General features: G+C 40.6%; 2 protein-coding genes across 2 annotated transcripts; one reads left to right on the top strand and one right to left on the bottom strand.

The window, feature by feature from the left end:
- Positions 1 to 55,357: 55,357 nt before the first annotated feature.
- Positions 55,358 to 252,425, top strand: Myo1e (myosin IE). The gene is made up of 28 exons (XM_076850871.2): positions 55,358 to 55,744; positions 136,499 to 136,642; positions 142,924 to 143,013; positions 146,503 to 146,597; positions 162,118 to 162,205; positions 166,199 to 166,288; positions 168,010 to 168,141; positions 172,135 to 172,269; positions 173,158 to 173,290; positions 178,362 to 178,558; positions 181,442 to 181,522; positions 181,798 to 181,884; positions 184,483 to 184,569; positions 185,509 to 185,676; positions 186,626 to 186,711; positions 188,988 to 189,069; positions 194,946 to 195,052; positions 201,410 to 201,508; positions 207,843 to 207,987; positions 211,532 to 211,646; positions 211,861 to 212,030; positions 212,415 to 212,560; positions 220,616 to 220,762; positions 228,021 to 228,178; positions 230,149 to 230,241; positions 233,693 to 233,894; positions 245,598 to 245,767; positions 251,336 to 252,425. The coding sequence occupies exons 1-28, from the start codon at positions 55,742 to 55,744 to the stop codon at positions 251,410 to 251,412; spliced, it is 3,327 nt and encodes a 1,108-aa protein (XP_076706986.1). The 5' UTR covers positions 55,358 to 55,741; the 3' UTR covers positions 251,413 to 252,425.
- Positions 252,426 to 258,470: 6,045 nt separating this feature from the next.
- On the bottom strand, positions 258,471 to 276,920 carry Ccnb2 (cyclin B2). Its single transcript, XM_076848606.2, has 9 exons — positions 276,800 to 276,920; positions 274,340 to 274,468; positions 274,128 to 274,241; positions 267,513 to 267,683; positions 267,266 to 267,424; positions 264,743 to 264,979; positions 264,310 to 264,450; positions 259,692 to 259,802; positions 258,471 to 258,639 (listed from the first exon to the last, which is right to left on the bottom strand). The coding sequence occupies exons 1-9, from the start codon at positions 276,821 to 276,823 to the stop codon at positions 258,529 to 258,531; spliced, it is 1,197 nt and encodes a 398-aa protein (XP_076704721.1). The 5' UTR covers positions 276,824 to 276,920; the 3' UTR covers positions 258,471 to 258,528.
- Between the last annotated feature and the right edge of the window lie 3,205 nt (positions 276,921 to 280,125).

Here is a 280,125-nt window from a genome sequence, read left to right as displayed (position 1 = left end):
TCCTCATCGCTGCTGTTTCCCACAGAGCTAGCATCCAAGCGCCTCGGAGTTGGCGGGCGGGGATTTCGCTTATTGGAAAATAAATCCTGTTGTAGGACTGGTTGACTTGAATGTAGAGTTAGGTGTTGAAATGGTGTCTGATTAAACCATGGCGTTTGCATTGTAATTCTCCCCAAAGCCCTAACATCCCTTATTTATTAAATCTCTTCCCCACAAAAAATAATTATCTGCCCGATCCTCCTCAAATCGGGGAGAAGTTAGTTGACGAGGTCACGGTCTGGTTAGCGGCTCGCGCGCTGATGCCTCACCTGTACAGGTGAACGAACACCCTGGGCCACCAAGTGCCTTTTAACGAGTCATCCTGACACCCCCAGCTGGGACCCAGGGTCACGTTTCTTGCCAGCCCTTCCTTCTCTCCTCTGCCTCATCCTCTTCCCAGGGCATCCTAACTCTTTCCACCTTCCTCGCAATGACGGATTCTCGGCAGGATGCACAAACCCATCCACTCATAATTTTGCTTCCTCTCCATGGGCGGGATTTAAGCGGAGCGGTAGACCCCCACCTTTGCCCGCCTCTGCTGCGTCTGGTTCATACCTCTTTCGTGGAGACTCTCTCCTACTTACCCAGTGCGGGTCCTCCTGTCTGTCTCCCCACCCGCCTGAGCCTCTCTAATCGTGGATAAGGAGTGTGACACAGTAGGAAGAGCATGGGCTGTGGAGTCAGGCAGAGCCGTCTTGGAATCTTTGCTTCAGCAGATATTTGTGTGTTGTCTTGGGTATTCTGAGACTATTTCCTTGTCTTTATAGTAGAATAATATCCCCAACAAGGGGTTAAAGCATCTGTAACACTCATTCCGTCAACAGTGTTTATTGGATGCCTGCTAAGTGCCAGAAACTAAGCTAAGATCTAAGACAAACAGAAAAGTAGGAAAAAAGAAATGTGGACCTCTACTCTCATGGAGCTTGCAGCCTGACATATGTTAATCAAATGTCATAGACACAGGTAAAACTGCCACTGTAACAAGCAGGGTCCTGGCCTTGAGTTCTGTGATATGGAGATCGGACATCATAGCTTCCCTTTAGCACTGGAAAAACCTAATTATCCTTTTTTCCTATTCTCTGGTAGATTCCCACAGCCTGGCACCTGATATGTAGTTAGTTAATATATATGGAACTGAATCCTATGTCACATGATGACAATATCAACCATTTTCCCAGTGACTTTCTGCCACTTAAAATTTGTTTGAAACATAACTTGCCACGATGTCTAGAAGGACATAGATGTTACCAGAAAGCAACCATTCAAGCTCAGAGCCCATTGTGAAGAGTCCAGACACAGGTTAAAAATGATATTTTTCCTGTCTCCATCAGGTTGCCTTCCAGTATAAGATGCGCATCTCAGGTGAACACATGACTGTCCCCTATTGTTTCCACATCTCTCCTTCCTAATCTACTATCTCTCTGGTCTAGCTCCATCCCGCCAGGACCCACTTTAGTCAAAGCCTCAGGGTACCCCTCTTGGCTTTCTAGGAGGATGACAGTGGCTCTTTGTATTCCTTAGAATGGAGCATCCCAAAAAGAGAGGAAACTCCCTCCTGCTATTTCTGATGGCCTTCAAAACATAACTTTGATATTTTATCCACCACAAGACTCCCTCACACTGTAGGTAAGAAAGGTGAGAACCTGGATGGTGAGAAGGTAAAGGGTCCTTGCCACATGGATACACTCTTCTATTTAGGCTGACATTAATTTCCTTTTTAACAACTATAACAACTAATATAAGTTTAAAAATAATATTTTAAAAGATTCATTAACAGTAAAAAAAAGTAATTATAGTTCTTTCAAAACCTTGAGTCCTCAATACAAGCCCTGAGAATTCTAAGTAGTCTTGGATTAATCCCATGACTTCCCACTCTGATGTACCTTTTATTTTTTCTTTCCAGGCAATTTTCTTTTGGAATCCTAAGGAGATGAAGTTTAGCACCCAATAATTTAAACCTGCCCTAATTTCTTTTTTTTTTTCTTTTTGCTATTTCTGTAAGATAAATTGCAATCAAGTATCCATTTTTCCAGAATTGTTTTTATTATAACTCATTAGAGGAAATGGATTTTTCTTGCATTATCTTAATTAACAATGCATGATTTATCCCAAATTATTTATGCTGGCAGAGATTACTAAAAATAGTCTTAATATAGAGATCAGTTGTATAAATTTGATGGCCATAATACTAGTTACCAACCAGTCATTAAGTACAAATAATTTGTGCAGTATATGTGCTAGACACTACAGGGATTTTTTTTCTTTTTTTCTTTTTGTGGTGTTGGGGATCAAAACCAGAGCCTCCTGCATGCTAGGTAAGCATTCTACCACTGAGCTACATCTCCAGCCCTGCAGGAATATTTTTTAAATGAACTTTTTGCACAGCTGGGTTCTGTTCCTAACTGTCCCTGCACTGCCACTGATCTAGACGATTAAATGTACAGGACATCTGTGAGGACAGTGAACAGGCTCATCTAGATAAAGGTCAATAGCTTGTGTAGTCAAAAAAAAGATTTTTTTTTTTTTTTTTTTTTTTGGTTTTTGTTTGTTTGTTTTTGGTACCAGGGACTATACCAGGGGGGCTTAACCACTGAGCCACATCTCCAGCCTCTTCTTTATTTTATTTAGAGTCAGAATCTCATGAGGTTGCTTAGGGCCTTACTAAGTTGCTGAGGCCAGCTTTGAAATTGTGATCCTCCTGCCTCAGCCTCCTGAGTTGCTGGGATTACAGGTTTGTGCCCCAAAAATGGTATTTGTAAAAAGACTGGTAAGTAGTTGGGTCAAGAATGTGGTAAGTTTGGGGGCCAGAGTTTGGCTCAGTGGTAGAGTGCTTGCCTGGCATGTGTGAAGCACTGAGTTTGATCCTTGGCACCAAGTAAAAATAAACAAATAAAATAAAAGAATTGTGTCCATCTACAACTAAAAACTTTTTGAAAAAAAAAAAGAATGTGGTGAGTTTGGGATGGATTCAATTATCACTTTATCTTGACCTCAATATTTTCAACAATGGCTTATAACTTTGTGGAAGGTCCAGATCTATTGGAGAGCTGTGCTACACATTGTTCATTCTTAATAAGGTGCCAAAGGATTGAACCACAAGGACAGGTCATGTGCAGGGACCAGAAGAGAAAGATAGTTCCCACAGGGGAGCAATGAGGAAGAACCAGAGTTGTTAGGGTGGGGACAATGTCAGAGAGGGAATAGGTAAAAAAAAGTTCAAGGACAGAAGGCTCCAGATGACTAAGTGAATAGATCACTTGTGACCTTCATGGATGTTTTTTAGTTACCACATTGCTGTGGGTAGTAGGAAAAGACTAGAAACTGAAGAAGTATAAAAATGGTGTTAGTCACTCTTTAAAGAAGTTCTGCAGTGCAGGGAAGGTGAGAAATAACATCAGTACAATGTCTCTCATACCTAGTGGCCACTTTCAAGATAGAAAAAAAAATAGCCTGTGTTCACATATACTGTTGTAGAGTAAAGAAATGGGAGAGCACAAGACATCACATTGCACCGATCAACAATCTAATCTATCATTAATTCATTCTACTGTTAATTTCATAATTGCTGTATCTGTTTCCTTATAATTTTTTTTTATTTATATGTGCTGCTGAGAACCGAACCCAGTGCCTCACACATGCTAGGCAGTGCTCTACCACTGAACCACAACCCCAGCCCTCTGTTTCCTTTTTTAAAAAATACTTCTTCCATTAGGAGAAATCTTATTGAATAAAGGTGAGGTTCAGACTTTGGGACATTATTCTCTTAACAACAAACTAAAAAGTTGAGTTAACAAGTAGTTAACACAACATATGTTATTCTTTATGGCTTTTCTTTGTTTTCCTTGCTAATAATAGAAATGTCTTAGAGAATTAAGGAAATCCCTTTTTCCCTCTTTTATTTTATGTGTAAACATAATAGATTTTTCATATGTTTTGAATATACTCTAATTGGCTTAGTTGTTTCACTAGTTATTTCCTTTCATGTGTAGGGTAATTCTCTCAAATAGTATACTTTATTTATGAATTTGTATCTATTCATCTCACAAGAATATTTTAAAGTAAGTACACCTAAGGCACACCATCAGAGAAAGCATAAAATTTTGTAAAGATCCTTCCTGGTATTATTGGTGTCTTAACAGATAATTGCTGGTGTACAAAAGAAGGTAAATTCAGCCTTAGGTGTGTAGCATACAACTGAGACATAACAGAAGATAATACCACTTACAAGAAAGATAAAGAAGGCTTTGTCTGCCCAGGGCAGTGGCACACGACTGTAATCCCAGCAGCTTGAGAGGTTGAGACAGGAGGATCGTGAGTTCAAAGCCAGCCTCAGCAGCAGCGAGGCACTAAACAACTCAGGGAGATCCTGTGTGTAAATAAAATACAAAATAAATAGGGCTGGGAAGGTAGGTCAGTGGTCTAGTGCCCCTGAGTTCAATTCCTGGTACCAAAAAAAAAAGGAGAAGAAGGCTTTGTCTGAAGAGATTATGGTCAGAAATTCTAGGATAACTTCATAATAAAATTAATTCCTCCCAAACTCAGTTCAGTAGCAAGAAGAGTACTACAAAAAAATCCCACTACTCATTGATTTTGGAAAATTTTTCTTTCCTATTTCCAACAATTTTCAGAAAATATATGTGTGTGTTGTATACACACATATACACGTATATACACAACACACACACACACACACACACACACATACACACACACACACACACACACACATACACACACACACACACACACACAGGCTTTGAGTTATTTTGAAGGTTGATGCTACATTGGCTCAGTCCAGTCCAGCAAGTGTTTGTGGACTGTCTTGCCTTAGCCAGTCATGACACCACAGTCAAGAGAATGGAGTCTCACATAAGCTGACACCTTGTTTTGGCTTCTTGCCAAGTAGTACATTATTGAACAGTGATCTTCATAGGTAGGAGAATTAAAAGACAACTTTTCCTTCTGTTCAACAACAAAAAACAATGACAGCACCCACCACATGAGGTTGTGGTATGCAGTCCCAATGCCAAATCATATCAAAGCCAGGAGAAAAAACTAGGAGTATTGATTCCATATTTTTTGAAAATTTTTTTAATATTTTGTCGATCATGGAATATTTCTATTAATTTTGATTTTTTTTTCTTTTGCAGTGTTAAGGATCAAACAAAGGGCCTCAACTTATGCTAGGCAAGCAATCTACCACTGAGCTACACCCCTATCCTTAATTTTGATTTTTTAAATATTGCATTAAAATATTTATTTTGCTCTCTGAGTTTTTGGCACCTTCTTAAATTTTGCATTGGAGGTGAGTGAGGCACTCCAGTGTACTCATGGTCAATGATGACATTTATGTGTCAAGCCCTGAGCTAAGTGCTTACCTACAATATTTCATTTCTTTCTTCCAATAATCCACAAATTAACTAAGGCTTAGAATCCTTACATGGCTGGTCCAAAGTTCCAAAGCTGTCAAGTGGTAGAATTTGAGTACAGACACCTCACAGCCTGTGCCTTTAACCAGGTGCTAAATTACCTCCCAAGAATAACCTGTGTCTAAGGACAAAAAGTATATTGTAAACATCAGTAGCTAAAGTGTTGGCATAATGAAAACTAACTAAATACTTCCTTTCCCTCTTCCTTCCCCCAAAGACATATCAAAGGATATAAATAGTATCATATAAAAATTATTTTTAGAGAGCAAATTCACTTTAAAATTCTATTTGTATTTTATAACTTAGTCTACACTAGCAAAGAGTTAAAGATTTGGCATGCTTATCCCTATAAATCTGATCAAAGACTCTTTCGTTTGCTATCTAGAGAGTAAGAAACATTTGGGGGTTTAAGCATTCCTAAATAATGAAATGAAAGCAAGGTTTTATGAGTATGTGCTTGCCAGCAAAAGGCATATAGCATGATGCCTTTTTAAAACTGTTAATAGGGCTGGAGTATGGCCTAGTGATAGAGTACTTGTCTTGCATGCATAATGCCCTGGGTTCAATTCCCAGTACTGCCTAAATAAATTAATATCATAATATACAATATGCATCTGCACTTAGAATAAAATAGATATTATACAGTTACTCTTAAAAATAAAAATTTCAAGTGTAATTGTCTTAGTTTCCTCAACAACATTCTGAAACACTGTTTTTTGTGCACATAAACAGGTTTTCCAAGCCCATATGAACAGGTTGTACCATTTTCTATGAGGTGATGGAGCCCCACATAATTATGTATGGGTAATTAGCACTGTGGACACAAGAAATAGCTTTTTCTTCCCCTTGGAAACATAAAAACAAGATGTCATATTTTTTCCCCAAAGGATGTTCCTGCTGCAAAGATACTAGAAATTATCTGAATGTGCTCGGGCAAGTTACTTAACTTCCCTTTGACTCAGTCCTCATCTGTGAACTGAAGATAATGAAGTGTGAATCCCGTGGGGTTCTAATGGAGATCAAAGGCACTGATTCATTATACAGCTTAGAATAACATCTTAGTTATTATTTACACTATTACTCATTATGTATTATATATAAATATTATTACTATTATTTTCTTCTAAGACCTAATCAGAAAAGTGCAGATCTAGTTAATCCTAGCTTAACTATTATAGCTTACACATGAAGACAGAATTTGGTAATTAGTCTGCTTGACTCACCCCTCACCTTATTACTGACATGCTTGTCTTACACAATTCTCAGTATCCTTCTGTTATCAGCCACACCCAGAACATGTCTTTCCCTTGCATGTTGTTATCAATGTCCTATTCAAATGTATGTGCGGCTCTTAATATCCTAGACCACTTTTTACCACACCTAATATAAATTCCAAGTTTTCCAGAACAATGAGTGGCATTGTCACAGTATGGTTTCTACCTTGTTTATCTGAATCCTTCCTTCACCACCTACATGACTCAGTCAAATTAAGTACCTATCTAGGTCCTTAAAATGGGACAGAGGCCTGTGTATTTGGTGCTATGGGAAAAGTGGAAGTGGCATCACCACCACATTCTCTCTACTTCCACTTCAGGTTGAAGTCATTCTTCCTTCCAGTGGACATCTCTGAGGATGAATGTTACCAACAATGGCTGGAGTCAATGGCCACCACCATTAGATAATTCTCTTGTCCCTGCTTTCAGTTGTTTGGCTTGTTTTTGTGAACAATAAAGTAAAATTTCAAAGAACGCTGGAACAATAAAGACTGCCAAGTTCCTAGTCCTACAATCTAACCCATGCTCAATTTTCTGAAGACTGTCCTCCACCTGCCCACTCTGTTCTGAGCATCGGGAGAGGGCCTATTCCTGACTGGGACCTCTGCCCAGAACTCTTATGCCAGACTTGACGCTTGGGCTGGGAATATAGCACAGTGGTAGAGCACTTACCTCACATGCAAGAAGCCCTGAGTTCACTTCCCAGCACTGCAAAAATGAAAAACAGAAGAGGAAGCTTAGTTTTCCCTAGCTTATTTTCTCCCAAATTCATTTAGAAAATTAAGTCTGATTAATACTGGTTTAACTATTCAATACACGGAGGCAGAATTTGGTAATTCTAGTACATAAAAACCAGAGCATTCTTTTTTGAACAGATCTCACTGATACTTATTGCTAAATTTACTTAATTGCAAGATATACCCAATACCTAACCTTAGCAAAATCATTTTGACTCTTCTTCCAAGGCAGACTCTTACCTTTTTTCCACACAAGATATCAGCTTTCTTTTTATTAAGTTTAAAAGAGGGAAAATTATAATAATGCTTCAAAAAAACCTTCAAATAGGCATTTTTCTGAGCATCACTAAAGGAAGGATGACCAATAAGAATGCTTGGAGTAGCTCCCTAAATCTTCAGAAATTACACAAGAATTTTTCTTATAACTGAAACACATAAGTATCAAGATTTTAAAAACCACCAGGTAATTTTAAAATTACCTGGCAAAGTGAATGAAAAAAAGAATCATATCAAGACACTAACAAATTTTGAACTTTTAGAACGGTAAAGAAAAGGTAAGGTCCAAAACCCTCTGGACAATAAATACATCACATACAAAGAATCAGAAGTTAGAATGACATTAGTCTTCCCAGTAGTAACACTGGACAAAAGAACAATACTTTTCAAAATTCTGAGAGAGACTTATTTCTATTCTAGTATTCTATATCCAGCTAAATTATTCAATCAAGTCTGAGGACAGAATACACTTTCACATATGCCAGCTCTCAAAAACGTCCCTCATCTGCACCCTTTCTCAGGAATCTACTGATAAATGTTTCCTAGGTATGAGAATGTAAATCAAAAAGTAGATATGGGGATTGGGGATATAACTCTGTGGTAGAGCACTAGCCTGGCATGTGTGAAGCCCTGGTTTCAATCCCCAGCACTGACAAAAGAAAATAAAATGAAAATGTAGATATAATGTCCCAGAACTGATGTCCAACAGGTCTGATGGAAAGGAACCAATGCAAAAGAATACAGCACTAAAGGCAGGATATTCCCAAGAAAATGAGAGAAAAAAAGAGAGGAACAGATTACCTGATATGTGTGATCCTAGTGAGAGGAGGTATAGTTCTATCAGAAGGTTTATAGATAAATTAGTAATAGGTGCATTAATCCTACGCCAATAATGCCCCCCAAAAAACACAATTATTCATGTCAAGAGGTTTTTAAAAAGGTCTACAGTCCTACTCAGCTCAATAATAGTCATAATGTAAGCACATTACTTGCCGCAGTCTGGCTGGGCACAAAATCACGAGCCACTCACAGCCTTGTAGATTCAAACAGCAATTCTTTATTCCCGAACTCACACCGGCATTCTACACGCACGTTCTGGGGAAATCCACACTCTCCACCGGGCTCTGAATCCCAAAATACTCTCTGAATCCTGAGAGAACTCAAGGGGAACTCAAGGCGCCTGAGGCAGCAGGATACGCCCTATTCCCAGCAGGAATCACCTTAAACCTGGAATCCCCCTAAACCCGGATCCGCCCTGGTCCTTGAGCAAGGTCACCTTTCATGCAAAGTCACTGCAAATGACCTGGGTCCACTATGGAGAGTCCTTCCTCTAAGCAACATGGGGTAGGCTGACAAAGAAATTGCCATGCCTCCTTCCTACTTGGCAATGGCTCTCAGCAATTACTAATTATTAATTTAATAAAAAATTATTTGTCACTATTTTGAGATTAAAAGAGGAGAAGCTGATACTTATAGGAGAACTAAATCCTCATCTTCCATAGTAGGAAGTTAATAGATAGTGTCCAATGGTGGGAAATCAAGAAACATTGGTATAAACATTTTTAATTTATAAACTAGGTACAGGGATTGGGGCTATAGATCAGTGGTAGAGTGCTTGCCTAACATTCACAAGGTTCTGGGTTCAATCCCCAAAACTTCAAAAAAAAAAAGAAAAAAAACACCCAAGTACATGTATTTTTTTAATGCACACACAAAAAAATAAATTCCAGAGGAAATGAATCAGAGAACATTTTTAAAAGCACATGCACTATTGTTTTGAAATTTCTCTGGTTATTTAAGAGTCTTATTACTGCCTTTTTTTCTAGGACATAGTTTCTATATTTTTTGTTTCAGGCACATTCAAAATATGTGGTTAACAAACCACAATTCTCCCATATTAGAATAGCATTATGAAACACTTTTAGAGAACTTAAGACACTAATTTAAAAACTAATTTTGTTAACATAAACCCATTGACTGTATAGAAAATCTCTCCAAATATATTTTAATAATTTTCTGACAAAAGTCAGTATTTGGTTTTTCATGTCAGTTTTAGCCCATTAAAAACAGAATAGTGATGATAAAGCCTATTGTATTAATACAAAAATAATTTCCAGATACAAAGAGTATTCATCTGAAGTATGAATTTTCTTTCTATCTGTGGAACAATAATAACATTTTAGAGCAAGCAAGCAAGTTGATTTTTATAAGCATTGTGAATAACAAAAAGCCAAACGATCTTTTTTCATAATCCAGATAATTAAAATAATTACCTACTAAAGATATATTGCATGAATTTTATGTGGTGGACTCCAAAACTCAGTCAAAGACTAAAGTTGAAGTCTTGGCTCCATCTCTTAACTAACTAGATGATTTTGAGTAAATCATCTAATCTGTTTGAGACTCAATTCCCTCATCTGTTGAGCATCTGGACTGTGTCAGGCACTACTGTCTTAGGCATTAGGGACACAGTAGCCCTTACTGAGCTTACATCCAAAAAGGGAAAATTATAAACAAGCAAGCAAAGCAATTTTAGACAGTCATAAGGAACATGGGTAAAACAAAAAGAGCTATGTGATAGTCGTTGGTAACAGAGCATGGCAGCTAGTTTAGAAAGAATGTTTAGAGTGGACTGGTCTAAGAAGGTGGTATTCAACTAATACCTGGATGATTTAAAATCAACTATAGAGAAGAGAATCCCATGCAGAAGGGACAGCCAGTGCAGAGTGGATTGGCATATTTGAAGAGTAGGAGGAAGATTAGTGGGACTAGAGTCTGGAAGAAGAAGGGAGAGAGGGGTGTTAGATTAATTTAGAGGGTAGTGCTGGAGTCTGAAAGCTGCAGTTATTAATTTTGGTTTTTATGAGGTGTTTGTTTGTTGGAGAAAAGACATATGAAGTTCTCAGCAGGGGAACAACCAATCTGATGTACTCTGGCGATGATTTTGAGAATGAATTACAACATAAAGTGTAAAAAAAATTTTTTTTAAAGAAATTGTCGTGGTAAGCTATGATGGTGGCTTGGATTATGGTTGCAGATGAGATGGAAATTCCTTTTGGTTGTTTCAGTGAAGGGAAAGAAATCTGTGATGCAGGAGAGAATAATAGTTGTAAATCATGATTTTACAATCCTGCCAGGTGAATAGTTAAAGTCCCTTAAGTTATTTTTAAAAAGTTTCAGCAAAACTCTTCTTAATTTTGAAGGCTCTGTAAAGATTTCTGATATTTTGTTAGTTTCTTCTCATTTTTGTTTCACATATTTAATCTTGGGTTCACGTGTATACAAATTTTTGCTTTCTGAGAGCTTAACTTTCTCCATAATTCATACTTGTCACATATAATAAGTCTGTGTCCACATGAAGCATTATTGTGCTGTGATTAAGAGATCAAGTCCTGAAATCACACTGGCTTGAATTAAACCCCAGTTCAGCCAGGTGGTAGCTGTGTGTCTTTGAAAAAGTTAATTAAAGTCTCTGGGGTTCTGTGTACTTTTCTGTCAAAGTCAACAATAAAAATACCTATTTCATTAGACTGTTGTGAATTTCGAATGAGAAAAAATATATAATGTGGCTGGCATATAGCATAAATAATACCAGTTATTATCATTACTACATAGGCAAATACAAAAACAAAATGAAAAAATATTTATATAGTTAAGTAATTTATAGAATTAAGAGTCAATGATTTGCCTAGTGAATTTAATAAGTGCCAGACATTTGTTATGAATCACTCAAATAACCTTCAACTTTGCTTTCAGCCCAGCTTTTTATCATTGCTGGGCTGGGAATATAGCTCAGTTGATAGAGTGCTTGTCTCACATGCGCAAGGCCCTGGGTTCAATCCCCAGTACCACCCCCCCCCCCACACACACACACACGCACACAAAATGTATCATTGCTGATATAGTGGTACACACCTGCAATACCACCTACTTGAGAGGCTGAGGCAGGAAGACTACAAGTTCAAGACCAGCCAGCATAACTTAGCAATACTCTGTCTCAAAATAAAAAATAAGAAGGGCTGGGGATGTAGCTCAGTGGAAGAGCACCCCTGAATTCAATCCTCAGTACAGCAAAAACAAATGAAAGGTATGTATTAAGTGCTTTGGAACTGGATAGAGTCCCGAATATATTAAATGCTACTGCATCAAACACTTTAACATCATTAATTAGAGTAGATTATGCTAAGTGAAGCTAGCCAATCCCTCAATTAAAAAAAAAGGAAAAGAATGCATCAAACACCTGTTACATGCAAGGCACACATTATGTGCCTCTACTTTATTTTCTTTTTTTTTTATTTTTTATTGTTGGTTGTTCAAAACATTACATAGTTCTTGACATATCATATTTCACACTTTGATTCAAGTGGGTTATAAACTCCCATTTTTACCCCGTATACAGATTGCAGCATCACATCGGTTACACATCCACTGTTTTACATATTGCCACACTAGTGTCTGTTGTATTCTGCTGCCTTTCCTATCCTCTACTATCCCCCATCCCCTCCCCTCCCCTCCCATCTTCTCTCTCTACCCCATCTACTGTGATTCATTTCTCCCCCTTGTTTTTTTCCCCCTTTCCCCTCACTTCCTCTTGAATGTAATTTTGTATAACCATGAGGGTCTCCTTCCATTTCCATGCAATTTCCTTTCTCTCTCCTTTTCCCTCCCACCTCTCGTCCCTGTTTAATGTTAATCTTCTTCTCATGCTCTTCCTCCCAATTCTGTTCTTAGTTACTCTCCTTATATCAAAGAAAACATTTGGCATTTATTTTTTAGGGATTGGCTAGCTTCACTTAGCTTCTACTCTAATGCCATCCATTTCCCTGCAAATTCTATGATTTTATCATTTTTTAATGCAGAGTAATACTCCATTGTGTATAAATGCCACATTTTTTTATCCATTCGTCTATTGAAGGGCATCTAGGTTGGTTCCACAGTCTTGCTATTGTGAATTGTGCTGCTATGAACATCGATGTAGCAGTGTCCCTGTAGCATGCTCTTTTTAGTTCTTTAGGGAATAGTCCGAGAAGGGCGATAGCTGGGTCAAATGGTGGATCTATTCCCAGGAATCTCCATACTGCTTTCCAAATTGGCCCCACCAATTTGCAGTCCCATCAGCAATGTACAAGAGTACCCTTTTCCCCACATCCTCGCCAGCACTTGTTGTTGTTTGACTTTATAATGGCTGCCAATCTTACTGGAGTGAGATGGTATCTTAGGGTGGTTTTGATTTGCATTTCTCTGACTGCTAGAGATGGTGAGCATTTTTTCATGTACTTGTTGATTGATTGTATGTCCTCCTCTGAGAAGTGTCTGTTCAGGTCCTTGGCCCATTTGTTGATTGGGTCATTTGTTTTCTTATTGTTTAATTTTTTGAGTTCTTTGTATACTCTGGATATTTCTTTATAAAAGTATGGCCACAATGAAATTTCTGATCAAGAACATCAAATTAAAGTGGGTGGGATGGGGCAGGGGGTTGGTGGTTCAGAAAATCTGTTACCCAGGATAAGAATTTAAAGACCTTACTTTATCTCAGGCAGGACCAAGAACTGCATATCTAGGCCAGCAATAATTGGGGTATAGGTAGGCAGCAGAGTCAAGGTAGGGCACAGTTACAAGCAAGGGCTTAGAATGACGCTGTAGACAGAAGAGCAGAAACTCAAAGAGTTTCCTATTATGAGTAAAGCTGACTTGGAAGAAGTCTGAAGCAGCACCAGGGAGAGCTCCCAGGCAGCAGGCGTTTCCTACACAACTCTAAGAAGAAGCTGCCCTTTCCTCCAAAAATAGCTTTCCCAGCTTGTCCTGCTTTTAAAGCAGGACCATCTAGGACTTAATGTCCTTTCTGGCTTCCAGGGATGGGACCACATCTGCTTCTACTCAAGCATCTTTGTCCAAGCTCTTAGAGACCTGCCTTTCCATTGAACTTCAATTCTATCTAGAACACTGCTACCCAAAGTGCAGTCTGCAGATCAACTGCATTGGCCCCACTACTGCCTTTGGAATGCACAACAACTGGCCCCATCCCAGATCTACAGAATCAGAATCTGCGTTTTAACAAGATTTCCTGCTGATCATTATACACAATTAAGTCTGAGAAGTATCAGCTTAGAGAATTGACCCCACTGAAACTTGGCAGAGCTCCAGTCTTCAAGAGCCATGGCTTTGCCAAGCGTAGTGGCATATGCCTATAGTTCCAGCTACTTGGAAGATTGAGGCAGGAGGATCACTTGAACCTACAAGTTCAACATAGCAAGACTCCATCTTTAAAAAAAAAAAAAAAAAAAAAAGTCTTCTTCATTGATGAGAAACACTGGTCCTGATGGTAGGAATCCCAGTCATTGGAATCACTGGGAAAAAATCTGGAATTTTATGTTATAAAAGGAAACCCAAATACGTCATGCTATTTGAGATTTATAAATTTTGATTATACATAAGTTATATAAAGTACTAGGAAGAAATGTCATAAAAAATGAAGAAACAAAAGAAAAAATTCTCTCTAAGCTGTGAAACAATATGTAACAGATATTCAGTATGAAATGTGTTTGTTTTTCTTTTAAACTCAGCTGTCCTAATTTAAGAGAACCTCCAAAAATATCAGTTGCTATTTAGCTTCCCTCAGTTAAGGGTTGTTTAACTTTATTAGACAATGAAGTTAGTTTTCATTACTGCAGGAGGGAGAATAGAGTTCTATAAACCCACAAAAGATGACCCCCACCTACACTGTGAACTAAGGTGTGTCATATAACTTACAAGAGTATAATGGGGATCACCAGAATCAGCACAAAAAGTATACCTGTGATATGTTTCCTGCTTGTGTTTGCCTTTTGCATTAAATTTCCTCGCAGGAACATTTTTGCCCTGTTTCTTTTTTTTAAAATATTACACACACACACACACACACATACACACACACACACACACATATATATATATATAGTTGTTGATAGACCTTTATTTTATTTATTTATATGCAGTGCTGAGGATCGAATCCAGTGCCTCACACATGCCAGGCAAGTGCGCTACCACTGAGCCACAACCCCAGCCCCTGCCCTGATTCTTAGATTGCAGTCCCTAAGGAATGATTATCCATTTTTATCCAGCAAAGGATTTTCTAGGCCATCATTTCAGATAAACTCTCTGGGAATTAATCAGGTATACACAAGGCAGTTGTTGTGTGCCCAGCTCTGTACTAGCCAGTGGGAAGGGGAAGGGGACTGGGTAGTGAGATCCAAAATATATTTTCGTTGCATGGTCCCTACCCTTGATAGATTTCTTGTCTTAATGGGCAGAGTTATAAAATAATAGACACGCAAAACCAAGAAACCATTAGGTAAAAATGAAAGACAGAATATAATAAAATACTAAATTACACGGTTCACATTTTGAATGCTATAGAAGGGTTTTTAAAAACTGAGTTTTTGAACTACGAAAAGAGAGGAAAGCTAAAATGGGCTTCGATGAATGTGTGGCAACTTAATACACAGAGGGGAGGTTCCTAGGGAGGAAATGAAGAACAAAGACACAAAGGTGAGTTATTCAATATCTCTTTTCTGTCTTTCAAAATGAAAAGAAAAATGAAAATGAAAACTGATATTTGTTTTGGTTAAATCATAGGTTTTTATGAGAATTAGATGATATTTATAAAGGCTTTATAAATTAAAGGATTATTCAAACTGTTATTATCGTTCATCTTACTATGGCAAGCCTACTGTGTTTAGGACATTACCCTAGGCCTACAACCAGTATCTAACTGATTATATGATTTTAGTAACCAAATCTACCAGTAGTGATTTAAAACCTGATTATCAATTTCTGATTTTATAACCAAAGACAAAACAAGCCAAAACATTTCTATCAGTCTTCCACATAGGATTTTTTTCTTTTCCTAGAGTCAAGTCTTTTCAGAAACCACATCATAGACCAGAGGGGAAATGATGGCAATGACAGTACTGGCCATCATTCATCGTACAGCCGTGTAGTAGACTTTTTGCACATGTGGCCTTGTTGAGCCCTCAGAGGAGTCCTGTAAGAAAGAAACATCACCCTCATTGTGCAGAAAAGGAAACTGAGGCCAACTGGGGTGGTGCATGCCTGTAATCAGGAGGCTGAGGCAGGAGGATTGCAAGTTCAAGGACAGACTCAGCATTTTATCAAGACCTTGTCTCAAAATTAAAAAAAAAATAATAATAATTAAAAGGATCAGAGATGTAGCTCAGCAGTAAAGAACCCATGGGTTCAATCCCCAGGACCAAAACAAACAGCAGGTGGGGAGGGGAGCAAACCCACCAGGAACTGAGTTTTAGAAAACTGAAATAATTCATCGAAGCTTCCCAGCTAATAAGTAACTGAGCCCAACTTTAAATTCATGGTTGTCTGGCTCCAAAGCCCAAGCTCTTACCCTTATGTTACCAGGTATGAAAAAGGAATCAGAGCAGGAAAAGTTGTTCTTTAGGTTCTTTCCTATTGCATTTGCTGTTGACATGAACAACACTACTTAGAGGTAAAAATAGCTGAATTGAACTGAGTTGAATACTGTACCAACCTTGAGAGACACTTTTACAAATTGGGTTAAGTTACTGATTAGACCAAATTCTATCAACCTTTCTAAGCTCTCTCTCCCACTCTTGGAGAGAACAGAGTCAAGATAGACTCATAGAACCAAACTGCTTCCCCTATAAGTTAGAATTGTTCTCTAAAAGGGGAAAGCTAGGGTTACTGTTGATGAATTCAGTTTAGTTAAATTATAAATTTGAGGCTTCTTCTTTTCTTTTTTCTTTTTCTTTTTTTTTCTTTTGTTTCCCCGAGGGCTAAGGATCAGACCCAGGGTCTTACATTTGCTGGGCAAGTGCTCCACCACTGAGCTACTTCTCTCCCACAGTCTCTCTTTTCTATAATAAAGTAGGTTTTCCATTGTCACTGTTACCTCCCCTCTGCTACCCATCCATCAGCAGAACTGCCTCATGGCTCATGTTGTACCCTTAACATGCTTGCACATAAACTTTATGCAGTGGTATTCATTGTGTTCTCTAGAAGAGGAAAAGTTCTCTGTCAGCCTGCTGAGCATCTTCATGGTCATCTGGCTCCAAAGCCCAAGCTCTTACTCTTATGTTACCAGGTATAAAAGTAGAATGAGTCCTCAAAATAATTTTTTTAAGCTATACTGATCATAGACAAAGTTTGACACTTAGAGTCTAAGGAGGCAACGTGAAGAAAATCAAGTAAATATAAGGAGGAGGGGTGGGTGACAGGATGGGATGCCTCTGAGCTACTGACTCAGCATCCACAGACTGGGATGACTGAATCTGAATGCTGGAGAGCACAGACTGGTTATTCAGTGCTCATCCATCTGGAACTTCAGCTCGCTGAACTCACTTTCTATCTATAGCATCCCTCATTTTGATTTTTCCTTTTAAAAATATATTTCCCAGGATCCTCCCAGAGTAACCACAGAAGAGCCTTAGCTGTTTCACCATGCCCTTCTCAGCCCCCACAAATCACTGTTGTGGATCTGGTGTACCACCAGAGGAAGATAAGCTGAAATCCAGGATGGTGATCTACAAACTCTTTGCTTACTCAAAGAAAGAATTTTGAAAAACTATGTACCCCATGAATATTTTTAAGTTGGCATCTAAAAATTCTCACCATAAGTTCAGATAGTTGCAAAAGATTTAATTTCTGACATAGTGATATTTTAAAATAGCACTGTTCCGCACTCTTTGGAATGATTCTAGTATCCTCTAAGCACCATAGCTATTGGATATCTGCTTCTTGGAGTCATTATACAGACTCAGTGACTTAATAGGTGCACATAGTAGTGCCAGGAACATGATAAATACTATTTCTTTACTGTGGGTGTGGGAGTCTAAAGAGAGAGATGGGAAAGGGTAGAAAGATTTTGCAGCAGCTCTTGTAAGCAGGTGATCTTGCTCTCCCAGCCCTCATCCCCTCAGACTGTGGTTTCATTTCTGCCATGTGGAGATTTTCTACCTCAAGTAATGCATCTGGCTATTTCTCTGCCAGAGAGATTTCTCCAGCACAATGAAGTATGCTGACTTAGCCACAATATGGAAACTGTGACAGTTGACTCCCTCAGGTCAACCCTCAACCAGTAGGGAACAGCCGGCAGTAAATAAAAGCCCCAGTCTCCTCTTCCTTTGGTGAGACAACTGTGCAGCTGCTAGTATGTGTTTCTAGAAGGTCCCCAGCAGCACTGAGTTTCGATTGCCCACAATGGTGACCATCTTTAATGCACCCACTGTTATTCTCTTTTCCTTTTCTGTCCGATGCCCTGAATGTCCTCACTTGTGGTTTCTAAAATCACCTCCCAAATAAACTACATGCACCCAAGTTCTCCCAGGATCTCCTTTTGGGAAAATTCAAACCAGGCCTAGTGTATATGGACATATGGGTGTTTATTATAGTGTTCTTTCCATTCTTTGTGGTTTGAAACATTCCAAAATAAATAAATAAATAAATTTTAAATATTTTGGAAGAGCAGTGTCATTGTGTAGTTGGACATTGTTCTAGACTGGGTGCTCCAGAGCCTGCTCTATGGCCCTCCCAGAGATTCTAGAAGATATTGAATGCCCTTTAACAAAAGATTTCCACTTTAAAACAAATCTTTGATAATGAATGATTTTTGTAGCATAGAAGAGTGATTCTGGATGGAGAAATCCTTTTGTCACTCAAGGGTAACTACGCTACCACAGACTTGAAAATCATTTCCTGAGGAAGTGGAAACTGCCAACTACCAATGGCTTAAATAAGAACTCTTCCGCACTAGAATAAGGGCTGGCCAGGGGAGCTCAGTCTTCCTTCTTGAGAGCCAATGAAGTCCACATTCCAACTGTCTTCTTTATTAGGCTCTCACACTCTGGTTAGTGTAAACCCACCCTAATTGTCCTGGGGTCAAGTAGAAGACAACCAGGGGTAGTCCCTGTGTCCCAGAGCCCAGTGAGATTATTTAGCCAGTCCTAAGCCTTCTTACTCCGCCTTGCCCATTCCTCCCCATAGAGACCAGAACACAGGTGCCTGCCCACAGTTCCCCTCTCTCTTTGCCTCACAACCCACCCGGAGGCTTCTGCTTCGCTTGAGTGGCCTTGCATGGCACACTGTGACTCCAGAAGAAACTGCAAGTGTAACAAAACTGTGAAACTCTCTCCGGTTTCTCTCCTTTAACCTGCATCTGGCCTCATAGTACTACACTCAAGGCAATATGTTTAAAATAAAGCGAAAAGTATGTCTAGCTGGTTTTTTCTTACTTTTAAATAATTAATTGATTTTTCTCCCTACAAAGGACTCAGGGAAGACCTGTTTTAATGCCAACACAGGAAAGTCCAGAGAGGCCTGAGGTCACTCTCTGACCTCCCATCCTTGATGCCCCAGAACCTCCCTGGGTCCCTTCACAGCTGATGGCAGGGAGAATGCAGAGAATGGAACTCATTGTAGTGTTACTTCTTTGGAACTGTCTTTGGATTGATTTAAGAAGCAACATCTGGGAGCGGAACGTAAATTCTGAATGAAAAAAAAAAAAGTTTCCCCTTCACAAATATCCCACAGCTGCCTCTCAGACCCAAGGTGCTCCCGCAAGTCTTTCTCATTCCCAGCTCCACTCCTGAACCTCCTTTGTCAACATAAACACTAAGCTGCACCAAAATTGCCACCAAACTCCTTTTCCCCTTTCTACTCACAAGCTCTGACTCCCTCTCCAGCATAATCTCCACGCAGGGAGGAACAGAGATATTGGATGCTAACCATCTAGGTTAGCCTCCCCCACCCAAATCAGAGACCGCCTCCTGGCCTCTCCTCTGCTCTCCCATCTCACTCTACCCTCTTCCCTTACTCTTCACTGGAATATTCTATCCTCCTGGCGTTTTTCTCCTACCCACTCAAATAAGGTGTGCAGTACATTCCACCCAGGAGCCCCAACCTAGGAGAGTGCAGGTTGAGGTATTTTTGTTCTTGGTGAAGGAAGTGATGTAAGGGTCCCGCGAAGCGTCGGAGAAAGAGACCACAAGAGACCGGCTCCATGCAATTGGCAGAAGGGGTTTTATTGATTCAGCATGCTGAGGCTCCAGGCTCACTCAGGAAGATAGAGCAGCCCAGAGGCCAGAGCAGAGGTCAGGCAGAGCTTAAGTACACTTTTTGGAGAGGGCGGGGGGCTTTGTATACATCAGAACAAATCATCATGAGGCGCGGGAAAATTGAACAACAACTCTGAGACCTGATTAGTACATTCATTAGCGGGAACAGATTGGACAGGGGCAATTGGTCACTTCTAAGCGGGGTGCACATTTAAACTGATTGGTTTTAGGTCCTGCGATGTCTACGTGCCATTCTACCCAGAGTCCCAAGTTATTAGACAACCAGAGGAGCCAGTGAGAATATTTACTGGGCAGTTCGGGTATTGTCCTAACAGCTACAGAGATTACAGGTTCCGGGGTAGCAGAGGAATTGTAACAATACTTGGTCTTTTACTCTTTAACCCAAGCCTTGCGGCTTAGAATCAGCTTAAAAATTTTACCTTTACAGTGAGTGATCTCATTCCTATGAAATTTTTCCTACATTTTTGTCTTTCCCCTGCTCTGAAGGAGAAGTGGATGCAGTTGCTGTGTAGAGTTTGAAAATCACTATACAAATCTCAATTTTCTTCCCCTATTCAGGTTTCCAGATGAGTTGCTTGTCATCCTTTCTTGGTGGGAACTCAGTGGTAGCTGTTGGAAGATGTGTACATACCACTGTGTTTCTGCTGTGGATGGATATTTATCCTGCTGCTTCTTTCAGATCAAGTCCACTTCTGGGCACCCCTCAACATTAGATAGAAAGAACCCATCCCTCTGTCTGGTAGATCCCCTGCCTTGGCAACTGTTCCCACAGTTAATCCCAGCCTATGCTTCATCTATGTCCCTCCCTGACCCTGTGGGACTGCAATTGGGCTCATTTCTGGAGCAAAACCCTAGAATACAGTAACCATAAGGAAATATAATTCAGCATAACTGTCAAAAGTCAAATGAACAGCTCTAGTGTAGAATCTACACCAAAGAAATACCCACTGCTTAAGTTTAGTTTAAATGCAACATTATTCCTACTCATTTCTAACTTTTTAAATGGTTTCTTTCTTTCCAACACAGGATGTGGGAATGTTTCCCAGGTTAATTAGTTACCCATTTCCCTGTTGGCTCTGGGTCACCAGAAAGGATCCGGAGTTCTTTCTCCTTCTGTCATTGTACTTGTTTCTCATAGTGCTAGGGCTCAGACCCTCCTTCCCCTCCCAACCCACCCCTGCCCTGGAATGAAGCCAAGGTGGTGTGGGGGTGGGGGGTGGGGTGTACCAGCCGTATCCGTTAATGATTAAGAATTAGCTCATTTCATGTCATGGGAATGCAGTCCCACTCCCTAGCTCTGTGACCTTAGATAAATTAGCTTAATCTCTCAAAGCCTTGTTTTTTGTAAAATAGAGTTAATAATAGTACTGATATTATTTTCATACTATAATAGTACTGATAACATCTTCATACTAATAAAATCTGTACTGTGAGACTGTAATAATGGTATTGATCCTATTTTCCATACTAATGCTGTCTGTATTTCTTTTTCTTTCTTTTTCTTTTTCTTTTTTTTTTGGGGGGGGGGTGCAGGGAAGGGGGTTTGCTTTTTTGTTTTTAGTCCTGGAGATGAAACCCAGGGCCTCAAGTATGCTAGTTCATCACTCTACCGCTAAGCTATACCCCCAGTCCTGATACTAATTTCTGCATCTTAATGATATTTTCTGTACTAATAATGCAGATATAAATAAAAGTCTATACCACTAATAATGCAACAATGATAATAATTGTGCATTGTTTTGTGCTAAAATTTCTGTATTGATAATAGTAATAATTCTTTGAAAAATGAAACTAGTAATACTACTGGCCTTATAGAATTTTTTTGAGCAGTAGATGAGGGGAAAAACAAGTAAAACGTACAGAACACGGTGTCTAGTCAGTTTTAATAAGTGTTAACCATTATTATTTTTGATAATAATGTCATTAATCTTCTATTCAGTCTTCCCCCCACGACACTATCTCCACCTAGAGGTACTCGGAATAAAACTTAAAACCAGCTATTTTCAGATTTGTTTAGGTACAGAAGACAGTGCCTGTGAGTATGTGGCGGGTCCGGGGTTGGGGTGGAATTTGCTCCTGGCAGGAAGAGGAATGGGTGTGAAGGGTTGGAACAGGCTGCATGGTCCTGAAGCAGGGGTTTGGGTTCTCTGGGAGAAATGGGAATTTCATTCAGAGGAGAGATGGTTGGGGAGGGAAGAAAGGAGGTTAATTCCTTCATTTGTCTCTGAAGCTTCTGGAGGTCTCTTCTGACTTTGCTCCCCAGAAAGGGGGCTTCAGGAGTAAAGGGGGTCCAGAGTCAAGAGAATGGGGTACTCAACACTGCATTGGACCCAATAGTGTCTCCCTCACACATCTTTTAGGAATTTCATTACTGGGTAGGGGGTGGGACAACTCATTTCACTTTGGTCTTTGATTTACATTTTTCTTTCCTCCTCTTCCTTCTCCCCCCCTCCTCCTCCCCCTCCTCCTCCTCCCCCCCTCCCCCTCTTCCTCCTCCTCCTCCTCCTTTTCCTCCTCCTCCTCCCCATTTCTTCTTTTTTTGTACTGGAAGAATTGAACCCAGAGGCCCTTTACCACTAAGCTACATCCCCAACCCTTTTTATTTTGAGATAGGGTCTCACTAAGTTGCTGAGACTGACCTCAAGCTTACAATCTTGCTGCCTCAGCCTCCCAAATTACTGGAATTACAGAATGTACCACCACTGAATTACTTATTCTTCTTCTTCTTTTTTTTTTTTTTTTTAGTATTTTCTTTTACTTCTCCTTAAATGGATTACATTTTTCATTTAGACTTTTAGGACTTCATTTTGTTATTTATTTATTTGTTTGTCTATTTGTTTATTTATTTATTTATTTATTTTAGTACTGGGGATTGAACCCAGGGGCACTCTACCACTGAGTTGCATACCCAGACCTTTTACATTTTTATCTTGAGACAGGATCTCCCCAAACTGCCCAGGCTGGCCTCAAACTTGCAATCCTCATTTCTCAGCCTTCCTAGTCGCTGAGATTATAGGTATGTACCACTGCACCTGGCTACATTTTATTTTTAAGTGGAGTCATTCCTGAAACTATTAGGGGTAGAAGTCTTTGAATTAAGATAGACTATTCTCTTTTTTAATATTTATTTTTTAGTTATAATTGGACACAATACCTTTATTTTTTTTAATTTATTTTTATGTGGTGCTGAGGATTGAACTCAGAGCCTTGCACGTGCTAGGCGAATGCTCTACTTCTGAGCCACAACCCCAGCCCCAGATAGACTATTCCTTATGGCTTCAAAATTGAAAGAACAGAGAAAATCAACATTTCCCCACCTGATTCTCCACTTCCATCCAGGCAGAACCTGGGTCTATGTCCTCAGAATCTCTGAGTATTAACAAACAAGCAAACCCCACCACCCAGGCCTCCTGCAGAGTGAAGGTATAATGCCTTCCTTGTGCTACCCCAGTGTACATCTCTGCACTGAATGCTGAGAACTGAGCTAAGCAGTCATCACAAAACAAACGCAGTTTGTAGTAAAAGATAATGCAAGATGATTTCATTTATATAAAGTGTCTAGAACAGCAAATTTATAGACACAGAAAATAGATCAGTGGTTGCCTAGGGCTAGGGGTAGGAGTAGGACTAACCAAAAATGTGTACGAGGAAACATTCTGAGGTAGTGGAAATGTTCTAAAACTGGATTGTGGTAATGGTTGCCCAACTCTGTAAGTTTACAAAATCATTAAATTGTACACTTACAATGGGTGAATTTTATAATATAAAGGCTGCTTTTTTTTAAGTTGGTGAAGGTAACTGAATTAAATTGGTATGCCAAATAGCATAGAGATTACATCTAAATTGTAGTCCTGACTCCATAGCTTGCAAAGTAAATGGGAATAAATTGCTTCACATCTCCCAGCCTCAATCTCCTTATCTGTAACATGGGTGATGCAAAGTGCCCACTAAATTTACTTTCTGTAAATGAGATGACTTACAGAAAGTACTTACTAGCACAGCAACTGCCACAAAGTTGCTGCTTCTAAAAGTGATTTTTTTTTTTTTTTTTTTGTATTATGAGCTCACTGAGCTACATCCCCAACCCTTCTTATTTTTTATTTTCAGACAAAGTCTCACTAATTTTCCCAGGCTGGCCTTAAACTTGGGATCTTCCTGCCTCAGCCTCCCAAGTCACTGGAATTACAGGTATTTGTCACCACACCTGGCTTAAAGAATATGCTTCATCCTAGAAATAGGAACACGCAGGCCCCTTAAGGAGGTGTGATGTTGATCATTCATTTCTTGAGTTGGAGAAGGATGTTCATTCTGGATTTTTCAATGAGAATTACCTGGAAAGAACATGGTGTAGCTTCACTTCCAACCTCTCAGGCCCACCCATGTCCTGGTACCCAGTGTTTCCACAGTTCCACTCTCCCTTTCTAGGAGTCCCTGAATGTGACATTCACTAGCTCCGGGGTCATGTTGTGAGGATACAAGGAGTGGTGTTAGGCAGATGGAGTAAGTGGGAGGCTGCGGGAGCTCCAGACCTGTAGGTGACTGTCCCAGACCAGCTGCCCTAAGGGATCTGAGCAATTAAATGTGCCTACGGATCCCTCATACCCAGATGAGCCCAGAAAAGTCAAGGCTGACTGATGGGAGCAAAGTAGGAAAACTAGAAAGAAGGAGTGTAGAGGAAGGGGGCTGTCCCTGGGCCATTTGTAAAGGCTGTTTCTCCTTGAGAGTGGAGGACACTATTCTGAGGTTTCAGGGGAAGCGGGGATGAACAGGATGAAGTAGTGGTTCTCGGAGGAAAGAAGCATACCATTGCATCTTTTGTGCTCACACATACTTTATTCCCCCAAATTCCAAAATGTCCTTGGCAGGCCAGCCTGCTTATTCATTTATTCACCATATACCCACTGACCTCCTGCTATGTTCCTGGGGCTGTTCTCCACAAGGTCCTTGTCCTCACAGATCTTACATTCTAGTAGAAGATGCTGACAATAAGCAAATAATCAAGTGGATCTGTAACTTCACTGCTAATGGGCAGGCAATGCTGGAAGGCAGAGTTCCAGGGGTCAGAGAAGACCTCTCTGAGAAACTGACATTTTAGCAGAAACTTTAGAAAACGAAAGGAGCAAAGATCTGGAGGAAGGGCACTCTTGTCAGAGGGGAAAGAATGTTCCCGGGCCTCTGCCAGCTGTCAGCTCTGTGTGTTCAAAGAGCAAAAAGAAGCCAGTATAGCAGAACAGAGTGAAAAGGAGGCAGATGGTAGATTATTTCAGGGTGATGGCCAGAGCCTGACCAGTTGGCAGTACTGACCATGGAGAACACATGAATTCCATTCTGGGTATGATGAAAATCCATTGGCAGAGTTTTTGATCTGATTTTTAGTACAGAGAAGAGACTTCTAGTGCAGGCAATTTCTCACTAAACTATTACTGGATTCCACACAAACATGAACAGCACTTTCTACCTGTGAAACCCTTTTGGCCTTGCCTAAATTGAAAGAAAGAAGGCTGTGGACCTCAGGTTGCTCTAGTGAGGAGGTATGTCTCTCCTCTCGATGGATCTTCTTTTGTGTTTAGGCCCTATACATAGATGTGCCTCCCTTTCCCCCACCCTGAGAAGTAATGAGCTTGTTTGTCTGTCTATTTGTTGGTAGAGATATACCTCTAGAAACAATTCATTCCCCTCTGGGCACAGTGTCATCCCAAGGACTTGGAAAGCTGAGGCAGGAAGACTGCAAGTTCAAGGCCAGCCTGGAAAATTTAGTGAGACTAGATAAAATAAAATAAAATAAAAAGTAAAAAAATAAAGGGTTGGTGGTGTAGCTCAGCTGTAGAGGGCCTCTGGGTTCAATCCCCAGTATTGGGGGAAGGGAAACCCAGAGAAGCCAAGGCAGAGAGGGACTGAACTAATCTCTAGCTGCCATACCAAAACACCATGGCCTGCTTGATTTAAGCAATAGAAATGCATTTCTTGCAGTTCTAGAGACTGAAAATCCAAGATAAAGGTGTCAGCAGGGTTGAGTTTGATGAAGCCTCTCTCTTCAGCTTACAAATAGCCACTTTGACTCTGTATTATTGCAAGGCCTTTTCTGTGTGTGTGCATAGGGTTGGGGGAGCTCTGGTGTCTCTCACTCTTCTTATAAGGACTCCAGTCCTGTCAGATTAGAACTCCCCTCTTATGATCTCATTTAACTTTTCAAACATTTTTCCTCCTGCTTGAGATGAAACCCAGGTCCTTGTGCATGCAGGGCAAGCTCTTTGCCACTGAGCTACATACCCAGCCCCTCTTAGTTTTAATTGCCTCCTGAAAGGCCCCATTTCCACATATAGTTACACTGGAGGTTAGGGCTTCAATGTATGAAATGAGGAAAAAAACACAATTCATAGCAGAAAGATAAGGATAGATGAATAGATGTGCCTGGAAACCCTGGAACTATTGGAGTCTTCTTCTGGAATATGAGGTGAAGACCTAGTGGCTCAGACAGAGAAATTACAGACTCATAAACTTAATGAGCTAGGACCTTAAAAAGGGGTGATCCTCTATATTAACAATAACAAACTAGCAAGTGGGATATAAATTAAAGACTTGGTTCATGCTAGTAACAACACCATAATATGTAAAATTTTACCTAACAAAGAACATATAAGACCCTATGAAGAAATTTAGAAATACTATTAAGACACATTTTTAGGAGTTTAATTAATAGAAACTTTAGCATATAGGGGTAGTGGGGTTGGATAATTAATTTTGTAAAGATATCATTTCTCATGAAGTTAATATATAAAGAAGATTTCAAAGTTCCAGTAGTGTTTTTTGTACAAATTGATTCTAAATTTAGCTGGAGGACTAAAATCTTTGAATAGCTAAGATAATTTTTAAAAAGAAAAGCCAAGGAAAGGTCCTATGAGATACTAACACAACTTTTTTTTTTTTCTTAAAGAGAGAGTGAGAGAGAATTTTTTAATATTTATTTTTTAGTTCTCGGTGGACACTACATCTTTGTTGGTGTGTGGTGCTGAGGATCGAACCCGGGCCGCATGCATGCCAGGTGAGCACGCTACCGCTTGAGCCACATCCCCAGCCCCACTAACACAAGTTAAAAGTCAAGGTAATTAATATAAGGTGGTATATTCATTCAGAAACAAACAAATAGAACAAAATAAAGAACCTAGAAACAGACTCATGATATATGCAAAAATATAGGTGGCACCACAAATTCCATTAAGAGTACATTTTTTAGCTGGGTGCTATGGTGCATGCCTGTAATCCCAATGACTCCCGAGACTGAGGCAGGAGGGTCAGAAGTTCAAGGCCAACAAGAGCAACTTAGGGAGACCTGCCTCAAAAAAAAAAAAAAAAAAAGGGCAGGGATATAATTGAGTGGTAGAGTGTCCCTGAGTTGATTCCCCAGTAACAATAACAAAAAAATATTATTTTAACAGATGACATAGGGGAAAATTTGGTTTACTTTGTAGAAAAAAATGAAATTAATTAATTCACAGCTTAAATAAATAAATAAACAATTCTGAATGGATCAAAGATCTAAAAACTTAAATGTAAAAGATAAAATATGAACTAGTAGCAGAAAATATCAGAATATTTTTGTGATCTCAATTATGGAAGACTTTCCTAAGCAAGATTGCCAACGTATAAACCATAAGGAAAAAAATATTGAATTTGACTCCAAAAAATAATAAGGGCTGTTAGAATCTGTAAACAAGTCAGGATGGCGCCTGGCATTTTGCCAGAGAAATGTTAGAGTCTGTAAACAAGTCTGGATGGCGCCTGGCAAAATGCCAGAGGGAGTGGTTTGTGAAGTAATGCCAGCAAGCCATTAAGTGTGGAGATTCCTTATTGGTTGACTGCTGTATCTAGTTTATGCTAATTAAGATGAGCTGTGTGGAATGTATAAATACCACTCCTGTCCTACAATAAACGGCTCCTTCTCCTGCTGTATCAAGGTACACAAGTTTTTCGTCACCCCCCGGTTAGTTTGCCCAGCCAGCCGGGCTGCAGCAAAGGGTTTTTATTATGTGGATGACACCACAGATAAAGTTAATAGATAAAAAGATGTTCACAATATCTACAACCAATTATGTATCAATACCCAGAATATACAAGGAGCATCTACAAATCATCATCATCAACAACAAACAAAAATACAGGAAACCCAATCAAATATTGGTCAGAGACCATCAAGAGACATTTTCAGAATGACCCCTATTAGGTTTTTCCTAATGGCTAATAAGTATGCAAAGTCATTCTGAACCTCATTAGTAATTAAAAATACAAAATAAAATAATAGGATGCCTAAAAATACCAAATAAAAGATAAGATAGAACTTTATAATCAAAATTTTGGCAAAAATGATGATGCTGAATAATACCAAGTGCCATCCAAACTTGATCTTACATACCTATGTGATAGCCAAACCACTTTACTCCTGAGAATATTCTCCAAGGAAACTCTGTACTAGTCCATAAGGAGAATTCATATGCAGATGTTTATTGCAAGATCTGTGGTAGAGAAATCCAAGGAAATATAAGCAAAAATGAAGAGGCTGGGTGCATAACTCAGTGTTAGATCTGGGTTCAATTCCTAGTACCTCCCCACAAATTCACAGGCAAATGAAACACATCTAAAGGACTAATTTGACCTGTAAGTCACAAGTTTGTGACCCCTGGTGAGTGTCATTTGTATTGTATCCCTAAATGTAGGAATGTGGCTGATAGAAGAAGGCAAATAGAGACTCTTCCCCACCCCACCGCCCCCAACCCCCAGCACCTCCAGCTCTGTCTCTGTGGACAGGCTTCCTAAAACTCTTGGACCCTCAGATCCCTGCTGGGGCTAGAAGCAGAAGTGTTCTGGGTCTGGAAAAACAGTTACAGTATTCTAATAACCCTTTCACCCCACTACCCCTCCTACCAAAGAGCATCTTCACATTTTCCACAGCTAATCACTAATGCTTGGAAACTTTGTGTTATTACTTTATATCAGCATAAAAATCAAGAACAAAGATAATATAAGACTATTATAAAAATAATAATCCTTTAGGACCTTGGCTTAAAATAGTCCTCTTATCTGCAAATATTAGAAAAGGTCACTTTCCTTCTAAATATGCAAAGAGAAAATGTTTGCATGATTAACCAACACCTCTGTATTTCTTTTGGCCGGAAGCAATGAAGACATTAATCAAAGAAGCCATGAATGTAAAATTATAAACCAACATGTGTATTAAAGGAAAGAAACCTGGGGGGAGTTGGAGGAGAATTCTTGGCTGACAAAGACTTTCCAGAAAGGCAGCTGGAGCTGAGAACAGAAAGATGCCTGGGTTTCCCCAGGAGAAGGGTGAGCACGGCAGCTTGCAGGAAAGCCCTCAGAGAAGGGAGGGCAGAGTGTGGCGAGACACCCAGACGAGGTGACTGGGGTGAAGTGTACTGGGAAGACTGATGGGTGGTGGAGCAGGAGAGGCATGAACCTAATCACTCAGGACTGTGGAGATCTCAGGGAGAAAGCAGCCACTAACTGCAAGTGAGACAGGAGCACCACATTCAGTCTCACTGTGAAATGATGACACTGGCTGAGGCCTGGTACCATGGTACAAGGACCTGAGCTGGTAAGACAGGTAACCTGTCTTACATCACTGCTGTGTGTCAGGAGAGGGCAATAGTAGCCTGGACTAGAGCGGGGGCAGTGGCGATGGAGAGTAGTAGGCAGATGCTACGGGGAGAGGCTGAATCGCTAGACCTGAGCCTGATGAGTTGGATGTGAAGAGTGAGGGAGAGTCAATGCTGAGACTTCCTTCCTCTGGCACAGGGATGAGTAGGGGGGCATTCAGGAAGACCAAGGACACGAAGGCAAAACCATCGGAGCACAAGAGCATGAGTCAGTCTTGGACAAGCTGACTTGGAGGTGCCTTTACCATCTCTGAGCAACCAGGCCACAGATCAGGGCTGTGATAGTAATAACAGGTGATTAGCTCCCTTCCCAGGTATGCAGGGGTAGAGAGGAGGCTCTTGGGTGGAGGGTGCCCTCCCTCCATTGCCACATTCCCTGAATGGGGACCTCTCTAAGGAGCCCACTGGAAAATTTTCATGATAGTTGAAGGAGAAATTCAATTTTCCTATTCTGAGAAAAAAGCAGAGGGCCTTCTTAAGAAGGACAGGACAACCAACAAGGTCCAATATGCTCTTCCCTTTACCTGCCTGGTGGGAATGACCATGCACCATAAACCTGGAGAATCAGATACAGCAGGGGCCAAGGGAGAGAGCCAGACACCTGAGGACTGCTCGAGCCCAGGGTCAGGAGTGGATCATCCTGCCTCCACTCCAGCCAGAGGAGCATCTTTCAGTTCCCCATCTGGTCATGCTTCCTCTCCCTGCTGGCCTCACACATGCTGTCCCTTCCTCTGAAACACGCTTCCCTTCCTCCTTTACATCCCTTGCATCTGCATGAGTTTTTTAAATTGAATTTTATTTGTTATTATTTTAATTGTATATGTTTATGCGATATAGTGGAATAATTCAGTACATGTATACAATGTGTGATGATCAAATCAAGGTGGTTCACATTTCCATCTCTTCAAAATTAAAAATATTTTAGGGGCTAGGGTTGTGGCTCAGTGGTAGAGCATTTGCCTAGCATGCACAAGGCCCTGCGTTCCATCCTCAGCACCACATATAAATAAATAAAAGAAAGATATTGTGTCCAACTACAACTAAAAAGTAAATATTTTTTTAAAAATTAAAAATATTTTAGATCAACACAAACTAAATTGAATATACATATGGACTATAGTGTAATAATTCAACACAAGTATATAGAATGTGCTTACCAAATCAGGATAATTCACATTCCTATCCTCCTCAGCATTCTTTTGTGTTTGCAGACACTTGAGTTCCTCTCTTCTATATCTTCATAAACTATGTGATAGGTTAAATTGTCAACTATAGGCCCCACGATTCTGTAGAACACTAGAATTTGTTGCTTATTTCTAACTGTGTTTGGGTTGCATGAGTTCCTTTTTATTATAAGTAACACATTCATTGAACAAATCAGGGGATTTCATTATTTCCATAGATATATATGTTGTGGATTAGTCATGTTCGTCCTTACTTCTGGCCTCTCTTGCACTCCTCTCTCTCCATTCGGCCCTGTCCCAGTCCCTAATACCCCCTCTTTTACTGTCAGTTCCTTTTTCTTGCACAAATTTTTTTGGGGGGTTGTCCCCCCATACTGGGGATGAAACTACTTGGGGCACTTTGGAGAGCTACATCTCAGCCCTTTATATCTACTTACTTGTTTACTTATATTTTTGAGATAGAGTCTTGCTACATTGCCAACCTCAAGCTTGTGATCTTCCTGCCTCAGTCTCCCCAGTAGTTGGGATTACAGGCATGGGCCAAGAATGAGGGGCGGTTTGTTTGTTTTTATAGTACTGGAGATTGAACTTTGAAACCACGAGTGCTTTACCACAGAAGTACATCCCCAGTCCTTTCTATCTTTTTTTGTTTGGTTTGGTTTGGTTTTGGGGGGTACCGGGAATTAAACTCAGGGGCACTCGACCACTGAGCCATCCCTATTTTGTATTTTAGAGACAGGGTTTCACTGAGTTGCTTAGCGCCTTGCTTTTGCTGAGGCTGGTTTTGAACTCGAGATCCTCATGCCTTAGCCTCCCGAGCCACTGCGATTACAGGTGTGTGCCACCACACCTGGCCTTTTTATGTTTTTATTTTGAGACAGGGTCTCACAAAGTTACCAAGCTTGGCCTCAAATTTGGAATCCTCCTGCCTCTGCGAATTGAATAGCTGGGATTACAAGTGTGTGCCACTGCACACAGCTCTGGCATGAGCTAATCACTTCTTTCTGGAGGACTCTTGTGATTTTCTGTGCCTGGATTCAGTGTTTGTGGCAGAGACTGTTAATAGTCTACCTCATTCCTATTCTCTCAACTCTTTCTTCTAATTTTTAACTGACCATATGGTGCATGGGATAAAGTCTACATTTTCCAGCATCTTTTGCAGCTAGATGTAGCCATTTGGTCAAGTTCTGGCCAATAATATAAAAGTAGAAATGCTTGCAACTTCCTGGATATGATTTACATATGAAGGTTGTTTTTTAGTTACCAACTTCAATACAAGCCGTAACCTAGGGATGGTAGTACTTGGAGCTAGAAAGAAAATAGCTTTATTTCTTAATTATTTCATTAAACTGCTAGATGTTCTGTACTGCTTACCTCTGCCTTTTTTTATGTAAAAGAGAAATAAACTTCTGTGATGTGTACTGCACTGTTATTTTGAAGTTGGTCACAGGCAGACATACCTCATTCTAGTCTATCCAGTGTCTCTCCCATGTGTTTATTCCCATGAAAATAATATGCCTTATCAGTTACTTATCCAAGTGAAACAAAGTATGCCCCACCAGAGCTTGTACTCTTCTTCTTATTTTTATTATTTCATTTTAGTTTTTGTACTACGCAGGATTTAACCCAGGAGTGCTTTGCCACTGAACTTCATCCCTGGCTCTTTTAAAAAAAAAAAAAAAAAAAAAGAATTTTTTTTTCTCTCACTACAGGATCTCACTTAATTGCCCAGGCTGGCCCTGTACTTGTGATCCTCCTGCCTCAACTAACTGAGTAGCTGGGATTATAGAGTGTGCAACAGCTGTGCTTGTATGCACTCTTCTTCTTATGCAAATGGCTCCAAAGTAGCCCCACTATCACCAAACAACTCACACTTGCAGGTGTCCAGGAAGAAACTGGAAAACCAGCCAGTTATCCAAAGGCAATGTTGTGGAACCACTTCAAATACTGCTCTGCAGGCTTGGGGCTTAGGGTCTCTAGTGATGCCATAGTTAGGACTGTGCCCATATCCATCCCCTCTAGTGCAATTTCTCTCTCTTGGCTGGATAGTCAATTAATATAACCAATGAACTCACAGGAAACAGCAAGGCACAAATACACACACAATAAATGTCCTAGTCTGCAGGTCCTAAAGTTGTGGTATTTGGAAATTAAAAAGCGATTTTACAAACTCCGATAGTTTGGCATTTGGAATATTGAAAGCAATCTGGAAAAGCCCAATCGTCCATTTGTATCTCCATCATTAGCTGCAGAAACAGATTGTCAGGATGAATCTAAGCAGGATCAGAGGAGTGAGTGTATCCGGTGGATCAGCTCATTTGAAGCAACATTAATGAGTTTTGGTGATACACCCTTTAACAGACTCAGGCAGTGAGTGCTGATTAATTCACTCTTTTCTCTGGAGTCTTTCAAATGTCAAATCCTGTGTGATGGTGTTTCATAGGCTTACACCAAGGGTTTCTGCTTTAAATGACTCATCTGTAATTGATGAATTCTTCAAATACAATATCAACAAAAGGGGGCTGGGGATGTGGCTCAAGCGGTAGTGCACTCACCTGGCATGTGTGCCGCCCGGGTTCGATTCTCAGCACCACATACAAACAAAGATGCTGTGTCCACCGAGAACTAAAAAATAAATATTAAAAAATTCTCTGTTCTCTCTCTCTCTTTAAAAAAAAATATCAACAAAAGTGATAAAGGCCAAGAGATAGAGGTACATAACCTAAACAATATCTTAGAAATTAAAAAATTAAATATTATCATTAAATAATACCCAAATATCTGGACAAATCTGATAGTCTTATAGGGTTGAAATCCTAATTATGCTATATTTTTGGATTTCAATCATCAGATGTTGAAAGAAAAATGTTTAGTAATTGAAATGACCAGTGAATTTACCATGTAATATTCCACCTGATTCTCCTCTTTCAGCTCCAAGAGCACAGACACACGTCAAAACTTATAACTAGAAAGAATCCTTTGGCTAGGACTTCTGCCAAGTGACTCCACAAAGTAGCCTCACTCCACAGTTTGCTCATGAGGGTATGGAGGGGCCAGCTTCTTGAGCAGAGCAGGTGGAGATCAACTTAGCATGTCCAGTCATCATGGAAGTCATGCAAATTAATGAGTCAAAATAAGAGACCTAATACCACAGGAGCCCAAATGAGCTAGCTTTCTCCCTGAAGCTACTTGAACTCTTCTTTCCCCACTGCCAACGTCTGTGCACCCATCACCCTGGCTAACTTCCACCCACAAGGCTCCAGGAAATACATTATGACTGGTATGGCAGGGGAGCTGCTTTTCATAGTCTGTGGGCCAAAAGTCCTTCCCATGTATCTTCTAAGGGAAGGGTTAAAGGTAAAGGAGAGAAGGGTTGTCCTGAAAGGATGAGCTCAGCCTGAACTCTTTGTACTCAAAGTCCTTCTCACACTTTCAGCTAACACGGATCAAATATTTTAGGGGTGTTTATCATATGCCAGGCACTATGGTAGGTACTAAGGATATACGTGATTTTGTGTGTTTGTGTGTGTGTGTGTGTATGTGTGTACCAGGGATTGAAACTAGAGGTCTTAACCACTGAGCCACATCCACAGACCTTTTTCTAATATTTTATTTAGAGACAGGGTCTCACTAAGTTGCTGAGAACCTCGCTAAGTTGCTAAGGCTGGCTTTGAACTTGTGATCCTCCTGCCTCAACTTTCCTAGCTGCTGGGATTGCAGATGTGCACCACCGCACCTGGCTGTAATGTGATTTTTTTTTTTTAAATGGAGCACCTTCTCTCAGAGAGTTACAGTCAAGATGTAATAGCATGTACATCCAGACCATGGATTGAGACTCCGAAACCATGAGCCAACAAGCTGCTATGTGCTGTGTATGTGTTATTTAGCTCTGTAATGCAGAGACTATGATCATCCCAGTTTTACTGATGAGGAAGCTGAGCAGAGAGAGGGTAAAGTGCTGAAGCTTACACATAAGCACATGCTAGAGTGGGGTTCGATCCCAGGTGGCCCAGACCCCAAGCTGCACTCTCAGTCATCATGCTCTGCCTCTTTGACACTACCTTCTGATGCACCCTTTCTAGAAGCACAGCCAGAGGCCCTGGGCAGCAAATCCACCACACACTCCCAGGCAAAGCAGAATTGCCTTTTGAAGGCAGAGAGAAGTGGGAGGTGTGCTATAGTTTGAGTCTTGGATGTGCCCCAAAGGCCCAGTATTGAAGGCTTGGTCCCCAGCTTGACACTACTGGGAGGTGGTGAGGATTCAGGAGGTGAGGCCTCGTGGGAGGAAGTTAGGTCCCTGGGGACATGCCCTTGAAGGGGAATTGGGACTCCAGCCCCTTTTCTTCCTTTCTTTCACTGCCTGGCTGCCATAATGGGAGCAACTTACTCTGCCACACATTCTTGCCATTACGTACTGTGCCACCAGAGGCCCAAAGCAACAGGAACAAGGGACCCTGATTGAGACTCTGAAACCATGAGCCAAAATAAATCTTTCCTCCCCTGTTTATTAATTAGTTTATTTATTTATTTATCTATTTATTTGGTGGTGCTAGGGATTGAATCCAGTGTCCCTCCCCTCAAACTATGTTAATGCTCTACCATTGAGCTATATATTCTCCCACCATTTCCCTCCTTTTAAGTTGCTTATCTCCAATATTTTGTCACAGCAACAGAAAGCTGACTAACACAAAGTGAGAGAAATGTTTTTCTAGGGCAGGTCAAGAGAAGATGGTGGGCTTTTGAAATGTTTGGAGTTTTAGTCCCTTTCTTTGAGTTTGGGGGAATTATATTGCAGAGGTTGATAAGGAGAAAGTGCAAGAGTGAAAGTTTTGTATTCACTTTCCCATTTGTCTTCCCAATCTTGAACTTGCATCAAAGCAATGGGGGGCTCTTCCCACAAAAGGATCTGTGGCATTGTATCATTGGACAGAAACCAGCTTTGCCAAATTGGTAGGAGGTCAAACTTGTCTTTGAGTGTCTGGGAGTTTCTCTAAAATTATGGTCAGCAAAAGCCAAGTGCTTTCTGAAGATAAAATTGAGATGATTTTTGTTCAGAGTGTTTTTCTGGCTATGTGTCAACTCTTCAGAGCAATTTGCCCTAAACGTGTGTTTTGGTCAGCTTTTTCACTGCTGTGACTAAAAGACCCGACCAGAACAACTAGAGAAGAAAAAGTTTATTTAGCTCATGGTCTTAGTCCATAGAAGGCCATCTCCATCCCTGAGAGGAGAGTGTGGCTGAGGGGAAGCAGTCCATGTGGTGATCAGGAAGCAAAGAGAGACTCCACTCTCCAGATACAAAATATATACCTCATAGCCACATCCCTGATGAACCACCTCCTCCAGCCACACCCTACCACTTCAGCTACCACTCAGTTAAATCCCTATCAGGAGATTAATTCACTGATTGGTTAAGACACTCACAACCCAATCTTTTCTCCTCCAAACCTTCTTTCATTGTCTCATATTTGAGCTTTTGGGGCACACCGCATCTAAACCATAACAGTATATAATTTCAAGACATGAAACACTAAATTCACAGGATTTAAGTTAAAAACTCTAGTTAACTGGACATTTGCCTGCCAAGGCTTTACCATACACTTCCAAGAACCAATAAACCGGCCATAGAGTTAATGTTTTAGGAATCTCTTTGAGTCTACAAATGGGTTCTGTGATCTGCAACAGAGGAAATGGGAATGGGATGGTGAGGACCCAGTAGGAGATTAGGGAGACCAAATAAAGTATGACTAACAGTAGAGTCAGTATTAGAACCAGAGACCAAGAGTGAACGTTTCTTTCTTACTTATTTGCTTGTTTGTTTAATTTTTGGTTTCTGGGGATTGAACCCAGGGTCTCATGCATGCTAAAAACATGTTCTACCACTTAGCCACACCCCTAGCACCTCTCATCTTTAAAATGGAGTTGGGTGGCTGAAGATTTAGCTTGATGGTAGAGCACTTGCCTAGTATATATGAGGTTCTATGTTTGATCCCCAAAACAGGGGAAAAAATTTTAAATAAGAAAATGATATTAGCAGGAGTACCAATCAGAAAAGACAGTTGTGGCTCAGTGTGTTGTGGCTCAGTGGTACAGCGCTTGTCTAGCACCTGAGAGGCACTGGGTTCAATCCTCAGTACCACATAAAAATAAATGAATAAAATAAAGAATATTGTGTTTATCTACAACTAAAAAGTTTTTTAAAAAGAAAAGACAGTTGTGATAATTGAATAAGTTGATGCATATAGCATACTCAGCACATTCACTGGCACATATATCCCAAGGAATGTCAGCCATCACACCATTATTACCATCATCATCACCATCACCACCATCACCACCATTATCACCATCATCATCACCATCACCACCATCACCACCATTATCACTGTTTTCATTACCATGATCCTGGCTCCTCATCACCATGTCCCACTCCCATTCTCCCTATTACAGGTCACTGGACCAACCTCTAGACTCAGCTGCTTCCTAGAACATTAACCTTACAGCTGCCTTATTATCAGGTCAACCAGAGTTTCTACCAAGCAAGTGACCTGGGACAAATTATTTAGCCCCCCCGCCCCGCCTCTCATTACTGGGGATTGAATAGAGGGGTGCTCTCCCATTGGTACATCCCCAGCCCTTTTTATTTTGATTTGCAGTACTGGGATGGAACCCAGGGCCTTGCACATAATAGGTAAGCACTCTACCACTGAGTTATTTCCCCAGGCCTTATTCTTTTATTTATTTATTTTTGTGGTGCTGGGAATTGAACCCAGGGCCTTGTGCATGGGAGGAAAGCACTCTACCAACTGAGCTATATACCCAGCCCCTTATTATTTTATTTTGAGACAGGGTCTCACTAAATTGCCCAGGTTGGCCCTGACTTTGTGATCCTACCTCAGCCTCTCCAGTAGCTGGGATTACAATTGTGCACCACCACCACCACACCCAATAGCACTTTCAAGCCTCAGATTTCTCATCTTTACATTAAAGAATAGGAAATAGTTATCTTCAAGCACATAATGAGGATGAAATGAAATGAGGTACTTAAAGCTTCTAACACAATGTTCTGCAAATAGTAGGGGCTCATTGAGTGGGCATTATTATCTATTGGTTCAGGAGCTTTCCTTTTTGATTGGTAGTCAAAACAGATTTTTTGATATAGGCACATGTATGACCAGGAAGGAAGTTTACTATGCTAGAAGAGCTGTGTTAGTTTTCTTCTTTTTTAAATGCTTAATTGACACATAATAATTGTACATGTTTGTAGGATTCAGTGTGATATTTCAAAATACATATGAAATACATGCATTATGATTAGGTCAGGTAATTGGTATATCCATGGTAATTGAAAACAGTGATAATTGGTATATCCATGACCTTAATTGGAAGTCATTTCATTGTGTTGGGAACATCCAAAATTCTCTCTTAGCTATTTTGAAATATACAATGAATTGTTGTCTACAGTAGTTACCCTACTATGCTACATAGAACGTTAGGAGTTTTCCCTCTTATCCAACTGTACCCTGGTACCCACTAACCACTCCCTCTCCATCCCTCCCTCCCCTCTGCTCTCCTCAGTTTCTGATAACCACTATTCTACTGCCTACTTCTTAAAGACTCACTCTTTGAGCTTCCAATATGAGTGAGAACATGTGGAATTTGTCTTTCTGTACCCGACTTATTTCATTTAACATAATGTCCTCCAGTTTCATGCATTTTGCCACAAATGGCAGGATTTCATTCTTGAGGCTTTCTAGATTTTTTTTTTTTTTTTAATTTTGTAAGTTGCAGATGAACACAATGCCTTTATTTATTTTTATGTGGTGCTGAGGACCAAACCTAGTGCCTCACATGTGCTAGGCAGGTGTTCCACCATTGAGCCACAACTCCAGTCCCAAGGCTTTCTAGATTTTTTTAAAATTAATTAATTTATTTTTTTATTATTTCTTACATACATCACAATAGAGGAGTGTATTATGTTCATAATTTTTTGCATTGCAGTTCTTAATACACCTTTATACCACAATTTATCAAATCTCTGTTTGTATATAAAGTATGTTGACACCAAATTCATATCTTCATACATGAATTTTATATAATGATGACCGTCTCCTTCCACTATCAAGGCTTTCTAGATTTTGACTGGAAAATTTCTTGTCTTTTTTTGTAGGATCCCATCTAACATCTGCCTAAGACTCAGATGTCCATGAGTTATCATTTCCACACATTTAGGAGCTTTCATTACTGAAGAAATTTGGAGGAGATTGAAGATTTGGAACATGGATATAGGGTTGCTAGATTTAGAGAATACAAATACAGATGTCCTATATTCTATCTGGAAAGCCTACATGGATGCCAGCTTATATTCTTGTAAAAGTCAAGCTAGAGTTTGACTTGGTTTTGTGATGTATGATGTTACAGAATCTAAGTTGAAGGTCTTCTCAGAGAGAGAGAGAGAGAGAGAGAGAGAGAGAGAGAGAGAGAGGTGTTACAGAATTGGGTTAGATTCTCAGACTGGTTATCAGGGAGAGTGTTCTCTCATGAGTCGTGTTGAGCATAAGTAGGCAAAAGGATTCTGTTTAACTGCAGTAAGAAGGTCCTGGTTAACTACCTCAAGGTTTATTTTCATTAGTATATCTTGCTTCTATCAATAGAATACTACACTTTATCCTCTGCCACCTGACACCCCCGATCCCTTCCTTATCCCTGCAAGTCCCTCTCATAATGGAAACACTGCAGACTCTTGATAGTCTAAGGAATGGAGTGAACTATGGCTTCCTAAGAACAATCTTATGGAAACACAATGAAACCTGGCCTCTTGGGTGTCATTTTGTTCCACCCATAATATTTAGGGCTGTATCATTTATTTTCAAAATCCAGAGGCATTTTCCAAAACTTTACTTTTTTATTTTTCATTTTGGTACTGGCAATTGAACTCAGGTATGCTTTACCATTGAGCTACATCCTCATCCCTTTTTAGTTTTTATTTTGAAACAGGGTCTTGCCAAGTTGCCCAGGCTGGCTTCAAACTTGCGGAGGTTGGCAATGTTCCTGCCTCAGCCTCCCTACTTGCTGAGATCACATGTGTGCACCGCTGTGTCCAGCCCATTGACTTTACTTCTAAAATGAAAATGCAAGTATCAGAGCAATATCAAGTTAATGACCCATAGCTCAAAACTAGTCTAGCATACTTATGTGTAATTTTATGTTTGGGTAGGGATGAGAGGAGCATGACTCAGAGGAAGGTCAGTTTATATATTTATGGACTCTCTGTGACATGTCTCCAACTGCCCTACTCAAAAACATTTTCTTTTGAAGGCTAGGCCGTGTGGTAAGGGGCTCTCTCTCTCTCTCTCTTTCTCTCTCTCTCTCTCTCTCTTTCTGTGTGTGTGTGTGTATGTTAACCCTCTGGAGTTTTCACATTCCATTTTTTAAAAAATATTTTTATTAGTTATAAATTTGGACACAATGCCTTTATTTTTTATTTTTATTTTTTAATGAGAATTGAACCCAGTGCTGAGAATCGAACCCAGGGCCTCATACATGCTAGGCAAGTGCTTAAGCCATCATTACTGGCCAACATCACAAGGAGCCGGGCGCAGTGGCACATACCAGTAATCCCAGCAGTTTATGAGGCTGAGGCAGGAGGATCACAAGTTCAAAGCCAGCTCCAGCAAATTAGCGAGGACCCTAAGCAACTCAGTGAGACCTTGCATCTAAATAAAACACAAAACAGGGCTGGGGATGTGGATCCATGGTTGAGTGCCCTAAGTTCAATCCTGATACTACCCCCCACCAAAAAAAAAAAAAAAAAAAAAAAAACTCAAAGAGCTAGACTTCATGACAGACTTTAGAACTGGAAGCCCAGATGGGACAAAGGAGGCGGCTTGATGTCCTTCTGCCCCCACCCAAAGTTCAGAGCATACCTGTTTCCCTCCCAGCCTGAGTCACTGCAGCACTACCTCTAGTCGGGGCATCAAGTTCAGCACTTAAGCCCTTCCCACATCCCTTCCAGGGCTGATCATGGCCTGCAAAGCCCCCCTGAGAAGGGTCAGAGGGTGATCTAGCTGGCCTCTCTGCCTCCCAACACACTGCAGAGATAAAATGAAAGGTGGCCCTTTTCCAAGTCCTTGGCCATCCTTTCATCCTCCTCCTCCATTGTCTCATCTAGATAAAGATCATTTTTTACCTAATCAGGGAAACAAGATTCCTGGTGATAGGCTCTGCCTTTAATTCCCTGCCCCTTGAATCATTCCTGACAGTGCAGAAAACTGCAAGAAACAGAGAGGACTTTGCTGCATGTTCAAAGCTGTCCAAGGGGTACCAAGATGGGGTGGACCATGGGCTTTTCCCAAAGACCCTGTTCAGTAGGAGAAGGGAAGGAATAAGTCCATCCCTCTGCTTTCCAGCAACACTGGTAATTGACAGTGCTAACTTGAGTTTCTTCAAATCATCTTAGAAGAAGGTTTCAAAGATTACAAATTAGGAACGGACAGTTTAGCTTTTTTATGAACCATGCATGGACTTCTCTGTCCATACATCCAAAGACTCACTTCCAGGCTCAGAACAGGCCTTTTCCAGGTCAGTCTCCAGGATGCTGGTGTGTTTACTCCAAACTAAAGGATCAGCAAAGAGTGGGTGTAGGGAGCGAACATGCATATGCAGGCTGGGGAATCCATGCAAGAATGCAAGAGTTCCCTGCAGATGTCAGAGGGGCAGGAGTCTTAAGTGGGAAGAAGAAGGGAAGCAGAATTAGGGCAAAGCTGTAACTGGCTCTTTGAAGCCACCATGCTCTTCAAGCAATGCTAAGGAATCCAAGAATTCTAATTTCCAACCTATATTTCCAGGTTGTCCTGAAGATATTTTTGTCAAGGTAGGAGGAAAGAACATATTTTATATAATTATCTGTTAGCTTTTTTTTTTAACAGTAAATTCCATTTTTTTTTAAAGAGAGAGAGAGAATTTTTTTAATATTTATTTTTTAGTTCTTGGCGGACACAACATCTTTTGTTTGTATGTGGTGCTGAGGATCGAACCCGGGCCGCATGCATGCCAGGCGAGCGTGCTACCGCTTGAGCCACATCCCCAGCCCTTATCTGTTAGCTTAACATAACTTTGAAATATTTAGCTAGGCACAGTGGCGCATGCCTGTAATCCCAGTGGCTTGGGAGGCTGAAGCAGGAGCATCGCAAGTTCAAAGCCAGCCTCAGCAAATTAGTTAAGATCCTAAGCAATTGATACCTTGTCTCTAAATAAAATACAGAAAAGGGTTGGGGACATGACTCAGTGGTTCAATGCCCCTGTGTTCAATCCTGTTACCTTCCAAGAGAGAGCCCAAGTGGCTGAGACAGCTTCCAGCTGAAACCTCATGCTGAATAGACTCATATTTGTCCCACTGTCCCTGTTTGGACTGCTAAAAGTAATCAGAGTTTACAGGATCCTGAGACCAGAACTCATCCTCAGGGCTACATGTTTTACACAAACTCTAGTCGTTACATCTGTGCCGCCAAGGGCATTAAATTGAATTCAAGGTCTTCACCCAGCTTCCAGGAAGGATTAATTCAATTGAACTATTGGCTTTGGGCACTTGTTTGGAGAACTGAGACGGTTGGAATCTGGCTGGCGACAAGACGCTCTTTTTACTAGATGGCAAGTACAAGTGGAGAGAAGGAGGGAGCAATGTCAGGCTCAGGAGGCCCAGGAAAGGGCCAGGAACTTGAAAAGTTTCCCAGAGAAAAGTCAGGCCTCTTCAGTAGTAGGGTTTACTTGTTCTGGAGGAGGGTGGGCCAAGGGATGGGACCAAGTGCTGAGTCCAGCCTAAAGGTAATCTTGCAGCCACAATAAGAGTGACACAGGACCCAGGTGCACTCCAGCAAACTAATTAAATGGAGGCTGGGACAGGGCCCAGCTCTTTTTTTTCCCCCAGAGCTGACATTGTGAAGTCCTCAAAGTGGACAGCCCCATCTCTCCAGGTGAAAGACAGCAGCTGCCTCGGGTTCACCTGGACCTCGGAGAAGGTGAGCGGAGAAAGGAGCTGCCTACTGGCCTCAGCCCACCAAACCCTGCTTTTAAGTATGCTCTGGTTGTTTTTGTGTTCTGTTTCTGTGATGAAAATGGTTTGTGGTGCCTCTGTGGTGGCACACCACCTGTAATCTCAGCAACACTGGAGGCTGAGGTGGAAAGATCACAAGTTGTCAACCTGAGCAACTTAGTGAAACCCTGTGTCAAAATAAAAAGAGCAAGGATATAGTTCAGTGGTAGAGCTTCCCTGGGCTTAATCCCCAGTACTGGAAAAAAAAAAAAAAGTCCATAGTCATTAAATACTATTTGGATAATATTTTTTTTAAAAAAATAAAAGAATAAAGATCTTCATGGTCTTACCCCAGACCCTATCAATGTTAAACATTTGTCATATTTCCTTTGAAGCCCTTTTATTCTTTATATAAATGGTGTGTGTGTGTGTGTGTGTGTGTCAGAGAGAAGAAAGAGGTTTTAACGTAATTGGATCCACTTCCCTAAAGCACTATTTTCAAGGCAGCAGGGTTAATGTGATTTTAAAGTACTAAGATGAGTCATCTTAGAATTATTGAGCAATTTCATGAGTTTGGTAAAAACAAAGTTGACTTTCCTTTATCCTGTCATTAGGCATCACCTACTCTATATTCAGCTGCTCTTCTCACAGTCCATCCTCTTAAGAAAGATAACAAGAAATAAAGCACGAGATGTAAGAATAAGAAATAAAACTAAGGCCCATGATATTGTGACTTTGATACATAAACAGATAATTAACCCTGAGTCTCATTCACAATACACTTACTTCAAACTAAGGTGAAAGAGGTAAGAAAAAATTAGGTTGAATCGTTTGAAATTTCAGATAAACTCTGCCCTAATACAGGGATAGGGTGGAGGCCAGTGGTAGAGAGCAGAGTTAGCAGACAGAAAGCCCTGGGTTCAGCCCCTAGCACCAAAACCGGAAAACAAACAAACAAGAAAATCTAAAATAGATTTGCATTTGATTTTCAGGGCCTAAGGAACTTTGCATTTGCTCGGTGACTTTTCTCAAGGATGAGACCTGACGTATCTGAGGATGCAGTACCAGCAGCTCACAAGGAGCAACAGAAATCACACGCTGCACTTGAGCGAAGGCTGGAACCTGATTCATTTTGCTACTGTCCCAAAGAAACAAGGCAGACTCTCAGCTCATTAATTTCTCAGTTTCAGAAAATATTCTGGGGAGAAATTTTTCCAGTCAACACAATAAACTTTCAAACTTTTGGGCTTTTGCTCATGCAGATTTCAAAACCTAAAAGTTCCCATGAGCCCCTCACAAACAAATCCAACTCCCTAATTCTCCACCTGTCTAAATTTTCACAGTTGGCCAGCTCACACATACCACTCCAAAAAGACCTCCATGTGCTTTCAAAATCCACACTTACAAGATTCCTACTAGCCTTTGTATTATTCTGCTATGTGTAGCAATAGATTCTGCTTGATAAATATTTTTAAATGTTTATGAGCAGTATGTTTACAATGGTTCCAAAATCAAGCAATATAAAACATATCCAGTCCTGCTTCCACATTCCCCAGATTCTTCTGTGAGTTTCATGTTTTTTTCCAAAGTTTCTTCATGTAAATGTAAATACCAATCTATTATTTCTCCTTCTTTATTTTTCTCCTTCCTTCCTCCCCTCTGTTTTCTGTGCTGGGGATTGAACTCAGTGCTTCATACAGGCCAAGCAAGTGCTCTACCCCTGAGCTGCACCCCAGTCCTTATATCTGTTTTTTTTTTGCACAAATAGTAGCTTAATGTGCATACTATTGCATGCCTTGTTCTTCTCATTTTAACTTATCACTATATCTTGGGAATTATTCCATTTTGGTTCGGAGAGCAACTCATTCTGGTTTTCAAAGCTTTTTAAATTTTAAAGAATTCTATTATATGTTGTCTGCTAATGTATTTAACCAATTCTGCTAATGATGGACATTTGGGTGTTTTGCCATCTTTTGCTATGCCAATGATGCTGGGTGACATATGTCAATTTGCATTGTGTGTGTGCATCCTTGGATAAATTCCCCAAAACCAGATGGATGGGTCAGAGATTGCATAATTCTGTAATGTGAGAGAGTGAATGCCAAAATGCTTTCCATAGGGGTTTAGCTATTTATACTCCCACCAAAAATATAGAAGAAGCCTGTTCCTTCACCGCTTTGCCAAGAAAGAGGTAAGGAGGGAGGGAGAGGGTAGGAAGGAGTGTAGCTTAGCATCAAAAGCAGAAAAGGGACAACCAGGTAAAGACTTAAAAAAGCACACACAATGTTAGACCTGACATCTCCTGGAGGTTTAGTGAGACTGTCCTAGAAATGCCTGGAACCTCTGATAGCTTCAGCCCAACTCATCTAAAATGGAACTCATGAAATATAAGCCTCTTCTTGTTTTCTACCAGTGCAATCAACCTTTTCTTGTATTTAAAATCTTATAGGAAAACTGGGTGTCGTGGTGCATGCCTATAATACTAGTTACTTGAAAAGCTGAGGCAGGAGGATCACAAGTTTGAGGCCAGCCTCAGCAACTTAGTGAGACTCTATCTCAAAATAAAAAGGGCTGTGGATGTAGCTTAGTGGTAAAGTGCCCCTGGGTCCAATCCCCAGCACCAAAAAAAAAAAAAAAAAAAAAGTTAATTTCACACCTTTATAGGTTATTCCTAAGCATCATCCCCCTGCCCCTACTTTCACACCCACTCTCAAATTTTCAACTGAAAAGGAATTGCCTAGCTTGATGGCATATTCCTGGAGTCCCAGCTACTCTCAAGGTTGAGGCAGCAGGATCACTTGGGCCCAGAAGTTTGAGGCCAGCCTGAGCAACATAGCAAGAGCTTCTCTCAAAAAATAAAAGATTAAAAAAAGAAGAAGAAAAGCCAAAAAATTAGTGAAATGTTTACATAGTAATTATCAAACCTAGGACACTATCAAGACAAATTTATGGAGTTAGGATAGTTGTGTGATATTTTTATGTACTATAATACACTTTTCAATGAGATCCACTGGTATAGTAAAAGTTATACATTTATATCCATTTTATACTATTTGGAACAAAATAATTCATTTGTTACTATGTCTATACTGAAGAATTCCTTCTGCTGTCAACTCTCACCAACTATAATGTTTGGCTTTATTTTTGGATTTCTAAGACTTTAATATGGTGAAAGGGAAATGCTATCTCCTGTGACCCTTTACTTACATAGAGATAAAGATGTTGCCCACGAATGTGTGTGTGTGTGTGTGTGTGTGTGTGTGTGTGAGAGAGAGAGAGAGAGAGAGAGAGAGAGAGAGAGAGAGAGAGACTGGGGATTGAACCCAGGGACACTCTACCACTAAGCTACAGCTCACTTTATTTTGAGACAGGATCTCGCTAAGTTACCCAGACTGGTCTTGAACTTGTAATCTTCCTACTTCAGCCTCCTGAGTTGCTGAGATTATAAGCGTGTGCCACCATGCCTGACACAAGCCATCTTTCTTAAGTGGCAGTAGGATAATAAGCAGGCAATGCAGGAACATTGGCAACTATCTGTTGATGGTGCTGTCTGCCAGTTCACAGTCCAGGTCCCCTCTGCCATCATCTTTATGGGCCTACAGTATTTATTCAATTCTGTTCATAATATTGTATTTAATCTTATTACTTTATCAAAATTAGTGGAGGGGCTGGGTTGTGGCTCAGTGGTAGAGCACTCCACTAATATGTGTGAGGCACTGGGTTCGACCCTCAGCACCACATAAAAAATAAATAAACAAAATAAAGGTATTGTGTCCATCTGCAACTAAAAAAAAAATTTAAAAATTAGTGGCATATGGATAAATTCAAATGCAAATAGCAGGAAAAAGGGAAGCGTAGCTCTCATAAACATAAAGCAATTGAGACAAAGAAGATATTCCTTAGTTGTGCAGAAAATGGTGAATCTTCGGCCTCAAACTGAAAACTTGCCATGTGTCAGTCACTGTTTTGATCACTTTATATGGTTTTATTTTCACTCATAACAATGCTATGTGGGGAACAAACAATAGAATATGATCATTATCTTTGTTTTTATAGATAAGGAAAACAATTTTTGCTTCATAAATAGGTAAATAGCCTGAACCACATCATCAAGTTTCCTATCCAGAATGGTGGTCAACTCTGTTTCACTGGAAAGGAAAAGCCCAACTTTTAAAGACAACTAAATGCTGGAATTATACTTTAAGACTATAGCTAAGAGACAAGGCACAATTAGAAATTTTATACTATGTTGTTGATCTCTGAAAATAGAAGCTGTCCTTAAAATGCACTAATCTGTTTTTAGATTTTATACATCTGACATTGTTGTGTGTTTGGGGGAACATGTAATGTCTGAAGGCAGGAATCTCTTGTGTTGATGTAGATTTTTTTTTTTTTTTTTTTGATGTACCTGTAAAAAAATGGATCCCATTAGGAATTGTCTTCTACTTCTCTAGTGCTGGCAAGAGTGCTCAGCAATGTTTGTGTGGTGGTGAATGAAACGTTAGTGGTTTGGATACCACACTGTCAACAAGGTGTGCACCAACACCAAGAAACACTCTATTCAAAGTAAACCCCCCCCCAAAAAAAATAACAAAAACCAAAGTAGATCCCTTTGAGTATTTGTAACATCTTGAAAAATATGTCATCTTAAATATGCACACACACACACACACACACACATCTATGTGTATATACAAATATTTACAGGCATTTATAGAGAAAAATACATTTATTAGTGCATGTCAATAAAGGCCAAATGATGTCACATCTTAAATATATAAACACATTATAAGTGAATGACAATAAAGGTGAAATGACAATGACCATTGTAAAGGCCATGCTTTTTTTTCTACTGAAGAGGTGAATGGCACTACTTTCATGGCCTCACCAAGATAGCTGCGTATAAATCAAGGCAACAGACAGATACAGTCAGCAAATGCTGCATGCCCTCAATTTAAAGTACCTACTCTTGTTCCCTCCCTGGAGACTCTGTCCCTAGTCCCCATTTCTTTTTAATGAGATAGTTGGCCTTAGGACATCACCTCTGACAGCATTTCCTTGGAATGTGAATGGACAGACACCTGGTCTGAGCAGGGCCCTCCTGGGCTTTGCTAGTGACCTGTGACCTTGGTTGCATGATTTAAAAGGTTGAGAAGAGTGAGTTGGATTCTGTCTTTCTCTCCCTGGAGATTGAATTAAGACGCCAAGAGGGAATTTTCCAGTGAGCCCTGGGCAACATCACCAACAGGTTATCCTAGGGTCAGAGAAGCCACAAAACCAGAGAAGGCAAAAGGCACCTTCAGGCCTACCTTCCTTTGTTTTCTGTGTTTCCTGGACTCCTGGGCATGCATCTCTCTTTATTTTTATTAATTAATCTATTTATTAGTTCTAATCAGAACAGTGATAGTAGAAAGCTCTTCGATTCATTGTACACAAATGGAGCAAAATTTTTCACTTGTCTTGTTGTGCATGAAATAGAGTCACACCATTCGTTCAATCATACATGTACCTAGGGTAACAATGTCTGCCTCATTCCACCATCTTTCCCACTTCTTTGCCCCCTCCCCCCTCCCCTTTGCCCAATCCAAATTTCCTCCACTTATCCCATGCACCCCCTTCATATGGATTAGCATCCACTTATCAGGGAAAATATTTGGCCCCTGGTTTTTGAGATTGGCTTATTTCGATTAGCATGATATTCTCCAACTCTATCTATTTACCTGCAAATGCTATAATTTTATCCTCTTTTAATACTGAGTAATATTCCATTGTGTATATGTACCACAGTTTCTTTATCCTTTCATTTATTTAATGGCACTGGGTTGGTTCCACAGTTTAGCAATTGTGAATTGTGCTGCTATAAATATTGAAGTGGCTGCATTACTGTAGTATGCTGTTTTTAAGTTGTTAGGGTATAGTCGGAGGAAAGGGATAGCTGGATCAAATGGTGGCTTCGTTCCAAATTTTCTAAGGAATTTGCTTTCTAGATTGGTTTCACCACTTTGCAATCCCACCAGCAATGTATGAGTGTGCCTTTTCCCCCACATTCTTGCATGTATATCTTTTTTTAAAAAAATTTGCCCCCAAACAATTCATGTGCTTTTCTGCCCTTGTTCCTGAAAAAGACTAAATTAGAACAACAGATAACAAGATAAAACAGTCTCTAACAACTAAGGATACGACTTTAAAAATAAATAAATAAATAAGAACTATACAAGCAAAACAGCCCAGAACTACAAAGTAAGGGGCAAATACTCATTCATTCAACAGTTCCCAGGGACCTGGTTGTATACAAGTCTGTACAATAATCAGGATGTACAGTGATGACCTTGAGTCTTCAAGTAAAGGCTGCTTGACATTCAGCATATTTTCAGAAGGCAATGAAGCATGCAGTTTGCTTCAGAAAAAAATTTTCCTTCAAGTTAAAAAAAAGCCTTGGTGTTTAAAGAAGGCAAGGTTCATTGAGTGATTTGTTATTTTTCAGTATTTAAAATGTATTTATTGATTCATGCCTTGCCAGCAAAGATTTACTATGACTTATAAGAATATACAAAATCCAACAAGAAAGCAAAAATGGCAGTGAAGGGAAAGAAGAAAGAAAACCAAGGTGTGCAAGAGATTTAATTATCTGCAAAGCTTGCTTCTGTGGATTGCCTTATTCCATGATAGATCACAGAGCACCGTGACTAGTAATAGTCATAAGTTAAATTCATACCACTACAAAGGAACAAAGGAGGAAGGCAGGGGGAAAAAGAAAGATTTTATAAAGGTGGCAAATGGTTAGGGTTTTTGTTTTGTTGTGTTGTGTTTCTCTCTCTCTCTCTCTCTCTCTCTCTTTTGCAGTACTGGGATTAAATCCAAGGCCTTACAAATGCTAAGCAAATGCTTAACCAACTAAGCTACTTCCCCAGTCCAATCAGTATTTATCTTATGAATGTTAAAATCAAAATGAAACTGGAGCTGAGCATGGTGGCACATGCCTGTGATCCCAGCAGCTGGGGAGGCCCAGGCAGGAAGATTGCAAGTTCAGAGCCAGCTTCAGCAATTTAGCAAGGCCCTAAGCAACTCATCGAGATCCTGTCTCAAAATAAAAAATTGAAAGGGTTGAAATGTGGCTCAGCGGTTCAGTGCCCCTGAGTTCAATCCCTGGTACAAAAAAAAAAAAAAAAAAAAGAAGAAGAAGAAAGGAAAAAAGAAAGACAATATTGATTTAAATCAGAAAAAAAATAATACTCCATGTAGACATGCTATTAATTCAAGCATGGTTAAATAATTTCTATTTGTTTATTTCAATAAAATAATCATGACAGCATGGGACTGGGGTTGGGGCTCAGCGATAGTGCACTTGCCTGGCATGTGTGAGTTACTGGGTTTGATTCTCAGCATAACATATAAATACATAAATAGGGGTCTATCAACAACTGAAAAATAAAACTAAAAAAAAAATTAAAAAATATGACAGCAAAACATGTTAGTTAGAAAGAACATATTACTTATCTACTGAAATTCTCTTTAATATCGTTTTGAAATCAACATATTAGAAAAAACAAAGAATGTTTAAAGTTGATTTAAACTCTTTATATAAATGTCATTCTTATTTTGACTTTTTTGTTGTTTCTCTTATTTATTTGTTTTTGTGGTGCTGGGAATCAAACCCAGGACTTCATACTTACTAAACACATACTCTACCCCTGAGCTATGTATAGTCCCGGACCCAAATGTCATTCTTACATCCCATAAAAAATGAGTACCCAGAGAACTTAATAAATGGTGCCTGTTTATGACAGAAAGAGAGTATACAGGGAGTGTACAGGATATTTCACAGTGATGTGACCCAACTATCTGCTTCATTAATGTCTTCTTAAAGGTGTCTGGCCCATGGGCTGATGTTGTAGCTCAGTGGTAGAGTGCTTGCCTCACACGCGTGAGGCCCTGGGTTTAAACCTCAGCACGACATATAAATCAATAAATAAAAATAAAGATATTGTGTCCACCTACAACTAAAAAAAATATTAAAAAAAAAAAAAGATTTCTGGCCCAATTTTCCCACTAACTTTTCTTTTTTTTTCTTTTGGCTGCAGGGTGGAGGAGAGGAACAAAGGATTGAACTGGGGATACTCTACCACTGAGCTACATCTTCAGCTCTTTCTTTTTTTAAATTTTTTTATTTTGAGACAGGGTCTCACTAAGTAGCCCAGGCAGTCCTTGAACTGCGTTAGCCTCCCCAGTAGCTAGGATTACAGGTATGTACCACCACAGGTAGCTAACAAAATTTTCCTTAAATTGTTATTGGGAATTCATTAGGAATGTTCTTTTATAATATTGACATGGAAACTAGTTTTACTGTCTGATGTTATATTTTTGCTGATTGTTTTCCAAAATGTATAAGTGGTGTTTTTTTTTTTCATTGATAGATTTATTTTTATTTATATTCAGCTTGCTATCTTCCTTTGTTCCTTTTCATTCAGTCCTAGATAAAATGCAGTTAATCATGTACAAAGGTATGTACAAAGTCTCATCTGAATAGCTCCATCATGTGTCTAGAATAAGTTTTACAATTATGAAAGTTGCTTCCTGTTCATAGCTACTATGGCCTTGAATAAGAATAAATATCTGGAGCTAGGGGTGTAACTCAGTGGTAGATAATGTGCTTAGCATGTGCAAGATCCTTGGGTTTGATCCCAAATACCAAAAAAGGAAAAAAAAAAAAAGTTCATACTATATTACTGAGTCCTCTGAAAATTAGATTCAAAAATCAGGAATTTTTTAAAAATATTCATTTTAAAAGATGAGTATTTTAAAAAACAGATTTTGGGCAAAAAGTCTAGAGTGATCATATAATTTATTATTCAAATTTTGTCTTTTGGACAAGGAATGCAAGGTGAATTTGTAAGTTCACTGAAAGCCTAGCATGTGCCTCTAGTCCCAGCACTTGGGAGGCTGAGGCAAGTGGATCACTTAAGCCCAGGACTTTGAGCTCTACCTGGGCTATATAGTGAGATATCATCTGAGGGGTCAGGGATGGTCATTGAGAAAAAGACATAAGCCAGGACTCTTCCAGGTATACCAAGATTTATGGTCACCTTAGCCAAAATTGATAATGTACCTCTCTAAGCTGGGGAGGGCTTGAAAATTATAGGCTATATCACATTCTATACTCAAACTGTGAATTAGTGGGTTCTGTTTTGAGAATCTAAGCTGAGACTCTGCTTTTAAAGTATTAGGCTCAGTTCTAATTTATATTCCTCAAGATAAACATAATGTTAGAGACAAAGACCCAGAGAAACATAATGAATATGAGCAAGAGCTACAGCTCATAACATTTGGGCAGTTATGGCATCTTGGAGAATTTCATGAGCACTTTTAACTCTCCCTGGAGGAAAGATACACACAGCTCCCACCCCTCAGCATGCAGTTCAGAGGAGTGCAGTCCATCTGATCTAACCCAGGACCCCAGGTTGGAATTCCTGACCTACAATATGTGGTTTGCATGAAGGAACTAGGGAATTATATTAGCTGACCATCTTTATACTAATTTCACTTTATACTCACATAAATCTATTTCAGAGTAAGGGAACTAAGGCTCAGAGAAATTAAGATCTCACAGCTTACCATAAAATGGAAAAGCCAGACTTCAAACTCAGGTTTATGTGTCACTAATCTCATAATCTAACCACTGCTTAGATATACTTTATATAAACACACATATACAGATATTTCAATCTAGAAAGGGATTATATTATAAAATCATATGAAAAGTGAACATAAACTTTCATCCTCATTAAAGTCCTGCTTACCAAATTGGTAAGTAGCTTTTGAAACTAAAAAGAGATTATTAGACGACTGGGGATAAAGCTCAATTGGAGAGTACTTTCCCTGCATGCATAAGGTCCTGGGTTAAATATCCCTAAATAAATATAAATAAATAAATAAATTAGAACAATTAAAAGTAAACCTTTTTTTTTTTTTTTTTTTTTAATGATACTGAAGATTGAACCCAGGGCTTTACACATGCTAGGCAAGTATTCTACCACTGAGCAGCGTCCCTTTTGAGACTGGGTCTCACTGGATTTTCCAGGATGGCTTTGAATTTGTAAGCTTTCTGTCTCAGCCTTCTGAGTAGCTGGGATTATAATTGTCCACCACCATGCATGACAAAGTTCTTTTTTTTTTAATACCTCAAATGATAACGCAACATATAAATAATCCCAAGGTAGGTTTTTTTTTTTTTTTTTTTTTTTGTTGTTTGTTTTTTGTGGTGCTGGGGATTGAATCCAGGGATCCTGAAGTCCTTCTTTAGACATCCCTGGAGTACTGCATGTGAGGCAAGCACTCTACCAACTGAGCTGTATCCCCAGTCCATCAAGGTAGTTTTTAATAAATCCAAGATTGATATACTATCAATGAAATTTTAAGTGTTTCATTTGACTCCAGGATTAAACTTGAACAGAATGATTATGCCTTTGCCTGTATATCTTGAAGCCCATGTCAATCCAACTTGACCATGGATAGGATGGTGGCTTAGATAATGTCCCATTTCCAATCTAAGTTGTGTTTTAGTCAACTCAAATTCCCCTTTTGGTAAACTATGTTCATGAGTTCCTAAAAGACCTGATAGGATTTTGAAGCTGACATGACCTTAGTGAGATATGGATTTAGATTTACCTGATAATATAAGAAATCACATATGTAGTACCTGGGCAACCTGGTATATAGCAAAACTCAAGAGATATCACATCCTCCTCTTTATTTTTTTAAGAATTTAGTTTTAGGTGGACACAATATCTTTATTTTATTTCTATTTGGTGCTGAGAATTGAACCCAGTGCCTCATGCATGCTAGATGAGCGCACTACCACTTGAGCCACATCCCCACATCCTCCTCTTTCCACTTCATCTTAGGCACTGTTGTCAAATAAATTTTCTCTTTCTTTTTTGAGTCAGTTTTCTCCATGTTGCCCAGGCTGACCTTGATCTCCAGGGTTGACATCCTCCCAGTTCTGTCTCCCACATTGTTGGAACTACAAGCATATGCCATCACACTCAGCTATTGTTTTTAACTTATCCCATCTCTCCACCTCTAAAACTGTGAGCCAGCAAGGGTAGGGGCCAGATGCATCTCTGGTGACTAGCCTACATCCTGGGGTAGATATTCAATTATATTTGTTGTCCTAACTGCATAAATAATATCTACAAGAATTCAGACAATGATATTCTTTCATTAAAAATACTGAGATACAATTCACATACCATAAGATTCACCCTTTTAAAACGGATAATTCAGTGATTTTTAGTATAGTCACAAAGTTTTATAATCATCACAGCTGTCTAATTCCTGAATATTTTCGTTACCTCAATCAGAAAACAGATACTCCTTCACAATTACTCCCATCATCCCTCCCTAAGGCTAGAGCAAACTACTTATCCACTCTCTGTCTCTACAGATTTCCCTACTCTCCACTTTCATATAAATGGGATTATACAATATGTGAACTATTGTGCCTTGACCTTTTTCAATTATGATTACCTTTCAAGGTTCATCCTTGGAGTAGCATGGATCAGCACCTCATTCCTTTTTATGACTGAATGCTGTAGTCCATTTTATGGATGTACCATGGTTTTTTTTTAACCCTTTCTAGGAAAGATGATTTTTAACATCCTTCACTACTCTATGATCCTACGTTCAAATGAAGGTCTACCATTGAATTTTATAAAGTAAATCATAGTATAAGTCACTATGCTTCTTGCTTCTATATAAGTATAATGATTTTCTGTGTCCTGGCCTTTCTGAATCGTACCTCTCACAGATTCCAGGAGGACAGCCCTGTTGTGATCCACCAAGCTTATTTTTCTCAGCCCCTTAGACAATAACATTAGACTCCCTGCCTTTATTTTTGGGATTCTGCTTTCCCCACCTCACTTCCTCTTTATTGTCCTCCTGAATACCTGAAACTGGATACTCTGGAATAATGAACGTCCACAGCGCTGATTGCCCTTGCGTTTCCATCAGATCTGTGTCAACTAAGGACGGATGCGACCCTTCCCGCCTGTCTTTGCCCGGTTCCCATCTCAATGCAAGTGTACCTTCACCATCAAAACTTTCGGGGATGGTGGGGTGGGGACTTCCTTGGTTTTCCAAGGAAACTTAGGTAAAAGGAGGGCCAGGGGGATGGTATTTTTTTACTTTCCTCACAATCCAGAAAAGAAAAAGGATTTCCTTTGGGCTGCCACAACTCTGATCTTTAATGCTGATAAAATATTTCCTTTAAAAAATAAAAAACAAACTTGTAGGAAAATCATGCAACTTTAGCTTGGAAGTCAAATCTATTCTAATCTTCACATTAAAAAAACAAAGTGAGAGTTTTATTTCTCTTTCACTGGGAATTTTCTTCCTAACAATTCTAACAGTTCAGGTCTTGCTACCAGAGGCGAGCTGGTCCGCAGGTTTCTTTGCAGGCTGGCGAGGAAGAAGGACTACAGGATCCAGAGGTCTTTGGAAACTCCAGCAGCTCCAAGCTTGTTGGCTACTAGGGTTTCCCTGAGGAGTGACGCTTCGAAAACAAATTCTGATTGGTCGGGCCTGAGCTGAATTCTCCATTTATGGACAGATTGCCCGGCCCGAGCCGAGGCTGAGCCAGAGGAGTACGGATTAAGTGGTTGAAGAAAGAGAAGAGAACCAGGGGAACTAGGCAGGCACACAAGCTGAGCTCATCGGACTCATCTAGGCGGTCGGCGATCACCAGATCCAAGGGGACCCCAGCCCTTTGCAGCACGCACTCCGACTGCTGAATCGTCCCGGTCTCGCTCTCACCTAGACCCGCGGATCCCGCCTGGATGGAGTCCCCCCTGGGTTCCCATTGGCTCCTGTGAGTGCTTGGGTGTCGGGAGCCTGTTTTTGGCGAGGGGAAACAACTTTTGAAGTTCGCCCAGGAGATTGTGTTCCAGTCCCAGCTCCCAGGCAGCCGGACCCGGCAGAGGAGAGACCGCGGCGCGAGTCACCATGGTGAGTTGACTGAGCTGCGTCTCAGGACGCCGATCTTGAAAAGGGGCTAGAAGTCCAACGAGGCACCCACCTTGGGCGCGCTGCCCAGGCCAGGGGTGGAGAAGGTGGACGCAGGAGTCGGCACGTTGCGAGCTCTGGATTTCCTGCTACTTTCGGTAAACCCGGGCTCGGGGAGAAGGCTCTAGGGGCCAAAGAAAACTTTCTTTCAAGTCGTTTTCTGCGTCGCGAAACTTTTGTGGCCGGGTTGCTATGGCTGCCAGCTGTCGGAAGCCGGAGTGCGGGCACATCTGGTTTCAGGGGCACGGCAACGGGAGGGTTCCCTTTCTCCCTGCTGGAAAGATTGGGCAGCTGCCTGTGCCCCTCGGGTCCTAACCATCCCGGGCGAGGTTCGCTGGGACTTTTGCGCCGCAGTCGGCCCGCTGCGCCCCCTCCCAGCCCCACCGTCCCCCTCCCGCCCGCTGGCACCAGCGCAGGCAGCTCGCTGTCCTCCCCTGCGCTAGTCTGTGGCCGGCAGTGCCCGCAGCTGTCCCTCCTGGCATCGTGCGCCGGTGGAGGCGGCCCGGCCTGCCCTGGCTAGGGACCGCGCGCCGCACAAAGGCAGGCGGGGGCGCCAGGTAGGGCGAGCACCTGGCGGCGGGCGCAGAGCGAAAGTGATCGGGGCGCAGGCTGGAGCCACGTTGGCTGGACCCGCGAGACGCGCTGGCCTTTGGGGTCTTTGCGCCCAAGAGGCCGAGTAAACACCGCCCGTGGAGGGCCCCACCCCTTCCCAAATGCGAGGTGACCGAAACTCTTGAGTTTGCACGTCAAAAGTCCTCAGTTGTTGTTGTTGTTGTTGTTTTCAAGGTTTTTTTCCCCCTTTTTCCTTTGGCACTTTGGAAACACACGGATTTGGCTGCCTCTTTCTCTTACCCGCTTGTAACTTTTTCGCTGCCCGAAGTCCCCAGCCTGGCCACACTCCTCCTCCCTCCCAATAACCTTAGCCACATCCCTTGAGCTTTGGTGTGGTGTAGTTTTCCTTCCGAGGCACAAAAGCAAGGACTCGATTTTCAAGAGATTGGCAGTCCTTCAGAAAAAGAAAAAAGAGTTCTACAAGGCTTCATAGTTTCCACACTTGCCTCTTTTCAAAGAACCCTGCTTAGGTGGATGAACCGTCTTCGGATTCGTGGTTGTTTAATGACTGTGAAAGTGAAGCTAAGTCAAAATGATACTCAGCACAGCTCTCATTTAAAAATCTATATCCCACATGACCCGTCTGAAGGACTTTAGCTAAGGCCCATCCGAGCCTCCATACCAGCCCAACAAAAACAAACAAAACCTTTAAAAGGTGCCCTGGACCAAAGCTTTACTTTTTACATAGTTCAAATCCATGTCACCTTTGCTCCTAAGAGAATACTTTATCTATAAATAAACTCTCCCCTCCGGTTTAAAGATTTAAGCAGTCAGCCTACCCCAAATTGTTTTTGGAACCCCCACAGAAAATCACTTATGTTGAATGTGTATTTGGGTGGAACTACTTAATTGGGCATCAGGCCATGTGAATTTAGGCAACGTGATAGTGCGAGTACTTTAGAATTGCTGTAATTATTTTCCATGGTTCAATATTTCTAAAAAAAAAAAAATCAATGTTTTTATGTCAAAAGCTTCAACAATCTTGCTGAATTTAACTACTTGGTACCTTGACAAATTAACTTTTTTTCGTTTAACTCATTTTTCTTGTTGGGCAGACCAAAACATAGTTGGGGGTGCATTTTTGGAGACCTCAAAAATGTCATGGTCAATTTGGTCAGTTTGCTGTTGAAGTAGATGGTTGGTCTGTGGATGTATGGAGGCATGTCTTAAAGTAGAGTCCTCTCCAGAGTTGACTTATCAGAGGACAGAGTGTGACTTACCTATTGATGGCTCCCTGCCATCAGCACAGATGGGCATGTCATGGGCCTCTGGGAGACTATCTGTGCATCAGATAAGGTTGCTGAGGACACAGCTCACTGACAGAAAAGTTAAAACTGCTGGCTGTTCTGAAATGGGAGATGTGCCATTGATAGATCTCCCCAATCCAGAGTCATGTGGCCAAAATTTAAATGAGTCTTTCTTCCCTGACTTGAAAAATTGTTCATTACATATGTGACGTCTCCTTAGAACAAAGCATCAACATCTTAAAAGATGAGAAACTCCAGTTATAATAGGTCTAATATTTAAAGTTTTACATAAGAGTCCATCAAGCCAAAAGAAGCTTCATTTTTGTGTTCCACCTTTCCTGGGCCTGCCCTGTGTGTCTCTCAGTTGCTTAGAACAGGAAAGGAAGGGACTTCACCATCAGTGGGTGTGGCTGCAAATGAGCCTGGAGCAGAGTGGCCAGGCATGGGAAGGGCACCTGTACTGGGGTGTGTGTGTGTGTGTGTGTGTGTGTGTGTGTGTGTGTGTGTGCATAGTTTCTTTGGAAGACTGCTAGTGCATTAGAAAAGTTCTCCACCTGTATCCAAGGCCCTTCCAAGAAGTGTTCACTTGTGACTCATAAGGAAGACTGTCATTTCTGAATCATGAACACAATGTACAATTTGTAATTCACTTCATATCTTTCTCCTGAACACTCACTTTGGGACACTTGTTCATCTTGGAAAAACCAAGAACACTACCAGCAATAGTTCTTCGTATCTTCTTCTTCAGGAGGCTTGAAGAAATTAAAAACAAACAAAACAAAGAAAAACCCTCTGTATATCTTCATAATTTAGTGAATGTCATTTAGGAGAGTTTAAAAATCTTCTTTGGGGGCTGGGGTTGTAGCTCAGTGATGGAGCACTTGGCTAGCCCATGTGTGACACTGGGTTCAATCCTCAGCACCACATTAAAAAATAAATAAATAAAATAAAGGTATTGTATCCATCTACAACTTAAAAAGAAAAAAAAAAAAGTCTGCTTTGGCTTTAATTACCAGTAATATACATCTAAGTTTTTCTTCATAGAGTATGCCTTTCTCATAATCTGCTAAGAAAGTTAACTTTTGTGGCCGTGACCAGAATGATTGTCTGATGGACCCACATAGCCCTGCTATATGTTTTGGCCCCAGAATCTGGGATTGATGGGATTTCTGTGAATTAAGAATGCAGAAATATTTGCATAAATCTGAATTGACTATTATCTCAAAAAAAGTCTAAGATATTTTCTCTTTTCCTTACTTGTTACTTTTGAATAAATTGTAGATATTATGCATACAAATACATAAAAACAGACTTAGAAACATGATAGATAGCTGACCACAGGTATGTTCCTTTGGGTGAGGCCTGATATGTGTTTATAAAGTCTGGAAACCATTTTGAATATGTTTTCTGGGAAGGTAACCTAGTTCATTTCCACTGATTGGTTTATCAGATTGCTTGAAGTCTCCTAGCCAAAATAACTCAATCCAACAAAACAAAAAGGAATGTGATAAAGCACGGAAGTTTTGATGGAGTCAGGGGGTTAGGGAAATAACTGAAGCCCAGGATATTACCCTGGGGCAAGTGTGTATGGGCCATCTTAGTAGAAAAATCTATGGCCAGCTCAGAGCCTCCTCTCTTTGGAGAGAAGCCCCATGGGGCAGCAGATGGAGAGAGATGGAGAAGTGTGGGAAGCAGATATTTGCAGAAGGTAAAGGCCATCTCTTCCACTGTTTTGCTGGGCTCTATAGCTTTCTCAGTGGTTGCAAACTCCAATGTCAGGATATAGTCTGGTGGGGGGCAGGGGAGGCCGATCTCTAGAAAGTCAATATGGAATGCCCCCTCCCAAGAACCACCGCTACTTGACCCTGGGCCATATAGTTCAATTGACCATATTACCAAGTTATCTTGCTTTTCAAGAGAAACTGGAAATCCAGGTTTTTATGCTAGATCTGCCAATTTTTAAAAGTGTTCTGCTATCACTGAAGGACCACACAAACTCACCTGTAGGTCAGCTTTTTGCAGCAACTATTGTAAATCCCAGTGTGGTATCTGGGAACCACAGCACTTCCTCCCATTCACTCACTAGCAGGAATATCTAAATTTTAGCCACATATGCAGCAGATGACTTTAATATTTACTGATAAGTCCACAGCCTCTCACAGTCTCCCCAAAGAACTGAACTTGCCTGGTATTTTCTACCCATGGAATTCTAAGCTACTAAAATGGAAAATCTGCATGCAGCTGCTACTATTCGTAGCTATCCAAACACCAGTTAAGATGGTTTTGTGAGTGGTGAGGCTGCAAATTGAACTTTTCTTTCTTACCCTTCAACTCTTTCCTGCAGTGAAAATGTCATAGCCCTCTATGTTGCATGATTGTTCTTTTTATCACTCCTTTCACAGCTGAATCTCTGAATTTGAGATCTGTTTCAGGTCCTTAAGATTAGTGAGTGAGCAGCAGGGAGCATTTTTATGACTTGGAATATGTACCTAGTTAGCATGTGCTCATGTGAGACTAAATGAAAGAAAGAACATGTAGTACTTTGCATTTCCTGATGAGATGAGGACTGGGACTCATTACTTAGTAAGAACATGTGAGAGTTCCTTTCATCAGCTTCAACATGCAGAAATATTTTGAAACCTCTATACAAGTGCATGGTATTATGAGCTTCACAGTGGGTACTGGGAATTGGACCCAGGACCTTGTGCATGCCAAGCAAATGCTTTACCTCTGAGCTGTGTCCCCAGCCCCTAATATAGGTTTTTATTATTTACCTTGCTTGAACTTGATGTTTACAAAGTAGATGAGGGGTTAAAGATTAAATGCCCAAGGTATTAAAAATAAACATCTCAGCGTTGTGAGCACATTCTATAATAATGGTAAACAAATTGTGTTTTGAATTTCAACTTCAGAATTTATTTTGGCAGAGGCAAAAGGTTTTTGGGTATTCTAGTAGAGCTTTTTATTTTTTTTAAACATATTTTTATGACAGTCACACTTGAGAGAAGAACTAGAAGAGCTTTTCCTAAAACAATGGCAAGCCATAGAACTTACACTGTATATGCAAGTGAACTTGGCCCTCCCTTCTGAGTTGCTATCATGGGAATAACGTCATTGCATTGTTCAAAGCACTTTTGAATGGTCATTTATGAGCTACATAAGAAAATCTATTTTTTTACTTCCTTTCTAATCTAAAATGTTAGTGCCCCTCCTGATTCTCCATCTTACTCACCAGATTTTGTACCAAGTTCCTTTCAACTGTTTCCAGAAGTTATATTCTGCCTCAGAGTGGGGAAAACTAGCCCTACTGAAGATGTGCATTATCATGTAGAGTAAGCCATGGAGGACAAACAGGAGGTCCTTTTTTCAGGGAACTAAGTATAAAAACTAACCTGAAGGAGTTCACACTCTCTAGCGTAGAGTTCTGATGTGTGATACAAAGTCATATTACTTTATAATCATTATCTACATTGTAGAAAGTAAAACATATGTTGCATTGTACAAAAAGCCCAAAGAGAGCTTAGGAATTCTGTCCTAAACCCTTTAGTCTGATTTCATAAAGAGGTCTAGAGCTGGGTTAATGACTTCTGAAGCCTCATAGCTGGTTTTTGACGAACAGATGACAGAGTACAAGTTTTCTAATCTCAGCCTAAAAAGACTTTTCTCACCAAATGGGGTGGGATTAGAGTCTATTTCCTTAAGAGTCTAGATATGACCAGGGAATTTTCTTTCTGGAACTCTTCAAGAAGGCCTGCTCCAAGATGGAAGGTTGTTACTTATTTTCGGATTCATCACTGTATCAGCTTTAAAAGATGATAAGAAATAAATTTAGAAGAATTCACTCATCATTATGCTCCAACGCAATAATTATTTTTATATCTTTGGATTTCCTTCCAACCTATCCAAACACACTGTTTTTACATAGTTATAATTATGGGGCAACTATATTATCTGTGCTCAGTGTTTTTCCACTTGTTCTATAAATCCTTTTCTATAGTAACCATATTTATCATATTTTGGGGGCAGGATTGTAATCCCATGTAGCCTGATTGCTTGAACTGAAGATGTCCTCTAGAAGTACGCGCAGGTGAAAGTTCCCCCTTGCTCATACTAGAATTGCTGTGGTCAGTAGTGAACTGCTCAGCTTTTTGGTGTGGAGTTGGAGCAGGATGGGTATATGCTCCACATTCCTAGGTCCCTGCCCTAAGGTGTGTAATGAGGGTGGGCAGGCTTACCCATATGCCAGAAATACTAAAGGATGGCCCAAGAGATGCTCTTTTGTTTTCTTTGCATGTCACTGCTGAGAGACACTCCAGGGATGTCACAGTTTTCAACCCAGTGTAAAGTGGGGGCAGGAGGAGTTGGTGTCCCTGAGGTGCTCTAGATAGTAGAAGAAGCCATGTACCTGAGTTGAAACTCTCGCTGGCCCTGTAGGCCTTTCTTGGAGGATGCTGGTGCTTGTCCATGTCTCTGGTGCTGAGACTTCCTGCCCTGACCACCAGATCCCAGGGCCTTAGATGTGACTGATGCTAGACTTGTGACCTTTGACCTGGGGAAGGTCCTAGGCAGGGCCTATTTGGGGCCTGAGTTGCTGCCACTATCCTCACTATCTGAATACACACCTACATGACTCAGGCATCTGAAGTGCAGGGTCAGCCATCTTCCTTTTCTTTGGATCATCTGATGTGGGTACCACCTCACCCTGCTTGCTGCTGCAACCCAAGTCTGTCTTCTTTACCAGGACCAGGCCTGACATGCCTTACCCAGCTTTTTGCCTTCTTCTTGGTCTTTGGGGCCTCATCTAAGATGGTGGCAGGGTTTTGCAGGAGGACCAGCCAGGGTGGGTGGGAGCAGCCTTGTCCTCTGAGTCAGAGTGCTCAGCAGTCTTCTTTTCCTGGCTTCTTCCAACAAGGCTGCCCACTCTTCCTCCTTTTGCTTTGCGACTCCTTCTTGTGCAGGCGGTGTCGCCACAGCGTGGCCTTGGAAATCCAGGTCAGCCTGCTTCTGGTTTAAGTTCTTAAGCCCCTTCAGGTTCTTCAGGACCTCCGTCTCAAGCTTGGAGTCCTTGGTCTGGTCCTCTTCTTCCCCAGAAGCTTCTCACCTTGGAAGTTTAGCATGGTTCAGTGCTCCATGGTATAGTATTGAAAGTGATCTCTGCCAGGCAGCAGGTGCACTAGATGTAGAAGCAGAAGATGGGCAGGTATAGGCAGACCTGTTTGTACAATGCCTTTTTTTTTTTTTTTTAAGGGATAGGTTCAGAGCAGGGTGACCATTTGTCTTTTTATTTTATTTTATTTTATTTATTTATTTTTTTTAGAGAAAGAATTCTAATATTTATTTTTTAGTTATCGGCGGACACAACATCTTTGTTTGTATGTGGTGCTGAGGATGAACCCGGGCCACACGCATGCCAGGGGAGTGTGCTACTGCTTGAGCCACATCCCCAGCCCGTACAATGCCTTTTTGTGAATGTAGCGTGTCTTCCCTTTGTAGATGTACTACTCTGTGTCTTACACCTTGTGTTGAAGAGGGCCACCAACTGGCCCAGGTCTTGCTGGTTTCTGCATAGATTGAGTCTGGGAACCTTGAAGGATCCCCTCAGACAAACAGCATTTGTATGAAATCTTTCACTCCAACATCTTTGCTGCCAATTCACCTCACAAGCACCAGAGAACTGGCGAGGCTCCATGTGTATCCAGCTTCTCCAACAGTACCAGCACTTCCGCAATGTCACTTCCTTCTGCTTTTGTTATTGGCTATGGCATACAGAACTTGCCTTTTTCATTGATTGTGATTCTATCCCATCCATCAAGCTCCAAGGCCTTTTGTCTTCCCTCCTGTGTTGCAACCTTTGTAGTGTGTAATAAAAAGTTCTAGGTGCCATCTCGATTTGGAGAAGTTCCATGCAGGTACTTCTTCCCCAAATAGTCAGTTGTTGCTGGTTAATCATTGTGACTTGCCATGGCTACATGGCTGCTAGTTGCTATGTTCCTTGTCATTCATTCTATTTTTCTTTTCTTCCCTTTCCTTCCTTTCCTCCTTCCCTTCCTTCCTTCCTTCTTTCTTTACTGGGAATTGAATTCAGGGATGTTCTACCACTGAGCTACATCCCAGCTCTTCTTATTTTGAGACAAGAGCTTGCTAAATTACTGAGGCTGGCCCTGAGCTTGTGATCCTCTTGCTTTAGTCTCCCAAATTTGTGGGATTACAGGTGTGGCCACCAGATGAACTCATTCATTTTTTTACTCACCAAATATGTTTTAAGCTTTATACACACACACACACACACACACACACACACACATACACTCACACTGGACTCTGGGAAACCATACATTTTTCCCATGCCTTCAAGGCTCACATGGGGGTCGCTGATGTTTTATTTGTTTTATATATAAAAAAATAAATCCAAAGTAAATATGATAAAATAGTATCATAAATTCTAAGCAGTGTGTACATAGAAATTTCTTTATTATTCTTTATAGTTTTAACATCTTTTTCCAATTTATAAGAAAAGAATGCATATAATTATATGCAATTCTTTATATAATTTCAGAGGTTCATAAACCCCTGAAGCCCATACAATATCATTCCATAAGTTGTACCAAATATTATTTTTTAAGATGAATATTAGGGTGAATGTTCAATTTTGGATCTATGTCAACTTATTTTAACGATAGTTGACATGAGATTGAATCCATAGTAAGTTCCATTAAGTGTTGTATAAAAGTTCATTAGGGGATATATCCCAGGATTTTTAATATATCTTAGCATCTCTTAGTTGCCCTTTCTTAATCTGTTATATGTGTTAGCTTTTTGTGTAATAGAACATCCTGAACCTGGGGGCTTAAATAAATCATAAAGATTTATCATTTCTCATGATTTTGTGTATTGGCTGGCCAGTTCTCATCCAGGCTGGCTCATCTGAGCTCTGTGGTCAGCCAGTGGCTTGGCTGGAAATGCCTGATCCAGGATGGCTTCACTCACATGTTTGGTAGTTGGCCCACTTCCAGCTGGAGCAATGGAGATGACTTGGCCATGTCTCTCTTGTCACAACAGGCTGGTCTTGGCTTGTTTACATAGTAGTGGTCACACCACAGGATCACCAAGAACGACAAGAGTGCAGACTCCAATACGAAAGCATTTTTTAAGACTTTGTTTGCATCACGCTTGCAGTTGCCCCCATTGGCCAAAGCAAGTCACATGGCTAAGTCCAGAGTCAGTGTAGGAAGGGACTACATAGTTCTCCCATTTCAGCCTTTTCTCTTTTCATCTTTCCTTAATTGAATGAATACATTGAGGCAGGAATAAATTCAGTGGTAGCTCCAGTTACCCCGGCTAATCTTTGGAACTCCTGTACATAGCAGAGAAGCCACTCTGGCTCTTGATGTGTCCACTGCTGTCTTACCAAGACATGAGGAATTTGAGCTCCAGTCTAATTCTACTCAGTCTGATTCTAAAGTTGCTATGTTTTGTTGATGAAAAGGTAAAAGCAGAAGCTATAACAACAAAAAGAAAAATAGTTTTCTGTTAAAGAGAGTTTTGTGAAAATAACATTTAACTAAGCCACTGAGAGAACAATGAGTCATGCCAAACCAGACTGGGCTAGATGTCCTTTTGGATCAAAGGGTGGAAGTCATGCCTTCCAAGGTAGGGACAAGACTTCTTCCTTCCCAATTTGGCCTTTTTAGCAAGCACTGATTGTCCATGTGGAGAAAGACATTCCTTACACAGACCAAAAAATACATTTTTTCCCTTGGTTGAAAGTCATGTCTTTTAGACTCTAAGATGATTCTTAAAATAACCCTGTGTCAGTTCCATATTCAGTGAGCCACAGATTGTGCTATCTGTGGGCTCAACAAGATGTGAATTGAATAGGATTAATTTAGCTTTGTGCACAGGACTCCAAAAATCCATTAACCTACAGATCTTTCACTTTGATATATCCTCTCTTCCTCTGCTCTGCCCTGTCTCATTTAAAATTTCAGAAGTGGAGAGAAAACTAATCTCCCAACTTCAGCAATCAACAGCTCATGACCAATCTTCTCTGTGCTCAACTTCCACTGGTTTAGTTTGAGGAGAATCCTAGATATCACAGCATTTCATCCATAAGTAAACATATTACATTGGCGTCTAAATGAATCAAAACTTGTTACTAACTACTCTTTGGCCTAGAAGAGAAGTCTGTTTCAGAGGACAGAAGCTAGTAGTTTTCCTTTGACTTTTAATAGTAGAACCTTGTATTAGAGACTAATGTAAACATCTCTGGTCATTGAGGGGACTTCTCATCTACAGGAGGATCCAGTAATGGTATCTTGGCATGTGGGGTAGGACTGGCTTCCCCTCTTACAGTCCTCACACTATTCAGGCACTACCTTTAGGTGCCATCGGTAGGGTGAGTTCATGGTTATCAGCCTCTTTATTCCTCCTCATCTGAATTGTATCATGGTAATGGCTGTAAAGACAATATTTGTTTCTTTCAATAATCAGATGACTTTAAATATAGAATGTCAAATCTGAAATATCCTAGAACTACTTGCGGGGGTCTATGCAAAGTCTCCTGATCTGTACTCTAGGAATCTTGGTCCTAAACCTGTTTTTATTGGGACTGCTTAAAAATCAAACATAATACAGCATTAGAGAGAAGGGAGGTTGAAAGTGGTAAGTTGAAATAATTTTTTGTTAAGATTCTCAGAGACACTAAACTAGTAAGTTGATGCGCAGCAATGGTAGGTATTATGTGCTGGCTGACAACTAACTTGATTTTTTCAGAATAGTAATGAAGCATAAAAAGAGTCACAACATTGATCTTCTGTTTAGGTCCTTATATTCTCCTGTAATCACAAAGACTTCAGGTATAAATCAGGTGCATAAAGTTTTGACTTTATGTAAATAATTGAAAGTCCATTATTTCCCTGGTGAGGATTCATCGACATTCATTATAAAATTAATATTTACTAATTGGGGGCACTTATACCTGTTTCTGTGCTTTGTTTCTACTACTGAGAACTAGAGGTAAGAGGGTAGGAAAGCTGGGACCACCTCTTCCTTCCACTTCCTTCTCGACACACCCCAACCACATCCCCCCAATAGGGTCCCTTCTTTCCCCTCAAGGCCTCTTCCCCATCCTCCACTTGAAGCCTCCCTCTGGAACTAGGAGGACTGAGAAGGAGGACCGCTGGAAAGCCAGGAAATAACCTGCACCTGCTCAGAAGTGAGGAAGCAGTGAAGGAAGGGGGCTCTCTCCTCCCTTCTCCAGCGCTTTCTATCCTCCTCCACCTCACCAACACGTCAAGCATTGTTTGGCAGAGACAATGAGGCACTGTCCTCTTTGTTTGGGACTATGAATCAGAGTCTCCAGTGTTTTGCAGCATTTGTATTTTCATATCATTGGCAAAGGTGCATTTTATATGCTTCAAACATAAGGCGTGCAAAGTATGATGGCTCTGCCTCTGCAGCGTGGTTTCAGCCTCCCCTTTATCTCGACTCTTACCTGGATCTTCTGTCCAAGTGGAATCACTTGCTCTTCCCTCCTAGACTTGGATGTTCTTGTGTCTGGCTGGAATCTATTTCCTCCCCTTCCCCCATCCAAGTCTAGTTTTCCTTTTAGGCCGGACTCAGTTCTACCTTCCTAGTCTCATAAAGTTATATCCTTTAAATCTTGAGACACTTTATGATGGTTTGTGCACTTTTTTTTTTTTTTTTTTTCTGATAAATCTTTTTCAGGTGGAGTCCTTTGTTGTTGGGTTCTTCCCTGTTGTTTTGTGACTTGCCATACCAAGGGTACGAGACTTGTTTAAAACTTAATGAAATTATGGCATTTGCAGGTAAATGGATGGAGTCAGAGAAGATAATGCTAAGTGAAGTTAGCCAATCCCAAAAACCAAATGCCAAACGTTTTCTCTAATATAAGGAGGCTGATTCATTCATAGTGGGGTAGGGAGGGGGAGCATGGGAGGAATAGACGAACTCTAGATAGGGCAGAGGGATGGGAGAGGGAGGGAGGGGGCAGGGGGTTAGCAAGGATGGGGGAATGTGATGGACATTATTATCCAAAGTACATGTATGAAGACATGAATTGATGTGAATATACTTTGTATACAACCAAAGATATGAAAAATTGTGCTGAATGCATGTACTAAGAATTGTAATGCACTCTGCTGTCATATATAAATAAAATAAATGAATAAAATTTAATGGGAAAATGCTTATATTTCCTTCTGCTCTGTGTAAGCAGACATTCTTTAAAACTGCACCCCACATCGTTGTCCTGAAGGACAAAAGTAGAGTACAGAACTGCCGACATGGTGAAGCACTCTCAAGACCCACTCCAAGAAACTGCGGCTTCTGGTTACTCCACTAATGGAACAAAAGAGGAGGAGTGAATTGGTGTGAATGCCCCGTGATTCAGATGGCACCAGAGCCTTTGATTTTAGTTGGAATGATGAAGGTGTCTGATGCATAGGTGTCTCTCCTGACTTGGTTCAGCTCACCCTTTGGGAATATGGCATGGTGAGGACAGGGAGAATACAGAGGAGGACACAGAAAAGGGCACCTGGAAGCCAAGCCACTCGTCCACGGAAGGCAATAGAAAGCAGCCTGACATTGGGATGCTTCTGTTGCCAAGCAGCCATAATGTTGAAACCTGGACAAACTCCTTCTCCTTACCACTGCTGAGGAATCTGCAGGGAAGGATAGTTCTCTCAGAAGGTGAAATCTATTGTATTGGGTCATTGATTTTCACAGATGTGAGTATTTAAGAAATAGGCAAACAGTACATGGAAAGATGGAAGGAAGAATTGGAATGAGATTTTGCCTAGACAGTACCACCCCTCCCACACTTGAACTTAGGTCTCCTGCATTCTGGGCAAGCCCTCTACCACTGAGTTACAGCCCAGCCTAACAACATGCTCTCTTATTGCTTATGGTTTTGGAGGGCAGGGTGAATTCAGCTGTTTAAAATTCACAGGGAATCCAGAGACTGGTGATGTCCAACTAACTCTCATGAAATCTTTGAATGCGAACTCAAATTGGGAGATTTGCACCTTTTGAGCTTTTTGCACTGTTTTGCATGAGCTGATGGGTGAGGTCTTCTGACTCTTACAGAAGTGTAAAGGAAAGAGACCCCTATGTGAGTGTTCGGAGAGAAGTAGGGTAGTTTATAGATAGCCTACAGAACCTGGAAAGACATCTGATCTCCAGTTTGAACATGTGGGGTGAGGGAATCTGAGTGGCTTGTTGACCAGAGTGAAGGAGGAGAGACAGGCAAGGTAAGCTGAGGCCCACCGGCTAATGGGAGGCTTGGGGGTGATATTAATTCGTTAAGATATTTGTTTACTGTTTTGTCCTTGGCTGCAAACTTCTGAAGAGGACAACATGGCTCAGTTTGACATTACCAGTACCTGGCACAATGTTTGCCATGTGTTAAGATGGGCGACTTCACCAAGTAAACCAAACACTAGACCAAAAGGACCTGGAGGGCTCCAAACCTTCCAAGTCCACTTGGTTTGCAGCAACTCAGCCTCCAATGAATGAATGATTGGTGACAGTGAATTAAAGTAGACAACTTTTGTAAACTGGAAATGTTTTTCAAAGATAAAAATAGCCCCTTCAGATAAAACCACACTAAGGCTTCCTTTCGAGTTTTCTTTTAATAGAACAGGATATTAACCCGGTGTGGCTGCAGAAGGAAGCTGGGTGGGCTAGAAAGCTTCTGCATCTGACTCTTCCTCCCCCTTCCTTCCACCCCTTGCATTGAGAGGCTAAGTGATTGCCCCAGCCTGCATAACCAGTCTGGACTTGCACCCCGCCCCCCTCAGGGGTGGTGCCTGCTCTCAGCAGGCAGAAATGGAAATAAACTTCACCAGGGCCCCTCCACTCCAAAGTTCCCATGTCTGAACAGAGCTGTTCCAAATTGGGGGCTGGCCTGGTGGGGAGGCAGCAGCCTGTGATCACTAGTTATGCCATCCAAGGCCACTGTGACTTTGACCCTGAACTGAAGGAGTGGTCAGGCTATTTTTGTTGATATAATGGGTCACTGCCAGATCAACGGATAAAAAGATTTTCCTTGTTCAGCTATATAGAATGTAAAAATTTCTGGCAAAGTTTCTGTTCTGGCAAAGACAGAACCCTAACCCTAACCCTTTGTTTTTCCTTCAGTGAACTAACCACTCACCTGCGCAAATGGGATCTGGTGGTGGCCTCCCTCGGGCAGGAGGCCGAGTCTCAGGAGGCATGCTAATGGCTTAATTGTTTTGTTTATTCGGTTCCTCCAAATTCCAGTAGCTTCATTTGCATCAAGAGAACTTTTCCTTGTGTCTTGGCATTTCCTTTCGTTTTGAATGGCTCTTAAAGTTTTTGGAAAGGTTGGGGGAGCTCTCTGTAGTAGGTGTAGCTTTCTCTCAATAGGGGTTTTTCTGGCTGTGTGGTAGAGAAAGGAAGAAAAAAAATATATACAGTCTATCCACACAAACTACAGATTATTTTGGAACCTGATATTTATGATGACATTTATGTTTACATACTTAGTTTGGGGGTTAAAAGATTAATGTACACTAAGGAATGATGATATTTAACCAGAACCCCCCCACCCCCACAAATGGCACATTTATGGAGCTGTGGCTTGCTTTTCAAAATGTAGAAATGATGCGAAGGTTTGTTTCTTCGCCCATGACAAAGAATTCCAGGTGTAAGACTATTTTGGTTCATGTGGGATAGGCGTTTTAAAAATTTAAGTATTAAAGAGATGTTTTGGATCAGAGGATTTTATAATGCCCTAGGACAGCAGTTCTTAATGCAGGGTGAAATCTGACTTTTTGGAAGAGATGAAGTCCTCTGAGGTTGGTCAATCTACAGGTGTGCTGGCCTCTTTAGGAAAGAAATGCTTCCATTCCCTGAAAACTAGGGTTTGGGAATTTCAGAGTTGCGAAATCATGCGGTAGATCTTAATGTTATAAATCACTCAAACAAATACAGGATAAAGCTATTTTGGGAAATGTTTGTGATTATGCAGGATTACATGGGGATAAAGAGCTTCCAGTGGCTCCTCCCATTTCTGAGGGTGTTCCGTGCTTTGCATTCTTGATAATTTTCTTTGGAAACTTCAGAGCTTTTCAGAGGCTGGATAGGCTTCTGAGCATTTAAACAGCTTTCCATAGCATTGAAAAGAAGAGCCTCTGTCTTTGGAAGTAAAAAATTACTGAACACTGGCTTTAAATTGTCCAGCACTTGTTCACCTTTGAGATTGCTATTATTGTTTCTCCTGGTTTACAGAAGAGGAAAGAAATGAATTAGGCAACTTGTACCAGGTCACCCATTTGAAAAATGGTAGAGAAGGAATATAAATTCTGGGTCACCTGAACTTAAGGTCAATTTTGGAGAGACACTGTCTATTCCAAGACTTGTCCAAAGTGGGGGTCCAGGGACTAGCAGTGTGGGCTCCACCTGGAATTGTATCAGATATGCAGAACTCTAGCTCCCATCCCAGATCTACTGATTCTGAGTTTGCATTTTCCCCAGGTCCCTAGGTGGTTGCAAATGAGCACGTAATCCAGGCAAGATAGTATGACTCTGAACATGCCTCGGGAGGAAAACCGATGTCCCTCCAGAACATCATTTTTCAGGGACAAGGATGCAGCCAGATGTCCCCAGCCTTTAGAAATCCAACTAACCAATCATATCTAATTATACTGCTGAAGTAAAAATTTAAGAGCAGTTCTTCAACATGGAATTGTGGGAATTTTTCTCTCTGGCAGTTCTGGAGTTAAGCTCTCCTTGACTGAATGCACAGAATAGGCGATTGTGTGCAGCATGCTAGGAAAACTTTCAACCTAGAATGTCTCTTCCATGGCTGCTGTTAATGCCAAGGTTTCTACCATTAGTGATCTTTCCAAATTAGTCTATCCAGTCTTCTCCTACAGAGGCCAGGAACAGAATTTGTCAGTCCAGAGAAGCAAGGCAGAGCAATCCAACCTGGGGAATATCAGTAGGATGAAAATAGAGAAGGGCCTTGGAAAGAGCCCCACTTCCAGAACACTCCAGTCCTGGGTGGTTTTCCTTTTACTTACTTACTGTACTGGAGAGTGAACGGAGGGGTATTGACCACTGAGCTACATCCCCAGACCTTTTCATTTTTTAAATTTTGAGACAGGGAACTCACTAAGTTGCAGAGGCTGGCTTTGAACTTGTGATCCTACTGCGTCAACCTCCCATATAGCTGAGATTACACATGGGTGCATCACTGTGCCTGGGTGGTATTTTTTTTTTAGAATTCCCACAGGCATCTGGGCTGGAGACAGTAGTGTCTCCCTCTCTCTTTTCTTTTCCCTGCTGACCTATTGCCTCCCAAGCCCTGTGTGTCTTCCCAGGGCTCTCCTTTCCTGTTCACAGTTATCACACGGGTTTAAATCTGTATTGTGCCCTGGGATCATCCCAAGGCTCTTTTAATAGATCTTTACCTTCTCCCTCTAATTCACAGAAACAGCGTGGCTAGAATTAGCATCATGGTACTATCCCTTTCACTCAAAAAATAGACTACGAAGGCTGGGGCTGTAGTTCAGTGGAAAAGCATGGATGGTGTGCACAAGACCCTGGGTTCAATCACTAGCACCAAAATCCAAAAAACAAAACAAACAAAACCCCCAGCATTTCTGTCCCCATTAAACCTGCTCCATCCACCTCTATTTTTCAGTAATCCTTCTGGTGTATGTAAACTACGTGATTTAGATGCCTTGTCCCTATTATTAACTTGCACATAATAAGTTCTCAATAAATGTTGATTGATTGATTGATTGATTGATTGAATGAATGAATGAATGAATGAACTGATTCTCAGGCTGATGTTTTATCGCTTGCCTAAAACATAGCTGCTAGTCATTTTCCATGACTAGACTTCCCTTCTCTTTCTTGCCATTTATCTGAATCCTTAGCGGCCCAACTAAAGGTTCATTTCCTGGAAACCTTTGATTTTGATCATAGAAGGGAGCATTCCTTTCAAACTTCAATCCTTATCATGGAGGTATTGAGAACTAAATCACGTGGAATCTAGCATTGTCATCTGTGTACGGAATCTTATGGCCAAAATAGACAGTAAGCCCCTTGAGGTCCATAAGGATTTACATTTCTTTGCACTTTTTCAGAATGTACCATCTTTCTCTCCTCATGTTCCTGTGTACTCTGGTCATTTCCCCCATTTCTCCTGGCACTTGAGTGAGATGTTAGGGTTCCTTGTGGACTCCCACCCGCCACCTCCTCTAACCGGCTTCTTCAGGAATGCATATGGTCCCTGAGGGCAGAACTACACCATCTGGGCTCTCTGAGGTTTTTTTTCTTCCTTTTTTTTTTTTTCCTTCTTCCTTTTGGTAATGCTTGGGGGTCAAATCCAGGGCTAGGCAAAAACTGCCACTGAGAGACCCCTGGCCCCACTATTATGACTTGTTGAATGACAGATATTACTAACTATCCTTTTTAATTTCATCTGCATTCTTTTCCTTGTGCTCAGTTCTTGGAACTCCCACTTCTAAATTTCTTAGGACGACAGTGAATAAATGTTAATGAAACTGTGACTCAGCATATCCCCCAGCCAGGGTGTGAAGGTGAGTCAGTAGACTGTGGCAGGCAGCGGGTCTCTTCCACCCTGAGGGGAGGTAGGAGCCTGCCTGGTGACCTGGGTAGGTTTTTCCCCCTCATTGTTTCCTGGAACTGAGTAGATCAATTATTTAACTCTGTACTTCAAATTGATTTTTTAAGAAGGAAGTTAGTATAGCTTGCATTCTCTTTTCCAGGGGTGATATATTGAGCTTTGGATTCTACCACTGAGACTATATGAAGTACCACAGTGGGATTTTGACTGGAGTTCTCTCCTACGTGTCCACCTTTCTGACTTTCTGTCTGCCTCCAAAATGAAAGGCAACTGTCCCGGTACAGATCCTACATGAGCATTTTTCTAACTAATTTATTAAGTTCTGGCCTACTAAACTTTAGAAAACCATACCATTTCTTTCCAATCTTTTAACAGATTGTTTTTGAAAGAGCCTCATATTGCCTGTTAAGGAAATTACTTCAACTGAGTGAGGTTAGAAATGGTTCAGGAAAACTAGACACATCTCTGCTGAATCTGTCCAGCCTCAGACTTTCCCTTTGACTTGTCTGGGGAGAGATGAATGGCGGGTGGAGAGCGCTTCTGCTTTTATTCTCTGGAAGGTTGTATCACCGGCCCAGAGAATACAAACCAGATTGAGACGAATTAGTAACGCCTCCATTGAGTTTGGGCAGGGTGGTTTGCCTATTTGGAAAATTCTTGGCAAAATTTCTTATCACCCTCCTCCCTAATTGGCTGAGTAATTTAAAGAAGGCTTTTGAATTCAAATTTTCTGAAGAGAGGGTGTTCAGTTCACCCTTTTGTATATGGTAGATTGTTTGCAGTGCATTTCTAGGAGTGGAGGAAAAGACACCCTTTCTGCCTTGACCCTGGACTGGAGGAGACTCAGCCTTCACTGGGAGCATGCTAAAGGCAGGATTGTATCCAATTCTGTTAGCTAGAAAATTATAATTGCGAGCAGAAAGAATATGGGAAACACATGTATATATACTTACACGTCCATGTGAAAGGTTATGAGAAAATGAAATAATTACAACTAAGAAGGTTTTAAATGGTCATTTTCTCCCCTTTCTCTCTCTCTGAGTATCCTGCTACTATGCCTGAGTCTTCTAGACCTAAACTCAACAAAAATCCCATCCCTTGGGCCCCCCAGCCTTCCCAGCTGGGCACTTTCCTCTTCCATTTGCTCATGGCCTCTCATTTGAAAGTTTCCAGCATCATGCATCGAAGACTACCATAAAGATAGAACTATAAACCAAAGATAGAACCGTCTCATTAGGATGTTGAACACCAGAGAGCAAGGCTGTTTCTTACCTAGCAGTGGTCTCCACCTAACTTAAGATCCACCTGTGGTGCTATCTACGCCATGTCAGTCTTGGACTGACAAGTTGAAATCAGAGCTTCTAGGGGTGGAGTTCAGACACAACTGTGTTACTTTTAAAAGCTTCCTGGGTGGTTCCTAAAAGCAGCTAAGGCTGAGAGCCACTGTTGGTAGGTATTTAAGATATTTAAGACTTGTTGACTGTGCTGCCATTCAGTGTAATACCAAATGCACACTGATCAGAAACCATGCAACTTAGGAAGTTTTGTGGGTTTTTTGGTTTGGTTGGTGAAGAGAGGATATTTGTTTGGTATTTGACTTCTTTAAGAAGATTGGTGACTCCAAGGGGACTGGAGAAAGGTGAATCTTTGTGTGGACACAGGGTGGTTTGCCTGTTTGGAAAATTCTTGGTGAAATTTCTTTTCAACCTCCTCCCTAATTGTCCGAGGGGCCTTCAGTGATGGCCGAGCTGAGGCCGTCTGTCAAATGCCTTGCAGCCTGAGATCCCCCTGCCTCCTCCCTACCTTAGCACTGTACCCTAGATCAGAGACCTCCAAAACTGGCAGGGCATCAGAATCACCTAAGGAGGTGATTTGGTAGTTTGGGGATGCGACTCAGCAACTGTTTTACACAGAGGTTTCAAATGATTCCAGCAGGAAACTGACAGTTGGGCCCACTGCTCTACACAAGCTCTGCAGAACTGGCAAGACTGGAGTCTTGCATCCTGAGCTGTGGGGTGTGTTTTGGCTTTTCCTAGGTTGTTTTTCTTGCTCCCCTAATTATATAACTATATAAGTATTTTCCCTAGAACTTTTGTGTATTTTTCAAATTTGACTTTTCACATCATCTGAAATTTACTTTTTAGTTAATGGTCCTATAAGTAATTTATTAAATAATGCATTCCTTCTGTTCTAAAGTGCCACCTTTAAATTCACATCTATAATTTGTTTCTGGTTTCTTCTGTCCTATTAATCCTTTCCTCTACTCCCAAACCAGTAACCAGCACCACACTGTATAATTATTCTAGTTTTAGAATCTGTCATTGTGTTTGTATGGGAAAGACTGCCCTAGTTATATTCCTTTCTAAATGAGTTCTTGGCAATTCATTTTCATTTATTCTTCCAGATAAAATTTACATTAACACGTCAAAGTCTCAAAACAAAATCTCTTGAAAACTGTTGGGACTGGGCGTATAGCTCAGTGGTAGAGCATGTGCTTAGTGTGTTTGAGGTTCTAGGTTCAAGCCCCAACACCATGTTACAAAAGGAAAGGAAAAAGAAAAGAAAAGAAAAGAAAAGAAAGAAATCCTCCTGTTGAAGTTGCATGGAATCTATATAGCCATTTGAGAAGGTGAACATCTTTAGGTCTGAGTCTTTGCATCTACAACATGGTGTCCTCTATTAGAACTCTTTGTTTAGGGCCTTCTATAAGGTATGCTTCTCGTTACACAATTCTTTTACGTTTCTTTTTAAGTTTATTTTATACACTTTTATTCTTGGTTCAAATGGGATTGTTCCTGTCACAGTCTTTTGAAAATATTAATAATTTTATTCATATTTTGTTTGTATGATTTAATGGATATCATATCACCACCCACATGAGTATAATAAAAATCTCATTTATTTAAATATGAAAGGATGCAGCATTCTGACTCATTCCATTTTTTACTCTTGAATCAAAAAAGTGAAACAAAATAAAAAATTTCTCCCCGTGTCCTAGTGTACTCCTCATGAAGAGTGGCCTGGGCCATTGGGCCATGGTTGTGAAGGCTCAAGGAGGCTGTAAGGCCAGTGGGTGCAGAGGAGCTGAATCTGGGCTGACTGTGCAGCACAGGACCACTCCCTGCAGCCTGTACTGAATAGATCCCTGGCAGAGGGCAGGAGGTTCCCTGATGCACCTCCTCATGCTACAGAAAGATCAGGGAAGCACAGTTGAAAGTGGAAGAGGGAGAGAGATGCTTTAATTCTGCCTAACAGAGATTCAGAAGCAGAGCCAGGTCTTTGCTCATATCTCAGAAGGAGAAAACACTGACTCCAGGAATCATATCATTGTAATAACTAATTACAAAAGAGTCCCCTGCAAACTATAGAGTGACAGATGTATTAGGAAATATTAACCCCATGTGTTCTAGCTTTTTTTTGAAGTACTTCCAGAAAGTAAGCAATGCCATTACTGGATAAAACCTGGTCCACTTACCCCAGGATTTTTTCCCCCCCACAGCTTTAAAGGAAGTCTTATGTGAAAGCAGAGGAAACTGTAAGGTGACTTTTTAATTCAGAAACATGTCTAACTCATTAATAACATACATAAAACCTTGGGAATTCTAAGAATTGGTGAATATGCTATCAGTTCCTAGCGTTCAAGGCTAAACACCCCTCCACTCCCCAAAAAGGGTATGGGAGAGTTAATAATGTCTCTTCCTGAGTTTCCCTTTGAATTTCCTTATCTTGTTTTAATCATCCTGTATCCAAGGAAATATAAAAGTAATTAGTCAATGTTATTTTCTGACAGCAGGATAAGATCCAAAGTTAAAGGTGAATGCTTAGCCAGTGGGTTCTAACAAGCTGGAGAATGGAGAGTTTTATGTATAATGAAACAAAGCATTCTGTGTACCCAAGAAAACAAATTACTTTTCTCATCGTCATATTTTCACATTATATTCTACAGTCATGAAATAAGTAGATGTCTACTTTTTAAAAATGTTGACTTTCTTCTTATAGAAAAACCTGGGAAACTGTTAACAAAACTGTATTAAAAATAATGCAGTCCATGAAATGAAGGATCTGACTATGTGGAGAATAGACTTCCTAGCATAGAAGTGACTAGAAATCCCTGCAACTAGTATTTTATTTAGAACCTTTGTTTCTGTTCTCACATGAATTTAGATGATTTTTCCTGATGAGTTCCATAACACCTTCAAGAGACTGACAGTTCTAATAAATGTTTTCAGAGCCAAAAAAAAAAAAAAAAAGATTCTGGATATTTTTTTTTCCTTATAAGGTTAATAAACCTCAATTCGAAACAAGAAAACATGAGACTAATTTCACTCATTAACTCACTTCAGAATTTTGAAGTGGTTTGGTGACATCAGACCAAGCCTGCCATCTGAGGGAGAAAGAATCAGAGTGGCTGAATGCTTTATCCAAGGGCACAGTTTGGTATATAGCTCTAAGCCTGTTGCCTAAGTCCAAGTTTAGGGAAGTTGTTTGTGGTTTTTGTTTTTCCTTCCTTCTGTGGAGTCAGAGTAGCAGCTCTCTCGGGAAAGGGCAGGATTAGTATGAAAGCCAGCCTCCATCTCTGCAGGACTTATCTCCTGCCACCTCACAGTCACCCACTGGAAGAGATTCTGTTCTCTCCATTTTGCAGAAGAGAAGATTGAGGTTCAGAGAGGCTAACTTGTGCTGTGAATCCAACCCTGAGTCAGTTGCCTTTTTGTGTGTGCTTGATGCTGGGGATTGAACCCAGGCCCTCTCTTGCTAGGCAAGTGCTCTACAACTCAGCTACACTCTTAGCCCCAACTTTTGCATTTTTATGCTATTTTTCTTTTGCAACTTTTTGTATTTTGTTTAGTTTTTTTTTTTCCCCAAATTTAAATTCTTCAGCATACCTGATAATTTTAGGGGAAGAGTTTCCAGTGGGCTATATGTGTTTAATACCCCGTTGTTTCTAAAGACTCACTCTCTTTACGGAGTAGTGGCTCCTCTGTCAACCTGATTGGTCAGGCCTCTCTTTTTCTTTGATGTCCTTTTCTTTCTTCATAAAAAGCTAGTATCTTATAAATTTTGTCTTCTTCTTTTTAAATAAATTCAAATTATTTTCAAGCTATAATCATATCAACAATATAAAAATAGATGAGCTGACTTTTTTAAAAATTTTATTTTTTTGTGGTACTGGGGATCCAAACCCCAGAGAGGACAGTAGAGAGGGACACTCTACCACTGAGCTACATCCTCAATCAACTCTTTTTATTTTATTTTGAGACAGGGTCTGCTAAGTTACCCAGGTTGGCCTTGAACTTCACATCCTCCTACCTCAGCCTTCCCAGTAGATGGGAAGACAGACATGCACTAGTGCAGCCTGCAGATGAGGTGATTTTTTTTTTTTTTTAAATGACATGCTAGTTTGAGTTCCTAGACTTTTCTTTAATACTTGTTGATTCTTTAAGAGTTTTCTTCAATACTTTTTTCCTGATTTTATCCCAAAGTAAAAAATTACAAAGTTAGTTTTAATTTTAACTTAAAATACTTAAGTAAATTAGAAGACAAGAAACTTTAAAAAAAAAAAAAAAGATGATCCTTTGCAAAAGATTTCATAAACATGTCATCTCATGTTACTGTGTACATTGTGATACTATACGTGGAAAAAACTTGGTGAGAGAGGCATCGATAACTACCCCAGGTCTTACTTTTTCCTGTTTTGACAATTTTTCTTCTCCCTCCAGTATTCCTTAGAAATTAAACTATCCAGAGAAAATGTGACAATAGCCCAGCACATGATGAAAACAGAACTCAAGGAAATCAAGTTTTATGTGAAAAGTTTGCTTCGCTGATTTAAATGTCAGGCTGGACTTTTTGAATTCTTGGTAGAGAAGTCCTTTGATGAGTTATATATGAAGGCGGAGAAAATCTCTCTTCCTTTTTTAGCCTCTAAACTTCTGTATTCCATGCCGCAGAGTTTGGAGAACCCTCATTCTGAAGAATACAGCAATGACCTCTTTTTCCTTTGAAGAAAGCTACTTTGCAAATCCAAGTGCATTTATTCCCACTCCATTATGCGTTCTGTACATTGATTTGTGTTGTGCACACTTTAATTTTGTTGTGGTTGTCATATATTCAGTTTGTACCTTTCTGCCATCTGAGGGAGAAAGAATCAGAGTGGCTGACTTTCTTTAGGAAAAAAGAAACTGAAAGTTGGCCATAAAAAAGGAAAATGGTGATAGAACAATCTCATTAGGAGAGAGAAAAATCAGTGCCTCAAAATAAGAACTCCCAGGAAGGAAGCCTAAAGTCCCTAGAATGGCACTTCTGTGTCTTTTGGAGGGGCTTTGGGCTGTAGGTCAACCGAGAGCTGGACAACTCTGGTGTCTGGGAAGTAGCTTTGAGAAATACCAGCTCTGAGGTAAGGAATAGGTTAGGTAAAGAATTGGATTTTCTACCTCAACTAACCAAGTTATCTTATATTTCTGTCTGCATTTGGGACCAGAGTTCAGCTAATAAACATTTGGTTAGAAAACAAAGCCCAGGGAAACATCTTTTATTACACACAAAATCTAAGCACTATGAATTCTAAACCATTCGTTAGGCCCACTTCTGAGGAAGACCTTGAGAGGTTTCTGCCTGTCTCGGGTTGATAAATAGAAGTAAGGAATGTAGTGTCCATTGTTGCTAATCCAAGATAAAATGTCATGGATATTTGCATTGTCGAGTGCTGACCTTACAGTGGCCATTTCTCCCATGCCTTTGGTTCTCTCACACAGTGTTTCTCACAGTGTCCTAAATTTTTATCGGAGGGTTGCAGGACCCTGCTTCTTCTGCTTGTGTAAGGGGGTTACAGGTTACAGAGGCTGGAAGCTCCCCATGCTCAGAAAGCTCCCGCACTCCAGAGACCCAGGAATCCTGGGCAGAGGCTGAGGACATCTCAGGGAGCAGAATTGGCTCAGTGTTTCATGTATTGGACAAGTTCTAAGATCTTCTCTGTTCCCCTCTTCCTATTTCAGCAGCTGGCGGCCCTTTATCTAGGTAGAATAACCATAGTCCTCTCTCTGGCCCACAGGTTGGAAAACTCTGAAAGTTTGCCAGGCACAGATCTGGGCATCAGGAACTTGCTGGGTGCTGCATAAGCCATTCATCTCTGTAGCAAAAGGAAAATTTCAATGCTGACCTAGTTTTATGTGGCCATTATAAAAAAAGATTCCTACTAATGAAAATAGAAAGTCAGTTGTAAATAGAAGAGGATACTAAATTCCTAAGCAATCTATTCATTTTTTTCCCCCCAAACTTAAATAATTCTACCGGCTTTGCTTCACAAAGCAATTATTGCTAGGGGGCCGCATTAGTTACACCTAGTAGCTGAATCTGCAAATACCACTGAGCTTCCTTCCTTCAGAGGGATTTAGTTTGATTAATTGACACTCTTGGGTGACGCTTCTCAATGGAGTCAGAGGAGGAAAGAAGCTTAGTTCAACCACATGGATGGGGAAGCGTAGGGATTGTGTTTGAGTGATTTGCCTTATTGCTTAAAACCAAGATGTTTCTAAGCTTGGTTTTACTTTGTCCTGTAGGAATTTTGTGAGCAAGATATTTTAGACTATAGTAGTTTGAATGTTCTTTTAAGTCTGGTACTGTAGGCTAAACTCTATTTTCTGCCAAATGTGAAATAGTAGAACAGGATAAAACCATGTGCTTCACATTATAAAAATTTTATCTGATGGATATTTATGTTTAGAAAAATCACGATCAAGTTCACTATTCACAGATACGAATAATGCAACTCCTCTGCTGAACAAAGTTGGTTTCATCAAAATTACCTGCCTTCAGGAGGATCGTGAGTTCAAAGCCAGCCTCAGCAATGGCGAGGCGCTAAGCAGCTCCAAGACACCCTGTCTGTAAATAAAATACAAAATAGGGCTGGGGATGTGACTCGGTGTTCGAGTGCCCCTTAGTTCAATCCTAGGTATTCCCCCCACCAAAAAAAAAAAAAAAACAAAAAAAAACAAAACTGCCTTTATATCTTTTTTATTCATACCTGAAGGAAACTCAATTTGGTTATACCTAAAGTCTGTTCTGTGGAAATTTGTAGTCTGGAACCCTCGTTTGAATCCTGGCTCTTATAATCTTAGATCAATTCCCTCAGTTTTCATATCTGTAAAGTGGAAATATTCATAATTGCAAAATCACCTTCTAGAATTGTTATAAGGATCAGATGCAACAAAGCATTTGGAAGTATTTTCTAAACTATAAACAATTAAATAACTATAAGGAGAAATTATATAAGCACAGATTTATTTTAAAACTAGAGATTCTTGGAATGTGTTGTGTGAATCACTGGAGATACCAAAGTATTTTCAGATGGTCCAACACATGTCCAAAATTGAAGTCCTATTAAAAGCACATAGATTTTAAAATAAAAGACACCATGGCATTTTGAGATCTAGATTTAAAGAGATGTAAATAAACATTAAATAGGTTATTACTGGGTGAGCTGGGGAGAGTGGTGGCAGCTAGGAGACCCTGCAGAACTCTTTTGCTTACCAGAGAGCCCCACCCCACACAGTCAGGTTACCATGAAGGAAGGCATCAGAGCCGTATGTACAGACGCAATGTGGCTATCCAATGACAGTCCAGTGTTCCTCCACATAAACCAGAGCCATGGACCATTTCAAAGGCTGTAGTTCCTTTTCTACCATTCTCAAGGGGAGTGGCTTGAATGTATTTGTCCCCCCATCTTCCATCCTGTTTATTGGTAAATAAATGCTCAGACTGCTTAGCCATGACCAATTCCTGGGGTGTGAGATGTAATATAGTTAAATGCCAGTCCATCCTAATCACTAAGTTACTGGAGAAAACAGGTGTGGGACTTCAAAGAGGTGTGAGAGCAAGCCTAGCCAGGGCTCTTGAGTTTTTCCAGCTCTTTCCATGTGGCTTATGCATGGGACAACAGTGCAAAGCAATCCTTGATACAGAACCAAGTGATTTTGTTTTTTTATTGTTTTTCATACTCAGCACAGATTTTTTTGATGCAAAAAACATGCTGTCCTGATGTGGCTACTGAATCATCATTCACTGCTTTCAAAATTCCTAAAATCTTGCATTTTAATGGTCTCTGGCAGATCGCATCTCATAGTGTAGCACTGCGCTTGCCAGTGAAATGTTTGAAAGTAGTTTCAAGTAATTTTAACATACTCTTTGATGATGGTCCACCTTTTACTACATACCAAGAAAAATATGCATATCCACCAAGTTCTGCCAAATCTTGTTCTTTTCCTTCTTTAATTTTAACATAAAATATGCATTTTGTTTAATATTAAGGAGATATGAAGCTGGTTGGTGCTCTGTGGTAGAGCATGTGTTTAGCATGAACAAGGCCCTAGGTTCAATTTCCAGCACCAAAAAGTAAAATAATAATAAATTTAAAAAAAATTAAAAAAAATAATAAATAAAAAAAGCTATGAGTTATGCAGGGAATGAATAAAAATTATTCTGGCCAGGCATGGAACACACTACTATAATCCTGGCTACTCAGGAGACTGGGGAAGGAGGATCACAAGTTCAAGGACAGAGGTAGCTCAGTGGTATAATGCTTGCTCAGCATGTGCAAGGTCCTGAATTCAGTACCACACACACACACAAAAGGAGATTACAAGGGGATCGACCATGTGCCAACAGAGTGCCCTTGTTTTCTCTTTTGAAGTTTGATTCATGATAGTATGAATATTCTCTTTGATACAGTCTTTATTAATTTTTTCTTATAAAAGATAGTATAGACTTAAATACTTATACTAGTAAATTTGTTAGAAATTTCTAAGCAGTATTTTCAACCAGGAGCAGTTGGTGGTTATAGTTTTGTGTTTTGCAAATAAGCTTCTTTTGTCTGCTTTGTAATAATATCCTTCCAGGTTTCTGATTGTGACCTAGAGATAATACATATACATATGAACAGAGCAAAATGGTGGGCATGTTTATGCCAATCAGATAAGTAAATAATTCTAACAGTTGATGAAAGGAGTTGGTAAGTTTTTTCTCAGATTTCCTACTAGTTTTTGGCCCTGGCAGGTTGAAGCAAAAGATCTGGCAGAGTGACTGGGGGTGCTGCTGAAGTCCTTGCAAAGTGATTTCTGTATCATCATCTTGTGAAGAATTAGGCATTGGAGAATATTTAGATGAAGTTGGTGGCAGTTTTACTGCTACCATCTCATTCTACTTTGGGCATCTAGTTGTTTCTGCCACATTGTCATTAGTGGGGAAAAATGCTGTTTATCATAGTGAAAGGAGACGACGTTCAGCAGCATTCTCTACTCTGCTCAGAAATCATCTGAATTGGTCATGTTTTAAAGAGCAAGGATGTTGGCCAACGCTGAGACTGACTTTGGTTACTTATTCTAACTTGAAATGATGTTGTTCATCATAAGAATGAGCAAGATGAACTAACAGAAAGCTAGCAGTGGGGATAGGTTGAGGTCCCCTTGGCCTCAGCCTCTGTTTTGCACCTGTGGTCCTGCTAGGCTGTGATGTCTAGGGAGGCAGAAGCTCTGTCTTGTTCACCACTTTTTCTCCAAATGTAAATGTCCACCATTATTAGTCATCTCTTTTGTATTCTTTGCTACCATACTGGGTTTTTCCTGGATTTAGTACACCACCTGGCATAGAGCAGGCATTTAATTTGTTGAGTTAATTAATTAATTGTTTAATGTGTGATTAAAAACCAAGCATAAAGTGGGGCACGATGGCACATACCTATAATAACAGCAGCTTAGGAGGCTGAGGGAGGAGGATCACGAATTTAAGGCCAGCATCAGTAACTTAGCAAGATTAAGCAATCTAGCAAAAACCTGTCTTACAAAAATAAAAAGGGCTGGGGATGTGGCTCACTGGTTAAGTACTCCTGGTTCAATCCCTGGTTTAAAAACAAAACAAAAAATCCAAGCATAAGAACAGCTACAAAGTAGGTGACTCTCATAATCAGTTGCATTATGTGTAGGGTTTGTTTTTTGAAGGGCAAAGACATAGGAGAAATACCACCAGATGCCAGTCTTCCCATGGTTAGTGTTGATTTATGAGGTGGCGGATAGAGGGATATGAAGGTATCCTGTCTTCTTCCTCTCCCCACACCTTTCTTGTATCTTGGGTGTCACCATCAACCACCAGTTTGTCCCCTGGATTCTGCTGTTCTCTGCTACTCAGAGATATCCAGTATTGGTGGGTGTTTAGATTGCACCCACTTCTGTTCCAGTCGAGTGGATTTGTTGCTGCATCAGGGTTACTGGTTCATGGGATAAGGTGCATGAGACCCTTTGAGAGGAACTCCATAATTGGATTCCAGAATAGTTTTGCCCATTTACATGCTCACCAAGGGCATGAAAGAGTGAGAGTTGTAAATATAAGGTGGCATTTAGGAATTATTGGAGGATAATAACTGCAGTTTCCTGTAAGCTTACAATAAAATTGAGGATAATATATTCTCTTATTCTTTTCTATCTGATGAGTGTAATTGATCTCTTCAGCCAGGAAGTCACTTACTGTCTTACCTTCCCTGGGATGAGGGCGTACTTCAAGGGGATTTTGGAGCAAGAAAAAGTAGCTCTCTTCTATGGGTATATGTTGGTTCTAAAGTGTTTACCTACATACTTGGTGGATGCTCAAAAGTCTTTACTGAACTTACTCTTGTGGTTCAGCTCTCAATTATAAGCATTATAGAAATAAAGGGGAAGAAATGAAAACGTAGAGGCTGAAATCAAGGCAGAAAGAAATCAAGTGGATCTAGAAGGAAGTAGGGAATAGTTTGTGCTAAGAAAGGGCACCCCGCAATGGGAAATAGATCCAGTGTCGTGCCACAGGGCTGAGGCTGTGAGTAGGAAATTTCATAATGTGTGCAGAACGCTGGCAAGAGGATGCACTAAAATAGAAGGTAGCCATGGCTGGACATGGTGGCATGTGCTTATGATCCCACTCAGGAGGCTGAGGTAAGGGGATCCCAAGTTTGAGGCCAGCCTGGGCAACTTAGGAAGGCCCTTTCTCAAAATTTAAAAATTAGCCAGGCGCAATGGCGCACACCTGTAAGCTGCTCAGGAGGCTGAGACAGGAGGATCTCAAATTTAAACCCAGCCTTAGCAATTTAGCAAGGCCCTAAGCAACTTAGTTAGACCCTGTCTCTAAATAAAATACAAAATAGGGCTAGGGATGTGGTTCGGTGGTCGAGTGCCCCTGAGTTCAATCCCTGGTAACCCCTTAAAATTTTTTTTTTAAAGGCTGGGGACATAGTTCAGTGATAGAACAACCTTGGGTTCAATCCCCAATTTCAAAATGAAAGCCAGAAACCAATATGGGGCCAATCTTGACAGTGAAATTGTCACTGGGTGGCCAGAAAAGTCAATTCCTGGAATCTCTTTTCTTTAGCAATAGAATGAAGTTTTGACCTAATTTTGTGGACTTAACTATTTAGACCAGGCAGTGACAGTCCCACTCTGGATTTGAAGAATAGCACACATAGTCTCTTGATCACTGCTGTTTGGTTAATCTGCATTCTAATGAGATGCAAGCTATCCTCTCCAATGACCTGGATCAGCTTGCTTGTTATTTCCCATCAAATTGCAAGTTATAATTTGAAAATATTGGGTTTGCTTTTAATTTTGAGAATATAAATGTACTTGTAAGAGCTATAGAAAAGCCCAGGATTTATTTCTATTTGATTGTCTGCATTCTTGGTTATGGTTTTCCTATCACACACTTTCGCCTCACAAGGGAAGTAGCAGCAGTTCGAAGGCTGAATTCTGCACACAACCCTGAGCAGGTGATTTAAGTTCTCTGAGGACACAAGCTTCTCATCTGACAACTGTAAATAATGTCTACTTTCCTTCTACTCATGGGGTTGTTTAAGGGCATAAAATGGCAAAGGAGGTAAACTGGTAGGGTACATTTTGGTTTTAAATTGTCAATTTTTACCAAGAGCCTGATTCTAGCCTACAAAAGAGAGCTTTGGGGCTTTATTGTACTCGAATTAGCTGCACCTTATCCTCACTTTAAAATTAGCCTTTCTGTTTCTTTTCATGTCTTTTGAACATCACCCTTACCCTGCAATAATAGAAGAGCTGCAGGTAGCAAGACCAAATCTGAAATGATGGATTTTGTAGAGCCAGAACTAGCTACATGTGAAGAGAAAAACAATCTGATTGAAACAGTTCTCATCAGGTGAAAATGACCTACAGGAATGACTATCGGGGTTATTTACATGTTTTTAAGAGATATGCCATAAACTGCTAACCTGAGTGAAATGTAGGTTATTGTAGGCTTATGAAGTATTGATAATTTGGACTCATTTCTTCCCAGCTCAATGTTTTTGGGATGGGGAAGGGATGTATTTCTACGATTTTGCATTAAGTGGCAATTTGTTTGGGCTGATGTCGACAGTTAAATTGATTGCAGTCTGCAGACGAGAGAGTCTGTCTGTCTCTTACCATCTGCGTACATTGTTCACCTTTTCCATCTCATCCCAAAATGTGGGGTGGTTACGTGGTTCCCAAGTGTTCCTCTCCTGACTCGGACGTGTTGTGGACCCCTAATTTATTCCACACATCAGATGCTCTTCCTTATGTTCAGAGATGTGTTTCCTCTAATTGTAGACGGGTTTTGAAGAGAAAGCTGGTTGTGATTTAAAAGGCCAGTCTTTTCTTACAAATTCCACAATATAGTAACAATGTGGACCGGGAAAGATTGCTTTCATACCTTTTTGGAGTTTTCTTCAGTTTGCCCATCACTAGGTCAGCAAACTTATTCTTTAAAGGGCCACCTAATTAATATTTCAGGTTTTGTGGGCTACACAGTCTTTGCCACCACTACTGAACCTTTGTGCATGAAATCAACAGTAGGCAATATGTAAATGAATGAGTGTGGCTGTCCTAATATAACTTTACAAAAACAAGCACAGTTTGGCCCACAGGCTATAGTTTTCTGACCTCTGTTCTAACATTATATAATTCCAGTGACTCAGGAGGCTGAGGCAGGAGGAGTGCAAGTTTGAGGCCAGATTCAGCAACTTAATGAGACCCTGTCTCAAAATAAAAAATAAAAAGGGATTGGAGCTATAGCTTAGAGGTAAAGCACCTGTGGGTTCAATCCCCAGGAAAGAAAGAAGGAAAGAGAGAAGAGAGAGAGAAAGAGAAAGAAAGAACTTAATATTTTAAATGGAATGGAGAATACTAAATTGTAAGTACCTTCAAGTCAAATCAAGGATAGATTTTTAAAAATAATTTGTTTAGGAATTTACTGACAAAAGACTGTATTATTCTAGTTTTTAGTACTTCCTTACACTATATGCCTTTAGAATAAACTAGGCAAAATCTTGGCATTAGACCTCGGGAATATTTGTGAGTATGCACTTTTCACAAGTAATTATTCTACCTAGTCTCCCTTTTTTTTTTTTTTTTTTTTAAACATTCCACTGTCAATATAAATTAATACCACTGACCTAATGCCAACTATATGCCACTCTTAGAACTGGAAACTGGATTAGAGAGAGAGCAGGGAAGGACTAGGAGAGGAAAGTTTACCTTAGATGATCCTAGAAGTCAACAGAGGTACCCTGAGAAGCCCGTGCTGCTTCATTTTTAAGATCTTCAATTACAGTACTTTGATTCTTAACCTTAAAAAATGCTCCTTCAACGGTCTCAAGCCATGTGGAATATCTATTACTCCTTAGGAATTTGCTGTGGTTTTTCATTGATCGTGGCCCGAGACTTTGGAATACATATTAATTTATTTGGGCAGAGAGTGCGGAAATCCACATGCAGAATAAAGTGAACTTTATGCTGAAATAGAATCTTGAAGCTTGGAATGATTAATTCTTAAAAAATGAACCATCAGCATTAATAAAAATTGAGTTCTAAGACGGTATTTTGCAGTTTGCTCCCTAAAGTACTGAAGTAATTTGACTGACTTCCCATTTAAAAGTAAGGGCTGTTTCCCCCCTCCCACATGAACAATGTTTGTTTAGAGTCATTGGTAAATTATTAATGTGCATTCCGATGCTTCATGTTTGAAATACCAGTCCACCCTGTCCATGGGGATTTGATCTCACGCTGTAATCAGCAGAGGGTTCTGGGAAGTGAGAATAGCTGCGGTTTGCTCTTTTAAAGACCTTAAGAGAGAATCAAAAAAAGCGGTGGTTATGCAGGAAGTAGGCCTGCTTAGTGTTTGACAGCTGGCAGTTTCCATCTCGAGTCATATGATGCCAGGAACTTGGAAGGAACACTAAATTGTGGGAAAGTTTGGGTGGGCCTCCCCTCCTCCTAGAATGTGCTTTCAAGTGTTCTTGAAGCCCTTTTGAACAGATGTCAAAATCTCTTTGGGTTTGTTCTTACCCAGATGTTTATATTACTGAGTCTTGGGTCTGTTTTCCTCCAACAATGCACGTGTGGGGTGGCATTTGGACATCTAATGAGCTGGACTGGTCATATTGTTTTGAAGATCTCTGGCCTTGGCTGCAGGCTGCTTTCTAGTTGAGGCTCATTAGGTAAGTCACTCACCTCTGTGATTCCTACACTGAATGGATAGGCTAGCACAGTGACCACATCATCATGTTGCTTGGTGATGATGAGGAGTGACATACCAGATTGGCATGAAGCCTTGGTGGTGTCTCTCCATTTCACAGGACATGAAGTAGCTTGAATGCAAACTGCATGGGGGAACCAAGCGGACAGCCATGTGCAGCAGGTTATGTTTTGATCAGGTTCATATCTGAATAGCTGGAATCATGTATGTCCTTTAAGTTTCCTGGCTTGTCATCGTAAAATACTACTGATTGTACTATTTCATGTCTGACATGAATGGCACATCTGGGGTCTCCCAGAGATTGTAAGATGAAGTTTCTGACAGAACCCCCCTCAGGACCCATTTGTTCAATTGTCTGGTCAGTTGCCAATTCAATAAAAATGGGTGGGGTTTTTGTTTGTTTGTTTGTTTTTGTTTTTGTTTTTTTCAGAGCTTACAAAGTCTTGAAGGCTTGAGCCTGGGAATGGGTCATGTTCTCTTGTCTCCTGCAGAATCTCTTTTTCAGTCCACATTCCCCGGGAGGTAGCACAGGACCAAGTGGAAGGCCACTTCCCCAGGGTAAGAAAGCACTGTTCTGTTCCCATCTCCTCCTACCTTTGGTATGAGCAAAGGCCACATTCTGCAAGCCTTTTACTGCTCAGGAAACATGCAGGGGTGAAGGTTCTCTTACTCTCTGTCTCTGCTGACATCTCTGTCACTTGGCCTGTGCCTGCTGGGGAGAGTGCAATAGAATTAGGAATTCAGTTACCTACAGAGCCACTGCTGTTGGTGATAGGCATGCACCAGCCCCAGAATTACCTCACTCTTGCCACTTACCATCTTCTTCAGAGAGGTAGGAGACTTGCCCCTCCACTGTTGGGGAATCTCAGATTTGCCCAAGATGCATCAGGAAATAGTAGCCCAAACTAGCCTATCTTTGACTTTACTTCTTCCTTCACTCATACTCCCAAGACATCAGCATGTCTTATCATTTCTACTTGTAAAGACACATCAAGTCTGAGATCTTTACCTTGCACCATAGCTGCCCCCATTTCAGTGACTCAGCATGATGCTTCTCACCCAGATGGTGCAGAGTATTCCTAACTGATCTCTCATCCTCCACCCTTGCCCTCTTGCAGTCTCTACATAGCATTACTGTTTGTAAAGTAAATAAATGCAGATATATAATATAATGCTTACTGTGTATCAGCACAGAAGGGGATATTTAGGACTAGACTTCCTAAAAAAATTTATGAAGTGCCTTTTAAAAAGTAGTTATATGAGCTGGGAGTGTAGATCAGTGGCAGAGTATCCTGGGTGCAAATACTCAGCACCAAAAGAAAAAAAAAAAATAGAGCAGGTACATGGAGAAGCAAGTAGGCACTGACTCTTGCAGAGACCCAGGGCTGCATTGGTTGGTAGTGGGTACATAAGAACTGGAGGCAAAATCTTAGATCGGTGCTGATGAGAATCAGATTGTAGACTCCTGCATGGAGATCTGCACTCGTGAAAAAGTCAGCTAGGAAAATATCTTCCCCTAAAGGGGGGAGATATTAGTTCTTTTTTCCTACTGAGGCCCCACCCAGTTTCCAGTTCCTAGTGGTGCAGGTAGCTGACTGCCTGAAGCCCAGAGCTCAGGATTGTCCTTTCCCCCTTTGTCCCCTGACTGGCTGTTGTACTAAACTTTTCACATACAATCAGGGAGGTGGCCTTGCACTCAGCCAATGCCAGGTAGACTCTGACTTGGATGCTTGTCAGGTTTCCAGAGTCCTTTCTACTGTGTTCACAAAGGGAGGGATTAATGTAGCAATTACATCATCTTTAATTAAAGCATAGCCATGAAATACACAAGTAACAGTGCCTATTTTAACACAAAAAAAGGTCTATAGACAAAAAATAGAATGATATAATCATGAAAATGTAAATCCGCTGTGTAGGAGTCAATTAGGCTCAGAGTATGATTTAAATATCAACAGTTATCATCTGTTTGTGACATTGAAAAGTATCTTGTGATTTCGAATTGAAAGGTAGGTTCAGCCTGACCACCCAACTAATTCTGCTGTGCAAATTCTCAGAGGAAGTGAGAATTATTTGTGTATTAAGAGGAATATATAGCTCTCTGGGTTTTTTCTTTTTTCTTTCTCTTTTTCTTTTCGTTCTTGCTTTTACTTTTTTCCATTTAAGCACCTGATAATAAAAATGTACCTACATAAAAGAGGAACCAAACCTTTGAGTTTGATTAGCATTTGGTGTCTAAAGAATCTAAGACCCTGAAAAATATGTGGTTGATTTCCCTTTTTCCATTACTTGGAAAGTTCCAGTGGTTGCCTACTGTGCTTTCAGAGGATGTCTTTCTTTCTTTTTCTGTATTGGGGGTGGAACAACACAGGACCTCCTCTTATGTCCCAGGCAAGTACTCTATCACTGAGCTACCTTCTCAGCCCTTTTCAAAATTTATTTTGAGACAGTCTCACTAAGCTCCTGGAACTGGCCTTGAATTTGCAACGTTTCTGCTTCAGCTTCTGGAGTTGCTGGGATTACAGGTGTGCTTACCACCATGCCTGGCTTCAGAGGATTCTAGATGCTCCCACGTTCTAATTCAATGGGCAGCCCCAGTCATAGGTCATAGAGGTTAGAGCCCTGCGGGGCTTGGAGATAAATTCATGTCTGCATTTGATAGGTGAGAAAACAGAAGCCAGATATTGATAGTTCAAAGACTTGTCTGAACTATAACATTGGGTCACCATGGATGCCACACACTCAGGAGGCAGAACACTTTACCTCTGCTCAGGTCAATTTAATGGAAATAATGATTAAATTTTAATAATTCTACTTCTAAAAAAGATAAAGAGGAAATGCTAGATTCATTTTTTTTTTTTTTTTTAAATAACTGTATGGCTTCATGAAAAAAGGCTATCAAAGTGTTTGGATATGTACATTTTCTTTCTTTCTTTTTTCTTTTTTTAGTTGTAGTTGGACACAATATCTTTATTTTATTTATTTATTTTTATATGGTGTTGAGGATCGAACCCAGTGCCTCTCACATGGTAGGTGAGAGCTCTACCCCTGAGCCCCAGCCCCAGCCCCCTGGATATGTACATTTTCTGCTCCTAGTGCTGGGAATGGAACCTATGGTCTCCCCCATGCTAAGCATGTGCTTAGTACTTATTTCTCAAAGGGTATGTTATTGGATTATACTATCGAATTCCAGAAAATCCTGAGTTAAAATATCTGAGTCATCCCAACCAGTGGTTTATAGTGGAGAGATGTACTAAGCAGCAGATCTCACAGCCTGCTGACTGGGACTCCACAGGAACTTAAGGCCTTTAGTCGAGCTGTGACCATTTCCACAAAATCTCTGGTTATGTCATTTGGAGATCTTTTTTTTTTCCTGATATAAAAGGAAAATTGGGTTAAAGTTGTTAAACTCTGTTGAAAGGAAGATGGGTCCTCAGTTGAAAGGCATTTTTTTTTTTTTTTCTAAAAAGCTTTAGAATGCTAAAAACCAAAATTCAACTGTTCAAAGTTTTACAAATGGGAAGTTACTCAGATGGAGATTATCTGGATTTGTCTTCATGCCAGAGTTCCTCCCTGATAGGACTAAGGTTGTTAGGAGTATTTTCACATCTTTAGGACAGAAGGCCTCATTTGACTCCTGAAGTCCACCCATCAGCCTAAAAGAAGCAGCTGCAGCCTTGAGCATTCACTCACCCAACCAGTAATTCTGGGGCCCTGCTATGTGCTGCCTTCTGTGAGGTGCTTGGAGTTTGGAGGCAGCTGTCACTCGTATCTTGGCTTTGGGGAGAATGCCCCCTTAAACTGGGAGAACTCTATCTGGCAGCACCTCTGATATACTTCTTCCCCACCTTTTCCTCACTGTGAACCAACCCACATATACGAGTATCCCCTAGGGCTCCACCATACCTGCCCAGCTTGGAAGATGGCCTGATTTCATTTTTTAACCCTAACCCAGAAGCAGGTGACCTGTTCAGTACCAGGTTCCCCACAGATGTGATGAGGAAGTAGGTATCACCTTTCTGGCCATGACCCTGATAGTTTAGGGTTCTTTAAAATTTATTATTACTTTAAAAACAAGTATTCAAAGTTGCATGAGGTAGGGGGAAATCTTCAATTCCTACTACTGCGGAGTCTGAGGCTGGAGGATCTCAGGTTCAAGGTCAACCTAGAAAATTAATGAGACCTTGTGTCAAATAAATCAATAAATAGCATTCTCTTGTATTTATCTCATGATTTCAGGATTAAACTGTTTTGGCTGACATCTGCACTGTCATGTATTTACAAAGGTATCACAGCATCAAAGGGTTAGGTCTGAGTTTTGTTGTTGTTGTTGTTGTGTGTTTCCTTGTCATGCTGGGGATCTCACTCAGGGCCTTGCACATGCTAGACCAGAGCTCTATCAATGAGATACATCCCCAGTATTCTTTTTTTTCTTTTTTTTTTTTTGTGTGAGACAGGGTCTCATTGACTTGCCCAGGCTGGCCTCAAATTCACAATCCTTTGGCCTCAGCCAAATCCTGAGTTGCTGGGATTTATGCCACTTCCATGCTCAGTGTATGTCTGGGTTTTCTAACAGTGTAGATGTAATCCCCCCAGCCTCCTGTTCATACCGATGCATGTGCTTGTCTGACTTCAAGCCAATGCTCTTTGACCTCAGAAAGCCGACCTATCTTACCCTCTATTGGCCAAGGCTTCTCTTTCTATTTATGAGTTGTGGCCAAAGTGGGTCCTGTCTTTAAGGACTTGGGAGAGGACCCCCATCCCCCAAATTGGACCCTGAACCTCAGATATCGCCAGAATTCTGTTTTTATGCTGCTTTTGGAGGCTTCCTCTGTATGTAGGCAGCCAGTGGGCCTTCTGGGGCTGGAGAACACACTGTGGGTACATGGAAGTGGCTTTGTTGCTCTCAAATCAGAACACCGGAACGGAACCTGCGAGCTTTGGTAGTAATGAACTAGCCAGATCCCTCTCTGGCTGCACTTTGTCCCAAGCCTGCTGCTTTCTCTTAACTTCAAGGCCCTGTTCCCTCCAACACAGTGGGGGCCCCGCAGCACACCCTAACACTCACCCAGTCATCAGAGGAATGCGCTCAGTCAGTCTCCATCTTGTCCTCAGTTTTAACTCTGAATGTTAATTTCCTGTTGAAATTGTTTCTTTATATATCACGTTCAGAAATTACCGTATTTCATTAAACTTAAGACTCCGTTGGTTTTGTTTTGCCTTGTTTTTTGTTTTAGAAACCCATGTTTATTTGCTGTCAACCTTATTTCCATTTTTGGTTGTCCCTGATTTGAGAAAGCACCATTTCTTAATATACCCTTAAGAAAGAAAAATACTGTTAACTAAGTGAAGCTATGTCATCAGTGATGAGATGCATTCTGATTTCAGATAAGTTAAACGCTAGAAACAAAACAAACCAACATCCTTTTTACCATCCATCAAATCTGGGTCAGGGCTTGATTAGCTTCCATGTTCCCTCTGAGAGAATTGCTTAGGTTTTTAAAACAGCCAGGTAAGCAGGACAATTTCCTTTTGGCCCATCACTGACTCTCTCGGCTTCCTTCTTCCCTGTGCTAGGTAAGCACTTTGAACTTCAGCACTTAACTAAATGTCTGTATGGTCTGGATTGTTAATCAAAAGAGGTTTGGGCTTTTGTATTTAAAATGCTGTTGGTTTCTTGTTCTTTCTTTCTCTCTGTTTCTCTCTCATCCTCCTATTTTTCTTCCTCCTTCTTCCTTTACATTTTTCAAAATTAAGAAATAGCTTTTGAGACCAAAATTATCAAGGCAATTTGTAGGAATGGATGCAGCTTCCTGGTGACAATTTCCTACATTATAAGAGTGACACAAGACACACCTTTAAAAAAAAAAAAATGTTTTTTTTTTTTAAAGAGAGAGAGAGAGAGAGAGAGAATTTTTAATATTTATTTATTTTTAGTTTTCGAAGGACACAACATCTTTGTTTGTATGTGGTGCTGAGGATCGAACCTGGGCCGCATGCATGCCAGGCCAGCACAGTACCGCTTGAGCCACATCCCCAGCCCAAGACACACCTTTTTTGAATAGATTCCAGTTTACCTTAGCTGAGAAGGGTAACAGGGAGCAGTAATCAGTGAAGGAAAAGGGCAGGAATGATCCTCAAGTTCAAAGATACCTATCATGGTTTGGTATTGCAGCTTCTCCTTGTCCAGAAATTCTGACAATCTCAGACATTATTCTTGAATATTTCTGGTGATTAAGAACGCATTGTTTAAGAAAGGAGCCTGCTTATTTTTGAGCAGCTGAAGTTATTAGACACATTGCAGCAGTTACATTTGTTATTTTTATTTTTAAAAACAATTTTATATAATCCATTGATTTTGGAATCAGAGTAAACATAGGTTACCACAGAAACTTTGTTTCTGAGCGAAAATTTATTTTTATAATGTCTAACCATCCATGCTAATTTTTTTTCCCTGCAGAATTACTCAGCCATGCAAATCTTTCAAATCCATTTCACAGCACTTACCTCTTTCCAGACTTAAAGACAGGACATCAGATAGACCTGGATTCAAGTTCAACCCTGTGTTTTATTCATTGTGTTGTCTTGGTAATGTTCTTACTTTTCTCATCTTTCAAATGGGGATGATAGTAACCTTTTCCTCCTAGAGTATTGTGAGAATCAAATTAGTTGATGCATGTGAAGCACTAACTGGTACAATGTCTGGCAAACAGTAAGCACTCAATAAGTACCAGCATCCTTAGTCACCATGCAGTTGGGCTTTGCTCCTCCCCATCCCACCACTCTGAAAACAAAAACATCTTCCTCTTTTTTAACTTTCTAGTTTCTGTAAATGGCAACTCAGATCTTCTAGTCTCCTAAGTTTGAATTCTTGATGTGATCTTTTGGGGGAGATTTTAATCCTTCACTTGATGTCTGTGTCCAGTTAGTTATCAAGTTTTCCATTTTTCCTGATTCTCATGACCTCTCATTTTGACAATTATCAAATACCTGGTTTTCTTGCCTCTCCTTTTCCAGGACAGTGTAGTAGGTGAAGCAGGGTTCAAATTCTGATTGCATTGTATTGTCAAGACATCAAAACACTTTGAGACTTTGCAGAGTATTGGCAAGACATCAAAACACTTTGAGACTTAGTTCCCATACATGTTGAGCATTCTTCATCAGCAAACCTGAAATCCAAAATGTTCCCAAATCCGAAAATTTTAGAGTACCTACTTGATACTACAAATGGAAATTTTCACACCTGACCTCCTTATATAGACAAAACACAGATACACTAAAAATATTTGTGTAAAAGTATCTTCAGGCTATGTGTATACTGTGTAGGTGAAATATAAATGAATTTCACATTTAGAGTTAGTCCCATCCCCAAGATATCTTATTGTAAATATTATAGAGTCTGAAAAAAATCTGAATTTGGAAATTTAGAACTCTGAAACAGACCTTGACTCAGGCACTTCAGGTAAGGGCTGCTAAACCTGTGTCAGAATGATGCGCATCTCATGGCCACCTCTTCCTGTTGATGGGTAATGACATAGGATTGTAAAATGAATCTCCAGAGAGGCCTGGGCACATGTGAGATATTCATTAAATGCCGGTTATCTCTGGTGTCCCCTCCAGTTCGTTTTACATACAGAGACCACTTGAATTTATGAAACCACAGTGCTAGTTACATAGTACTTTAGTTAAAAATTCACAGTGACTCCCCATGTCCTACTAAGGCAGGTCTAAATTCTTCTGCCATCTGAAATATAGAGCCAAGTTGGATTGCTGGAATGCTGGCTCTATGGCTTAGACAAATCCTAGAACATCTCTGCCTTGGTTTCCTTGTCTGTGGAATGGGAGGGATGATAGTAGTACCTGCATCATAAGGTTATGGGGTTCACTCACTGGACTGAATTATTTAGCCCACCTGAAGGACTTGCCTCCCACTGTCACACCAGCGACCCTTCCTGGCCTCATCTCTCATTGCTCATCTTTGGTTACTCTTAAGCAGATCATCTGCTCTCTCAAATCTGTGCCCGAATACTGCCTCCCTGTTGCATTAATGTTTACTGCTCAGCGAAAAAGAACTACCCTGTCCCCAGAGTTCCAAACCAGTGCGGGAAGGACACCACCAATACCAGACTGTGTCCTAGTCCTTCAGCTGGGCCTGCTGGTCTCAGGGCAGGAAACTGCCACAAATGGTTACCTTGTGTATGCCACTAGCTATCTTCCCTCCTCTTTCTCCTTCCTTTCTCCCTTCTTACCTTCCGTCTGTCTCTTGCAGTGCTAGAGATCAAACCCAGGCCTTCCCATGTGCTAGGCAAATGTTCTACTATTGAGCTTTACCCTCATCCCTGCATGAGCTTTCTTTTTGGAGGTCTCATTTTTTTTTTCTTTTTCTTCTTGAAATGAGTTTTGACATGTTGCACTGGCTGACCTTGAACTCTTGATCCTCCTGCCTCAGCCTCCAGAGTATCGGGGATTGTAGGCACATGCCATCCTACTCGGCTATGGAGGTCTCTTATTGTGACTCTCCTCCCAGATTATTTCCTCTGTTGGGTTTACCTTAGTGATTGTGCATTTAGAATTTGCTTCAAAAACCTTGCATATTGTCATGATTCATGTCAGACTAAATTCTTAGTTACAAACTCTCAGGTTTCTTTGGAGAGAAGAGAGAAAAAAATATGTCTTACAATACACAGCTTTTACCAAATTGTTGAAATTGTTGGTTGACTTGGTTTTTTTTTTGAGAATTTTTTAATATTTATTTTTTTAGCTTTCGGGGGACACATCTTTGTTTGTATGTGGTGCTGGGAATTAAACCCGGGCCGCACGCATGCCAGGCGAGCGCGCTACCGCTTGAGCCACATCCCCAGCCCCTGGTTGACTTGTTGATTTGCCTCATTGGATAGTAAGTCCTGTGAGGGCAGGTAAAGTGCTCATCTTGCTCATGTCTGCCTCCCAACTCATACCACAGTGTCAGGCACATGATAGGCATTCAATGCTTATTGATGAGTTGCTGGGTGGGTGATGGGTGGATAGATGGGCATTTAGATGAATGGATAAATGCATACATTTAGATGAATGTGTGATGCTGTTCTTGGCATGTCCAAATTATACTTTCTTTTCTCCCTAGGGAGGAAGCCAGGTCTAGCATGAATATGACTCAATATTCCAGAATACTCCGGGGCTACTGAGGCTATTTAACTTTGCTGCCGATAAAGCCAAAGGAAGTTAGTTGTTAGCATTTAGAAGCTATATCTTAGCAACAACATCTTCACATTTACTTGGATTGATTCCAGCTTTATTTCCTCATTATATTTTCAGTTTTTAGTATGTATTATTTGCTCTTTGTGATATCTTCCTTTCACAGGGAATATTGAAAGGGACTTGCCAACGGACCTTGAAGACTTCACATATATTCTCCGAGAGGTCTATTATGGGAAACAAGACCTGGTGTCCAATCCATACATAAGGAAATAAATTTTGCAATTAAAAGAACAGCTCATATTGGCAAGAAATGATCAGAAATAAAGTAGGAAGCACAAATGTGGAAAAAATATGCAATCATGTGGTCATAATATCAGAATTCTTTCTGGCTTTTATTCATTTTTATCCCTTTTCTTTTTTTCTCTTCCGTCTATTAATACTGCTAGGAAGACAGCATACTGCCCACAAATTTTTGGCAGACTTGAGGATAAGTTAATTAGCATTTTGGCTTCCACTATAGAGAGCAGACCCTATTCTCTTATAATGGGTGCTGTCAAGGAAGCTTTTGAAAGCGAGGGAAAAATGGCACCCACTCTGCTGTCAAGGATTTTTATGAGGGTCAAGTAGCTTTGGCAAGAATTCAGTCCAGAATGTCTTGGCTTTAACAAAGAATGCCACAGCTGCCCTTGTGACAGGTTAGATTAGCCATGAACCTGGATGCACTAAATTCTTAAGATGGTGAGAGATTGTTACATTCTGGCACAAGAGTTTCTTATATACTCCCTGCCACAATTTTTTTTTTTTTTTGCAAGTGAAGATTTGATGGTTTGACAGCTGTTCTTTTCTCTCTGCTGCTACTCATGACCATTCGTAAAGTCACCATGAGCCAGACCACCCTGACATTTATTGGTCCACTGATATCTCAACACATAGAGAATTCCTTGGTGTTTATAAAATGTTCCAAAAGTCTATCTTAAGTAGTCCATGGGTTACAGCTTATTTGTCTCTGAGAAAGTCTGAATTAATTTTCAAATTCCACCTGAGGAAATTTTAGACTAAATCACAGATAAATATTAGCATTACTCTTAATCTAAGAGTAGGTTTTTTTTAGGGTTTTTAAAAATTACTTTTAATTTTTTATTAGCATCAGCCATGGCATTGGGGCATTATTTTATTTCTAAAGGTGGAAGATTTAAGGAGGATGTTAAGGTGATAATTCTTAATTAATTGCAAATACATGAATACCAATTCAGTCTTCCTAAAAGCCCAGTGAAGTAATGTTATTATAATACCAATTTTACAAATGAGGACATTGAGACAGAGAGGTTAAATAACTTGCCTATGTTTTTCTGCCATATCAGTACTAGGTCTTTACTGAGGTGTCTTCCAACCCCAAGAGATTCAAATTCCTTTCTCGGATGGAGATGATAACCAGGTCAAAAGATATGACTGAAGAAGTGAAAGACAAAGAGATAGGAGTTGTGTTGAATGAGACTCTTGGGGGCTCATGTAACAGAAGCCATTGCTTATTTTTTGGCGGGGGTACTGGGCTCAATAACTGAGCCACATCCCCAGTCCTATTTTGTATTTCATTTAGAATCAGAGTCTCACTGAGTTGCTTAGAGCCTCACTGTTGCTCAGGCTGGTTTTGAACCTGCAATCTTCCTGCTTCAGCCTCCTGAGCCACTGGGATTACAGGCATGCACTACCCTGCCCAGCTTCAGATAACTTATTTTTTAAAAAAATCACAGAGCTAGGTGTGGTGGTTCACGCTTGTAATCCCAATGACTTGGGAGGTTAAGATAAGACAGTTGCAAGTTCAAGGCCAGCTTCAGCAACTTAGCAAGATCTTGTCTCAAAATAAAAAATTAATCTGGGGAAGTAGCTCAGTGGTAAAGTGCCTCTGGATTCAACCACCAGTACCAAAAAAAAAAAAAAAAAAGAGGTGATGGGGGTGCGGGGAGAATCATGGGCTGTCTTATACCTTCCAAGGAAATGAAGGAGCAGCCTTAACTGCAAGAAGCTCAAGCAAAGGAGACTTTGGCTCTTCTGTTCAGCTCAGAAGCTATATACCAGGCTCGAGAGAGAGAGAGAGAGAGAGAGAGGAGAGAATTTAAAAATTGATTTTCATATGAAAATTCAAATTTTCAGCTCCTAGAAAAATCAGATCTGGCAACCTTAAGCTGCATTCACCAGTGGTAATTGACTGGAGCTGCATGGTGGCTGCCCCTTCCTGCAGCTCAGCTTCCCCACCCCCTGCCCTATCCCATCAGAGTCAGTTTATTATCTGGGTCCATTGACATTGCTGTTCCTTCTCTAGACCAGGGTGTCTCAACCTTGACACTGCTGACATTGTGGCCCAGATGGTTCTTTGTTGAGGGGTTCTGTGTTGTGGATTGGAGAATGTTTAGCTGTGTCCTTGATCTCCCACTCACTAGATCCAATAGGACATCCTCAGTGTGACAACCAAAAATGAATCCAGAAGTTCCCCTGGGTGCAAAATTGCCCCCAAATGAAAACCATTAGGTAGTATGAGGAGCCTAAGCCATTGGCAGCTCAGTCTCCAAATCTCTCCATTATGAATTCTTGGGAATGAGAATCCATTTGGGGTCTTCTCTGGCCAGGTGCAAGTGTGGCATTGGCCATCCAGAATGCCACCTCCTGCAGAAAGAGAAGCAGGATGGGCAACCCAAGCAATCAGTATGTATCACAGGATGTGGAAAAGAGGGCAAAACAAAAGAGAGGCCAGGAAGAACTCTATAACATTCTTCCCTTTCCAAAGGTACATCTATTTGTATCTATTTTCTCATTGTTCTTTCTGTAGTTACACACATAGTTGCCATTCTCATTCCATGGTTGAGGAAGCTGGAATTCAGAGAGAAGTTTAAATTGCTGCTTGAGTGCTGGTTGTGACTAGGTAAAGAAAGGATTAGAATGTAAGCTTTCAGGAACCCACCTCTGGGTACCCCTAAAATGGCAGCCATCTGTAACAGATACCCTGTCCACTCTGGGGAGACTGAAGAAGAAAAGCTCAACTGTCTATCACCAGACACAGCCCAGGCCTGAAAACATGAATGGCACAGTCGCTCACATTTGCAGAGCAGGTTCAGCTGGCAGGAGGCCACCCTGTCTAACTCTCACTCAGATGGTCTGGGTGTGACCCCACCATTATGGTCTCTCTGGAGTTCCAATGCACAGGAGCAATTAAGTCATTCTTATAATTTCATGTGGTACAGAGAGTCTCGAGCCAAAAATACCATGCTTGGTTCCTACTTTTAGACTTTCAGGGAACTATCCCCTCCTTTTCTCCCTATGGTTAATTTTGATTCCTTTTCTTTTTCTCTTCCTGAATGCAATGGCTAGACTTACAGTCTTGTTTTACTTAGCGAGAGGGTCGAGGGGGTCACAGAACCAAAGCAAATCAGAACCCAGCCAACCTTCATTTGTCAGGAATAGTGAAAATGGGGAATTGTTTGGAGGTCCTCAAATACCCAAGTTCAAAACACAGAAGGTTGTGCAGATTTATCTCTGGTGACTCTCCACAAAATGGCCACTGAAATATGGGGTGACAAAGGAAGTAGCTGTATCTATATACCTATTATTATCTCTGGGTCCTAGATAACCACAATAAAACCACTTTATCTTTAATGTATAGAATTTCTTGTCTCAAAGGACTATGACAATTAGACCTGTGTTGTTTCCTTAAATAACAACTTTTATCTAGATCTCTCCCAGATGTTAACAGTCACTTCCTGGCAGTCAGATGGCATATACTCATGTGCACCCAATGTCTCAGTCTACATGTGTACCATCATTTAGGTTATAAATCAAGAACTAGGCCTGGGGTTGTGGCTGAGTGGGGGACTGCTTGCCTCACACATGTAAGGCACTGGGTTCGATCCTCAACACCACATAAAAATAAATAAACAAAATAAAGACATTGTGTCCATCTCTAAAAAAAATTTTAAAAAGAACTAAATGATATGAGTTCTAGTTAGAATGTTTATTATTACTACTACTATTATTATTATTGCTGCAAAGGATTGAACCCTCGTCCTTGTGCAGGCTAGGCAAATGCTCTACCATAGAGCTACATTTTCAGCCCTTTTTTCTTTACTTTTATTTTGAAATGGAGTCTCACTGAGTTGCTTAGGCTGGCCTTGAACTTGGAATTCTTTTGCCTCAGTTTCCTGATTAGATGGGATTAAAGGCATCATGCCCAGCTAATTAGAATTTTTTTTCAGTATGAATAGCTATCATAAGCTTATTTAATATATGTCTTCTCACTAGAGGAATGGGTTTTCAAAAACTTTCGCCTGCATCCGAGCCACCTGGATGACTTGCTAACACACAGATTGCTGGGCCTCACCCCCATACCCAGATCATCTCTTTTAGCAGGTCTGGGGTGAGGCCAGCGTCTCTGCATTTCTAACAAGATGTCAGATATTTTCTACTGCTAATGCTCCATTTTATCATCTAGAATAGTCAAAAATGGTGCTTTAAGGGCTAAGGATGTAGTGTACTGGTAAAGTGCTTACCTAGCCTGTGTGAGACCCCTGGGTTCCATCCCCAGCCCACAAAAATAAATGGACAAAAAAGAGTGGTGTTCTAAGTATCAGGTTTTCCCCAGCAGTAGTGATGATTAGCCCTTTCTGCTTCTGTGCCCTTCTTCCTATTGTCCCTGGGAAAGTCCCCTCTCTTCCCATTGGCTGACAAAGTCAGCTGTATCCTCCCAGCCCAGCCTAAGTCTCCATTTCCCCACAGAGACTTTCCTGATCAGTCAACAGAGATCATTTCCTTCTCTGAACTCTTCCAACTTTTAAACTCTCACATTTAATCCTCTATGTGTTTCATGTACAGAGTGATGCATGTTAGTCCTTTCCCCAACTAGAACAGATAAATTTGATAAGTGAAAATGAGCCTGCTTTATTAAGCCACCCACATCAGTGGATTCAACCAACTACAGGTTGAAAATATTCAGGGAAAAAAAAATTGCATCTGTACTGAACATGTACAGATTCCTTCTTGTCATTACAACAGTGGAACAATTATTTAGCATTGTGTTTACATTGTATTAGGTATTATGGGAAATCTAGAGATGAATTAAATTATTCAGGAGGATATGCACAAGTTATATGTAAACATATCATTTTATATAAAGGATTTGAACACCTGTGCATTTTTGTGTCCTCAAGGGGTCTGGGAACCAATCCCCTGTGGAAACAAGGGATGCCTATATACTCTTCCAAATGTTCTTGAACCTGGCACAGAGCTAAGCACATTGTAGATAACTCAATAATTTATTGAATGATGAAGATTCAAATTGAATTCAGAGTGGAAGTAGAGTACTCACGTGCCACCAACTGATGTAGCCATTGTGTAGTACCTGATAGATCTGCCACACTATGCTTCTGATATGATAACTTCTGTGGTTTCTGTACTCAAAGCCACCAATCCTTCAGCCCATCTCAGTATCACCTGGATCTCTCAGTATGAGAGACTCCCAGTCCTACTCTCAGGGTCACCTTGACAGTGGTCTCTGTCACCATGCCTGCTATCTATTATGTGTGAGAATCAGTTACTGGACTGCAGGGCAGAGTGATGGCTGGAGGTCAGTGTTCAAGGAGAGAGTTGGAGGGCGAGAGTGAGGAGGATTATGCTGAGAGTGTCTGTTGGGGCCCATGAAGACTTGACATGACATACAAGGAGCTTGAACTTGGTCTTATAGAAAGGGGAGCATTGGTTTGTTTGTTTGTTTGTTTGTTGTTTGATACTGGAGATTGAACCAGGAATACTGCACCACTGTGATGACTTCCCAGCCCTTTTTATTTTTTTATTTTTGAATTGTCTTTTTAATTTTTTATTTGCAAAGTTGTCCAGGCTGGCCTCAAACTTGAAATCCTCCTGTCTCAGCCTCCTAAATCGCTGGGATTACAGGCTTATGCTACTGCACCCAGAGAAAGGGGAGGGCTTTTTAAAAGGAGATGACAAAATCAGGTTTGTTCTGGAGGCCGCTGGCTTCTTGTGGAGTAATCTAAATTACCAAAGGCAAATTTTTGAAGCAGAGGAATTGTGATTCAAAGATCTTTTTCTTCGTGGTCAGCTCTTCCTACCTTTTTTAGATTATTGTATTAGATTTCCAAGGCTGTTGTAGTAAATTACCACTTGGTGACTTCAAACAGCAGAACTTGATGCTCTCTCAGTTCTGGAGACCAAACTCTAAGATCCAGGTTTTGCAGGGCCATGAATCTCTGAAGGCTCTGCCCCTCGCTTAGCTGCAGGTCATGCCAGCCGCCCTTGGCACACAGACAGATCACACCAGCCTCTGCCCATGTCATCATGGGGTCCTCTCCTTGCTATGGCCTTCTTGTATGCTTGTCTCTGTGTCACTTTCTTAATGACAACAGTACATTGAGTTAGGGGCCACCCTGATGATCTCAACATGATTTCATCTGTAAAGACCCTATTTCCAAATAGGGTGACACCCACAGGTGCTGGGGGTTAGAACACAGCTGCACTCCTGCCAGACATACTTGACTACACCTTGTTACATTAGGCTTGGGCTTGCTGCCACCCTCAAGCGGCTCGGGTGGCCTGTGTGATGTGTTCTTGGGGAGGTTCAGGAGCACTTCTTCCTGGAGTGTTCTAGTGGCTCATTTAAGTAACTATGAGGAGAGGGTGCACAGAACCAAAGCAGCAGGCAGTGGGGAACCCGCCAAAGAGATCAGTAAGGATGCTATTGTCAGTGAGAGATAAAGAGGCCATAACCTATTATGTCCCACCATCCTCTATATAGGTCACTTATAAAAACCTATAAAATGTTACAGAAATCTATAAAGTTGCTCAATTTAAGTTTTTGTTGGTGTCCTATATAAAGGACAATGGGACATAATAGGTTAAGTAAGATGGTGGTGGTGAGAATAGGGAGCCTGGGTCTACAGTTGAAGAACAGATCTACAGCAGAACAGATAGGATCAGATGGGAGGAGAAGGACTCCAGAGTGATTCTTAGCCTATTTATAAATGTGTGTAGGAATGTAATATCTATCTGTATGTGTGTTGTACATATTTTTGGAAAGATAAACAAGGCCTGATAGACAACCTTCTTCCTAATTAACTTGAATTATGCTGCATCGTGCTGGAAAGCAGAGTAACAAAGTGGAAATGATACGGAAGAAATTGAAGAACAGCCTTGAAAATCTATGTAAGAAAAGACATTTTAAAAGGAAATTGAAAAAGTCACAGATTTTGGCTGGCAGCCCCCCAGTGAAGGGTTCTTTAAAGGGAGCATAAGTGTCAAAGGAAACAACAACCATCAGACAGCAGAGTTGGGACACAGCCTACAGGTAGCCCTGCCGCCGTGTGGCCTGGGAATGGTGCTGCCTGACCCCCGGAGCCTCAGGAGTCCTCAGTGAGCCTGAGGTGCCTGGTCTTGGCATTGCCATCATCATCTTAGCTCACCTTTCAGTTACACTTAGTCAGTAGCTTTTGCATCCATTATCTATATGGTTTGCAAATCTAAATCAGTGGAAAATCCAGGTCAATGGGTCAGAAAACCCTTAATTCAAGTCCTGTTTTGTTTTTAAGGAGTGCGGTGTTGGACAAGACTTTTCATTTCTCAAAGCTTCATTTTCTAACCAGTACATGGAACACCAACACCATGTGTGAGGCTAAACAGCAATTGATGAATGGAAAATGCTCGGCTCACAGCTCCTGCATAGTACAAAGACGTTCTCTTTCCATCTCCCTTTCCGTCTTCATTCTCTTTGTTCTAAGTTTTCTGACTGAGGCCCAGAGTTCTTTCTGCCATTCCTGCCTCTTGGGAATAAAACATCAATAAATAAAAATAGATAAATTATAAACAAATTTCTCTAAAGGATCAAAAAAAAAAAAAAAAAAAAACCTCATTGGATAATGACAAATTGCATACTCACCCAAAGGGTTAAATTAACAGTTTTGTAGAAGGTATAAGAACAAAGGTAAAAAGGAAATTCAGAATTATAATCAGGATTGACATAGCTCAAATTTGAGAGGCAGAACTAGTATTCCAATTGTCCCTTTCCCATGCTGGCTCATCCCGCAGCCCTACTTGCTCTCCTTCTGATGGAAAACGGCTCTGCAGAACCTCATCCTCCCAGGAGCCTAGGTATTGATGCAGCCTCCGTGGATGTGGCCAGTGAGCCACACTCAAGCGCTACTGGAGTGTTTGGAGAATGGCTGTCGCCCAGGCCTCATTGGCAGCTCCCTTGGGTGACATCCACTTGGACTTATTTTGACTCCGAAGTTAGAAAGCAGTGGCCTACATTTTTAGCTAAATAAAAGCTAGAAGGGATGATCTCGTTAGGCCTGCCCCCACCACCCTGCTTTCCCAGTGCCCCTCTTATCTGCTTACAGCCCATCCTGAAATCCCTGACCAGCAGTTCCATTTTGGAGACGGTCCCACAGAAAGGTTAGCTCAGGGGTGCAAAGATCCAGGTACAGGAAGGCCTGCTGCAACAGGAGAGGGAAACCACGAAAATAACCCAAAGGGCCTTTCACAGGGGATGTTCGATGAATGACACCTTGAGCAAGTGACTCACACCCTCAGCTCCTTGTTTGTGACATGTAAATTACTAAAAACCAGCCTGACTACAGGACCTTGACATGATGAGTATGATTGCACTTGTAAATTGCAAATGTAAGGGATACAGCAGTCAACAGTGGAAAAAGTCCTTGGAGGCCTTTTACAGATAAAGGAATTTGATGTATTTAAACCCTTGGCACTCGCAAATTTAACTGTTAAGGCTTTGCCAACCTGTGGAGCAACTCCTTTGCAATTTGCAGTTAAGCCAAGGCATATATTTTCTTCCATCCACAAATGAATATATCACGTGAGAATGAGGAGTGAACAGATGAGGTCGTAACGTCAAAATATGATTGCGTTGTAGTCTTTTAAGAGCTCATTAAAAAAGACATTTGTTCTGTATCTTTTATGCCCCTATCAGTAGGCTGGGGAACACATAAGACAAGAAGGTAAAAAACTAGAAATGGAACTGGAAAGACATAAACATAATAATAAAGCAATTAGCATAGCAATAATTAATAATGGGCATTACTGGGAAGCGAAGACTAACAAAAAGCAAAGGTATTCAAGTAAGCAAAGATGTTGTGTGCATATGTTCATATATGAATACATGACCAAGGTAACTCCACATCATGTACAATCACAGACATGGGAAGTTTTATTCCATGTATATATATGATATGTCAAAATACATTCTATTGTCATGTATAAATAAAAGTACAAATAAAAAAATTAAAAAAAAAGATGTTTAAGTCTAATGCTGGGACAATTGGGGTTAAATTTAATTTTACCATATTTAAATGGAAAAATTCCCTCCTAAGACTATACAGGGAGTTATGAGGGAGTTTTATTGATTGCAATCTATAGTGGTCTGTGCCTATTTCTCTTCCACCAAACACCCTGGATATACACAGTCCAGGGCTGGAATGGAGCTTTGCAGTTTTCTGGGTGCAGGTTGTTTCCCATTTTTTCTGCTCTGCTCCCCTAGTTGCAGCCCCTGTCCTATGGGCTCGTGATGGAGCTCTGGCCCTACCTTCTAATTTTGAGTAGAGGAGGGGGAAAGAGAGCCACATCTCTTCTTCCCTTTATGATGTGTCCTCCAACTATGAACACACCCCTTCCAGTTACATCAGCTGGCCACGCCTAGCTGCAGGAGTGCCTGGGAATGGCTTCTTTATTCTGATCAGCCAGGTGCCCAAGAAAAAGCCAGAGATTGAATAACACAAGGACAGGAAGCACAGTTCACAGGTCAATCTCTCCTGCCCATGAGCCAGCTGTTAGACAGGAGGGAATCTGAATAGAGGAAGAGACAAGAGGAGACAAGAAGATTGTGACTCAGAGCTTATCTCATCTGTTAGAGAGTTTGGAGGGCAGTTTAATGCTGGTTGTGTTTGGGGTTGTACTAAGTAAAGGTTTTATTTAAATTATTGTGGAATGATCTTCCTTGACTCTCTGTTAGGTAGGAAGGCTGTTATCTGTGTAAGGAAAAATTAAGTCCTGACATCCAGGAGCTGGTTGGTCTGACCCCGCTGTCTGGCAGTGTTGTCCGGAGCTGGCCCAGTGCTCACAGCTGGGCTGTGTTATCCTCCCGTGTTCCATTAACAACCTCTTAGAACACCAACCTCAGGCAAAGTCACTCCAAAACCATGGCAAAGAGACAAAACAAGGCCACTGAAAAATTCCGTGTGAGCACAGACAACATGAGTTTCTTTTACAAGCCACCAAATACTAAGCATCTTCTCACTTTGCAGTATGAGTGGTCACTGCTTCTCTACCATATGGCTCTATTGACCACAGTCATCTCTCCCTATTGATAAGATTTATTAAGATAACAGTCAAAGAATTGCCTCACTTTCTGATAACACTCAATCTAGAGCAAACCCCTTTTCTCCAAATTTCACTCAAATCCTAAAGTAGGCTTTAATGTCTCCCTACTGAGGAGGCTTCGTGGATCCCACCGTGGTGCCCATTCTCCCTTACTGCTGTAGGAATACTGTACACAGCTGGCTCAGCTCTGAGTGTTCTTGGTGGTCTTTGCTGGAAGACATGAGTTTGTTGTGTAGTGGAAGGACAATGCTATTCCATACCTTCAGAAAATCTGACTTTATTTGGTGACTTCAAGGCTACCTTAGGCCAGCTTCTTAACTTCTAAGAGCTTCATTTTCCTCCTGTAAAATTGTGATGCCAATATCAGCTTCACAGGTTTGTGAAGATGAAATGAAACTATACATATGAAAGTGCTTTTGCAAATTATAAGAAATTGTAGGCATTTAATTTTGTTTATGAAGGAAGAATAACGACAAGTTCTATTTTTCTATGATTTCATTCAGGGCAAAGTCAATGAATAGCTCAATTTATAGATTAATGTACACCAACACATAGTTTGGCATTCTTAATCCCCACTTACCTGTACCTGGAAGAATAATGTGGACTGAGAATTTGATCCCTGGGTATTTCTACCCCAACCAGGTTCCTGGCTAAGGATGCCACAGAGGGTAGTCTAAACAGAGTCCCCTGAAAACGTGGTGCAACGTTCATTTGAAAAGAGAAAACAAAAAAAGGGCAAAAGTGCCATGGTGATTCATTTTTGTGTCATCTGAATAATTAGAAGAGAGCCCTTTTTCCTAATAGCACTCATAAAAACTTCCCTGAGCTTCAGGAATCTAAAGGGAAACTATAGAACCAAGACACAGTTCAGCTCCAGGTATTTCCAGGCTCACCTAAGCTTTGTGAAGAGGTGGAAAGGGGAGACCTGAAGTGGTAAAGAAGCCAGCTCTGCCCTTCGCTTGTATGTTACCTTGTCCAGTTTCGTGACCTTTACCTTCCTGGTGCGGAAATGAAAATTAGATGCTTGCCCTGCAACAACTCCTTCAGGCATCACTCCAGTAGGATAATGTGGGTGAAAACTTAACTGTGAAGGGTTATATATCCAGTAGAGGGTCCATTCTCTGCCTTTTGTTGGGTTGATTTTATCAGGAGAGGGTCCCTGCACGTTGGTTCAGGATAACAAGCATCTTTTAATTTTCTTTACTTTTTTATTTGTTCTTTTTAGTTATACATGACCGTAGAGTGTATTTTGACATATCATACATACATGAAGTATAACTTCCCAGTCTTGTGGTTGTACATCATGTGGAGTTACACTGGTCATGTATTCATATATGAACATTGGAGAGCATGTCCGATTCAGGCGACTGTCTTTTCTATTCCCATCTCCCTCCCTTCCAACAAGCAGCTTTTGAGCACTGACTTTCACTCCCACTCCTGTGAGCCGTATAGAGGGTCAAATCAGAGCACAGTCACGCCTCTGAGCCACTACTCAGAGAAACAATCTGGCTGTGGGCTTACACTGTTTATTCCAACGGGAAACCTGGAAGGCACTGCCGCCTCTTGCTTTGGGATTTCAGGTGATTTTATAAAGTTTGGCAGCTGATTCTGCTAATCAAATTTAGACTTGATTGGTGACTGGAATTGAAGGCTTGTTCACTGGAACACACCCACCAAGCTGGATGTTTTCTAAAAGTCCAGCCAGGGCATTACACTTTCTTGTTTGGGAATCAGTTGACATGGTAGGTAGCTTGGAGTAAATCTAAGGGAAATTTCATCAGACTGCAACTGTGAGTTTCCTTTCTGCACTTTAGAGAAGCCCTAGTCCAACAGATCAAATTCACAGGTGCCCTGGATACCATGTCTTCCTCTCTTGAACAGAACTGGAGATATCCTGCACAGTCCTTAAATTCTAATACTATTCTTAGATTTTAAACTGGCAAGAATCTGTTATTTACTTTTAATAACTTGCCTTTTATATATCTTTTTAGAGTTTAATGTAGTGTTCCAGGGCTTATAGTGCATTTTGATGAACCTCCGAGGAGTACAAAGCACTATGCTAGATGGTTCCAAAAAAAAAGAATTTCCTCTGTCCAGGTGCATGCAGGGCCCATCCAGGGAACAGTCATGTCATTTCTAATTAATGTCAAGACAGAATGTTAAATCCAGCATAGAGACGGGTTCCAGGCATAGCATCTCTCTCTTAAAGGAGGTAATGACACCCTTGGCATGGATGGGAAACGTGAGACTAACTGGTCTTAAGTGACTTGTGGCCACCCAGCTAAGGGGTTCTGACTTCCCAATATCAGTCTTTTGCCCCCTTGCACAAGCCTCTCACTCTTCTCTCATCAATGTTCTTTTTGCTTTTTTTGGTACAAGAGAGTGAACCCAGGGGTGCTTAACCACTGAGCCACATCCCTGCTCTTTTTAATATTTTCTCTAGAGACAGGGTCTTGATAAGTGCTTAGGGCCTCACTAAGTTGCTGAGGCTGGCTTTGAATTCCTGATCCTCCTACCTCAGCCTCCTGAGCCTCTGGGATTTCAGGTGTGCACCACCGTGTCCGCCTCTTGTCAGTGTTCTTTTGTAGCACGTTTCCACATCGAGACAGCTGATTAATTTTCATGATTATGTAGACGTGTATTTTGGGTAGCTTGTTCTCTCAAGACATTTTGGAAAATGCCTTAGTTACCTGGACATGTCCCTCTATCTTCCTTCACTAACTGGCTGCTCTCCTCATTGTGCACTGGTCTCCGAGAACTTGATCAAGGTGTACCAGCTCAGACTGTTCCCCTTTACCTCTTCCCACACCTGATGCTCATGGTGGCTGGGACCTTGCTAGGACTTTGGCCAAATCCTGTGCTGACTTATTATCTCCAATGGGGCATTCCTTTTGCCAGGTGGTGAACACGCCTACCTTTATTGAGTTTTGCTTCATTATTTTAGAAATGTTTCTGAAGATGGGAGAAGACAAGTTATTTAAAGCACATAGCATTTGGCATGAAGGGTATACATTAGGAGAAACTAATAAAATCAAATAGTAACCCAGATTGTCTCTTGATGTTATCAAAATATCTCATTTATATGCACCACAGGGTTGACTTTCTGGTCCCTACCAATGCTGTGAGCATGGAAACAAAGGACAAAGAGTAAATCCTCTGGGCCACCCAACCACTAAGGGGCAGGAATTTGAGCCCACTCCTCAGGCTCCAGTCCTAAGCCTTTCCTCTCTTCCAGGTCATAGAGGAATGGGAATTTAGCAATAATAAAGCTGTCTGCAGTAGTGAGGAAAGTGGTTGTTACTGCCTTGATTCCTCCCAGCATCCAAGAGAATCTTCTCAGTTATATATAATAGCCTCCAGGCTGCAGACCAGAGACACTCTGAGGGTCTTAAGTGCTTCCACTCAGGCTTGCTACTGCTGATAAAATAAGCCTGGTGGGGAGGGGAATGAGCCATCTCAAAAGAAGGCTGCCCGTCAGGGCTGTGGGAGGATGAGGATGCTACCTGCTCCCGCAATGGGGTAACATTTCCTGGGAATGAGGAAAGAGGAAGGGAACTGATGACCACAAGTTTCCATGTTATAAATGGGGGAATTGATCTCTTTTAAAAGTGCTTGCATGTAAATATATGTTACAGTTGCTGAATCCACGTTTTCCCTCAAAGAGGAAAAGAGGATGCTTCCTGGGCTGTGGATATGCTAACTAATGTAGGGGTTTTTTGTTTGTTTTTAACTTTCTTTCTTTCTTTTTTTTTTTTTTTTTTTTTTTTTTGGTAATTGTAGATGGGCAACATGATTTTATTTTATGTTTATTTATTTATTTCTTTATTTTTATGTGGTGCTGTGGATCGAACCCAGTATCTCACATGTGTTAGGCAAGCACTCTGCCACTGAGCTACAGCCCCAGTCCTGTAGGTTGTTAACTAAAGAAGCATTTTAAATAAATCTTGAAGACTCATAGGCTGGCAAAGCTAAAAAATAAATAAATAAATTTAAAGTATGAAATAAGCCCCTCCCCCAATGAGTTTGTGTCCAGTACTCTTGTTATGATTAAGATTTTATCATGGGCTGGGGATGTGGCTCAAGCGGTAGCGCGCTCGCCTGGCATGCGTGCGGCCCGGGTTCGATCCTCAGCACCACATACAAACAAAGATGTTGTGTCCGCCGAAAATTTTAAAAAAATAAATATTGAAAAATTCTCTCCCTCCCTCTCCCCTCTCTCTTAAAAAAAAAAAAAAAAAAAAAAAAATCACTCGGATATTCTCTCAGAGCCAGTCTGTAGGCCCTTACAAAGCCCTGCCAGAATTCTTCATCATTATGCCTCCACCCAGAGAAGGGAATGATGGGAATTTCTTTTAAAAAATTAGAACTCTCTGGAAGATTCTTAACTAGGTGGGCACAGGCATCTAGATCAATGTAGCAGCTCATTGTCTTCAGTCAGCCTTCAGCTTCCTTTTGTATCATGTGGCCCACTTCCAGATTTCAGAGTGTGACGGCATCGGGGCAGAGTCACTTCCTCTGTGATGAAGTCCAAGGGTGTGGGTGCAGTGCAGGAGGCTGGGTGCCTGAAGACGTTAGTGGGGACTGTGAGGTGGTTCTAAGCCTGCGGGAGCCGGCATCTTTGTTAGGAGAGGGGATGGCCTTCAGTGCGTGCCAGGCAGTCAGAGCCACTGGGACAGGAATGTCCTGAGCATCCCCTGCCTTCATCTGGAGACTGGCCTTGCCAGACGTACTGATTGGGAAGAACTGCTCTATATTTCCCCCTAGAATTCCAGAGGACCCAAAGCCCTGGCATTTAACACTTAGCACTTACTGGTACAGGAAAACTGTGGCTCAAGTGCCTTTTAACTTCTCAGTGGCAACAAAGTATACCTTTCGAAGATCTTGTGTTGCATTAAAGATTTAAAGATTCCAGTTAAGATATTTAAAACCTTTTGCAGGGTGAGAGGGAGACGGTATCACATACCTTGCACCAAATTTCTGCACCTTGCAGCTGGCAGTTGAGATTTTTTTAAAAGGCAACTCTGAGTAAGAAGAAGGAGAAAAGATTGTGAGAAAATTTAATAAACCTAAGTAACATAAAAGGTGATTGGATTTGATTATTGTCAGCTTGGGCTGGTGTTTCTGAAATGAAATTAACTAGGGGTTCCTTAAATCAAGTCATCAGGTTAGCATTCAGTTGTCCTGAAAGGTCATTGATTTGTGTGAACTCAGCTTCTCAGCTTACCTGGTGACCAGGAATAATATTTCATAATTAGGTGACAGTTGCATTTGTCTTTTCTTCTATGGTAGACACTGGCTAATTCCATATTTTTGTGCGATGGAAAAATTGAGTCTCATGGTTAAAAAAAAACAACACATTTTCCACAATGGAACTGTAAATGCAGATTAGAATAATTTGTGAACCTTTGTATCTTAAAAACAAAACAGCAGCGGCAGCAATGCTAGGCCTAGCACAGGTTTTGTTGACCGGGTTAAATGATTGAATCAGTGAATGACTAAGTAAAGAACATAGGATGTGGTTCAGAGAAAAGACCACAAGAGCACAGTTGTTGTTACAAGAATACAATCCCTGAAATTACTATTATTGCCAATTCCTGTTTATGAATCAGGAATTTTGGAGTACAGGAGCAATAATTTGTATCTCATTACTTTAATTCAGGAAGGAAAAAAAAATGACTTCTAAATGTTGAACTTTTCACCTAAAAAGTCTAAAACCTTCATTTCTCCAGTGCTGCTTCAGTAGCATCTGGATTTGTTTTTGTCACTGGGGATCAAACCCAGGGCCTCACACATGCCAGTCAGGCTCTCCACCACTGAGCTACACCCTAGCCCAGCAGTAGCTATTGAAATCACTAACCTACGTGCAAACTTTTCAGAAATGGGCTCCAGGCTTGTAAAATATAACATCAGTGGTGTGAAAAGTCTCTTTGGTCTCTGAATAAACTTACCAGTCCTCATGTCTGAGAATTTACTGTAGAGACGGCTTCTTCCTAAAGTTCTGTCTCGCTGTCCTAGCGGTGGACATGGTGGTTGTTATCTAACAAAGTCCTCTGAGGTAATATTTCCACACAATAATTTTGAGCAAAAAGACAATACTTGATGACTATGCCAGGAGGTAGCAAATTCCCTTGAGGGAACAGGAATGGCTGGAATGTGAGGTTGAGCGGAGAGACTTCCTGCTGTGGCTCAAGAACAGGTGTGGGTAACCTCTCTGAACTGACTGAGGAGACTTCTCCTTTTTCACTCAAGTTGCTCTTTTCTCCTGTCCCCTTGTCCTCTCCTGGCTTTAAGCAATCTGGTCCCAAAAACTTCCTCTACCTCCACCTTTTAAAATAGATAATCACTCAACAGCACTGTAGCTAAGGGAGAGAGGAGGAACAGGATGGAAGAAGAGGTGAGCCCAAGGCAGGCTGATGGAGGATACTAGAGATAAACGTCTCACACATTATAGCTTTGCATATGGGGAGAGCTGATTTCCTTGCAGACTTCTTTCCAAGATGCTATCTGGGCCATTAAGAAACACCCTTGACTCATAATTCCGATTTTCAGTTCAGCTTCTGTAGGGCCTTATTTCACACCCTGTGGAGGTGGAAAATGGCCTTACAGATCAGGAGCATAGCTGTCCAGCAACCTCAGCCTCTCAGGGACCCAGCAGGCTGTGAGGGAATCAGTTACCAGGTCTCTGTGGAGCCCACGCATGTGTTCCATAGCCCTGTCTGTCTGAAAAATTCAACTCCTGCATATAATGCATTCCCCTAGAATGCCAAATGACCGATTTTAAATGTAAAATTTATCAAAGTCAGTTGCCAGAGTTTGGGGAACAGGATATTTACATAGTCTTAAAGTATCTCCCCACAAATCATTTGGCAGAAAAAATAGAAATTATACAGTGGAGACATTGGCCAAGACTTAACCAAGTGATAAAAATGAATATCACCAACAAGCATCATGTACCTCTAGATGTGATACCCTGAGAAGGACACTAAATTACTTGCCTAGAATTCCAGCCCAAATGCAAAAGCTGAATCTAATTATGACAAAAGAGCAGAGAAACCCAAATGGAGGGGAATTCTATAAAATAAATGGCCTGAATTCTTTAAAGTGTCAACATCAACATCATAAAATACAAAGGAAAGTTGAGGAGCTGTTATAAATTAAAGGAGACTAAAGAAATCTGACAAGTAAATGCCATACATACATGATCCTGCACAGGGTAGGGGGGAAGATTTTCACAAAGGATGTTATTAGGAAAATTGAAATTGGAATATTGACTTGCATAAAAGGTATCACATCAACATTCAATTTCCTGGCATTGTTAACTCTATAATGGTTAGCAGAAAATTCCCTTCTCAGGAAATGTAAGCTGAAGTATTAAGGAGTAAAAGGACACACGTATATGACCTATTTTCAAATATTTTAGGGGGAAAAAACCCCAATTATGTGTATGCACATGTATATGCATGTGTATGGGGAGATATATATGTAAATGGTGGGGAGGAAGCAAATGAGACAAAATATCACAAACTGAGTAACAGTATAAGAATTCTTTGCATACTTTGCTAACTTCTGAAATTTTGAAATTATTTCAAAATGCTAAAATCTTCCAATACCTTCATTATCCTGCACTCAAAAACAAACACCATCCCCTCCCATTACCACTTTGCCACCAGTTCCCTAGGCTGGGCCCTCTATCAAACTGAAAGGCTGGGCAAGGGGTCTCCTTCCATCTCCTCTCTGTTCCCTGCCCCTACTCCTAAGACAAGCCAGCACCTGCTGGTGCCTGCAGAGAGTGCCAACCAGAAAGTCCTGACTCTATTTTGGAGGGTGATGGGCACTGGGAACCGCTAGGCAATCCAGCTGTTTTGTCCTGGTGTTTAGTGTTGCCAGTTCAGAGGAGCCCGTCTCTGCCTTGCAGAGCCAAGAGTTCGTTCATTCGGCCAATGGTGGCCGCAAATTGAGGTCAGTAGGAAAACAGATCTGTTTTGGGTTGTGATGCTGCACACAATATGATGAGTGAACAGAAAAGAATGCACCCAGTGAGGGGACAGCCGCACACCCTGGGTTTGGTTCTGAATATCCTTGCAATGCCCAGCATAGAAAACAGGAAACATCAGTTAAAATGGGAAACGCTGCGGGCTGAATTACTGTAATTCCCGCTCTTACTTAGAAGTTGGCATGGGCCCTTCATCCACAGTGGGACGCCTCTTGCTTTCCTATGCCTTGATAATTTTGCCCTTTCTTTAGGGTGGTGCCTTACCAAGCTGAGAGGCTTTTAGGCTGGAATTGCTACCTTTAAGTATGCCTAGAAATTGTGTTCTTAAAGGGCTGTTTGTTTTTTCCCTGTCTCTAGGTTAAAAGCAGTCTAGCTCCACTGCTAGTTCTGATTCCCTCCTCCTGCCCCCTCTTTATTTCTAAGTAGGCGAGATTGAGCACACAGAGAGACTCACAGCCCAGCCTAATAATAACCCAGCAATAAGTGACATAGCCATTATCATGCTAGATGGGTAAACAGAGGTACGTCCTCCAAAACAGACCAGCGCAACTAGGAACTTGCTCTTCAATCCTCCCCTATCTCCACCCCTCTCTTAGGGAATTTTTCTAGCCCTTCGTAGCTATAAAATTGAGATAATTATGCCTGTTCTCTGCCTTCCTCGCAAAGTTGTTTTAGGACTCTCCAGGAATGATTAATGGCTAAGTAGCAAGACACTGGGAGCAATACACAAAGGCGAGATGGTGTTATTCTCTTACTGGATGGGGATCTGACTACAGTAGTCTGGGCCCTTCCCTTTGGAAAGAAGACAGTTTTTTTTCTGTGTGACCTGGGCTGCACCCTCTGATGGAGATTCCATCTTGGCTGCCTGTTTCCTGTCCCTGGTGCCAAGTCCTCAGCCAGGCCTTGCTGGCCCTCCTTCCCAGGCTCTATTTTTCCTATTTAACCTGGGCTATGATTTTTTCCACACATAATGTTCTTTCCTAGTTCAGGTGGTCTTTTGGGGGCTCTCACTTGGAGTAGAGGTCCCTGCAAACACAAGCAATGTTATTATTAGTTTCTCATTTGTGCCTTTGCTTTCCTTGTTCCTCTCAAGAATGCCTGTTTTCCTCCTTTTTCCCAATTCATTTTAACATCAGTTATTATTTCAATCCTAAATGCAAATCTGATCTCGTTGAAGCCTCCTAGAATGACTCAAGCCTTTGTGATTTTTTTTTTTCATTCATTGCTTCACTGAACAGACACCAAACAGACAAAGCTGTTTATGTGCATGGTTCTTTATTAGAACCAGGAGAGTACAGAGTCAAGGCAAATCCGGCTCTCAAGTGACTTACAGTTGAGAAAGGGAGAATGGAGGTATAAACAATTGGTACAGTACAGAAAGAGAGCAGGCAAGACCTCCCATAATTTCTTGGAACTCATAGGAATCAAAGTGGTAGTATTTGTATTGGATCTTCCAGGATAGAGTAGATTTGAACACACAGAACGTTCAGTCCACCCAGCAGGAACATCATGGGCCAAGATGCAGTGGTAGAAGGCTGCATTTGGATTCCCAGGTGGGTTGGTAGCAGGAGCATTAGCAAAGAGCTGGGCTTTGAACACCAGGCTGAGGAATTCCAACTGCACTCACCTGCACTCACCTGCCCTGCGAAGTTCTCCTGAGGGTAAGAAAAGCCCTGTGTCTCTGGATGAGCCAAAGCCTTTGCTGTTTGGGGCCTGGGAAGCCTGTTCGCTTCTTCAAATTCCTGACTGATGTTGAAAACTGGGATTGAGAGGGCAAATCCCAGAACATCTTGTGTTGTATGGCATGACTAGATCAAGTCCAGGTACCCCTTGCTATCCAAAGCTATTAATTTCCACATTCAGCTAGTCAGTGTTTAGGTAGGATATTTGGATATTTGTCCATATCTGTATCGTTCCCATGTTTGGGATAGGGGGTAGTGAGATTCCAGATAAAGGACTTATTGAAAAGTTTATACTGGGGCTGGGATTGTGGCTCAGCAGTAGAGCGCTCGCCTAGCATGTGCAAGGCCCTGGGTTCAATCCTCAGCGTCATATAAAATAAATAAATAAAATAAAGATATTGTGTCCAACTAAAAAAATAAATTAAAAAAAAAAAAAAGAAAAGTTTATACAAATTTATTCAGTTCCTGAATTTGGACCTCAGATGGTGAGGGATACCTGTAACTGAAGCAGCTATCTCAGGAAAATCTAAGAGACTTTTGAGGGGCCTGGTCATTGTATTGAACCCACACTAAATCATCTTAAATTGTTAAAATTTGTTTTTGTTTTGTTTTGTTTTTTTGGGGGGGTGGTGCTGGGGATTGAACCCAGGGCCTTGTGTATGCAAGGCAAGCATTCTACTGAGCTATCTGTATCTCCAGCTATTCAATGATAAAATTTGTCTAGTTGTTTAACATAAGCAGGGGTGATATAAAATTTTACATATTTAACAACATGCATAATTGACCAATCAAAGTAAATCCAGTCAGAGGTTCTTTCTTGTGGGACCTGTGCATCAGTCCTGTATATATAGGACAATCTTTTCTGCTAAATCAAATGAGAAGTTTCTCGAGGGTTTCATTTACTTGGAATTCACTGTGTTACAGCTTTGAGTATATGTTGGGGGCTTCATATTTTAGATTTATATGAATTTCATTAGCTTTATACTTATTTTTTAATTTCACAAACTATTAATATGTCAATGAACATTTTATAAAAAAAAATTTTTTTTTCTTTTTTTCTCTTTGTGGTGCTGGGGATGAACTGTTTGCTTTTTTTTTTTTTTTTTTTTTTTTTTTTTAACTTGCGTCTACCTCCCATCTCCCTTTATCACCTGCTAATTCTCAGGCTTATTTATTATTGATTATTCATTCAACAGGTATTTTCTTGAATACTCACTGCATGGCAGGCACAGAACTTGGAGAGAGCTCATCTAGTAGGTCTCAAACATTTGTCACTCTGCAGATTTTAGCATGACATTGGCCTGATTTTGGGGTTCAGTAGGTTTTACTTTTGGTCAGTGTAGTTGACTAAGTGATCATGGTAGTGTTGACTCTGCCCTGCACTGGATTTTGAAAAATATTTGACTTTATAGTCTCTGGCTTTGGTGTTTACAAAGCCCCAAGACAAGTGGGCGAAGTAAATGAATGCACCAGCTCTGTCTCTGTCTGCTAAAACTGGCAGTTTGGGGCACTTATTAAAAGCTGTCTCTCTGTCCCTCTTGATTTTTCCAGCCTCCCTCATGGCCTTCTTTGTCCCTTTGAGGCCTTTCAAGTTGGTCTTTACTATTCATTTCCCTGCTCAGAAGTGACCTCTTTGGAGAAACTTCCTGCAAATTCCCAATTAACCCCTACCTCCAATCCTTTGGGATGGACCCCCTGACACTCTATACAGGTTCTCATCTCAAAGTTCAGAAATTCTGTCTCTTTTTTGGCTGTGTGAATGATTTAGGTAGCAGTGGGCTATGTTCAGATAAGAAAAGACCTTTGCAGTGGGCAGGCCCATGGTCATTGGCATTCTTGTTTATAGCTAATGTCACAATTCAGTTGATTGTCATCAGATTGGTCAGGAAACTCATAGTGAAGGTTACTACAGCAACCTGAACTCTGCTCAGGGAAAGCAGGGCCCTCACAATGGGGCCTTTCAGAGGCAGCCCTGGGCGGCAGTGATGCAGTCTATACAAAACACAATGGGGCGAAACAGAATAGCAAGGGGCTGCACATTGTTTTCAGCCTCCCTCTGCCATCTGTAGCATTCCTGGTCCATTCTCGCACCCAGAGTTCATTTTGCTTCTCTGGTGGTGCACTTTGAATTTCACAGCTCGCCCCGCTTGCCAGGTCCAGTGCGTTTCATGGACGTTTAAACAGTGATAATAAAACCTCCTGCAGTGTACAAACTCACAACCCTCACAACCAGAAGGTGCTCCAGGAACACATGTGAGGAAAGGTGGCAAAGGAGTTGGACTCCGAAGAAAGCACCAATATCCAAACCACTCTTCAAAACCAACGAATTTGCCTGGATGCCTGTAAATCAACCAGGAATTGTTTCAAAGAGTGAAAAATTTAAGTAATCCAAAAATAAAATGATTTTATGCCTTTATTCACAACTATTTGAAACAAACCCACCCACCACACAAAACTTGTGCACCAATAGGGAATGATTGCTGTATTTACATTTCTCTGTCTAGAAAATGGTAGGCAGGTTTTTTAAAAACTGAATTGAGTCACTTAGTACATGGACTGTAGTTACACCATGCAGAAAGAGCTGTGGTTTCCTCAGAATGGAAATTGGAATTTTTTTCCTTTCTTTTCTTTAGAGCATTTATGGTGTTTTATTTTATTTATTCATACTGCTTGCCCTATGATCAAACAACTTTTCTTTGTTGTATATTTAGATCTCTTGGGTTGTTTTATTTCCTTCACTTCTTTAATGTTTTCCTCATGTTTAAATCATTTGCCTTTTATCTTTCTCAGCATCTCAAGCTATTTCTCTCTTTTCTAACCTCTGTTCTCCTTTTTGCTACAAGGAATTTAAAAAAAAAAAAAACAAATTGAAATGAACTTTTTTTCCTACGAGCAAAGCTAGTAGCTATTGCAGTATCTTACACAGAAAATCTCCATCAAACAAATGAAATATTTTCCTTTGACTCCAATAAACTTTAATTGAAATGCAGTCACTCCCAGGCATCTCTGGGTGTGGATTATTTAGTTAGTAAGTGATACTGTGCTTTTGGCCCACCTCCCAGGGAGGGACAGGTCACAGGCCAGGGAAAAGGTTAGGCTGGCTGGTGCTACTTCTCCTCACCTTGTGGGCCTCCCAGGTAAAAAGGAACATTTGTGCCCTTTAGAGCAGAGTACATGGTACAAATCCTTTCAGCAGTTTTTGGCAACCAGAAACCGTGCAAATGTTTTTGCAGATAAACTAGTGATTTTACTGGCAGTTTTAAGCTCAACCCTCTGTGTGAGGTGATGTTGACATCTATTTTCTATTCATTGTCCTGCCCCACACTGTGCACACCACTTCTACATCACTGGGTGTGCATATTTGTTTCTATCTGACGTGGAGAGCAGATCTCAGTTTGTTTTAGTTCCTTGCATAAAGTGATTTCTGTTGTCATTTGCACTGGGCTAATGTGTGTGTTGGTCCCAGCCTTTTTAACTTTTTTTTTTTTTTTTTTTCTTACAACAAGGGAGATCAGAATTTACTACGAGCTCTTGACTTTGCAGGGCTGAGAGCAGCATGCTGTTTGACTTTGGAAGCTATGTAAACTATTCCTTCAACAGATTCCCAGCAATTGATGTCTGTCTTGCTGATTTTGTCTGAGTAAGAATTTCTGTGAGGTTATTTTTAACATATTTGAATCCCCTGACGGTGCTAAGTGGCACTTTTGCCACAAAGGAAAGTCAAAACCAATTCCCCGCAAAATTTTGAATGAGAAGCTTGCTCTTACTGAAGGCTAGTGTGTGGGCCTTGAAACTGGCTTCAAGAAGCACTTTGAAGGAGGCAAGTCTGAAGCCCAATGTCATAGGGTGGCTTCAAAGCTCTGGCCTCTTTGCCTCACTGAGCGTTTCTTGCTGTGCCCATTATCTTTCTTCTGTGGGTCATTCAGTGTGCTGGAGATGTCCCTCTATGTACAGAGTAGTAGCTTCCCTTACACAGTCAAGGTAACCCTTCATTTAACCTGCCACCTAAAAGCACTTCAAGTGCTACATTTGAAACTTTGCTATCAGAGAACAGCTCTCTTGAGAGATCTTCAGGGTCAGGAATCCATTTCCCTGTCTTCCACCCAGGGCCTCAGTGGAAGCTGTTTTGAGTTTCTAAAGCCACCAAACTGAAATTGGCTTCAAGAAGCATTTTGGGATGGTAGTTCTAGAATTCTTAAATTAAATATTCTTAAATGCAATAATGTATGCAAAGCACCTGATATGGTGTTAGGCACATAGTTCTAGATGTGGGTTGCCTTTTTGGTGAGCTGTATTGTATTTCACAGAATACAACAAAAAGTAAGTAGCAGTCACCAAAAACTTCTTTGCATGGAAAATTTGTGGAGCTGAGTTTTAACTGGTATGACCCACCCATGCCCTGTGATCATATTAGATGTGGTCAGCTTGTGTTTCTTATTCAATTTTACTGATTCTGGAAGAAGAAAAGTTACTATTGGAAGGAACACCACAAAGTTCTATAGCCAGAGGTCTGTAGTTCTAATTTCTGTCTTTCCCACGTTTCTCCCTTCTTCATTTTTTTTTTTTTTTTGCAGTACTGGGGATTGAACCCGTGTTTTTCTGTCACTGAGCCACACACTCAGCCCTTTTTACTTTTTTAGGCAGGGTCTCACTAAGTTGCCTATTGGCCTCAAACTCATGATCCTCCTTTCCTCAGCTTTCCAGGTAGCTGGAATTGCAGGTGTGCACCACATCCACATCCAGTCCCCACCCCCCTTTTTGGTACCTGAGATTTAACTCAGGGGCACTTAACCACTAAGCCCCATCCCCAGACCTATTTTGTATCTTATTTAGAGACGGGATCTCACTGAGTTGCTTAGGACCTCGCCGTTACTGAGGCTGAATTGGAACTCACGATCCTCCTGCCTCAGCCTCCTGAGCCACTAGAATTACAACAATGTGCCACCATACCCAGCTCCCTTTTCTTTTTAAGGCAATGTCCAGACTCTTACTTTCCCCCATAAACCGAGGCCTATATCTTAGTGGGAAGCAAGAGGTTCTAGTAAAGTAGTTTCTGAAGTGTGGTACATGCACTTCTATATACAAGATTACTTACCAGAAATAACATATTCAAACTTAATCATATTTCTCTTTTTATTAAAAACTAGGAAGAGGGGCTGGGGTTATGGCTCAGTGGTAGAGCATTCGCCTTGCATGTGCGAGGCCCTGGGTTCGATCCTCAGCACCACATAAAAATAAATAAATAAAATAAGTGTATTGTGTCCAACTACAATTAAAAAATAAAACTAGGAAGAAATCAAAAGCTTCCTATGTGAATGGACACCAGAATCATCATGCAGTCTAACTGCTAGAGGATCAAGATTCGATGATGGTACAATTTATTATTTGAGAAATTAGAAATATTTAAATGCCAGAACCTCCATGGGGGATTAAAAATAGCACCAGGGATATAGCTGTCACCTTTCTGGCTTCAGATTCCTCATCTGCAAAATAAGAGCTTTGGAAGGACTGATTGATGGGCAAAGCTCCTTCTAAGTGCATTCAGAATTTGAGGATTTGAAATGTGAATTCAGAAGTATTCTTCCCCCCGCTTCCTTACCCCTCTTTTGTTGTTTCAGTATTTTCATTTTTTGCCCATAAGGCATCAGCCTGTTACTCAAGAAGGCCCTTGGTGTACTTCTTCTCTGCTGTTAGGTTCCCTGTGCCTGGGTGTTCTCTGTATCTTCTCTGTCATTGCTTCTTACCCTCTGCTGTGGCAGATCCTTATTCTCAGAATCCTGTGTTCAAAGCCCAGCATGGTGATCCCCGTGATCCCAGCTACTCAGGAGGCTGAGGCAGGAGCATGGCAAGGTAAGGGCTAGCCTGGGCAACTTAGAAAAGGGACTGGGGGTGAAGCTCAGTGGTAGTGCCCTGGGGTTCAATTCCCAGTACTGGGGGCAGGGGAGGGGGACTGTATTCAAATATCTCACATTTATATTGTGCAATTATGTAGCACTTGAGCATTGTGAGATTTTTTAAATTCCATGTTTTAATTGAATCCTATCTTTGCTGTCTTCTTGTTAGCCAGATGAAATGACAATAGTTTCTTGAAACTAAGCATATTCAGAGTACCACAGCCACCAATATCCCCGGTTCCCTTATTATTAACAGCAACTAGTACAAAACTTACCCTGTGGGTCAGTGGAATATGACCTTCCGTGCACTCTCTTTCGCTGCCCTGAAAGTCCCGAATGGTACCTACTATTGTTCTATCCCATTTTACAGAAATAGAAGCCAAGGCTGAGAAGTTAATATAACCTTGTCCAAGGCTGTGACTAGAATCCTTTTGTGTGTCTTTTACTTAATGTCCTTATGGAGCTTCCTGATAATTGTAGGGGCTTCTAAGACTTCCATTCAGTTAGCATTCCTTCTCAGAGGGAGCATATTCTTTGACTGCTCTTTACCTTTCCAATTTCTGAATTTAAACAATCTGCTTGCAGTTGAACCTTTAGTGAGGATTTAAGCTGCTCACAGGAAGGCAGATGTACCTATTTGTGCTTCCCCAGAAGCACATAATAAGGCTTAGATAAGCTGATGGTGAAGCTGTGCTAATCATTCCAAATTGACAATTTATTGCAAATTCATCCTCAGAACTTGTTTATCTCTGGAGGCTGGTGCACAGGAAGAGTCCTTTGGGGATTCCTTTGGCAAGGGACACAGCTGTCGGTGTCTGCTCCTTGCTGTGCTCACCCGACATCCCATCCCACCCGTGAACTGCCGCATTACTTGCCTTTTGCAAATCAGACTCACAGTTCACTTGTGATTTCTTAAAAATAACTGATAATAGGGGCATCAAAAGACAGACTGCCTTCCTTCCTGCCTTAGGGCTCTTAGTTGAATCATCAAGCTTATTCTTGACCCCCACCCCATCCCTGCCATACCACACCCCTTCTAAATTCCTTGTGTCATGTCTTGGTTTTTATTCCATTCCTCAAGTCCAAGGGCTGGGTCCTGAGTCCTCCCATCATGTGATGCCATAGGGAGAGGCTGGCACTGGGCTTTACCTTTGCATATTGAGTTGCTTTGAACCTATAGGTTTCTGGTGGCACTGATGTGCAGTGTTGATCAGTGGCTGCTCTGGTGCTTCTTCTCCTGAGTTGTGCCCACAGGACCCTTGTCTGTGCCTCACCCATCGGCTAGCTCTCTGATCTGATAAACATGTCTTCTTAGCACCCTAATATCTTTTAGGCCCTAGAGGAATATGGCACTCTGGGTCCAGGGTCCCCATTTTTCCGACCAATAGTGCTGCAGATAAGTATTTACACAGCAAAGATGTTGAGATGAGCTAATACAGCCTCAAATTAATTCACCCAACTAGTACTGATTGAACACTAACTACCACCACCCTGCACTGCCCTGCATGCTGGGGATGCTGAAGGAAACAGATGTCCTCTGAAAACTGACATGGCCCAGAGCTTTGTCTTTTGACCTGTCTCAAAATATTAAATAAACAGCATTGGGGATATAACTCAATGGGTTCAATCCCTAGGACTCAAAACAATAAAACAAAACAAAAAAAAAAAAAAAAAAAAAAAGGAAAACTTCATGGTGTCATTGTGTAGATGAAAGAATTTCATATATAGTACAAATGTCACGTGACAGTTACAGTGAACTTTAGAATTATTGCTCTTTCCAATAACCACTTACTTTGTGATGAGAAGCAGGATATTATCTTTAAGAGCAGAAATTCTGTGCCAGAAGGCCTGGGTTTGAAGCCCACCTGTTGAACTGAGCAAGTTACTTAGCTTCTCTGTGCTTCAGTTTCCTGCCTTGTAAGATTGCAAGGATTAAGTAAGTCATCATATGTAAAGTATGAGAACAGTATCTGGTATATAGTAAGAATTAACTGTTGCGTAGGAAAAAATATTTTATTCTGTTCATTCTACAAATATCTGTGGGGTGTCCTGGAGGTGTCCTAATCCCTGTAGGAGGTCTTAGAATGGTGACTGAGACCCAGTTCTGGGGGCCAGGCACTCAGATGGTGTTGCTTACTAAGGCAGTGAAGGAGCGGCTTCCCAGAGAAGACGATGCCCCAGCTGAGCTGGGCAGCAATTTACTAGGCACAGGGTTGGAGTGGGGTTGAGGAGTGTGGGAGAATATCCCAAGCAGGAGGTTAGCCTGGCAGAGTTACTGAAGATCCCACCTCACCCACAGACTCCAGAGTTCAAAAACAAGCCCCAGCCAGGCACAATGGCACACTCCTATAATCCCTATGGCTCGGGGAACTGAGGCAGGAAGATCGTGAGTTCAAGGCCATGATAGTGAGACCCTATCTCAAAATACAATATGAAACAGGGCTGGAGATATGGTTCAGCAGTTAAGCGATGCTGGGTTCAATCACCAGTACCTCAAACCAAAAATCAACCCATGGGGCTGGGGATGTGGCTCAAACGGTAGCGCGCTCGCCTGACATACGCAGGGCGCTGGGTTCGATCCTCAGCACCACATAAAAATAAAATAAAGATGTTGTGTCCACCGAAAACTAAAAAATAAATATTAAAAAAATAATCAACCCATTATGGCATGCCTGCAAAATGGTATTGTGGGAGCTCAAGTTCAGGGAAAGCAGGGTCTGAGGGGGACAAAGGCATATCAGGGAAACCTTGCTACAATTTGCACGATTTGCACGGTCCCAGTTGTCTTCTGGGAGCAGCCCTGAGGGCTTCCAGTCCAGGTTTGCAGGGCAGCCAGTGTCCCATGACTGCCCATCCCTCTAGATTGCCAGTGGCTATACTCAAAGGAGCCACCACCAGGCTTTGCTTGGAGGACAGAGAGCCTGCAGGGCTGCAGAGAGCCTGAAGTGAATTACAGAGCTGGGACACAGGGCATCCAGGCTTGTGTGTGTGTTTACAAGGGATGAGAATGGGGGTGGGGGGTCGAGACCTGTTCCAAATAAGGAGCTTGTAAGGGGACTTTTGGTGAGGATCGAAGGGGAAGGAGCCACCCTTCCAAGTTTTCTGGAGATTGAAAAGGAAAGAGGACAGAACAGTGCAGGAAGCACTTCCAGGCAGAAAGAGGACAGAACACTGGCAGGAAGCACTTCTAGGCAGAAAGAATAAATAGCAGGTGTCCAGGGGAGCATGCCCTCCTCAGCCGCAAGGCAAGGGCTTGCCTTGGAGAACTGACCTGTGTGTGGTGGGAGGATTTTCTGAGGCAAGAAGACCAGAGCAGGGGCCTTAGGACCACTGATGGCAAGTGGGGGAAATTCAGAACATGAATACAGGAGAGTTTTTACCTGTGAAAATGGAAGTCTAGGCTTTCATTTCCCAACTAAAGGGAAGCATGGTCTTGCCATGGGAGACTTTCCACAGCAAGGAGAAACACATCTAGGAAGTAGAACAGACATCATTTAAATTCGCCATGGCTATTTGAAATCTGTGGAAATGGGCCCCAAAGGGAGCTACAGCATGTCCTCCCGTGTGGATCATAGCACTGGGGAGGACCATAGATGGGTATATACAACCCCACGTTGTGTATTTTAAAATGTTCATCACCATAGTTACTTTTACATATTAAAGAAATAAAAAGAGCACACCCAGCAAGTGATCTTATGGATATTATTGTATAGATTTAAGCCAAATTAACAAAGTATTTCATAGAAAAATCTGAAGCATAGGATTGGTGGAACTTGGCTATAGGAAAGTTGTTGAAGCAGTTGAAAGTAATCAACGAGTAGGAAATGCTGGAGTGTGGTGTGTGGCAGAAATGTTAGTAAGCCCACATGGACACACCGTGTGGGGGCAGGCACCTTCCTGCTTCAAGCCACATTAGCGTTGATGGAACAGGTTGAAAGAGATGCAGACATGCAAGTGCTTTTACAAATTGAAGAGGAAATTACCTAAAGACTTTGCTTTGCAAACTTGTGGTCTGGTGGTAGGTTGCTCATCCCCGGCAACTGGTCATCAGGGCAACCCTTGTCTTCATCCTGTAGTTGGGTTGTGGATGGAGGGGCAATGCCCACAAACATTTTTACACAAAGTTTCTTCAACGGAGTGACCGTCAACCCTGCTGATAAAAAACACTTTGCAGTTCCTGCAGTGGGATTATTCTGGAAGCATTGTATAAAAAACTAATAACAATCTTCATATTTTTTTCTGTGATGGTATTAATCAGTAATTTACTATTTGGAAAGTGCTTAAAACAGTTCCTGGCCACCAGTAAGTGTTATGTGCTGAATTCATCATGTCTAAGATGCCACTGGTTCTAAGAGGCACATGATTATTTTATCTACTGCTTCAAAAATAAACACTCCCAGTGGAGCTGGGACACACCCATACTTGTTATCTTTTACAATCTCCCCCCCCACACACACACACCTGCTCCAACCAGTGTTGCCAGCCTGGAATACATAGTCCATTCTTAGCTTCCTGATCATGTCATCAGATTAAAACACTCCTACCAGCCAGGTGTGGTGACACACATCTATCATCCCAGTTACCTGGGAGGCCGGGACAGGAGGATCTCAACTTAAAGATCAGCCTGGGCAATTCTCTAGGCAACTCAGCAAGACCCTACCTCAAAATAAAAAGGGCCAGGGGGATGCAGTTTAGTGGTAGGGTGCTTGCCTAACACATGGGAGGCCCTGGGTTTGATCCCCAGTGCTGGGGGCGCAGGGAGAGGTGGCTTCACCCCTTAAAGGGATTGGGGTTTGGTTTGATTGTCAATCTTATTTGGTCTTCACAGTAGCTCCCTGGCAGCCTAGTGTTATGAGCCTCCTGCTGAGGAGGGGACCAGCTCTGAGAGGTTGAGTGATTTGTGTGACACCCTGTGGTTCTGTGGCTCAGGGTCTTGGCTGGGAGGGCTAGTCCTTGAGAGTGGCCTTGACTTTCTGAGATGGAGTTGACCGTGCTTACAGCCATGCAGCCTGAATCAGTCCTGGTTTATGCCTGTTAATAACAGCACTGTTATTAACAACACCCTCTTCCGCTTTCAAAAGTGACCCAGGTTGGATGATAAATTACGTCTGCTGTGACCGTGGACCGCTTGTCCAGTGGGGTCAACTCTTCCAGAAGGTTGACTTCAGCTAACTTGATTTTCAGCCCCTGGACTTGGTGTCAGCACTTGGCTTAGAGGATAAGCCTTGGAAGGGAGCTATCATAGAGCAGAAAGAGCAAGGGAAAGCAAGTCAGAAATCCCAGGGTCGAATCTCAGGGACTAAGTGCTATCGGGGATGTGAAAATGGGACACAAATGCTGAACTTTTGGTAGGGACTGCATTGTCTTGAATGAATGTAATAAGCACATTCTCCAGTTCCTTGAGGTTCCCTCCCCAGCCCCGTATGCCAGTCCCCAGGAGACCTTCTCAGTGCATCTTCTCCAAGCAGAGGAACTTGGTGTAGGACAGCCCTGGACCTCAGTTTCCTCATTTACAAAATAGTGATGGGGGGGGTGGGAGAGGGGGATTACAACACTTGTGTCTTGCTGGTGTCATGAGAATTAAATGAAGTGAAGCATTGGCCTATTCTTGTAAGTTCAGTAAATTTTAGTTTCAACTACCCAAAAGTTGAGGGGATGGAAGTGGTTTGTAGGCTGCTGACAGTGGCCACACCTTCCCTTCAAGAAAGTCCCCTTCCATGTGTTAAGTCCAGCTCAGCACACACACACTTGGTTCAAAAATGCATCTTTGCCTCATCAAAATATTGGAGGTGTTTAAATTCCATAAAGTTGAAATAATGTATTGCGAGCTTAAGGCTGGTTCGCATTGCCTTAGACATAGAAGACACACACGTACTTAGGGTTGATCATTTTCTCCCTCATCACTTCTAATGGAAGTGCTTCATTCCAGTCAAATAGGAGAAAGGCAAAAGGTAGAATTCCAGAATGTTAATTTTAAAGTCCAAGTCTAATGGACAGGTCTGTTCCTTTCCTGTTGTGACTCACTGAGGCAGAAAAGTCGCATTAGAAAGCAAGCTCAGTTCGAGGGGAGGGGAGGGGGGATAGGGAGGGCAACAGAATACAACAGACACTAGTATTGCTGTGTATATACGTGGCTGTATAACCAATGTGATCCTGCAATCTGTACACGTGGAAAAATGAGAATTCATAGCCCATTTGAATCAAATGTATGATATGTCAAGATTATTGTATTGTCTCGAGCAACTAATAAAAAATAAAAATTTAAAAAAAAAAAAAAAAAGAAAGAAAGAAAGCAAGCTCAGTTCAACTGCAGGCCAGAGCTTTGCTGTCGTCCATTGTTCACAGTGAGAATATGGTTCATCTGCTACCAGGGAGATGCACTTACAGCATTGGAACATTCCAGGCCCAGGTTTTCTGGAAATTGGATCTGCTGTTCTGTTCTGCTCATGGACCAACTAAACTGCCCACACATGATACTGTCCTTGTCGTCCAGACGACATCTTCTGATTGTCTTTTGAAGCTAGAAGCTACACAGAATTCAGTCTTAAAACCACGGTCTGCGCATTTGGCTTAGAGAACTCTGTCAATGCCAAACTAGCAAATGCTCGATTTGATTGACATTGTTCTAAGTGTTTCTATTTATTTTTAAATTTTGCTATAAGTTGAACATCCATAATTTGAAAACCCAAACTCTAAAACCCAAAACTTTTTTAGTGTCGTCATGACACCACACCTGGGAAATTCCCCAGCTAACATGTGACAGATTGCGATCAAAATGCAGTCACACAAAAAGTATTGCATCACTTTGCCTTTAGGGTATGTATATAAGTTATATGTGAAATATAAGTAAATTCCATGTTTAGACGAGTCCTATCCTCAAGGTGTCTTATTATGTATATGCGAATATTTCAAAAACTAAAACTAAAAATAATTCCAAATCCAAAAAACTTGGTTCTAAGCATTTTGGATAAGGGATACTCAACCTGTAACACTTTCATGTGATTAAAAAGTGTGAACAGTACAGGAAAATACAAAATGGAAAATAAGTCACCCTTCTCCTAAAACCCCAGGCCTTTTCCCTAAAGGTGCCTTGTGTAACTTTGATCAAAATGATTGTACACACATGCCTTTAAAAAAAAATGCATACAAATGCAGTCATTCAAGGGCTGGAGATATGGCTCAAGCGGTAGCGCTCTCGCCTGGCATGTGTGTGGCCCGGGTTTGATCCTCAGCACCACATACAAACAAAGATGTTGTATCTGCCGAGAACTAAAAAATAAATATTAAAAATAAATTCTCTCTCTTTCTCTCTCTCTCTCCTCTCTCTAAAAAACAAAACAAAACAAAAAAAACAAATGCAGTCATTCAATATTTATTCCACGTATTGTTTTTTTCCTCAAACAGTGTATCTTGATCTCCTCATGTTGGTATGCAAGTCCTATTTAGGACTATATAGTACTCCTTCACAGAGTGTCATTGCAGCCAGTTACAAACATTGTGACAGTGAGCAAATCTGTACATGTGTCTGGCCATCCATTTGCAGGCATTTCTTGGGGTAAACTAAAAATATAATTGTCAGAACAAAGATATGTGAATTTTATTTAATTAATTATCTGCTTATATACTAATCTGTGTCTAAATTTTTGGCATCTATTTCCACATTGCTTTCTAAAAATACTTTTCAGAAGCATTTGGAAGGGTGGTCACCCCAAGACTAGGCCCTGCCACACAGGCCTGTTGTGTTTGTGTGGCCTGTGTAACGGCCTCCCTTTTCTGGGCATGCGAAGGGATCTGAAGACTGCAGCTACCCAGCGTCTGAGTAACTCGTCTCTTGTACGAATTAAAAAGTGAGAGTGTTTGCAGAGGTGCCTGGTGCCGGGCGGGGCCTGCCAGTGCCCTCCTGCAGTGGAGGTGGACTTCCCGGGCAGCATAATGCCTGCCTTGTGCTCTGACTCACCTTCGCTCTCATCCGCCTTGGTAAACACGCCAGTTAGTGAGGCTCCACCTTTTAAAGCCAGTCACAATCAGGCAGCCCAGGTTTCTGCCCCACAGTCCTCAGGGGGAACTGGTGTCTCAGCGCCACCTCCTACAGGTGAGCGACACATCAGGCCATTATGAGGGTATGGGTGTACACCACTCTCTAGAACTTGCCTGTGAATCAGATGCATTTTAATCAACTGAGTCATCATTAAGAAACTAAATGTAGGTCCAAGAAAGTCCAAACTCAATCCCTATCTACTGGGACATTTCGCCCTTGGAATGTGTGACCATTGCCAGAGCTACCGGTAACTTTCGTTATTGGTGTTACCTTTTTCATCTCTTGGCAGGCGCCACCTGCTACCTTTCCAGCTGGTACCTCTTCCTCCAGGGCCACTGGAAAATGAAACAACCTTGCTGAGCACCCTATTTATTTAAAAGATTTCCATTTTTAGTGGGGTAAACAAAGAGCAGAAGCCCACAGAAGAGAGAAGCAGCTCTTACTGAGGTGATGTGACAGATGACACTAAGGAAGTGTCATCTACCCCTACTGGCCCTCTGAGGGTGCTCAGCAGCCACACCTGCCCCACCTCTCAGTCGGGAGTAGGAGCAAGAGATAAAGGGGGAAATGCAATCAAGGTGATTTGTCCCAGCCCTAATATATGTCCCCCCACCCCCACTCCGCGCTTCTAAGTAGTCATCTGTGTCCCTGAACAACTTTCAGCCTCTCTTCCCAGGGTGTGGGGCTGTGAATGGTAGACATTTCCCACCCTGTGGCCAGCCTCTCCCCATGGCAGCTGTGGTCAAGCAAGCCTCTGGATAAGTCACACATTGTCAACTCACTTGTCCCTGCAGAAAAACAGAAAACAGGTTTTTCCTTTTTTTACACCCTGGGGGAATCTTGAAGCTCCCCTGAGCTGGGATGAGAGCCTGAACTTCCACCTTTGGTTTCTAGCAGTTTCCCTGATAACCTTGTGGCTCAACAGTCCATGTGGGTCACCCATCCCCCAAGGGCTCTGCATTGCTCCCACCCTCCCTAGCTCTGGCACAGCAAGTTCTAATTGAAAACCTTTGGCTCTTTACAGTTTTCTCAACAGAAAAATTGAGATAATAATACACGGTATCAGGGACGGTTGTGAAGGTTGAGCAAGTTCATGTATTGTAACTATAATTGGGGGAGAGGGGAGGGGAGTCAGTGAGGGAGGGCCCGCTCCCAATACACACACACACATTTGTGAGCCATTGAATACAGAATATATATCAAATTGAAAACAACTCCAGTGTTTTAGTCTTTGATGCTAAGAGGAGGTGGTCATTAACAAAGATTATATGTCTTTTTAATGAGGAATTCCATTTTAGAGATAGCCTGTCATTCTGTTGCCATTTTAAAACAGAACAGGCAGAAACATCTAGTAAGTCACTGGGGAGACAGTGAAAGAGCCATTTGGATGAGTCCATAATCACTGGGTCTTTGATCCACATCTTGCCTTTGCTACGTACTAGTTGGGAGATCTCAGCTTCCTCCTATGAGATTGGGAGTGTTAACCCCTCTCTGATAAGGTGGTTGGCATAATAAGTGGACTGGCTTCCACCAGACAGCTTCCTGCTTTTCATATGCAGGCACTCTTTGGCTTACAAATGAGGTTATGTCCCAATGAGCCCATTGCAATTCTTTAAAAATTGTAAATTGAAGGTGCATTTAATTTCTCCTAACCCCCCCACCACCACAGCTTAGCGACACAGTGCACTGTCATAGAGCATGGATCAGTGACGCTCAAGATCATGTGGCTGCTGAGGAGCTATAGCTGCCCAGCATTGTGACAGCATGTGGTATTGCGTGTGGCTATCCCAGGAAAAGATCAAAATTCCAGTTACAATTTCTACTGACTGCATATTGTTTTCACACCATCGTAAAGTTAGAAAAAAAAAAAAAATCATCCATCCAACCATCAAGTCAGGACAGTCTGTAGTAACTGCTCGGACCACACTGTTGGTTTCTACTCTACTGTAGATAGAAGGCTCGAGAACCAGGGGAGGGAATCTTCATTGACCAGTGATATTTGGGGCCATGAAAATCAATGAACTCCAAAGGGAGCTAGGGAATACCTGCTTTTAGGAGAAGGAAACTGCCTCCGAGTGGGAGTGGGGGACAGGTAGGACTCTTATCACGAGGCAGTGAGGTGGGGAGAAAGACAGTGGAACTGGACACCCAGGCGGACACCGGTCACCATGAGAAGGTGGCCACTGTGAATCAGTACACACACACTGACACAGAGCTCCTTTGTCTCTTGTCCTTTGTAGAAGTTAAATAACCACTTATCAATAGCCTTCTGTTTAGCTTAACTGTGCTTATGTATTTCAAAGAAGAAAAAACATTTGTGGCCCTTTTTGAGTCGGTGGACATTTCTTGGGGTTAAAACACCCCCGACACACCTACAGGTTGGTTACTCCAGGACCTTCGTTTTCTATGTAGAGTAACTTCTGTGGGTTCTGGGAAAGCTGGAAAAGGAAGTGAAGGAGGTGGGGCCTGGGGAGGAGCCGCCACACTCTAGTTGGAAGTAGACCCTGGGCATTGGATGGAAGGCGGTGAGTCACGCTGCGGCCTGTGCTTTTCCTCTCTTCTGCTTTGCCACAGAGGAAGAAGGAGCGGTGAGGGCTGAGGTAATTTTGTAGAACTGATGCTGCGTGTGGTTCTGAGAAAGCCAAATATATCATATAGATCATTTCCCTCTGCTAGACAGCATGGGTGGGCAAAGCTTCCAGAACCTCTTTCCACAGCTTGAGCCCATGGCACTGAATTGATTTTCCTACGGCGGACCCTTCTTGGCTGATTTTTTTTTGAAGATTGCTTTCCTCAGAGCCTCTTAGAATGTGCACTTAGCAAGGAATCTGCCTCCCTTAGAGAAACAATTGAACACATTTTAAAAATGAAATTTAGTGTGGCTTCCAAATCGTTTCTTTTCACCTCCTGCTTCTCTCAAGGAGCCTCCTATTCTCTTTTCTCGTCCAACTTTTGACGCCTGAGCAGCAGCCTTTCTATACACACTTATTCAGAATTTTTCTCTGCTTTGTCCAACCCCCCCCACCCCGCCCCTCGCAAGTAGTGAACCCTTGGGAGGGGGTGGGGCTGGGCCTCACCCAGTTCAGTGGTCCCCACACTCACCCAACACATGGCATTTTCAAGAGGATGTATGAAGTGTTTGAAGGCAAGGGACCATATTCCAATATCTTGTCACATGCCTGCCATTCATTATTACATATGTATTGGCTTTTTTTTTTTTTTTTTTTTGGCTGCTATTGAGTGTAGATTATAATGAATGTCCTTATTTTGGTCTCCCCTTGCAAATTCAAATTCAAAATATTTTATATCGGGCTGGGGATGTGGCTCAAGCGGTAGTGCGCTTGCCTGGCATGCGTGCGGCCCGGGTTCGATCCTCAGCACCACATACAAACAAAGATGTTGTGTCCGCCGAGAACTAAAAAATAAGAATTAAAGTTCTCTCTCTCTCTCTCTCTTTAAAAAAAAAGAATTTAAGTTCTTTAATAAATATAAATGTGTTCTGACTTTCTATTTCCTTAAAAAAAATATTTTATATCTATTGTAAATGGCTCCTTCTTCAGGAAGTCACGTCTTCTGCCTCTGCCAGGACAAAGGCGTCTTTCCCCACCCTGGAGGTATATTTTGTGTGTGTTCATGTATTGACTGTCGATGATGCATGGATTGCTTTGCCTATCATCATCTACCGTGTCCTTCAATGGACTGTGAGCTCCTGAGTGCCACCACTTAGAGTGAGCCTGTGCTCCAGCCTGAGGACTTGGGAAATAGGCAAACACATGGAGGATCGCACCACAGAAATGCCAAGTGAAAGGAAGCCCTGCAGTCCCCAGTGTTCAGAGGCCACCACTAGTCAGCGTGGCTCTGGTCTGCCCATTCTGATTAGTACAGAAATGGTCACTTATCACAATGTACTGAATGCGGAAGGCCAGCATTACATGGACAGTGATAAGTTGATGAAGGGAAAAATAGTTCAGATGACTTGAGAAATTATGACAACGTGACCTCGTGATTGCATGGTACATGTTCTCTCCACCTCTGGGTTCTATCATAGAGTTTGAAAAACAAGTCTGGAAAGTTTTTATTTCCTTGCCCATTTTCACCCACAAGTTCAATAAACACAGTTAGATTTTAGGAGGTATCAGAGATTGTCCTTCTTGTTTTGAGCTGTTCCCACACTGTTTCCTTTACACACGATACGTGACCCTCACAGCAACTCTGTGAAGTGCGTCTTATTTCTCTCAGAGTAGCTTCAGCCACACAGTGTGCTTGAGTAACTTTTCCCCTATTTATCTGTAGGTGACAAACCTGGAATTTGAATCCAAGTCTATGAATGCAAAATCTTTGCTGCAATTTATCTGAGGAATATTTGAAAAATTAGGTTTTGTTGTTGTTATTTTTTTAAACTCCAGAAGGATGTGAGCTGTCCTAACAGTTATGGGATTTTTTTGTTGTTGTTGTTTTTGTTGTTCCCAGGGGAGCAAAGGCGCCTACCGGTACCACTGGCAGAGTCACAATGTCAAGCACAGTGGGGTGGACGACATGGTGCTGCTTTCCAAGATCACAGAGAGCGCCATCGTGGAGAACCTGAAGAAGAGATACATGGACGACTACATCTTCGTATCCTTACTGGTTGCTGTGTTATGATACTTTGCACAGTCAAAACGTGGCTTTATACCTAGAGCCATCTGAAGGTCTGAATTTATGCACTCACAGCATTTTCACCGTTTGGGAATGAGGAGCTGTGTCACTTGGTTCATGCTATGAAAGGGCAAAGATGATGAATGTTAAATCATCTTCCTGCATTTCACAAGGTCAAGTTTCGGCTGGTATTTCACTTTATGGTATTGTTCCTTTGATGTGCTGTGGCCCACACATGGTATCTAAGATCTCTAGATCTTAGAAACTTAGAGAAAGTCCTGGTTTGCAGAGAGTCATATCAGTAATGTAGCGAGTTTCATTCCAGACTTAAAAGGTTTGTAAAAGATTGACAATTTGGCTTTTGTTTTGTTTTGTTTTTGCATGAGGCAGTCTTTTTGCATCTTTGTTTACTAAAGGAAACATGAGAATGCAGATCAACTATTGAAAATGCCTGACATTCTTGAGTTGTTCTTTATGTTTCAATTTTAGCTTGCCGGATGCCATTTCTTTATAGGGCTTTTAAAAATGCAGAATGGAAATTTGATTCAAATGTGTGTTGACTTCATTATAAACAGAGAACTGTGATATTTGCTTCAATTCCTATAAGATTCGAGAGTTCTGATCAGTGCAGCTATGGGAAGAAATGTGCATGTGGTATCATGGGAGTTAGCCATTGATGTGCAAAGATCTGTGTGGAACCTGCATGATGGTACTGAAAGGTTTAACTCATGCTGGTGGTGACTTCTGAAGGTATGGTGTCAAGGATGACCTAAGGCTGGGGATAGTGGCGCATGCCTGTAATCCCAGAGGCTCAGTAGGCTGAGGTAGGAGGATTTCGAGTTCAAAACCAGCCTCAACAACTTAACAAGGCTCTAAGCCTACCTGACCCACGAAGTCTAAAATAATTACTTTCAGGAATGGGGTATAACTCACTGGCATAGGGCTTGCCTAGTATGTATGAGACCCTAGGTTTGATCCCCAGCATGCAAAAATAAAAATCAAATAATTATAGGCTGGCCCTTTGTAGAATAAATTTATTGAATCTTGAACTAGATACCTGTCTAGAGTTTCCGGTAATTTAATTGAATGGAAGCAATTGTGTTTACTTCAGAACTTTTATTTAGCCAAAAAAAAGCAAATACGCTAAGCTGGGGGTTTAACTCAGTGGTAGGACACTTGCTTAGCATGCCCAAGGCCCTGGGTTTGATCCTCAGAATTGAAAAAAGAAAGAAAAAATTGAAATATACTTCTTTGTATTTATCATCATCCAAAAAATTTTAATCACTTTTATGTCAAGACCTGGGATTCTTAGAAACTGACAGATGAACTTAGGAAGAACTGGGTGGCAGAATCTGGTTCTGAGCTGCCTGAATTCAGGCTTTACTCTGTGTGGATTTGGTGACCTTAATAGGTTTTGTGATCTGTGGGCCTTGGTTTCCTCATCTGTATAATGAGAGTGATGATTAAATCTCCCCCAGGTGAGACTGCTATTGGTGAAATGAAATCATGCAGTCAGCATCGAGGGAGAACAAGCTGTTAATGAACACACATGAAGACAGATGTTTAAGTTCTGATGTTTCTGAATTATTTTAAGATTGGTTATTGTAAATTCATGTGCATTTTACTATAGAAATTGGTTTAAATGGACAGTTAATAAGCCCATAAAAACCTTGGGATGTAGGCTAAAGTTACTGTTAACACTGAAACATGTTTATTGCTTGGGGTTTTTTTGGCACTGGGGATTAAAGCTAGAGGCACTTTAACAGAACCACATCCCCAGCTTATTTATTCATTTTATTTTGAAACAGGGTCTTGCTAAATTGCTGAGGCTGGCTTTGAACTTGTGATCCTCCTACCTCAGCCTTGCAAGTTACTGGGGTTATAGGCCTACACCACCACTCCCTCCAAGGAAACATTGTTTTTGATAAGCTGGATAAAAACAGACAAAAATAATGTCGGTAGTTGTCAGGAGTCAGTCCATCCTCCTCCCAGACAGCCTCACTCCTCCCCATAAAGACTGTTTACTCCTAAAGCACCAGAAGCTCCTTCAGGATAGGAACTGTGTCTTGTGTATGAAGAACAAAACATAAAAAGCAATTAAAGCAACTCATGTTCATCTATTATGACTTATAAAACACAGCCAAGCAAAGAGGAGAACACTAAAACACTCTTAGTGTGCACCATTCACTTTGATCACATGTAGACATGTTCACCTGTGCTTTCTTGCTGTTGTTAATTTTAACAAAATGGCGTCATTCTGCATTGTGTATTTCTTGCTTTCCTGCACAATTTTTGTCATGATGCATTGTATTTATGTTCATTGAAAACTTGTTGACTCTCTTAGACTTGCTTTTTGAATTCAAACAACCAAAATTTAAATGACTCACATAGAGGGGGCTGATTAATGCCTTTGAATTAATGCCTTTGAATCAATAACTGACTAATGTTGTGTTCTACCAAGGAAATGAGTTACTTGACCACTAATGACTTTATGTTTTAGAAACCTCTACCCACTCAATATATGGGAAGCCCAGTATAAGTGTGCTTTCTATCACTTTGAGCTTTGGGAGGCTTGATGGTTCTGAAGGATGTTTATGAAATAATACTGGGTGCCTCACTGCAAACTATTCCTCTGATAAGTGATAAAAATCTCCGTTACTACTTCATGTTAAGGGGGAGATACAATAGCATAGCATTATTGTATAAATAAGAGTTGACTTTTTTCTTTCCTGTGTTTAATTGTTAAGGCAAAAAGAGCCATTGTTATAAAATTGCTCATTTTACCTCTTCTTGCATTTAATACCAGCACTGCTGTGTATTGAAGGTCAGCGGTTTGGCACAATCTATTGTTCATGCATTCAGACTGAATGCACATTTCTTTGTTCTACTTTAGGAAAAGAAAATCTGCCTAAGAAATGCTGACATTTGACAGCAATAAAACCATGTATTTTTGAGCTGTTTATCCTAAGATAAGGAAGGTTGAATTTACCATCCATTTGTCATGAGGAATGCCACAATTACATTCTAAAACATTGTAGGAAACTTAAAAAAAAAAAAAAAAAAAAAAAGGAGAATACGTCAATGTCCTTTTGTGCTTCACATCATTTGTAGCCACTTGGGTGATGAAAGCAGTTCCGGTTTTCATCAAAGTACTTCATGCGTAATTGGGTCCAACTTTCTACCAAACTTTTTTTTTTTTTTTTGCTCAAAGATCATACTCAAATGTGTCTGGCATTTTAATTCCTTGAATTAGGAGTTCATACTTTTCTGCCAGACTGATGGGAGGTCTAGGTAGCGAAAGTAGTTGTTCAGAGCGAGGCATGGCCCACAGCAGCCCCTTGCTGGGCAGCAGGCTGAAGCGAGACCTTGTGCTCAGGGCTGGAGCCAATCTCACGGGTGTGATGTTGGGCAGGTCTCCTCACCTTCTGCCCTACGTCAGTGGTAAATCCAAGGAAGTTGACTCCTCACTGTGGGCAGTTTTGGGGAAGTCACACACCATTAAAATGTTCTTAGCTTAGCTCTTAGTGAGACCATTAAGAGCAAACAAGCAGAAGTTGTACTACCAGTACATTCCATAAAGGAAAGAATATTTTAATGCTAAAAATGTATGAAGGAAATGATCTAAAAATAAAGAATAAACCTTTATGTGGAATGAATTGAGCCTTATGAAAAATTCAGTGCATTATTTCTGTTTTTGTCGTTCTTGCCGCAGGTCGAAGAAAACTCATAGATCTATGGACCAGCATTTGAGAACCAATCAATTAAAGATCTGCTGGGCCCAGTCTGTCTCTCATACTCTACTAAATAAGATGGCATTTACTTTTTTTCTGGTTTATCATATCTTTATATCTCCATGCATTTTGAAAATTAACCTTGGACCACACCTTCATTGCCCAAGGTTATGTGGGTGGAGCCTGTCCCACAGCTTTTCTAAAGGCATGCTGAATTATGTAGTAGGGAGTCAGGGTGACTGTGGAAGGAGTGACCTGGAGCTCCCAGCCCAGCCGAGACTTGCATTCTCAGGGAAATCAAGAGGTCTCTGTAGACCCAGTGTGTTGGAAAGTTGAAAAGTGTTCAGATAAACAATGAAGCCAAATGTTTATCTGGAAAGGATAAAATATGTTTGTTTCTATTAAGTTTAAAATTCTCTTGTCTTAATTCTCCTGATTTAGGGAAGTGTGTGGCTGCTTAGCATGGAATTAGGCCACATTGCCCATATAGAATTGCCCTGGAGAACCCTCCTGGGAAACTTAAAGGAGCAACTAAAATTTGCCCCCTTCCTAACCTGGGTCATTAATTCAGGATTGGCCTACAACAGTCCCAAAGAGGTTTTCTTCTCTGAATGTTTCCTTAACTAGGCTATTAGCAGAATTTGTATCATCTAGTTAGTGAAAAATTAAGAATTCTTAAGGCATCCCTTTGTATAGCAGATTATTAACAATCCAGAAAAAATGTTGGTTACCTTTGGAGCTCAGATGCAGCTCAGTTCTATTTATTGGGTAACCAAGGCTGAAGAGGGAATGCTTGGGCTCATGTCCTCAGGGCAGCCTTCATTCTTTGTATGCAGAGATCAGTTTGTCTAGGACAGGTAGCATGAACAGCATTCCCTTTTGGACCCAGGGAAGGGTCAGGTTTGCCCACCTTTGCTTTGACCTGGCCATGGATGTGCCCATAGAATACCCCTCCCCCTCCTCACCCGCAATGAGGTTGGTTCTAGCAGTGCTGTACTTGTTCATCGTTGGATTGACCATAGAGTCATCACATTTGTTTAGCATGAAAATCCAAATGGGAGGCAACTCTCCATTCCGTTTTGATTAGGTCTCCACCATGTGGAAAAGATACTAAAAATAACTTAAGGAGGGTGCATTTTAGAGCACAGAAAGGATCCCAGAATCTAAGAAGAGACACAATCCTTCCTCCTTCCTGCTTCAGCTCCTTGCACTGTTGCTAATTTAGGGTTGATAGGTAAAATATGGGGTGTCCCTCTGGTTAAATTTCAATTAAAAAAAAAAAGAAAGAAAACCAAATTACTTTTTAATATAAGTATATACCAAATAATACTTGAGGCATGCTTAAAAATTACTTTTCTGACATTCAAATTTAATTAACTTTCATATATTTTTATTTGCTAAATCTTACAATGCCACTAATGCTAAAAAGGAAAAGTTTTGTAGCTGGGAATGTAGGTCAGTGGTTAGAGCACTTGCCTAGCACATACTAAGGCCTGGGTTCAATCCCCAGCATGGCAAAAAAACAAACAGACAGACAAAAAACCTAAAGCCATAATCCCAGCAACTCTGGAGGCTGAATCAGGAGGATAGCAAGTTCAAGGTCAGCTGCAGCAACTTATCGAGGCCCTAAGCAACTTGGCAAGACCCCGTCTCAAAATGAAAAATAAAAAGGGCTGGAGATGTAGCTCAGTGGTTAAGCACCCTGGGCTCAATCCCTGAGCACTCAATAAATAAATAAATCCAAATTAAAAAACAAATTTGAGAGAGAGATGTTCATAATTCTTTTCTCCTTCATGAGGACAAGGGTTTTTAATCAATTCTGTCTGTATTGTTCACTGCTGAATTCCCAACGTCTACAACAGTGCCTGGCATATGGCAAACACCCAATTCAAATCAGTTGATCGTTGAATGAATAAAAGGAATTTTTTATGTTCTAATAACATTTTGGGTGCATCTTCTCCAGGCTTTCCTGGATTGCCTGAGCAGAAATAATACTCTCTTCCCCTAAACTCGATATATGGTTTATAATTTTGTTCTCTAAATATTATCTTATTGATGGCACTGAGTTCCCCTGAGCTTCTGAAAAGCATGACTGTTCAGCTCGTCTAATTCCCCTATTTGTAAGGGGGATATGTCTTTAGTCTACCTATAAAGTTCCAATTGAAAAACGTGTTGTTCGAGGAGAGAAATAATAACTGCCTATTTCACTCCTTGGCCATTTCTGTTCTGTCCACACCCGCCCTCACCCCAAGCGTTTCATGTGCCCAATCTGGAAAGAATATGCTTTAACTTATTTAAAATAATGATTTCTTTTTGTAGCACCTTGGTAATTAAATTCATTATTATTCTTGAGGGGGAACAAAGCTTTTGGATAATTGCTTTTGTCCTTGTTTATAACCATTTAGAAAACATGTACATGAGCTTTCTATTTGAACAGTCGTTATGAGTTCTTGATAACATCTGGTTGCTTAATTTGAAAAATGTGTAGCTGTGAAGATTGATGATGGACCTTAACCGGGTTAAATCCAGACATATATAGGATCGGTATTAATCTCAGTCAACCCTTTCAAGCAGATGCCATATTTTGGGGAAAAGGAAATTGAAATGTACCAAGGAGCGGTAAGTTATGTGCCATATAAATTACTGTAGTGTTCAGGGCTTTTATGATGCATAAATAGTTTTTTCTTGAAGTTAACAATGCATTTGCATTTTCTTATGAATTATTTATTGGGGAAGCTCAAGTAAGTGATATTATTTGATTCTTTAATGATGTACTGCTGTTTAGAGTACAATTTGAAGAAACACAGGCCAAACCCTTGAGCCTTATTTGTCTACAAAATTAGATAAATGAATGTAGAATCCACTTTGTAAGGGAGATTTTCCTGCTTCTGCATATGCCACAGAATTCTAAGAAATAAAAAACAATAATAAGTTAAGAAAAATAAGGCAATGGGAACATCCTTTCAGAATTAAACCCTTTGCTGTGGCTATGACTTGAAAATGAAAAATGAATCTTTTAATACTTCATTTATTAATGTGGAACCATCTCCTATCAACTTTAGCTCCATAGTCATTTCAGTTGTTAATAAAAATAGAAGCTGTGATCCTTGTTAATATATTTTATTTTGCGGTTCAGCACTTACTTCCCTTGGTCTCCCCATCTCTGCCTCTTCCTTTCTTCTGCCGCTCCTCTCCTCTGTAGCAGAAGCACAAGAGCATTCACTAATTCTGATCCCTGGAAGACAAACAAAAGAGAGCCCACACAGATTCATCAGTTGAAGTGGAAGGCAACTTAGCCAGAGCAGGAGCCCACCCCAGTGTTGCCAGATGAATGGTGCTGGTAGCTGGAGCCGAAGGAGGCTGCCACGCGAGAGGCCTTTGATAAAGCTGCCTTTATGGAGGCCCAGCACAAGGGAAACACTGTCTGCAGAGGCCAGGCCCTGCCCTGGCCCCCAGTCGGAGGACCCTGAGGCAGAGCTGATTCTGCATCCTTGATGACAGCCAGGGCGCCATGCATGGAAATACTATGCTTGCGTTTCCTTCCAGTTCTCTGAAAAGGGCTGTTGCCTGTGAGTCCCTTTTAGATCATTCATCTGTCAAAGAATTGTCTTTATAGGAATGTAGAATTTTTTTGTCACCAGGGATTGAACTCAGGGAGTCTTAACTACTAAGCCACATCCCCAGCTCTTTTTATTTCGAGACAGGGTCTTGCTAAGTTACTTATGGCCTCACTAAGTTGCTGAGGCTGGCTTTGAACTTGTGATCCTCCTTCCTCAGCCTCCCAAGTCCTGCTGGGATTACAGGGGTGTGCCACCACACCTGGCTGAAATGTAATATTTTTGTCAGAGGGATGGAGAGGCATCAGGGATTGAACTCAGGACACTTGACCACTGAGACACATCCCCAGCCCTATTTTGTATGTTATTTAGAGACAGGGTCTCATTGGGTTGCTTAGTGCCTCATTTTTGCCAAGGCTGGCTTTGAACTTGGGATCCTCCTGCCTCAGCCTCCCAAGCCACTGGGATTATAGGATATGCCACTGTGTATAATTTTTTAAATTGCTAATTGTAACAGTGTTGTAAAGTACCATGTAACAGTGTTGCTGAGTACCATGCGCTGTGTGTGCTTTCAACAACAATAAAACATCCCTGGATGCTGGCTATATCCTACTATATCTACCTCCATTTCACAGGTGAGGAAACTGAGGCTCAAAAGTGACATTAGAATTTACCAAGCTAGGATTTGAAGTCGGGTCTCCTTGACTTTAGGGTCTCAGGAGATGGGAGAGTCAGGCAGAGTAAATGCCTGCTCTGTAATTCTCACAGGTAGCTAGCTCAGAGGCTCAGTAAGATCCTAGATGGGAAACCAATTTAGAAGTACAGAGGAGACACTAGCTTTCATTAAGCAGTTTAGAAGCGTCACTGGGCAGTGACTTGCCCACACATTTCCCTCTGTTACCCCCCAGTGTTCTCTCCACTCCATTTCTTTCCATTTTCCCTCCTCTTTTCTTTCTTAAAATCCTCTACTTCCCTGTTTTCAAAGTGGCATTAAAACAATATTGAACTAGCAAGATTTGGGTTAGGAGAAGCTGGTCTAAGACTCTATTATGAGGTTCCAGTCAGGCATCCTCTTCTGATAATGAAGTCAGGTTTAACATACTATTCTGGTCCCTGAGTAAAGTTTTCCAGTCACCCAGTCCCAGGATAGCCTCCAGCTCTGACTGGGCAGTTCCTCTGGGGAGCCCTGAGCATGGGATATACCAATGTTTGCCCTGTGTGCAGGCGCCAGCTCCCATCCTCTCCCCACTGAATTTGGTCTTCTAGAGCTTGGCTATGGGCAGCAATTTCTCAGCCAGGCCCCTTTTCCTGTAGTAAGTGATAAGGCTCAAAGATGGAATAGGTTATGCTTTACCTTTACCAAAGTGAGTTTCCTGTTCATCTTCTCTGTTACTCTCTGTTATTAGTGCTCTGTGTGGTTTACAGCATGAGCATTCTTAACCCCACTTCAGAGCTGGGAACCAGTGAAGCATTCTAAATGTCTGCTCATCCTGGATCTGGTATTCTTTTAACTTTGGGATTCAGTAATCTTAAATTTAAGAATACTTTATCCAGCTATCCACCACTGTGAAGTGCTTTTCTCTTTAGTAATTTTCTTGTACCAGGGATTGAACCCAGTAATGTTTAACCACTGAGCCACATCCCCAGCCCTTTATTTATTTTTAAATTTAATTTTATTTATTTTGAGACAGTGTCTCACTAAGTTGCTCAGGGCCTTGCTAAGTGGCTGAGGCTGGTTTTGAACTTGATATCTTTCTCCCTCAGCTTCGAGAATCACTGGGATTATAGGCAAGTGCCACCACACCTGGCTCTTTTTGGTAATTTTTGAGGGCGTGGTAAAGGTGGGCACCAAGAAATTGAATAGAGCAGGGCTGAAGTCAGACTGAGAAGTGAATGTATTAGGTACAGAAAAATGTTTTAGTTTGTATTTGTGCATAGCTAAGCAGTCTCATGAGACTAAATCATAAACCCAGGAATTTTTGGTGTAGCAGAATATTTTTCCCCTACTGGCCAAACAAACTGGCCAAACTAGTTTATCCCTTTAAAGAACCACACCTCCTTGCTTTTTCTTATGGAAAATCCACAGTCTCACTTAATTTCCTCTGAGATCCCAGAATCTATAAAAAAAAGAAAAAAGTACATAGGAATTTAGAATTCTATTCAAAATCAAACCCAGGTTTTTGGTTGGGCTCTTCTGACCTGTTGCCCAGGTGCCTTCAGAAACATTTAGCAGTAAATCCTCTTTACAGAGGCGTGCTTGAGTGGAAGGGTGTGGTGTTGAAGGACCCAAGACGTTGGGTCATGTCTGAAGGCTGAGTCACACACATGCCCAGGAAGTGTCCTTCCAGATTCCATCTAAATTTTCTTAGGGTGTAACTCTTTGTAAACTAGGGATATTTTATAAATTCTTGTACCATGCAAACTTTACCATGTAATTATAGGCATTGGAACTATATAGTGGTGGGTTCCCTTCCAAGGCCAATAAAAGCATTCAGTGTGTTGCTCTTTCTAACATGTATTTTTGGTTTTGTTTCTGTTTTTGCCTTTCTAGGCACAGTATGAAAACCCACCACATATTTATGCCCTTGCAGATAGTATGTACAGAAACATGATCATCGACAGAGAGAACCAGTGCGTCATCATCAGGTATGAGAAAGACCGTATTAGTAGGCGAGAGGACGCTGTGCCACTGTCCTTATAGAGTTCTGCCGGAAGCGGTGGTTTTGCAACAGCCTCTGACGTCACAGGCTGGTTAATGTGTCTGCATGACAAGCAGCCTGGCTGCTTTGTCCTGGTTTATTTCATAATTCGACATCATTGAGTGCCAGATCATAAAAGCTTTCAGTTTCCACAGGGTTGCTGTTTCTGCCCTGTTGCTTAAGACATTTAGGCTTTAGGGCACATAGTACCAGCCAGACCTTTCTGATCATGGGGGCAAAGATGCTGTCATGACCCTGGATGGAAAACATAAGCATCTCCCCTTCATCTGACTGTACTGTGACTTGGCTCTGAAATGATAACCTTAGTATTACAAGCATAGTAACTGTGTTTCACTATGTTGTCTCTGGGTTCCACTTTCTAGGACCTTAATAATTTACAGTTCAAATATGAACTTTTTTTATATTATTCTGTCATTTGGTTTGAATTTTTTGAGGACATTACTAATAAATGCCAGCAGTGGGTATCTGTAGCTATATTTCATAATCCTTTTAACCTGACCCAGGTTCTGAGTGTTGGTTGGGTTTAGGTGCTTTTAAATTTATTTACTGATATGAACATTTTCAAACATAGATATAGAAAATATAAATATCCATACTCCCATCACTTAGAATTGGACAGTTAACATTTTGTCCAAAAAAGCAAACAATAAAAAGGACCCCAAATATAATCATTTTGTTCTTCACTACCTGTTTTAGTTTCTTTACCTGGTCATTTTTTTTAAACTTTATCATGGATCTTCACAAACATACAAAATTAGAAAGAGCAGTATAAAATGTCCCTCTGTATCTGCCATCTACTTTGCATAGTTATCCATATGTGGCCAAACCTGTTTCATTTAGTTCTCTCCTCCTGTCCCACTTGATTATTTAAAGTAAATTCTAGACAGTAAATTCCTTCATTTGTCAATAATTGGAATACACCTCTAAAAGAGAGGTACATACCTTACAAAGAATAATTCTTGGGGCAGGGGTATAGCTCAGAGTACTTGCTTATTTAGTGCATGCAGGACCCTAGGTTTGATCCAACAAATGATAATTATTTTGTCATCTAATATTATTAGTATTCCAATTCTGTGACTGTCTTATAAATTCTTCTTCTTCTCCTCCTCCTCCTCCTCCTTCTTCTTATTTTTTTAATAGCTGGCTTGTTTTCATTTAGGATCCAAACAAGGCCCACCCATAGTACCTGGTTGCTACATCTCTGAAATCTCTTAATTGTTAACTATTCTCCTCTGTTGTCTTTGTTTTTTTGGCACTTACTTGTTAAAGAAAGGGACTGTTTGCCCAGCACTGCCTTCTGCAGTCTGGCACTGACTGTATCCTGTGATGACACTTAAGTATTCCACCATTCCCCGGATTTCCTGTAAAATGGAAGTTAGATCTAAAAGCTTGATCAGATTCAGATTCAGTTTTTTGGCCAAAACACTTCATTGGATGCTCAGGACTTAATTCCTGTTGATCTCTCTTCATGTGATGTTCAGATTCTCAATGGATACATCCATTGCTAATTCTCATTTCACCACTATTCCTTATTAGTGGTTAAAAAAATAGTTATTTTTCAATTCTATTATTCTTCTGCATGTGTTCATTGGGGTTATTTTGTCACCTTCAAATGCAGTCTTTATGGGGAAACTAGATAAAATGCTCGATTCGTTTTCTTCACTTACCACTTTTCAAAGTAATGAGTTGTTGCCCTAGCAACCTCCCAAGGTAATGTGTTTTTATTTTCAGTATCATTTCAAACTAGTGAATTTTAAATGTTTCACCTACTTAATTATATTGCAGTTACTCTTTTGGAGGCTCAAATGATTCTATTCTTGACCGGTGAGAGCCCTTTCATTGGCTCTTATGTCCTTTTGCCATGTCCCTAGTGATCTCTGATGATTTCAGGGTCTGAAATGTTCCCAGCTCGTCCTGCCCAAGAGAAGAATCAACCGCTTCTCCAAGAGTTCATGATTCATTTTAGTGGGACATGGTATTTAGAAACCACTAATCTGGGCACTGAGAATTCTCAATACCCTGTGTTGTTGGTACTTCTAGTTTCCAGAAGACAAGCTAGGGTATAGACATTTATAAAGAGAAAAATGAAATATGAGTTCATAGTGCTCTTACCAGTTCATTTTGAAGATGGTAGAGTTTGAACATTTCTTCAATTTCTATGTTTGTAACTCATTTCTCTTGGGTCAAAAATCTTGATCCTGATGATATTAACACAATTACTTTATAGTGATGATATTAACACAATTACTTTATATACATATAGTAGGATAAAGCAAATAAGTAATTTTGCTAATGCTTTAAAATAACAATCCTAATACTATTATAGCAATACTGAATTCATTTTTAAGTTTCTTTGTTCTTTTTGTCCAAGTTCCCCATATTTAAAGTTAAAATATTGGGTTTTTAAACTCACGTAGAACATTCCTTCTCTTTGTCATTTGCACATCAGCCTAACCTTGATTCCATTTTTCACTTTAGTGGTTTAACCTTTTTAAGTTGAATTTTGTTTTGTAATTGTGTAAAAGCCATATACATGACTCCAAAATCGAAGCTACAAAACACGAGCCCTGAAGCAGTTCAAGGTAAATACGGGTCTCAAGTATTTCAAGGTAAATACAGACTTCATAACATTTTGCCCCTAAATATTTCCACTTGCATCTCTGAAAAAGAAAAATATTCAGTATCATCTAAAACACAGCAGTCTATATTCACATTGCTGCAAACATGTTCTTCCCTGCTGGCTTATGCAAACCAAGGAAGGTTGGGTGCATTTGGTTATGAATGCTAAAGTTTATTTTTATCCTGCCACAGTTCCCCTACTGCTACTATTTTTTTTTTTTTTATGACATTTTTTTTTTCATGGCAGAGTTTTTCACTGCTGTTGCTGGGGTTGAATGCAAGTTCTTGTGCATGCTATATAGGCCCCCTACCATAGCAGAAAGCCCAGGGGCCCCTTTGACATTGATTTTTTTGGAGAGACCAGCCAGTTTTCCTACAGACACCTCCCGGAGGTGTCTAATTGTTTTCACATGGTCTCATTGTATTTACTCCTGTAACTGATTCTTCTATAAATTAGAAGTTGGATCCAAATGCTTGATTAGATGCAGGTTATTCCTGTTGGGGAGGCATACTGGAGTACCGGGAGACTTGGGTTGCTAAGTAGAAAGTGCTTTGGGGGGACACTGAGTTGAGGTCTCTGGCCACTAGAGAGGTGGGAGGTGTTTTCCTAACTGAACTTATTGAGAGTCTGGATGAGTTTGTTATAGACCCTTGTGGCCCTTTCTCCTTCCTCAGTCTTTTCCTCTGCTGTGGGTGTGCTGGGATGGGAAGGGAGGGATGTGCTGCAGTCTGGAAGCTGCCTCAGTCTCACCTGGCCCACGATTTTTCCGTGCTCAGATCCGCCGCTGCCTCTCACTGTGGGATACACAGGCACTGAAGTGGGCAAATGTCCTGCTTCGAGGATCCTTTTTTTCCAGCTGTTCAGGTGGCAGGGACTTCAAGGAACTGCTCCCAAGGGTTTCTGTTAAGGTGGCTGCAGTAAATTTAGGAGATGGTAGAAGAGGGAGCTTCAGAAACTCCTTAGAGTTAAGCAAAACTCAGGTGAAGGGCTAGGTCCTCCTCACCCTCCCTTCTGATCAGCTGGCTACAAATTCCCACTGCACCCTCAGGTTTAGTAATTCATAGAGCCACTCACAGAACTCAGGACAACCCTATATTTAGGATTGCAGTTTTATTATTGCAACAGAATGCAAATCAGAACTGGACAAAAGAAATGACACATAGGGTGAGGTCTGAGAGGGTCCAAATGTGAGGTTTCCTGTCATGCCTTCTCATGGAGTCACGGATGTGTTTCTCTTTCAACTACCATATGTGACAGTACCCATTGCCAACCAGGGGAGCTCATGCAAGTCTCTGGTGTCCAGAGTTTTTATTTAAGCTTGGTCACATTTTTCCTGCATGGTTGATCTTTCTATAGGTCCAGGCAGTACCTTTAATCTCCAACTTCCTCTGGAGGTATATTCCAAAATATTACATTGTTGAGTTGGTCCAGGCCCCCAGGCCATCAAAGACACATCTACAGGGGCCTGGAAGTCACTTCTCAGGTACAGAGGCCAAAAGCCCAACCCCTCTTGAGTTACAAGAGTTACAAGAGTATACAAGAGGGGCTGTAGTTGTGTAGAGCATTTGCCTAGCATGTGTGAGGCACTGGGTTCGACTTTCAGCACTGCTTATAAGTAAAAGAATAAAATAAAGGTCCATCAACAACTAATATATATACAGAAACTGTGGTTCCTTTGCTTTGAGAAAGTAGATTTTCAATTTCTGGCATGTGGCTGGTGGTCATTCTCACCAGTTTTCTGACCCCAGGGAGCACACCCAACACTGCTCTGGGCCTCATTTTCTTTGTTAATAAACTGATTGAACAGATGAATTCTGAGGTTTCCTGGCTTTGGAATTCTTTCTTCCAAATAATGCTAACAGGGAGGGAAGACAGAGAAATGTCCTATAGAGAGACCCCGGTTTGTAGCCATAGTGCCGAATGAGCTGGGTGCTTGGTCTGCCAGAGGCAGGGTCTAATGTTGCCTGCCTAAATAAATGTGTGATCAGAAAACAAACTGAACCCTTTTTTCTTTTCTTTTTTTGACACAGGGAATTGAACCAGGGGCACTTAACCACTGAGCATCTCCAGCCTTTATAATTTTTATTTTTTTATTTTGAGACAGGGTCTCATTAAGTTGCATAGGGCCTTGCTAAGTTGCTGAGGCTGACCTCAAACTTGTGATCCTCCTGCCTCAGCCTCCTGAGCCTCTGGGATTACAGGCTGCACCACGGTGCCGACAAAACTGAACCCATTCTCATGAGAGCTGGAAGAGGAGTCTTCTCCTGTGTTAGGGGACTCTGCCATGGCTAGACAGAGTCAGAATTTGAGCAGCATTATTTAGAATATTAAAAAAAAAAAAAAAGTGAATAGTGATGTAATTTCCACGGCATTCTTATAGACCTTCACTTCCTTAACTTCCCTGGCGTGATTGTGTAAGTGAGTGTGGATGGGATACCACAGCCCATATAGTTAGTATTGCCAGTTTCCTCACAACCCTACTCTGGTTTTAAAGCAGTGAGCACAGTGACAGGATGGACAGGCAGCTGACTGTTTCTGGATTAGAAATCAGTGTAACAAATTGAATTTTAAAAAAGAAAGTAATCAAGGAAGAAGATGGCACTAGTTTCCACTGAAGCTTTGGTCTTGAGTCATGAATGCCGGCCAGCTCGATTTGTGAAAATGGCCGGAGTAGGGCAGCCCAAGGTAGTCTGACCAAGCCAGTCATCCAGACTCACAAACCAGTGTGAATCTGACCGCAGTTTGTCATGATGTAGGGAGAATCCTGCCTGTGGATGCTGGTTATTCGTTCTGGAACGGAGTCCATGAGAAGAGACAAATCACCATTAGAAGGCTGAACGGAGGGTTGAATTGAGAGTGAAGAGACAATTGGCCTGATGGCACTTAACTCCACCTGGAAATGTTGGGTGCTGGGCTACTCCTCAGAGTAGCCATTTTACTTGGAGAAAACCTTGCATTTCTGCTTTTATTTTCCTGCCTGACTCCATGTAGATGAAGCCCCTACTGTTGTCCTGTACTGTCCTACCAACCGCTGCCAGCCATTAGGTTCAACTCTCTTCAGGAGAAAGTACCTAGGGTTGGCCACAGATGTTCCGAGATCTTCCTTCATGATATGCTGGCAGACAGGTCAGAGAGATGGCATCTCTAGGTGCTGGTTTCATCCACTACACCTTGTGTTCACTAATTTGACTTTCCAGAGATAACTTAAATTTCTTTAACCAATTTCTAAATTCCTTATTAGCTCAGTGGCTATACAGATATCTAGGCACCACCTCTAGAGGTTGTTTGAACTGATTTGTGGGGGGCCTAGGGCATCTGTATCTTTTCTCAAGCTCCCAAGTTACTTTAGTTGATTCTGGGCTCAGTTCTCTTGAAATCCTGATTCCAGGTCTCCTCTGTTTAGCACCTTTAAGCCAAGCAATGTGTGTACTCCCCGAGTGTCTGCCCTCTGCTGGTGCTCTCCGTAGAGGTTATTTTTCATAATCCTCACTATAATAGCATTACTCTTTCTCAAAGTTAACCCAGAAAATCAGTCTTAAGAGAATTCCAAGATTGCCAAACCAGTAAATGGCACAGCCTATTTGAGCTGAGCCCTGTGTGACTTCAAACTTTATACATTTTCTCTATGTCCTACTGGTAAGTGCTGCTTCTATGTCTCAAATGTCCCATGTTTTAATGGAGATGTTAATAACTGCCATATACCCTGAGACAGAAGTTAGGACATTAAATGAGGGTAGTTATTCCGTGCTTTTCTGAACTCAGCCCTTTGTATGTGGTTGGCCTTGATGTTCTTTCTGCATAACCAGGAGACTGGCAGTTGCGTGTGTCAGGAATTGGAGGATAATCAACATTTAGACTGACTTAAATAAACAAACATACCTTATTGATGTGTTGATCGTGGTATCTTATGGGAAGTGAAGATGCATTTACATCCCAGATAGCCATACCTGGACCACTCTGTCTTTCCTGAGTATGTGTGGGAGCCAGAGTTCTGTCTCCCATTTCTTTTCATGTTTCCCTATGGTCAGTTTCTCGACTGTGGCCACATAGCATTTGTATGGTCGTGCAGGATTGGTTGACTTGGGAATATAAGGTTGATTTGTGGCAGGTCCCCCTGAAGGACAAGCTGGTGACCTGCACATAAGCTTGTGGGTCTTGGTGATGTCTTGAAGGTCTCTGAACAGGGATGTGATACCAAAGGTCAGTCTATTGGGCGAGAGTAGACAAGATCCTGAGGGAATACAGAAATCTCGTGCTGAGGTATGGACTGATCTGAGTTGGAAAAGGAAGGTGTATGACATTCAGTAAGCCTGTGAAGGAATACATGGATGAGCAAGTGAATGTGGACTCCGGGCCGTGCCAACATGGAAACAGCAGCTATATAAATACATTAGCATCATTAAAAAACATGAGCACCTTAAGACTTGGTAGATATCTGTGCACCCAGTGGACAAACAACCCATATCTGCTTAGCTCATTAATCTTCTGTTCTCTAAAATCCAGAATTTGGATTTGTGTAAGAGAACCACATGTATGATGTTTGGGGATATTAAAGACAACTATGTAAATCTATTTAGTGAAATAGTCACGGAGTGGTAAAAGGAAAGAAGAAGTAGTAAGTGTTTTTCATATTCTTTATCATCTCTTTATTACCGGACAGGATCTTGGCAGTTTGTCCAGAGTCCTTTCTGAAACTCTTGCCAGCTGACCTCTCTGGAGGCACGCTGGGCCTCAGAGAACATTTATGTGGCAGCTTTATTGCAACCATCAAAAGTGAATTCCTATCACTTTGGTCCTGATTCAGCTCCTGCCACCTTAGAATGTTTACAAACTGTGATGTCAATTTGAAAGCATCATATTTAGCAGTCATTAATTTGTTTGAAATATCCTGAAGCCCCCCCACCCCAGCCCGTGAATAGGGCATTTTGTTTTAAATATATCCAACAATAGTTCACAAAGTCTTTGTATATTGTATCTTGCATAGATGCTGAATGCTTTTAAAAGCATAAAGACATGAGAGATATTTTGAAGGTTCATCAATAGGATTTGCTGACTGGTTGAATATGAGAATTTTGATAGAGAAAAAGGAGATTGTTGTCATTATTAGATCTAAGATTTCTGACCTACCTGCTTCAAAAGATATTTTGGAACTGGAATCCTAATATTTGCAGTAGTAAAGATGAAAGGCAAAACTTCTGGTGTCTGGCTTGTGTCTCCGCCCTGACCTCCCCTTTCACCATCAGGTGTCACATAGATTCTCAAGCTGTCTTCCTGACTTTGATGTACTTCAGGGACTTTTTATTATTAGCATTGGGACTCTGCTCAAGGCGCTCTTGAGTTTCTGTTGGTCCACCCAGTCTCGTTGACCTAAGCAGCACTGACCTTTGAAGACTCGCTGTCCCTCTAGTCTGGCTTTGGGAGGCCCTGTCAACTCCCACCTCTGACTAACTGGGGGCTTCATGAGGAGGTCTCATTGCCTCTGAGACTCAGTTTCTTGATCTGCAAAGAGGGTAATAGTAATACCTAGTTTGCCAGGTTGTCATAAAGATTAAAAATGCTTTAATTAAAGGATACAAAGCAAATACAGCCATCCCTTGATCTCCCCAGGGGATTGGTTCTAGGACCCCTGCAGATATCAAAAGATATGGCAAAGCTATGTTCCCAGCCAGGGCAGCCTAACTCTATTGGTTCACTCTTTCCAGTTTTCTCTGTTCTTTTGAGCCAACAGGCTTTAGGTTAGCTGGTAATAATCTGTTGCCACCTACAGTCATGAGGTACAATGGAAAGATCTCTGAGGTGAGTCACAGAGTGGACTCTATTCTGTACTGTTTAAAGGGGTGAATTCTCTAAGCCTCAGTCACTTGGTCTGAAAAATGGGAACTAATACCTTAAAAGAATGTAAAGAAAGATAATGAAGAAAATGTGCATGAAAAGTATTATTAAACTGTTAAAGAGTGATGTAAAATGTCTGCTAGTAACACTGAGAAGAATTATAGAGGCAGTAAGTGGCTGAGCTGGAACTTAAACTTGGTCTTCAGACTAAACATTGGGTTCTTTCTATTGCATCAGGCTGGGCTCAGATGAGCATTGCCATGGGGCCATTTTCTTGGCAGACTAGATGAGAATTTTGTCTGCCTGACAGCACTAATTAGCTGGGTGTTTGTCTGGGAGTGGGAAAAAATGACAGCTCTTTGTCTTAGTCACACTTTTTTCAATGCGTTAAGGAATAAATCTGCATCATTTGCCCAGCAGTTTCAACATGTCTGTGTGATTCTGAATTTTATACAAAATAGCATGTATTGAGGATTTATATTTGAATGTGATTTCAAGGTCTGATAGAGGACCCCTCTCTCATCAACCCTGTAGTCCCCCAGAGGTGTTTCACCTCCGATTGACTTCAGTCTCAGGTCCGTAGGGCTGCCAGGAACAGAGTCTGTGAGTAGTCATTGGAGAGGGCTGCCCAGAACATTCTTTGATGTGGCTTCTCATTCTAACAGCATTATCTTGTCTTGTGATCACAGTGAGGCAGGCTGTTATTTGTTTGTTCCAACTGTGTGTGAGATAATAAATGTTTCTGGCAGAAGGCTTGCCTAAATGGGCGTGTATCAGTGAAGACTCAGGAGCAGTTAAAAGTTTGATCATACTATGAACTGTGCGATTCACACAGTTACTTAGGAAACATTGGTGGTTTTAATTGACTGTCCAAGCTGTGGGAGAATTTTAAATATTCATGCTCATCTGACGCAGTGTAGCTCAGGCTTCGGGGCAAGATTGCCTAGGTCCTTTCCTAGCTTTGTGTTTTTGCTGTTTTCTGTTGTGTTGACAGAAATACCTGAGACTGAGTACCTGAGTAGATTTTGGCTCCTGGTTCTGGAGGCCTGGAAGTTTAAGAGCATGATGATAGTTTTGGCAGTGGCTTCTGTTGAGGCCCTTGTGCTGCTTCAACTCATGAAAATACATGGAAAGAGTGGGAGGGCAAATAAGAGAGGGAGCACGGGGACCAATCTTGCTTTATAGCAGCTGGCTCTCAGATAACTAATCTATTCCCACTAAGTGAGAACTTAAGGGAGAAAAACATCAATCTATTAATGAGGGCTCCAGCCCCAACCCCACTAGGGCCCACCTCCCAATACTGCCCCATTGAGAATTAGGATTCTACAATGGACCTTGGGGTACATTCAAACCATAGCACACTGCCACTCGCTAGCTAAGTGTCCTTGAGCAAGTTGCTTATGAATGGAAATAATAATAGTACCCACTTTGGAGGGGGCGGAATTTGGACAAGATGATTGATATACGTAAAGCACTGACAACAGCCCTTGGTGCTCATTAAACATTCAATGGATACATGCTACAAATTATTGCATATATTTTAGTGTTCCTTTTAAATATTTCCTGGAATTGATGTTATTTCTCATCTTCCAGATTATTTTTCAATCACAACTATTTTTCTTTTATAACTCTAAAATTTAAAAAAAAAAGACTATCTTAAAAAATCTATTCCTTTTGGGGGGCTGGGGTTGTGGCTCAGCTGCAGAGTGCTTGCCTAGCACGTGTGAGGGGCTGGGTTCGAGCCTCCGTACCACATAAAAATAAATAAATAAAACAAAGGTATTGTGTCCAGCTACAACTAAAAATATATATATTAAAAAAAAAAACTATTCCTTTTTATCTATCCTTGCAGTTATACCTTTTTTCAAAAAGAGTCAAGTTCAGAACTCTCATGTTCTTATATCAAAAAAAAGAGGGTCTGAGAAGGATAGGTCCAGTGGGGCTTTTCTTTGCCTTGTCTGTCTCCTCACCTGTGGCTCCCATGATGCATGTCCATCCTCCTACTTTTTCTGGCACCTTGCTGACCTTTCTATCTTATTCTCTGGGTTTTCTGTTTTCTGCCCTTTGTAGTTGCAGAGTGCTTAGGTGTGAAGGTCCATAAGTTGGCCTCAGCCTGGGTCTGTCCAGCGTTTCTGCACCTGCATTCCACATTTATTTGTTAGTGTTCTATCATGAGAAAGAGCTTTCCTGTGTCCCCTATTTGTTGTTTGATTCATTTTTTTATAGCAATATGGATTTATGGTCTTCTATTTTATTCCAAAGATCATAATCCGGTATTATTATTTCTCTTGATTTGACCAAACTGGTTCTTAGGTGCTTGATATGTTCACATCAGTTGCTGGACATTTCCCTAGTTTGGGGCATAATTTTATATATATATCAGACCCACCTTGTATTTCCCCCACTTTGGCTCTGGCATTGGCCATTTTTCCAAAGAAGCCCTGGTTCCTTTTAATGAAGAGTAATTGAGGCCAAGACCTGGGGCTTCAAGTGCTCGCTGATGCTGATGTGTCCCTGCTTGTAGGACTTTTCTGTCTTTTCCTCTCGTGCCTCCTGTTGGTACTCCTTAAAACCATGCCCACGTCTCCATTATGTGGTGGATAGCCTCAGGCTCCATCAGGCAGTGAGCTCCTCTTGGGCAAGAGCTATGTCTCACTGTGACCACAGCTTACCGTGTGGAGGGGCCTAGAACATGCATAGAAGGTGAACAAGTACACGCAGAATTTTTGCTTTAAGTTCTTGTCCTTTCTAACGTGCAAAAAAAGCAACATTCCAGTTACACTAAGTCAGCTACAAGGAAATAGTAGCTACCAGGATGGAGAACCAGTAGAAGTATTCTGAAACCAGGAATGAAGTGATGGGAGTAGACTGGTGAGTTTCCAGTAGGGGAAGAAGGGTGGGCCGTTTCAACAAGAAAACAAAAATTTTTACTTTTTAAAAAAATATGTATTATTTTAGATGTAAGTGAACATAATACCTTTATTTTATTTTTATGTGGTGGTGAGGATTGAACCCAGTGCCTCATGCGTCTCAGGCAAGCACTGTACCACTGAGGCACAGCCTCAGCCCTATTTTTACTTTTGCCAGAATAAATCAAAACGAATTGGAAACACTATTGGTGTCTACGTGAGGAATAACCTTCTAACTCAGATAAACCATTATAGTCCTTCCATCCAATTATTAATATACTATTATATAGCGTTTTCTCCAAGAACACTTTTTCTTTGAAATTTTAGTGCATGTTTCCATTTCTATAGCTAACATGCACAAACATTACATTATTCTCTACTTGAATTAATATTTCTTGCATTTGGTTTTAAAGTGCTGGGCTGGTTCCCAACAAGGTATATTCCAAACTAGGGTGTTAGTTAAAAATTCCTATTTCTAGAAACTACTCTTAGAGATTAACTTTCAGTAGGTTGGAGAAGGGTCCTGACCATGGGCATTTTTAAAATACTCCAGGATTCTGAAAGGCTGATCAGGTTTAGCCTGACTCAAAGAAATAATCATACTCCCTGAATCCAGCTATTAATCTAGCATGGTACATTTTCCTAATTTCTGGACTTGGTTTTGTTTTGTTTTGTTTTGTCTTCTTTAGAAGTCCACTAAAGCTAATTAAATCAGGAAAGGCTGCAAATTCTTCTAATTGCTGTGAGATGCAAAGTAAATAATTCAGGGTTATTCTGTATAATCTGCCTGATAACTTCACCTTCTTTTCACTTGGGTTTTAGTCCAGGGGAAGAAACAGCATTTGCCCTCTCTTATAGGCCAGCCCTTAAAGGCCAGCATGATTCTTGTTGCATATCCTATAAAATTCAGGTAATTATCTAACATCTCATCATTGTATGATAGTTTGAGCAAATTACCGGCTGTGATTAATGAAACTTAAGTATCTGTAAATTGAAACTAAGAAATAAAAATTCTGCATATCGATGTTCAGCCAGAACTAATTATTTTAAATCTACTGAAAAAGATCACAGTTACTGGGAACGTAGATGTCCTATTTTTTGGACCTGACATACTTATGTTAATTTAAGAGAATAGTTATTTAACTTTCCATTACTCTTTTCTTTTGCCTCTAACAAAAGAGATACATACTTCATGTTTGATCATAGTATTAAAGGCAGTGTCGGGGTGAATAGCTATACTTTTATTTTATAATTTTACTAGGATTTTTCTGGGTTTCTTTCTTTCTCTCTTAAAACTTGTTCTATGAGGGGCTGGGGATATAGCTCAGTGGGTAGAGTGCTGGCCTCACATGCATAAGACCCTGGGTTCATTCCCCAGCCCCATAAAACAAGAAAACAAACAAACACTTGTTGGAGGCAAGAGGATCACAAGTTCAAAGCCAGCCTCAGCAAACTAGTTAGGCCCTTAGCAACTTAGTGTGAGCTTGTCTCAAAATTAAAAAAAAAAAAAAAAAAAAAAAACTGAGGATGTGGCTCAGTGGTTTAGCACCCTGAGTTCACTCCCTAGTACCAAAATAAAGCAAAAAAACAAAGGAAAATGTAAACTAGAAAATGTTTCCTCATAGTGATATGAGGGAAGTTTAATAATAATGTAATAGAATTGATGCATATTGATTATCTTGTGATGTGATCCCTCTTTTTTTTTCTGGAAAAGCTGTTTTAAAAAATCTGAAATACATGGGTGATTGCTTGTCTAAAAAGAGAAAACAATATGAACAGTAGGAGAAATCACATCAAGGGAAAAAAAAAGAATTGTCAACCAGCTTCCTTAACAAGTCAAAAATATCATTTGTTTTCTTTTTCCATTTCAGTTTTTTCCCACATTACTTTTACATAGTTAGAAAGATGTTGTAGATACATAATCTTCTGCTCAGATTGCCACTTAACCTTAGCTACACTGTCTTTTTTGTTGCCTCAAAGTCTTTATAATTATTTTAAATGTCTGTGTAATGTTACACTGGTGGTTGTGCCTTTGTACTCCTGGATTTTCCAATTTTGAATGTTTACCTTGTTATAGCTTAGAAAATGAAGTTTTATTGTTGACAAAATTGAGCTTCAAATAGAGAGAGTGCATGTATTGACTCTGTATCTAGTATATAAATCTTTTGATTATGTTGACCATTTAAAGGAATAATTTCCTCATGGGGAAGGCATGTCCTCTGCAAACAGCATGACACCTCATCCCAGATTCTGGGTTTCTACTTGACATTGTATCTTATGAAATTTCAGTTTGGCTTCCCTGTTCACATGACCAGGAAGCCTGGGAGCTCAGGCCTGACATGAATTGCATAGATGGATTCAATATTTCAGAGGTCACAAGTCCTAAGTGGAACATGGCTCCCTTGCTTCTCACCTAAGCTTTCTTCTTAAACATACCATGTATTAGTTCAAAGAAATCCAACAAAGTTCTGACTTTTGGGAAATGGCTATTTTAATTTTGTTTTGTTTGGCTTTGAGATATCAAATTATTTCAATATTGATTCCAGTTTCCACTTGGGCCTGGGGGATTACCTTGCTTGATTGTGTACCCTAGTCAAAGTTTCCTCTTCTCACAGGTAACTCAGAAGTTGATGACAGTTCATCAGGCTGGGTGTTCATAGGAGAACATTTGTGATGTACCACCAAATTCTTGTCACCAAGCACAAACAGCTATATTGTCTTATGAACTTATAGCAGCCTGTTTTGTTTTTCATATGAAGTCCTCCAACATTTTATATGGTATAATTCTATCATGGCAACACAAAGCCTACCAATAAGAAAATGAGAAATCTGACTTAATCATGTTTTTGAATTATTAATTCAGGGGATTTTGAAGGAAAAAAACGGGGATTTTGAAGAGCAGACTATTAACAAAGGCAGTTAGGCTACCAAACGGAAGGTAGTCTGTTACTCAGGATGTGATTAATATTGCCTCATCATTTAATTTTAGAACTTCTAAAATAAGGAAGCTTGTCCAAGGCACAGTTTGAAATCTCAGAGTGCCTACTTTGTCTTTTTTCTTTTTAATTACAAAAGTAACATATTGTTACAAAAAGTTTGGAGAATAATAAACTGAAAAAGTCTCCCATGGTCTCCTGGCTAGGACCCAAATTTCTGCTAATATTTTGTAATACTTCTAGTCTTGTTTTCATAAATATATTTTTATTTTTATTTTTATTCATTTATTTTGTGGTGTTGGGGATTAAATTCAGGGCTTCACCCATACTAGGCAAGCATTTTACACTCCCAGCCCTTTAATTTTTTTAAAAAATTATCTATCTATTTTACTGGGAATTGAACCCAGGGACACTTTACCACTGAGCTATATTCCCAGCCCTTTTTAATTTTATTTGTTTGTTTTTGTGGTGCTGGGGATTAAACCCAGGGCCTTGTGCATGGCAGGGAAGCACTCTACCAACTGAGCTATATCCCCAGTCAGGGTCTCACTGAATTGCTTAGGGCTTTGCTAAGATGATGAGATTGACCTTAAACTTGAGATTTCCTGCCTCAGCCTCCTGAGTTGCTGGAATTCAAGGCTTGAACTACTGTATTATCTAAACATATTTTTGTAATGATGTTTTGTATATAGTTTGAATCTAACAGTACTTCCTATCCCTTCCCCCCATGTTTACATGTTTTTTTATTAATTAGTTTGCTAATTATTAATTTACTACTTAAAGGTGCTACATTATGACCTAGTGGATCAGAAAGCTTAATGGATGGCCATTATAATTTCTACAGAATTCTATCCTTCTCACGTTCCCTAATTTTCTTAATCATGCTCCCTATTATTGAGTAGTTAGAATGCTTAAGTGTCTATCCTGTGCAGAATGGTAATTGGCAAGACTCTCATTAGCGTCATGTTCATGTTGCTCACATAGCCATGAGGGTGACCTCATCCTGCCATGGTTTGCCTTTCAGGACCCATAATGTGCATATTTTTGCTGAATTTCTTGTCACTTGTTTTCTTTTTATTTGTTGGGGTGGGTGAAGGAGCTGGTCATGATCTACTTCACCGGTGGACATTTTTGTCTTTCTTTCCTCAGTGGTGAGAGTGGTGCTGGAAAAACAGTGGCTGCCAAATACATCATGAGTTATATCTCCAGAGTGTCTGGAGGAGGCCCCAAAGTCCAGGTGAGTTGGTAATGACCCATTTTGAGACCTTGTGTTATTTGGAAATGTGAAAGATCCCATGTGCTATTTTTAAAAGAATTTTTCTTACATGGAAAAGGTTCTATAACCAAGAAACAGGAAGTCTGTAAAGAAATATCATTTTGAGATAGACATGCCAGCTTCTGCAAATCAATAAAAACAGTCCAAAAGGAAAATAAACAAACCATATCTCATAGAAAATGAAGTATAAATTACTAATCAAACATGAAGATATGCTCATATTGCATGATAATAAGAAACAAAACTACAAAAAAAAAAACAACCTGTATTTTTACCTACTAGATTGACAGAATTCTTGTAGTGTTTTAAACTCTCTTGGCAAGAACATGAGAACATAGTCATTCTCATGTGTTGCTCTGGCAGGAGCATGAACTAGTACAGTATACTTTATTTCATGAGGGGGATTTCAGAAAAATCTATCAAATTTATACACATGCTGCCTATGACTCAGTAGTTCTGTTAAGATGATTTCTTCTTTTTTTGAGACATGGCTTAGCTAAGTTGCCAAGGCTGACCTCAAACCTACAATCCTTCCACCTCAGCCTCCAAAGTAACAGGGATTACAGGCATTAGCCACTGTGCATGTCTTGATTTATCCTTCAGCTATGCTGAAAGGTATGCAAAATGATACATATATAAAATTATATGTGGCATTTTCTGGTAATGCAGAAAACTGGAAACAAATGCTCATCTATAAGCAACTAGTGAAATAATTTGTGGTTTGTCATATATTAGGTTTTTATACAGCCATAAAAATGAGACTTCATGTTCTTCTATGAAATGATCTCCAAGATATATTCATTAATTGCAAAAAGCAAGGTTCCAGACCCTCTATATAATATGAGGAAAAACGAGTATGCATCAATATTTATTTGGATATGCATTACATCTCCCTGGAAGGATACTCCAAAAATAGGTTTAGGGAAGGGACTGGGAGACTGGGAGAGGCTGTACTCTTCCTGTATACCCTTCACATACTTATATTGGACTCTAAATAAATTGCCAGTTCAAGAAATCTATAAATTTTAAAAGAAAGGGAAAAGAGAAAAGAAGAAGGAATGATTAGCAAAGATAACATCAGAAAATTCACAACAGATGAGAAGATAAGGAGAATTCCCTGGCAGAGAAGCAACAGAGTCAGGAAGACAGAGTGATGACGGGATAGATCAGCTTCATCTATTCTCTGTCACTCATTGTGGTAGCAGAATCAACAATGACAGAAGCTAGTAGAGCTGGCTCCTCAAGGAGCAGGAGGTGATGGTGATCAGGGGCTAAGGTCTAGAGGGGACTGTCCCAAAGTATATTGCTCTTCACTGCACACAGTACTGGTGAGCTTTTCAAAATTATAATTCTTGTTCCAAAGTAGAATTAATTCTAAAGATTAATTTTTAAAAATCAGAATCATTTAATAAGGAATGTTATTGTCATGGTGAACTGTAGACTTAAAAAAAAAGATAAATTAAATTTTTTTTATTAATTAGTTTGCTGATTATTAATTTACTACTTAAATGACCTAGTAGACCAGAAAGCTTAAGGACTTTAAGGTCCATATTTTCTTATGTAAACTGAAAGGGTCTCAGTAGGGCCTCTTTCTCTGAAGAAAAAGGAAACTCTAGAGCAGTTAGCTCTGTCCAGTAGGAGGTGAATGCAAGTAATGCCTATAATTCTAAGTTTACTAAGTAGCCATATTTACAAAAAGTAAAATGAAACCGATGAAATTAATTTTTAAATGTTTTATTTAAACCAACTGTGTTCAGCTTTTCATCACTGTAACAAAATACTGGAGAAAAAACAACTTTAGGAGAAAGATTTATTTTGATTCACAGTTTCAGAGGCTCAGTCCTCAGTCAGCTGGCTCCATTGCTCTGGGCCTGAGGTTAAGGCAGGGCATCATGGTAGAAGGGCATAACAGAGGAAAGCTGCTCACCTCATGGAAGCCAGAAAGCAGAGAGAGTGGGGGGGGGGGGTGAAGGGGAGGGAGAGAGAGAGAGAGAGAGAGAGAGAGAGAAAGGCCTAGGGACAAGATAATAGTTCCCAAGTGTATGCTACCAAGGAGGACCCAATCTCTTCAACTAGGTCCCACCTCCTGCAATTTCTTCACCTCCCAGTAATCCATTCAGATCATTAATTCATCAATGATCCTCATGATTTAAACATTTTCAAAAAGCCCACCTCTAACACCACTGTATTTGGAATCAAGCCTTCAACCCGTAAGTCTGGTGTGGTTCAGTCCACTTGCTTTTCTCTATTCACATGACTCTGTCCTTAGAGGGCCAACGTGGAGACCGAAATCAGAATGCTATTTTGTAAGTGGGCTTCTCTTTAATTTATTCTTTCTCTTTTCCTTGATAACTTCATCACATGCTTCCAATTCTGTTGGACATCACTGATAGTTCATAAGTTCATACATGCAAAACCATACTTACTTTAAAAGTCTCCGATTAGACCTGGAGGCTTGAGCTCTTGCCTTAATCCCCAACACCACAAAAACAAACAAAAACAAACAATTGTAACAGCAGCAGCAGAAGCAGCAGCAACAAAAACAACAGTTTCTAATCAAAGAAGGGAAGAGATAGAACCTTCCACTCATTCCTTTCCTAAGAGGAGCTGAGAGCTTTGAGTGGTGTAGGCACATCTAGCCAGCAAACAGAAGACAGAAGATCCATAAACTCAAAATTTATTTTACAAAGAAAAGCAAATGTTATAATAATTCACGAGTTTTTAAGGACTAGACAGATTGGAAATATTTTTCTGAGTTTGACCCCATGGAGGGACCACCCAGAATTTGCCCTTGGTGCCATTGCTATCAATGATTCTAAAGTTGGACAGAACCAGTCCTCATTTCTTGAGATACCTAATCTTCTGAATATTCATATGGGTGCCGAGGGAGCACTTTGGCTGTTATATGGTCGATTAGTCCTGAGTGCCTTATTTAGTCCTGTTTGCCACAGCCCATGACCTAGTGGTCGGATTGCAGACGGTTAATGTTGATTTTTCTCTTCCTGTTTTCCTATGAGGACAGTGATACAGAGCTCTTGGCTTAGAATTAGTCAGTAGCTAAAGAGCATAAGCCAGAAGACTTGTTATTTCTGGAACATGTTTAACCATAGCATGTGAATAATTAGAAGTACAAGGAATGACTCATTGTTGAAAGACCTCTCCAGCATCAAATCCTATCTATTGAACTGTCTTATGTCCGTGGTGTGTTTTGCACACTTTTAAGTCTGGCATAGAACTTGGGTGTTTTGAAAACCAAATTCTCCCCCTCTAGGAGACTAGGACTTATTTCACAAAATCCAGCATTGGCCCAAGTGTGGATCCATGCTGGCAAAACCAGCAGCACCAGGGAGCTGGTTAGAAATGCAGGTTCTTGGATCATGCCCCAGACCTGCTAAATCCACATCTGCATTTTAACAAAATCCATAGATGATTCATGCACATTAAAGTTTGAGGAGCACCAGATTATATTTCTAAAACTTTGAGGAGGAGATACTAATTAATTTTCCCTTAAGGTAACTCTTTCTTGTAGTTGAGCAAGGGAGGAGCTGGGAAGAGCCATGGTCAGAAAAACTAATCACAACAGCAAAGAGATGCCCCTTGTTGCTTCACTTTCCTACTTGCTGTGACTCCTGGCACACTCAGAAGTACAGAGTGAAGCTGTAGCCACACTGGGTAGAGGTCCAGATCAGGAACATTTGTGGATTCTGCTTTATTAGTGGCAACCTGGCTCCTAGGGATCCTGCATCAAGCCAAGGGAGTTGGGAGACCCAGTCGCACATACAGGGTCAGATCTGTTGCCATGAAAGAATAGATTCTCGAGAAATTCCCAGGGACACATGACTTGGGGCTTCTCTCCTTACAACATTCAGAAACTAGGACATTAGGGAAAGTGCAGCCTCACCTGTGTGGCAGATGTCTGCACCTCCTTAACCTGTGGTCTGTTTGCTGTGACAGCATGTGAAGGACATCATCCTGCAGTCCAATCCGCTACTGGAGGCCTTTGGGAATGCCAAGACCGTCCGCAACAACAACTCCAGCAGATTTGTAAGTCTCATTCCTGTTTCAGAGAAATTTGCCTAATTGATGATGTTGATGCTCTTACCTTAAGTCCTAGGTCCCAAAGGAAATAAGAGCATTTCACATATCATCAGAAAGCCACCTTGTCAATTTCTCCTTTATTTTCTAAAGCAGCATGTTATCAAGCTCTAATTTAATCTTTGACTAAAGTTATTTTTGAGCTTCAAGGATGCAAACTAGATAATTTCAAAAGCAGTTGCCTTACTAAAGAAATAAAAATTGATGAAAGTGGTGGATTTGGTTCCTGAGGAGTTTTGCTTGTTCCCTAGAGAAATGAATGGAATCAATAGGTATCTCAGAAATCACTGCCCACCAGCAATGATTTTGCTCCTCAGAGCTTGGTCTGTGAAAGGAGCAGATCCTTGGACTGTCTGGGTGCATGGAGAGAAGCTTCCTCCCCTGTCAGAGTGAGCTGACTGCATACCCAGCCTCTCTGGCTTTATGCATTCACTTTATGGGTTCAGAAGTGACTGGACCTAGCTTCACAGAGTGCCTCCCCACTGGTTTATGTACCCAAGGTTACAAAAATGTCAACCCATGCATTGTTCTGAATGCCCATTTCCACATTTTTCTGTCTGAGTGTCTCCTGAGGTGGTAGATTAGAGAACAGGAATAAAATCCCCTTGACAGAAAGCCACATTTACAAAGAAACAAATGCTTACCCGATAGCCCTGATTTATATAGATTTTGCATCTTATTTCACCATAGATTATGTCTGGCACTAAAGCACGTGAGGAACCATCTGTGAGGCTGATACTGGGCCATTTTTAAATAAATAGTGGGAAATTCAGAGAAAAACAATTTCTTTTTTACTCTTTATTTTGGAAGGAAGTTTCTGTTTCCAAGAGAAGCTTCACCATGTTCTCATGCAATCATTGTCAAGTTCCCTGGTGGGTTATGTCAATCAGGCTCACCTTCACTTTCCTTGTTCCCCAGGATTATTCAGAATATTTGCTCCTTTGTTTATCTCTCATATCTTTTGGCTCAGTGCCTGGGTTGTTTTATCCTGAAGTTTCTAGGTGATAAAATAAGAAAGAAAATGTGAACAGTTTTCTACTTGACCTTTTTTCCCCTAGTTGTCATTCTTAACCTGCCTCATAAAAGTGGTTGAATCAATGAGATTCAACCCTCTAGCTACCCTTCATCCATTCTTTTGCCTTCCTTAGAGAGCAGGACAAAATAAAACAAAAACTCATCATTTACTATTTATCTGATTACAAAATTTCATATAATCCCGCTGGAAGGATGGGAAAAGTATAGATGGGCTGTACACAGTCTTTCCCCCTCACCTCCTGCCAGAGGGGAAATTCACTTCCTTTGAAACACGTTGGCAGAGTTCACTGTTGTTAGATTAAGTGTACCAAGGGATTTTCTGGCCCATTCTTTATATCTATTGGTTGAGCAGGCAAGTAACTACTGGAGGAAAATGGGCAGGGAATATAGCATATCCTTATTTAGTCTTGTTGGAAGGATTGATTCTCTCTGAATGCAGAATTGTGTGATTGGACAGAAGCTCAGGTTATTGTTTGATATGAAAACTTGAGGAAGTCTAAGCCAGAATTAGGAATAATTCAGAACATGTCTCTCATTTATGAATTTCCTTGAATTATATACTGTATTCAAAACCTATTTGCAGCATTATGTTTTTGTTTACCAACCATTAAAGGAAATCCCTAACTTTCTTGCAGGGAAAATACTTTGAAATCCAGTTCAGTCCAGGTGGGGAACCAGATGGTGGAAAGATCTCCAACTTCCTTCTGGAAAAATCTAGGGTGGTGATGAGGAACCCTGGAGAGCGGAGTTTTCACATATTTTACCAGGTATCCCTTTATATCTTTTCTTTCCCATTTCTTATTCTTCCATATATATATACACACACACACACACACACACACACACACACACACACACATATATATATATATATATATATATATATTTTTTTTTTTTTTTAATTTTTCCTCTCAGTTCTCAAGTGTAGACAGTTTAACAAGCTGAAGAGACTTCATTACTACCATATGCAGGATTGTAAAAATGTCCCTGCCATCAAGGGAAATAAGTTCTAATTGGAGTGACAAGGCAAATTCCCTGAAAGTTAAATAATCAAAAAATGTTGACATAACTTCAAAACAGAAGTAGGAGTGTTTGATTCTTTGCCAAATGGGAGTTCATGTGGGGAGATTTGGCCAGGATGGTAAAGGGAGATGTTAATGTGGGGAAAGCCCTGGGTAGAGAGTGGAGAGGGCAGCTCTCAGGGAAGTTGGGTGACTGAACCAAAAGCCAGGGAGGTAAAAGCCAGTTCATGAGCCATGCCTCAGCCAGCTCGCAAGGCAGACTTTTCAGCAGATGGACTGTTGGAGGGGAAAACTGATCTTTAATGCCAACTCAGAAGTTTCCTTTCAGACCGTTAGAAGCCAGGGACAGTTTGGGGTCAGAGCAGTGTACAGGATGCTTTTAAAATCATATTCCAGTCTTCAGCAACCATCTGATTCAGCTATATTAAAATGTTTTTAAGTATTTAAAAATATAATGATGTCCTATCGATTATTAATGTTTGGGTTTACTTATTAATATTTTTATTTTAGGGATCCATATTAGTTTTCTTGAAGAAAGGCCTGGTAACTGTTTTGTTTTGGGTTTGAAGATCCCTGGATTAGAAGGAAATTAATCCTTGAGAGTAACTAACAATCTCTTCAATGCACAGATGGTTTTTTTGAGGGGTTTTTTTTTTTTTTTTTTTTTTTTGGTACCAGGGATTGAACTCAGGGGCACTCAACCACTGAGCCATATTCCCAGCCTTTTTTGTATTTTATTTAGAGACAGGGTTTCACTGAGCTGGTTAGTGCCTCGTGGTTGCTGAGGCTGGCTTTGAATTTGCAATCCTCCTGCCTCAGCCCTCTGAGCTGCTGGGATTACTAGCGTGTGCTACCATGCCTGGCCACAAGATGTTTTTAATGATGGTAGATCATTCTTTTAGTTGGTGTTTGTTGGTTGAAAAAGTACATAAATGACCAAGAGCCTCTCTGAGTTTATGCGTGTAACTATATTAATCAAAGCAATGTTTATGAATTGAATGAAAATGGTTGTGCATATCACTCACAGCAATATGTTATTTATCAAGCACTAGAAAGAAGTGTTTAATGGATGTCAGGATCCCTTTCAATGCATGCAGGCCCCAACCACTTCTAGGAGTGGCAGCTATCAGGGAAGTTGGGTACCAAAATAGAGGCTGGGAACAGAGAGCTTGGGGGTTCCAGAGTTTGACAAACAGTAACCCTCAAAAATGTGAAATAGATGAAACTCTATGGGAGTAAGTGTGGAGAGAAAAATAATGCCCATGCAGGACTCAAGGATGCCTAGGTCCTCCACAGATGAGAGGCATGAAGGTAGTGAGAGGAAAACAAGGAAGCCCAGGATCCAGATGTGTCCCCAAAGCCAAGGGAAGTCTCAGGGGGATGGGCCACCCCAGTTCTAATGCTCTGTTCTCTGGAGGGGAATGAGGCTGGCCAGGGATCTGAGGACTAAGAATTGGCTTAGCTACTGGAAAGTGGGCAGGAGAGGAATTTTGCCATAGTGGTAAGGAAAGATGGTGAAATGTAGCTACAAGGTTTTCAGTATGCACCCTGTAGTGAGAAGAGTGGAGAAGCCAGCTCCACTTTAAAAATTCAGAAATAATTAAATCAGAGAGGAAGTAGATTATGCAGCCTGAGGAAGTTCAGAGTCAAAGAAAAGCTTTTAACAAAGGTAAAGAGCCCCATGTTTGTAGATAGGAGAGTTGGAGAAAGGGAAGTTGGAAGATACTAGTGAGAAAGACTATGTGATATGAAGGGAGAAGTTTGAAAGAGTTGAGGAACGTTCTTTGTTGCAGGTGGGGGTGGAACATGGAGCTCCATGTTTTTCAGTATGCACCCTGTAGGGAGAAGGATGGAGGAACCAGTTCCACTTTAAAAATTCAGATGAGGCAGGATACCAAATAGGAAACAGGAAGCAGGTTTATTTGGCTGCAGACAGGTTCAGAGGTTATAGCTTTTGCTGTAATCAAGTAACCCCCAAACCCCGAGTTCAGGCAGTTTCAGAACTTTATACCCATCATGTAAAGGGAGGGGCTCAGAAGTTCACAGTCTGCAGAAGTTCACCCCAAAACAGCTTTTTCTTCCACTGCTCTGGGCAGGTTAACCCTTCAAGGACAGGGCCTGAGGAGGGGGGAGCTTCTTCTCCCCTTTCTTCCCTCCCCCTGCCAGCTGTTACCTTGGAGCCCCATTAGTAACATCTTCTCTTATCTTTGAAATGTAAACTTGTCTGTGAAGCTCAGCTCAAGGCCAGAGGCCTTGTTAAAGGACCTGACTTTCTTATCACACTCTGCATTTGCAAACACACTTCTACCAAGTATTATATATGTTGTTATTTATATTAGATAGTCCATAAATATTTGTGAAAAACTAGCACCTGAAGTGCTGATCTCTTTCTGGCTGGTGAAGTAAGATAGAGCAACAGGAAATAGGAAGTTTAACTACATTGAACTCTCTTGCAGAAATTCTTTTGCTGATAGTCTACAATCAATTATAGTGAAGATTTCTGGAGAAGCTTGATTAAGATTTTCTGTAGAGGGGGGTGTCACTATAGGGGGAGTAGGGAAAGAAAGGAGTGTCACCAAACATTTTCAGTAGACAGGGAGAAAAAAACACAACAAAGGGAACCTGATGTCACAGGTTGTCCTGGAATTTTTCAATAATGCCCCTGAGGCCACCTGTTTGCCACAAGGGAGCTAAGACCACATGAGGAATTTGATAGAGATGGAGAAGCTACCTAGGAGCTCTCTGTTTTTCTGAATATTGCTTACATTGCATTGAGGCCCTGGGTTGGACCCCCAGCATGGGTCAGGGGGCAAACTTTCCATCATCTCAATATTGTTTGTTGGGTTCATGCCATAGTGTGCTGGAGATGGCTTGCACGGGATGTATGCATTTCTTCCCACCTCTTTTGTGACATTTCTTTGATAGGTGTGCTCCCACTGGGACTAATTTCAACCACGAATATCGGGCAAACACTGCATGTAAATGTTTTTTTCCTCCCAGGAGTTGATTGTTAAACCTTTTCCAACACCATTGGTTGGAGCTCAGAGTTAAGGCAGACGTCAGTGCTGGAATAAGAAGTCAAAGGACAGTCAGTGATCAGAACACCATAGAACGGGAGCTCCATGTTTTTCAGTATGCACCCTGTAGGGAGAAGGATGGAGGAACCAGTTCCACTTTAAAAATTCAGAAGCAACTCAGGCAGGAATTTAGTGGTTGCAATCTGTTTTGCTTTCTACTCTTTCAAAGGATCACAACTGTAGCAGTACAATTTTTTTTTCACTGGACAAGATCCTCAGCTGTTACAGGTTTTATTAGAATTAAGAATTAAAATTTGCCACAAGCCTGCAGTGGTGCATGCCTGTATAATCCCAGCGACTTGGAGGCTGAGGCAGGAGGATCAAAAGTTTAAGATCAGCCTCAGCAACTTATACCCTAAGGAACTTAGCAAGATCCTATCTCAAAAAATAAAAAAGTTCTGGGGATGTGACTCAGTGGTAAAGCACCTTGGGTTAAATCCCAGTACCAAAAAGAATTTGCAGAGATGGTTTGGAACTACAAGTAAATAACTTATTCACAAGTCCCTTCATATTTTGGACAGTGGAACAACCCATATATTGAGAAAGCAGGGCAGAAAGTCCTTTCTGCCTGGGCTCAGTGATGGTGGCAGCAGGAACTGTGGGGTCACTGTGGGTGCCTTGTGGGCCACATCATAGTACATGTCATGTTCTGTCACTGCAGCTCATTGAGGGGGCCTCTGCGGAGCAGAAGCATAGCCTTGGTATCACTAGCATGGATTATTATTACTACCTGAGCCTTTCTGGGTCATACAAGGTTGATGACATCGATGACAAGCGGGAGTTCCAAGAAACTCTGGTAAGTACCAGCACAGGGCCAGGCAAAATCTCCTCTCCAGCTGGGCATCACCTGTGGCATAAAGGGCAGTAAAGGTCACCAAAGCAGAGAGCAGGTGACCTGCTACTTTGTGCCACTGTAAGCATGCCTTCAACATCTTTAAATGGTCATGTACCCAATGGCCTGAGGACAACTTAATCATTTGAAATGGGTGAAAAAGTGAGTTCATCCTTGTCCCTCTGTAGGAGCTCTGATAATCAGGCAAAACTTATTGTGGGCAATTCACTTACATGCACACTTTTTTTTGCTAATGGCCTTCACAGTTGGTGTGAAGACCTGCACACTGGTCTTAGAGTAGAGCTCTCTCAGAGTATGGATAGCCAACATGTACAGTACATCTATCTTTCATAGAATTTGATGGAAATCAGAAACTAGGCTTTTTTAATGGTGCTTTGATTTCCTGGAGATTTTCAATTAAAATTCCTTTCCAAGTATAATCTGTTCTCATTCCTCCCCGAAGGGAATGATCTCTTGACTCTAGTGAGAGTGGCTGGCAAGGGGGGCAGCAGTGCCCTTGGAGGGGTGAGTTGGCAACCCCAGGAAGAGGCTGGCCCTGGGGACTTGTGCCCAGCTGCCATTACCCTGAGTGTCTTTCCTCTGGAGCCCTCCTTCCCTTATTCCTGGAGTATGGAATGCTGTGTTTAAAGATAGAACTGCCCTTCCAACAGGACTTCTGAGAAGAATGTGTGCAAGAACACCTGTCAGTGATCATGTTGTTTGGGGACTTTCCACTGCCATCACAAGCTAACCATGTCTACTGTAACTCTTCAAGTCAGTTCGTGCTTCTTGATTATATGCTTATGAAGTTGGTGACCAGCTTGTCTGGATAATCTCTCTTTTCTCTTTCAGCACGCCATGAATGTGATTGGGATCTTCGCAGAAGAGCAAACGCTGGTGTTGCAGATAGTGGCAGGGGTTCTCCACCTGGGAAACATCAGCTTCAAAGAAGTGGGCAATTATGCTGCGGTAGAGAGTGAGGAGTGTACGTAGCTCTGGCTGGGGTTGTTGAATGAGGGGAATGGTGGTTAGCTCTGATCAGAAGTAACCCACCACTCTGCTTGGCTTAGATCCTTAGATCTAAGGATGGTAAATCTCAAGCGTATATCAGATAGAGATGAGAAGTCTTACACGTCCTGCTGTGGCAGACCAAAATGACCTTAGGAAAGACTAGACATCTCCTATGCTCTTGCCTCTCTTGTCACTATTAGCTTCTCCATGTCCCACATTGTAGGTCATTAATGAAATCGTTCCAATTTATCACTAACTTTGAAGAAATTTGGAAGAATTTCACATCTAGTTGCAAAGATTAATCGATGCATTTAATGAAGATTAATGGTTTAATAATGCCAAAGACTAGTCTCTTAATGAAAACCTTTTTGGTAACTGGGCTTTACAATCTTCATTCACCTAAAATTCATGAAGAACCAGTGATTGAATTTATGTAAATATGAAAAAGCTCAGTTTGTCCCATGGGTTGGATTAGATTCGATTTCTGTTGCACAGAAAGAATATGGACTTTGACTATTGTGTTCACATTCTGATGATCATGTTTAATGATCACATGTGTCATAGTCACATCCTCAAGCCCTGAATGGCCATTTTTACTCTCTGAGAAGAATTCAGGCCCCTTCTTGCAGAGAGACATTATTGATTTCATGTGCCCACAGTCCACCACAAATACCATGCACGTAACTTCTGCCTCTTAGGCATCGACAGCTTTCCAGGCTGTTCTCAGAACCCACACATCTTTTAACCACCCAGGAAGGCATTTCTTCCTTTCTCAGCATTCTTCAAGGATGATAAATTTAGCTGCTTGGTAATAAATAGTATCCCACTCATTGCTGACAATGCAGCGGGGATATTTCCATTCCAAATAAGGTTCTTTTTTATATTTTTGTTTTCTTTTCTCATAAAAGAGGGAAGTTTTACTAACTTCTGATGTCTATCTGATAAGGATAAATTATGTCTACCAGGGAAGGGGATGGAAAACGATAAATATACAGGGTGGCCATAAAACCTAGGAACATGACCTAGCAATCATGATAATAATAATTGTGTTCCTGTACTTCATGGACTTTATCCTTGACATTTAACAAATGCACTTATGTGTCCAGGAGGATCATTAACACTTAGTCTTGTAACAGTGGCAGCTTTATTTTGGTGGAAGTGTCTGTGGAGATAGACTAGTTTTCTCTTGCTCCTTGGATGGTAAAATCCTTTATGCTACTTTATGCTTGAGAATAAAGTCATGATGCTGAACCAGCAAGCATGCCATTGAATAGCTGAGCCAAGAAGGGTTTCATTGCTCACTGAGGTCTGGAGTGAGTAGCCTCCTCTGCCAAATAGGTAAGGCCTGGGGTTGGCAACTGTTTTGAATTTAAGGTGGACAAGCAATGGACATCAGAATGAGCTTGAAGCCAAGTAGGTCTAACAAAGAAATATGCACCTCTCCCAGTAATGTTCTTCTATCATTGCTGGTTTTTGTTCATTTGGTCATACATTAACACCGTTTAGTGGATATGGAAAAAGTCCTCCCATGCACCCCTCTGCAGTTAACTTGTCTCCCTCCCCAGCAGTAACTGGAGTTAGGTGTTTAGAGCAGCCACTCACATCCATTCTTTTCCCTGCTTTTGTGTGATAATGGGCACTTATTACACAATATTCTGCAGTTGCTTTTCATATAGCATTTTATTATATCTTAGTGATTATTATGTATCCATTCATAAGGGGTTTTATCCTTGTACAGCTGCAGATCGTTCCTTTGCTTGGTTACATTTTGACTTCGTTACCTCATCATCTGTTGCTATGCATTAGATAGTTTCTGATATTCTGAATGAACACTACTGAAACGAATAACCTTGATCCATGTTATCTTTCTCCTGTTATCCATGCAACACATCTATAGAGGGAAAGTCTATCCATGCTTTTGTAATTAAAGAAAGCATTTTTCTCTAGCTTTTGTATTATAGGAAAAAAATTGGTTATGAATCCCATCACAATGGGCCTACTAAAGCAAAATAGGCATGTATTTGACCTTAGACCAAAAGAGATATAGAATTTTCTTAGTCAAATCTTTTGTGTTGCTGAGAAACCAATCAAACCTCAACTTAGGTACTTATATGCCTGCCAACATCAATGCAGTGAGTGATATACTTTGGGGAAAATAGTTTTTCTTAAGAGGTATTAAATACTAAATTAACCTAAGAAGTTTGTAGACAGAAAAAAAATACTACTTTAATAAAATGAGGAGTAAATGTACAAGTGACAAGGCCCCTTATTTTTACCCTATGATTAATGGATGAGAAAACACAGAGCCTCAACACCAAAGACAAAGGAACCATATTTACCTTACTATTTTAAAAAAATTATAAAAGAAAGGAATTTTGTTTTGCTATGTTTTTTACTTTTCTCTCTTCCCTATACTTCAAATTTAAATGGAAAAAATGAAATCCAACTTTGCTTTACACCGTAATGCAATAACAGAAGTCTATTTCTGTTAGTTAAATGTGCTGAAACATTACCTTTTAGCGGGTTCTTCTTATTTTACATGACTCTGAATAACTACACTAAAGTTGCAACATTTTAGTTAATTGTTGCTTCACCCCTCTTCATCTTCCCTAAGCCTCCAAGCTTCCTTGCTGACACTCTCAGAAGCAGCCACTCTCACCCACCCTCATGGAATTCATAACTTGGTGGAAGTCAATATAAGTGGCCCTATAATTTTAGCACCAGGGCAGCCACTGAAAAAAATATGAGGCTATAAAAGCTTGTTCTTGAAGAACATGGCATGGATTTTTTCCAAACCAAGTATATATTTCCTCCCTAGTCTTCATAGCTGTTTCCCTAAGCTTGTGGCTCTGGTTCTTGGCCAAATTCCATGCCTTGTTTTTCAAGTGCCTGCGGTCTTTTGGCCATGCCTGCTCTATGGAAGAATTACAAGAAGTGGAAGGGTAGCACCTGTCTGTCAGTCACTCTGTCTGGTCTCAAGTACTCTTGTGTTAGCCCTATTTTTGTTTTTTAGCTGAGGTCATGACAATAATAACCAGATATTTTAACTGTGCCTTGGTTTTGGTATGGCTGCGAGTTTTGGAGAAGCCCATGCTTATAAAATAGACAAACAATGTAGTTTGCATCAACAGTGAAAGGGGTCCTGGTGGATAGACTATCAACTATTGAGGATGATGTCCATTACATTTGGTAAAATGGGCCCTCCCCAGTGCTGGTGGTATTACCAGTGTGACAATGAAGACCTCTTGTACATTGGGTACTAAGGTAAATATCTCTTTAATTTTCACAAGAACCCTATCTGTGTCAATCTGATGTGTGGACATCATCTCTCCTTACTCTGTGCAAAGGATGTTTTAGTTCAATGGAAGATACACCCAGACCTCCAGAAGGGTTAGCATTAAAACTAAACTAAAGGAAAGGGCCATCAGCAAATCAGCGCATTTGGTTTTCTTCATGTGTCCTTTAGAAAAGGAAGCCCTTCTACCAGTCAAAGCATATACATGATACTCATGTACATGATAAATACTCATATACATAATAAATACCTTGTTCTGGGATTACACATTTTCAGTTGCATTCACTGACTTAATCTCTTTGGAAGGTGTGTGCTGAGAAATGTCAACCCATTACATTTTAACACCATCTGTGCACTTCAAACTGATTATCCTTTACCAGGAGGCTTGTGATTTTTGAGCATTATTATAAGGTCTTTAACACAGTCCTTTATCAGAGAATTTTGGTAAAGCTTTATGCAGAAAAAGAAGACATATCCAAGTTCAAAATTTGTACTTTCATCTATGAATACCTTTCATTTATAATGGAAAAATCTAGCACTTTTTATGTCCAAGAAAGGTGCCATTTATTCATATTAGAGCATTTGACAAAAATCAAGAAAATCCCTTCTATATAACTAGTCTTCTTCTTGGTAATTTTCATGGCCCCAAATAAGTTGCTAAGCCATGAGAGTCTGTTTTTCTATCCAAGACCATAACAATTACCCTGCTGCATGTTGTTAGAATAGAATATGTGTGCTGAGATATAAGTGACACCAGTCCCCTCTGTTTCACTCCATCTGCCACCCCCAGGGAAATCTTCTTCCAAGGTCCCTCTTTCAAATGTGACCCTCAATATGGAGCAGGCCTGTTACTCTAGGGATGCCTGCTTTTGCCTCCTGCCGAGATATCTCTTACCATTCAAGAACCCAGCACTGAGTCCATTCTAAGATTTTCATCTTAGCCTTCTGCTACAGCCAATGCTGTCAACAGCGTAGACCACCTCCCAACCACAGCTCCTGCATTCCTGCTTCTTTATCTTTGCATATCCCTTTCCCCTCTCCACATCTATACAAATCCTGTTCATCCTTTCCGGCCTGGCCCAAATGCCACACCTTCCTATCTACCCCAGCAAGTAGCAATATCCTCTTGTTCTAAATTCCTACAGAACTCTGTTGTCTGTCTGTGAAGGAGGGTTGTTTAATAAACTGTCTTTACCCATAGATTTTCTTCAAGATTTCTTAAATATTTTGTATTCTTTCCTTATTTCATAACACATGGTAAGCACTTAGCCAGTAGGTGATTGGTTGTAGTTATTAGTTCAACGATAACAGGTGCTTCCAGGTCTTTGGAAATGATGCTGTGAAAACATTGCACCAAAAAGGAAGAAAACAATATTTGAGCCAAAGAAATGTTTTTTAATTGAGTTCCTTCCAGGCTGCCTTGCTGAAGACTTGGATAGATGTCCATTTTCAGCACTTCACTGTGATCTCAGTAGGAGGGATTGGCCTGCCATCCTTCTGGGATCACTGATCTGTATGGAAGTCTCCGTCGTCATAGGGATTTATTTATGTAATAAAATGGCCATGAAAAATGAAGTAGGTGGATGTGTGTGGGATTGCTGATAAGCAGCCTTCAGAAGAGTGGAAGTTTCAGGGGGTGGAAGGTGCCTTGTGTCCATAAATTATGTACACACAAATGCCTCCATGTGTTTGGGAGATGAGTTGTTAACACTTCTGTAAGACAATCATGTTTTTGTTTTATGTTCTATAGTCTTGGCTTTTCCTGCATATCTGCTGGGCATAAACCAGGACCGGTTAAAAGAGAAACTAACGAGCCGACAGATGGATAGCAAGTGGGGAGGCAAGTCGGAGTCCATCCATGTGACCCTCAATGTGGAGCAGGCCTGTTACACTAGGGATGCACTTGCCAAGGCCCTGCACGCGCGTGTTTTTGATTTCTTGGTGGAAGTAAGTAGACATAAGTTGATATCAGCGATGTTCAGATTTTATCTAACAGGAGTAAAACTAAGGGTTTTGATTCGTTTTATATATACATATATATTTTAATTGTTGATGGACTTTTATTTTATTTATTTATATGTGGTGCTGAGAATCGAACCCAGTGCCTCACATCTGCTAGGCAAGCACTCTACACTGAACTACAAACCCAGCTCTCATTCTTTGTAATCAGGATCTTACTTTTTCACTTTCTATCCTCTCACTCTGGTGCTATGGAATCCTGCTTTTCCTTCTAGAATTACTCAGCAAGACACATTAGCTAAACCTAAACAGTTTTTTTCTGGTCAAAACATTTAGTTAAAGCCAGGTCTAGTGACCCAGAAAAAGAGGAAACCCATGGTCCTGAACCTTTCTCAACTTGGGAGTCTACAGGATTAGTAATGTGGCATTTATCATGTTGATTTGTGACCAATCAATCCACAACACAGCAGCTTGAAACAATAAGCATTTATATTTCTCACAATTTCTCACAATTTATGTATTTGCAATTGGCCCAGCCTGGGGTCCTGACTCAAAGATCAGGTTGAAGGGTTAAGGATACTATGAAAGATGGATGCCTTCCATGGTTGTTGGCGGGAGGCTTCAATTCCTTGCTACATGGGCCTCCACATGGAGTTGCTTGAATATCCTTACAACTTGACTGTTGGTCTTCCCGAGTATGTGAGCTAAGAGAGAGAGCATGAGTAATGAGCCACAAGTTTTTTATGTCCTCGTCTTGGATTTAAGTATTATCACTTTGCCACAATTTAGTCCATTAGAAGCAAGTCACAAGTATAGTCCACACTAAAGGGGAGGGGAATTAGGCTCCACTTTTCAAAGGAAGGAATACCAGAGACTTTTTGGATATATTTTTAAATGATCACCGTTGTTTTTTATTGTGGCATAATCATACACACTTGCCTGCATATGCATGTAGTGTGTGTGTACATATATGACATATATATTCCAAAATTTAGTCTTTCAGCTTCGTAGAGCTGCCAATGCTATTCGATGTCAATCACTGAAACCTCTAATGCTAGAATAATAGCAAACATTTAGGTAGCAGTACGTACCACACACTGTTCAATTGTTTTAGAAAAAATACCTCATTTATTTCTTACAACAACTCTGTAGCCTAGATATTATTTCTAATTTCCAGATAAATCAAGTGAAGCTAAGGAATTTGCCCAATGCTATACTGCTATTATATGGTTTTATAGGAGCTTGTAGATTTCTAGCTCTTCTACTTCTTTGACTTAATGTATTCAGGCTAGAAGGAAACCCTAGGGAAACCCTGGTCAAGGGACACAGCAAGGCCACTGGATCCAAGGAGTCTATTTTTGAACTCAAGTGGAAACACCTATAAAGCTTAGGAAGGGTTAAGGTCGGGTAGGGTGACTTTGTGTCCTCCTTGTAGCTATTTGAAGGAAAAGATTGCTTGGGAAGGTCAGGGTCTTGCGTTTAACTTCATTTCACCAAGCAGGGAGTCTGAAGACTGGTGGATTTGCTCAAGGCCTGGAGTGAGAAAGGTGCAGAACTGGGACTAGAACCCACAGCTCTTGGCTCTATTCAGGGCACCTTTCAGCATTAGACTTCCCACCTTCCTTTCTGTCATTCCTCATTCTTTTTCTTTTTTTTAGTAAATGTGGATGAATGCCTATGTAATTAGCATAATTTAATCTGACACGTACTGCTGAATATGGTATATCACTATTAGCTCACCAAAAAAAAAAAAAAAGCACCATTTTTCTTTGCCTGGAGAACATATTTGGTACTCCAAACTTCAGGTGGTTGCCACCTCTAGGAATCTTGTATTCCTTTGTTCTCTGCCTCCCTTACAACCCCCCTCTATCCCATACCTATTAAGAATTAAGAGCAGAATTCACATACTGCTTTTCCTTTTTTTTTTTTTTTTTTTTGTTTGTTTGTTGTTTTTGGTGCTGGGGATTAAACCCAGGCCTTGTGCATACAAGGCAAGCACTCTACCAACTGAGCTATATCCCCAGCCCCCCACATACTGCTTTTCCTCTGTATACCCTATTAATTTTTTTAGAATTAAAATAGACATTATCCCTCTAAAGAAAAAAAGAAAAGAATTAAGTCTATTTCATCAGATTTACAGGTTGTTATTAAGTCTATTTCATTGAATTGCATGGTCTTTTGTCACAGTGATCAAGAACCCAGATTTAGAAATCACAGTGCTTAAATTAAATCCTGAACCTTGCTTCCTGGCCAGTGCAATCGTAGGCACTCATCTGGAAAATGGGGATAATAGTGGCATCAAAGCCATTATGAGAATCATAATGAGTATTAAGTATTGCCCGGCACAGGTGATGCTCAAATACACGTAAACTGCACTTACTACCAATTTAAAATAATTGCTGTTATTATCTATACACAGTTTACTATCTATCCCTGTAATCTCCTGGGAGCAGGGACTCTCGCCCTTGGTATCCTTGGCATATTGTGTTATACGATCATTAATTGACTGTAGAATTGGGGACAATGGAAATGACATTTACAGATTTTGTAATATTGTGAATCATGTGAAATAGGTTTTCCTTCGAACATCCAAGATGACATTTTCTTCTAATTTCCAAGACTTCCTGAGAAAAACTAACTGCTAGAAAGTAATGGTTTTCATCATTAAGTGAACATTTTTAGCTACTGCAGTATTTAGGATCCTAGTGGTTTTCCAAAGCACTTGACATTGCACCGAGACCTTTTTAAAGCAAGTCACCTGTCTTCACATTGTCCTCTGTTTCCAGGGGGCAGTAGTCCCATCCTCCCCCAATGCCTGTTTTTAATATGATTGAAAAGGAGTTAATTGCCCTGTTGTGTGCTTTCTCCTAGTCCATCAACAAAGCCATGGAGAAGGACCATGAAGAATATAACATTGGCGTCCTGGACATCTATGGTTTTGAAATATTCCAGGTAAGGCCAGCTTGAATAATAGGAGTTTGGAGGTCTGCAATAAATAATTTAACAATGAAGAAAGAAAAAAAAAGCTCATTTTTGCTTTTGTGAGTTCTTCATGTACCTTTACTAAATTAATTTCTCCTAAATATAAATTATGCTTCTTTCTATTGATGCCTTCAACATTGCTATTAAAGCTTTTCACTTTGAGGCATTTTTCTAAATCACTAAGAAATGACTTTTAAATAATTTTGAAAAATTATTACAGGCAACTACTTTTTTTTCCTCCCCAGAAAAATGGCTTTGAACAGTTTTGCATCAATTTTGTTAATGAGAAATTACAGCAGATTTTTATTGAACTGACATTAAAGGCGGAACAGGTAAGCAGTCTCTCCCCTTCATCCTGTTCTATTCTAATTTGGTTTGAGGGGTATAGATTTGTTCTTTGATAATAGATTCAGGTTTCAGTCTTGTATTAGGAAATATACCTAATAAAGTCATGCAGAAAAACCATATGCCATTGCAGCATTTTAGTTTATGAAATATAAATACCATCTGCTACACTTTCTTTTTCCTTCAGCAAAGGATGCTGTGAAGTTGGACTTATGATTGGCTGTTTTTACTATACTCTGACTCATTGACCAAGTGGAAAATGGGAGCCTAGTTCCAACCCCAATTGTCTATGCATATACTGTGTACCAAAGGAGAAACTTGGTAAATTTTCTCAGATTCACAGCACTCCCAATCTCCCCTAAAAGTAAATGTATTTTTAACAAAATTGGCATTTTAATTCTCATTTGAGGTAACATGTCTTGCTGATAGCATCTTCTAAAAGTTCATTGCAGTTTCCATCTCATTCCTGATGCCAGCTTGTCTTAGATTCCTAGGGCCACCATAAGGAGGTACAAACTAGGTGGCTTTAAAAACAGCAGACATTTCTTCTCTTGCAGTTCTGGAGCTCAGAGTCTGAAATTAGGGGTTACATTCTCTTCAAAGAATTGGGAGAGAATCCTTCCTAGAGTCCTAAGATTCTTCCTCTTCCGGTTTCTGGTGGCTTCTGATACTCCTTGGCTGTGGCAGTATAACCGCAGGCTCTGTCTCATCTCCTGTATCTTTCTGTCCAAGCCTCCCTTTTCCTTTCCTTCCATCTCTCTCTCTCTCTCTCTCTCTCTCTCTCTCTCTCTCTCTCTCTCTCTTTCTTCTTCTCTTTCTCTCTCCCCACCCCACCCTCGTGTGTGTGTGTGTGTGTGTGTGTGTGTGTGTGTGTGTGTTTGCTTTGTGGTACTAGGGAAACCCAGTAGTGGCCACCTAAGCCTGAGCTACACTCCAACCCCTTTTATTTTATTTTGAGACAGGGTCTCACTAAGTTGCTGAGGCTGGCTTTGAACTTGCAATCCTCCTGCCTCAGCCTCCTGAGTCACTGGGATTAAGTATGCACCACTGTGTTCAGTTTTCTTCTTTCTTTTTTAAAGACACCAATCTTAGGATTTAGGGGTTACTCTAAGTTCAGAATGATTTAATCATGAGATCCTTAAATAATTAAATCTACAAAGATCTTATTTCCAAACCTCATATTCTGAGGTTCTGGGTGAATATGAAATTTAGTGGGATACTACTCCAGCTCCTCCACATATCAAAGGCTATTTGGGGGTAATTTAGTGATTGTGTTTTTCCCTGCTTAAGAAACTAGAGTGACCAGTATTTCACACAAAGCTCTGCCCTGGGATCCTGGCCCTTCCCAGTGCAGAGGAGACAACCAATGTGGGGAGTTGAGATGAAAGTAGCAGGAACTGAATCATATAGGTATTTTATAGGGTGTCACTCAGACTCTTTTAATTTTATGATAAGTTTTGTGGGGACCCATTGAAGAATTCTGAGTATGGAGTGACATGATCTGCTTCGATTTTTGTGTTTTTGAAAAGGTTGTTCTTGCTCTATTAACTTTAAATAGTAGAGAAATTCAGGGAAAACTGTACCAAAGTAGAAGGTTAAAGTCCAGTTAGGAGACTGCCTGTGGGAAACCAAGCAAGAAATGGGGGGGCTCAGACAACAGTGGTAGCAGGGCCAGTGGTACCATGGTAAAGGGCAGGCAGGTTCAGTACATATTTTGGAGCATGGACCCAAGAGGATTAGATCAAAATAATTGGCAATACTCTTAAGAAAGAAAGTAATCAGGGATGTTACGACTCCTAGATTTATAGCTTGAATGACAGGGCCAGTAGCACAACTGTTTACTGAAGGTTCAGATTAGAAGAACAATTGACTGGAAACAGTGCGAGATGTGGAAATAGAATTCCTCTCAATATTAAATTTGAGAGGCCTACTGTACAATTTACCTGGAGATTCCAAAACAGGGAATATATGAGTCTAGAACTCACTGCTAAGGTGTAGACTAGAAAAATAAATCCAAGTCTCATTAGCTTTTATGTGTTATTCAAAGCCATTCGATTGTTTGCAGTAACTTAGAAAAGGAGGGCTAAAAAAATCAAGACAGCTAGAAGATTGAGTCCTAAGACTCTCCATTCTATATCAAGGTCTGGAAAGAAGAAATAATCTAACAAAGGGAGCTATAAAGCAAAACTACCAAGAAAGGAGAAGAACCAGCACAGTGTGGTTCTTCACATGGTGTTCATCACATTAAATGGCAACTGATCTGAATGAAAAACCTTTTCTTTAGGTACCTTGATGCTAATTGTACTGCCATCCTATGTTTACACCAAAGAGATTTCTTTGTTTTATTTGAAATGGGATCAAATAGATTAAACAATATTAAATTATCATTTTTGTCGATGAAAAACAATTGTATTATAGCAATTTCATATGGTTTAAACTAAACATAAAAATTACCAAGTTATGAAATGTTCCTTTCCTATCACCTCTTGGAAAATAAGAAATTACAGTTCCTAGTCTTGTTGAAGGGCATTCAAGTTTTTCTCTTTCACAGTGTTTTATGTGAGTACCTGGTTTTTGTCATACAGGAAGAATATGTTCAAGAGGGAATAAGATGGACACCCATTGAGTACTTTAATAACAAAATCGTATGCGACCTCATAGAGAACAAAGTTGTGAGTATGGGTTTACATGAAGTAGTTTGTGTGCTCTGTTTTATTGTTTTAGAACAGGCAAATTAACAACTCCAATTTATATAGAACACTTAGCAGTTACTTTGGGTTTCTGTATATGTGTGCATGTGAAAACAGAACAGTAAAGTTTTATTCTCATGGTAAATATGACATGTGTATGAGCAAAATGTCAATTTGCAAATGGAAGTTGCTGCTGAATTCTAGAAGATAGCCATCACTTATGTTGATAACATAGTTTATAAAGAGCAATAAAACAGGCCCTATCTTCAAGTCTAATTGTAATAAATGGTTCATAAGAAAATAAAAGCTGTGTAGACAGAGAGCTTTAAAGAATTGTTTCTGTTTGTTTGGTTGGTTTTTTAATAAAAGGGAAAAAACAACAAATACTCATGACATCCATAGACATCTGGTCATTAAATAAACTAGTGTGTCAGAGTAGGGAAATAATAAATATGTGTAAAACATGAGGAATGTTTATAAAAGACTGCCAAATGAAAAAAAAGTAATGCACAATAGCAAGTAGATGGTGTAACTGCACCAGCAGTGTCTATATGAATGACAGGCTGAAAGAGAATATTAAGAAATAAATTAGGGTCAAAGACAAATGTTTTAATTTTTATTTTGGCCTGTTAAAGTCAAACAAGTATGAATAGGAGTGAGCAGATAATGATCTGTACATGACTTTAAATAAACTTGAGGGAGTTAAACAGCTTCTTGGAAAATGGATCTTGGACCATCTGGAGCCAAGTCATAAGTGATGACTCCCTGTTTAGGATTAAGTACATTAATGCCTGAAGATGAAGTCTGACTTTAAAGATGGTACCTTAGCTTTAGGAAGCAGTTTCCTTGCTTAAGGGCCAATTGGCACTAGGTATTTTTAGAAGGATCAGTGACGGGGGCCTTGCCTTCTTGGTCCGGCAGAACCCTCCTGGGATCATGAGCATCCTGGATGACGTGTGTGCCACCATGCACGCTGTGGGCGAGGGGGCCGATCAGACACTGCTCCAGAAGCTCCAGATGCAGATTGGGAACCATGAACACTTCAACAGCTGGAACCAAGGCTTCATTATTCACCACTACGCTGGGAAGGTAGGGCCAGTGACCTGGGTCCAGCAGGAGAGGGAAGTGATCCATTTTAATGTCTTACTGTTGGGTCTGTGATCTGTTTTCTCATGAAGCAAATGAGATCCATGTCCATATGCCTCATTGCATTTTATTCATTCAACAAATAGTACCCATGAAGTATTTGAGGAGAAAAAACAAAATACTGTTTACACTACTGCATATTTTTAAAGCTTGAATCACCCTGGTACATACAGTAATGCAGGAATGGATTTTTGTCTTGACCTTGCTGAACTCACAAACTTGCATTCCTTGCCTGCCCATGCCCACTGAGAATATAAATCAGACCCAAGGTTCACTTTAGTGTTTGTTCTCATGAAATACATGAGTCTTAGGTGCTTACTGAGTGCCAGGCTCTGTAGAGGGTGCTGGTGTGACGTTTGGTCATGGCTGTTGGGGACTTCCTGGTCCTATGGAAACCCACTAGTCTCATCTTTTATCTCAGCCTGTCCCTTGTTAACCAAGGTCTCCAAGCAGGAGTTTCTGGCCAGATTGGTGCAACTCCAATAATCATTTCTGGGAAGAATTACAAAGATACAGATGACGTGGCCCATTGCAATGAGGAGTTTGACTGTTATTCTGTCTTGCGTAAAATTTAGGAAAAGAATTAGATTTATTGCTTAAATATCCCTGTGGATTCCTTGAAGAAAGGGCATGTGATCTGAGAGATGGAGTCCTGGTCACAGGTCATTGGGGCCATCTGGGCAACCAGATGTTCATCAGTATCTGTAGGCCATCTCCAGATAACACAGCCCTCAAGTGACAGTCTGTGGTTAAATCCCAATGCTACATCTAGAAACACATTCTGGTGAGGATAGCCATGCCCCTGGGAGGTTTTGTTTTATTTTGTTTCTTTGTTTTTGATCCAAAGAAAAACTTGAAGGATAAAATTAGATTTCTTTCCATTCTTATCCAGGTATCCTATGACATGGATGGCTTTTGTGAAAGGAACCGTGATGTACTTTTTATGGATCTAATCGAACTCATGCAGAGCAGCGAGCTGTAAGTGTTATTTGCCTTATCTAATGTGTAATACAGGTTTGACATTTTCAATATTAAAACAAACTTGTAGTATTGGAGTGTTAGTGTTTTTGCTCCCCTGAACTGTCAAGTCTGGATTATGATTCAACTATTGGTTTTTCAAAATAGTGTTCCTTTTTCTAATCTCAATCTCTCCCTTGTGCCCCTAATCCTTCCTGTACCCAAATTCCAAATGCTATATTTGTATGCCTAACTTCTACTGTTATCCAGGAGGAGGGGCCACACTGGGTTTAGATCGGGTGGCCATTTATGACCACTTATGAGTGGAACAACCTGCTTCTGTGATATTGTGCCCTTGGAACAAAGGCAAAAGAATTTCCATTGTTGCTTAGTCTTAAAGATAACTAGCGGCTTAACAAGATCCAAGTTAACCTGAGTTCCTGAGGTACTGGGAACCCAAGAATTCTGGGAAGGGCAACTAAAATGGATTGATTTAAAGATCCATTTTTAACTCCCCAGGCCCTGTGCAGGCTATGGGGTAGAGCTCCCAGCACCCGCTCTGTGTCCCTGAGGTCCTGGCTGATGGATAAGGAGATGTAATGTTCATGAGTGGCCCATATGTGCCGGGCAAGTGCATTGTTCCTACAGCCTTCCAGATCTTAGAGTTCTTAGAGCTGCTTTCCATTAAGACTGCCCTTTTAGTCTCTGTTACTTACACTGTCCTGACATCAAGGCTGACTTCTCTAACAACAGAGGTTCTGGTAACTTTCTCAGAACATCCTAACTGCCATGAAAGTAAAACAGAGCTTCCTTTTCAGGTCTTGGTCAGAAGTCATTCTGTTCCATTTAGACCACCCACATCCCTCCCCACTCTCCTGCCCCCGTGCTCTCAGCTGCTCGCACAGACACCACCACCTTTGAGATGTCAGATTTCTTTTCATTCAAAGCACGTAAAATCAATTTGTTCTTCTCTAACAAGGTCAGGTAAGCCGCAAGTCCTGACTTGTGGGTTTTATAGCAGCCAGGTGAAGACTCGCTTCCAGAGATAGTTTTTAATTATTAAAATTCCTGTCAAGTTCAAGAGCTACGGATGGTTCCACATAAACTCCTGTCATATAGACACAGCACACTGTTTGGTAAGCATATTAGCTGCACATGTCTATAATTATGTCTGGTCAAGTTACAAGCAGATTGCTGCCAGGCTCGGTGGCACACATCTATAATCCCAGCAGCGGAGGAGGCTGAGGCAGGAGGATCGTGAGTTCAAAGCCAGCCTCAGCAAAAGTGAGGTGCTAAGCAACTCAGCAAGACCTGTCTCCAAATAAAATACAAAATAGGACTAGGAATGTAGCTTAGTGGTCGAGTGCCCCTGAGTTCAATCCCTAGTACTCCATCCTCCCCCCCAACAAAAAGCAGGTTGTTGGAGAGATTTCAGAGAAAGTTCTAGATACCCAAAAAGTCACTTAAGAGAAAATGAGTTTGAGTGTTACATTGCCACTTTACACGGATTACTTCATTCACTCAGATGGAAGATATTTATTAAGCACCTACTATGTACCATGCCACGTTTCAGACACCAGAAGCACTAAGGTGACTAAGACACTGTCCCTACCCTACATCTGATGAGGCAGGCATGTTGGTACACGCAACTCAGTTTCAACTACTGAGGACTAACATCCAGCCAGAGAAGCATTAGAAACCTGATACAGCTCCACTTGGAATCATTCATAGAGCAGTTTGTGAAGGTTTTCTGTATGGGGGTGAAAACTGGGTGCTAATGGCATTTGTGAGCAGAGGACACTGCTGTTAAGTACCTTCCAATATGTAGAACACCCACTCCCAAAAAGAATTATCCAGCTGTGACCATCAGCTCCTTCCCAGGTTCATAATCCCTGCTCCATAGCACAGTGGCCTCTTCACTGAATCCAGATATTCCACACAATTCCTTAAGCTCCTGTTTGTTTTGGCTAATTCATATCCGCTTGCCTCTGTTGTGTTCTATGACCTAGGTATACCTCACATCCAGTGGGTAGGGATGTTCCAAAGCCAGGCTTTAAGGGTTTTTCAGGCTGAGACTCTGAGATGCTTACATGTTAGAAATCCTTCTTTGTGTCTTCTGTTGGTAGTTCATTTCCCCTGAGTCACTTCTTTCTGGCTTGCACTGTGAGTCAGATGGTCTCTCAGTAGCCAAGGTTATGTGTTTCTGGACAGTGCCCCACCCCTTTTTCTACAGAAGTAAGCTTTTACCCACCAAGGCACTTACAGATTGCTAACCTATTCTCTCTCTCCTTTTCCAGACCTTTTATAAAATCTTTATTTCCTGAAAATCTGCAAGCTGACAAGAAAGGACGCCCAACTACTGCAGGAAGTAAAATAAAGGTTTGTTCTATTTGGGAAAGTTTATAGATTCCTAGAAGAGCTAGAGTTCCTAGGAGTCGGGAACTATACCCCCAGGCCAGGAGGGGGCAAGTGGATGGCACAGAGAGGCCCAGAAGTAATAGGCTACTTGTAAAAAGGTCACAGGATGCCAGCTGAATTTACTTGGCTGTTCTGAAACTCCAATGGGTATTAAGTACCTCGTAGCTTAATAGTCAGCAGATGACAACCAGCTACTTTCTTCGGATCTGGAAGAACTTATGTTAAACGATCACAAGTTTTGTGGTTCGGAGCCATGTTTCAGATCTTGATGACAGTTTTCCAGGCCAGACTCCAAAATTTGCCAAGTATAGAACATTACTTGCCTAAAATTCAGCTTCATCTTTCAGGGTGAAGTCTCAATTTAAAAATTTTAAAAGGACTAGGGATGTAACTCAGTGATAGAGCACTTGCTTGGCATGTATAAGGCCCTGGGTCTAATTCTTAGCATCACAAAAACAAAACCAAAAAGTACCAACTTGCACCTGGTTTCCTCTACAAAACCTGAAGGCTCCTCTTGGCTGGAATCTTCTACTGCTATGAGCTTCCAATGATGGTTTCCTTTACTCCAGCCAGGGTCTCTGCCTTCAGGAAGCTAGGGTGGCAGGCCTCCCCCATGAAGCCTTGGAGATGAGGAGCCAGAGAACAGAGCAGCCAGCACCAGTCATGGTGTCCATGAGGCTGGGCATGTCCAGGAGGGCCCATCCTGCATCCCTCCTCACTGGGTCTTGCAGTCCCCTCCTTGCTGGGAATTGCAGACACATCTGGCCACATGGTGTCTCAAAATCAGAAGGAAGTCTTAGATCTTTCCTGGGGTCTCCTGTGGGTAGTGAGTGTTCTGTGTTATCTGAGCCATTGCCTTGTGAAATTCTTTGTTCCTGATTATGCTCTGAATTGAGAGGTTATATCAAGCACACTTTATCATCTAACTCTGAGACATAGTCACTTAACTATTTTCTAAACCATTTCCAGTTAAAAATATTTTCTTAAAAAACATACCAGTTAAATAATTCTCCAACTTTACAATCAAAGAGGTCATTCAGTGATTAATAGTAGGGCTTTGGGCTTCTGATTGCCTATGTTCGATTCCATTTCTGGCTTTCACTGGCTGTGTGATACCCAGCCTGTTACTTTAACTCTCAGGGCCTCTTTGGCTTATCTGTAAGATGGAGAGCTTAGTACCTATCTCAAGGGGTTTATGTGATGGTTAAATTTAATAATTCATCTAAAGCATTTAACACAGCACTTGAAACATTGTCTGCACAAAATGATTGTTAGTTTCTCTTGTATTCCACTTGTCAGTTCCCTCCCTACATCCTGTTTGTGTCTACTTAATTTTCTTTTTCTGTTTTTTTTGTTAATAGTACTAAGAGTTGAACCAAGTACCTACATCCCCAGCCCTTTGCATTTTTTTATCTTGATGCTGGGTCTCTCTAAATTGCTGAGGCTGGCCTTAAACTTGGGGTTCTCCTGCCTCAACCTCCTGAGTCCCTGGGATTGCAGTATGTACCACTGTTTCTGCCTCATCTCTGCTTAATTCTGAGTGGACATTTTTATGTGCATGTGCTGGTTCCCCACAGATGGCCGTTTCCTTCTTATTCACTCAGTGTCTAAATCCATGATGTCCTTTCACTGAGCCTGCCTGGATAAGCCCAGCCTCATGGATACCATGACTTGTGCTGGCTGCTCTGTTCTCTGGCTCCTCATCTCCAAGGCTTCATGGGGGAAGCTTGCCACCCTAGCACCTGGTAAGCTTCCTGAGGGCAGAGACCCTGGCTGGAGTAAAGGAAACCATCAGTGGAAGCTCATAGTAGTAGAAGATTCCAGCCAAGAGGAGCCTTCAGGTTTTGTAGAGGAAACCAGGTGCAAGTTGGTGCTTGCTTTTTGTTTGTTTGTTTGTTTCTTGTGTGTTTGTGTAATGCTAAGGATTAGACCCAGCAGGGCCTTATACATGCTAGACAAGTGATCTACCACTCAACTACACCCCTGGCCCTTTTGTAAAAATTTTATTTTGAGACAGGGTCTCACTAAGTTGCCCAGGCTTGCCTTGAACTTGGGATCTTCCTGCCTCAACCTCCTGAGTAACTGGGATTTCAGGAACATGCTCCCATGCCCAGCTTGCTCAGTTTTTGTTGTTTTTTAAGACAGTCTTGCTATGTTGCCTAGATAGACCTCAAACTCCTGGCTCAAGTGATCCTATTATGGCAGGCTCCCAAGTAGCTAGGACTGCAGGCACTGGACATCCCACCTGACTTTACAGGCTATGTTTTGAGCTGGAGGGCAGAGTCCTCTGAGTTATAGGGACATCCTCTGCAGCAAAAAAGTTGAGGCCAGTGAGGCCTTAGATATTAATGTCTGTGAAGTTTCTGACTCATGGATTCACTTCCAGGTCCCGGATAAGAATTTGCTCTGGGATGGAAAATCTAGTCATAAGACTGTCACATTCAGAGCCAAGGGCCCCAGATCATCAAGGTTGCAAATGACTCACTTTCAAGTGGTCTGGATTATTACCCTATAAACAGAAGAACAGGGATAAGGGCCTTTCTCTCCTCCTATGAACACCTTCCCTTTTTTTTCCTTTATATTGGTGTCTTCTTGAATATAAAATTGCCACCTTCCTGAGCTACTCCAAATGTTTAAGATGACAGATTTTAGGCCATTGTCTAGGGAGGTCAACCTGAAGTCAGCCAGCTTGTGTAAAGGGGTCATGCTATATTTTCTCAATCATGATCATACCTTCCTTGGTAGATTGTTGACCTCTGTCTCCCTCATGGTCTACCAGGAGTGAAAGTTTCCCTAGTTTTTATGTCTCCTCTAAGACACCTTTTGAAGATACGGAGTCATGACCAAGTGTTATATCTTGGGGATACAATATCCACAGTATTTTGCAGATGTCATTAAGTATCATTGTAATGACTTCCTCAAGATAGAAGCATTGAAAGGATTCCTGAGATCCTTGAAAGAAAGATTAAATTGATATTCAAAGTAGTTCTAGTGTTTGATATTATTTTCTAATTATTAAAAGATTTAAAACTATAGGATTTAATTTAAATATTCATGTGAAAATGTCCACCATTTGACTACTAATAAGTATACTATGTCTAACAACACTTGATGCTGAGGCCTCACTGAATTTTATATTGTGGCTGGAAGAGGCCAGTCTGGAAACTAGAGTGAATGAGGATGCTGGAGGGAAACAGACCAAGCTCCAGGTTGGAGAAGGTGGACTGACCACAGATTTGTCTGAGTGAGGCTGGAGCCCTATAGGGTGGAATGACAGGATGGGTGCAGAAATTGTGCAGGTGATTGACTGCTTGATTCCCACCCCCACCCCTGTGCTGGGGATTGAACCCCGGGCCTCATGTATGCTACATCCCTACCCCATGGACTGCTTGAGTTTTTAACATCTAATCCAACATTTAGATTAAGATATTATAGGTTTTCTAGTTTACAGATAGAGAAACTGAAGCCTGAAAAGTTGAGTAATTCATCTTGTAACTCACTAATAGCAGAGCTGACCCCTACTCCCCTCCTTCATCCTGTCAAGAGTGAAATGAGAAACGTTTCCCCTAGCCTTTTATCGCTGTCCTGTCTTGGGGTTTTCTATTTTGATTCCCTCTGCTGTTGAGAAGTATTATTGGTTCCTTTCTGTCCTAACCTGTAGGCTAACTGGAATCAAAGCTAATCCAGTTACCACTTTGCCACCACCTCAGTTAAGCTGACCCATAGGTGTTGACATTCAGGATCATCCTAATGATTAAGACACATTATTCCTCTTTGTTGAAATTAATTATTCCACAACCTGATGGCTTCTGTCTAAATCTGGCTCACCCAATTAATTCATTTTCTTGGTACTAGGAACTTAACCCAGGGGCACGTTACCACCGAGATACATCCCCAGCCTTTTTTATTTTTTAATTTGAGACAGGGTCTCACTAAGTTGCTTAAAGCTTTCCTAAATTACTGAGGCTGTCTTTGAACTTGTGATCCTCCTGCCTCAGCCTCCAAAGTTGCTGGGATTATAGGTGTGCACCATGGCACCTGGCCCAGTTAATTCATTTTCTGTCACACCAAATTACTCTTGTTAGGAAGGCAGAATAGCATTGTGGTTGAGAAACATGGACTTGGGTTCAAGCCTTAGCCCTGTTGCTTAAAAATCGTTTCATCTTAAGCAAACCTTTCTTCTATTAAGGCCCAGTTATCTCACCTGAAAAACAGGAATGATAATAGTAGCTACCATTTAGGGTCTTGTGGGACAAAAGTGACATGATTCATGTGTATACCCCATGACACAAACTCAGTCAACCTTGCCTGTGAGGATTTTGGAAAGAACTATGTCAAGTGACACAAACTTGTGTCACACTTGCCTCTGTCTGCTTTCTGACATTACAGTAAAAAGAAAATGTGCTGCTAAATGTTTAGGTAAGACTGAAGAATCTGTGAAGTTTGTTTTTTTTTTTTTAATTTCATGCCTTAATTAAATAAAAAATGAGTATCAAAAATTTAGTTTAAAAATTAATAGTTTGAGGACATAAAGAAAAGCTTTATTTACTCTAATCCATTCTGCAGTTTCTTTTCAGCTTCACTTTATATGTTGCAAACATCGTCAGATTTGTTGTCAAGTGCAGTCTATATCATCAAAGAAGATAAACAATTTGCTTTTTCATGAGACGGTTTCGCTTTAATAGGGCAGCCTCCAGCTCTGTCCTCAATTTCAGGCATTGCAAAAAATGCTGTTTTCTGCATATCTAAATAGAGAACTTAATTCACCAATGAACATCTTGCTTTGAACATACCCAGTAGTTTTTCTCAAGGGTTTCAGATTTCCCAAACCCATGAAAACAGAAAAGCCCTAATTGAGAGAGCAAATCCCTATTGCAAGCAGATCCCTTCTGCTGACTGGAATGGTTTCCCGGCTTTGGAGATGCCTTTTTGCTATTTTCTTTTAGAGGTTTTCTCTCTTCACCCTTGGAAGGAGAGTTAGCATATGTGCCACATCCGTGGGCTCACAGGGTGTACTCAGCTGTGGTGGGAATGCTGATGTGAGCCTGACTCCTGTTTCTTCAAACAAAGCACAAGATTCTCATGATTTGAAATATATCCTGAGCAATTCCAGCTTTATTTTTGTAGTTTTTCCTGCTTGAACTCAGTTATGTTTTGGGGAGCCTTTACTAATGGTTTTATTTGGAATGGTTTAGTTTTGTGAAGGAACAAGTGATCTCCCACAAGGAAAGTGCTCAGAGCCTGCAGGTTTATTATTGAGGAAGAAGCACAATTAAGTGTCATACAAGAAGTTTATAAATTTGGAGATTTTTATCATCTTTACAACCTTCAATTATGAATTTCTATCATTTTAATAAGGTGATTGTTTGTTGATTAGATTCCAGAAAAGAGAATGCAGGGGATTTAGAGATTTTTATACTCATTCATAGTTTTTTTTTTTTTTTTAATGAGAACAATGAATTCGAAAAGGCCCTCTATCAACATAAATTGAACTTAATTAACATGCTTCCTTGTACCCCATGAAAAGAATTGCCTGTGAAGATTTACTTGAGTTTTTTGTTTTTCTGGTTGTTTATTAACTGTGCTAAAAATGCTTGGTTGCTTTCAATGATCGAATTTCCAACCCATTTAAGAGTGATAAAATCATCGTAAAAATTAGCAGAGCTTTAAGAATGCTTAGTAGACCCGATTTACGCTTAATGAACAAATTGTCATGAAGGTTAACTTTCTTCCAGTCGTATTTTACCATACTTAGACTCCCACAAGTCTCCTTTGAAAGTTGATCTCACTTTAAAGAAAGTTCCATATTTCTAATTAATATCATTCTTCCTGTCTAGAAACAAGCCAATGATCTTGTGAGCACCCTGATGAAATGTACACCCCACTATATTCGCTGCATAAAACCAAATGAAACCAAGAAGCCCAGAGACTGGGAGGAAAGCAGGTATGGTGCCTGGCAGGCGGGGAGGTGATGCTGGCTTGGGGCTCTGGCACACTCTAACCTCTGGCCACCGTGAACCACCTCAGGCCGGAGCAGTTCCCGTTGCCCACACATGCTCATCATATGTGCCCTGTGTCTTGACTTTTTCAGAACAAAGCCTATACACCTTTCCCCTTCCTTGATTTTCCTATTAGCGCCATTCAATTCAGAATTAGTAATCTATAATATTGATCTTGGCTAGTCTGGTGGCAGATGGAAAAACCAAAACCTTAATACCACAGAATCATGATGGTTTGAAAATTAATTTGAGGCTTTATACAGATATTCTTAGTGCTCGGCTCCTGCTTGGTATACTTGGGATATGGTCCAGGATGTTTAGCTTGGGTCTCGAAGGGAAAGGCTAAAGAGCGGGTTGAAAAGCAATCTGTAAGCCACAGGAGCTCAGACAATACAGGACATGCTGGGGGTTCCTGAATTCCACTGAAGCATTATGTAAAGGAGCAGAGGGACCCGGAGGGATGAGAGTGGAGAGAAACCTATGGGCACAGTGAGGCTCAGTGAGGCCTTTCAGTCCTGACTTTTGAGGAAGCCCATGTCATTGGTCCTCCTACAACTTGTAGTCAGGACCACAATCTAAGCTTGAAAGATGGAGTGTTGAGTTGAAAACTATTAAGGTGCTAACTAGAGGATATCTTTTTTGTATCCAGCTAGGAATCCAGATACATGTTCGTAGGAAGCCTGACCTTGCTGTCCATGGGAACATGGACACAATCCATGAGATAAGGCTGGGAAAGATATTGAACTACACAGTGGACCCAGGCCATTGCCACCAGACTACCACGTCCCAGGGCATGAGTCACCTCTTTTCTTCTCTTTTAGAGAAAAGAAAATAGACTTTTTAAGACATCAAGTGATTAAATCAAAGGTTTAACACCAGAAAGACCAGGATTAAAATTCACAGCTGCTAATTATTTCCTCTGAGTGATAAGTATAGGTCCATTTCTCACCCTACTAGAAGGATCCTCCATCAACCATGGCAGATAATAAATACTTGATCCTTTATAAGAGGGAAAAGATAGTTAAAAAAACAAAAATCCCCACCCACACAGGCCACATGGTCATTATCTGAAGGTCTTTCTTTCCATCTAGCATGCCATGATGCAATCTGATTCTGTCTTCTCATCTTAAGAGCCCTGCTGCTACTCTGGTGTAAGAGCTTCTGCCCTGCCATGTCATGGTCTTTCTGAGTAAGCTCATCTATAGATGCATGTTCCTATAGCCTCTCTTCCATTCGATCTCTGAAATTTTTCAATTTAGTGTGGTGTGAGATTTCTCCTATCAGCCTCTGATGAGAAACTCCTACCTCAGGTGATGAACCCACCTTTGGGCAAGTCTCACTCAGGGCACTCTACTGACCTTCTCTAACTCACTATTGTCCTAATCCTAGTCTCTACATTATCCTCACTACTTTTTTTTTTCTTTTTCTTGCAATACTAGGGATTGAACCTAGAACCTCACGCATGCTAGGCAAGCGCTCTACTGAGATACTTCCTCACTGCTTCTCATTACTTTTCTACTTGCTAGCTCTCCTGTTGCTTCAAAGCACTATCGCCGTTCTCTTGGTTCTTCTCTCTCTCTCTCTCTCTTTTTTTTTTTTCTTTTTTCGGATAGTGCTGGGGATTGAACCAGGACCTTGTGCATGCAAGGCAAGCCCTCTACCAACTGAGCTATAGCCCCAGCCTTTGGATCTTCTCTTGCATGAGCTAATCACCCTGTTCTTTAAGCAGTGCCTCTGAGACATGGAATTTGATCATTTCCCTTCTTGGTTATTGACCTGGGCATGCTAATTTATTTTTCACTTTTCTTTTTTTTTTTTTTTTTTAACTTTTTTTCTTTTTTAAGAGAGAGAGAGAGTGTGTGTGTGTGAGAGAGAGAAAGAAAGAGAGAGAGAGAGAGAGAATTTTTTAATATTTATTTTTTAGTTCTCTGCGGACACAACATCTTTGCTTGTATGTGGTGCTGAGGATCGAACCCGGGCCGCATGCATGCCAGGCGAGCGCACTACTGCTTGAGCCACATACCCAGCCCTATTTTTCACTTTTCTGAAATGTGTATTTCAGTTTCTCATTTAAGGCCAAGACTCTAGCATCATTATCATCTCTTCCCTCCTGAAGATTGAAAACATCTTTTGCTTTTCTACACTGTTTCTCAAACTTGAGTGTGCTTAGGAACCCCCTGAAGAGCTTGTTAAAACTCAGATAACTTGCTGGGCATTGTGGGACATGCCTGAAATCCCAGAGGCTTGAGAGTCTAAGGCAGGAGGACTGCAAGTTTAAGCCAGCCTCGGCAACTTAGTGAGGCCTTAAGCAATTAATAAGATCCTGCCTCAAAATAAAAAATAAAAAGAGCTGGGCATGTGGCTCAGTGGTTAAGCGCTCCTGGGTTCAATCCCTGGTACCAAACCAAACAACAACAACAAAAACCCTCAGATTGCTGGGTCCCACTTCCAGGGTTTCTGATTTTGTGGCTCTGAGGAGGGACCCAGGGATGTGCATTTTTTAAAAAACATGTTGGTGATGGTGGCCTATGATACATCACACCTTGAGAACCTTTGGTCTTGAGCCAGGGGCTGCACAGGGTTTGGAGGAACTGTGTCCTGGTGCTGGTCGATCACTAATTACTATATCCCCTCCCCACTCAGTTTCTTGGTCTTTTACACTAAGAGAGTCAGTCTCGAATAGGATCTCCATTCTGACAGAATGAGCACTTTGAAGATCTCTTGCTATGGTCAGTCTGCTCTGTTTCCATATCACTCTTACACCTACCCCTTCCACACCTGTGTGTGCACATCCCGTCTCCCCACCCCCATCACATGCACAGACATACACACAAGATGAGTGGTGCCATAGGCAACCTCAGAAATAAATTACTAGATTCTTGGGAGCCGAGGTATTTCAAATGGGCATGTTAGCCCACTCTTTGCCATTTCAAACTACCTGTCTTCTCGTTGGAGCAAATAATCTTAAAGAAAAATATATTTTTGCCCTATAAATGCAGCACCCTTCCCAGCACACCCTGCCCTAGTCTGCATAGTTAGCTCTGCCAAAAGCCCCTTTGATTTGGAAGTAGTTCAGTAGCTGCTGCTCACAAGTTCCTTAACCCTGATTCTACCTTGTCATAAATCTCAGCCTGATTTATTGGAATATCAGAAAATGCTGAAAATAAGACAGTGATGCATTTTATTCGTAAATCCTCATAAGGCTTTCCTATATTTTCTTTCTTTTTAACTTTCTTTAGTAACTCCCTTTATTTGAATTTCAGCAAAGATCATGATAAAGCAGTCATGTAAATAGATTTAAAGATGGTCAGGAGTGAGTTGGTCAGTGTTGATATGTGTTTCAGTAGGATCGATTCCTGGGACTCCCCTCCTCAATCCTGGGACAGGTTTGTCAGCAGATGGTTTCATTCCATCTGCTGGATGCAAGGCCATGAGAGGGCACTGTGAGTCGTTGGCAGAGGTTATACGCTTAATTAAGCTCTCTGCAGAGAGGGTTGCTCATTCAACAAGTTTGTGGGGTGTGGGGTTTTTTCTTTTCCTGTTGCAAATGTGTTTTTGTTTGGTTTCTGGCAAAGTTGCTTGCCCTGGATTCAGAATTGCTGCCCTCGTGAAGTTCCCAGGCCTTGGCCGACTTGAGTTAATGGCTGAGGACAGCCTTGGAGAGGATCCCTCTCTAGAGACAGGAATGGCACAACCAGGAGAACGACGGGGTGGTGTCTGGCCAGTGTCTACTGAGGAGGTGACAGCGCTCTAGGAATGTGCAAAAATTAACTTGGGTCCTTTAGTGACATAAAATTTTAAACATTATAGGATTTATTAGACTGATTGTCCTACTGAAGGAAATTTCTAAAAGAAAATTTCCTGAAGGTGGGGAAAAAATGGTGAATGAAACAGCATTTGAAACTGATTCATGGAAAAGGCATGTGTCTTTTTGAATCAATGGGTGGTATGTTCCTGCCTTGGCATCTTGGCCCGATGCTGGTTTTTGCGAAAAGTACTGTAAAATGAGCAAACATTGGAAACAGGTGTTTTGTGTGTGTTTTCTTCACTGGAGAAAAGGTCAGTGGTGAGTTTCAGATTTGGAGGACAGAAGAATGGAAATTTAATTATTTTCCAGAATCAGATTTCAGCCACTTTAGTTAACTAGATCTCTCCCTCCACCCCTGCCACATCTCTCTCTCTTTGTGTGTGTGTGTGTGTGTGTGTGTGTGTGTGTGTGTGTATGTGTGAGACTTATTCAGGCAAATGTGGATATTAAATATTGACTCTTTCATATGAGGACTTTTTAAAAGTTAGTCATCTTGAAGGAGTCAACCTGTCTAGATATTAGCTCAAGGAAGACTGACTGGAGGCTCTTTAAACATCCCTCACTGTGACACCTCATCCTTCCCATGCAAATCTCTCTCTGCTTCAAGCTTCATCATCCCTGTCTTCACCTCCCATCACCCCATTCTGTAGACTTGCCTTTCGTGGGCTCTCTTCATTGTCCTCTGCACATGATAAATTCAACTCATCCTTCTGGTTGAAGCATGAAACACTGCTTCTAACAATCCTGCTGTGTGAAAAATCCATTTCCTTGTCTATTCTCCCATCCTGGTTTACTTATTGTAGCTGGGAATGTACTAGAATAATTGCAGCTTTACATAACTCATGACAGGAACTAAGTGACTTATAGGGAAGGTACCCAGCTAGTAATTTATTACCATCCTCATTTTATAGATGAGGTAACTGAGGCACAGAGAGGCTACATAGCAGCAGAATCACGGGTGCACAGCAGCCAGCTCCAGAGTGCGGGCTCTTCCCCACTATCCTGACTGTGGGGAAGGAATCATAGTGTTCCTCTTGGGAGCACAGGGTCTATAGTAGTCATCAACAAGTATGAGGCTTATTTGGGAATATGGTTTCCCTAAAAGCCTTGCTGGAGAGACAGCTGTCAGGACCCTGTGTGAAACTGGAGTGAGGAGGCTTCAAATGGTTTTTTCAGCATTCATGTGAATTCATTCTCTGGAAGCCATCATTAGTGTGGTTGACCAAATGGACCAAATAGGGATCATGGGGGGCTACCTTCCTACCAAAGCACAATTCCCATATCCCATCTTCAAAAGAGATTTTTCTTTTAATTTCTAATTTTCTAAACTATCATGTGTCCAAGTATCTGTTCTGCCAGCTTGCATCAGATGCAGCCCAGGCCCAATTTTTTTCTCCAGAGTGGATGATCAGACAAGTGTTCAAAACCTGTCTGTGGGTGTTCAGGAAACTGCTGTTCAGCAAGGGATGGGTTTTCACAATGTACATGCCCCACATCTTCCCAGACCTGCCAGGCCTCTTAAACCAAGGTATAGGGCGTGGGGCTTGAGTTCTGATAGGAAAAATGCATGTGTGGCAATATCCACCTACCAGTACTCTGCATCCACTTTCCAAAATACACTGTTAGAGATTCATTTTTATAAAAACCAGCCAAAACTATGATTCAAATCTATTTTGAACCATTTTAACTTAAGCATTTGAAATTAATAGCTTCATATACCTTTCTTAACTTGCATTAGAAAAATCCTGGAACAATAGGATCATTATTAATTCTAGAGTCAATGTCAGAACTTAAGATTCAGTAACAAAACAGCTCTAGCGCATTCCTGTAAACCCAGCAACTTGGGAGGCTGAGGCAGGAGGAATTGTGAGTTCAAAGCCATCCACAGCAAATTAACAAGGCCCTGTCTCAAAGAAAACAGAAAGAGCTGGGGATGTGGCTCAGTGGTTAAGCACTCCTGGGGTTCACTCCCTGGTACAAAAAAACAAAAACAAAAACAAAAAAACCTCCAGTATAATTTAATTCAAAACTTAAACTTAAAAGTTCTAGCCTCTAGTCTTCAAAAAACAATATTTTTGTTCACAATTCAGGTAACAGGTTTATGGGGCTTTATTTGTTTTTATTTTTTGAGACGACGTCATGTTATGTTGCCCTTGCTGGTCTGGAACTCCTGGGCTCAAGCAATTCTCTGACTTCAGCCTCCCAAATAGCTGGGACTACAGATGTACACCATCACACCTGGCTTTAAGTTTTTATTTTACTATTAGTGTTTGAAATCGATAAGTAATATCCTCTTATATAATTGCAATGTTCTGCAACATTTTAAAAATTAATATGTGATCTGAGAGGCCAGCTTAGTATCTGAACACTATAAATTATGTCTTTTTAATATGTTTTTCTGCAGATTGGAACTGGGAGTCAAGAAGGTTGGTTGGTAAGAATATAGGAATCAAAGATTCTCCAGTAAAGACAGGTGCCATTTTCTCTTTTGTAGGGTAAAACATCAAGTGGAATATCTGGGTCTGAAAGAAAACATCCGAGTGAGAAGAGCTGGCTATGCCTATCGGCGAATCTTCCAGAAATTCCTACAGAGGTAGGTGCATTACGCACCAGTGATTCTGGACTTTATTTTATGTAAACAAGTTTATTGAGATATAATCACATGGAATCCACCCACTTAAAGTACATGAATCAACACATTTACTACATCCGCTGAGTTATGTATCCATCACAATTAACTAGAGCATACTCCTACCCTGAAAAGATGTCTCACGCTCTTTAGTTGCCAACCTTCAGTTCTCCCCTGACCCCTACACACCCACTGTTCTACTTCCCATCACTCTAGATTTGTCTATGTTGGGCTTTTCCTAAAAACAATCTGATATGAGTTCTTGTGCCCAGCTTCTTTCACTTAGCAGAGCGTTTTCAAGATTCAACCATGTGTAGCCTTCTGCACGTCATTCCTATCTATTGCAGAATGTGTTCTATTGTGCAGATGGACCACATTTTACTTGTTCATTCATCAATTGGTAAAGGATTGTTTCCACTTTGGGGCCCTTGTGAATAATGCTGCTATGAAAATTCATGTACAAGGCTTTGTGTGGACATGTGTTTTCATTTCTCTTGGGAATGTACCTAAAAGTGGACTTGCTGATTCATATGGTAACTCTATGTTTAACCTCTTTGACGAGCTGCCAGGTTCTTTTCTGAAGCAAGGCACCACTTCACATTCCCACCCGCAGTATTTGAGGGTTCCGATTGATCCCGATCCTTGTCAACATATGCTAATATCTGACTAAGCCTCCTAGTGGGTGTGAAGTGGTATCTCATTGTGGTTTAGATTTGCATTTCCCAGATGGTAAATGATATTCAGTGGTATCATTTTATGTGCTTATTGGCCATTTGTATTTCCTCTTTGAAGAAAATTCTGTCCAAGTCTTTTGCCCATTTTTTAAGGGCTTTTTTATCTGTTTATTACAGAGTTGTAATAGAATATTTTTTAACCATTACTCATGGTAGAATTCGTCAATAGCCATCAGTGTTTGGTAGGCTATTCATGAATTCAGCCAAAGTTCATGAATTCATGATAATTGTGACATAGGAATGGCTGAGGTTTATCTTAACTGAGCAAGTCAACAGTATGAAAGCAACTGCAGGAAAATATTTAGCATACATTAGGAATGAGCTTAAAGTATTTAAATTCAAAATTTTGTACAATCCATGTTTAAATTTAAACCTATTTTTATATTTTCCTTATAGTCTATTAGGCAGGACCTATATTTAAATGTTCTTATTTTATGTGGCTTGTTTTTGAAAAGGATAAAATTGAATGTCCTTAAAATATAATGTCATTCTAACTTCTCTAATGATTCTGAGGATTCTACTATTGTACAGTTATTTAATTTCCCTTAATAAATAGGGAAGTTAAAAAAAAGGAGATATAATCCAAATCTGTCATCTAAATCAGAAAACATTTACATCTTCCTGATATATGATACAGAGGCAGGATGTAAGGATTTTTTAAGATTCAAATTTAGCGTACAAAGAACTTACAACCTGGGGAAGAACTCAAATGTGATCTTTGAAGTCTAGTACCTCCAATAAGTTCTAATAAGATAATTCTTCTTCTGGAAAGAACTTTTGGAAGTTCTTCCTAAGTGGTAGATGAGGGCACCTGACCCCAGCTGGAGGCTTTATTAAAGGGCTTATCATTTCATACGACAAAGTCCCGTTGCCTCAGTTCCCACACATGGAAGTTTCCTGATGATTTTAGGAGTGAGTTAGATCAGGAATAAAATTCACTCTCTGTGGAGTGTATTGGCCAAATTATATTGTTATATTGTGTATACATACAAATACATCACAACAAATTGTCATTACACACAACTATATATATATATATAAAAAAAAAAAAGAAAAAAGAAAAAAAAATTCACCCTCTCTGATTTCTCAAGTAAAAGTGCCAATACACCAATAGTGTAAGCAGGACTGTATGAGAGAAGTAAGTAGGGAGTTGAGAAAAATAAATCTATAGAGATTTTTATGTCACTACAGCACCACTCATTGGCTAAGGAACAACTTACACACCAGCTATAAGACTTGAGTCTTCCTTAAATTGATCAGTAATACTAGAATAGCGTTTCTCAGCTGAGCTACTACATCTTGTTGAGGGAAGTTGTCCTGGGTATTGTAGGATGTCTTGCTGTCTTCTCAGCCTCTACCTACCATATGCCAGGAATGCCGCTCCCTCCCTTGTTGTGACAACCCAAAGTGTATTCAGACCTTACCTGGTATTCCCCAGGGCCACTGCATTTTTGTAAAACAGCATTTCTTTGAAAATAACTTTTTTTAATTAAGAGAAAAAGATCAACTATAGGAAAGAGTACATGAAAAAAAGGATTTCCTGCTATCTTTCCCTAATTCAGAAGGGCCTGACTTCAGTAGTTTTAATTTTACAAATTTTAAATCTTCTAATATATTTCATGTACCTAAAATCTCTATTTGACACTTGCAAGTTCTCTCACTATAGTTAAAAACTGAAAGACTTCCTTCTTTCCATTTTATCTAAAAAACCTACCAACCAACCTGACTTCCACATGCAGGTATACAAGTTTTGCTGTCTTGGGAGAGCAGGAAGTCCATCTTCTCCTTTTAGGAATGCTCCAGGTCTTACTTGTTTAAGGGACCCTGAGCAGACTATGTGACTTGTTTGCAGTAGCTTCTTAAGTGAACTGTTGATCATCATATCTAGGCTTCTCTCAAGTGCCATACACAGTATTTTGTGGTATGCCTCACAGTCAGTGGCATTTGGTGAAAACTGTTGTGCCACTTGTGTTGAGAAACTTTCATTAAAGTGATTCTATTCTTGGATGCTTCTATTCTTTGCCCTCCTGCTGTGGACTTTCAGAAGAGACAAATAGTCCTGTCTTATAAAAAGCAGAATCTTTTATTGCTGTCATACTTCTCTTAATTTGATACTACTGGGAAAGTAGTAGTAAATTTGATTTCTCAAATCAAAATAATATTTGAAAGGCCATTGCTTTTCATTAAAAAGTTCATTTTCAGTCCGCCATAACAGTATTATAAAACAGTTATTTAAATGGTCCACTAAAAACTGACTTGAAGTCCAGATATGTCAATGATAGGTAATATTTCTCTAGAGACAACACTCTTTTCCATAAGGAGTATGGAATCTTTCAGAATTCTTCTAGAGATGGCCATGACTTTCTCAGCCAGTGAGACTCTACAAGTAAATGAACCATTTCATACTTTTATTCTCTCCAAGCCTGAGACAAAAGGCTTCATTTATAAGTTTACTTCTTAGGTATCCATAGAAAGTAAAAACCTGAGGAAAAGGATCTATTAATACCCACCACAACTATCCACATCAGCATATATTATGCACCCCTGCCTAGAAAGAAAGCCCACAGGCCTAAATAGAGCAATGTTTCCAACACTACCTAGAGTGCAAGGTAGCTTAGAAAATAACATGTATATTTAGAGTGTGTTCTTTTTTTTTTTCCCTCTAGAAAATCCTTTATTTTTATCAAGACCATCCCTTTTGACTGAGTGTTAGAGAGTAAAAGTTCAAAAGATGCCTTAATTTCCCTTTTCATCAGCCATGTGCTCTTGGAAGTCAGCCCTACACGGCTTTGAGCTATAGGAAGAACACTTTCACCACCTTCCCACTTGAACTTTCATACCTTTAGAAAGTGTTTAAAAAACTGTTAGCAGTGGCTGTCACATGGAGTCTTGGCTTGGGAATATACCTTTAAATTCTTCAGAAAATACCTATTTGAGCTAGGCAGTATGTATTCCTTAATATAGATGGAAAAAACAATCCCAAATATTGCTTCTGATCCATAGAAAGAAAAATGTTGTAGAAATACAAAGACTTGCAAAGGTTATCTTTTACACAATTTCTGCTTCCTCACAAGTATCCTTCCCTTGACCTTGACCTTGACCCAGTCTTTTAGAATGTGGGGTTGTTGAAAAGGCATTTTATGCTGTGGACTAGAGAAAAGAAAGAGTAGGATGGTATGGAGTGGTAGAGAGCTGCCTGCTGGTTGCCAGGATTCTTATGTCCTTGCTTCAAAACATCCTTAAAACCCGAGGACCAGCAACTAGAGGTCACTGGGATCTATGCTGTATTTCTTCTGAGAAGGAACCATTGGATCAGTGACTCGAGAGGTAACAAGGAACCTATCAGTCTAAGGGCAGCAATAGAGAATTCCAGGTAGAGAGAACAACCAGCTCAAAGGCCTTCAGAGAAAACATTGGCATATTTGAGTTTTAAAGTGAGAATGCTTGATCAAGGAGTATAAGCCATTACCATCATCCCTCCAAAATTATCACAGGTATCAGGTAGTGTGACCCTTACCTTGTGTAACTGCCTGTCCTGCCACTCTATCCCGGAGTTAGAGAGTGAACTAGGTGGAGACATTGTGCTAGAATTATACCTTGCTCTCTCCATGGATACCAAAGGGTGGGGGTGAGGATGTATCAAGCTTCATGAAAGCACAGGTAGCACCAGGCAACTCCCATGTGTTCTGAAGACCCTCACGCACCACTGGAGGCCTTGTCAGAATGAGACATAAAATTTCTGCAGAGTTCCTTACCATAAAAGAGACCAAATAAGAGAAACCCAGCATTATTTTTATAGGGAAAAAAAGGTGAATTGCAATAGAGAGACCGATTGGCAGTTGCATGATATAAGTTCTTTAGTGCAAAATTTTGATTAGATCAATCCAGGCAAAATTGCACTCTTAGACATTTGTTACCTTAGAGGTTGACTCTTTTCTTTCTTGCCCCTACCCTCCCTGAGCCCTTCCCCCTCATTCATGTAGATTGCCAGTTCCTTCTTACCTTTCTATAACTCTTCCAATCACATCTAGAAAGGTTCTGCTATCAGTCATTTCTGTGTGGTTTAATTTGTTGAATCAACATCATTATATTACAAATGAAGTTTATTCATGTTAATGCATAACTTCAACTAGGCATTTTTACTTTTAACCTTTTTTTCTCTAATTAGGAAACAAGAGGATTTACTTCTCCAGGAAATTAATATATCATCAGATAATATTAGGGGGAGGCTCTTAGTGGGAGCAGTGTGGGCTTTTAGAATCACCTTAGTCCCAACCAGCTCCCCTTGAGTCCTAGACCCTGAAGGCAGGGCCAGTCTTTTCCCTTCTCCCTTGGCTGCCATAAGTCAGTCTAATCCTGATAGTAGTTTCGGGAAACAAACAGGGCCATGGTTCTCAAGGCCTGGGAGCCTATTGCCTATGCCATAAGTAGTGTGTGTAGACCAAGGCCACACCTACCAACTGCCCACCTGCACATTCCTCTGAAGATTCCTTCTGTATTTTACATCCTATAATGTGCTTCTCTCTCCTCAGTTATGTCAGCCTTCAACATAATAGTAATAGTAATTTGCTATAATATTAAAATAAGATCATGCATCTAAAGCACCAACCATAGCACTCTATGCAGAGAGAGCAGGCCTTACATGCTAGCCATTCATGTTAGTTTTTCCTGCTGTGTACCAGGCATTACTTAGGTGCTGCCTGTGCACTCTGGGCCACACAAATGGGTCATCCTCAAGGGTGTCATCTTCATAGGGGAAGCACATATCAACAGGTTAACACCAATAGTGATATAATTATGAATGATGGTACATGGCATGAAGGAAAAATGCTGTTTGCTATCAGAGAAAATATCAGAGGAGTAATTTTTGATTAGGTGGCCCAAGAAGGCCTGTCGGAAGTGTCCCTGAAGCTGTGTCACCCTGAGGGAGAAGCCAGCCAAGTGAGGAGTTAGGAGAACAGCACAGCATGGGCAAAAGCTGTGGGGGAGGGAAAGTGTTTGGTGTGTGTGAAGAAGAGGGTGCGCTTTGAAGGAACGTAGTGAGTCAAAAATAGAGCAGAAGAGATGAGGTCAGAGATGGCCACGATCAGGTCATTCTGGCCCTATGACTAAGGACGCACAGAATGTCCAGGCTAAAATTTGGTGAACAGTAGTTATAACAGTTGCTTATAGGGAGCTTTGTAAAATTCTTTGCATTAATTGTGCTATGAAATCAGGAGAGATTAGTATTGAAAAAAGACCATTTATTTTTGCCTGAAGAGTGTCACAAGTGACCTTCAGCAGGGCTATTTTTAGACAGTCAGTGGTAAAACGGGAATGCTGATTTTCATCAGGATGTTAACATGGAAACCATGGGATAGGGAGGGCGTAGGAGAAAGCTCTGTGATGGGCATCTCAGACTTGAGGGATTTCTCTGGTCGTTGAGGTCCATTCCTGTAGCTCTGAGTGGAAGTGAGTGGATTCCCAATACCTCAGTGACAGCAGGGCTCTTGCTTGCTGCCTCACTCCACATGGAGTCTAGGTGGTCCAACCTGAGTCTGTTTTCTTCCTGATTGTCCTCACAGGTATGCCATTCTGACCAAAGCCACCTGGCCTGTGTGGAGAGGAGATGAAAAGCAAGGCGTCCTCCACTTGCTGCAGTCTGTCAACATGGACAGCGACCAGTTCCAGCTGGGGAGGAGTAAAGTGTTCATCAAAGCCCCTGAGTCTGTGAGTACACGACCAGCTCCCCATAATCCCTCTCCTGCACAGCACCATGGGGCTGGCTGCTGTTCCTCATCCATCATCTCACAGAACCCTTCCTCTCTTCCCAACCCAGGTGGGTCATTTCCCACACCTCTGCCCCCTTCTAGCTATCACAGCTCTACTCACTTCTTTCAGAGCATTTGGCATATATAAAAAGGTGTCTCCCACAGACTAGCTTCTTTTGTCACTTGCTATTGCTTTCCCCTGCTAGGTGGCAATCTCTTTCAGGGCAGGGACTCTGTTCTGTTTGCCAATATGCACTGGGTACCTCAGACAGAAAGTGCCCCATAGTTATTCAAAATGTTTAAGCTGAGAAGAGACTTCTTTGGGTCATAAAGGAGACTTGGTCAATTCTGCATCTTCCTCTTGGTGACAAACAGGCCCGATAAACAAGCTCAGGTTCCTCCTGAAGGGTGGAATGCAGTCCAGGATGGGAATTCCTAGGATTGTACTTGGAAGACCATGAGAGAGCTGGGGAAGGACTTCAAGGAGAATAGATTGGAGGAGAAATCTCGTCTCCGGAACATGAATACTTACTAGTAATGCATTCAAACATATGCATTTTATGGTTCATAAATTTTGCAGTCCTCTATATGGATTAATTTAGGGAAACTTCTTTATCTTTCCTGATAAGGATGTGGTCACTGTGAGCTTGGTGAATGTCCATAGAAAGTTCTGCATTTGAGCAGAAATCCAGCAGCAAAGCCCCTTAGTAATTCTGCCCTAGTAGCTCTGGGGCTATGGAATAAAGACATTGCTTTTTAAGGTGGGAAAATTGCTGGAACTGAGGTTCAACATCATCATTTCTTGAGGTTCCTGAAATTATCACAAGACTCCATTTCAAGAGTCAGTGGTGAACTTGGCAAAATTAGTCATCAGACCAAGGGGAAATATACGGGAACTTAAAAGTGGAAGAAATAGGAACACTTGACTTTAGGCAAATCCTGGCCTCTCAGTGGGTTTCCTTCTCCCTGAACACTGTTCTGCATGCCTTGTGGGATGGGCCTGAGGCTCAGGATGATAATAGCTATAGCTGAATGGCTTTGTGAACCAAAGACCATTAAGTACATAAGTGGCACACATCAATAGAACCGGTTTATGAAAAGTTTGTGGTAGCATTTTTCTACTTTGAGTTATTTGTAGCTTCACAGCAATTTCATTTCCAAATATAAAATGAAAATGTTGTGTCATACGCCATTAAGCAACCCACAGAGCAGTTCCTGTTCTTTCTAAAACGGGATGGAGTGATTTGTCAGTACAATGCAGAGTTCTCTGTTGTTTCATACTGCTTTTACTTTTCAACTTGCTAAATTTTCATATATAATTAAAACGACCTCAATATTTTTCATACATTTTTATTCTGATTCCGTTGAGCTTTGGGAATTTATATCCAAAACCAAGATTTATTTTTGGTTCTTGTATTCTTTGCCTTCCTTTGAGATGCTTCACTGCCATCACTGCATTATCCTTCTCCCACCTTTCCATGCATGTGTGTGAATGTACACATGCACTTGCACACACACACACACACACACACACATATCACCTTCCTCTTCCCCAACCTCTTCAGTCCACATCTAGCCTTGACTTGCAAATGCTTGTACAAAAGTTGGTTTTTAAAATCTGCCTTGTGCAGGAGGATCACAAGTTCCAAGCCAGCCTCAGGAACTCAACAAAGGTCCTAAGCAACTTAGTGAGACCCTGTCTCAAAATAAAAACATAAAATGGGCTGGGGACGTGGCTCAGTGGTTAAGCTCCCCTGTGTTCAATCCCCAGTACCAAAAACTACATAGAAGAAAAAAAAAATCTGTCTTATGGTTTTGCCTTAACTTCCATAATAAGTGTTGAATACACAAAATAACTTGTTTAGCTTTAAAAATGACATTAAATATTAGACACCAAAGTGGTTTTTGTTGTTGTTACATGTGTCTATGGTTTTGACTTTTCTCTCTCTTTATTCATTAACTTCCCTGATTTCCAAATGCCCTGGGCTTTTGGAAACAAAACCTAAAACCAAGTTAATATCTACAGAAGTTGGAAATTATTTGCTGCTTATTTTTTTCTCTGAGTCACAAGTGTATTCTCTTTTCCGCTCCCAAGCTTGTTCTGGGAAATAAGAAGGAAACAAGACTTACTCAGAAACCCAAAAAAACAGATAAGAAAAATCAACACATTATAACAGGCAACCACAGGGCTCAGATTTTAAACATTCTGTCCAGTTGGTAAACAATGTATTCCATATTGGGTTAGAAATGTGCTCCTTAGGCCTATGGCATGTAGCACTGAAGGCTGTGGAGTTAGGTGGCCTTTCCCTGGGTATGTGCACTTGGAGATGTTGTTTCTACACATCTGGGGCTCTAAGAAGAAGTTGAGTGGCAGCACTGGAGCTCCTAATGCAGACCCAGATAAACAGAGACAACAAACCAACCTCAAACCAACTTCACTTGTTTACTTCTGGAACATTCTTGCAATGACTATTCATCATCTTTACTTTGGGTTTCTATCAGTCCTTTTTATTTTATTTTTAACTTTTTTTCTAGAGAATCATGCAAACCACTTCCAAGGTGAATGAGAAAATTTCCCACTATTTTACAAATGGATCAAATGCAGGTTTACTGAGTAAGACTCATATGTCTGGATAAGGAGGAGAATGGCAGAGGCTGAAAGACCTTGGTTTGCTTTCTGGCCCCACCCAATCTCAGTTTGATATTCTTGTTGGCAAAATGGAGATATGTGGCTCACATAGTTGTTGAGGTGTTGAATAAAATAACTGCATAAAGGCTCTAGAATGATTCTTAACCACAGTGGACCCTCAGCACTCTATAGCTATTTGTTGTATTCTGAAATCTGGTTGAGTGCATCACAGCAGTCAGTATTAATTGACTCCAGACCTGCCAGAGTCTGATTTACGCCCCTAAATGATGCCCGTTCTCTTTAGTGAATCCAAGTTCCAACTAGAGTGTCTGAGTTGGGCCCCAGTCACTGAGGTTCTTATCCCCTGGCCCAGTGACTCCTTGGAGAATCCTGTGAGGCAGGAAGTCTAGACTTCCATGGAACTGAAAGTAGGGCAGCCCTCTTCCCACAGCAGTACAATTCTACTCTGGCAGAAGCTAAAAAATTCTATTTCGAGGCTGTACACAACACCCAACAACAGCAGCAGCCTCCGCCAGCAGCCTCCGCCAACTCATTTAATCTGGCCACCTACTATCCTCTGTGGATCAAGGTGAGGAACAAGTCACAGAGACTCTGAGCAAAGCAGGGCAGAAACCATAATAACATACTCAAGTTCAACCATTTCCCATTGCTTTTTATTAGAAGAAAAAAAAGTATGTAGGTAAAGAATTTATCATTACCATAAATGTCATCGAAATAATTTTACATATTTGTTCTTGAATCTGAGAAGCTGCTCCTCCTATCTTTCCTCGACTACACTGAAATAACAACATCAAAAAAGAGTGATGTTCAGATTTTGTGGATTGGCTCATGTTTGTTTTCTCTACATTCACAGTTATTTCTTCTAGAAGAGATGAGAGAGAGAAAGTATGACGGGTATGCTCGAGTGATACAGAAATCATGGCGTAAATTTGTGGCCCGGAAGAAATATGTTCAAATGAGAGAAGAAGGTATTTTAGTCATTTTGTTTCCTCTGTTTAACAGATCTCAAGTAGATCTGAGCTTAAATAAAGCTACAGGTTCTATTTTATTTGGCATAGAATGTTGTGTGCTAAATATCTTGTGTCATTCATGGTTTCTTTGTGTATTTACACTCTTAAATATATTCCTCCTTTTTCTGGCTGACTGATTCTTCTTCCTTCTCCACCTTCTTGGGAATGATAGCCTCAGACCTGTTGTTGAACAAGAAGGAGCGAAGAAGAAACAGTATTAACCGGAACTTTATTGGGGATTACATTGGGATGGAAGAGCACCCGGAACTCCAGCAGTTTGTGGGCAAGAGGGAGAAGATTGACTTTGCTGACACCGTCACCAAGTATGACAGGAGGTTCAAGGTACACGCTGTCATCACCTCTGAGAGTTGCCAACACACAAAAATAACGTGATTTTGCTGTTCTGGTAAAGCAGATCGTGTCCACTATAGACTTTGTGGTTGTTGTTGTACTGGGTATTGAACCCAGGGGTGCTCTACCACTGAGCTACATCCCCAGCCCTTTATAATTTTTATTCTGAGGAGGGGTCTCACTCAGTGAGGAAGACTGGTTTTTCATATATGCTGGCTCTTCCCTCTTGAGGTCTGGTTAGGTGGTAAGTGGAAAAACAGTGAAGATTTGCTGCTCAAGGAAGCTTCCCTCTGTGCTGGTAACAGTGACTTGTTGTGAAGACAGTTATCACTTTGATCATGTCTGTCTGCCACCTTAAAGTTCCTCTCCTTACAGGGCGTGAAGCGAGACCTGCTTCTCACCCCAAAGTGCATGTACTTAATTGGAAGAGAAAAGGTCAAACAGGGCCCAGACAAAGGCCTTGTGAAAGAAGTCCTGAAGCGGAGAATCGAGATGGAGAGGATTTTATCGGTGTCCCTCAGGTGAGTGGGGAAGGGCCGAGGCTGAACTGCCCTCTCTCTCCTCAACGTCTCCACCTTTTATTCCAAATGCAGGGCTGGCTTCCCAGTTGTCAAAATCAAGATGAGAATGGAAGTTTCTTTCTATTTAAAGAGGACCTGAACTTTAGTCTCAGGGACTTCTGATAGGGTAAGAATATGACACCAAGACAAAGTTGCCTTCTGGTTAGTTCCTCTAATGAAGGAAGACTCAGAGCCTGTGTTCCCATGGCATTTTAGAAATAAATCTAGTGTATGGAACAAATTAGAGGACAATTGCTCTTACTGAAGTGGACCCAAGGGTTCAAAGGCCTGTCCACCAGCCCTCCCACCCATTTTCAAAACCTGACCCATTTACCATCAAAGACTGAGCAGGTATCCTGGAATGGAAGATTCTTTGGGCCTTGCATAGATTATTCTGCATAACCAGTAGCCTGGGAGTCTTTACCACATGCTCCCATTGGCTACAGGCTCACTGGCATTTGGAAGCAATGATTGCTCCTGCAAGACCTCGGGTAGGGCCCTTGCTTTTTCTGCTGACACCCTAGCTTCATTGCGGCATAGGGGTTTCTGTGTGTGAGAAGACCTCCCTGTGTCCTGTGCCCTGAACTTGAGTAGCTTCCCTCTGATGAGAAGAAATGGTGCTGATACCCAGAACAATGAGAAGAGAGGAGGAGTGGGCTGCGCAGAGCTAGGCTGCCTTTGTCAGCAGAAGTCTGTCAAAATAGTGATGTTCTGTTCACTTGTGGACATGTGTAACTGGAATCAGGACACCTCTCTAAACTCAGTTTACCTAGAAGATAAATCTGCTGTGCTCAGGAAAAGGTATGCTTTCAAAAGTGGCCTGGCATCTAGCCTACCAGCCTGGAAACCCTGGCCTAGTGTGACAATCTAAAGCAGATTTCCATTGTCCTTTCTTGCCTTGGCTGTGTGGTCTGATTCTGTCTGTCCCTAATGTTGCTGGATGAAGGGCTAGGCAGGGCAGTGCGGCTGTGTTTAAAACATGTGAACTCAGGCGTGACATTCTGAGCAGATGAGTCCACCATTATCCTGCTCACAGCGCCCCCCCCCCCCACTCAGGTAGGTCTCAGTGTCATGGGTCTCAAGAACAATGTCTGGATGCTGTTTGGGTTTTCCTGAGCCTACTATTCATTGGCTGGGTCACAACCTTCTGCCCATACCCTTCCTGACTAGCTGGGCCTTGAGGCTGCCCTTGGGGTTCCAAGGAACCCAACTGGAAGCTGTTACTTCATTTTCTTTCCTCCCTGTCCGTCTCCCCACGTTGCATGTGCCCTGCTGTACCTCAGCTGAGCTGGGTTGACTGAACAGTGCAGTGGGTACTGGACATTAGCTGTAGCTAAAAGCCAAAGGAATCACACCTCTATGTCACATGTGGCTGTTATTCTAAAAGTGATTATTGTTCTTCTAATGTTATTGCCCAGGTCTATCTTCAGTCCATAAGACCACTGGAGGAAGGCTCATGATGGCCCTGATAGGAAATAATTCTAATATAGCTATATTTATAACAAGCACATTAACACGTTCCTTTGATCACATCCTTCAAGTTTATCAAACAGAATATTTGTACTCATAGATAGTTCTGATTTTTCCCTTCTTCCACAGACCCCCAGAAATACAATGGCTCATGATAAAACCAGCTTATTTTTCTTTGTCCTCTTTAGTATTCATGGTCTAGAAGATAATTTACTTCCAATTGGCTTTTCCTTTGTAGAGGATGGAATCAAATGAGGTACTTAGATAGCCTAAGAGTTGTTCTAGTTCTAAGGGGGGGGGGGGGGGAGAGCCTCAGTGATTTTAACTTGTAATGTCTGTAAATTGCAGTTACTGTGCCTCACACTTACCAAGACTAATATTGGCCTCTCATTTCCTTCATTCATTGGATAAGGCCAATAATCAGATACCAATTGAGGAAAGCAACCAGATGGAAGGTAGTGTTTGCAGAATCAAACCTGAAGTAGAAATTAACTGTGGTACTAGTCTACCTAACATGGGTATGGGTGTAGGTGTGGGCGAATGTGTGGATGTGTCTCAAAACACTTCAGTACTGGCATTGCAAGAGAATTTAACAGTTGTCTTGTAATTCAGGAAAAGAGTTACAACATCTGTACGTGTTTTCAAGAATGTATGAGACCCACTAGTTAACTGTTGGCTGGATTGATAATCCCCTTATGAACTCCTTAACTGTTGGCTGGATTGATAATCCCTTTATGAACTCCTCCAGTAGGACTATCAAGTGTCCCACAAGCTTGATCTTTAAGGCACCTCTAACTCTAACAAACATAACTAATGTTAGTGCAGAGTGGGCTCACAAGCCCCTATTCAGTCAAATAAGTCATTCAAAAACAATCAGTAGGCGCCATGGGAAATGTGACTAAAATGAATATTTGATATGAAGGACTTATTGTTCATTTTTTAAGGTGTGGTAAGAGTATAGTAGTTATTTTTATATAAAAAGATTTTATCTTTTAATGATATATACTGAAATATTTGAGGACAAAAACAATATAATATTTGCATTTTGCTTTAAAATAACCTAGTTTATATGTGGAAGTGTTGAGAATGGAGATATAGATAAACAGGATAATCCATGGATCAATAATTGCTGAAACCAGCTGGCATGTGTCAATTTATTCCACTCTTCTACTTTGTTATATGTCCGGGATTTTCCAAATATATATAGTAGACATTAAATGTTGAGAGTCTGCTTTTTAAAGTTTTCATTTGCAAGGAAAATATAGGATCACAGTAGGTAGAAATAGGGCCAATAGCTTAAAGAAAGATGAAGAGTAAAGTTGCTTAAAGGGATGCCAAGTTACTTTGAAAAGGAAAAATTCTCAAATAAATAAAAATTAGACCAGAACAGCAATGCTTCATTGGAAACTGGGCAAGAATATTAGGAGGGGGCTCACCAGCTCTGAGTTAAGACATTTCATTTCTGAGGCTCAGGTTTCTGCTGGTAAAAGGCTGTGTATCAGTTTTAAAGGATCCTTCAAGAACTATTTTTTGTACTGGGCATGGTTCCAACAACAGGAGGTTTAGGCAGGAGGATCACAAGTTGGAGGCTAGCCTGGGCAACTTAGAGAGACCCTGCCTCAAAATAAAAAGGACTGGGAATGTAGCTCAGTGGTAGAACATGTTTTAGCATATGCAAGGCCCTTGGTTTAATCCCCAGTATTTCAAATATAAATAAGGAAGATTTTTGTCCTGGTTTTACTCTTATTTGAAAACCAATGTGCTAAAAGAATGATTACGAGTAAAATGACCTATGTTCTTGACTTTACTATTGTATCATTGAGATTGGTGCCAGGAAATCTCATATTTGGGGATCTCCCTGACAGGACTTCTAATAATTCCTTATCATTCCAGTAGCTGACCACCAGAGGCTAAGACCAAAAGCTCTACTTGTCTGGGTCAAAAGATTTTCCAATACTTACCTGTAATTGGATAAGCAGCCTATAAGAGGGTGCCTTCAACAGGCTCCAGCTTCCTGGTCACAAGGTTCTTGCCTAGAATGCTACATTGCCTAGATGCTCTCAACTTTCTAGCAATAAGAACAGCCTATGCCACCATCTATTCTGCTGAGCCGAAGCATTATTGAAATCTTAACTCGCTGCAGCCTGTACCTTTGGGAACATGGATGTTGTCAACAACATTGGACTGAACACAAACCTTGTGTGGAGCCCTGGGATTCCTTCTAAGGTGTGGAGGAGACCCAGGACAGCCTCAAGCAAGTCCCTTCTGTTCTGGAAAGAGTAACAGAACCAAAGTGCCCCATAGGGCATAGATATTCCTGGGGAGGAAGGAGAGGAGTGGGCCTTTCCCAAGGTGATCAGATGACACTTCTCCAAGGTAGCCACAGAGTGCTGAGGCCTGTTGCATGTCTGGGCTTCCTCAGGCAAGTTAAGAGGGATCTAAGTCTGGTGACACTGGCTTCTCTGAGTAGAAGAATTCTGGGCAAGCTTTATCTTGTCCTTATTCTCCTTCTCCTTCTCCTTCTTCTTCTATATTTCTTCCAGTAAAACTTAGAGACTTAAATAAAACTCCTTTAAAATTTCACTCACTGTTTTGTAACTAACAGAATATGTAATGGTTAAGAGATTAAAAGATTTTCTTGTGTTGTCAGCAATTCAATAAGCCACAACGATGGGGAATAAAAGAAACAAGGATAGAGCCAAACCAGAGACTAGTAGAGGATTTTTCAACACAAGGGACAACATCAAACATCTGTAAGGAATTGTAGCTTGTGCATATGAATAAGACAGGGGTGATGTCCAAAGATAAGTCTGATTTTTTAGAATAAATAAACCTTCAACCTTTGTTTCCAGACCCAGGAGCGTGGGCTGAGGAGAGGGGAATGAGTTGAGACTCTGGCCTGGGTGAAGATGAGTTTAGTAACTCTTAAGTCCAGGTCACTGAAGGGAGGAGTTCTTTAATTTGATGGTTGAAGTCAAAGTGTCCAAACACATCTCTTTTCCAGATTCATGCTTATTGACCTTGAAGTCTTAGTTTGCTTGCTCTTTTTCCATATTGCAGTGAAACTCCTTATATGTCTAAACACATTAAGCCTCTCAAGGTTACTTGTCTTATGCTCTTTTGCCCTGTTGAACAATCACCATTTTGCTCAAAGTACCACCAGGAAATCAGACATGTCCAGATGTGTCAGAGGACTCTGAGTCATGCCGTAAAAGCAAGAAGGAGTTTATTTCTCACCTCACAGGCCAAAAGCCAATGCTTTTGTTTTCTTCTTTCCCACCACACGGGTTTGCTATCTAATGTGACAGTCTTACTATACCTGTGCTAGGATACTTGGATTTTTTTTCATTAATTCCAGATGACTAGGAAGAGCTTGTTTTAGTCAGCTTTTTCACACTGCTGTGACTAAAGGATCTGACCAGAACAACTGTAGTGGAGGAAAGTTTATTTGAAGGCTCACAGTTTCAGAAGTCCTAGTCCGCAGAAGGCCAGCTCCATTTCTCAGGGCTTGAGATGAGGCTGAACATCATGGTGGAGTGTGTGGCAGAGGGAAGCAGCTCACATCATGGTGATCAAGAAGCAGAGAAAGAGACTCCACTGGCCAGATACAAATATATACCCCAAAGCCAGGCCCCAATTGCCTTCTTCTCCAGCTACACCTTACCACTTCAGTTACCACTCGTTAATCCCTACCAGGATTAAATCACCGATTAGGTCAAGACTCTCATAACCCAATCATTTTTCCTCAAACCTTCTTGCTCTGTCTCACACATGAGTTTTTTGGGGACACCTCACATCCAAACCATAACAGAACTCTTGGGGCTAGCTTTTAGTTGTCTTTTGAGTCTGAGCTGTAATTGAAGTGATGAAGACAATTCCAGAGTTTGTCTGACCAGAAACAGGAGGATGATAGTTTTGTGGCAGTACCCCTGAAGCACATTATTCTAAACTTTGTGGAAAGATTCTAATTCCTAGTTTTGGAAATATCTGTGAATAAAGAGGTAGATAGAGATGGTGAGCTGTCCCACCATACCCATTCACATTTTCTTCTTCTTTCTCTCTCACTCTCTTTATCTCCATGATTAATGGCTAGCTGCCTACCAAAGTTTTCCCATGCCCCCTAGCAGCTACATATAGCCACATGACATAGTTCTGTCTGATGGGGTGTGACCAGAAGTGACCTGTACAACTTCCTGGTTGTACCATTAAAAGGAAAGAATATGTGCTTGTCTCCCAAGCAATGTAGGACTGGTACAGTACCTTTGATTTGCTTCCATACATTGTTGAAGGACAGAAACAAAAACCCTATGTTGTTTACAACTGATTGTCACTGTTTTCATTGCAACAGCAAACCCTGGTCCTTGGCTATCACAAGAGTGGGCAAGAAGCATGGGTGTGATTTAGGGATGTTTGAAAATGAATTCTTGAGGTAACAACAATGGCCAGTGCTCCACCCAAATAGTCATTATTCATCCAAAAATGCTCAAAAAGTATTCTAACCTCACAGCCAAGACTCTTTGGCATTCTCTTAAACAGACCGCACATGGGCCAAGTTCCTTTCCCTTGGTGTTGGTGTTGGACTTCTAGTTCACTCTATTCCTTCCCTGTGGTTTGCGTATCTTTACATCCCTGGGTGCCATGGTTCTGGTTTAACTCTCTTTTTCTCCTGTGGATTACCAAATCCCATTCCTGTAAGAAGGCTGAGAGGCTTATTTCATTCCTGCTCTTATAACAAAATATCTGGAACTAGATAATACTTAAAGAACAAATTTATCCCTTAGTTTTGGCGGCTGCAAGTCCAAGATTGAGGTGAGGGCAGATTTGGTGTCTGGTGAAGTCTTGATTCTGCTTCATAGATATAGTACCTTTTGTTGTATCTCACAAGGTGGAAGAGTGGGAGGGGCAAGCTCTCCCTTGTGCCTTTTTTAAAGGACCCAACCTTTTAATACTTTACACTAACCATTAGGTTTCAATATATGAACTGGAGGTTACAGGGAACATTCAGATCATGACATAGTCTATGGCTATAGCTACTAGATCCATCAGCTACAGTCCCTGGTTGCATGCTAGCCCAGGGGAAGAAGGTTCCTGACAAGCCTGGGATAGTCCCCCAAGGAAGACCTGACAGTCTAAGGACATCCCACCCCTACCTTGTCGTGTTCATGGGGCTGATCAGAGGGAACACAGGAGATATAGTTTTACATGGAAAGAAAATCCCTGGTCTCCAAGATTCTCTGTGCTCCAGAACTCCATTTAATACACTCGCCTTATGCTTTCCTTTGTCACAACCACAGTAAACCTACTGGGGCAGCAGTATCAGGAGCCCCAGGAACAGCACAGCCCCTATGTTGGACAACTTGTCCCTGGTCATTAAAGGAACCATCATTTGTCATTTCCTGCACTTAGAAAGACTAAAATGTTACCATGGTCAATTTACTGAAATTGATTCACCTAATTTGTTTTTAATACCTCAAAAAACAATACCTAATAAAATTCCATCTTATTATTTAACAGTTGGAGGAACTTATAAATTTGCATTATATGCAGCCTTTGGGGTGCTAGCCAACAGCTAGGTAATACAGATTCTCATTATTTGTCGATGGTTTCCACAAAGTCCAGCCAGCACTGGATTGCCTCAGCCTGGCACTTCACTCTCCCTGGAATTCCTGCCAGGAGTTTGCTCATGGTCCTTCCCTGTCGAGGCTGCGATTTCAGTGATTTCAGTGGTGTGTTCCTTCCTTGCCCAACCAACTTCATCAGCTTAAGGTGATGATCTGTGCCTGCTTGTTGTTGGTACACCTGTTTTATCTCTTTCTGTGCTTAGATGTGTCTGTACATACCTGGCATGTAGTTTAAGCAAAGCAGTGTTTGCCAGAAGGTTCTTAATAAGTGCAAATGAAGCCCAGTGTGCTGGCTTCCCTTATGATAACCAAGCTTATAATTCTTCAGGTTTCGATTTATGACAATAGCTGCAGCCATATCATAAATTCTGCTAATGGAACTTAACATGGAATTATTCCTTTTCAGTCACATTCTATTCATAACTTTCTGGGTTTTAATGATCTTCAGAACATAGAATTTGAATTTAGAAATGGATTTTTAAAATATGGGCTAAATTATCCTTAAATTCTTAATTTTAAAATCTTGTGGAAGAAGTATTTTGATTATGCTCTTGATGGACTATAAACTTCCTTTGAAAATAGATTTCATCAACTTATTACTTATTCATTGTTGCATGTTTTGTTTGAAGATTATGAAAGAGGGCGCTGTGAAGACATATCTCAGTGGTAGAGTACCTACCAAGAATGTATGAAGCCCTGGGTTCAATCCCCAGTACGACCAAAAAAAAAAAAAAAGCCTAGCACTATCTTACAGGATTAAAAAAATGAGTAAAAAATAATAATGGGCCGTAGGTGTAATTTAGTAGTAAAGCAAGTGCTTAGCATAAATCAGGCCCTTGTTTCCCTCCCCAGTTCCCAATAATAATGATGATGATGGAATAAACAAAAGTGCAGCTTTCATTAGGTTTGTCCAATCTCTTCACAGCACCATGCAAGATGACATTTTTATTCTACATGAGCAAGAATATGATAGTCTTCTTGAATCCGTCTTCAAAACTGAATTCTTAAGTCTCTTAGCAAAGCGTTATGAGGAAAAAACCCAGAAGCAACTACCTCTGAAATTCAGCAATACGTAAGTTGGGGTCCAAACTTCTGAGTAAAACTGAGAGGGCCTTGGTCCCACTGCTGGGGACCAGCTGAGGAGAGGGGAGGCCTGTGGGCTTGTGGCATGGGGTCTGGGTCCTACAGCTTTAGCAAATCCCACTGTGGGTGCTTCCATTTCCCTGTGGAATCTTAGAGCCTGCTAAAGATACTCTGGGTTGTTATCACAGCTTGGCAAAGGTCATTTTTGTACTTCTGTGAAATAAATACAATGGCGTATTTTGTCATTTAGACAATGATCACCCAAATGAGGTAGGGACTGGCAGATTTTTAAGTGGCATCCATCAAAGAGTTTTTTTTCTTGTTGTTTGTTTGTTGTTTTTTTTTTTTTTAATTTTTATTGTTGGTTGTTCAAAACATTACATAGTTCTTGATATATCATATTTCCACACTTTGACTCAAGTGGGATATGAACTCCCATTTTTACCCCGTATACAGATTGCAGAATCACATCAGTTACACATCCATTGATTTACATATTGCCATACTAGTGTCTGTTGTATTCTGCTGCCTTTCCTATCCTCTACTATCCCCCCTCCCCCTCCCCTCCCCTCTTCTCTCTCTACCCCCTCTACTGTAATTCATTTCTCCCCCTTGTATTTTTTCCCTTTCCCCTCACTTCCTCTTATATGTAATTTTGTATACCCCTGAGGGTCTCCTTCCATTTCCATGCAATTTCCCTTCTCTCTCCCTTTCCCTCCCACCTCTCATCCCTGTTTAATGTTAATCTTCTTCTCATGCTCTTCCTCCCTACTCTGTTCTTAGTTACTATCCTTATATCAAAGAAGACATTTGGCATTTGATTTTAAGGGATTGGCTAGCTTCACTTAGCATAATCTGCTCTAATGCCATCCATTTCCCTGCAAATTCTATGATTTTGTCATTTTTTAATGCAGAGTAATACTCCATTGTGTATAAATGCCACATTTTTTTTATCCATTCGTCTATTGAAGGGCATCTAGGTTGGTTCCACAGTCTTGCTATTGTGAATTCTGCTATGAACATGGATGTAGCAGTGTCCCTGTAGTATGCTCTTTTTAGGTCTTTAGGGAATAGACCGAGAAGGGGAATAGCTGGGTCAAATGGTGGTTCCATTCCCAGCTTTCCAAGAAATCTCCATACTGCTTTCCAAATTGGCCACACCAATTTGCAGTCCCACCAGCAATGAACAAGTGTACCCTTTTCCCCACATCCTCGCCAGCACTTGTTGTTGTTTGACTTCATAATGGCTGCCAATCTTACTGGAGTGAGATGGTATCTTAGGGTGGTTTTGATTTGCATTTCTCTAACTGCTAGAGATGGTGAGCATTTTTTCATGTACTTGTTGATTGATTGTATGTCCTCCTGAGAAGTGTCTGTTCAGGTCCTTGGCCCATTTGTTGATTGGGTTATTTGTTATCTTATTGTCTAATTTTTTGAGTTCTTTGTATACTCTGGATATTAGGGCTCTGTCTGAAGTGTGAGGAGTAAAGATTTGTTCCCAGGATGTAGGCTCCCTATTTACCTCTCTTATTGTTTCTTTTGCTGAGATAAAACTTTTTAGTTTGAGTAAGTCCCATTTGTTGATTCTAGTTATTAACTCTTGTGCTATGGGTGTCCTATTGAGGAATTTGGAGCCCGACCCTACAGTATGTAGATCGTAGCCAACTTTTTCTTCTATCAGACGCCCTGTCTCTGATTTGATATCAAGCTCCTTGATCCATTTTGAGTTAAATTTTGTGCATGGCGAAAGAAAGGGATTCAGTTTCATTTTGATGCATATGGATTTCCAGTTTTCCCAGCACCATTTGTTGAAGATGCTATCCTTCCTCCATTGCATGCTTTTAGCCCCTTTATCAAATATAAGAAAGTTGTAATATTGTGGATTGGTCTCTGTGTCCTCTATTCTGTACCATTGGTCCACCCGCCTGTTTTGGTACCAGTACCATGCTGTTTTTGTTACTATTGCTCTGTAGTATAGTTTGAAGTCTGGTATCACTATATCGCCTGATTCATACTTCCTGCTTAGCATTGTTTTTGCTATTCTGGGTCTTTTATTTTTCCATATGAATTTCATGATTGCTTTCTCTATTTCTAGAAGAAATGCCATTGGCATTTTGATTGGCATTGCATTAAACCTATAGAGAACTTTTGGTAATATCGCCATTTTGATGATGTTAGTTCTGCCTATCCATGAACAGGGTATATTTTTCCATTGTCTAAGATCTTCTTCTATTTCTCTCTTTAGGGTTCTGTAGTTTTCATTGTATAAGTCTTTCACCTCTTTTGTTAGGTTGATTCCCAAGTATTTTATTTTTTTTGAGGATATTGTGAATGGAGTGGTTGTCCTCATTTCCATTTCAGAGGATTTGTCGCTGGGATATACAGGAATGCCTTTGATTTATGCGTGTTGATTTTATATCCTGCCACTTTGCTGAATTCGTTTATTAGCTCTAATAGTTTCTTTGTAGACCCTTTTGGGTCTGCTAGGTATAGAATCATGTCATCTTCAAATAGTGATAATTTGAGTTCTTCTTTTCCTATTTTTATGCCTTTAATTTCTTTCGTCTGCCTAATTGCTCTGGCCATTGTTTCGAGAACTATGTTGAACAGAAGTGGTGAGAGAGGGCATCCCTGTCTTGTTCCAGATTTTAGAGGGAATGCCTTCAATTTTTCTCTGTTCAGAATGATGCTAGCCTGAGGCTTAGCATAGATTGCTTTTACAATATTGAGGTATGTTCCTGTTATCCCTAGTTTTTCTAGAGTTTTGAACATAAAGGGATGCTGTACTTTGTCGAATGCTTTTTCTGCATCTATTGAGATGATCATATGGTTCTTATTTTTAAGCCTATTGATGTGGTGAATAACATTTATTGATTTTCGTATATTGAACCAGCCTTGCATCCCAGGGATGAATCCTACCTGATCATGGTGCAAAATTTCTTTGATATGTTTTTGTATCCGATTCGCCAGAATTTTATTGAGGATTTTTGCATCTAGGTTCATTAGAGATATTGGTCTGTAGTTTTCTTTCTTTGAAGTGTCTTTGTCTGGTTTAGGAATCAGGGTGATATTGGCCTCGTAGAATGAATTTGGAAGTTCTCCCTCTTTTTCTATTTTCTGAAATAGCTTGAAAAGTATTGGTATTAGTTCCTCTTTAAAGTTTTTGTAAAACTCTGCTGTATACCCATCCAGTCCTGGGCTTTTCTTAGTTGGTAGTCTTTTGATGGTTTCTTCTATTTCCTCAATTGATATTGGTCTGTTTAGGTTGTCAATATCCTCCTGACTCAATCTGGGCAGATCATATGACTTAAGAAATTTATTGATGCCTTCATTATCTTCTATTTTATTGGAGTATAAGGATTCAAAATAATTTCTGATAATCTTCTGTATTTCTGAAGTGTCGGTTGTGATATTGCCTTTTTCATCCCGTATGCTAGTAATTTGAGTTCTCTCTCTCCTTCTCTTCGTTAGCGTGGCTAAGGGTCTGTCGATTTTATTTTATTTTATTTTATTTTATTTTATTTTATTTTATTTTATTTTTTCAAAGAACCAACTTTTAGTTTTGTCAATTTTTTCAATTGTTTCTTTTGTTTCAATTTCATTAATTTCAGCTCTGATTTTAATTATTTCTTGCCTTCTACTTCTTTTGCTGTTGTTTTGCTCTTCTTTTTCTAGGATTTTGAGATGAAGTATTAGATCATTTATTTGTTGGTTTTTTCTTTTTTTAAGGAATGAACTCCAAGCAATGAATTTTCCTCTTAGAACTGCTTTCAGTGTGTCCCATAGATTCCGATATGTTGTGTCTGTGTTTTCATTTATCTCTAAGAATTTTTTAATTTCCTCCTTGATGTCTTCTATAACCCATTGATCATTCAGTAACCTATTGTTCATTCTCCAAGTGATGCATGATTTTTCCTTCCTTCTTTTATCGTTGATTTTCAGTTTCATTCCATTATGATCAGATAAGATGCATGGTATTACCTCTACTCCTTTATATTGTCTAAGAGTTGCCCTGTGACATAATATATGATCTATTTTTGAGAAGGATCCATGTGCTGCTGAGAAAAAAGTGTAACTGCTTGGTGTTGGGTGGTATATTCTATATATGTCAATTAAGTTTAGGTTATTAATTGTGTTATTGAGTTTTATAGTTTCCTTATTCAACTTTTGTTTGGAAGATCTGTCCAGTGGTGAGAGAGGTGTGTTGAAGTCTCCCATGATTATTGTATGGTGGTCTATTAGACTCTTGAACTTGAGAAGAGTTTGTTTGATGAACATAGCTGCACCATTGTTTGGGGCATATATATTTATGATTGTTATGTCTTGTTGGTGTATGGTTCCCTTGAGCAGTATGTAGTGTCCCTCTTTATCCCTTTTGATTAACTTTGGCTTGAAATCTATTTTATTTGATATGAGTATGGACACTCCTGCTTGTTTCCGAAGTCCATATGAGTGATATGATTTTTCCCAACCTTCACCTTCAGTGTATGTATGTCTTTTCCTATCAAATGCATCTCCTGAAGGCAACATATTGTTGGGTCTTGTTTTGTGATCCATTCTACTAGCCTGTGTCTCTTAATTGGTGAGTTTAAGCCATTAACATTTAGGGTTATTATTGAGATATGGGTTGTTCTTCCAGCCATATTTGTTTATTTATGTTACTAAACACGGTTTGTTTCCCTGTTTGATTATTTTCCCCCCTTTACTGTACTACCTCCTGCTGTTGGTTTTCATTGTTATTTTCCATTTCCTCTTCCTGTAATATTTTGCCGAGGATGTTTTGAAGAGATGGTTTTCTAGCTGCAAATTCTTTTAACTTTTGTTTATCATGGAAGGTTTTAATTTCATCTTTCATCCTGAAGCTTAATTTCACTGGATACACAATTCTTGGTTGGAACCCATTTTCTTTCAGTGTTTGAAATATGTTATTCCAGGATCTTCTAGCTTTCAGAGTCTGTGTTGAAAGATCAGCTGTTATCCTGATTGGTTTACCCCTAAATGTAATCTGCTTCCTTTCTCTTGTAGCTTTTAAAATTCTCTCCTTATTCTGTATATTGGGCATCTTCATTATAATGTGTCTAGGTGTGGATCTCTTATGATTTTGCACATTCGGCGTCCTGTAGGCTTCTAGGATTTGGGATTCTGTCTCATTCTTCAAGTCTGGGAAGTTTTCTCGTATTATTTCATTGAATGGATTGCTCATTCCTTTGGTTTGGACCTCTATACCTTCCTGTATCCCAATGACTCTTAAGTTTGGTCTCTTTATGTTATCCCATATTTCTTGAATGTTCTGCTCATGGTATTTTTTGTTTGTTTGTTTGTTTGTTTTTAAAGAAAGAGTGAGAGAGAGGAGAGAGAGGGAGAGAGAATTTTAATATTTATTTTTTAGTATTTGGCGGACACAACATCTTTGTCTGTATGTGGTGCTGAGGATTGAATCCGGGCCGCACGCATGCCAGGCGAGCGCACTACCGCTTGAGCCACATCCCCAGCCCTGCTCATGGTTTCTTAACAGTCTTGCTGAGCTGTCTATGTTCTTTTCAAGTTGAAATACTTTGTCTTCATTGTCTGATGTTCTATCTTCTAAGTGTTGTACTCTGCTGGTAGTATTCTCAATTGAGATTTTAAGTTGGTTTATTGCTTCCTGCATTTCTAGGATTTCTGTTTGTTTGTTTTTTATAACCTCTATCTCCCTGTATAGTTGATCTTTTGCTTCTTGGATTTGTTTATGTAATTCATTGTCGAAGTGATCTTTCATTGTCTGATTTTGCTGTCTAATGTCTTCCTTGAGACTCCAGATCATCTGAAGCATGTATATCCTGAATTCTTTATTTGACATTCCATCTGCTGCAGCTGTTACCTCTTCTAAAGTTGAGTTGACCTGCATTGCTTGTGGTCCTTTCTTTCCTTGTCTTTTCATACTGCTCGCATTTCTTTCTGCTTGGTGAAACTGTTGTGATTGAATTTTCCCCCTATATATTTATATTGCTCTTGTATAGTTGAAAAGTCTCCCTCGCAGGGGCAGGCGGCGGCTGTGCTCCTCCTCCAATTGGGGTGATCTGTCTACCACGCTGACTGGCCGCTGGGCCTGTTCCGCCGGTGGGTCGCAAGTCTGCCTACCTTGCAGGCGCGGGCGGCGGCTCTGCTCTGCCCTTACTCCAATTGGGGTGACGTGTCTACCCTGCCAGCAGGCCGCTGGGCCTGTTCCCGAGTTTTTTTGTTTTGTTTTTGTTTTTGTTTTGTTTTGTTTAATTCTGCAGAGCAACACTAGAGTCACTCTGGAAGCAGACAAAAGTGATTGGGATAAGGGCTTAAATTTCCCCAATTAATGATAATAAAATCTATTGATGGAGATAGGAATTTAGGGACTGTGGATGGTTAATATCTTGTGTCCTGGCTCACCCTCATTTGTTTTGGTTAACATGGTCTTATGGACCAGATACTGGCATACTGTGAGCTTCTAATCTCACATGTGCTGACTGAGAGTTACTTAGTTTTTCTTCTTCAACTTCCCTGTCTATAACATGGAAATGTCCTTCAGCTCTTCCTACTCACAAGAGCAAGGACACTTGAATCTGTGGAAATATAAAGCCTTAATGCCAAGTAGGCAACTACTAGAAATTATTTTTCTTTCTGAAAACATGAGAAAAAAAATACAAATATGGATTGCATCATGTAGACATAGGAAGCATGGGAAAATTAAAACTGCCTGGGTTGTTTAGATTTTGTTGGCTAGTTTTTGTCTTTTCCCCTTGTCTGGGTAGGAAATACTGGTGGGAGAATAGAATTTAATGAAATAGTAACCACATTCTATGCTGTGGAACCTTCATCTGTGTCTGGCATCTATCTCTCAGTCCTGCATGAACGCAGACCCAAGGAAATCAGCTAGAAGCAAAATGATGCAGCATAGCAGGTGTGGCCTAGAAATTGTCACCTTCCTCCTGTACCCCAAGCAGTAGCTCCTGAGACTATCTGCCAAGGTGATATTGTCGTATTTATATGGTATCTCCCTCACCAACTGGTTTCTCATAAGTGCCAGGTCCCGAAGCTTCTGCTTCTAGTTCAGTGGTCACCTGTAGTTGTGCTACATCCTGGGTACTGGGCCCATCCCTCATTAGGTTGTCTGGTCTTGCTGCATTTTTATAACAGGCTTTCCCAACAACAAAATTTCATGCTGGGTCTATGAGTACCATTTTTCTCACTGGTTAATTCCAATTTGTTAATCCCAACAAATGTGTTTGTTACAGTCTTGAATTGAAGTTGAAGAAGGAGAACTGGGGTCCCTGGAGTGCAGGAGGCTCCCGGCAAGTGCAATTCCACCAAGGCTTCGGTGACCTGGCCATCCTCAAGCCCAGCAACAAAGTGCTGCAGGTCAGCATCGGACCAGGGCTGCCGAAGAACTCCCGTAAGTGTCCTGTGGGCCCCTTGGCAGCAGAAAGACTTTTCTACATCAGTAGCTCTCCCCAGGGCTGCTGGTGAATGCACTGGTCTGGGGCCAAATTGGTGCATCTAACACTTCCTGTGGCAGGGTTTTCATCAGATGGGACATTTCAAATTAAATCAACATCAAGGAAACAAACAGGCTGAAACTTTCTGAATGATTTAGTTCTTCTGTGTAATACACCTGGCATTACACTATTAACTGTATTTAAAACAGTTTGTTGGCTTCAAACTTCCTAGCCCTTTCCAGTCAGATCTTGTGGACCATACCAACATTATTCTTGGTGCCAATTTAAAAGAAATCAAACACATTTACCTACTCCTTGCATGATTTCCCTATGCTGCTGTAAGTCAAAGCAAAGATCTCTGTGTTCACTTAGGAGCGCTTCATTAGAAGACACATATGCACACATACACGCACTACCTCAACCTCAAGTCTAACTCCTTCACTGGCCTTTGGTTCTTGTTCCATTTATAATTGATATTTATAAATTTACAAGGCACAGCAAAGGATAATCATAGATGCCATGCATTCACATATGTATGTATTTTTCTAAAATTGAGCCTATGCTTATAGTCAGTGAAGAGGGCATCATACATAAAACTTTATCAAGTTCATCTACAAAGGTACATATGCATTGGTACTACTCTGACATGTTAATACAATGCAGAAACATAGCTTAAAGTATATATGGCCACTTGGAAAATGTTGGTGTATGTCTGTATATCACTTAACTACTTTCAGAAAACACATTTCAGTGGGATGTTGCAGAGAAGTTTAAATAAAAGGATGAGAGTGGGGTTAAGGGAACAAAGTAGGGACCCAAGGAAAAGAAACAGTGAGAAACCATTGTTGCCTCTAAGTCTGAAATGACAGAGTGAACGAACTGTTGAGCTACTTTCTCTCCAGTAACTACCAGGGTAGGATGCAGACAGGAGCAGGAAGATCCAACATCCAGTCCCTCCTTCCTCAGCAGTCCAGTCTCTGGCCAGTGCCTCCCATTGACCAAAGCCAGGTGGAATACAGAGGCCTAGCAAGCCTGGACCCTAGAGGACAGTGCAGAGCTACGCCAGCCTGCAAATAAGCAGCAGGATGTGTGTGAGCAAGATGTTCAGTAAGCCCCATAGCAGTGCGCTGTCTAGTACTGCTTCATCTCTCTAGCGCTGAGGTAGAAGTGGTCTAGGTGATGGGAAGGAATCCCCGTTCCACACCACTTCATCCTTTATTTTCCATACACATTATCACTTCATACCATTCTGTTCTTCAGCTCTTCTCTTTACAAGAAATTACCTCTTCATCTCTCTTCCTACTCTCCTACATATCCCAGGTGAGAACTTATTCCATCACAGATTCCATCTGGCCCTGCTGTCCCAGCCCTAACTATGGCCTACAGTGATTCGCATCAGCGCCAGCTTGTTTTCTAATTCCTTGGTCTTCATGTCTGTGTCCAGGTTTCAAGTCTGCTCCTATCCGTCATGGTCTCTGTGGGTAGTTGGAAGACTGGAACACAAGCTCTTGCATGCAGTTAGTGCTGTGATGTATTTCTTGCCAATGACAATACAGGGCAGTGCTCACATGTAGAGCTTCCATGAAGTTTTGAGAACATGTGCAAACATTGATATGTCCTTCTCTCTCTTTTGAAAGTCTACAAAATAGAAACAACTTTATGAGCGTATCAGTCTCTCTTTGAAAAATCATTGTCTCTAACATTTCAAAACTGTACCTCTATAAAAATACCTGCAGCCCCTTCCTCTCCAATGGCTACCAGCATAGAACTTCTATCACATCTCCCTTCTCCACTGCAGCCAGTCTCCTGCAAATCTGAGACCTGCATTCCAAATTTCTCAAACGTTTTCCATAAGCAAAGAACCATCCAGAGCCATAAAACCAAACAGCAGTACTGATTTTGATATTGTGTTTCTTGTTTATATCAGGTCCTACCAGAAGGAACACCATCCAAAGCAGAGGGTATTCCAGTGGGACTCAGAATGCCAACTACCCAATGAGAGCCGCCCCTCCTCCCCCAGGTAAGCCAAGCATGTACCATAGACTGGGACCACTAAATCTGAACTCATTACATTACATTTGCTTGGGAAGAAACCCATTAGCAAATAAATGCACATATGAACTGGTAGATTAGACAATCTGGATGTCATTAACTAGCACATTGCTCCCTTTGGAAGAATTCCTATAGCAGAGAGAGAGAGCAGTTGCTGTATATGATAACCACGGTGTTATCAGTTTTAATATATAGGATGTTACCTTTAGGGGAAAGGAGTTTGTGTGGTATCATTCCACGGCTACTACCCACTATGATGTTCCACAATAAGTTAATAGCTTCTTTAATGAGAGAGAGAGAAAAAAAAAAATCTATTCTTAGAATCCAGGAGATCTGTTCCCAAAAATAAAATAACATCTGGGAGAGTTACAAAAGGTTTTTTTTGTTGTTGTTGTTTGTTTGTTTGTTTTGTGGTGCTGGGGATTAGAACCCAGGGCCTGTGTGCATGCAAGGCAAGCACTCTACCAACTGAACTATATCCTCAGCCCATTACAAAAGCTTTTGGGACCCTTATTTCATATTTATTATTTATTAAATAAAAATACAATTTGCAGATCAATAAACTCCAAACCTTAAGAGATAAACTTAAGAGTTTTGCCCCATACAAATCTGCTTTGTATTTGAGGCACTTTCTTTCTTCCTTCCTTCTTTTTCTTTACAGCATTGAGGATGGAACCTGGTGCTTCATATTAGTTAGGCAAGCGCTCTGCCATTGAGCCACTTCCCTACCGCCTTGAATAGCACTTTGAAAATTCACAAAATGTCTCTTCTTCACTCACAAAGTTCACTTCATAAAAACCTATTCCCAGGGGTTTTATATTAATTTATGATTCTAAGCTTGGAAAGGTCATTTCAGGGCCACATTTGGCAAATCATCCCAGAGAAGAAAATCCTATTTATACTGACGTTCCCAATTGGCATTACAAGGCTGTTCTTTAGCCTCCTGCTCTGAAGTCTCACAGTGTTACTCTGAGCTATGGATACTGGGGCCTGGCAAATGAGAAACCAGTTTTCTTTCAGAGTCTCTATCCTGCTTCATCCCAGCTGCTGCTCCTGCTCTCTGTTATATTGGAGGAAAAACCAAGCTATAAGAAACCTGAGAGAAGCAATGTTAATATTACATTGTTACTTATGCAGCGGCTCCAGTGTAGCATTGTAGTCTGGACCTGTAAAGCTCCTTTGCCTTAGTTAGTTTGGCCAAAGTAGTCTTTCAGGCTAAATCAGGCCACAGAGCATTTGACTTGAAGCATGGTTCCCAACCTCTCTAAGTCTAATGAGTCATTGAACCTAAATTCATTAGATCACCATTTTTCAAACTGTCTGTGAAAGTGAAAAAACAAGATTTTTAATTTTTAGGTTTTTTTTAAAATTCCAGTTCATTACAAACCATACTTAATAAAAACAAATAATAAAAATAAAAATAAAAATAAAAATAAAAATAAAAATAAAAATAAAAATACATAATAAAAATGTATTTGTAGACTAAAGTAATTGTAAAAGCATAAAAATATAAGGCAAATTTTTTGTTCTTAGATTCAGCAGACTTAAGATATGTGTGTCAAGTTGCCATGGATGTTTCTACATGTTATTCTTTTTTTTTTAATATTTATTTTTTTGTAGTTGTACCAATAACTTTTATTTATTTATTTATTTATTTTTATGTGGTGCTGAGGATCAAACCCAGGACCTTGCATGTGCCAGGCGAGCGCTCTACCGCTGAGCCATGATCCCAGCCCCTCTACATGTATTAATTCCTGAATTTATGTGAGCAAGTGGGTTTTGAGCTACATATAAAGCTGCCTGTCCCTGGACCCACTTTGAGGGTCACTTCCCTGGGGCACATCCCCCTCTGACATGCCCCTTTGCTTTCCTTGGTACTTTAGCAGTAAGTGGGGCCTTCCTCCCCATCCTCAGATATCATGGGGAGCCCATTCAAATCCCATTCACTGGGTAAGATGAAGAGGGAAGAAGATCGTTTGCCTCTAGAGGTCTGGTTCTGATCTAGCCTGAGAGATGGGTTGGGAAGATATGGCAAGAGAGATGGCTGGATAGAGAACTATGTTCTTTAAAGTTCCAGCCTAGAGAACTGTTATTCAAAGTAGGAACTCTATTATTACTGGGGAGGAAAATAGCACACCTTTCCACTTTGCAATAAGAAGAATATAAAGATGAACAGAAATGCATGTCATAGCTAGAAGTAATCAAGTCGATTCTTCCCTAGTCTTCTTGGTTTTTTGTTGTTGTGGTGGTTGTTGTTGTTGTTTTTTTTTTTTTTTTTTTTTTTTTTTTGCACCAGGGATTGAACCCAGGGGCAGTTAACCACTGCACCACATCCCCAGCCTTTTTTATTTTTTACTTTGAAACAGGTCTTGCTAAGTTGTTTAGGGCCTCACTAAGTTGCTGAGGCTGGCCTCAAACTTGCAATCCTCCTGCTTCAGCCTCCCAAGATTCTGGGATTACAAATATGTGCCCGGCTCTCTAATGAAGAAACTGATACTCGGAAAGACAGTTATCTAGCTAAAGATCAACATAGTACTAAGAGCCAGAACCTTTATAAATGAAGGGTCAGTCCACTGACTCCAAAGAGTTCTTTCAATGTGGTCAAAAGAGGTATTATGGTACAGCCTACTCAAGTGGGCCTTGGGGAGTCTTGTTCTTCACCCTGCCCAGATCTGTCACATAGAAGACGTAAAGGGCTTTCCCATAGAAGGCATGGAATGATAATGCCCCTTTCAGCCAAAACCTATGATTTTGAGCTTATTACTATAATACATCCATTACTTACTGGCTAATGCAATTTGTGTGATCTTTACTAGAAATTGATATTTGACTAAGAGAGCTTGCTCTGCCTGGATTGATCCAACCGGGTGATCACATTTCTCTTGTCTGTGTGGAGTACTCTCTCCACTGCACACAGCAGGTTCTTGCCAAAGACACATAAGATGGACCCCTTGAAAAAGGATGTCCAGCTGTTTAAACATCTGTTGGCCTGCCCTCTTGAGTGATAGCCTCATAATTTTCTTAGCCCAAGGACATGCCTGCCAGCTAGCTACAAGCCTTCCTTGACCATGGGCTTCGAAACCCTGGCCATCTGGGGATTCTATTGTCAAATTTGACAAGCATGTGCTGAGTTTTCCAGGTGCTTCCTGGGCAGTTTACTCTGTATTATTATTAGCTCTTTCACCTTGTTATACCTTAAGTTAGACAATTTTATTTGTTGATCGGAACTCAGTAAAACTGAGAGGAAAAAAAGTTAGATTATTAGATCTAAATGCGGTATTTTAGCAATTGTACTCTCCATAGGAAAACTGATATGTTAATTCACTTGCCATTCACTAGTAGCTGAAAGTAATTTTTTGGAAAGCCTTTTGGGAAAGAATTGAAAAAAATTAAGCTTTTTTTTTTCTCTTTTCCTGTAGGATACCATCAGAATGGCATCATCAAAAACCAGTTTGTGCCACATCCCCACATTCCTGGAAACCAGAGGTCCAATCAGAAAAGCCTGTATACCTCCATGGTCCGCCCACCCTTGCCACGGCAACAGTCCACAGGCTCTGACCGAGTGTCACAGACGCCTGAGAGCCTGGATTTCCTCAAGGTCCCGGACCAGGGTGCTGCCGGGTAAGATTGCCATCTCTTATAATGTGAAGCTGGCAAGCTCTGTCTCCACTGATTATGCCAAGGGTTCAGAGACTTCTCTAGGCTGTCAATGTACAAGTCTAAAGTTCAGTTTTCCACCCAAATGCTGTAATTCATGACCCAAGGCTTTAGAGCTTTGGCTGACATTTCTAAATATGCAGCCAAGTTGATAGCTCACAATGCATTTCATTCTGTAGTGACAGCTTATCTTAGAAACAGCAGAAGACAGGTCCTCTCAGCCCTGAGATTCCATTACTTTATACCCTTTTTTTCAGTCTGACACAACTGAGGAATAATGGGATTTTTTACTTCCATCTGTGCCTGCAGTTGCATAAACATAATTGCTTAGAGTCTTAGCAACATTAAGAATAGCATCCCAGTGTCCTATGAGATGGGGATGTTTAAGACTACTGCTCTTCGTGGCCTCAGCATGAGAGCCTCTCTGCCTTCCTAGAAAAGAAAATGAAGAACAGTGAAAGGAACCCAGGCTCTTCAGCCTAAGGAGGCAAGGATTCCTAGAACTCTTGTAGACATTCAAAGGACTGACGGTGTAAAAATGAGAATAGACATGACCTGGGGGATAGGACTGGGTCCAGCTGAAAAACTAGTGAGGGAACACTAGACTCTGGTGCCAGCTACATTCTAGGTGCTCAAGGGTGAACTTCCCTGAGATACAGGGAATACCTTAACACCTAGGCACAGAGTGTGTGGAAATCACCACATAGAATCTTATAAGCAATATTCTCAAATGACAGAGAAGAGGGAAGTGAGACCTGGAAGAGAATACTTTTTAGCCTCTATTTCCTTTCTAACATTGGACCTGCTACTTTACCTCTTTGAACTGTGTACATTGATGTAATACCCATCAAGCTTACAGGGTGGGAAAAGTATACACACAAAATACTTAGCATGTTACTTAGCAGGTGGGAGACTACTCAGTCAACTGTAGCTTGAGGATGATGAGATAACCACTATCTCATGATAGTTGGACAAGTGACTTTCAGGAATCTTCCTCTGCAAGGTTGAATTCAGTAAATGCCCTGCTTCAGCCCACCTTCTTACTCTTCCCCTTCCTCATGCCCACTCTACTTTTTGCTCTTTCCATGTCTCTAGATAGAACAGTGAAGAAGTTTTAAATGATTAGGAGACTTGTGTACAAAACAGACCTGTGCTGGTACAGAAACAATAACTCCTTCCTTCACCCACCACTGTTAGATATTTTTCCTGATTTGGACACTTCCTCCTAAAGATCACAAAGTTGGTAGAAACTTTACCATGTTCTCTCACGGTATTCCTTTTCCCCTAGCAAGTCTTACATCATTACCCAATTTGGGTCACAGTTTGGAAAACACCTTAGTTAGATCATAAAGATGGCCATCAGGGCCAGGCATGGGGTTATATGTCTGTAATTCCAGCAATTTAGGAGGGTGAGACAGGAAGACTGCAAGTTCAAATCCAGCCTCAGGAACTTAGCAATACCCTGTCTCAAAAAGGTGGTGGTGGAGGGGGCATGGGCTTGGAATGTAGTTCAGTGGCAGAGTGCCCCTGTGTTTAATCCCCACTAAATACCCCACTAAATACTAGGATGACCATCAGGAGAGTGAACACTAACCTTCACTAGTGTGTGCTCTCTCTTGCCCATATACACTCTCTCTTTTCCTTCACTTCCTTTCCCCCAGTCCTGGGTAAGCAGCTATCCTACCAGTTCTAATGGCCAGGTTTTACCTGACTGGATTAATCTAAATAGTAGTTCTCAAATTCTGTTGATCAGAATCACCTGGAAGATTTATCAGCCTACTTCCAGGGGGCTATATCTATAGATCTGGGGTAGGGCCCAAGAATTTACATTTCTACCAAGTTTCCAGGCAATGCCAGTGCTGCACTATTGTCTGATTGATAAAGCCAGGGGAGGTTCTCTTTAAAGGTACATTCCAAATATGCTATTAAGGTAATGGGAGTTTTCACTCTATAACCTACACCCAGATTATTCAGATGGAGAACATCATTAAAATAGTCACACGATTTCTCCTAGACCCAGTTTGGTTTCCCAAAGTAGGCAGGGAATTAAAAGCAATCAACAGAATGCACCAGATCTCTTAGCTCTGCCTGCTAGCTTCCTACTGGGTTTGGTTTTGGCAAATAAGACCATCTTTTCAGCCTGCTTTGCAAGTTACAGGCTTGCACATGGGCCAGCTGGGAGCATCTGTCAGCCAAAAGTAGGCAATTTAGGAACATTGTGTCTTAACTGAGGCTGCTCCCTTCCAGTCCTCAGCTGTGTGGTTCCCTGTTCTAGTCTTCTCTTACCCTTTACCACCTCCAGGCCTAAAGATCAGGCACAGGCAGTGCTATCTTGGAGACTGGCTATGAGAGGCTGGAAGGAGAGGACACCTTCATCTACTAGGCACTTCCATTTTCTTGACTGTTGTGTGGAAAACTCTATTATTAAGCATGCTGAATCCAATAGCTACAAGAATCCTAGCCAGCCTCCTCTTTATACACTTCAGTCTGCCATGCAGACATTCCTTAGAAAATAGGAACTTGGTCAAAGGCTGAGGTCTGTCTTAATATTTATTTTCTAAAACATATAAATGTGAAAATTAAGAGTGTCTGATGTTGCCAGGGACTGCAGACATGGCATTTCAGGAGCCTTGTGGTTACCTAAATTTAACAGCTTCTACTCTTTGCCAAGAAAACACTAATTGCATTTATTCCATGGGAGGTTATTGGAGCACATGGGAAGTTTGGTATCCTGAGCTTTGACCCTTTACTCTCAGATACATGAGTCTTCCTATTTACATCAAAATTCTAAACAGTCATCTTGAATTTATCAATTCATAAATAAGTCTGCTATAGTTTTTCTTTCCTGGGCTTTCACACCCTATGTTTATCTTTCCTTTCTCCTTCCCTCAATGTACTTTTCATTATAGACATATTTAGCATATGCAATCACTTCTTTTTGATCAAGTAATATGGATAAAATCAAATGATGTAATTAGCACCTAAGGTTAATTCAAGAAAGTATCTTTTTTTTTTTTTTTTTTGTTCAGTCAGTTGTTTTTGGAGAGAACATGAAGACTTCACTAAATTAATTTCCATCCCAGCTGCATTCTGTACCCTTGTATTGCAATACTTACTCACATGTAGCCATTGTTGTCTTTGTTGTTATGATCATTCTTCAAAAAACACTGAGAGATATGCAGAGGGAATCATTATCCCTTAGCATAGCTTCTGAAAAGTCTGATTCAGGTTAAAGATTTTTTCTGATTCTAAAGGAAAGGGAAGAGGCTAGGCAACAGCCAGGTAAAAGCCTGCTCCTCCACCTTTGCCCTGTCTTCTTAGGCACACTTTTAGGAATGCTTTGCAACTTTTCCTCCTAACGTGCATAATCATTATTGGAAGCATTAAAACTCAGACTGGAAATGTCTATTCCCCTTTTTAATCCTGTGGTCTGTTTCATGAGAGGACAACTTCAGTAAATTTCATATACTCCAGAGATTGATCCAACTCAAGTTGGGGAAACAGAAAAATAATGTAAGTGCTCAGGCTAGGGCTTCTGGCCACACCACAAAGCTGGGGTCAATAGAAATATTTAAATGCTGCCTGTATGTCTCTCATCAAGACTCTCCTAATGGAGTCATATTTTCAAAGTGCTAAAAATTTCCAACAAGCATCCAATAGCAATATTTCTCAACCAGTAATCTATAGGAGCAGCAGACTTAACCTGGCCCAGGCAGACATGGAGTTCAGGAATTCCTGGCATCCATTCCCACATTTCCAGTAATGTTTATAGATTCAACCTTTTGGAACAGAGTGTATTTTAAGAGCCAGAAGTAAAATGCCATTATTTTCCGTCTTAGAATTTCAAGACATATATTTCACATTTGCACAACAAAGAGGTGATATTTGAAAGCCTAATTCCAGCTCTCCCTGGCAGAGACAAGGCACACTCTCATATGAGCCTGGGACCTTCTTGGAAGGTCACAAAGGATAGCATGGGGGAATGCAGACAGTAAGGATTTGTAATAGCAAGAACTGGGTATGAGTCTGGTCCCATTTTTTTCCTTTTTGTTTCATTCATCAGATTATTTATTGAGGTTTTGTGTTACTTTGTTTGTTGTGCTTGAACTCAGGACCCTGTGCATGCTAGGCAAGTACTCAGACACTGAGCCAACTTCCCATGTGCCTTCTGTGTGGTACCTGATACTTGTCATTTAGTTACTTAAACATCCTATGCCTTAGTATGCTCACATGCAGTAGAAATAATAATAAGATAATAATTTTAAAACTTACTCCTCAGGTTCTCTTAAAGAGTAAATAAAGGCCAGGCATGGTACACATGCCTACAATCCCAGTGGCTTGGGAGGCTGAGGCAGGAAGATCATGAGTTCAGAGTTAGTCTCAGCAAAATCGAGGCACTAAACAACTCAGTGAGACCCTGTCTCTAAATAAAATAACAAAACTGGGCTGGGGATGTGGCTCTTTGGCCCAGTCCCCCTGAGTTAAAGTCAATAAATAAATAAAGGCTTTGTATACTGTAAATCACAATGCAACTTGAATTTGGTTTTGTTTTCAGCTTTTTGAGATACTGTGAATTGAACCCAGGATTTCACACATGCTGGGCATGTGCTGTACCACTATGGAACAACCCAAGCCAGAAAATTCTTTTGCATTTGTTTCATTATCATTATTCATCTATCTTAAAGGGAAATTTTAATATTCTGCCAGAATTGAGAAGTGGGTATTCCCTGGCTTAGAGGCTTTGTCCTCAAGAACCCAAGGGCTGGAGATTTTGCTCTGGTAGAGCACTTGCCTAGCATGTGCAAGGCCTTGGATTCTATGGCCAGCACTCCAAAAATCAGGAGGAAGAAAAACAAAACAAAAACACCAAATTTCTGGCCTACATAAGTTTTGGACTCCGAAGGTCTATGCTTTAGACATTGCTTGCCTTGGGCTGGGTTGTGGCTCAGAGGTAGAGCACTCGCTACCATGCATGAGGCCCTGGGTTTGATCCTCAGCACCACATAAAAATAAAATAAAGATATTGTGTCCACCTATAACTAAAAAATATATTAAAAAAAAAAAGACATTGCTTGCTTTAATGGGGGAAATGGGCAGCCACAGGAAACCAAGACAGGGAGAACCCTTTTCCCCAGCACATCCACAAGAATAGCTGTGCTGCTGTCTATGGCACAGACCAACAGCAGAGCAGAGTTATCTGGTCACATTGCAACAGCCACTAGACACTAGAACTATATTTGGACAACTTAAATAAAAGTCACAAACTTCTTTTTTGCTCTGAACTATTCCAACTAAATTAGGACTTAGCCCCAATAACCATAACAATCCACATCCCATGGGAAATGAGCAATATGACCAGGGCAGACAAGTAGCCCTCAATTTGGAGAAATTTGACATCATTTAGGTTTTTTTTTTTTTTTTTTTTTTTTTTTTTTTGGTGGGCCTTGGCCTATTGTGAGATTTGACAAGTGACCAAGAAACCTTGTGTCAGCTGGCATCCTAACATCTTGGCCCAAAGGCATTCCCTGGTCTTCCCCAGTCACTAATAGAGCATGTAACTTATAGTGCAAATTTTCATGAAGCAAACCAGATGTAATATGCTTCTTTCATCAGGAAACATTATTTACCTATGGATTGTAAGGTGATTATATTTGAGATCTAATGCCGCCTCAGGAAAAAAAAAAGAACCTGCTACAGGGCTGGGGATGTGGCTTAAGCGGTAACGCGCTTGCCTGGCATGCGCGGGGCACTGGGTTCGATCCTCAGCACCACATAAAAATAAATTAAAAAAAAAAAGATGTTGTGTTCACCGAAAACTGAAAAATAAATTAAAAGAAAAAAAAAGAACCTGCTACAAAAAAAAAAGCTGCTATAGTTCTGCTCCTTCATGTGTTTATGTTAATGGGTAAGAGTGGAAAATGTACAGATTGCTCTGAAATAATGGCTCAAGTACTAGGAAAAGTAAATTTTGTTGTACAAAAAATGACACATAATGAAACATTTGCTTACTGATATATAGTTTTATAACTATATACTAACATGTATGTGTGTGTGCATATATATAAATCTTTATATTTGAAATGTCAATATGATTAATAATTGTTTGAAATTATTAGTCTGAAATTCTTGATGCAACCCCCATTATCCCAATGAAAGAACTGTTTTTATAGCACAGTTTTTAATCCTGTGAGGTTTATTAGAAATTCAAATATCACAAAATACCAGAGGTGTCAAAATTATCTAAATCCTGCATAGCTAGTACAAATGTAGGCAAACAATTTTTAGACCAGAATGAATGTGGGTTATTGGAAGGATACCATGAAAACAGTAGTTTGCTGACAAACAATGGCAACTCAGGATAAAAAGGGCCTGAGTTGTAACATTTACCATTCTCTGTGGCTAAATACTAACACATGGCCAACTTCAAGCTACCCATCATGGTAGCAGAGTTGGGAAATGATAGGCAGTCCCACACCATTACATGGTATTTCTAGCACACATCAATCATAGACATGAATAACTTGAAGAGCATAGAAAGAAGTAAAATATTTAGGAAGGGATGAGTCATAAGTATTTATTGCCCTTCTAATACAACATTATTCTATTGTAAGTTCATATGATTTAACTTTTAATAATGATCTTGTTTAACAACTACTTCACAAAATTCCTGAAAGTTTAAACAATAGACTCTCACAAGCTGGCCTGAGGTCATTCCAACTCAGTGGGCATAAAGGTTTTGTTTGCTGTGTAAGAAGGTCTATAATCCCTTCTTCACTAGGTTGGCCAGTCTCCTCGGCTGGGAGTTGACACCCCTGATGCCTAAAAGTCCTCATTAATCATTTTTTTGCAGTTTGCTGAAAGTCATTTTGTCTCATTTTTAATTACACAGGATCGCCACCTAGTGACAGAAAGGGAATTGGGTTTTTGAGACTGTTGGGGCCTAACAGAGCTGGGAAAATGGCTATTCTGGTGGACTGTGTCCTACACTAGAATTTGGAGGTTTCCGGCTTGGTGAACTGTGGACTGTCACTGCTTCATCAGCAGACTTCCTGTACACATCTTACAGTAGAACACTCTCTGTAAAGTTTTGTTAGAATTAGAAAAAGGACTGGGACCATTGCTTGAATTGTCTCATGTTTTACAGATGGAGACCCTAAGCCCTGAAAGAGGTGAAGTGACTAGAACATGTGCCAGCCCACGGTAGAGCCAGGCCTCAAACTTGGCACACTGACTGGTAGTCAATGTCCCCCTCTTGCTTTACTCTGTCACCCTATCAGAGCCTATAGTTTGAGCCACACTGTGTTCCCAGGGCTGGGGACCACAGTGGTGAGCTCAGAAAGTTTCAGGCCCTGTCCCATGGTGTCTACTGTCTTCTCAGGGAGTTAGCCTCATAGTTACACAAGTCACTATATAGTCAGACCCCTGCTCTAAAGGACATATGGGCTATGAGCAGAAATGGTAAGGCATTTGTCTGGATATGAAAAAGTGGTGATGGAAATGAGCTCTGGGGCCTGAGCAGGAATTGGCCATGCTGCTTGGGGCTTGGGGGACAGGCCATGGGAGCTTGACCAGATCTGTGAGCCAGAGCAGTCAGTGTGGCTGGAGCTCAAGGAGTCTTATGCTTATCCTACTGCATTGACCTATGTAATCCCAAGAACCTCCATTAGTTATTTCACAGGAGTGTCACGAGAGTTAAATGAAGGAGCATCTATGAAAATGCCTGCTGCAGAGCAAGCCCAGCTAAGGCAAGTTTGCCTGTACCCCAGACAGCTAAGACCCGGGCTCCCAGAAGACATCCCATGTACTGACACTCACAAGAGTGCAGACAGGTGTGAGAATGAGGCAAGATGGTCATGGGAAGGAGATTCATGCTCTGACTCTAGATCACTTTGGGAACGTGCTATCCTCTTGGAGAACTTTGCATCTCTTCTTAGTTACAGGGAAGAGCCAGACCAGGCTGACCTCAGTGTTGCCTTAATGTAGCCATTCCTAATGCAACAGGCAGAGCTCTTCTCCACCTCCACCCACCCATCCACTCCTTCTCCAAATCTGTTTACCCTCTGCTACCCAGAAAACACCTTGTCTCAAAACTGCCCTGGTCTTTCCCATCTCCAGCTGTAAAGTGCTGTGAACTCCATTCAATCAAGAGCTTAATGGCCTTGTGTTTCCAGCACGGTAGCATTTGTTTGGGGCCTAGAATAATCAAACCAGCTGTTTCCATGGGTCTACACAGGAACCCCAATTCCCCAGATAATACCTTTTCTACTTTGACCAATAGCATTTATCCTGAGGAAGTGGCCACTGATGCCTTGGGATCAAAGTTCATGTAGGGGCTTTGGGCAGTCAGGTGTTTGAATGATCCTCCCCACCTTCACTCTGACCTGTGCCTAGGACACTCCCCAGCAGCTGCCTGACATACAAGCCAGCAGGGACACTCCAGGGCTTAATGATGCATTGCACAACCCAAAGAGGCCCCATTCTATTTACTTTTTTAAAAAAAGCAACTTCATGTGAAATGTGATTTGTATACCATAAAATGAACCCATTTAAAATGTTCAGTTCAACAGTTTTCAGTACATTCGGAGAATTGTGCAAACCTCCCCTATTTACTTTTTTTTAAAAAAAACTTCATTCAGATATCATTTATATACCACAAAATTAACCTGTTTAAAAAGTATAGTTCAACATTTTTTCAGTATATTCAGAGTTGTGCAAACATCATCATAAGTTAACTTAAAACATTTTCATCACCCCCCAAAAACACCATTCCCATATCCACTACCCCAGCCCTATGCAGTTACTAGTCTATTTTCTAGCAATCTAGACTAGCCTGTTATGGACATTTCACATAAATAGAATCATACTGTTGTTAAATTTATTTCTAAGTGTTCTTTTTTGATGTGGGATTGTTTTCTCAATTTCATTTTTGGATTTCTTGCTGTGCATAGAGATATAGCTGAGTTTTATATGTGGATTTTATATTGTATAAAAAAATCTAGCATCTTAATAATTCACTTATTCTAATAGTTTTTTAGTTTATTCCTTAAAATTGTTTCCATGCAAGATAATCTCATCTTCAAGTAAAGGTATTTCCACTATTTTCCCAGTCTGGATGCCTTTTAATTTTTGTGCCTAAAAGCCCTGGCCAGAGTTTCTAGTATGGTACTGAACAGGAATGGTAATCACTGACATCCTTATTTGTTCCTGATCTTGGGCACGAAATATTTCCTTTCAAGGTAAATAGGATGCAAGCTAGGGGTGTGGAGAAAGGAGTTCTACCCTCAGCTGGGGCTAATGAAGAAATGTAGGAAGGCACCAGTATGGCACAATGTGCAGCTGGGATGTGAGCTGGGGACATACCTGGCAGAGACTTTGTAGGTGCCATAAAGGGTTTTGGTCTTTTTCCTAAGAGCAGAGAGAAGCTGTTAGAAAGATTTTCAGGGGGAGATGGAGTGAACTAATTAAAACTGAGCTAAGGTGATGGTCAGATTTAAGGTGATACTTAAGTCTCAGAAAGGAATCATCTGGCAGAAAAGACATGAAGGAGGAAGAAGAGAGAGGACTTGGTCAGAGCAGGAGGCAGACAGAGCAGGGATTGGTGGTAATGATGCCACATGGCTACCCATGGAGATAGTCTTCTCTCAGGGATTCACTCATTTTATCTTCCCTCTAAATAGTCTCACTCCCTCCCCCAGTAGGCAACTGTACCTAAGTTCTAACACTATTGAACTCCAGAGGCCTCTGTTATCTACACCAACTCATTCCCCCGCTGACATACAAGAGGCCACATATCTCTCTGAGGACAACAGGTGTATACAAAAACATGTATGTGTGCATTGAGCACATGCACTTCCAACTATGCTCTACTGCTCAGCTGCAGGCTTCCTCCCCTGCCCCAGGGGTATTCTGGTGCACAGCCCATTCCCTTGCATTCCTTGCTGCTGGGAAGTCAGATGACTTCTGATATCCAGGCTAATGGCTCTTATTAACCAAATGCTGACACATCCCCAATATATAGGGTGCTTCATCAAAAGCCTGCCTGCTTGGCCAGCTTTCAGAGCCGCCAGCACTTCTCCAACAGAGAATGGGGATTTCCAATGGACACTAGGTAGGAAGTGAAGTCATGCTAATGATTTATAAGATGCCTTTCCTCTGCCATCAGAGAAAAGTGCTTTGTGTATGTTGGCCTGAGAGAAATGGAGCCAGAATAGTTTCGGGATTTGTTCCCTCCCACTCAGGGTATGGAAAGAACCATCTAAGGAGCCCCACCCCTGCTGGGGCTGCCAGTCAGTCCCCTCTCTCCCAATGAACATCTGTCAGTACAGGACTTTAGCAAGGACATTGTGCTGTGGCCTTCAAGAGCCAGCCCAAAACTGAATGTGATTATTCATTTCAGAATTTAAGGGCTGGAAAGACCCTTTTCCTCCCTCCTCCTGTTATGTAGGTGTTAACAGACATGACAGACCTAAGAGCCATTCCCAGACTTTGAGTTTCTACTCAACACTTTTTAGAAGAAATTTTAAATTTCTTTTATAGCAAGTGAATATATAGGCTTTACCCTGATTTGTTTTTAAGCCAAGTGGCGGAGGGGGGGGAATGATTCTTGTTTCCCTATCAAAAATGCTTTTTATAAACATTTATTGTTTCAGATACAAGTTTAAAGAGATCGCTAAAATGGAACAAGTTATAGTTACATGCCTTGGGACACTATGAATGGTGACTTGAATAGCACAGTGTATAGATAAAGAAGAAATTCAAAGCTCAAGGATCTTGGTTAGTGTTAAAACACTGGACATATTTTTGACGACATTATGGGGGATTGGTCCTGGCATCCAATAGGTAGAGGTCAGGGAAGAGGCCAGGGATGCTGCTAAACCCCCTTCAGAGCAAAGAAAGTGCACGCGCACACATACCCCACACAACAAAGAATTATCCAGTCCCAAACATCACTAATGCTGATATTAAGAAACTGGATATACTCCTGTATGAGAATATTCACAGAAATATTTATTTATAATAGTGAAAACTGGAACTATTCCAAATGATCTTCAGCACAAGACTGGATGAGTAAGTTGTAGCATGTTCATGCAATTGATAATGTAAAGCAGCAAGGATGAGTGAACTACAACTACATTCAACAGGGCACATCTGAAAAACATATAATGATTCCTTTTATACAGCCACAAAAACAGCAGACAGGATATTGTTCAAGGATATTTGCATGTGTGGTAAAACAGTAAAGACAAGCAGGAGAATTACTGATAGAAGCAGGAGAATTACTGATAGAGTTAATTCTGGAAGGGAATGCAGTTAAAAAGAAGTACCCGCATGCTTCTGTGGCACTGGAAAATGTTATGTTTCCAAAGTTGGGGAAGGAGGAATAGATATGTGACTTCATTATTTAAATGTTTAGATGTCTTTTCCACATTTCTTTCTATGCTGAGGACATGATAATAACAGCAGCTAATGTTTATAAAGAGCTATGTCAGAGAGGGTATTTTTATTCTTGGAGAAAGTTCAGGGAGTGCGCTCTGGGCCATATAGCTTCTAAGGATGGAAGTAGGTTTAAACTTGAATAAGACAATGTCCACCCATGCTGCAAACCACCATACTTAACTGCTGCCCCCGTTGGTTCCCATCTCTCATCTTCTTCCACTCTCTCCACAGTGTCCGCAGACAGACGACCAGTCGGCCTCCACCAGCAGGTGGCAGACCAAAGCCTCAGCCCAAGCCCAAGCCCCAGGTGCCACAATGCAAGGCTTTGTATGCCTATGATGCTCAGGACACAGATGAACTCAGTTTTAATGCCAATGACATTATTGATATTATCAAAGAAGGTAAGTGCATGACTGGCTGTACCCAAAGAATATGCAGTTACTTTGCTATATAACTAGTCTAAACATGAAGGGAATTTATGGGCTTCTCTGACTGAAATGTGTAGAGGCAGGTCAGGCCTGAGGCTATTTGTTCAAGATGCCAGCTTCCTTTTCTTTTTAATGCTTCATTTAGTTCTGCCCTCTTCTTTGTATGTACTCCCTTCTCAAGCCATTTTTTTGTTTGTGGTGGCAAAAAGGAAGCAGAATTGCAGGCCATGTATGAAATCTGCTTTACCTCTGAAACTTCTTAACCACTGGACAAAAGTCCTAAATTTCAGTCTGATTGGACCAAATTAGTCAGTTGCCCATTCCTCTATCAAGTTCAGTATCAAGACAAAGACTGTACCCTGAGTGGCTTAGTCCTGCAAGGAATGGCCCTAGAAAATAGGTGGAGGTCTACCCAACCCAAACCTCAAGTTTCTTGATAGTGAAGGTAGATAGAAGCCAGAGAAGCAACCTAGAGTATCCATTGTCAAAGAGGTCCCTGGGCTTGGCTGAGGGCTTTCTTAACTTGGGAGCAAAGATAAGTGTTTATGAAATCATAAAAACCAAAGATAACTGACTTAAGTTGTCAGAAGAGTCCCTATGAAGGACAGTTTGTGGTGAAGGATAGGAAGAGTTCTCTTAGGACAGAGACAGAAAACTCATGAAGATCAGAAAAAGCAGATTAAAGCAAGTTGATCCTTGACCATGATACAGAATCCCCAAAGAGATGTCATAGAGATGAGAAGATGGTAGAAATGGCCTGCGGATAGAAGGTCCCGAATATCAGGCTTCAGAGAACTTGAAGACAGTGAGGAGCCATTCATGGTTTATAAACAGAGCAAGCACAAACTGAGTGGACAGTAGTTTGGGGCAAATTTAACTTTTCAGGATAGTTCCAGGAATTTTAACAGGTTCCTTTATCACATGAGATCATTATAAGGAGAATTATGGACCCTGGACAGTTTCCCTCAAAATGGCCTTTGAGTGTTATTGTTCTAGTTGTCTACAGGCTTTTTAGTGTCCTCCTCAAAGATATCAGGGTTGAAACAAACTTTTTTCTTTTTGGTACCAGGAATTGAATCCAGGGACGCTTAACCACTAAGCCACATCTCCAACCCTTTATTTTTTGAGACAGGATCTCACCAAGTTGCTTAAGGCCTTGCTAAATTGTTGAGTCTGGCTTTGATCCTACTGCCTCAGCCTCTCAAGGCTCTGGGATTACAGGCATGTGCCACTATGTCCAGCTGAAATGAATTCTTAAACACAGATGAGATTTTTATCACCAGGCTTGTTTTGCAAAACTGTTGAAAAAAATCTAATCCAGTAAGGATATTGATTAAATAAGCTGCTATATTCAGTCAGTGAATGTTGATACATTTTTTTTTTACTAAAGATAATATAGAAGTACACTATTTATTGACATGACAAATGTTCATTAGAAAAAGGAAACAGGTTATAAACTGGACTATAGTCTCATTTGTATGTGTGTAAAAATATACTCGTGTGTATATGTGAATGTTATACAAAGTGTTAAATGCAATCTTCTTAAGTGTTCAACTTAAAAGTATTACTTTCATTTCTTAATATTTTTCAATTTCTACTGAAATAACACATTGGTTATAATTAAAACAATTATATTGTATATACAATGTATAGTCCTAGAAGTTTTCAAAATATGCTATTAGTTATCACTGTAACTTATTTATGAGTGTACAAATAGACATCTAATTAAATGAAATAGAGTCTAGACACAGATCACACATACATAGGTATTTAGTATATGATAAATGCAGCATTTTTAAACAGAGGGGAAAGAATAGACAATTGCTTTACATTTTGAAGAGAAAAATGAAGTTATATCTCTACCTCATACACAAAATAAGCAACAGATTTGAGTTAAAAATCTAAAAATATATGATAAAATTATCAAAGTCATAGAAGAAAACCTAGAACATTAATCTTTGGATGGGAAAAGCTTTCATGCAAGACATAAAACACAAAACCATGCAGAAGTTAACCACATAAAGCTCACTTGCAACCTTCTATATGTGAAAAGCACTATGAGCAAAGTAAAATATTTGGTAGACCAGAAAAAACATCTTAAACATGTAAGTAGCATCTCCATGTGCATAGCCAAATAATCCATTCCAAACATGGACATAGCCTTTAAGGCAGCAGAGAACAGAGCCTCACAGATCATGAGTGAAATGCAGAGCCAACATTTCACCTACAACATCAGCAAAGATTAAAATGTGAGAGTCCACATTTCCCCAACCCAGGCAAAACGGAAGATGTTAAGAGACTTAATAACGACATATGTGCTATACATTATATAACAACCCTGTGAATCAAACTAAACTCAAACAAATATCCACACTCAGTGAGAAGAGACATTGTGAACACATCCATATCGGGGGTCAAGTTTTGCTACCAAAGGAGTTACTGAAAGCTCATTTTTATAACTGTGGAGTGCAGTAAGAATATAAACTCTCATGTTTACAGTTAATCAAGAAAATAGAGATCTGGGGATATAGCTCAGTGGTAAAGCACCTGCCTAGCATGTGTGAGGCCCTAGGTTTAATCCCCAGTATGACACACACACCAAAAAAATAGGTACTCTTCTTAGTAACAGTAGGAGAAATACATACATATCTTTTTTTTTAGAAGAAATTTGGCAATATTTACCAAATTCTTGGGGTTGGGGCTAAAGCTCAGTGGTAGAACACTTACTTGCCTTGCAGCTGTGAGGCCCTGGGTTCAATCCTCAGCACCACATAAAAACAAATAAATAAATAAATATAACTGTGTCCATCTACAACTAAAAAAATTTTTTTTAAATAATAATTACCAAAATTTTAATTCCCCATCAATTAACTACTTTAGATTTATTCTTCATTCCCTATACCAAGATGAATTTCAAATATAAGTAGATAAGTATTAGGCACATGCCTATAATCCTAGCTACTTAGGAAACTGAGACAGGAGTATTGCAATTTTGAGGCCACCCTGGGTAACTTAGCAAGACCTTGTCTAAAAAAATAAAAAAGGTTGGGGATGTAGCTCAGTGGTAGAGTACCCACCCCACCCCCCAGGTTCAATCCCCAATTCTTAAAAAAAAAGAGAGAGAGAGAGAGAAGAAAAGTCCAGAAAGTATGGTATTGTTTTGTTAATATCAGTGTAAAAAAAAGGATTTCCCCGGGCTGGGATTGTGGCTCAGTGGTAGACAGCTTGCTTAGCAAGCATGAGGCATTGGGTTCAATCCTCATCACCACATAAAATAAATAAATAAATAAAGTTAAAAGTTATTTAAAAAAAAGGATGTCCCAAAAATTATATAAAAAATTCTATAATAGGTCTGTTGATTCAACTATTTAAATATTAAAACAGTATAAAAACATAGGTGACTGGTGGTGTGGCTTAGTGGTTGAGCCCTTGCCTAGCATACACAAGGTCCAGGGTTCCATCCCCAGCACCATAAGAAAAAGAAGAGGGATGTTTGCAATTTTCAAGAAAGCTCAACAAGCAACAGAAAACCAGACAGACCATAATGAACAGTGGAACATTATCAGCTATAGAAGAGAATACAGAAGCTGCTTTTATTTACCACTTAGCTATCTCTCTTCCTCAGGAGCTCTTTGTTCATGGATATGAAATAATTGTTACTATATATTGTTAAGGTTTTTAAAAGTGCAGAACATACAGTATGCTATCATTTGTGTACAAAGGGGTAATTTTTAAAATGATGACTTACATGAAGTACAAGAAATAGATAATATATTTTCCCCTCAGAGAAGGGATTTGAATATCTGTTTTCACTGATTGTCCTCTTGAAAGTATGAAAAATGATTTTTTCAAAATAAAGATATTAGGGCTGGGGTTGTGACTCAGTGGTAGAGTGCTCGCCTTGCATGGGTGAGGCACTGGGTTCAATCCTCAGCACTACATAAAAATAAATGAAATATATTCTGTCCATATTCAACTAAAAAAATAATAAAAAATGTAATAGGAAGTCTGTGCTCTTTGACCCAGAAATCTATCCTACAGAACTACTTACATGTGGACATAAAAATAGACATATGGCTGGGCACAGTGGCATATACCTGTAATCTCAGCGGCTCAGGAGGCTGAGGCAGGAGGATTGCAACTTCAAAGCCAGCCTCAGCAACTTAGTGAGGACCTAACCGACTCAGTGAGACCCTTAGCAACTCAATGAGACCCTGTCTTTAATAAAATATAAAAAAGGGCTGGGGCTATGTGGCTCTGTGGTTAAGTGCCCAAGGGTTCAATCCCTGGTACCAAAAATCCACAATCCCTGGTACGAAAAAATAGATGTATGGACAATGATTGTATTAGTAATGAAAAATTGGGAAGAAATGTCCTTCAATAAGGGAATTGTTATATGTAAATATTGGTATATAATACAGCTGTTAAAAAACTAAGTACAGATATAGAAAGATTATGTCTGTTAAGTTTTGAAGTTCTAGATAAATAAGTATTAATTGGTCTGTTTTCTGTTTTAAATGGATTTGTTCATGTTTATAATCACATGGAAAAAGGTCTGAAAGAATATATACCAAATTATTTTTGGTAAAGGGACTGTTAGTCAGCTTCCTGCCACTGTGACCAAAAAAAAAAAAAAAAAAAACCTGAGAAAACAACCTGAAGGAGGAAAGATTTATTTTGGTTTCAGAGGTTTTAGTTCATCATTGCTTGGCCCTATTGCTGTGGGCTTGTGATGAGGCCGACTTATCTTGATGGGGAGCACATGGTGGCGCCAAACTACTCACCTTATGGCACCCAGAAAGGGAGGGGGCGGGGGAGAGGGAGGCCAGGACAAGATACAACCTTCAAGTGCACACCCCTAGTGACCTACTTATTCTAACTAGGCCCCACCTCCTTAAATGTTCATCAGGCCAGACAGTGGTGCACACCTTTAATCCCAGCTACAGGCTAGGGCAGGAAGATCAGTTTCAAAACCAGCCTAGGCAACTTGGCAAAGCCCTGTCTCAAAATTAAAAATAACCTCCCAATAGCCCTTTAAATTATGAATTAATCTATTGATGAGATTAGAACCCCATGATCCCATCACCTTCCACATGTCTTACCTCTGAACATGCTACCTTGGGGACCTTTAACACATGAGCATTTTAGATCCAAACCATAACAGAATTGGAATAAAGATGGGAAATCAAGTGTATGAAGGATCATCACAGACCTGGTTCTCCAGATTCTGAGATAGGTTTAGGAGTGGTAATACCTGTGAAAAAAAAGGGGGAGGAAGCTGGACACCATGACCTGACAAAGTCTCCCAGCTGCCCTGGGCAGGTTTGGCTAGAATGGATCTTATGGGAGCTAACAGTGGAAGCTGTCCTCATATCCCTGCTGAAGATTCTTTCTTCAAAGGGCATCTGAGTGGTACATTTCTGTATCTGCCATGGCGGAAAGGGTCACTTTTCACAACAAACTTTTTCAAAATAACACAAAACAAAGAAGTGAAAAGAGCATGGATGAAGTCATTTGAATCACCTCTTTCTCCCCCTGCAGATCCTTCTGGCTGGTGGACAGGCCGACTACGAGGCAAGCAGGGCTTGTTTCCCAACAACTATGTGACCAAGATCTGAGGAACCAGAGACTGACACATGGGGCAGAGGAGCTCCAGGCGCAGACAGGGGAGGGGACATTTGGAGACTCCCTTTCTGATCCACAGTGAGCGGTTGCTTCTCCAAGACCTGAAGCTATTCTGGCATCTTTCCCATGGAAGACTCTTGAAAAGTCTGGGTTGGGGACAGGGAGTGTTACTCCATTTATCCTAAAAGGTAGCCTATTCATAGGAACCCAGGAGGGCAAAACAACCACCAAGATTTATTTATTGTATTTAAACCTGGTGAGAAGACAAGTGAGGTCCACTCAGACCTTGTTGGCTTCAACCCAAAACCACCCCACTTGCTCACCAGGCCTAGAGATTGGCTATAGATGGCCACTGACAAGTGCCTTTAGTAGAAGAGCACATTTCTTTCATTCCTGTTTTCCATACCTGATACACACATTCCTCTCTGCCACTTTCCTTCAGGGAGGACCCACCCTCTGCAATTTGGGCTTGGTGTGAATAGGCACTTACTGTGCAAATGCCAGGGGCAGGTTGGACTCTGAGCCCTCAGGAGCAGAGGGTCACTGATTTACCTGTGCTGGGGCCATCAGGCTGCAAGGCAGGAAAGGGGCTGGGCACTGGGCTGTCAGCCTTGCTTTCACTGGGTCTTCAATTGGAATGTGGCTGGCCCATGTTGGTTATGTTTAATGCTGTACTTATTATAAGAAGGATCTCTTTTTTCCCCCAAGCTGTACATTTATAAAAACAGATCATATACTGTATATATAAAAATATCAAGATGGTAGAAACATGTATGAATGTACTAAGTAGTATTCCACTGTACTCATTCATAAAGGTAGGCTTTATTACAAAACTCCCATCAGGTACTTTCAGACATGCCTTTTCAACTACAAAAACAGTATCATTGCTTTTCAGGTCGGTCCCCGCAGACCTTTCTTGACCCTTTCACTATAAGTAATTTTCCTGTGATCCCTCTCTGCAGCCCTCGTCCTACCTCCCAAATAAATAAAGGAATCAGTGAACTGCTTTGTTTTTTCATGTTTGTCATGGGCTCAAATTGATGATGGAGCCAATCCCCTAGTGTTGGTTTTCCATTACTGTAACAAATACCTGAGATAATCAACATAGGAGAAAAGACTTTTTGTGGCTCAATTTCAATCCATGATTAGTTGAACCACTGGCCCACTGCTTTTGGTCCTGTGGCAGCATAGCACATTGTGGCAAAGCACCTGCTGGAGCCCAGCTGCTCACCTCATAGCAGCTGGAAAGCGAAGAGTGTGGGAGATGCCAGGATCCCAATATCATCTTCATTGGCCTGCCCCCAAGGACACAGCCTTCTCCCACTGAGCCCTGCCTCCCAAAGACTCCACCACCTTCTGAGAGTGCCATGAGCTGGGAATCAGCACCATGATCTAATGGCACCACAAGTCTTCAATACATGGGCCTTTGGGCAATATTATAGTTCCAAACTAGTATTCTGCCCATTCCCAAGAGTCCCAAAAGTCTTAACTGTTCCAGTATTGCTCAAATGTCTCCTCTGAGACTCAAAGCAGAAATTTTTAGCTTTAAGCCCCTGTAAAAATCAGTTACATACTTTTGAGATGCACAGGGTAGACATTTCCATTTCAAAAGAGAGGAATAGGAAAATAGCAAGGAGGGACTAGACCAAAGCAAAACCAGAACCCAGCAGGGCAAACATCATATCCTGTAGCTCCATGTCTGGTATTCAGGGCACTGACAGAATGTGGGCTTCAAGAGCTTGGGCAGCCCCACTCCATGGCCTTACACTGTGTCTCACTGGCTGCTCTCTTGGGAGGGCTCTGCATACTTCTGGCACCTTCCTTTAGTAGACATTCCACATTCCTGCATTTCTGCCTTTCAGGGGTCCCATTGATTGCAGCTTTGCTTTGGCTCTGTGAGGCTACTTGCAGGAACTCAGACCCTGCCCTGCACTGCCTGGCATACGAGGTTTTTCTTTGAAATATGGGCAGAAGCCTCCATGACTGCATACCTCTTCCGTTCTACATGCCTGCAAAACCAGCACCATGATCTGATGGCACCATGATCTGCCACTAGGACCTGCTGGAACTGAGTGCTTTACCTGAGTGCACACAGGGAATCAAATTCCAGGGAAACAATTCCTAGACAGTCCTGCAAGTCTTTGAAATGAGTGTCTGGCCTAATCCTAAAATATCTTCAAGACAGCTTTCCTATTGCCCCAGTGCAAAGTGCTTGGCTTCTGTTTAACAGCAACGGCACCCTCCTTGGCAGCACCTTTAAAAGGACTCCTTTCCTAGCCAAACTGCAAGTTTTCCAATTTTTTTTCTACTGTTTTGCTTTGCTCCCGATTGTCACAATAAACTTGGTTAAAAGCAGCCAGTAATACCCATGTCACTGCCTGAATGGTGGACTGCCTTGAAATTTTTCTCCACCACATAAATTAATCTGTCATCTTTCAACTGGCCTCCCACAAAGTCTCAGGGCATGGACATAATGTCTTCAAATTCTTTGTCACCATTACTTTTCACATTGCTATCAGCATTTTGGTCTTCTAAGCCCTCAGCAAAATTGCCCATTAGGCTCCACTTAGAGCATTCTAGGTTTTCTCTAGCCCACTGCTCCAAACCTTTCCAAACTCCTCTCGTGAACCAATTTCAAAGGATTCTGAATGATACTGTCAAATATAGTCATAGCAATGACCCTATTTATCAGAGCCAATTTTCTGTGTTAGCCTTTTGCTACTGACAAATACCTGGTATAAAAAGAGGTAAAGTTTATGTTGGCTCATGGTTTCAGAGGCTTCGGTCCATGACTATTAGGCCCCATTACCTTTGGGCATGTGGCATGGCAGCACATCAAGGGAGGAACACTTAGCAGAGGAAGCCACTCCATGACAGGCAGGAAGCAAAAAGCAGAAGAGTCTGGAGTCCCTTTAATGGCACATCCCAATGACCTAACTTCTTTCCACTAGGCTCCACCTCCTAAAGATTCCACCACCTCCTGAAAGCAGGGAACTCTCAGGCTCTAGGTAAAAAAAAGCTTGGCTGGGGACCAAGCTTTCAACATATGGGTCTTGGGGGAAAATTCAAGATCCAAACTATAGCAACCCCAGTACATTAGCATATGACCTTATTTAAAAATAAGGTCTTTGCAGAAGTAACAAAATTAAGATGAAGTTATTATAACTTATAATAATTATAAGGGGCTAAAAAGAAGACAACTGTCTACAAGTCAGGGAGAAAGGCCTGGAGCAGATCCTTCTCTCAACCCTCAGGAGGAACCAACCCTGTGGACTTATAGACTCTTAGAACTGTGCAGCAATAAATTTCATTTGTTTAAACTACCCAATTTGTGATACTTTATAAAGATAGACCTAGCAAACTGGTACAATGTTTATTGCAGTAATAGTGAAAAACTGGAAACAAGTTAATGTCCATCAGTAATAGAGTGGTTTCAAGAATGTCAAGTCACTACCTGTTCTCCATTCAGTTGTCATAATCATTGTAAAGCTATTGGGAAATTAAGAGTTTGAGCAGCCCTTTATGCTATTTCAGGATTCTCAAGATCATGGGACAAGAACATCAAGGGCTACTATGGAGGGCGGGGGAGATGGATCTAGATTTAGAAGATTAACATTTAATTCTCTTATATTTACTTCAAGAACAGGGAGTAAACATCATTCCATGACAGTGACAATGTTTATAGGGTATTTCAGTTCTAGTTTATGACCAGTTAGGAAAAAGGAAAATACAGCCTTGATGTAATGAATTAAGGAAAGGTAATCCTATTGACACTATTGTTCTCTGTATTTAGAAAGTACCTTCACAGTCACAGACTCCCTGAAAGTAGAAGGAAGGTAGATAGAACAAGAATTGGGACTGGACTTCCAATAGCCACTAGCACAGCACACAGGCTGCTTTCTTGCAGGCAGAAGTGCCAAGGTGGTCCTTCCTTATTTTCCTTTGACTGGCGTTTTAAATTTGTGTGTAACTGGGAACTCTCAGGCTCTAGGTAACAAAACAGGAATCAAGTTAATACCCTACACATCTGAAAAAAGGAACATACAAGGAGATGACAGATGCAGCCCTCATCACTGTAGCCATTACCTAGTACGAGGCTCAAGGCTCTTGACTGATTTGGCTTGAATAGGCAAATGGATTCACGTTTACACATGAAGATAGCTTAGATCCTGAAAGGGAGAGACTGAAATTCTAGAAAGATTTATTAAAAAGAAAAGTTTGGAGAAAATTGGTTTATTCTTGAAGTTATTTCTACATATTTAGAAATTTAATATGGAGGATACTGGAAAGATCAGTGAGAGATAACCTTTCCCTTTTTTTTTTTTTCCTCCATAATTAAAAAGTCTTCAGAAAAATGCTTTTTTTCCCTTTACGGTCTTTAATTCATTAACAGGTTTCCTATTGTCTCTGATCTAGTCAGGCCTGCCATTTTGCTCGCTGTCTAATTCAATAATTGGTTCAGGAATCTCTTACCCTGAGATCAAATGGCCATACATACCTCTCATCTGCAAACTGCCATCCTGTGTAAGTACAGGGTGTCCATGTGCACACACAACCCCAGGATACAACAGTATCAAACATCAGGTGGAGATGCATCAGATCCCTCCAACCAGAGGCCTAAAGTACCAAGAACCCAATGAGCAATGGCCACCCACCTTGGGTGGCCATGGTGTTCAAACTTCAAAGTCTTTGGTCTAAGAACCCTCTTACATTTCTCAATATCATTAAGGACCCCAAAGAGTTAGGCTTTTGTTAGTTACAGCTATCAATATTTACCATATTAAAAATTAAAACTTGGGCCGGGGATGTGGCTCAAGCGGTAACGCGCTCACCTGGCATGCATGGGGCACTGGGTTCGATCCTCAGCACCACATAAAAATAAAGATGTTGTGTCCACTGAAAACTGAAAAATAAATATTAAAAAATTCTCTCTCAAAAAAAATTAAAACTAAGAAAAAAATTTTTGAACACACACACAAAAAAATCACTAGCCACAAGTAACGACATCACATTCTGTAGCCAGCCCATCTGCCCAAACCTGACTCGCTGCTATTACCAAGTCCAGCCTGTGTGAAAAGATGATGATGAGAGTCCTTTCCCTTTAAAAGGACATTCCCTGGGAATTGTACACATCGTGTCCACTCACATTCTACTAGTCAGTATGTAGTCATGTGGTCTCAACTGAAGTGGGGCTGAGAGATGAACACTGAGCTATGGAAACCACTTATCCAGAGCACCAAAGTTATATAGCCTTCTCATAGTCACTGCTCCTTCCAGGCAGAGATGCACACAAGAACAAATGAGAAATGTGGATGTGCATCAATATGACTTACAAACTACTGAATGTCACAGAACACAGCTTAACATATAATCCACATACTTTCTCTCCATAATTCCATCCCAAACTCCTGCCCAGACCTTCCCTGAGTAACACTAGTCAGACCACCTGGCTGTGCTTCTAGGCACGTTTTACTACCTCAACAAGGCTATCTATAAAACCCTCCAATTTCAATACATAAAGATACTCCACACCTCTAAATGCTCAAAACTATAGTTAAAAGCATCCTAGTCAGGCAGCGCTGGCCTGCTCAAGAAAGGGGAGCGAAACCATTCTCCCAGGCCAAGGGAATTCATCACAGCTGGGTCACAGGACCTGACTAACGCTGCAGTTTTGCTGTGGGGCAAAAGGAAGCTTTCACTGCACCCTAGGCTAGGGAAGTGTTGAGTTTAAAAAGTTTATTGTGAAGTTCACAGCCTGTATGAATCTTCAAAATTTGCAATGTTTCCCAATTTTATTTGACTAACATATTTCTGTCAAAAACACCAATTTACATCTATGTACCACTTGAGGAAATCACATTTATGATTTTTCTTTGTTTTTAAGTAGTGGTTGGAGACTGAGGATTCATTCCCCCTTAAAAAACATTAAGCAGGGCACAGTAGTGCATGCCTGTAACCCCAGTGACTCAGGAAGCTGAGGCAGGAGGATTATGGGTTCAAAGCCAGCCTCAGCAACTTAGCAAAGTTCCAAGCAACTCATTGAGACCCTGTCTCTAATAAAATGTAAAAACAGGCTGGGGATGTGCCTTGGTGATTAAGCACCCCCTGGGTTCAATTAAAAAAAAAAAAAATGTGTATATGTGTGTGTGTGTGTGTATAATTAAACACATATCCCCCGCCCAAAACAAAAACCCTCACATTTAAACCATATGTTAGCTAAAGCAGTATAATAGGAAAATGCATTCCAAGTTTTAACTCTTACAGGACTCACTGACACATTTCCTTCCTCTACCTGTGGCCTCCCAGGACTCTGTATCCAACCATGCCTTTGAGAAAGAGATCCATTATGACCATCACCCTAGTGGGCCAGCTGTTCCTATGTAGGAATTAGAGAGCAATTGAGGAGTTTCCAGAAAGGAAATTATCATGCTAATCCCATTTTAAATTTTTTAATGAATCAATGTATTCATATCAAAGTTTAGAAGTGATTTAGTGTTTAACAAAACCAAATTCAGGGGCCAGGGCTGTAGCTCAGTGATAAGAGTGCTTGCCTAGCACATGTGAGGACCTGGATTCAATCCTCAGCACCACATGAAAATAAATAAATGGAATAAAGGTATTGTGAAAAAAAATTCAGGGGCTTGGGGTTGTGACTCATTGGAAGAGCACCTGCTTAGCATGTGTGAGGCACTGGGTTCAATCCTCAGCACCATATAAAGATAAATAAAGATAATAAAAACTGTGTCCATTTTTTAGTCTACAACTAAAAAATTAAATAAATAAATAAAAACAAATTCAGTTCTTTCCATTTGAGTAAATAGTGTAGGAAGGTCTTTCCCAAACCCATGAAGTCAATAATGTACATGCTATTCATAATGGCTCAAAAAAAAAAAAAAAAAAATAGTCAAAGCAAGCATCCACTGATTTCTTCACTGTAGAATACACAAATAAATACACACAAAATAGCTTAAGAAAAATCAATAGCTTTATTTTTTCCTCAATATACGTTTAGAAAATTTGTGTGGGAAGAGGTTTCTTGAAATAGACCAGAGGACTATGTACAAAAATCACACCAGTAACAAAAAGTGCATGGATGAAGGTGCGGCAGCCTAGGACCTCTCCATCAGAGGGGAGGCGAGGTCTTTGATGGTTTTGGAGTTCAGCTGAGGGATCGTGCTGATCTTCAGGAGTTTGCTGCTGGCATACTTATTCTTGATGGCCTGTAGAAGTCATTTGTGATTAAGCACATGTCAGGACCCCAACTTCAGACCTCATTCCTAGCTTAATTCACAAGCATTGAAGGGCTAGAACTGTAATCTCCAGATTGTCTGATGATGTCCAATCACTGAAGCCAGCCAGAGCTGACCACTTCTTTCCACCCCTGGTCACACAGGTGATGGGGGAACAAAGGACTTCAAGGTCAAGGAAGAGGCTCTCTCTCGTGAGCTAACACTGGGATGGGAGGTATGAGCTCTTTATTGTGTCATCACAACTGGGCAATAATGAGTGGTATCTAGTGCTTAGCAAATCCCAGATAATACCTTCAGGACTAACAACACTTTACACTTCCAAACCATGCTAAGTCATGCTGAAATTTTGGCAGAAAGCCAGAAAGCAAATCAGATTGTGAAGTCACTTGAATTCTTCTATTGTACAAACACCTTGCAGTTTATCACCAGACTGCTGGTTTGCACTGATATTTGGTGTCACACAGGCACAGGACAACCCCAAAACTCCTTCCATTTTTCCTCATAGGTGGGCTACATAGACATACACCAGGCCCCCAGGAGGCTTCCTCTAGGGGCTTCTTGCCCTCTTGTTTCATCATGCCTGCTCATCAAGTGCCTTTTAGTCACTGCTCTAAGAGCCTGGAAACAAGGCCCTGAGTAATATCATCTGCTTACGTAAGACCTCCACATAGCCATTCAAGGTGGGGCCCTTGCTCTCTCTTCCTGATCATAGGCCAACCAGCCTTCCCTGCTTGCTGCCTCCCCTAGCCGAGATGCTTGTACAAGGATGGAGTAAACACATAATACTGACTATACCTGGGGCCTACCTAGACAAGAATAGCCTATCTATCTTGTTTCAAAGAAAGTCTTCATCTAGGGTTTATCACTGTTTCATCTCCTGCAATGCTAGAAAAAAATAAATAATTTATGCTAAAATGAGATTCTCACATATGCCAATAATACATTTACATGAAAACATAAATGCATACACACAAAATCCATAATCTGATGCTTTCCAGAACTTCAGAAACAAAAGTACTTACAATGAATTTAGTTAAGTTTTCATTTACTTTCACCACATTTTTGGCCATGTGCTGCATGACTTCCAGTACTTCATTCTCTGTGTATCCTGTGTAATACTGCTGCTTTAAGTTCTGAAACACAAGGCAAACAAAAAGAATACATGACTGAGGGGCTAGATTAATTCTGTCTCTTAGGAGATCACATCTTACACATACTGACATCACCTATATAAAAGCTGTGAAAGAAAATTCTTACCTTCCAAAACATTCATGGACTAATAATCACTTCATGGTACCAGCAGAGCTAAAATAGCCAAAAAATGCAGGATGATTCTGGCCCTGAGACAGGACTAAATTATGATATTGAGGGACTCCTAATTAAATCGAATATGAAAGGCCTCAAATTATTATTATTAATTTTTTAAAAGAGACAGAGAGATGATTTTTTTAATATTTATTTTTTAGTTTTCGGTGGACACAACATCTTTATTTTATTTTTATGTGATGCTGAGGATTGAACCCAGTGCCCGGTGCATGTCAGGCGAGCGCGCTACCTCTTGAGCCACATCCCCAGCCCCAAATTATTATTTTTTAAAGAGCCTGCACAGGTTAAAAAAAAAAAAAATGCAAAGTAAGCTTTCAATCTTACTTCTATCCCCTTACTGAAAGAGAAAAATGAAAAGTGAAAAATAAAACCAAATAGAAAAGTGCCCCCTTAATCAGGCGTAGTGATGCATGCCTGTAATCCCAGTGACTTGGGAGGCTTAGGTAGGAGGATCACAAGTTCAAGGCCAGCCTCAGCAACTTAGTGAGGCTATAAGCAATTTAGTGAGACCCTGTCTCAAATAAAAAAGGGCTGGGGATGTAGCTCAGTGGTTAAGTGTCCCTTGGTTCAATCCCCTACTGCCCAAAGAAGTGTCCCCTTTACAGTGTTTAGTACATCTCAAATATCCTTCCATCAAAACCCTACCCAGCAATAGATGCTCTGTGCTTGAGAGTCCAGTCACACTGTTAGGCAGGGAAGAACTAAAACCACCAGGATTCTCTGCTGGGCCCAGTGTAGTTAAGCACTAGAGACAGAACTCAGAGAAGCCAACACATAGCCTTCTCAAGAAGAAAATTCAAGCAAAAGGATGACTGTTGATTGATAATAAGACTACCACATGTGAAGATGTACAAACTTTTTCATTTCAAATTCTGTTGTACAAATCTACATGCTTACCTAATTCCTTTCATATGCAGAGTATAACTGGCAAAATCAACCAAATAGTTTTGAGTGGGAAAAAAAAAATGAGCAAGCGTAAACATGAAAATAATGCACAAATATTGGTATTTTGGATGAGCCACTTGAAAGTAAGTTGTAGACATCGTGACATGTCACTTCAAAATGTTTCAGAAGCATCCCTTAAAAGAACATTTTTCTTACCTATCCAAAACAGCATTCTCACATAAAAACATTATCAACAATTCCATAACATCATCTAATTAATTTCTCCAAATACCTTTGGAGATATCTTTTGTGGATTCTTTTTAGATTCAGAGTCCCATCAAGGCACATGCAGTACACTGGACTGTTGGATCTTTAGTCTTTTTAAATTTAAAAGAACCCTTACTTTCTTGGCTTGAAATAACTTTTTAAGTATCCAGGCAAGTTTTAGAACGTCTCACATTCTGGATTTGTCTGAGTGTTTCCTCATAACTGAATTCATGTCAAACCTCTTGGACATGAACACTAAATATATGACAGTGCATACTTCTTGCTGCACCAGAAAAGCTAGTCCCAAAAAATGGTTAATGACAAAGTTATTCACCAATATAAGGTATAACCACCAGACCCTCTCTATCAGAAAGGTTCATCTTTTTTCTTCAAAATTAGAAGTATCGGGCTGGGGATGTGGCTCAAGCGGTAGCGCGCTCGCCTGGTGTGTGTGCGGCGCGGGTTCGATCCTTAGCACCACATACAAACAAAGATGTTGTGTCCGCCGAGAACTAAAAAATAAAGATTAAAAAATTCTCTCTCTCTCTCTCTCTCTCCCACTCTCTCTTTAAAAAAAAAAAGAAAAACAAAATTAGAAGTATCTATGATTTTTTTGAAACCATGTAAATCATGTTTTCTATAATTAGTTTATCTAATGCTTTATGTACCCACTGATAATCCTTGCTTAAATCAATATTCCATTGGGGGTTAAAATATAGAGAAGTTTAAGCTGGGTGCAGTGGTATGTACCTGTAATCCTGGCTACTCAGGAGACTAAGGCAGAAACCTTAGCCCAAGAGTTCAAGACATAGCGAGACCATATTTCTCTCTCTCCACCTTGTCTTTTAAAAAACAAAACCTGTTAGCCATGGTGGTACAGGCTTGTAATCCCTGCTACTCGGGAGGCTAAGACGGGGATCACAAGTTCAAGGCTTGCCTTGACAACTTAGTGAGAGATCCTATCTCAAAAAAATAAAGTGCTGTGAATGCAGCGCAGTGGTAGAGCACTTGCATTCCATATGCAAGGACCTGGAATCCCCAGAACTATAAGCATATAAATGAATGAATGAATGAATGAATGAATATTAAATGAAAAACCAAAAACAAAAGCACACATAGCAGATTTCTAAGTCTAGCATTCTTCATACTTTAATTCTCTACTCTCCTGATCTTTAAAAAAAAAACACACTAGGATGTAGGTCAGTGGTAGAGCACTTGCGTAGCACTTGTGAGGCTCTGGGTTCAATCCCCACTACCAAAAAATAGATAAATAAAAGAAAGCTTCCTTTGTACTTTACTTGTTGTAACATTATGGACTCAGATTTTAGTTGTTTTGTTTGCCTGCTTGTTTTGGTTTTTTTTTTTTTTTTTTTGCAGTACTGGAGATTAAAACTAGTACCTCACACATACTAGGCAAGTGCTCTATCACTGAACTACATTTCCCAGCCCTCAATATATTTTTTTTTTTTTGATGTTCAAATTTAGTCAATTGAGCCTTTTAAGCCAGTTATTCTGTCATTTTGATAACACCTCAATGGTCTTTTTTAAGAACTTGCCTGCTCTCTTGGCACAAACTATTCTAGGCCGTGTCCTTCTCCTGACACGGTCCTGAACTCAGCTATTGCTAACTTCTTGTGGGTAATACTATTTAGTATCTGAAATGTGGGTACCAGATATGCTCATTGTACTGAGTTGTCAGTTTCCTTTTTTTAATGAATTTATCATATTTCCAGATTTAACATTACATGGTTTTTATTTTTATTTCTTTAAATTTTTATTTATTTATTTATTTTTGGTACCAGGGATTGAACTCAGGGGCACCTGACCATTCAGCAATATCCCCAGTCCTACTTTGTATTTTATTTAGAGTCAGGTTTCACTGAGTTGCTCAGCACCTTTTGCTGAGGCTGGCTTTGAACTCATGATCCTCCTGCCTTAGCCTCTTTAGCTGCTGGGATTACAGGAGTGCGTCCCCAAGCCTGGTAGGAGATAAAATATTTTTAACAATTAAAAGCAAAAGTAAAAGAGGGTGGGCACAGTGGGACACGCCTGTAATCCCAGTGGCTCAGGAGGCTGAGGCAGGAGGACTACAAGTTCAAAGACAGCCTCAGCAAAAGTGAGGTGCTGAGCAACTCAGTAAGATCCTATCTCTAAATAAAATATAAAGCAGGGCCGGGGAAGTGGCTCAGTGATCGAGTGCCCCTGAGTTCAATCCCTGACACCCCCAAAAAAGAAAAATCAAAATTTACATTGTACTACACCAAAGTCAATAAATAGTTACAACCAAAAGTCCTCCCACTCTCAATCTTCTATCCTGTTCTCCTGGAACCCCATAGTATCTTTCTTTCTTGGTTTCTGGTTGATTCCTCTGAATCTTTTTTAAAATTAGCAAATATACAAATACTCAGGTACACACATTCTTTCTTGTGTAAAATGTGAACTGCTATCTGTAACAGTAGCAAAATAGCTCCACCATGCTGCTCTAGCAACTTCACCTGTATCCAGATAGACCTCAATGGTCAAGGCTTGGACCACAGCCGATACCTCTAGACAAAAGGCCTTATGGAACAGGAGGCGATGGCAGCCTTGGAAGGAGCTGGCTTCCATCTCCCACTCCTTATCTCCCCTGGGAAACTGTTATGAGATATTCCTCATCACCTCCTGGGTTCTGATGATGCTTTCTGCTCTGCTACTATAAAATTGCTGAGTGGCAGTCTAGAATTGTTGCCTCCATGAGAGTATCCCTCAACTCACACTGTAGTCATTGGCTCCTTTTGTTTCCTTGCCATCCTGTTTTGTAGTGAGAGAGGGACTGGGGAGCTGGCATCTTTGTCTACTCATCTGAATCCAAAAGTGGCTAATTCTGTCTTCACTAGCTGAACTGGTAGGCCTGGCCCTTGCTTAGTCTGGTGTGCCTGACAACTTGCCAAAACACCCAAAAAATCTTACATAGCAGTCCTGTGGCCTTCCTCAACGTTACAACTCTGATACATTTGTATATCATGGCATAGTCAGCAGTCTCTGAATTGTTCCATGCAGCTTTCTTGAAGGCCTTTGGACTTTTGACAAATGCCTCAATGATAGAATTGTGAAAATGCTATGGTGTTTCATATAATGAAGTCCTAAAATAAAGACTAATTTCTTCGTGAATCTACCACTTACCCATTTTCCTTGGCCTAGAACCTTCTGAGACAAGCAGGAAGCAGCCGCAGCTACCTTAGAAGGGTGATAATGCACCATGTCATAATCAATGAGAGACAGCTCCATCAAATATTTGGCTAATGTGTGCTGTTCAACATCAACCTATGAAAGAATAGCCAGGACAGGAAGAATTACAGTTATTACTATCTTGCAAAATTCTGGGTGAAGGCCTAGAAATTCAAATTCACTTATCTCACATCTTTCTCAAGAATCACTCTATTCCACAATGTTACAAACACAGAGCCTAAAGACTTTTCTCAGAAGAAATAACATAATATGCATAAAGACTTATCTAAAGGAAGTTTCCTATATATTCATAACATTCCCTTAATTAGATCAATGTTTCTGGATAAGACAAAGAAAAGTCATCTCCTATAGAGTTAGAGGCACTTACTTCCCCAGCTTTTGATGCTCGCCTTAAAAAGTGAAGTGGCAAGGGTCGACCCAATTCAAACTTCAGTTCTTTCAAAATTAGAGTTTCCATTTCTCGGATTTGAGAACTGGTATAAGCATTGTCTGTGATGTAGACGAAGTCTTCTATATTTGGAGAAAACATCTCCTCATACTTGGAAGCCAAGAGCAGAGCTGTAATCCCAACCAACTGAAGTTTCTTACGGGAGACTGGCTGAACCTAATTGAAAACAAGTGTGTCAGAAGTCACATTAACAAGAGGTTTGGAACTCTGGGTGGGAGAAGGTGAGAAGAAACCAAGTCCTGGAGAAGTAAGCACCTGTTGTTTCTGCTCATGGCCCTCTTGAGGACACAGGAGACCTGTATGTTAATAGGAACCACCAGTGAGCTTGGTCAATCTGTTCTTGAGTACTGACTATGTGCCAAGCACAATGCTTAAAATTCTAACATAACATCTCATCCAATCCTCATGAAAATCCTAGAAAGTACTTGCTTTTATCCTCAATTACAATCACAAATAGATGACCTGAGAAGAGATTCAGGTACTAGCTCAAGATCACTCAATTGCTGAAAAGGGGAAGAATCTAAGCCTGATGAATAAGGTGCTCATCACTCTTCCTCCCACACTGTCCTGACTTAAGTGTCTGCAGCAGCCTTGACCTGGGCTCAGCATGGTCTAAACTGAGATATAACCAAACAAACAAACAAAAAAAAAAAAGAGAGAGAGAGGGAATTTAATGGGTGGCTCAAATATTTCCTTAATCCTCATCAAAACCATGCCCATTGTTCAGCTTAAAAAATGAATATTCAACAATGTTTTAGTTATGAAAAATCTCAATCTAGAGTATAAGTGTTTCCTTTGATTTCCCTTTTCTTCTTCTTCTTCTAACTGGGACTTTGCTTTAACTCTCATTATTCAAAATCTGCCTAAAATACTACTGTGTTTTCTGGTCCAATAAGAATTTTATAGTGAGAATAACAGAATCTAAGTTTAGTTAGAATTTTGCAGTATCTCAGGGCCATTATTATAAACATAATTATTACTACATTGTTTGGACAGAATTTATACTGGACCTAAACCCATATCATGAATGCTGACTTTAAATAAACAAATCTTTATCATGGGGCTATTTGGTAGATAACACACTAGCAGTTAATATCTGGCACCTCATCTCACCATTCAGTGTCTGTGCATTAAAAATTGATAGGTATTTTGAAAATCATCTTTGCTTCTCAGTTTATTTTTTATTTCTTCTTTATGTCTCACATTCTCAGTCCACTCCACACACAGTTGTTTTTTTTTATTATTTTGTTTTTAAAATTCTACTTTGTCCCTGTTATTTCTATGGTGATTCAATGCCACAGCTAACTGAAACTTTTAAGATTCTCTAGCCAAACTCCTCATGCCTCAGATGAGGAAACACTAAATAGCACCAAACTTCGGAAATGGTGCATGAAGGTCTGGAAAACCAGTATAGAGGCACCAGTGATTTCAGATAAATTTCTACACTATCTGATGCTATATTCCCTTTGATAAATGACTGATTACTAAGGAATGGGCTAAGCATCCATAATCTACAAAATATGAAAACCTGAAATGCTCCAAAACTTAAAACTTTTTGAGTGCTGGTATGACACAAGTACAACATTCCACACCTAACATTCTGTGTGACAAGTTACAGTCAAAACACATATACACTAAAAAATACTGTATAAAACTACCTCAGACTGAGCTCAGGTTGTGGCTCTGTGGTAGAGCGCTCACCTAGCACATGCAAGGCCCTGGCTTCTAACCTCAGCAACACATAAAAATAAATCAATAAAATATTGTGTCCAACTACAACTAATTATGTATGTATGTGTGTGTATATATATGTGTGTGTGTGTATGTATGTATGTGTAAAAGGTATACATGAAACAAACAACTTTGGGTTTAGATTTGGGCCCCATTTCTAAGATATTTCTTATTTATTTGCTTATGGTACTTGGGATTGAACCCATGGGCACTTTGCCACTAAGCTACATCCCAGTCCTTTTTTATTTTGACACAAGATCTTGCTAAATTGCTAAACTTGGCCTAGAACTTGAGCTTCTTCTGCCTTAGCCTCCCAAACTGCTGGAATTACAGGTGTATGCCACCGTACCCAGCCCATTTCCAAATTATTTTAGTGTGTATGTGGCAAATATAAAAAAAAAAAAAAAAAAGTGTTTGTGTGTCTGTATAAAGTTTCTCAAATACTTAGAATAAGGAAGACTCAACCTGCATGCTATGGAGTCCTAAAAAGAACTCAGGCACAACTAATAAAATTACCCAGAGCTGGTTGGCATCACCAAAGATTTGATACATTTGGACTACTTTCCATTTTAGCACTTGAAGTTTTTTTGGCTTCCCTATTAATTTGACTTTTGGCCTTTTCTTCAGAGGAACCCCAACTTAGCTTTCTATCCCAGAAGCTTAAATACACTGTTCAATAAGTTTGGGCACTAGTCCCTGAAGTAGACTGACCTGTAAAAATCGATCCATGACAGCAATGCACATGTACAGAGTTTCCTGCAGAAGCCTAAACTTGGAGTGGACTTGAACCAGCCAGTCCACCAGGATGGCACGCATACGTCCATTTATATCTCTTCCATCCAAGAAATGTGGGTTTATGGATTGCAAAACCTGTTGGTGAAGTTTAAAAGTTTAAAAAGTTGACTTCATTTATAAATTCCACATTGCTTATAGAACTCAAACACAAAGGCCTACCCACCTCAAGCTGTCTTAGATACTGGTAGATATCTTTAACATAGTCACTGCAGAGCTGAGGGTTCTCCCAATCCTCATTATCAATGTCCTCAATTTTGCAGAGCAAGGCATCAGAAAAAGCTTGGCAGAGGTTCTCTTCCTTCATGGAGACATCCTCAGGTGTGGGAGAAGGACCCTACAACAACAAATTTAAAAGCATATTATTGTAGCTCAGTGGTAGAGCACTTGCCTCGCTTGTGTGAGGCACTGGGTTTGATCTTAAGCACCACTTAAAAAACAAATAAAATAAAGGTATTGTGTCTACAATTAAAAAAAAAATTTAAAGCACATTACTGTTTTTCTGTTTTTTTCTTATAGAATATATAATCTACTATATTATACCTGTAAGTTATGTATAATATTTTCTATCTCTGCTAGAATGTAAACTCTATATGCTTACATTTATTTAGTTAGCTTTGTCCACTGAAGTATCTCAAATACCTATATTAGCACTCATACATAGTAGGTACTCAATAAATTAAAGAAACTTGACCTCCTGGGGTCAGAAATTACTGGTGCTGATCATTCACTTTAGCAGTATCCTCTTCCACAAGCATGTTTTCTTTTCTTCAACTAATTTGCTCTAAACTGAGAAACTGGCAAATAAAAAGCAGAAAAGCATGCCTATGAATAAAACAGAAAATAGAATAGGAAAAGTAAGCAAAGACTGAGCAAGTAAATGGACCAGTATTTTATTTTCTTATGCTGACTGGGTGATTGTTATAAAAATTACCCAAATTAAAAATTTATAAAGTCAAAACAAGTATTTAGCAATGAAGTATAAAGAAACCATTACTTTTAAAATTGCAAAGTAAATCCTAGCAGAATTTTTAGGCTACAAAAGAGTATATTTTAAAGTAAAAAAATATATATAAAAGAAGGAACCCATATAATAAAATAGATAAGCAATTTTAATTTACATTGAAATTCAATCATAATTTCTAGTCTTAGAGGAGGATCCAATAATGGAAAAAACAGTTCAAACCATGCCCTTCCCTCTTAAATCAAAGATCTTAAACTGGGAACGGTCAAGTGAACAGAGTAGGCAGGTATGCATGCCATTTGTTCAAGCATTTGCAATCCTCAAGGATCTGGAATGAATGGAGGGCTGCATGAAGAACCAGGGAGTGTGAGATCTGGAGGAAAATGGCTAGGCAACAACAACAACAAAAAAGCAATTGCAAAGTGCCAGAGGAAACAAAGAAAATAAAGGTGAAACTGGAAACTGATTTGGGAAGTGGGAGAAAAGCATGTAAGGTGTGAGAAGATGAGCTGAAAAGGAAAAAAACCTTGCCAAGGAGCTTAACTTTTATCCAAAGGAAAAGTGAGACCATGGAAAGGTCAACAGTGACTGGAAAAAGATGTGCATTTTAATAAACACACATAGTTCCAGTTTCAGGTTAGCTTTTCCAAGTTTGAGCATTATTATACTTTTCCCATGAAGGTAGCCAGTAGTGGGAGATCTGGATAAAGGAGTCAGAGGTTAGCATCATGAGCTTCATGTGCTGTCTTAACAGTTTAGCACATTTATCTGTTTCCTACTTAGAAGCCCGAGTTTAACCAGATCCAAACACTACCAGGATAAAACAAGATACTTGCTCTGGCTCTTAATTTAAAATTGCTTGAAAGGAAGCCAATATAATTTAATTCTTCTAAGAATTTACATGTCTGTATAGGTCATCTGAGTCTGACAGATTGACTGTGCAATCCTCTATCCAGTGTGTCTGCATGCAAAGCATCAAAACTGAATCAGTTAATTCACTATCAAGACTTTTAAGTAAGCCACACATAGAAAGACAAGTACCTCATGATCTTACTCACATGTGAGATCTAAAAATGCTGATCTCATAAGAGTTAAGATTAGAATGATGGTCAGAGGTTGGGGGAGAAAAGGATGAGGACAGCTTGGTCAATGAATTAGAGAGAAGTGAGAAGTTCTGGTGTGTTACTCTGCACAGTGGAATGACAATCGATAATGATACTTCATTATACCTTTAAATACACTACAAGAAAGAATTTTTAATGTTTTAATGTTTTTACCATACATGATAAAACATTTAAGGAAATTAATCTGATTTGAATATTATACAATGTATACAGGTTTTTAAATGATATATAGTCCCCACTAATAAGTACAATTTGTATGTATCAGTTAAAAAATAAAATTGTGAAAAAAGGAACTGTATGCACCATATAGTCATGCTACATCTTCCCTAAAAGTAGTTATCAGAAATCATAATGATGTGAAGTCTGGCTTAACTGGAAAAGCTCCTGTTGTCAGGATAAGAAGCTGGTAGAGGTAAGTGAGGGCCACTCAAGTTCCAGTACCAACATCAACTGAGGTGGACCTGTTCGACAGGATTGGTTAATTTAACATGCAAATACACAAGTATATTCTTGTAAGTTTTGATTAAACAGTTCCTTTACTGAATTTATGATAAATAATTCAATTAAGTGCACAGGGGAAAGTCTGTAAGAACTATTGATTCTGGTCAGACAGTTCATGATTGGTAGCAACATAGGCACACACAATTGTAGAAAGGCAAAATCGGTAACTTGATTATCTTCAGAAGTACAATGGATTTGAAATTGGGGAATAGTAACAATGAACTCAACTTTTATTAAACATGTTCTATATACATCTGTATTGCTTTTCCTATTTTACAGCAGTTTCAAATGTAACTAAAAGAAAAAGCTGGGAATAGTGGTTCACACTTGTAATCCCAGCCACTAGGGAGGCTAAGGCAGGAGGACCACAAGTTTGAGGCCAGTCTTGGCAAATCAGAAAGACCCTGTGTAAGGTAATAATAAAAAAGGGGGAACAGAGGGGTAGTTAAGTGATAGAGTGCCCTCAGTTCAATCCCTAGTACCACAAAAAATAAATAAATATAAAAATCACTCTTTAAAAAAAAAAAATAGTTGTTCTTATCCCTTTCACATGTAGTTTTTGTATTAGGGAAAATTAGGCCCTAAAACATTCTTACACTTGAAAAATAACTATAACTGACAGTGAATCATCTGAATCTCTAGCTGTTTACTCCCCAGTATATCTCCTAAACTTGGATCTAGCCTCTGGTTTATATAACTTGTTTGTTTGCCCAGTACCCAGCAAGCAAGGTACTGGTATTAGTCCTTCTCCTTCCTTTCATACTACTCAGTGTTTACCAAGGTCTCATCAATCAGCAAAACACAGTTTTCTCCAAAAATTGCAGAGTAATAACTTCTGTTAATGATTGGAATTTTAGTCTCAGGGCTCTTTGTGATTCAGATGTCTCACCTGCTACAAAGCAAAAAGTCTGCCTTCCAGGTTTGCAGAAAGGAAAAGATAGTAATCAGTTACATTTCTGAGAACATCTGCTTTCAGAGATACATGGTTTATATTATAAGCTTTCTAGGAAAGTCGCTAGAAACTCATGCTCAACTGGCATTTGTACAACTCCAGGAATTGGCTATAAAGGAATAGTGATGACTCTGCAAAGAGAGCAGGTGAAAAAGTAAAAGCTATAGACAGGCAAGTAGAAGGACTCACTTGCCAGAAGGTGGGGAACTCCACATAAATTGTAGACTTAGTGGTCCCTTCACTGTTTCTAAGACAAATTATTTGAATTGGAAAGAACTGTTGTTCATTAATCCCTGATAACGTCTATTACCAGAACATCCAGGTGTATCTTTTAACCACAGAAGTGACTTTCATATGAAATAAGCTCTAGTCCATAAAGGTTTATCTAAAACACGGCATGCCCAATATTGTCAGGAAGTTTAAGATAAAGGAACCTTCCAGGCACTGTGGTACATGCTTATAATTCCAGTGGCTCCAGAGATTGAGACAGGAGAATTATGAGCTCAAAGCCAGCCACAGCAACTCAGCAAAGCCCTAAGCAACTTAGCAAGACCCCATTTCTAAATAAAATACAAAAAGGGCTGAGGATATGGCTCAATGGTTGAGCACCCCTGGTACCAAAAAAAAAAAAAAAAAAAGGATAAAACAGCCAGTCAAGGAGATATAGAAAAAAGAGACCCCAGAGAAAATGAAGTTGTAAAAGTCACAGGAAGAAACAATTTTTCCTTTCTTTCTTCTTTCAAAAATAAAAATTTATTTATTCGGTGCTAGGGATTGAACTCAGGGCCTTATGCATGCTAAGCACCAGCTCTACCACTGAACTATACCCCAAGCCCTGGTATAGCTGGCCTTTTTTGTTGTTGTTGTCAAATATATCTTTGTTTATTTATTTATATGTGGTGCTGAAAAATCAAACCCAGTGCCTCACACATGCTAGGCAAGCACTTTACCACTGAGTTACAACTTTGGTCCATAGTGGGCCTTTTATAATTCACCTTTCTTCTTCTCTGATTTGAATAATTATGTACCTATGTAACTATTTTAAGGAAATAGTTTAAGGAAAATAAAAATCTTAAGCCCAATACTTAAAAGGAACTCCCATAAATATTTCATATATAAATGCACACTTTAAAAAAGCAAGTCTGCTTTGTATTGTACATATTGTTATAATCTGATTTTCCCACTTGATGTTACAAGCATTTTGACATCTAAATGCTTTACTAAAACATGATATTTGTAATACTTCATTAAATATTTCATTTCACTGATTTCCTAATAGAGGATACTTCCCTATCAGGTAAGAGATATTTATTCATTACAGCACTACTTAAAATCCCTCTGGTCATTTTCTTGGGACATACTATAAAAACAGACTTACTGGATAAATAGAATAACCATCTGAAATATACTGCCAAATCATTCTTCTGCATTCAAAAAGTCACCCATGTAAAATGCTATCTCATATAAACAGCACTTTTTCCAACCATGGCCCCTAGATAAATACCTAGAAACCTTCAAGGAAAGGCCTCCTAAAGGAAGGTCAATTTTGAATATTTGCTCTGAGCTCTAGTTCTCAATTTGAAGCCTTTATCTCCTGTCTAAAGGCTTCTTCTTTTTCCAACCATGGCCCCAGATAGGTGCTAGCAAGTCTGTCTCTCCTTCAGATACTGCAGGCACATTTCCAACTGGATTTCCAGGCAGATATCCCTCTGTTGAGGTTCTAATTCTTTTCAAAATAATTTATCTAAAGTATTCTTTCTCCATACTAAATGATATCCTTGAAGTCCTAACACATGTGACGTTTCCTAGAACTTTCATAGCTACCAGGATGCAGGCAGGTACTTAGAGGAAACCCAGACTAGTTCAAGACGCCTACCAACTTCTTGCTTGGACAATTGTTAATACCTCCCAACACTGCTTCCATCACTTCTCTCCTCCTCAAAACTTTTCAGAGACCTCACTACCTAATGAGATAAAATCTGAATTTTGAGGATTTCAAATTCAATTGCTACCTTCTTCTGCTTCCTCAAACAACCTTCTTGACTCAATTTAAACCTGCAGACTCCTTGAACAAAAGACATGACTACAGACCAATTTTCACTTTGGTGCCTTGATTTTTGTTGCTGCCTTAGTTCCCTAAAACATGCTGTTTACTATCAGCTTTTCTCTATTCTTAAAAATCAACTAAGAGGCAAGAACAGTGACACATGCTTATAACCCCAGCTACACAGGAGGATGAGCAGGAGGATCACAAGTTGGAGGCCAACATGGGTAACACTGCAAGGCTTCATCTTAGAGCGGGGGAAAAAATCAACACTAAAGGATGGAAGTTACCTCTGACCACTTCATTGCTTAGTGTTCTCTCCCACCTTTAGGTGCTCCTTCTTAAAGACAATAAAAAGGGTTATCCCAGTCATTTGACATTCATTCAGGCATATATTTCCCAAAGTTATCTAGTATCACATATGCCCATTCTAGATAATCTCCTGAAAAAAAGAGGTCTCTTTAGCAGTCTTAATACTATTAGATATGTACAGTAAGTGTTTAATATAGATATTTGTCAAATATATCCAATGTTTAATATTGAAAAATCTCAAACATACAATAATATGTATTTTTTTGAACTGGAAATAGTGAAGTAGTTTTTGTTATACCTCAGCACCTATGATGGTGCCTATAAATGCATAAGTAATCCATAAATGAAAGTGTACATAAACTTGATTGTGGTGAAAGGAGAGCATGTTGATGGATCCATTAGCATTGTGGATGATTGAACTAATTAGTCATAGAGAATACAATTTATCAACATAGAATTTCAGTATTCCCTTGCTCTTACATGAATATGGGTCTCAGAACTGTGAGCCTCCGATTGTGAGCCAGGTCCTCCTCCTTTTTTTTTTTTTAATTGTAGATGGACACAATACCTTTATTTTATTTATTTATGTGGTGCTGAAGATCAAACCCAGTGCTCCACACATGTGAGGCAAGTACTCTACCACTGAGCCATAATCCCAGCCCTACAAGATCATTCTTTTAGTGAATTATTTTAATAAAATCCACCAAATTTCACTAAGACCACTAGATATATTTGGGTATTAAAGTAATAAACATTATTCAAGGCCATAATATTAAATTGGGATACCAAGGCAGAGATCTATCTGTGAATGTTCTTCAAAAATTGCAGTCTAACTTAAACTAGGCTACTCCACTAAGTGTGTTTGTAAATTCATAACTTCCTACCTTTGGAGCCAACATTTCCATCTGTACTGGTTTCACAGAAGCAGTGGGTTTCAGTTGTTTGTTGACATTTGTTGCTTTGGTGGGCTGAACTGATACTTTGGTGTTTTGAGTTTTCTACAAGGAAAATACAGGATAGAGCAAGACAGTACATGTTGTCCCTTAGGTCTATACAAAATCAGCCTCTAATGCACATTTTGCCTTATGGTTGTTACCTTCACTACTTGTGCTGCTCTGGTTGTAACTCTATTTCCAATTTCTTCTAAAACCCCACGCCTGATAGTCACATGACTCTTGGCTTTAGAATTAACTCCTATGTCAATATTCTCCAAATCAGTGGACACCTAAAAAAAAGAAAAAGTTAATCAGGCATTAAAATGATTGAAAATATTTAGCTAATATCAGATATTCAATTTTAGAATTGCTCTGGGAAAGGTGAATATGCTGGGATCCATTTGCGAAAGGGAAAAGAAACATGTTAGGAAGTCTAAATATGCTATTTGAGATTAATAACATCACTCTAAATTAGGCACATCATTATACATCTTTTTTTTTTTTTTTGAAAAGCAAGTTTATTTAAGCTACATCAGTCCAGAGGGGCTAACAAAATCTCTGGACCCCAGGTCTGGAAATTCTTTTGAGATTTATACTCAGTGGGTGGTTACACAACAGGGTGGTTAACATAACAACAGTTACTTTTTGTTCTACATACATCTCATTTATAATAGAGATCCTTCACTAACCTTGCAAAAACTATTTTGAATATTCAAGTGGGTCTGTAAGAGAACTTCAAAGCTTCACAAATAAATTATTATTTCTCATGTAGCACCCATGTCACATGCTAGAGATCCCTGTAGATTAAAAACTTATATTTATTTAGTTAAAATTCTTCCTTTACAGAGATGAATAACAAGTGCATTCAAGATGAATTATTAAAAACTGTAACATCAGTACTTAATAGTAGTTCTGGCTGTTTAAAATCCCAATGCTTAAATCCTAACCTTTAATTAGTATACCATTCTAGAAATAAGAAATGTTCCTGTAGAAATGATCTCTTAGAAATACAGCTATGCTGGGCACAGTGGCACATGCCTGTAATCCCAGTGACTCAGGAGGCTGAGGCAGGAGAATCGTGAGTTCGAAGCCAGCCTCAGCAACATCAAGGTGCTAAGCAACTCAGTGAAATCCTGTCTCTAAACAAAATACAAAATAGGACTGGGGATGTAGCTCAGCAGTCCAGTGTCCCTGAATTTAATCCCCAGTACAAAAAAAGAAGAAGAAGAAATATAGCTTTCAAAAATATGGTGGTCTTAAAGTAGATTTTCCTTGGGTATAATACTTGTAGCTCTCAAATTCTCAGCTTAGGGGCTGGGGTTATGGCTCGGCGGTAGAGCGCTCACCTAACATGTGCCAGGCCCTGGGATCGATCCTCAGCACCACATAAAAATCAATAAATAAAATAAAGGTATAAAAAATTATTTTAAAAATTGGGAAAATTAAAAAAAAATTATCAGCTTAACCAGCTTTATTCAGAACATACTTAGAAACAAAATTTGTTAGGAAAAGCAGTTCATACCACTTTTATTGTAAAAATGATAAACATTTCATGAGGAGAAAAAAAAAAAAACCCTGAGTGTTGGGAATCCTACAGGAGGTTTGAGTGGACCTACCAGGATAGACAGAAAGGCCAGGGAAAACTATAGCCCTTCCTGAGAAGAAAGAACCTGAATATAAGTTTATAGGATAAAGTAGACCCCCCCCCATCAAAAAAAAATATATATATTGGTTCAATTTTTCCAGCATCGATTGCCAATTTTAAAAAGTGTTTTAAAATTTAATGCTCATGGATTGAAGCCCGGTTATGTGACTAAGTTTAAATTCATCTGGAAGGGAAAACTGGCAGCTTTTAACTAGAGCCTTGTAGCCAGGAGGATGGAACTCAGCTGTGTCAGGTCCCTCTAGTTTTCAGCAAAGCAAAAATAAATCCAGGTACAATTCAAGCCCACAGGAGCAATATTAAACACTAATAATACTTTGATTTGTGCAAATATAAATAAATGATTTGGACTCTTTCAGTATGTAATACTGGTTCAAATTATATGCGAAATTTCTACACTTAAGAAATTATTGTTTTAAGAGGACAAAACCATATATCAGTGAAATGGGAAATTCATACAAAGCAAAAGGTGAAAAATCTGAAAACCGGTCATGGCATAACCCTTGACCAACTATGGAATTTCTTCCAGTTCTCCCCACCCCCACCAAAGACTAGCCTTAGTTGGCAAAGCGTTTTGGAAAAGGGGAAGGAAATCCCAAGAACTTGTATTTAGACATCTCTCTAACAACAAAGACCACTCGCCGAGTAACAGGCCCAATAATGGGGAGGTTTCCCTGACAGGTGGCACCTCCCAGGAGCTTTCCTACACCTCTTCCACCCGAAAGAGGAAGCGGAAACCAGAAAGCTTAATTGAGACCGAGAGGCCCTCCAGAAAGGACCTGCTATATGGCCAGGAACGCCAGGGGTTCCGTGAGCCCCAGAGAAAGGAAATGCAGCCCCAGTTGGAATGAAGAAGCAAGAAACAGAAGAGGGAAGCGAGAGGCGGATGGAAGAGGAGGGATGGGGGTTGCAAGTCACAAGCTGCAGTCCCTGTTGAGAGGTGACCGGGCACACTCACCGTCGGGCGTCGGAGCAGCGCCATGAGGGAAGAGAAAGACAAGTGTGCCAGCCCGGCCCAGGGAGGGACACGGACGGAAGCAGAATGGAGCTAGCGTCTGCGGCGCCGTTGGGCCTGCACTCCAGGCCCGCACCGCTGGAATCTTCGGCGTGGTCTCCTTGTTCTAGGATTCAAATACCGCACCTCTCGCGTCCCCATTGGGTGGCCTTACGCACCGCGCGCTCTTCTCATTGGTTAAACCAGGAGACGTTCCCGCACAGTGATTGGATGAATTTTCCCAGCCTGTTTGGTTGTCGTAACAACTGGGAAGGGGGATGTGCGTGCTCGGTTGTGGACCTGTTTTAGCCTAGTCTTTTAAGAAAAACAAAATTCTTTAGTGCTATGCATTAAACCCAGGAGCACTTTCCAACTGAGCCACAACTACTATTTTTTTATGGGTAGAATCTCACTAAAATGCTTAGGGCCTCGGTAAATTGCTAAGGCTGGCCTCAGCCTCCCCAGTCGTTTGGATTACAGGCAAACGCCACCACGCTGGGCTCTTCCTCACTCTCTCCTTCCCTCCCTTTGTCCCACAAGATCTCACCCTGGATATGTTGAGGTTGGTACTGAGTGGGCAGAAGTAGGATCTTGGAAGATGCCCTTGGCATTCCACATCTGACCCTCATTCCTCTTAATATCAAGTCCAAGTAGAGATTGGGTTGGCCTGGGAACAGGCACTTCTAGGTTGCTTAGCGCTGTTGTTTTGAGTTGAGACTCAAACTTGTAAATTGGGAGAATTGGGGCGTAAACTAGATTATGATTCCCATGAGACACAAATTAAAAATAAATCAGGTTGAAATGTTTTGTCCGTTGTATTCCCAGCATCCAGTATTGTTTGATATCTGGTCAGGGCCGATAAATATTAACTGAATAAAAAATCCTATGATAGGCTAGGGTTGTGACTCAGTGATAAGAGTGTTTACCCGGCACATGTGAGGCACTGGGTTCAATTCTCAGCACCACATTAAATAAATAAACCACTTGAATCAAAGTGTGAAATATATCAAGAACTATGTAATGTTTTGAACAACCTACAATAAAAATTAATTTAAAAAATAAATAAATAAAATTAAGGTATGTGTCCATCTAAAACTAAAAAAAAGGTACTAAAAAAAATTCAGTGACGTGCGTTAATATTTTTAAATGAAAAACAATACGTGTTCCAGTCTTCAGCAGAAGAGTGGGAGAACAAAAATCCCAAGAGATCTATTGTTTGTCCTGGAAAAGACAAGAGGGACAGCAAAAGAAGGCTGGAGGTGTGGTTCAGTGCTGAAGCCACAGGAGGCCCTGAGTTGACTCCTTAGCATCCCAAAAACCAGGAAATGGCAGCTGGGCGCGATGGGAAAACGCCTGTAATCCCAGCAGCTCAGGATGGAGGATCTCAGTTCAAAGCAGGCCTCAGCAACAGCGAGGAACTAAGCAGCTCCAGGAGACCCTGTCTCTAAATAAAATACAAAATAGGGCTGGGATGTGGATCAGTGGTCGAGTGCCCTTGAGTTCCATCCCCGGTACCCTCCACCGACCCCGGCCCCCCTCCCCCAAAAAAATCAGGAAAAGAAAAACCCAATGCTCACAGCAAAGGCAATGGAATGTGACTAGATAAAAGCATCCATCTAAGAATTTGAACAAGATTTCTCACAATTTTTGGTTCATTTCTCATGTACTTGGTTAATAATAATATAACTACTCAGAATTAAATTCCTTCCTTTGCCCCAATCCTAACTGCTGGCCAACACACATTTCCAATCCCAATCTGAAGGCAGGAAAAAAGACAATGTCCCAGCGGGAAAGCTGTCCAGCAGAAATTCCTCCTTACTCAGAGGAGGACTAGAACTTCTGTCTATTCAGGCCTTAAACTGACTGGAGGCTGCTCACCCACACTGGGGAAGGCAAAATGCTTTACTCAATTTCTTTAAGACACAATTTCACTATGTTGCCAAGGCTGGACTCAAACACTTGGGCTCAAGCATTCCTCTCACCTTGATAAAATGGGATTACAGGTGCACAACACCACACACAACTAATTCAAATTTTCATCTCATCTAGAAACATCCTCACAGACATACCCAGAATTTCTAATCAAAATGTCGTCGTCACCCCATGGCCAGTCATAAGCATTATCACAATACTCAACTATCAAGAAAACTGCAGGAAAAAATCTAAATTGCACAAAGATATAGAAAAGGACCAGAAATACCTATTTTCATCCCACGAATTTCTTTTCTTTTTTTTTTTTTTTTTTTAGAATTTTTCAATATTTATTTTCTAGTTTTCGGCAGACACAACATCTTTGTACGTGGTGCTGAGGATCGAACCCGGGCCGCACGCATGCCAGCCGAGCGCGCTACCGCTTGAGCCACATCCCCAGCCCCCCACGAATTTCTTTTTCTCAAATATCAGCCTGAGGAAATGATGAAGTTTTTTCACTGCTGATTCCTCTGACAATTATCTTTGAGAACAAAGATCAACTTGTATCTGGCTTCTCTCCTCATGATAAGTATTGGTATAGGAGGGGGGAAACTAAATGTGTTCAGAAATCTGTGCTAAGCACTCTAATAAAATAATGGAGTTCCCTTTACAGAACTTACTTTGGTGGATTAAAAATGACTACAACTTGGACAGGTGATATAGCTCAGTTAGTAGAATGTTTGCCTAGCATGCACAAAGCCCTGGGTTTGATCCCCAGCACCACAAGTAATAATTATAAAATAATAATAACAACAACAACAACTTGTTTATACTGCATCCTTTATTAACAGGTGTATTTTCTATCTCCTTAAATCTGGGCTTTGTTGTTCTGACCAACAGAGTGGCAAAAGTGATGTTGCTCTGGACATTTGTCTTAAAGGTCTGGCAGTTTCTGCTTTCTCCCTTGAAGCACTTAGCCACCACTGTGTAAATAGGTCTAGTTATCTCTTGCTAGAGAGATGACATTGAAATGCCCAGCGAATCATCAGCTGTTTCTACAATCCCAACACAAGCATTAGATATGTAAGGGAGGTCATACTGGGGCATTCTATTCCAGTAGAATTCCCAAGCTGAATGTAGGTAGCTACTTGAGCAACACCAGTCTTACTATAGTGAGAGATGAGCTATGTCCACCCAGTCCTGCACAAATTGCATGTATGTGAGCAAATAAATTTTTTTAAGGCAACTAAGTTTTGCAGTTGTTACAAAATAGGTAACAGATACACTTACCTGGGGAACACCTGATCCCTATACACCAAATAAGCCTTTTGTTTTCTAGTATAGTCTTGTCCTCTCATAGGCTGTTTAGGAAAACAGTA

This window comes from Callospermophilus lateralis, chromosome 3 (genome assembly GCF_048772815.1).
Source record: "Callospermophilus lateralis isolate mCalLat2 chromosome 3, mCalLat2.hap1, whole genome shotgun sequence".
Lineage (NCBI taxonomy): Eukaryota > Metazoa > Chordata > Mammalia > Rodentia > Sciuridae > Callospermophilus > Callospermophilus lateralis.
This window is presented reverse-complemented; position numbering and strand designations above follow the sequence as displayed.

Coding starts and splice junctions, on each gene's coding strand:
- Myo1e (XM_076850871.2), top strand. Junction 211,647..211,860: donor TGTTCAAATGAGAGAAGAAG/GTATTTTAGTCA, acceptor TGGGAATGATAG/CCTCAGACCTGTTGTTGAAC. Junction 228,179..230,148: donor AGGGCTGCCGAAGAACTCCC/GTAAGTGTCCTG, acceptor TGTTTATATCAG/GTCCTACCAGAAGGAACACC.
- Ccnb2 (XM_076848606.2), bottom strand. CDS start 276,823: ATGGCGCTGCTCCGACGCCCGACG. Junction 274,469..276,799: donor CGCTGCTCCGACGCCCGACG/GTGAGTGTGCCC, acceptor TCTTTTTTTTAG/GTGTCCACTGATTTGGAGAA. Junction 267,684..274,127: donor TGGAAATGTTGGCTCCAAAG/GTAGGAAGTTAT, acceptor TTGTTGTTGTAG/GGTCCTTCTCCCACACCTGA.